This window comes from Mastigoproctus giganteus, chromosome 4, assembly GCF_048544385.1.
Source record: "Mastigoproctus giganteus isolate SK-2022 chromosome 4, ASM4854438v1, whole genome shotgun sequence".
Lineage (NCBI taxonomy): Eukaryota > Metazoa > Arthropoda > Arachnida > Uropygi > Thelyphonidae > Mastigoproctus > Mastigoproctus giganteus.
This window is the reverse complement of record NC_143578.1, coordinates 235,712,949-236,001,306: the sequence shown is the minus strand read 5'-3', so window position 1 is coordinate 236,001,306 and position 288,358 is coordinate 235,712,949. Positions and strand designations below refer to the sequence as shown.

At 37.6% G+C, this 288,358-nt stretch overlaps 2 protein-coding genes across 3 annotated transcripts in view; one reads left to right on the top strand and one right to left on the bottom strand.

Annotated features, from left to right (window-relative positions):
- The window catches only part of LOC150087516 (laminin subunit alpha lam-3-like), a 746,420-nt gene extending 718,711 nt beyond the window's left edge, over positions 1-27,709 (bottom strand). The window contains exon 1 of the mRNA XM_090371226.1: positions 27,529-27,709. Within this exon, the coding sequence (XP_090227352.1) occupies positions 27,529-27,619 (91 nt within the window). The 5' untranslated portion in view covers positions 27,620-27,709. The remainder of the gene's footprint in view (positions 1-27,528) is intronic.
- Positions 27,710-109,767: 82,058 nt separating this feature from the next.
- Positions 109,768-233,888, top strand: TfIIS (RNA polymerase II elongation factor). Of its 2 annotated transcripts, XM_090372109.1 has the most exons (10): positions 109,768-109,977; positions 138,290-138,322; positions 143,535-143,603; positions 162,299-162,407; positions 168,903-169,145; positions 191,345-191,398; positions 206,829-206,983; positions 209,089-209,235; positions 229,686-229,757; positions 233,563-233,888. In XM_090372109.1, the coding sequence occupies exons 1-10, from the start codon at positions 109,909-109,911 to the stop codon at positions 233,569-233,571; spliced, it is 960 nt and encodes a 319-aa protein (XP_090228235.1). In that variant the 5' UTR covers positions 109,768-109,908; the 3' UTR covers positions 233,572-233,888. The 2 variants fall into 2 exon arrangements, with proteins under 2 accessions (XP_090228235.1, XP_090228236.1); XM_090372110.1 differs by lacking the exon at positions 138,290-138,322.
- The last annotated feature ends 54,470 nt before the right edge of the window (positions 233,889-288,358 follow it).

The window sequence follows — 288,358 nt, the reverse complement described above, 5'->3', positions numbered from 1 at the left end:
ACTGACTGTGAAAGCCCTTCCCGTTTCCTTTTTCATTACCGCTTAGGAGTGAGGAAATCTATCATCAAAAAGAAAGAAAAAAAAACACGACAAAAAGGTATTTTACATCCCTGGGCGCTAGCATCAGCAGGAACATTTGTAGATTCACCGTCCATCCCCTCCTGGATTGTCCTCTTCCTATCCTCAGATACCCACACGCCGGTATCCGCCCACCCTTCCTACGTTCAAAGTTACTTTTACCGGCACCAGAAGATGCCAAAGAGTCTAGGACAGTTTCCAGACAGCTAGCAGCGAGACAACTGAACCAAGCTCCGTCCATTAACATTCACGCCATCGCAATCTTTCGAAGATTGCTTCGCATTAATAACAGAAGCCAGAGCCAATCAAGATAATGCGATGGGGATCACAGACTGTCCGATCAAAATAGAGTCCAACCAAAACCTATCTCCTTCTTCTGCGTTTGTTGCTGCCGCCATCAGATTGCTCCCTACAGATAAATGCGCCCCGTGCATTTATCTGTTTTCCTACACTAAAAACCCAAAGCTGAAAGCTGTAACACTTCGACCGTAACGTATAGTAAGATACTTATTTCTTTCTTACTTTATTCTTACGTTACTCCATTTCCGTCTTGCTCTATATATAACTGTATGCTATTATTCGGCCCGTCCTACGAAGGGCAGTAACTGCCGTTTAAAAAAATATCTTTTTTTTTTTAAACGGCAATTAAACTTCTCTCTCTCTCTCTCTCTCTCTCTCTCTCTCTCTCTCTCTCTCTCTCTCTCTCTCAGGGTAACTCAGATTTTTTTTTTTTTGGCTGGTGCAGCAAAAGCCTCTTGAATATAATAATATTCAAGAAAGGTGTAGAAGACACCTGAATGTGGTAGAACATTGTAAAAGAAAAATCCTGAATGTGGTAGAATGCTGCAGATGATTCTAGAATATTATAGAGTGTGTATTGTTTCAATATTATAGAAGATTGCAGATGATTCTAGAGTGTTTTGCAATAATACAAAAAAGGGTTGTAACATAAAATAGAACACCTGTCATTCAGAAAGAGTATTTGGTGTAAGTTTTGAGAAATAAGGAACTGCGTGTTGAAAAAAAGAAGTGCAATTAGAATTCTGTATAAAGAAAGTTATTCCATGAGAAGTATTAGTGAAAAACTTTGTGTTTCATTTTAAGGAGTACAAAATACCATTCGACGATTCAAGGAAAGCGGTAGTTTAAAGGACAAACACGATCAGGACAACCGCGCGTAACAAGGAAGCATAAGATAAGACCATAACACTGATTTCTAAACGCAATCGACGACTTACTGCACCTGAAATCCGACCTGAGTTCAATGAGAACTGAGAAACCTTCCTGTCTACATCCACTGTACAGCTTCATCTTAAGCAAGTAGAACTGCAGTCCGAAAACCCTTATTAAAACCGGAAAATCGAAAGAAACGGTCGGATTGAGTTAACAGCCATCAACAATGAACAACTGAAGAGTGGGAAAATGTACTGCGGATGTATATATCCAAATTTGAAATTTCTGGACCAAAGCGTAGAGTTTATATGAGACAATCAACTAAAGAAAAAATTGTGCCACATTGTTTAGTGCCTACTGTCAAGCACAATGGTGATTCCATCATGATCTGTGGTGATTCTGTTTTTCTGGAGTGGTGACATCGTCATAATTGAAGGAATTTTAAGAAAAGAAGGCTATTAAAAAACATTCTTGAACATAATGCAATATCCTCTGAACTTCGACTTTGTGGAAGAAATTTTATATTACAACAAGACAGTGACCCGAAGCACATCTCTAAGCTGTGCATGGATTTTGTGGCAACTAAACAACAGAAGGAGTGGGGATTATTGCAAATTACGGTGTGGTCACCCCAATCGCCTGAGTTAAACCCAACATAGCTTTTATGGGATCATTTAGACCTTATAGTACGTGAATTCTGCCCATCTTCACAAAAGTTATTGGGAAACCTTGCAGATCGCTTGGAATGTTAGTCAAGATTCAATTATAAAATTAATGACAGTGATAAAATCTCTTGGAGGATATTTTGATGAAAAATCAGTATACTTGTTAATATTAATCATTTCGGTAGTGGTCAGGAGCGAGAGTGCATAGCACGCGTTCCTTGAGTGGACCGGGGTTGAAGTCCGTTACTACTAAATACGATAAATATTTGTATTGGCGATTTATTGTAAATTCTACTGACTTGGTTGTCGTACCGGAGTATAAACTGAAAATTTTATTTTTTACTGTAAATTTTTCAATGCTTAATAAAAAAAATGTTAAAATACTTTGTAGGGTGTTGTTTGTTATATTAAACCTTTCATTGTCATAAGTGATTCCAAAAAAAATTAATGAAAACTGTTGTCATACGCTGTGATTCCAAACTTTTAGGCAGGAGTGTATTTTTGGAAAAACTTAAAGCTTTGCTCAAGAGCGATTTTCAGCACTGTCCTCATACAGTTGGTTGTGTAAATTCTAAATTTTCCGCTTTTCCATTTCTACTACCACAAAAAAAAAATAAAAGATTTAACTTGAGAAGGTAGGGTGGCGGGCTTTAAAACAGAAAGAAGATACGACTATTAGGAAAAAAGGCCGGGGTCAATTTCTGCGAACATCAACCCCTAAGAGAGATGCAGTTTTACCATAATGTTTATACAAGCGGGGAGTGAGTGCAGGAAGCAACACGACTCTATTTAAATAGCGAATCTTATCGTTTACAGAAAGCAACACGACTCTATTTAAATAGTGTATCTTATCGTTAGGTGGATGTCGAGGTCTCAGCGAGGCGATCTCTATTTGCACGTGAAAGAATGACAGAGTGATAACCTCTAGTTCAACTCGCCAAAGTTAACCCAAAAAAACCATCGCCGAGGATACTGTCCTCTGAGTGCAAGTGGTCCAGCCACAGACAATGGAAGTTGTAGCTCTTCGCTAGGCGAAGGTCAACGACACTCTTCTAATCCAGTCACGACAACATGTCCTCGTGCATTTCGACTGAGTTGTAACGCAAGAAGCCGGCTACGATGCAATGTCATACATTAATCGTATGTAGTGGGCACGTGGCAAGTTTGTTAAAAATATATACATTAAAACAAAATAAAAATGTTTAAATATATCAAAAAATGCTGCCAACTTGAATCGTGTTGGACGAATAGAGCTAAACAACCATATTAATCCCACTTCATCTCGTAAGCATTAATTTTTAAGTCAGTCCATACTTAGTGGAGCATATACTTACAGTTAATGTCGCTAGATGGCAGTAGTGATAAATACATTTAAATACTGGACAATAGCGGCCATAATAGTGTATTGTCATACATTAAACGTACGTAGTCGCACGTGGCAAGTATTTGTTTAACAAAATATAATTAAAATAAAATAAAGTTTTAAATATATTAAATAAAAAATACTGCCAACAGTAATCGTGTTGGGCGAGCAGAGCTAAATAATCATATTAATTAAACTTCATCTGGTACATATTAAATTTAAGTCATACCATACAGTACTTAGTGGAGCAAAACAAATACACAGTAGTAGAATACTTACAATTAATGTCGCTAGATGGCAGAAGTGATAAAACATTAAATACTGAACAATAGCAGCCATTACAGTATATGTAACCAAAATAGCCATAAAAGAAGCCTGAAAGATAGAAGGGCTTGTGGACTAAACAAAGAAAGAGTGTCAAATGGAAAAACAAATATAATTAAAGATATTCCAGATGTGCGAATGAGACCTGGAACAGACCCTTTTAATGCTTATTGGTAATAGACTAAAGGTCCTTTCACTCAATACAACCCCGAATTTTCTCCGGTAGGGTAGACAAACTCGTTTGATGAAAAAGACGTTCGTCAAGGTTAAGGCACACTAGTTGTATTATAACTTTGCCAACCATAGGCTATTATCTTCTGTTATTTATGTATATCCTGTCATCTAAGGCACCCTTTCAGTATAGAGGACAATAAATTATCGCGCAAACCACACCAAGAAAAACTGCCGCCGTTTACAGTAGATAATTACAATAAATAATAACCATTGCCTTTGCTCAGTGCGACCTGGGAACGCTTCCTCATTCATTAGTAGCGGACAGCCTTAAATGTGGGCTTCCTAATAGCTTGAAGGATAACATCAGATCGATGAAAAAAAAGTGAAAAAAAGCTAACTTACTGGCAATCCTGTTTTGGAAAGAATTTCAACAACTTATTCAGTTGTATAAAAAATTTAAAGATGTCTAAAATGTCAAGAGAAAGTACGATGTCGACAAACTCTGAAAGTAAAGGGGATGCCAGCCTAATGAATCATCCTTAAGGTACATATCAGACCTGAAACAAGTTAGTTAATGTATAGTACGCAGTGCGTTTAGTTTCAGCCACGTTAGTAAACAGTAATAATCCATGATTTATATAAAAAAAAAAAATTTAAAAAGCAAGAAGCAACCAGTTTTATGCGCGAACCGAGAATATTTCGTTTCTGCGTATCCACACAATCCCCTTCCTCAAACCAGCACACGGCAACAAACTTAACATCCAGTGCTTCAGCTATAATATACGGCATACGGATAGTCTATGCGATATGTATGAAAAAATAAATAGTAACTGCTGGATTTCTATTGGTTCGATTTTATTGAAATTTGGGATGGGTTGACAAATCTTTCTGAAAGGCCCAAATATAAAACTTCGTGAAAATTGAAAATTTTTAAAATTTTGAAAATCGACTTCCACTGGATGTCGAGTTATTACATGCGGACGGACAATTAAATAATAATTGTCAGATTTCAATGAAATTTGCGATGTCTCGACATATCTTTTTAAAAGCCCGAAATATAAAATTTTATGAAAATCTGTCCACTGGAAGGCGAGCTGTTACATATGGACGGACGGACATGCTGCAGATAATTAGGCACATACACTAACGAGATTAAAAAACTCATTAACAGTAAAAATAATTTTGTTCAGCCTCACAGAAGAGTGACGAACTAAAAATTTCCTGTGAGTTTCTATAAGTGGGTGAGGCATGTGGATCAAAATCAGAAGGACCAAGAAAGTAGCAAGCTTACGCTCCGTATATTGAACAGTCCTAAATCCCCACTCACCATATCATCTCGATAGCAACTATAGAGAATACAACTGAAATGTGAAACTTTAAGCACAAATTACAACAGACTTGTTAGAACATGTTAATTTGATTCATTCAGAGTCTAGGTCTAGAGGAAGTAATGCATGAATCACCCATTTATGAGCAGTCAGTCTGAAAAGTCGAAGGACTTTTCAGTGTTTCGCGAAGTTAAAAGAGGGCCGCCCGAAAGGCCCAAATATAAACTTCATGAAAATCGAAAATTTTGAAAATCATGAAGATCGACTTCCGCTAAGATGGTTCTCGCTCTGTTCTTCCTTAAAGTTCGAAAACCTACGATTCAATCACTCACGTTCCTCAGGTGGCCAGAGTATCCGACAGGTTTCAGCTAAGTTTGTGCATCCCTCGCTCATGAACACAGAGAAGCGCAAGTTCTCGTAGGTCAGGATCCTTGTCAAAATGCTACTGCTGATCCACAAGTCGTTTCTTCCATTGGTGACGAATTCTGATAAGAGATGCTCTGCAGATTGTAAGAAGAATAAACTGCTGAATAGAAATGAGCCTAGATTGTCAGCAACAATTTCTTTTTGCGTGCCAGAAGCAAAAACTGGCACGATAAGAGGTCCATGGGAAGGAAAACAACTTTGTACAAAAGTTTAAGTTCGACTACAAAAAATCCATGCCTGTTCAAAACCCGAATGAGCATAACTGTTTTTTTGGCTTTAACCATTATATCAAGAAGATGACCATTAAAGGAAAACTTTTCATCGAAAATGATGCCCAAGAATTTGTGCGAGGAAACCCGTGAGGAGAATGAACCAGAAATGGTTCTCCATATTAGCGAATTAATTCTGATTAGGCCAGAGCTGCATATTACACACATAAAAATGGAGTTTAATTTTAATTTTAGAATTAATTTTAGAATAATTAATTCCAAGCTTAATTTTAGAATAAAACGCAATGGGAATTTAAAAATTACTGTAAACTTTTTAATATATTGAGTCAAGACATGGATTTCTTTATGTGTCATATTGAAAGAACTAGAAAGCAGAGCTTCATTATTCTACATATAATTTCTTTATTTTTTGTTCCTTCTAAAACATCAACAATCACCAGTTTTCCCTTCGAACAAGAACTATCTTAGAAACTGATAAGGAGTCCATATCATGACAAGCCTTATCAGGACCGTGGGCTGTCTGTCTACTGATTCTCGATTTTCCGAGGTCTATACTGCAAATTTTCATCGTGTTTATTGGCAGTGTTTTCACGTATGCGATGCTAGTAGGTTATCAGAATGAACCTGTCATTCTTCTTAAGATTATTTTCATCCACGTGCTGACTTCATCAAACAATTATTAAAACTGATTCATGTTCCCCGTCTTCTCATGAATATTGGTGTGTGGCTGTTGGTTATTATTACGACTTCTATCCTGTTACTGAATGGGAACACACCTTTCTCTCTTGACACGAGGTTAGTACGCTGCCTGGCATAAATCCTCTGCGTGGCAAAGCTTACAGGAACGGACCAATTAACTTCGTTTAACCGAAGGCAAACCAGTTACCTTCGGTCTAAATATCAGCAGCCGAGCGTGAGGACGCTGGAGCATTAAAAGCTGCCACGGTCACCCCGCCAAACACAACACAATCTCCCATTTCGCCCACGCTTTTGTAACCTCGGTGTAAGTTGACCACATGGTTACCGAGGAACACCTGCACGTGTTAGTTTTCGTTAACCACCGCCTTGCCATTGAAGGCTGTTCCCTAATAATTTGTAACTGGCCAGCCATGATCGTCAATTTCAGCTCCGAGTTTTACACATCTTATCACTCCCCTACTCGTCTTTCACAAACTTCACGAACACTGGTAAAGCATGTTAAAATGGAGGGATCAATCCAGTTTATATTTTTGTAGTTCTGGATTAGACGTATCCTCCATATTTTTACTCAGCAGAATTTAGCGGTATTTGATGGAAACAGCACTGGAGCCAAGTAAGTCTGCCACTTTAATATAATGATGGACAAAAGATAAGGTATGAATTATCAAAGTGCAAAAAGGTTCAAAATAATCGATATAAGTAAGTTGGTTGTTGGATTTTTAGGAGCATCGGCGACTAAGGCCATGTTGCTCCGTGTATATTGTTTGTAAATTGCGCGTGTTCTAAAGTCCATTTTCTGTTTGCTGGACGAAAAACCATGCTACCCTCTCCTGAGACCGACTAGCTCAGCCACGTTGTGAAAAAGACCCATAAAATTCCTCCCATCATCGACGGGATTCGAACTCAGGTCTTTTCCACCCGGTGTGGGAAGGACGGCGATCCTACCAACTGTGCTAACTACGAGGGAAAACTTATAAGTAAACTAATAATTTTTGAAATCTCAAAATTAGCTCACATGTACCTCAAAATGGTCTGCGAGGGTAGCACAGTGGTATCGTCGCTATCCTCCTCACACCGCGTGCAAAACGCTCGGGTTCGAATCCCGTCGATGGCGAAGAACTTTAATGGGCTTTTTTCACTCCGTAGCTGAGTTAGTCGGTCTCAGGAGTAGATGGCAAAGTTTTTTTCGTTCAGCAAACAGACAAATCGACCATAAAACACAAGCAATTAACAAACAGACACAGCACGGCAGATGAATTTAATTATTTAGGTGACCTAAATATAACAGTTTTTTTTTTTTTTAGTTTTGTACCTCAAAATGATTATCCGTTGTAAATCTTAATAGAAGTATCCCTGACTACTAGGCAACACTTACAAAAGATTCTCATGTCCTTAATGCGAATCCGTTGAGAATCCTCTTCAAGAACAGCAGTTCATAGTTAATTGGTGTCTTTCCCCACAATGTGGAAAAAAGGCGGGATGTCAGTTCGTCTAGAACAGAAGGAATATTTATAGAACATTTATTTTTTCCACCGTGGTCTACACCTTGTGCTTGTCGGATCATGTCTATATGGGGACAAAAGTTCAAAGATGATTTAAGCCCAACAAAGTTTGTTGGCACCGCCATCATTTGGAAAGGTTGACTATGATCTGGGACATGAGTTACATCATTGCGATAATTTCTTCCCCAAAGGAAATACATAAATAACGAAAGATATTGAAAGTTAATAAAGAGCAATCTGAAGTCAGCCACTAGAAGTGATTTTCTCCAGGAGCGTCTACAAAACGATAATATGCTGCTCCACATCTTATGTCGATGATATCAAAGATCAAAGACCTGTCCATAAGTCCTCCATGACCGTACTGTATAGGGTTTTGTCACTTGTGGAGAGCCCTTAATGCCACACTGCTCCAAAGTGTAGAGCAGCCTTTTATGTTCAACAGTATCAAAAGCTTTCCTAAAATCCAAGTATATGATATCAAAAATTAATTTTCGCATCCAGTTCCTTTGTGACCACATCGTAATATGCAAATTACGATTACGACATCGACATATTTGAAAACTGAAGAAGGAAAAAAAAAAAAAGAAACATGGGAGGGGGGAGAATTCGATCCGATATAAAATGGGATTAGGTTATTACCCATTTCGTCCATTAAGTAACGTATTCTACTTGACTCAGAAATATTCCTTTAACTCAATTCAGAATAGTAGTAGTAGTAGTAGTAGTAGTAGTAGTAGTAGTAGTAGTAGTAGTAGTAGTGGCATGTGATGCAAGAAAGCAAGTTATGCAGCATCAGCCACAAAAAAAAAAAAAAAAATCACACCATTCCCTCCAAATGCCTGTCCAGTTCCTCCTTAAATTTATTTAACCTATCAACGACAGATGGAAGTTTGTTCCAGCAATTAACCACCCGCTAGCTAAAGGCAAATTTCCGCACATCTATTCTAGAACTGTCTTTCCTCAATTTGAATTTTTACCCCATTTAGGTTCGTGATCTGAACAAGTGGAAGAATCCCATCAGAATTCAGCGTGCTCAACCCATTCAACCCATTCAAGACCGTTGCAATTTGCAGACGTAAGCCTCTCTTGGTAAGAGGATCCCTTCATTCCCCTCACCAATATTGCTGCCCTTCTCTGTACACGTTCAAGCAAATTTACATCCTTCCTAAAATGCAGTACTCAAGGCGTGTACGCCGTACTCAAGGCGTGGTCTGACCATTTCCTTATACAGAGGGACAATCACCTCCTTTTCCCTGCTAGCAAAATTCCTATATATCATTGACAAAACCCCATGACCTACCCTGGCAGCCTGTCTGCTGCTCAGAAAACTTCAAATCTGACTGCACAATTACTCCCAGGTCTTTTTCATTTTCTACCACCTTAAGTGTTGTATCACACAGTTGGTACGTTTTTCTGGGGTTACTTCTATCCATATGCAGCATCTTGCATTCGTCAAGGTTAAACTTCAGTTGCCACTTCTTAGCCCATCCGCCCAAATTTTCTAGATCCTGTTGCAGTAGCACACTGCCATTACTGTCATTAACAACCCTGCCAACCTTTGTATCATCCGTAAACTTTGGCACTAAGCCTGATATACCTTCATCAATATCATTGATAAATATACAAAATAACAGTGGACCCAACACCAAGCCCTGTGGGACTCCACTAATAATATTAGTCCACGAAGAGCAGTGTCCATTGATTACCACCCTTTGTCTTCTCCCACTCAACCATCCTTTTATCCATTGTAGCAACTTACCCTTAATATCATTCTGCTCCAATTTGTACAAAAGTCTTCCATGCGCAACAGTGTCAAAAGCTTTCCTGAAATCCAGATATATGATATCAAAATTATTTTTGCATCCAGTTCCTTTGTAACCACATCATAATCCTATGAAATCATCCATATCCATATCCTATGAAATTTGCCAGACAAGACTTTCCCTTAACAAACCCATGCTGTGTCTGAATTATTGCTGCAGTCTTGTCTAAATGATCCTGCAATGCATCTTTAACCAGTGACTCCATTATTTTACCCGGAACAGAAGTTAAAATAAATGGTCTGTAATTAGTCGTGTCACCCTTCGATCCCCCTTTGTGAATTCGGGATATATTGGCACATCTCCATTCTGTGGGGACCTCCCCTGAGTCCAAATATGCTCTCATAATTATGGCTAAGGGTTTGCTTAGTTGCTTTAATATAACTGGATAAATCCCATCCACCTCAGGTGCCTTTCTTATGTTTAACTTCAACAATTTCTCCTCCAACTTGCTCTCAGTTATTACAAAATCATTAAGCACCCTGCTACAATTTGATAATCTTCTGCCAATTTCAAACCTTAATAATTCCTCATGTGTGAATGTAGATGCAAAATACTCATTCAGTTTGTTTGCTATCTGAGCAGGATCATCAACAGTCGAACCATCGATATCAAGTAGACCAATCAGATTCATCCCCTTCCTTTTACAGTTTATATAAGTAAAGAAATCCTTGCTGTTTTTCTTAACATCTTTTGCCAAAGATTTCTCGTAATCTGCCTTCGCCTGCCTAACCTCCTTCGTGACCTGATTAGACTAGCTTATATCTGCCATAGGCTTCTGAGTCGCTTGATAATTTATATGCATCCCATGCATTTTTCTTCTCTGTCACGAGTCTCATTAGGTCATTTGATAACCATTTAGGCCTAAACCTTGAACAATATTTCTTAATAGGTATGAAACTTTTAGTAGCTTCCACGATTAATTCCTTGAATGCTTCCCACTTAGAATTTACTGTTGATAACATCGTCAGTTGATCCCACTGTACAGAATTTAAAAACTGTCGGAGACCACTGTACTCACCTTTACGGAAGCAAAAACCCTTTCCTTTACCCCTGATGGTAATCATATCTTTAAGTAAATCCCACATCAGTACACTGTGATCACTGCCACCTGGTGGTTCCTTTATCTGCAAATTCATAATACACGAATGATCACTGCTGATAACCAGATCAAGAGTATTACCTTCTCTGGTTGCCTCTCGAACATGCTGCTGCAGAAAACAATCATCCAATAAATCCACAAAAGTCTTACTAGTGTGTGAGTGACCAAACCACAAGTTCCAGTCAATATCTGGGAAGTTAAAATCCCCCATTATAAGACATTCTGATTTACTAGCCCACCTTTAACTATTTCTCTGTACAATTGTTCATTGTACTCATTTGAGTCATTAGGCCTATAGCACACTCCTACTCTTATTTTTGTTTTCGCAGTGCTTACGTCACACCAAACTGATTCAACAGTGCACGGTTCATCTATAACAAATGCACTTCTTTTGATTTTATGTTTTTCTTAATTAACAGCATGATACTTCCTCCCTTCCTATCCTGTCTATCCTTTCTGTACACATTGTACTCCCTAAATTCCAATTCTGCATTCCTAATGTCACTGTGACACCACGTCTCTGATATCCCAACAATATCCGCCTTTGATGTCTCGACCAACACTTCAAATTCATCAAATTTATTTTCTGTACTTCTAGCATTGGTATACATGCAAGCATACATGCACCTATTCTTATTCCTAGTGACCCTGACACATCCCATATACCCACCTGTTTCACGATGATTGCCATCAGTCCCTGAAACCCCCAGCACCCCTCGCTCCAGGTCGCTACTTATTCTAATAGAAGTTGTGCAAGAATCACCTTCACCTCTGCCTGCGGATACTTTTAACCTTTTAGTCTGTGAATCTCCCCAAGCTAGCAGTTTTCCGACCCGCCTAACACTGCCTCGATAGCATCAGCAAATATTCTTGCACCCTTTCTATTTAAGTGTACCCCATCCCTGTAGAAGCAGTCTCTCCTGTTAACAAGCAGAGACCACGCTAAAAAAAATTCTACCCCTTGAGCCTTGCACATTCCCTCCAGGGCTGAATTGATTGACAAGGCTCTCATCATGTACTCCCTCCTATCATGTCTGGGCAGAATTGCAGACACTTTCAAATTTAACCCTAACTCACGACTTTTTTGCAACATTGACCTTATATCTGCCATAGGCTTCTGAGTCGCTTGATAATTTATATGCATCCCATGCAGATCTGCAGAATTACTTGTTAAGTAATTCTGCAGATCTCCTACTCTTAATGTCATTGGTGCCAACGTGTACAACAATATCACCTTTTGTGCCCTTAAAAGTTGATATATGCTTTACAACGTAATCAACTTTTGCCCCTGGCAGACCTACCCTGGGCCTGTTCCACCTATCCTTTTTACACAATATATTCCCCGTCTTCCTGACAATAGAGTCACCAACAATAACTAGTTCCTTATGACTAGCGCATTCTGCCTTGGAGATTGCCGCTGTGTTGCCTGATGCCCAGGAGTGAGCTCTGGCGTTGAGTTGGCCAGCTGAGAGCTTGACAAGCCCCCTCATATTAATTTCTTCGAGGGCATGTACCCTACACCTCATGCTGTCATAGACGCCCAGTAGAACGCTGAGTTGATGCCTAATTTCTAGACACTCTCTGCACCTGGCACACACAAAGACATCCTCCTTAGCTAGATCATGTTCTGTTCCAGAGGGTTCAGCAAACATTTCACAAGTTGCACATTTTTTTAGGCTGTGATGCATTGGAGAATCGTCCCCCCCCCCCTCAGTTCTTCCCCGAGTCACAGCACTCCTGCCACTTTGTGCCCGTTGCTTTGCTACTCTAGTCTGGGGCATTATATTTTAAATTAATAAGATCAATAAATTTAATTAATTAATTGTCAATACTACGCTATCTAATATAATCCTAAATGCAGTGATGAGTATTACGCTATATAATTATACGTTAGAGCTACCTAGTTACCACAATTAAAAATTTGAATTCCCTACTACTCTATACAAAAACAATGGCTGCAAGATTCAAACGAAATAACGGTTTTACGTACATTAAGTGGTAATCTACAAAAACTCTTTATCTAAATTAAAATAAAAATAACCAGCGTAACTATAACTATAAGACTACGTATAAAGTACAATATAAAATAACAATTAGGTAAATAAAAAGGCAAACACATCGCTTTTTCGGAGCCTGTAATTCACAGCTGTAATTTTCAAGAGTCGTTTTCAAGCATTCAGAGTAGACAAGCCAAGATGAGAATAAGAATAAGAGGCAAAACTTGGCCATCTTGGTAGGCTGAATCCTTGAGTTTCCATTCAAGCAATGAACTGAGCTTCAAAATTAGTACAAGTCTTCCAAATTGCTTATAATCAACTGAGACCATTGCAGAACTGGCTTGTAGAAAAAAGAATCAGCAAATAAGATTACAATCGTGATACAGCAGCCATAATTGCAACGTTTTAAGGCTACCAAGGTCACGAAAAACGAAGAAAATACTCGTATTCTTCTTCTTCTTCGTTTATTTCCTCTATTTCTGTTCTCTAGATCAACTTTCCTCTGCTTTCCCCGCAAATTGCAATAGCCATAAATTCAGATCTAATGTTAATAAGCCGCTATGTTCTCCACTCATCCACGGTAGTACAGTTTAGTATAATTTCATTAACCTTTGTTGAGTGGGTCCTCATAAAAAAATAGTTTGTTGTTATAAAATATTGGAGTATTTTCAAGTGAAATCTTATAAACAGACCGAGTAGATTTGCGATTCGTACGATGCTTTTCCGGATGTCATTAAGAGATTAGTCCTCTATTTAAGGAACGGTTTCTTACAGGCGTGTCGTTTTCAAGCATTCAGACCGCCTAGAAGTTCGGAGAAGTTAAAGAAGGATCAACAGAGTATTGCCGGTGGCTGCAATTACTGATTGTGGGTATATCCGGGACTCTTACCTTGAAGTGTTTCGGCAGGGAACAAAAAAAAAAAAAAAAATTGGTCGTCATTTAGGCGTAATTTTTTCATTATAATGTTAAATTTGGTTTACTTCCCTAGAGCTGATCGCTAAGAGGGATTCCATTTCCTCTTGACCCAATTTATTTATTTATTTACAACCGAAAAGTACAAGTCACACTGCACACAGAGGCGTTTATTCCAATTGAACATTCCAATTCTTATTCAAGGTAAAAACGAACTCATTTCACTATAAAATCATAAATACCGCAGTAAAGTAGATTACTCTTCACTTCGCTGTGGATGATTTTTTAACCTTTTGTCGTATTCATCACCTTCACTCTATTTTTCTTATCATTAAAACAGAACATAAACAGCTTCTTTAGTACAATTCTTCTGTTGTAATAAATGTTTATTTTAATTTCCCTTAGATTAAAGTTCACATTGCTAAAGTGAAGTGACACCTTTCATTACTTTAAAATAGCTGCCTCCTTCAGAACAATATTTAATACACAAATAGTCTTTCGCATTACGTTTAGAAATAAAGCGGGTTTTTTTTTTATTAATAAAAAATGTATGCAAATGTCCAAAGCAATCATTCATTCATTTTAAAATTATGTTGGTTGTCTGGAGATTTTTTCTTCTTTGTTGGTGCATCGACTACACTGTACCCACTGAAAAATCCAGGATAATTCAGGGAAAAAACCTATTCCCGCCGCCTCAGATCATCTAACCCCTGATTACCAGAATTTAAATTTCGATCTCTCCAAACAAATGAGATGTGGCAAACCAAGGAGGACAAAAAAATTAGATAATTTATATTTCTTGACTGCGAATTCCTGGAGGCAGTCTTTAGTCTGCCTCCAGGTTATTAGGAACAAATACACGAAACTTTGTCACATATTTCCCACGTTTCTGTTACATCGGACGGACTATTAAGTCGGATGAGAGAGAGAAAGAAAGAGCACGAGGATATTGCCGTATGTTGAAATAACACGTGGATTAGAATACGCAATGTAACCCAGTACTTTAATTTTGACCACTCGGCTGTAACCTTTAAGTAAAATACTTAATATATAATTCTTTATTTAAACACATCAAAACGATGTTGAAACTATGAGTATATATTTCAATTTTACAGGCCCTACACACCAATTGATACTCCCTATATCTACAGCAACAGTTGATCCGGCCCTCATGTATATAAGCTTTCGAAACTGATGAAATTATATACCTTCGCAATGAATTTCCTCAGTTTTTGTAATTCAGAAAAGCTATGTATTTTGTGACTTCTTACAACGGAAGACATACTTCCCATAAACATCATAGGCAGAACAAAACAGAAAATATTAGAATGGTATGGTCATGTTATGAGAATGGGGGAAGAGAGGCTACCTAAAAAAGTAATGGATATCTCCTAAGAGAGGAAGACCTAGAAGCACATGGATGGAGGGAGTGAGTGCGGCAATGGAAAAGGGAAAATTGAAGAATGGAGTCCGGGAGGAGAGAAAAGAGTGGATGAATAAATTAAAAAAAAAAAAAAAAAAAGTTAGGTGGAGGATAATCGTTGATACAAAGGAGAAATCCAAGAAGAATACAAGGAAACAAGCTAAAATATCCAAAATTAAAAATTAGAAATCTTCGAATAGTTAACCAAAAAACTTTCCTTAAAAATGTACACTTAAACGTCTTCGTTTTTTGTAATTAGTTTGATCTTCCTGAACCAAGAACTATAGTCGCCCATCACAGATTCATCCTGCCTCCTTTGTTACTTCTTCTGTATTAGCTGTTTGCTTTGGTGGAATCTCTGGCCATGCTCTTCGCTAACATCGTCCAATTTCGTTTCAAAAAAGTGCAAGTGATGATTGACATTCTACATCCATCCCATTTTATCGTAATTTTTAATTCAACTTGCCAAACCAATTCCTTATAATTTTCACTCTGAAGGTAACAGGCATTCACTCAGCAATCATTTTGCCTCCCAGTTCTTCTGAAGTCAACATCCCCTTAACTTGTGGACCAATAAATACGCCACCTTTCACTTTTACATCAGAAAATTTTGGACTATATATACTTAAAAGTGTTATCTTGAGGATGCAATGCTTTAACAAATTGTTTGACCAGTTATAACCTGATATGGAGTGGTGGAAGCAAGACTTTGTTTCTTGGAATCAAGGGATTTTTAACTACATTGTGTTCACCAAGCTGAAATTCATTCTATCAGATTCTCTTCTTTGTTAGTACTGATGTCCTGATGTCCCGGAGCAGGGCAGTAGATCAGTAATAGGAATCAAAGGGAACTTAGTGAAACAACCTTGCAAACGTCCAGAAAGAACCCCAACATTTTGAAGTCCATGCAGGCATCCCATATACTGGTCACATTTGATCTTCCCTAACACATGATTCAAATTTTTGTTGTCTCCTTTAATATGAAGAGAGTGCACAACAGGAATCGATGGGTGTATATTCCCATTGTGAACAACGTTGCATTTAAACTTTTACTTGTGTAAGAAAAAGTCATCTGGATTGTGACTAATACCAATTTCTTCATAAAGACCAATCAAATCAAAACAAGAGCACAGAATTCGCTTATGCATTTCTACAACAGCATAAAAACATGTAGTTTTTATGCTGTTGTTAAAAACATAAGTGACGTGTCGTTGTGTTTATGCGGAAATCTTGCGGCTAGGAGCCAACAGATTCCACTGTTTTAAACAAAACCCAAGAAGCTCTGCACTGGATTTTGTTAGTCCCAAGATCCCCACTAAATCATCAAATTCTTGTTAACTATGGAAATATGTCGCTTTACTTGAGCAGTCTTCTGAAATGTAATTCCCATTATCCTGTTCACCATATGCATCATCCAGTTCTGAAGACTGATCTCTGGAAGATCGATTGGAAATTGGTAGGTCTTCACTGTGCGACACCGGAGCAATAGCAGATGGTACGCTAGAATACAGTAAAGGTTTTCAATCGTAGAAATGCATAAGATTCCAAAAGCCATACGCTTTCAACTACACGAAATCGTCCCTCTAAGATTGACCAACAACTACCACAACAGAAATGAAGTGCCCAAAACTGTCTTGATCACCCATAGGCGTTCCAAACAGGCTTCACATGCCCTGCAAAATCTGGTTATTGTTATGTTGTTACAGTATTTGGTTTTTAGGAGCATTAGCAACTAAGGCCATATTGCTCCGGGAATATGCGGTGGTCATTCCCTGACCTTTCCGCATCCTCCGTATTTGGTGGTGACGGGCTCGAACCCCGGTCTAATCAAGAAGCGTGTGCTACGCACTGCTGCTCCTTCCCACCTGGCTACGGAGGCGCCTGCAAAATCTGGTACCACGAACGATGTTATGCTTCACTTGCTTCGGACCTATAATAATATCAGCAAATACAGTAGAATGAGTCTGGTGATAATTTACACCTTTGTTTCGTAGCCATAGCAAAAAAAAAAAAAAAAAAAAATTAGTATACGAATACACCAACCCATGTAATGCGAAAAAATATAAAACCAGCAATCGCCTTCAAAAGAGAGAAAAACTATCGATACTGTTGGATTCAGCACTTAAAATACATATAAGAAACAGTATTCGCATAATCTTTTTTTTATATAACAGCGTGATGCTATTTTCACACCGGAACTTTTCAAGCCCCTTTGATGTACATAAGTATTGAATTTACTTAAATAACTTAGTTTACGAAGTGTTACAAATATGAATGAAAAGCAGTATACGAGAATACGCGAAGGTCGATTTGAATGAAGAACAGCTATATTATTTATTATACAACTACTTTAAGAAAAAAATATTATATTTTCAAACCAAAGCTTTTATTTCCCACGCAGTCTCCTTGCTCGTTGTTATTGTAGGGTTTTAGGCGCATCAGTAACTTAGGTCATATTGCGCCGTATATTAGTATTAGTATTAGTATTAGTATTAGTAACGGCCGTATGGTGCAAGAAAGCCTATGGCTTATGCTGCACCAGCCAAAAAAAAAAAAAAAAAAAAAAAAATCCGAACAAAACAATGATTAAAACAAAAATTAAATAAATAAATAATAATAATTAATAAATAAATAAAAATAATAAAATGAAATTAAAAATTAAATAAAAAGGAAATTAATCCTATCATCCTATGCGCTTCCCTTACCCGAAAGTACTATCCAGATGACCTTTGAATTTCCCCAAACTGTCGGCCTCTACCACCCATGAAGGCAACTTATTCCAGTAATTTATAACTCGCTGGCTAAAATAAAACTTCCTGCAGTCCAATCTAAACATTTCCCCGCGTAACTTCAATTTATGTCCCCTAGTTCTAGCATCATTTATAATCTTGAAAATTTTGTCCTCGTTCATTTTACTGATGCCTCTCAGAGCCTTAAACACCTCAATCAAATCTCCTCTAAGGTGTCTAGTTTCCAAACTCTGCAACCCACATATTCGAAGTCTTTCTTCATAAGGACGCCCTTTTGCCGATCTCACCAGGCGAGTTACCCTTCTTTGCACCCTTTCAAGAAGCTCGATGTCTTTCTTTAGGTGCGGTCTCCATACTTGAACACAGTATTCCAAGTGTGGTCTAACATAGGCCTTATATAATGGGATTATCACGTCCCTATCTCTACTTGCAAAAGTTCGATAGATCATCGATAGGACACCATGGGCCTTCCTTGCAACCTGTTTACAATGCTCAGAGAATTTCATGTCTGACCGTATCGTAACACCCAAGTCCCTTTCCTCCAGTACTGGGTTTAGTTGAACTCCACCAAGTGAATAAGTTATTTTGGGATTACTGTTTCCCAGGTGTAATACCTTACACTTTGTTGGATTAAAGCACAACTGCCATTTTTCTGACCATTCTTGAAGTCTATCTAGGTCTCTCTGAAGAAGCTCAGCTTGACAGTGATCATTAACTACTCTATCAATTTTAACATCATCTGCAAATTTAGACATCACGCCCTCTATCCCTTCATCAATGTCGTTTATGAAAATTAAAAACAACAGTGGTCCTAATACTGATCCTTGGGGAACCCCACTTCTTACATCAACCCAATCTGAGGAATAGCCATTTATCACAACCCTCTGCCTCCTGCCCTGAAGCCATCCTTCTATCCATCTAAGGATTTTCCCAGTGATTCCAACCTGTTCCAGCTTATAAAGCAACCGCTCATGTGGGACTGAGTCAAAAGCTTTGCTGAAATCTAAATAAACAATGTCGAAATTATTCCCTAAATCCAGCTCGTGAGTGACCCTTTCGAAATAGCGAACCAGATTTGTTAAACATGATTTTCCCTTTACAAAACCATGCTGAGTATCCTTGAGAATTTCAATTCTATCCAAATAATCCTGAATTCCACCCTTGATCAATGCCTCCATGATTTTCCCTACTACTGAAGTCAGACTGACAGGTCGATAATTTCCCACTTCACTTTTAGAGCCACCCTTATGTATGGGAGATACATTTGCACTTTTCCAATCCAAGGGAATCTCCCCAGAGTCTAGTGATGCTCGCATAACCAGCCTCAGTGGTTCAATGCACTCGCTTGCCGCCTCTCTCAAGATTATAGGGTATATTCCATCAACTCCAGGAGCCTTACTAGTCTGTAGGCTTGAAAGTTTTTTCATTAAATAATCTTGCGAAATCCGTATATCTATAAATCCGTATGTCTATAAATTGCGCATGTTCTCTAGACGAAAAAACCCGAGTTTTCGGGACAAAAACCATTCTACCCAATTAGACGGACTAATATAAGAGGGACTAACTCAGCCATGTTGTGAAACCCCAAAAAATTCCTCGCGTCACTGACTTGATTCGAACTCTGGTCTTTTTCACCCGATGCGGGGAGGACGGTGATTATATAACCGTGCTACCCGCGAGCTCCTTATCCTTGTTTTAATCTGCACTATCCTCTAAAAATATTAGGATAATGTTAACAAAAATTTATTTTCATTAAATGAATTAACCTGTGGGCCCACCTTTTTGGCCTGAATGATTCATTTGACATAACTCCTTCCAGCTCGCCCCAAAACTCTTATGTGGAATTCAAATCAGGCCTCTGGGATGGCCAGACAATTTTAGAAACTCGTTTTGCTAACCATGTGTGTGCAAGTTTGCCTTAAAAAGGTCGAGCATTGCTGTGCTGGAACTTAAAAGACCCAATTTCGTTCAATTAACAGATTGAGAGGAAGCTGAATAAGGTGTCACAAACAGTGACACCTTATTCAGCTTCCTGAATAAGGAATTCACCTTATTCGTACAATCACCATCCCCTCATCGAGTGAGAAAGACCTAAGTTCGAATCCCATCAATAACTCGAGGAATTTTTGGGCCTTTTTCGCAACATGGCTGAGTTAGTTGGTCTCAGGCGAGGTGGCATAGTTTTTTCTCAAGGAAACTAGGGTTTTTCGTTCAGCAACTCGACCACAGAACACATGCAATTTACAGACATATTATATACGGCGCAATATGGCCTAAGTTACTGATGCGCCTAAAATCCTACAACACATAGACAGACCATACACAATATGCCATGCATGAACGCAAACTAGGACTTGTGAGTAGTTCTCTCGTAAAGGTCTCTGCGAGATTGACGTAATCACCCTATTAAAGGTGATTGACGTATAATATTCCAGAAAACCGAAAAGGTCATTAGTGTTTTCAACTAATCATTTTAACAATCATAAATCATATTTGGAAATCATATGATCATATGGGGGCTTGAATAAAGGTCAGCTCAAATGCGCGAGTTACTTCTCTACTTCCCTGGCAGTTCAGTAGGCGATACATCGCGGTCTTCCACTCGTTTTGAGGGTCTGGGTTTGAATCCCATCAGAGATTGGAGGAATTCTTAAGGGCCTGTTTCAATCGGGGCTGCAGTTAGCCTATTTCAGGCTGAGGGAGTAAGGTTTTCTCCAGTGAGTTATTCCGGGTTTTTCAGCCAAATAACGTTGGCTCGTGAATGCACACTTCTAAAGGCAAAATACGTTATACGAATACGAGCAACACGCTCGGATGCTTAAAATAATATTTATTTTTTTTTACATTGGCCACTTTTGACTGCAGCAGACTCAAAGGGTCTGCTGCAGTCCACGCCAACAAAGCACTGTCATGGAAAATAATCATACCACTAACTCCATACTTATTACTGATATACCTAATGTTTCTTGAAAACTTTCTTAACCGTTCTTAATCCGTATATGCTCAGTTTGCGTGGTTCATTACCCTTGAGAAAGATTTCTGAATACTTTTTAAAGGATAGTATATTTTAAAAGTGAACCAGAGATACAGTCCCCAAATGATGGTTTGCAAACGGACGCGATCGGCGAAGGAATTTTGACTGGTCCGAAGATATCACACATCATTTCTACCTGTACATTTAAACATACGGTAGCGTGTATAAAATGTCAGTCCTTCATGGTATTAACCGGTCCTCCAACTTTATTTTGATTTTTTCCGATCAGCTTGAGGCAAAAGGTTGAAGACCGCTGGACTAGATGGAAACAAATTACTTTTAAAGTGTAGCAATTTATTCAACTGAAATACCTTCCTTGGTGATTTACTTCGTTACAGTCCGTTCATATTAGTGAAGAAATCTCAGAAGATATAATTCGATAAATACATATTTATTCTAAAAATAACAAATCAGTTACTAAGTAAAAAAAGTACCCATAATTGCAGAAAATAATGAGTTATAACATAGTGTTTTAATTTCACAACTCATTAGACAACCAAGGTTATTAAAATTTTTATATTTATAATTGTTATTAAAAATTTCGCAATTATGATAAATAAGCAAATTCCTCCTAACTGTTATCAATCTATTATTTTAAATTTTTTGTACAAACTCTATCATGAAGTATTATTATATAATGCTTCATTATATAATTAAACACTTCATTAAATAATAAATAAATAATGCAATATTAAATAACTGTTTAATTATTTAATGATTGCCGAGAATACAACGAATGAATTTATACAACGAATTATAAATAATTTACCTAAGTATTAACTGTGAAGAAATATCTTACATAAATACTGGAATACGTGAGTATTCTATCTTCTCGTTTTGCATAATTTGCTCCAGCTTCTACTGCAGTTCATTCAAAGTTAACGACTTTATTCAAAAATAAGTTAAATTTGATGTTAAATTTTATTAGATTATTAAATTAGACATTACATTTGTTCAAAAATAACGTCTCACTATATATGTTAATACTTTTCAAAACTTAAAGCTGACTGTTACAATATTTACGAAACCAAATGAATGGGGGGGGGGGGGACTTACACCAGCTAATACAAAGCCAGCTAACACCAACTAATACTTTCAAATATAACTCAATAAAACTTATATTTCTTACCTTTATTTATTATTCTTGTTCATTTTTTGAAAGTATGAAATATCGTAAAGAATTTTCGATTCACTGAAATAAATAATTATCTGGGAACATTTTTTAAAATGTTTAGCCTAAGCTTAACTATCATTTGTATATCAAGCACGACTAGAAAACCAGACGACGCTGTAAATGCAAAGAAATGAAAGCAACGATCTCGAGCGGCCTCTATAATTAATTGCGAATTTTTTGCTAAATATATTCTTTATTCTCTATAATTATTCCTACACTTTGATTTTCATGTTTTAGAATGTCTAACTGAGAAAATAATGGTAATATTATTGTCAGCGTAGTTTGTCGGTAAAAAGTACCGATCGTTCACCATCATACGGGTATGAACAGTTCGGATAGCGAACTTATTAGTCATTGCCAGAAGCCACATGTTTCAATTGGAAGGTGTACTTACATACTAAAGTCACGTGGAAAAGAAAAAAAATTAACAATCTTCTCTTAGTTGTAGTTGATTGTTATGTTGCCAACTCTCTGGGATGAGTAGAGAAGGGACAAAAACATGGCCTCTGTAGCCCGTAGGCTACAGTTCTTACCGGAGGGTCACATGCACCAGTGGCCATAAAACTTGACCCCTTATTACAGGTCCGCGCGGCAAAGAACCATCAGAGCCTTGCGTGAGTTTGGGCTGCAGAAGGAAGCTGAATTCTTCCTTCAACCAGACGAACGCCTGCGGTGCCGCTTGAAGTTGCTGATGACCTTGAAGAAGCCGGCTGGCAGAGTAGAAATTTTCTACAGCTTAGCTGCAACTCTTACAGATGACTGTAAAGGATAACATTGATTTAAAGCAACGAATAATCGTTTTAAAGTTTGTGGCAGTTCAGGAATGTAGCGTTACCATACGGGTTGTTAAGCAAGCAAATTCGAAATTGAGAAAGACAGAGAGAAGGAAAGAGATAAAAGCTTTGTTCACCTCTAGGAAAGTGATGAAACAAGTAACTTTCTTTTTTTTTTTTTTTTTTTTTTTTTGAGGGGATGGGAGTGCACAGAAGGCTTTGCGATATTTTTTTATTATTACTATAATTAAGACCGAGTCATAAAATCGTTTATTCAAAATTACCGAGGTTATGTAATTAAGAACAAATGAAGGATATAATTAATGATACTTAAAGATATGTTTAGGTTTCTTTTTGCGTGATGAGTTCATTAAAGATACGCTCATGACGTGAAATATAGCGATAGTTATTGTAATTTTTAGCTTTCAGCCTTTTAGGATTTTTAGTTTCAATGAAATTTTTGAAATCAAAATCAAACGATGTTTCTAAATTGGCAGTTCACAAACAAGTTCTGCGAAGAAACATCTTTTCTCTCTGTGATTACAGAGAAAACCTATCTACCTACAAACAGAAAATAAGAAAAAAAATCTGACTGAAAATTAAATCACAGAAAATTCTCTTTTTTTATAATGATTCCAACGAAATGTTTTAGAACCTATAGTACTAAAATACCTTGTGTGCATTGAAGATTGAGAAGGCAAAAGCTAATTGTTGATACAAGATGAAGTTCTGCACATTGCAATTTTCAGAGGATACACGCAAAGGAAAGTGCTCTAAAGAACGAAAGAGAATGGGAAAAGGTTAGCTTTTTGAAAAAAAATTGTAGTTGAACAGTGAATGGACATTGACTAGTTAAGGTACATGTTCGAAGTGGTTTGGAAGGAAGAGAGAGAGAGGTTTGGAAAAGAGAGATCGAGAGAGGTGGAATTACAGATTCCGATTCAAGAAAACCGTGCTCACAGAAATTTCTATATAAAAGACATTGCAACAAAAACTGAATTTTTGTGAGACACAGAGTAGAGAGGGTTTATAATAGACCACCTGATTGTAGTTTTTTAATTATTCAATTTATGTTATTTTGTTATACACTAATAGATTTATAGCAAATGCATATATATACCAATCGATATATTTTTAACAACAATAATAAGGCACCTCACGGTAGCGCAAATGTGTACGATCATCGCCCTCCCCACGTAGGGTAGAAAAAGTCAGGGTTCGAATCCAATCAATGACGTGAGGGACTTTTATGGGCTTTTTTTTCACAATGTGTCTCAGGTAGTCGATCTCAAGCGAGGATAGCATGGTTTTTCCTCTCCCCAAATCGGATTTTCCTTCCAGCAAACAAGCAAATTGACCACAGAATACATGCAATTTACAGACGCCTCATGGCCTTGGTTTGGCACTTAACACACATTACACAATAATAATAATAATTGATACACAAAAAGAAACTAGTAATTACAAAATAAAAAATTATTCAGCCCACTACTTCCTAGAGAAATGATCTTTCAAGCGATTTTTTAAAATGAATTCTAGATAAGGAAATGTTTAAATCGGTATCGTTTACATAAAGAAGTATAGGTTGAAATAAAAATAATAAAAATTAGTTGGTCTTTGGAGAGGCTAGGAATGAAAGAAACGATCCCCAAGGAACTAGGCGATCAATTAAATTCTATTTAGATACGAGGATTCAGTGCTTTCAGAAATCAGTGTATTTAAGAAACTCAGATAATTTAAAATTATTCAAAGATAGTGGAATTAGTCACTATAAGAATTATATAGAGTGCTCTCCCGGCTAGTAAACTGCATGGAAAAGTACTCAGTTTGAATCCGTAGAGACAAGAGAAATTCATCAGTTTTTTCACATCGTGGTCAAGTTATTTGGTCTCGGACAGGGCTCTCCCGAGAGTTTTTTTATTTTTCTTCCTGAAGATTGAGTTTTTCATCCAGAAAAATAGGAATTCAAACCAAGGATGGAATAAACGAAATTTACAGATATTATACATCTACTCCAATTGTATACAACCTTAGCTGCCCAGGTGCTAATTATGCACAACCAAACTAGAAGAGTAAACTATATGTTAAATGCCTCCTGATCACAATACTCTATTTTTTAATTTTATGTTTTTACTATTATATTATTATTTATTTACAGATGGTTGCGAACGACCGATTCCAGAGATCGGAAATCCGAAAGTGGGAGAACGCCAAAATTATGAATGCCAATAACATGAAGAAAAATTATCGAATTGTTTAAAATAATTTTAAAGAACATAGATTTTCAGAGGCTTTACCAATCGTGGCATTATTGTAGAGATCAAACGACAAAGTAGAATTAAAAAGGATACAAAAATCCTTTATTTCTTCTGATCATGGTAGAATACACAGCGTTATTCATAATTTATTTATAATTAATTAAGTTATTGAAGGCGTCTGAAAGAAAGCACCGCATATTTTTTGACAAGCATAGACAAGAGTGTGATAAAAACTGTTCGAGAAGTTTTCTAATAGATTGTTGGACTGTTCCTTTACTGCAATTCAGTGTTATGTTATAGATGATTATATAAAAGTTCTTTCATATGCTCTTTCTTGATGCCCTCTATATATCGCCAAGTACTCAAATACCATTACTCTTGATTAGCTTCATAAAAAGCAAATCTTTCACAGATTCTTGGAGACAGTGTCTCTGAAGATGCCAGCGTCCAATGGACACTTAATAATATAAAGAACAATAATTTCATATTATTCTGTGTATTAATTATAATGGACGTTGTAATTATTCTGATAGTCATCAAGCAATTATTTCAACACTTATAATTTCATAGTATTCATACGGGTCACGTACCGGATTAATCTGGTAAAATTAAAGCCACTTTTTTAGGGGGGGGGATGAAGTGGAGCTCTTTCTACCTATCATCCAGTTAGATTCGTTTTGATTTATACTTTTCTCTTTTAGGAAAGTTACACACCACCTTACATATTCAATATGCAAAAAAAGTAAATAGGGGCGCGTTCTTATCTGCCTTAATAACACAGGCTTACTTGCATGTTATTAAGGATTACAATGGCCGTAAAATTGCCTCAGTCATCCTTTGGCTTGGGCTAAATACTCAGAAAACGAATAATAAATTTAATTATAGATTCATTAAATGTTAATGATTTGTTCACATGGTACTAGGTAACAAAATTATATGCAAGAAACAGCAGATTAAATTAATTTTCGTCCAGGCCACACCCTACTACTATAGAGATACATACCCTTTGGTAATTTGAAGAATATATTGCTGTTAAATTATGCTGATGACTCGACATATGCAAAATCCGGAATAAAATAGAAAATATAACATATGATATATAAATATTGCTGATGATGTGTAATTGGGCAGTAACAACGTATAGTGCTCCTGTCTAAACATGATATTCAAAGAATTCACTAATCTTCTATTTATTTATCATCATTAAGCGCTGATGAAAGCAAAACGCAAGATGCAGGATTTGAGGTCGTCCAGACCTCAAGTTTGAGTCCAACCGCTGGGATGATGACAGATCACACATAGTGCCTAAGTCGTCTGTCTTCTATCCATACGTCCTCTTCCCCCATCGCCGTTAGCGAAAGTACTCTGGGATAGAGAGGAGCGTCCATACCCCTCATCTATTCTAGGGTTTTTCAAAAGTGTTTTTGTTTGCTGAACCTTTTTTTGCAGAGCTAAATCTTCAGGGGCTCGCAAATCTTCCGTAGAACCATAATACCTTTAAAAACAATAATGCATTGTACAAATTAAGAAAAAAAAATCAATAATAAATAATTTAACGGAACATGCAGAACCGCAGGATTCCGCGAAACACCTTGAAAATGTTAAGATAGTTCTTGGATATTTCTTAATCCATATCAAAGTATAATTATATCATAAAAAAACCTTTATCCCTGACATTTTTCTTCTATTTTATCTGCCCCGTTTTCATTAAAAAAAAATAATAATAATACATATAACAAAGATTGTAAAATTATCTCTCTCTCATTAAAAAACTCACGAAACTGCAATAGGCTCTCGAAGCACCCAATTTGAATAAAATCTATGATTAAAACAACATTAACGTTATTTAGTATTCATTATCTTGCGATAACCATCTTTTATTGCCTCTAATAGTGGAGCATACACTACACTACACTACAACAGACAATAAAAGTCGAAGCAAAGTTTCGGAACTAGAGGATCCTGGATCTAGCGTTTTGCAAAGAAACGGTATTTTGATCCCGTAATATGAAAGAAAGCATTTGCTTTCATCATAAAGTAAAATGATCTAATTAAAAAGTGTGTATGTTCTTTTAAGACAGCAAGTTTATTTTCTTTATTAAAAATAAATGTTTAAATTAAGGAGTTGTATCGTATAGCGACTGAGTCTACATCCATTGGCACTCCTCCCCTTGCTCTTCACGGTCCGGTTAAGATGCATATGCAAGCGCATAGAAGAATTCGTCATATATGTCTACTCTACAAGGAAATTATGTAGTTACTCCCGCTTTAAAAGTATTCTCAAAATGCCTGAGAAAGGGAGGGAAAGAAATACAAACTTACCATTACCCTGGGTTTTGTTGCTGTTCTGGACACTCCCGTGTAGAAGGGAAACAGTCAGTAAGAGACGAAAACTGCGTACAAAAGAGTCCATTGCAAAGCACGTCACAGGCCGTTGCACGTGGCCTGCCGCACCCCTTGTCTGCACTGCCTTTTATCTGCTGTCGATGGAACGGATTCCCGAAAACTAACGTCTTCTCCACGCCAATGCCGATAGTCTTTTGAGCAATGCGTAGCGCAGTCGTGAGCTAGCGTCCTGCGCACGGGTGAATTGACCTCAGACGCAGCAAAAGTATGGCTATTGTTTACGTGGGTGATACTCCTAGCCAGAACTGGTGGCGGTGTGAGGTCGTGGACTAGAGCGAAGGGAAGTTCCAGGTCCGAAAGAATGTTTCACTTCTGTTTCCCGGAGTTGGGTGTGGATAAATGATAAACCCAGTCATCACCTCACTCAACAGTCGACTTGAGAAAGCAGATAAAACGAGTGCCTTATCTTGCACGCATGACTCTAAGTCGAGCTTCGGTGTATGGTCATCGCTGGGTGTAATCTATGAAGGGATTGTTGAATTTTCTATTTAAGGGGTTATTTTACTTTTCAAAAATTTATGATTTCGAAAGTGAAACATAATAATTAAAACCTTGATTTGATCCATATAGATATCTTCACCCATGATACCATTATTAATTACCTATCGTGTATCGTGTTGTGTCATGTAGCCTGACAGGCTCTGCAGAAGAGTATTTATTGCTCGCGTGTCACTGATTTAAAATTAGTGGTTGTGTTGTTATTTGCATCGCTTTTAGTTTTGTATGTGCTGCTTTTTTTTTTTTTTTTTGGTAAATTTTTGTTGTTATGGGTCACTTTGTGTAAACTGAGTGGGCCTGAGAGAGTATGTGATACCGTTTACGTTACTGCATTATGTCCGGCCCCAAGGACACATGTTCGTCGTATAGAGAAACACTGATTTTCATCACAACTGTAATTTGTAATTAGATTTCCAGACCTGCATATACATTACCGAAAAATCTTAGCACTCGAGAAATGGTGGTCTTATTATACTGTAAAATATTGTAAGGCGTCATTTTAATACGACACCTAATCTTCAAGGAATACTTTCAGCCAATTTATATATTAACTGAAAGATTTCTGCATTCCTAAAGTAGAATTTTTCAACAGGAAGAATGATGTTGGCTTTCATAGATAAACAAGACCACATGAGATCTTCCAGTTCGTCCTTTAGTGATTCGATTGGGCTCAGCCTGGAGCTATGAGTAGGCCAGTCCATCAGCATCGCCATCTGGGTAGCACAGTTGACAGACTCGCCGTCCTCCTCACACCGGGTGGAAAAGACCTAAGTTCAAGTTCCGTCGACGATGGGAGGAATTTTTATTGGTCTTTTTTCACAGCGTGGCTGAGTTAGTCGGTCTCAGGCGAGGGTAGCATTGTTTTTTCTCCCAGAAACTCGAGTTTTTCGTCCACAAAATAGAAAATTGACCGCACAACACATGCAATTTACAGAGAGTATATACGGAACAATATGGCTTTAGTCGCTGATGCTCCTAAAACCCTACTACTACTACCATCAGTGGGCCGACCGGGCTAGCCAGGTGGGTAAAGTGCCTGCCTGGCAACCCAAAGGTCGCGGGTTCGATTCCCGCCTCGGGCTTGTATCAAAGTACTGCAAAAACCTTGGGAGGTGCACTATGGCCACAGAAGCCGATGCGCCAACAACTACCAAAAAAAAAAAAAAAAAAAAAAAAAACCATCAGTGTCACAGTATTTTGTCACAAAGCACTGTGGTCGTCTTCACAGTTTGGATAGTGTAATCGTTTTCAAATGGTTCTTCTGGTTGACATTAAATCCACATTTTGAATTTACCGTGGACCTACATGGTAGCCGGACAGACCGACTGAAAGAATTTTTACATATGGATTTTTCGAAATAGGTAACGTATGCGATAAAATAGCGATTAAATTATTGTTTAAATTAATGCTATAACAAACTAAATTAAGTTAACTTGAATTAAAAAAAAAAAAAAAATGCTAAACAGGTTCCACTCTGAAGTTGACTGGAAAAATCATCTGAAACAGGTTGAAACAATTTTAGCCTGTAACTTGTTTTAACTTGTTGTACCCTACATGAACACAAAGACCTTTTTCAAGTAGGTCTACGTGTTACATAAAAAAAAATATAATAATAATAAAATAAATAAATAAATAAAAATGTCATATTACGGCCACCCGAGAGTTACCTCATCAATTCCTGTGTATTATGTTCATAAATTGTGCGAGTGTTCTCTGGTCGATTTGTCCATTTTGTCGAACGAAAATCCGAGTTTCTGGGAAGGCGAAAAAACCCTATCCTTGACTGAGGCGGATTATTTCAGCCACGGTGCGAAAAAAAGTCCATGAAAGCTCACTGCGTCATTGAAGGGATTTGAACCCTTTTCCACCAGGTGCAGCTGCTTAAAGCAGTTACTATGAAGATGCAAAAGACGTTGTGGTAGCCTCATATTATGACAGATCAGTGTCGTTGTTTTAAGACTAAAACTCTTACCGAACAAGCATTAACTTTTTTCGACTAGTTAATACTTGTTCCGCCTATTCAACTTTTCATACGAAGGTTGGACAGACAACTTGAGTAGGCGAGACCCGCTAATTTTCATACGAAGTGATTAAAAATGCAACCCATTTGTACAGTAAAAAACATCATGAAAAAAGCCTTCGCTTTCCGACAATGACTTCACTGAGATAACTACTACAGGGGTTGTGACATAATGATGTTTTTTTTTTTACTATAAATTTGAACTGCTGATTTTTAATATGAAATGTTTCAAACAACTCATCTTATTAGTAAAGCATCAATTTGGTCCCTTAGGCTTGTCGCAAACATTCTTCTAGGTATGACAGCTAGGATTGTTATCTGGAAGTCTAAAATGCTGATGGAACTAATGTTCAGATCTCATTTGTGAGTTAAGTGGATTGGATTGGTCTGAATTTCAACCAAGTCCTGTAGTTTTGAGACAAACATATCTTCTTCATGCACTTTCACGATGGTGGGATTAGCTTCCCTGAGCATGCCATCATGTGCAATGTCAGAAACACTGCACGTAGTATACTCGAGGTTGTTGTTGTTTGTTGTAGGGTTTTAGAAGCATCAACGAATTAGGTTTTATTGCGCCGTATATAGTATGTCTGTAAATTGCGTGTGATCTGTGGTCGATTTGCTGTTTGCTGAATGAAAAACCCGAGTTTTCCGGAGAAAAAACCATGCTACCCTCGTCTGAAAACGGAAAATTCAGTCATTTTGTGAAAAATGATTCATAAATCCTCACGTCGACGGGATTCGAACTCAGGTCTTTTCCACCCGGTGTGGAGAGGACGGTGATTCTACCAACTGTGCTAGCCACGAGAACATACTGGAGGTGACCGCACAGGTAACTTCCAGTATAATAAGTGCACTCTACTTAGTATACTTGGCACATACTAGTTGCAGTCTAGGTTCAGTATACTAGAATACCTACCAATGTACTCGGTTTCAACCATACCTCGATCCCTCCTTATGTTAGTAAGAAGAGATCGAAGTGTGGTTGAAACCTAATTCGTGATTGAATCCACATCACACAGAGAAATGCCTCACTGTGTGTCACCAGAAAATAATAGACGGTAAATGACTCTCATCATTATTAATGGAGGTTTTAAGTGGTGAACTTAAAACCAGCCACAAATATTTTGCAAAACAGCAAATCAGGTTATTTTCAAAATTTCACGATTTATTTAAAATATCCATCTGACCCTTTACGCCAAATTTCGTATCAGTAGGTTAATGGGTTAATCCATTTACCTTGTTCACCTGTCTCTCTATTAAAAAAACTCTCTCAATAAAAGAAACACTAGTACAGAAGTACCAATTCACAGCCGTTCAAACTACAGATCGTGTGTGTTTGTGAGGTAATGTCCACTTTCATTATACGATGAGATGTAAATATCCACGAGGCATATTGCATATAGATTTTCGAACTGCGAGAGAATTTATGCATGACAGCGAGTTACTGCAATTGTAAATTGTGTCTAACTACTGGGAATAAATATAAACCTACTAAACTTCTTCATCTATAGTATTTAGAACTATAATTCACAAAACGATTTTCCTTTTCTTTACAAGAAGCCACGGAATACGCCATACATGCAATGAATTATTTTAAAAAGACGAAAACTACCATCAGTGTCTGGGACAGCCCCTCTTGTCCAATCCAAAGTTAATATTTTGTAATCACAGTTGGCAAGTTAAAGTTTACAACTTAAGGATAATAAATTGAGAGAGTAATTCCCGCATTCATATCACTTAAACCACGCGTTTTCTCAGTTTTGAATCATATTTAAACAATCATTTATTAACACATGTGTGTAAACTGCATAGACATAAATTAATGTAGCTGACTTGTTGCACGAAAATTTCACAGAGGATTATAAATGGACTTTTCAAGATGAAAAATTGTCCTTGTTGGTGTTAAGCATCTTAAACATGGAAAAGATGACAATCGCAACTAAAATCTTGAAAGAATATAATTCATTGTGGTAGAAAGACAAATACGTCAATCAACCCGACAGGCAAAATTCTTCTCTCTGACTTTATAGCATTTCCAAGGTCAAATAGACCATCACTATTATCATTTCTACACTACAGCATTTCATTCACCAGTTGTGCATTCGGCTCCTACCGTGGGGCCAGCAGACGTGCCCTGAATTTGTGCAATACCCGTAACTCTCCTTGGTCATCGTGCGATTCACCCCGAGTGTCAGTAGAGGTTTCTGTGAAAATTTTTATATATGATCCCGTTGTATGCAGTGGGCGTTTAAACAAACTTATTAATTCGGTTTCGACACTCAAGCGGTCAACATCTTTTGCTCGTCTGCTTAAGCACACAGGCAGATAGACGCAGTTTCTTTTTTCTTGCTTTCATTCCATATCACGAGCAACGACAGATTACTCTTGTAATCCATGGAACCTGCTGTTTTTCCACTAAGGGTTGCACTTCCGTAAAACTCGAAACTGGTTTTACTGGAGATGGTTTACTTAGCAAGTTTATATCGTCTGCGATTCCCACATGTGTATCAACATGCAACTGACATTAGAATTACCCTCGTATAGGAGTGACTGCTTTACAAAGATATCAACGATATAGCTTCACAGCCGGTCACTGGAAAGAATCGCTAATCAATTATTTTTCTTGTTAAATTCTGTCGAACAGTTTGCAAATAAATGAATATATACATCTCATAATGGCTACTGGATAAGTCATAATTGTTAATTGCAAAATATCTAAGTCATTTTTTTTCTTTTTAAATTCGGAAAACAGGAAAAAAACACGAACAAAAAACAATTTAGGTTTAATAAACTCTTGTGTTATAATGTTAAAACCACAACTAAGAAAAAGCATAGTATTATGTTTGAAGAATATTTTGGAAGAGGAGAATACAAAGGATCAACGTTATTGGAATCTGGTCCTGTTTTTTTAAGTGTTCAACGAAAATAAAATTCCCATTATGATAACTCTAAATTGTTCGATACAGTGGCGGATTAAGGATAGTTGGGGCCCCTAGGCAAATTATATTTGGGCCCCCCCAAATAATAATAATAATAAAAAGAATAAAAAATAAATAAAAGTTAGGTGGCAAATAAATGAAATTTTGTACTTTTGAATTTTTTGCTTAAATTTTCGCTTAAATTAATCAAGATTTTTATGATGTTTACTGAAAACATTAATCCATTTTAGAACACTATAGGAAAATGTCTTGGCTTGGGGCCCCCCCCCAAAGCCTGGGGGCCCCTAAGCACGTGCCTCATTGCCTTAATGGGTAATCCGCCACTGGTTCGATAACAGAAGTATTATTTCAAATTTTCCATGTTTTTACTGAAACAGGTATAGTATGGTGTAGTTTTAAAAATTTCTCTATAATCGTCCTCTGTCCAAACAGATTTCTTATTTTACAGGTAAAACTTTCAGGATTGCATTCCCTCACCTCTCTCCATTAAAGGGATGAAGGAATGCAGGCTTGTTGATTTTTCCTTTTAATATTTTCTTCACATTTTTAAGTTATAAATTGTAGCTAGTCCTTCATGGCCTTTTAAAATACAGCATATATATATATATATATATATATATATATATAAAATTTAAATTAAGACTTCCCAGAGTCTCCTAAATGAAGCGGTCACAAACCAGTTGTGTTTACACTACCCTGTCATTAATGTGTTCGTTTTTACTACCATTTCCGGGGTCAAAATGGAGTTAAAGCAAACTGGTTTAAAGAAGAAAAATTTTACGAAGTGGATAACTAAGGTTTTAAAGACATCCACTAAATGTTCCTTAAAGAAATCGTAGAGTGTAAGCCAATTACTGACATGTAATTGGATCTATGATAAATATCCAGATGGTTATTGGAATCTGGTCCTGTTTTTTTAAAGCGTTCAAAGAAAACGGAGCCAACAAAAAATAATCTAGCGAGTTAATTAATTATTTTAATCAAGTTTGAAAGATTATATTTTTTCCCTATCCAAATAAGGTTTAATTTTCTCGCAGGCGTAGTACAGAAACGTACTATGCTTTTCCAGCTGTATGTGTCCCTCGCTTATCAATAATTATGTTTTATTTATCAATGATTTATCGACCAAATGCCCTTCGCTGAAATTTTTGTTTCTAAATACTTTTTTTTTAAAATTCGTAACACACAATAGAGGGATAAATTAAAATTCTTGTTGTACTTTGTGAACAAGGTTGAAATGTCACTATCAGTTCCGAACACGTCGTCTGCTTGAAAATGGAGAACGCATTCTAAAGAACTTTCGATGCGAGTAAAATTTAGCCGGAATGAAATATTAATGTATAAATACGTTCGAGTTAAGTTCAGCACATTTTATAAAATAACAAATAACTTCTGAAAGACTGTATTTAAATTAACTCTTGCGGTTATCTAAATAAACAAGTATTCAGTGTGGTTATTACCTAGTAGTTATGAAGACGTTGTTTCAGACCTGCTCAAAGCATACGTAAGTACTGCGATTTTTAGCATTAATTAAGTAATGATTGCTTACAGAGATTATAATTACTGCAATAAATAGTAACTGTAGCAATGCTATTTATAAATATAAAAAATATAACTGTATACTATTTATACTTATAAATGGTATCAATAGAGTAACTCGGATTTTTGGCGTCTATGGCGAAATATCAAAATTGAGCCTTTGCTTTTCATTATTATTAAATAATAATTTAATAACAATTTAATTGCGTTTCAACAATATTGTTCTGATATAATTAATTAATTAAATTATGAAATTAAAATATTAGTATATTTTTTCAGTATAAAATTATCCAAAACTGTAGTTTTTGCTTGGACATAACAGGCTTTTATTATTTTTTTTATAATTAATAATAATAAAAAAGTAATGAGTTGTGGTCATATTTTTAAATAATTATTATGAATTCGGTTATTCTGAGTATTTTCAACTCCATGGTCTGTGGTCTGTGGCCATATTCGCCATGCCCAAAAAAAAAAAAAAAAATCAGTATGTATACAATATTTTAAAATATTTTAAAGGTTACTAATGTTAAAATGTCAAAAGAATTTTGTGGATTTTAGTATTTGAGAAGAAATACAAATTATTTTGCGTACCAATTATTGTTCTGGAAATAAATTTAGGCAGTGAGGCCCTGATGAATTCAAAATGGTGTTTGCGAGCCACTGCTGATAATCCAGTGTATCTCTTTCCACTGTGGGCAATCTGAGCGGCTTCCAGACGATGTGAGGCAATGGAGTAAAAACTTCCCCATTGCTTGAAGCCCACATTCCAACGAAGTTTTTCTTCTCAAATGAGCGGAAAAAAATATCCAATTTTTTGAGAGCCCTTTGAGATTTTTGTTAAGCGGCACAATACCTTTTATTAATTAATTTTTATTTTTTAAATCGCGGGTTAATATATGGTTGCAGCAACATGATAGATCTATCGAAAGAAAATTTTGAATAAAAAATCGAGACTGCACTGGAAGTGTCATATGCAAGCTGGTGGTGAACGCGAACCGATCTGAGCACTGACACCCATGTCAACTGGATACACTGACTTAGAATTAATGCAGTATGCTTCTTAACTAAGAGCATAACACCCCCGTCCTGTCTCGACAGGAGGGGGGAGGTTATTTTCTTCGTTGCACTCAACGAGGTCCCCTGATATTACTTTAAAACATCCAGTATACTCTTGTTTTTTTTTTTTTAATTTTTAAAAAAATTAAAAATTTTAATATCATCATATCAAAAATCTTATATGAAGTTAAATTCTTTAGCCCTTAATCAGTGAGCCAGCCAAGTAGCAGTGACTGTTCACTCATTAACACTGGGCACAATACAGTGTCAGTCTTTGGGGAGGGGGTGGGGGAAGGCATAGCAAGTGCAAGAATTAATATTGGAGGCTCTCTGAACTCTAGGAACGGTTCTAGTGTAAATGGATTGTATATCGCTGACTACTCATGCCGACAAGCGTACGTTATGAAAAGTAATGATAGTGATATGGCTTTCTTACTCTCTCTCCATTATATGTTCACTGTTCAACAAAAGAAACAGTTAATTTTGGACTCCTTCACCTTCGTCTGCGTAACAGTAAGGCAAAACTGTGCATATGCTTGTCATACCAAATGGTAAATATTCAAAATTAAAATTCAGTTTTCCGTTGAAGCAGTTAATAAAGATCGTCAGTGGAATATTTATAATAGCAAATTTGAGCTGCTACAAATTATTCTACAAATTTCGATTTTAAAAATACTATAATTAGCTAATATTAGTAAATTAATAAGAGGAGTTTACCTCAATATAGTACGTGGAACACTTCCGTATGATACCCTCCAGAAATTAAAACGGAAAAAACGAAAAAATCGACAACTTACCGGTCCATTAAAGTAAAATATAAATTCGATTTTAAAAATACGGAAGGAAGATCGTTTTGAATATTTTCGTTATTCTTTTAATTGCGTTAATTTTAATTTTAATTGTTTTGAATTGATTTTGAATTGTGTTAAATTGATTATTTAATTATTTATATTTTACTTTAATTATTTATATTTTACTTTAATGGACCGGTAAGTTGTCGATTTTTTCGTTTTTTCCGTTTTAATTTCTGGAGGGTATCATACGGAAGTGTTCCACGTACTATATTGAGGTAAACTCCTCTTATTAATTTACTAATATTATTATCAACGTAGAACATATTGAGTATTACAGCTCTGATTCATACTATCTAATATAATTAGCTAAATACTGTAATTATGTTTCCTCGAGAACAAAACTGTCGTCTGTAAAATCATAACCGGAAAGGATCGTTTGGTTATGAGTACTGTAAACTGGTAAGAAGCAAAAACAAACGATATAGCTACATAATTTGGGAAAAAAAAAAAAAAAAAAAAAAAAAAAAAACGTAAATTATCTTTTGTGTAGCTTCCAGTTGAAATAATAGCAAATTCGTCCAAGCTTTCGTGAACACTTTAGCTAAGTAATGCCTCTCTCAAAATCGTAACGTAATTTTTTACTTTTTTTAGGCAATGTTATTACAAAATATTTTCAAATGCATGCTACGGAAGGAAAAGATTTAAAAAAATACGAATCAGAATATTGATAAAGCGTTTAATGTTGCAGAAATTTATTTTAAAAGCTTCGTATTAATCAATAAAATTTTATTGGGACTACAAACCCTAAGACAGTTGCCGGAGACAGATCACACCCACGCCTCAGTCCAGCGCTGGTTATATTGGAGACACAAATGGCAGACGACTTAAAGAAAGGAATGATTTTATAGTTTATATTCTCTTTCTATCACTCGCTCCTTATCCGTTTATCTATCACTATTTCCTTTGCAAATTCGAAGAGATAAAAGAACGTAAAGCAGTCATCTTAGAAAACGAAATATTCAAACGACAAAACCGGGTGGTATATTCTTATATATGAGGCCGAAACTTCCTGTTCGGGAATACACAACAGTCCTATATCACCACAAAGCCCCTTAAAGTTTAGGACTCTTAGCGGGTGGTAAATCGTTCTTCTTTTAAGAGGGTCACAGGTCCCTATGGGGTACAGGAAGAGAATGAAGAAAGGTCTGTAAAGAATTCTTGAGAATACACGAAACGGAATAAAAGCTGTGTGTTTTCAGGTGCAGATTCTAGAGAGCTGTGGGTAGCCTTTTCCCATCCACTGCAATAGTCAGGTAATGCTATGATCCTCCCCCTGGGTTCACTGGATGCTAGTTCATTCATTCTGTGTTTTTTCTAGTGCGTAATGTGGAGGCAGAAGTTATATAGGGAGGAAAATTAACCTCAGAAATCTTTTTTATAAAAAAATAATGGACTTTTTTTTAGGATCTCTCGCTTTTCTCTTCGGCGAACTCACCTTGAGAAAAAGGGAAAAAAAATGTGCCTTTTTGAACAAAAAACCTACATAATGAAAAAAAATATATATACAGTATTATAAAATACATTTTGTATCAAAATTTTAAAAAATACTTTAATAAACAAATTAAGACTTCGTTCTTTTCGTTAGCTTTTAAAAATCTTATTCAACGAAAACTGTTTAGTAACTATTAAAATTCAGATCACACTCTGGATTGCAGGCTGAATAGGAGACAATAGGTTGTCATGAATGGTTGGCATTCAAGACGAACCATTTATGACAACTTTCAAATAAGGTGTGGAGTGCAAATCTTGATAACTAGACATGTAAGGGGGGGAGATCTGATTGAGGTGTATAAGACGCTGAAGGGGATGAGTAAAATGAATGAGGATGGTCTGTTTTCACTCGTAGGTGAAACAAGGATCGGGGCGCAAAAATATAAAAATCCTATGGACAGCAGGTTGCTGAACATTGAAATAAATTGCTTCCCAACGTGGTGGATTCCGTGAGTCTGGATAAGTTTAAAGCAGAAATGGATGATTATTACTTTGTAGGAATGGGAATAATATGAAAATTCTGTTTTATTTTAATAATAATAATAATAATAATAAAAATACCAGTTGATCAAAGAAAGTGTACCGTATTACAAGTACGAACTCCAGGCAGTACTATAAACCCCAGCCCACAAGCTGTACTGGGACCGCGCTGTAATAACGGACATGACAATCCCACACAACAGGCCGGACATAATCCTTGTCGACAAAATAAATAAAATAAAATAAGAAGGAAAAGGAAAATAAATAAAATAAAATAAGAAGGAAAAGGAAAATAAATAAAATAAAATAAGAAGGGAAAGGAAAATAAATAAAATAAAATAAGAAGGAAAAGGCTACCTATCTGATTGACATAGCGGTGCCCAACACTGGAAACCTCCAGAAAACCCATGAAGAAAAAATCAGGAAGTACACAAACCTAAGCCAGCAGATTTAAAGAGACTTGACATATGCAGAGGCGAACTTGGTCAAAAATTCTTACCAGGAAATACTTGTAGCGGCCTCGTATTAGAGTAGAAAACTTCCTTCTTGTCCAAATGGTAGTCGGACTTTCTGGTCTCTTGCCAAAGCTATTGGCCGCAACTTTTGCCCATCTCTGTTCCGACTTCTGTCAAAACCACATGGTTCCGTTGCCACCTCAGCTAAAGATTTATGGCCAAAATACACCGGCTTCCATTGGTCTCCGGCCAACCGGGGTTCCCCGGTAACTATTATGTCCACCCCCTGGGCATATGCAACAAGCAACGACCATCCCGATCATCATATCAACCACCGGTATGGTGCCAAAGACTCTACATAGCAGCCTAGCAGCAATAGGTCTCCCAGAGAACACCTACAAGGAACTCCAGAAATTCGCAATCCTGAACACCTGTAGGACAGTTAGAGAGTTCCTCGGCTAATCGTAACACCAGACATAACAACCACTCTGTGTATTTGGTAGCAATACCCATCACGGGGTGGAATCCCCCAATCAGGGAGAAATAATATAAGAGCACCAACAATGGGGTCGACCCCGTGACTAGTACTCCTTCACCTTCGTCTGCGTAACAGTAAGGCAAAACTATGCATATGCTTATCATACCAAATAGTAAATATTCAAAATTAAAATTCAGTACCAAGTGCACAGAGTGGTTGTTATGTCTGGTGTTACTGTCGGTCGAGGAACTCTGACTGTCCTACAGGTGTTCAGGATTACGACTTTCTGGAGTTCCTTGTATATGTGTTCTTTGGGAGATTAATTCCTGCTATGCTGTTATGTAGGGCCTTTGGCACCATACCAGTGGTTGACACGATGATAGGGATGGTTGTAACTTGTTGCGTATGCCACCTCTTTGATCTCCTGTCTTAGGATCGAGTACTTCCTAGTCTTTTCCTCATGTGTTTTCTGGAGGTTGCCAAAAAACACACGATTATTATTGTATTATAATATAATAATAATATAATTATCTTTCTACACATTAAATAAAATAATTTTCCTCCTAGTGATATTTATTCAGCCAATGGGAGAAGAGGGATGCGAGTTACGTGGCAATGCGTAAGAAATACTAAAATAAGTAAGGGAAGCTTTTTACTGTGATAAAACAAGCTTCTGTTTAAGCGTGTCATGCTAGATAAACCTCGTACACGCGCTTTGTTTATCTAGCATTATCATGCGGTACCACTCTTGATTTCCATATGTAACGTACACTCGTGTGCAAAACTTAAGAACCAACACTATTTCTAAAGGTTATAACCACAAAATCAAACGAAACAGCCTGTGGCGATTTGCATAACTGTGGCCGTTCAGTAGATAGCTGGTGCACATGCAAAAATTTGAACCTTGATGAGAAGGCTCACATAAACAGATAAAAGCAGCAGTTCAGCAGTTATTGAAAATTGCCGAATGGTCAGCACAGTTGTTACAGACGTTCGATTAGTTACATACAGTGCTACAGACAACGAAATGGCCAGTAGCCAACATCTGGATGACTTTACCCGGGGTTGAATAATTGGGAAGCTCCAGGAAGGTCGAAGTGGGAGGAGTGTGGCTGCAGAGTTCGGTATCGCCCATAGCATCGTTTCACGTGCATGTTCGGCCTTTAGAACGACTGGTACAGCTGTTCGAAGGACCTCTGGTGGTCGTCCACGAAAAACAACGTCCAATGATGACCGCTATATACTCGTACAGGCTAAGAGGGACCGACACCAGACAGTGGGATCCATTACAAACCAGCTGCACAGGGCGCAGGATATCGCGGTTTACTGTGGCCAGGCGACTCCACAAAGGTGGACTGTTTGTCCGACGGCCAGTACGCTGTGTCCCTTTAATACCTGCCCATCGGAGTCACCGTTTACAGTGGTGCATCGAACACAAGGACTGGACAGCAGCGCAATGGGGTAAGGTACTCTTTACTGATGAGAGTAGATTCAGTCTCAGCAGCGATTCTGGACGTCAGCTAATCTGGCGAGAGGTTGGCACACGGAATCACCCCGCAAACATCACTGAAAAGGATCGACGTGGCGGCCGAGGTGTTCTCGTCTGGGGAGGCGTTATCTTGGATGGACGTACACAACTCCAGATACTGGAAAGCTGTACTGTAACCGGTGCACGCTACTGTACTGAGGTAATCCTTCCTCACGTGCATTTGTTCCGAGGTGCCATTGGCCCCGAGTTCGTATTTATGGATGATTGGCGCCTCCGTAGCCAGGTGGGCAGGAGCAGCAGTGTGTAGCACACGCTTCTTGATTAGACCGGGGTCCGAGCCCATGAGCCACCAAATAAGGAGGATGCGGAAAGGTCAGGGAATGACCACCGCATATCCCAGGAGCAATATGGCCTTAGTTGCTAATGCTCCTAAAAACCAAATAAGAACAACAACAACAATATGGATGATAAAGCCATACCCCATTGCACTGCAGCTGTTGATATGCTTTTGGAAAGTGAGGACCTTGTTCGTATGGATTGGCCTGCCCGTTCAATCGATTTAAATCCCATCGAACACATATGGGACGCTCTGGGGAGACGCCTACCGGCACGTCCACACCCACCAGAAAATGTTTATCAGCTGAAGATGGATGGCGCTGACAGAGGAATGGACGATGTTACCGCCGCAAGAACTTATCAACAACATTGTTCTAAGTATGGACAGGCGGTGCATCGACATTGGGGGTGGCCATATCTCCTACTGAGGACCACCTCTTCCCTTTGTTCCATCTTTGGCAGTGATGCATCTGTATCATGGCAGCCAGTGCTATGTTGCCATTTTTGAATAAAGTCCCTCTGTACCGTTTTGTTTCAGTTGTTGTGTCGGTGTTGTTTCCTTCATCATTTCTGTACCTCACGAGGTTCCTTTGGTATGCTTTTCCCAGGCCACTATGAGAAGCTACAGGTGAAATTCTGACTGGTCCTTAAGTTTTGCACACCAGTGTATTTATTTATTCATAGCTGAGGAAGAGACACAGACAGTGTCGAAAGCTTCTGTAACTATTTTATTTTATCAAAAGAAGCGAGCGCAGTGAACAAGGGGCGAATCCTCCCTAGTATTATTATTATCATTATTTTGATTGATGAAGAAAAAGAGAAATTATGCAGAAAATGAGACATAATATGTGTTCCAGATGTCAGTATGATCCAATTTCGAGTATTAAGGCCTTTAGAAGGAGATCAATGATATACGTACTGCAAAGTTTAACCGTAAATACTGGGAATCCATCGGGGTCAGTGGAGGACTTACTTTGGAAGACTTGATATCTTCATTAAGGGGTTTGTTTTGCTGGAGGCTTAACTTAAATGGTGGTGGAGGAGTGAAACGGGCAAGGATTTGTCTTCGAGCCACTTCGTACACTCCAGGAAAATGCTGGTCATCATAGGAAGGCATTGAACCTGCAGTGTAGATTGTTTTCCCATGTTTCATCCTATTGGGAAATTCAGTCATTCCGTGGGTTCTTCCGAATACGTAGGAAAAGTGCTCGATGTTTTTTGTAATGCTGGTAGACGGCTTGATCTCGTGTCTTCTGTCATTTCCGGTATAGTTTTTGTTTAGCAATGAAGACGCTTTTAGCTTCACTGTTAAACAAGTTGTGAGTCCTGGGAGCAGGCGCAAGGAAGCGTTTGGAAGCACCTTCGCTGGCCTTCATCTTCAATTTGTCTTAATAATACCATTTACAGAATTTATACCTTAAAATTACTTTCTAATAAAAAAAAAAAAAAATTCGATTTTTTTGCTTCTTCTCGTATTCTTCTCGCATTTGTCTTCTCGTAGAACATTATCTTCACTTTTAATGCCTCCTTTGATCCTCGTATATCAAATATACTCTACACGTAGACAACAAAAGTGGGTCTCATAAAGCGACTCTTATGGGATTTCTTGTTTATCCATTTCACACTTAAAATTCTTAGCAATATGCGAGGGCGGTTCAAGATTCATCTGGAATTTTTATTATTATTCTATTTAATTTATTTTTTCTTTGCTGTGAAAAAAAAAATCACAGATTGCTGTGATTTTTTTTGCCACATAAGGCAGAAACCAGAGCAATGTTATAGCGTGTGTATGTGTTCAGGGGCTGATTTGCACGTTGTGCTGTATGAAAATCCAGAAAAAACGGTGGAAACCCTGATCCCTCCTGCTATTCGCCGTAGCCTAGTGGTCAGGCGCGCGGGTGCATAAGTACATGTGCCTTGAGTGACCGGGGTTCAAGCCCGTGACTGCTGAATGCGGTACTGTTTCTTGTATTCTGTGTATCTTGTAAACTCCTCTGACCGTTTGGTCGTTCCGGAGTATAAACAGAAAATTTATTTATTTTATTCAATTCGGCTGACTCCAGTCCTGTTGAAAAGAACTTTAAGAATTCCTCCAGGTACGGTTGGAATCGAACTGAGGCCTATTGAAAGGGGAAGCAGACGGCAAGATATGGTATACACTAACCTGACACACAGGATTGTACAGTAGGCATACATGCAAACAAAAAAAAAAAAAAAAAAAAAAAAATCCCGTTAGGGATTCCTCTTGCCGAAGCGAATACGCTCAAAATGTATTGTGACTGTAAATTGCTGGGCAAAAAACCCGAGTTTTCAGAAGAGAGTAAAAATAATAAATGATGTGAGAAAAGTACATAAAAGTTCCTCTCGTCACTAAGAGGATTCGAACCGAGAATCCAATGGTTATAAGGTTATAACCACTGTGCACTATAGACACAATCCAACGTGGCGCGAAACAACGTGTACGGTAAAACATATTATCAAATTTTTGGAGAAAGACAATGTAAAATAGCTGAAATTTATGATGGCCATATTTATATTATGCTGATTCTTGCTGTTACATACCCACACTGGCCAAAAACATAAGAACTACTATTCAGTATCGAATCAGGCTGAATAACAGCAAGTGTGCAGAGTGACATGGGTTCTATAAAGTATTTTAGTGCATTTTGGTCTAATTGCGACCATTTTTCCAGAAAAATATCACTTAGCTGCGACAAAATGAAGAAAGCGGACTCCGTTGCCAGTTAGCTCTCTCTCCAGCACGTCCTACATATGGAACCAGGAAAGATGGAAGGTTAAAATAGGATAGTTCTGGACTTTGTTGAATTCAGATGTTATTTGCTGCATACTGAATGTCCTGTTTTACCTTAGAGTACGATGGCTTCGCTCTTGAAGTGTATTTTCTGACACATTTACACCTTCAAGATTGGAAGAACCACTTGCTTTCCAGTCATTACAAACTTTTGAGATGGATGCTTTCGAGAAACCAGTTATGTCTTTCGTTTCTTGGATCGTTTCTCCTGCTAATCGTGCACCCACGATAAGATCTTTTTCAAAGTATGATAGATCACGCTTTTCCCCATTCTGGCTTCAGATTACTGCAGTCGAATATCCTGTGCAGCCTTTATAGTCAACGAAGGCAACACGTCATCGCCCCATCTGACAGTTTTCTTTGCATTTATTCGCATTTCTTCCGAGACTGTCATAATACAAAAGTTCGTATTTTTTGGCCAGTGCATGTATTATATCTATACAAGTATGTTCACGGCCCGATTTACAGATTGGTGCAGCGTAAAAATCTGAAATAACTCACTGTAGAAACCTTATTTGCCTCCTAATATTGGCTACCTGCTAACTAATATTGCCTTGATTGAAGCTACCTTTTAGAATTCCTCCAATTTGAACACATCTCTCTCCAAACAAATGGCAACTGGTGGCGACCCACTATCAGCAAATAAATAAAACCTAGTTGAGCGTTGAATCACCTCGGCCGTAATTCATGTGCCAATTCTAACTGGCCTCAAGAATATATTGGGTTTGAGAAAAACTATAAAAAAAAAATTAACAAAATATATATATATACATAAACTAATTTTGTAAAAAAATGTATTTTTTAAAAGACACTGATCCTTTTCCACTCTTTCTTATCAATAGTTTCGTTAATGTTATAGTTTTAGAAGAGCAATGGCGACTGACTAAGAATTGCCATTGAGCCGTGACACTTCTGCAATAGCACTGAAAAAATAAAAGTAAATACAGTTGGAGAAGGAAGTTACGTGGTGATTTCCCATGGAATCTATATTTCTATAATGATCGCTCTTATAACACGCGAATATTAAGATAGTTTATATAGATATTAACTAAATCACTATACCTTAAGTTAACGTTTTGGGAATCTCATCTTCAGATCGTTCACTCATCTTCAGACCATTCGGCAAGCAGGAGGCTGTTGCCAGCCTCCTGCTTGCCGAATGTCTCAATTTCGACTCATGATATAATAAGAGCAGTCATTATAGAAATCTAGATTCCATGAAAAGTAAATATCTTTTTTTTTTTTTTTTTTTTTTTTTGTATCATTGCTGATTTTTATTTATATTGTTCATTACCGATTTGTGTGTATTTAAACAACTGATGCTATATTGATTAAATTATATTACATAACGCATTTGTATTCTTAATTCAAAGCTAAAAGCAACGTGCCACTCTAAAGCTGGCTCTCATAGTAAAATTATAGCAAATAACCGACGCATGCGCGTAGCGACGCTTTGGAACTCCTCTCTTATTTATTCGAAGGATGAATGAAAGTAGCAGAGTAAGACTGTTTTTTTTTTGTCTCGAGTGCTTTTGTTTGTGTTTATTCCCAATAACAAATAAATATAAATATGTATTTATTTATATAATATATATATATATATATAAATAAATAAATATATATATATATATATTTATTTTGGCACTTAATCAACAGCGGCTGCCACTGCTTAAGAATCGTAGTAAAAAAAAAAAAGAAAAAAAGTGCAGTCATTAAGGACTATTTTTTAGTAACTTTTTTTTTAGAAATTTTTGGTTTAAAAAAAAAAAAGAAAAGATTGTTATACATGAAATGTCCCTATAAAAGTCGAATGGCCAATGGCGAAAACATTCACGTTCACATATAACCTTATAAAGTGTTATTAACAACCTTGAAGAAAGTGAAATCGAGATATGGCAGAAAGGCAACACCCAGTCTGTTGTCAGATTAACTGATTCGGATCCATAATTCAATGCATACCACACCTTCCTGTCAAAGAATATAAGAGGCACGAGTGGTTAATATGAAAACTCATCACTGCGCCAGAATTCACTTCTACCACTAAGAAATGGACATCCCTATCAGAGTTATTTATCTGCCTGTTTAATGAAAAAGGGGCTATCTTTTGCCCTCCTCTTTCTCTACAGATACAAAGATGAATGTCAAATCCTCACGGAACATTAAAGAGCGAACAGCTACAAGAGTACCAGAGCCTGTCTTTAATCTTGTTTATTCATCTGATTAAATATTTCTTGCTTGCATTCACTCCGGAGTCGTCACAGAAATTATTTCTGTGAAAATGAGAGAGAGAGAGAGAGAGAGAGAGAGAGAGAGAGAGAGAGAGAGCGAGAGAACAAATGGGGGGGGGGGGGGGCTAGTTTGAAAGAGTTGGCACACACTGGAACCATGAAATTTAAGCTGAGAGATTGATCGTTGTGATAATGATTTACTTTTTGGTCAGTGACCTTAAAATGAAATAATGATAAAATTTAAGTTACTTCATGAGATTCATTTAATTTTTTATTTTCCTAATCAATTAATTTTTTTCAATTTTAAAATAATAGAACAGATGACAAATTTTGTAGAAAAACAGTGTTACTGTAGGCGCATCAGCTATTTTGGCCATATTGCAATTGACAGACATATTGATATAATATGTCTGTAAATTGCTTGTGTTCTTGGTCGATTTGTTGGACGAAAAATTGGAGTTTCCGGAAGAAAAACCATACGCCCCTCGCCTGAGACCAACTCAGCCACGCTTTGAAAAGGGCCCTTACAAATTCTTCGTGTCTCATTGATGGGATTCGAACTGAGGTCTTTTCTACGCTTTGTGAAGAAGACGGCAGGCAGTTCTACCAATTGCCCACGAGAGCAATGCGCATTCCAGACATAAAGAAGTTGCCAATGTTCAGGTAGTAGACATTAGTGAAACAAGATGTTTATAGAGATTAGCAGTGGCTGTTCCCTTGTAGTTATTATCGTCATAAATGTTTTAAAAGTTTAGATCTAAGGCACAAAAGCACCCTTCCTTCTTTACCAGTGATAAACATTGGACAGTGTTTCGAATTTTCTTTTTGGTGAAGGTCATTTGCACGCACTTCTCTCGGTGTATTTCAAGCCCAATGAGACAAAGGTAAGTTTCTAGAACAAGCGACTTCTAGGATAACTGTATACCATTGAGATCTGAGCACCACCAGACTCAAAAGCCTGCTAAAAGCAAAGCTTAACGGAGGGAACAGTCAAATCCATAAACACTTAACGCAGTTTCAGCACTAACATACTCCTTCGAAAGGACTAACGCCAAGTTGGGGGAGATCACGAGAAGGACCAATAAAATGATGACGAAGAGCCGCCAACGCCATCTGAAGGCGGCCGTCGAGAAACTGACCATAGCCCAGACTGAAGGAGGAAGGAGTTTTACAGACCTCATCGAGCAACAGAGAAAGCAATTAAAAACCTGAAGGATTATTTCCAGAAAACCACGCCGCCGATTTACCATTTGTCTATCTTCCTTCTATAAGGAAGATAGACAAACGGCACGCGCCGCTCAACCTAAGGTGATGTTGAACTTTGCTGTCCAAACCTTTTAAGCTATTCATTTTTTCATCGATTTGCGCTCAGCACTTGAACCCTCTCCAGAAATGCATCATTTTTAAGTGCAGTCTCGAGATCTGAATACTGCAAATGCGGTCTGACCATCGTCTTGTACATAGGGATAAAGACATCCTGCCCTACTAGCAAAGGTCTTATAAATCAAAAACAGGACACCATGTGCTTTCCTAGTTCCCTGTTTACCTACATGAAAAATTTCATGTGTGACTGAACAGTAACCCCACCCCTAAATCTTTTTCCATTTGATCCTCTTTTAGCCAGCCAACATAACGTATACGTAACTCCAAGATTTTTGTTGTCTAAATGCATAACCTTACATTTAGAAGCATCATACTTTATTTGCCACTTTTCGGAATCTATATGCAACTTATCTACTTTTTTCGAAGCAGTATGTCGTGGTTACAACTGATGATTTCTTATTAATTAACAGGGAAAAATGTATTAATCTGGAGAATCTTCAAATTCCTGGAGGAATTAGCGTTTATTATTCATATTAGTATTTTAATGGCTAAAATGCAAGGAAGCAAATTTGTTCGTTCTGCATATGAAGAAAAAAAAAATTCCTTTATTCAAGTGTGGCCTACATATCCGAACCCATTTAGCACACAATGTGCTAAAATGCGTTCGGGTTGCAACTGTAATGACCCTCCATGGTGAAATCGTCACCAGATTGCAATATGAATCGTTATTGACCTATCCTCAGAAATGTTGCTGTTGTAAAGTTTTAGGAGCATCAGCGACTAAGGCGATATTGCTCCGTGTGTTCTGTGCCCGATTTTCTGTTTGCTGGACGATAAATCCGAGTTTCCGAGGGGGAAAAACCTTGCTACCCTCGCCTGAGACCGACTAACTCAGCCACGTTGTGAAAAAGGCCCATAAAAATTCCTCACGTTATCGATGGAACTCGAACTCAGGTCTTTTCTACCCAGTGTGTGTATGTGGGGGTAGGGGGAAGCGATTCTACCATCTGTGCTACCCACAAGGGTCCTCAGAAACGTGCAGCGTATTCTCGACACAGCCAAACGTTGATATTATTATTATGTTGATTAAAATATTTTGCAAATTTTAAATATAAAAGTTTATTTTCTTTTTTTGTGTGGTCGTGAATGGTCTGCGTTTGATTTTCAGGGTCCCATTTTAAAAGGTTGAGAACCCCTGCTTTAAATGATCTATCTCTCCCCCCTTCTCTCGATTTGATCAAAGATAGGCGGAGAAGAAAGATGGTACATTCTTTACCTAACTGCCGGCAAATGAATATCAGGAACATGAGCGAGTTTTTAATAAAAGCTTATTTAATAACGGAGTTTTAAGTAGATAATATTTCCCCATCATCAGACGTCCTATTGATCACGTGGAAGTAAATTAGACCATATTTCAAGTACTCTGCTATCTTCAACCATCAGTGTTACATCATAAGAGTGGCTAAGTAACGAGTTAAGCCTAATAGAGAACCCCTTCACGTTTTCAGTGGCGATAAAGACTTTGACACCTGACTCGTGCTTTGTGGCTCGAGATTCTTGCACTCTTAACATGGCGAGCCACGCCCACGCCGCATATAATAAAATGCAGCGAGGCTGGTATTTGTGGGGTGGAAGCTATGCACATGCATTTCAAAAAAGGGTAGTCTAATAAAGCATGGCGTGAATGGTTACTGAAGCGTCTAATCTTGCGTATAACGTACACGTAGTCAATGTTGATTTATGGCCTAGTAATCGTTATTTGACCATTAAAAGGCTAAAATGATATTTTATGATAATTAGACTTAATGCTATTTTTATTATGTCCACTGGAATTTAAATAGGCGGAAACCAAAATGTGGGCTAATTGGTTAACGATTTTAACCCACCAGGAAAGCGTTGGATGGCCGTTGATTCTTCCCGGACTTGCTGCGAGGCGTATTAACATGAACAGACCCATGTGGCGTTGGAAAGCATTCATTTTTTTTTTTACTTGCGTTTGCCTTCGTTAATGATAACTACAACAGGGATTCACTGCTCTAAAAGCCAGCTTTGCTTGACTGTCTCACTTAATAATTTTCCGAATAAGTCAGAGTATTATGTTAGTAGAAATTACCAAACGATTTGTTTTCAAATAAACAATTATTTTCTCCATGTGCCATCAGATATGAACAGTGCAGCCATCTTGCGACCTTTATTTGAACTTAACTGATGGAGATGAATGGACTGTGATGTTCCATACTAATTGAGTTATAAAGAGCAGAAAACATTTGTTATTAATAACTACTGTGTTAAATAAATGGTCAAAAATCGTTGCTCAAGTATAAAAGAATATGATGAATATAATTAAGGATGCGTTGTCATCAGACGCAAGGGTGCATGAGTTCACGTGCCTTGAGTGACCGGGGTTCAAGCCCGTAACTGCTAAATACTTTGCTGTTTCTTGTTCTCTCTACCTTGTGAACTCCTCTGACCGTGGCACCCCCCACCCCCCCGAGAGATTTCCGAATGACCCTGATGTTAAATGACCATGAAAAATCAGCCATCGTGTCCCTCGGATTTTCCGTTTGCAAGGTGATAATTTAGATTTAGCTGAATTTTTTTTTTTTTTTTTTTTGTTTTAACCAAATAACCGATAATTTTTAAAAGAATGATACATACATATGTATTATCACTCTTAATTTACAATTTTATTTACTTATCGCTCAGGCATGTTTATTTGTTTTATACTGGATTAAATGTCAAGGCAACAAAGGGACTGCGTCTCTCGAGAACGTCTAACTCGACCACAGTATGAAAGGATGGGATTCGAACCGGTCTTTTCCACACGATACGTACAGAATGTTAATCATAGTTATTTTTGCCTGCCACGAGGGGAAAGATAATAAGACAGCTGAATGTTGATCTCAGCGTGGCAAACATACTTTGGAGGCAATTCAAATGAAGATCTGACAGAAACTATTGATAACGTCACTGTTATTCAATAATAAAAGCAGGGTACAATGCAGCTGAATCGTGAGGGCTTACAAATTTCCATAAAGGGCTCCTCCCCTTAATTCCAATCCAAAGTACAATAAGGAGTTCTTGGTGATCTTTCTATCAACATTAATTCTTGCACTTGGTCTCCTGAACTCTAGCACCGATCCTGAATAAAAGACTGCTGAATGATTTCCATTTATTTATTAGTTAAAATTTATTTTAATTAATTTATTTATTTATTATTGGCCAAACAAAAATATACGAATTAGTTAAGGATCTTCACAGAGTAACGGCTGCAAATGTTTGTACAAAAGATAGAGTCAGAATTACCATATTTTTGAAACAAGATAAATATTTGAAGTCCTTTGCAATACTAGGTGATATGCATAGTTACAAAAATGTACATATTTAAAGACAAATTTTAACTGTAAGGGATGACCTGGAGGTAGGATAATGGGAAATATTTCCTCTCCAAAGATTATTCGAAAAGTATGTTCTTGCCCGTTCTGCTTCTGCGTTATAAATTTTTTAAATAATGTTACCCCAAAAGAAGTTTGACCTGGATCCACCCTTGAAGATTCGATCAACTAATTTTGCATCATAGCCCCTTAAAAACTCCCTTTGGTACTCAATATTATTATTATTATTATTATTTGCATTTCCCTCTCAATACCAGCAAGAGGTAGCCTGTGATATGTGCCCAAAACCAGCTACATAGTGAGGAACCAGACCATAGAGGTCATCCTCTGACGGACCCTGAAGCAGGTATGGGTTAACTGCAAGACCCGGACTGCCATTATTTTTAGGTCGGAGGCAATTACGCCTAAGGTCTGTAAGTAACAGGCGGAGGCAGGGCTCCAAATATCTCTATGTGAGATGGTTACAGTTGATACTGTTGGGTTGAAACCAGTTAGATCATGGACTTGGTTTTTAAGACTATTGTTTGTATCATAGTATTTAGTTTTCAATCTATGTGATACATCGAGGTCATGGCCATGTCCTATAACCTGTGCGACTATGATGTGCGCACTTTGTGCATTGAAGCACACTAGATCGGGCTTTCTTAGCCCTTGCTCCGTTTGGTAATGCGGTTCCTTAAGCACGATCCAGTTGCGTTGAGATAGTCGATTTTCAAGAATGTTCAACTGCATGAATCTCAGCATTCGCCAGGATAAGGAGTTCTTCCTCATTCCATCTTGCCTTGACTCTCGATGTATTAATGTGTTGGTTTGCTTCAGTAGGGTGTGCACGGCTGATATGCACCCCTAATCCTGATTTGGTGGTAAAACACCTATTGCAACTACGGGGTTATAGGTGGTAAAACACCTATAACCCCGTAGGGATGTGAAGCGTATATCCTTTCGCCAGACAAGTCTGCCCAGCCCACACCACGAGGAGGTAGGATATTCCGCACATGTAGCCCTCCAGTCCTGAAGAGCTATTTCGTGGGCCGACATGTATCCACCCTTGAAGAATTTATCAACTAATTTTGCCTCATATCCCCCTTAAAAATCTCCCTTTGGTACTCAATACATCAAGCACAGCGATTCTACCAGTGTTGAAAGCATGCATTAAATTCTTTTTTTTTTTTTTTTTTTTTGCTCTGTAATGATGTATAACAATTTTGAGCAAAGATAAGGAGGTGATTGTCCCGTTGTATAAGGCCGCACATGGAGAATACAGGTCTGGAAGCCTCATTTTAGGAAGCACGTGGTTCCTAAAAGGTTCTTTTGAAAATCGGTTCAGCAAGAGCAACAAAATTAGTCAAGATTAGTACTCGTACAAAGTACTCTTATAAAGGTACTTTGTAATACATATAATAATATAATAATAATTATTATTATATTATTATATTTTTACGATCGCACGCGCTCTTTGAGTGGACCGGAATTCAAACCCGTGACTGCTAAATACGATTAATGTTTGTATTGATGATTTATTGTAAACTCCGCTGACCTGGTGGTCGTGCCGGAGTATAAACAAGAATATACAATACCTACTTTTGGTGTACTCTACAATCGTGATTTCTTTGGCACGAGCCTTCGGAAATTTGCTTTCAGCCAGAGACTGATTGGCTGTTGGAAGAAACTTCCATCTGGTGTGTAAAATGGGCAGTTTGAATAAATTTAAAGAAAATTTAAGGGGAAAAAAAATATATATAAGCAACTCACACTGGCCGACATGATTTTTATCTCCACTAAAATGTCAACCTCTTACAGTCAGTTCTTATACTTAGATTTTGAAAATAACTCTCAACATTTCATATCACATCACAGTTTCTACAAGTACACGTGCCTTGAGTGACCGGGGTTCAAGCCCGTGACTGCTGAATACGGTGCTGTCTTGTATTCTGTCTATTTTGTGAACTCCTCTGATCATTTGGTCGTCCCGGAGTATAAACAGAAAATTTATTTATTTATATACAAGTTTCTGTCTTTACTCATAACGTATATCTTACACCAGTATAGGAAAGCAGATATTGGGAAGGATTAACAAGTTCAACCTTGTTCGTTTGCCTCCCATCTCTCTCTTTCTTTCAGTAACGGAAAGATAGTTGTAGTGTGAGTACGTGTACAGTTTATCTGCGTATCTATTGCATATTGTTTATGTCCTCTGTGTTTTGCTTAGCATTGTATTGTTAAAATGTTTAAGCAGAAGCAAAGGAAGTGTCTTAACCACCCTGACAATTTCCGCTACGTGTGTGGACGGTTTACAACAAAAACTCAGGAAGAAAATCTATAGTGTTACTAAACGTACATATTCTTTGTATTCTGGTTGTAAGATTTGTCATTAGGGCAAACTTTGGGCTCCACATATGTGCAGAATGGTTTTTGGAAGAGGTATGATTATGTAGTAGTATCAGCTGAAATGGAAGTGCCGCTGTTCTAGAATAGAATTATGGATACTGAGAAGTTCAAGGATGAATGATCTTAGGCCGATGACTTTTTAATTTTTCGCTTGTAAAGTTAAAGCAATTTTTTCGTCCATTCTTCACTTATTTCATACATTGCGTTCTTTGTTTCGCGTATTTTTCCTATTTCTGTTGCAAATTTGCGTTTTTCGATATTTACACCTAACAGTAACGTATTTCTATAGCAAGGTGTCACCATAGACAGCTGTCTCATTCGGATTGTCAATAATTTAGTCTCAGGGCTCACTTCTGGTGAGTATGGGCTTGGCACACCCAGGGTCCTGAGCTGGATATCATCATTCTTCTCTTCCTTGGTGATTCCCTTCTCTTGTTTTCTCTCTCTCTCCCTCTCTCTCTCTCTCTCTCTGGGTAACTCAGAATTTTTTTTTTTGCTGGTGCAGCAAAAGCTCCACGCTTCCTTGCTGTTGTTATTTGGTTTTTAGGAGCATTAGCAACTAAGGCCATATTGCTCTGGGATACGCGGTGGTCATTCCCTGACCTTTCCGCATCCTCCGTATTTGGTGGTGACGGGCTGGAACCCCGGTCTAATCAAGAAGAGTGTGCTACCACTACTGCTCCTTCCCACCTGGCTACGGAGGCGCCTAGGCTTCCTTGCACCATATGCCTAATGATAATAATAATAATAAATAATAATAATAATTTCAAACGAACTGCGTATAAACTGAAATGGAATGTCTATAATTTGTACATTAAAGTAATTAATTTCGTTTTGCACGTTTGTATGTTGCTGATTTAACTGGACGATACTGCATGCACTGTTCTTTTAGATTTGTAATAATAAAAGGAAATGAAATAAAAGGAAAAGAAATATATTTTAAAGAATGCGATTGTGTTTGTCGCATTCTTTAGGATATATGTGAAACGGCTCCATCTACCGGTCAATATAATAATGACATCTGCGATTTCTGTGTATTGAACAATTTTTCTGCATGTGTCCTTGAAGATGTACAAAATATTCTCAAAAACATTTTTTCCACAGAAGGTTCGCGATTTGTTTTGAAGACGATGCCAAAATATAACGGAGATCTATGTTATTAACTACACTACCCACCCATTTGCGAGAAATTTACAGAAATGGACACTTTTAGTGCAGGTAGAAAATTATTCTAAGAATCAATTATCCTTTGGCCAAAAGCAAATTAGCATTAGCATTAGTACCAATGCTAAAAAAAATAAAAAAAAATGCATTAAAAACAAATTAGCATTAGTAGAGACATACGATGCAAGAAAGCAAGCTTATGCTGCATCAGCCAAAAAAAAAAAAAAAAAAACCCCTCCAATTCACCCCTCCATTCTTTACGAATGCCTGTCCAGCTCAGCCTTAAATTTATTTAGGCTATCAACTTCCACGACAAGGGATGGAAGTCTGTTCCACCAACCAACCACCCGCTGGCTAAAGGCAAATTTCCGCACATCTATCCTATGTCTGTCTTTACTCAATTTGAAACTGTGCACCCTCAGGTTCTTAATCTGAACAAGAGGAAGAATCCCACCAGCATTCAGCTTGCTCAACACATTCAAGGGCTTATACACCTCAATCAGATCACCTCGCAGGTGCCTACTCTCCAGGCGCTGCAATTTGAAGAACTTAAGCCTTTCTTGGTAAGAGCACCCCTCTGTTCCTCTCACCAATCTTGTTGCCCTTCTTTGTACTCGTTCTAGCAACTCTGAGGCCTCCAGACCTGTACACAGTACTCTAGGTGTGGCCTGGCCATTTCCTTATATAACGGGATAATCACCTCTCGGTTCCTGCTAGCAAAATTCCTATATATCATTGACAGGACTCCATGACCTGCCTTGGCAGCCCGTCTGCACTGCTCAGCGAACTTCATATTTGACTGCACAATTACCCTCAGGTCTGTTTTACTTTCCACTTCCTGAGTGTAGTACCACACAGTTGGTACGTTTCTCTTCATCGCAGTGTCCAATAAAATTGGTAAGACAAGACTTCCCTTTAAAAAACCCATGCTGTGTCTTAACTCTTACTGCAGTCTTGTCTAGATGATCATGCAATGCTTCTTTAACCAGGGATTCCATTATTTTCCCCGGAATACAAGTTAAACTAGCAGGTCTATATTACTTGTGTCACCTTTTGACCCGCCTTTGTGAATTGGTGATACATTACACACCTCCCGTCATGGACCTCCTCTGAGTCCTTGGACTCAGAGGAGGTCCATGGGGACCTCCTCTGAGTCCAAGGAAGCTCTCATAATTATGGCTAAGGGTTTGCTTATTACCTTTGCTGCCACCTTTAATATAACTGGATAGATCCCGTCCACCGAGGGTGCCTTCCTTATGTTTAACTTTAAAAATTTCTCCTACACTTTGCTCTCAGTTATTACAAAATCACTTATCTCCCTGTTAGAGTTTAATAAACTTCTGGCACTCCCCTCATTGAATAATTCCTCATGTGTGAATGTAGATGCAAAATACTCATTCAGTTTATCAGCTATCTGAGCATGATCATCAATAGTCAACCCATTTATGTTAAGTGGTCCATCTTCAAATAGACCTCTGGGGTTGGGAACATTCATATTCATAATAACTGCACAATCATACAGAAACCGTTATTAAAATTATAAAAAGTGTTATGTTATATTAAAATAATGATGTAGATAAATGAAATAAATAGAATGATAAAATTCCACCAGATAAAACTAATAAAAAGGTAACTGTCTGTACAATAAAATATGAAATTTTAAACTGCAAAGAATTATTTACAATAAAACAATGTAGATAAAACACAGGATGATAAAAGCGCTAAAACACTGTAGCTTTCAGAGGCATCCGCCTCCTTTTTCAACAGTGAGGTTTATCGTACGAAACATCCTTAAATATCAGCAGGCTCACGGTTCTCAGCACGTGGTTCTACAGGAGCATGGGCAGTATTCTCCTCATGTGCACTGGAACCGGAAATGGCTCGGGAGCGTGCCAGGCGGAACCGCTCATCCCGTCCAAGAACCACTGCCTCGAAGAGGGGATAAATGCGGATTCCCCTGTCTCTATTAATGGTATTGCTCTCAGAGGAACAAATCTGCAAGCTCTCGAGCCATTTGCGGTCCCAAAATCTATGTGCCCGGACGTCGATAACAGCTTCGTCTGGAGAGATTTGATGGTGCTCCTCCCAAAAATGTTTTGCCACGGCAGACTTCCCATAATCCGCGGTCTTTATCGCGTTCATATGCTCCCCCAGACGATCTTTGAACCTACGTTCCGTTTCACCAACATAACATTCCCCACAATCCGGCGACCTGATCTCATACACGACCTCACTTGTAAATTCCCTTGGTATGGGGTCTTTGACCTGTGACACAACTGTGTGCAACCTCCGCCCTGGTAGCTGCACACAGCGTGTCTGGCTGTGTGCAGTTTTACTTCATACCTTACGCTATCAGTTCGAGATATATACAGTATATAGTACATTATATTAATATATATCATCAATCGATGACTTACATAGCTTTCTTGTAAATTAAACCTATTGATAATATATAATTTATATAATTGCACGATGTGATAAAAGTATAAAAAGTTTTATTGTTTCTACCCTTGTCAGCTTTGGAACTATCTTTCTTTCTGCTTCTGTTCCAGCAACTGACAATAGAGACTATGGCACAATGGCAAGGAATGATCAAACGAATCTTATTGTTTATGAAACCTGGTTACTTAAACTCATTACCTAATTTTCCTAAAGCATTGATATAATCCAAAAAAAAAGTATAAAAATTGCTATGAAAATTATACCATGGTTAAGTAAGAAATATTTAAAATAAGACACTTTTCCACGTGAAGTATTTTAAATAGTTTGTTGATAAAGACAATTGGTACAATCAGACCCAAAAAAATCCCAAAAACTAAATAAATCGGCTACGTTTCGGATTTTCATATCGAAATCCGTCTTCACGCCTAGGTTTCTGGGTTTGTGAGGTACACGATAGTTTATTACGAGGGCAGTTAAAACATGTTCAGGATTTTTAATTTATTTTTATTTTTGGAAGATTAAAAAAAAAAAGGTAACTATTATAACAACAGGGCTACATAAAATAAGGAAAAGATCTTGCAACGATTTTATGAAATTCCAAATGGAGTCTAAAATCATCCCTCTTCAAAGCCCCTCTTTGGAACCTCCAGATCCGCCACCACGGGAAGACCAGCAGTGGTGGTCGAGTGAGTTGATAGCCATTATTCGGTATGGTTATTAAAGAGCTGAAGAGGGTGCTGTTTAAAGAGCTTGTAGAGGGAAGAGTTTGCAGGGTTATAAATTGTAGTTACACCTCTGAGCAAAGTACTTCAATTGTTTTATAGCCTGTTTGTTACTAAATTTTAATTTTTGTCTTTATTTTCTTTATCGTGGCTTTCGTTCCGGATCTCAATTCGGAAAAGCAAATTGGGAACTTGTAGTCCACTCGGTTGCAAATGAACGGGACAACCACTGCAGGTCAACATCCGAAATACTGCAGAAAGAGAGCAACGCAATGTCGAAATTAGTACCCTCTTATACTCCCTAAAAGAAATCAATGCTACAGGTGATGTACGTTGAACCCCAAAGCAACTAACGCTATGAGGCATCAATATATTGTGGCTATAATTGTATGTATCCTTCAGTCGGTTTGCTGGACGAAAACTCCGACTTTCCGGAAGAAAAACCACGAACCCCTCCCCTGAGACCAACTAACTCAGCCACATTGTGAAACAAAAGTCCATAGAAATGCCTTGCATCATTGACGGGATTCGAGTTCAGGCCTGTTCCACCAGATATTAGTAGTAGTAGTAGTAGTGGCATGTGATGCAAGAAAGCAAGTGTATGAGCTTATGCAGCAGCAACCAAAAAAAAAAAAAAAAAAAAAAATCACACCATGCCCTCCAAATGCCTGTCCATTTCCTCAAATTTATTTAACCAATCAACTTCCACAACGACAGATGGAAGTTTGTTCCAGCAATTAACCACCCGCTGGCTAAAGGCAAATTTCCGCACATCTATTCTACATCTGTCTTTTCTTAATTTGAATTTATGCCTCCTTAGGTGTAATCTGAACAAGTGGAAGGATCCCATCAGAATTCAGTGTGCTCAACCCATTCAAGGCCTTATACACCTCAATCAGATCTGCCGCGCAGGTGCCTAGTCTTCAGCCACTGCAATTTGCACAATTTAAGCCTCTCTTGGTAAGAGGATCCCTTCATTCCCCTTACCAATCTTGTTGCCCTTCTCTGTACACGCTCAAGCAAATCTACATCCTTCCTAAAATGAGGCCTCCAGACCTGTACGCAGTAGTCAAGGCTTGGCCTGACCATTGCCTTATACAGAGGAACAATCACCTCCTTTTCCCTGCTAGCAAAATTCCTATATATCATTGACAAAACCCCATGACTTGACCTGGCAGCCTGTCTGCATTGCTCAGAAAACTTCATATCTGACTGCATAATTACTCCAGGTCTTTTTCATTTTCTACCACCTTAAGTGTAGTACCACACAGTTGCTACGTTTCTCTGGAGTTACTTCTACCCATATGCAGTACTTTGGATTTGTCAATGTTAAACTTCAGTTGCCACTTCTTAGCCCATCTGCCCAAATTATCAAGATCCTGTTGCAGTAGCACACTGCCATTACTGTCATTAACAACCCTGCCAACCTTTGTATCATATGCAAACTTCGATACTAAGCCTAATATACCTTCATCAATATCATTGATAAATATACAAAACAACAGAGGACCCAACACCGAATCCTGTGGGACTCCACTAATAACATTAGTCCACGAAGAGCAGCACCCATTGATTACCACCCTCTGTCTTCACCCACTCAACCATCCTTGTATCCATTGTAGCAACTTACCCTTAATACCATTCTGCTCCAATTTGTACAATAGTCTTCCATGCGCAACAGTGTCACAAGCTTTCCTGAAATCCAAATATATGATATCAAAATTATTTTTTGCATCCAGTTCCTTTGTAACTACATCATAATATCCTGTCAAATTCGTCAGACAAGACGAATTTAAGATAAGACTTTCTTAACAAGTTAAGAAAGTCTGACAAGTTAAGACTTTCCCTTAACAAACCCATGCTGTGTCTGAATTATTGCTGCAGTCTTGTCTAGATGATCCTGCAATGCATCTTTAACCAGTGACTCCATTATTTTACCCGGAACAGAAGTTAAACTAACTGGTCTGTAATTACTCGTGTCACCCTTCGATCCCCTTTTGTGATTGGGGATACATTTGAACATCTCCAGTCCGTGGGGACATCCCCTGAGTCCAAGGATGCTCTCATAATTATGGCTAAGGGTTTGCTTAGTTGCAAACCCTTATGGAACGGCAGGGATGATTTTTGACTTAGTGGGTCGTTCAAAAATTGGACTGTTTCTAGAAGAAATTTATATCTTTCGGATCTACTGAATTTCGACTTTAAAAGCTACACGATGATAACATGCAAATATGTCTGTTCTTAAGATTGAAGTAATATAACGGAACTGATTTTAAATTACTTTGTAATCATTTATTTATTTATTGTAAAGGCATAATATTCATTTTTGATGACTGTGTGAGAAATAACAAAGGCATTTGTAGAATTTCACACGTTATCTGCTTTTAAATTATATTAACTGTATGCGTATATAATATTTTAGGGCATTCTTATGTCTTCTTAAAATACTGAAGTACGTATTCCCTTTATCTGTCGCCACTTGTTTGTCACTGTCAGAATTACGAGAACGGACACAGCTGATTCTTTGTCTGCCACAATCTCCTTCATTACAAGGCCGCAAACTGTACTTAGAACTCACACAAGTTGAGAATTAGCAAAATGAAGCATTGTGCGCTCTGATAACAGACCTCCCATAGAGGACGTTCATAAGGAAATTCTTTACGAAGTGGATTTAAAAAAAAATTCCCTTTGAAATATAGCTTAATTTCTCAGTACAGTTCCTGTTTCCGGTGTGCATTCATATGCTGTTCTTAACACATTGAATTTTTTTTTTTTTTTTTCATATAAAAATAGTGAAATGAAACCCGAATAAAAGAGGCCATAATCGATTTTTTCAATTCTCCAGTGACTGTAAAAAGACGTTTTCAATGGTCATTCCAGAAATATCAACCTAAAACAATCAATGAGGCAATAGTTAAAACAGTTACAAGAAACAGGCAGTGTGCTGCAGCGGGAAGGAGCAGGTAGGCCTAGTGTATCTGCAGATAAACTTTCGAAAATTCAGAAAGTGTTTGCTCGAAGTTCTACAAAATCCATCCACCGGGCAAGCATGCAGCTGAAATTACTTCCAGCACCACTGCACAGGGTACTTTATGCTTACAAAGTGTAAATCGTTTAGGAAATTAAGCCTCACGACAAACCACAATGAGAGGAATTCGCTGTTCACATTCTCAACTATAGATGAAGATGAGCACCTTCTGGAAAATGTAGTTTTCAGTGATTAAGAAATATTCCACCTCTCTGGTAAAGTTAACAGACACAATTGTCGCATATGGGGATCTGAAAATCCCCGCTCTGTTCGTGAACATGGAGCGTGATAGTTCCAGCGTAAACGTGAGGTGCGCACTGTCCTTCAGCCAGGTGACGGTTCCATTTTTCTTCCACGAAAACACTGAGAACTCCGCAAATTACCCAAATATACTCGAATTGTATGCTGCACCTCAACTGGAAGATATGCAGCCACAAGTATTCTCCCAGCAAGATGAGCCATCAGCACCGCATTGGAGCTTACATGTGCGCGATTTCCTCAATAAAAAATTTCCTAACCAATGGATCGGCCGTGATGGTTCCATTCCATGGTCTTCGTTCTCCAGATATAAATCTTATGGATCTCTTTGTATGGGGGTAGTGTATGCAAAAATAGTTAACAACATCATAGAGTTAAAAGACCGGACTCGCAGGGAAACAGCAAGAAACATTCCCATTACCTCCATTTCTCAACTGTCTCAATAAAAGAGATGCTTCGAAACACTTCGAATGAAATCGGCTACCATCTTGACATTCTACGTGCTATCAAAGGTGCCCACGTGGAGGTTTACTGAAGTGCGATTGTGTAATAAGAAATTGTATTAAGTAATTTTTTGAGTTGTTTTATTAAGTGCAGCAAACCGTTTTACAATATGTACTTATTACAATAAAATTTTAATAGAGCTTCATAATCAGGTGAATAATTTATAGACACCCTGTATTATTATTATTATTATTATTATTATTATTATTATTATTATTATTATTATTATTATCAGTTTATTCAACAACATTGTACAGAAATTATCTATGAGGGTTGCTCATACATACATCCAACTAAACTTATTAGAATGTAACATAGGATAAAATATCAGCAAAATATCAGCAAACATAAGAAAAATAAATATAGAGGAAAAATTACATACATTCATAGAAAAATTACAAAATTACAAAACATTATACATACATAGAAAAATGGCATCGTTACACTATCAATTGATCCTGATTGTCATTCTCTGAACAAAAAGGAATACCCTCAGTCCTATAAGAGTCTTTTGGAAACACTATAAATCGTTCATTTAAGATTTTTATAAGTTCGAGGGCACTTGAAGTCTTTCTTGAATTACGTTCTTCATAATATTTGTAGTTTCGTATACAGATCCGCTGCAATGAGCTTCCTGTAAGTTTTCTCGTGGCAGTACCTGTCCGGGTCTATTTTGAGGTCTCTAAACAGCTCCAGAGCATTGGCAGAAAACATCCGCCTTAATCCGTCTGTGTTATTGAGAGCGCTTCGGAGACTATGAGGGTTGTGGAAGCGGGCTCCAGGGCGGGGCCTTACTACAAGATTTTCAATTTGAGGGGCATCTAAACTCCCAGTCAGAAGTTGTGTTAGAGTGCAGATGTTATGTATTGTGATCATCTGAATCCACGGAGCTGTGTTCAAGTTTGCATACAGTATGGATTTCGAAATTGTGAAGGGCTTCCCGGCGATCCTATTTAACCACCGGAGCAACCAGTATTCCAGGCTGAGAAATTCCCTAATATAAGTGTTCGGAGCAGAGGACCAAATTGTCGAAGCATATAAGGATACAGGAACGATACATCTTTGGACATATTGGGTCACTAGCTGCTGGTTTTGAATCCCAGTTATTTCCTGTCTTACAGCCCATATGGCAGCAAGAGTTTTTGTTCTCGTGTTCTGAAAGTGCTTTTGGAAGGTAATTCCCTCGTCCCACGTCACTCCTAGGTCGGTGTATGAGTTGACTTTCTTAATCTGTGCTCCATTAAGAGATAATTTGATTTGATTTTTAATCTTCTTATTAGTTATTGTCAGTTGTGCTGACTTTTCTGAGTTTAGCCATAAATCGATTTTGCGTAGGTATGTCTCCAGTTCATACAACTTAGCGTTGGCATGGAAATTGACGTCGGACACCAGAGATCCTTCGTCAGAGACAACAAAATATTTTATATCATCGGCGTAGGAAATAAAATTCTGATTCCGCGCCAAAAAAGGCTCCAGGGAGGCAGCGAACAGCAAAGCTGATAAAACACCTCCCTGAGGGATGCCCCAAGTGAGGGTATATTCTGCACGGAATTCTTGGTGTTGTACAATGAGGTACCTTGGCTTCAAAATGGTCTTGATGATCTGCAATAGTTTGCCCTCAATGCGGAAATAAACTTTCAATATGTTTTCAAGTGCAGGTAACGACACATTATCGAAAGCTGCCTTTATATCAAGGAATGTGATGTTAATTTGGGCTTTTTCATTTAATGCGTGCTGCATTCTGAAGAGAGTCTTCAACAGATTAGTAGTAGTGGATCGTCTCGGTACTACGGTATGGAGGTGGGGGTGGCCTGTGCGCAAAACACTGTTGGGTTAAAGCAGGAAGGATGACTTTTTCAAAAAGTTTTAAAAGAGAACAACTGATGGATATGGGTCGAAAGTCTGAAGAGGCCTTAGGGTTCTTCTTTTTGGCACAGGCCGCAAAATAATTGATATAGACTAATTTTGATATAGATTGTTATATCAATCTATATCAAAATTAGTATATTAGAGACAATACAAAGGAAGTGAGTGGCTCATAGGCAAGGATGAAATAATAAGAGTTATATAATAAGCAAAGGAGAGAAAACTAATTCTAGTAAATCTAGTAAAAGTAATAGAACAAGAATAAATTGGTATACCGGACGACCCGTTTCAAAGTTACATATAGGAGTGTGAAAAATAAAACCAGAACGTAATGATTGGTGAATAGCATTGCGGTGAATAGACTTGTACTGCTGCCGAAGAAACAAAATGCCAAGGAATGTAATGAATTATATGTTTAAATATTATATCTGAAAAAAAAAAAACACGAACCTTTGTATAATTAAAACAGTCACAGACGGGATAAATACAAATAGATGCAAAGAAAACTGTGATGTGGAGTGATATCGTGTTGCCTCGTTGAGTACGAAGACTGCACGTGCTGTTCTACTACATAATCTGAATACTGTAATCTGAAACCAGAATGAGGAAGACGCGTGATCTTTGAAAAAAGTCTTATCGTGGGGTGCACGTTTAGCAGGAGCCATGATTCTCAAGAAGCGACGGATCTTGATTGCCTTGTTATGATAAACCAACATCTGGAGGTGGTATCATGGTATGGGAATGTTTTGTTGGCACGGCCTGAGTCCGTTGATACTGTTGGAAGGTCGAATGTCATCTAGGGAGTACCTGAATTTTGTATCAGATTACTGCATCCTGCAAAGTTACACTTTTATCCCGAAGGTGGTGGCCACTTTATGGATGACAATGTAACAGTGTATCGTACCAGAATCGTGCAAGAGTGGTTCGGAGAACATGACATACGAATTTCCACCATCTTCCCTGTCCCCCCCCATTCACCTGATCTCAATCCTATCGAGAATGTATGGGATATGTTGGAGAGAGCTATTCAGCAACGAAGTCTTCCTCCTTCAACTCTCGCAGCTGCGCGATATTTTGCTGGAAGAATGGTTGCAATTAGACCACAACGCATTAAAAGACTTTATAGAATCCCCGCCGCACACTTGCTATTATTTGAAACAAAGGCCGGCCCGATTCGATACTGAATAGAGGTTCGTATTTTTTTGGCCGGTGTATGTAGTAAATGTGAATGCAACATCAGCTGTACACAATTTGACTTCAGAAGGGGTGTGGTACAAAAGAAGCACTTTTCAGTATCAGAGTAATGATAGAGAGCTCGTTATGCTTGTGTTATAGACTATGAGAACGGTTTTAATTAAAAATCAGACGTTATTCAGATAATAATATAGGCACCTGGGACATTCAGATAACTGAGTTAATGCTGGAAGCAAAAAGCAACTATGAGAATAAAAACTAAATAACAGAAGACATTGATATAAAAGAAGAGCAAGACAGGAGTGAACACTATCATGTATGCTGTTCAGCTTACAGAAGAAGCAATCTTCAGGAAAGTCTTGGAAGACGAGCTGGCTGAATAGTTATTAAAGGAGTTGCAATTGCCATCAAGCAGATAACATGCAGGATTTACAAATAATGGTAAAACGCGTCAAATGATTAGCAATGAAAGTAGATTACAAATCTAATACACAAAATGTATGGTTGTCGCCAAATCAAAACCTTGATTTTTTTTTTTTTTTTTGTTAATTATTGGCGCATCGGCTTCTGTGGCCATAATGCACCTCCCACAGTTTTTGCACTACTATGATCCAAGCCCGAGGCGGGATTCCAACCCGCGACCTTTTGGGTTGCCCAGGCAGGTACTTTACCCACGGCTAGCCCAGCCCGGTCGGCACCCTGAAGTGCGGCCAATAACAGTGAACAGACGGAAAGTCTCATTACAGATACTCAGAGTGATACTCGGAGAGACATTACAGATACTTAGAAACAGTGTTGAATGAGGAAAGTAAAGCTCACGAGAAATCAAGACAAGGATAGAAATAACTACAAGTGTAAGTGTTAAGTTGCAATGACTACTCAGTAGCCGTGAGTTCAATCCGAGTCTGAAAATGCATATTGTACGCTGTTGTATATTCTCGATCCTGTTATACGGGACAGAAGCCTGGACTGACTAAAGGAACTAAGTGTTCGAGATGTGGCTATATTGACGGATACTCAAAATTTCGTGGATAGAAACCGTTACAACGTTGAATTATTGAGAATAATAAATACTGTTCGCTTTCCTAGGGCTTCTTATTAGATCCAGTTATGAGAAAGACAGGTGATCTTTTCGATTTTCAGAAAGGTGTTATTGTTGGAGCATGTGTAAAAGAAAGAAAAAATATTCAATGAGTGGAAGACAAAAAGAGAATGCAACTCTTAAAGGAAGAAATGTGGAAAAAAGTTGGTACTCCAATAACGACCGTGTCGTTCTTGGAGTACCAACAGGAACTTAAAGCAAATTGTGCGTCAGCATAGAGGGACCCAATGTACAGAAAATGAATGAAAAATTCAATTTAGGCAAAGAAAGAACCATTTCCAAAAGAAGTATGCGGCAGGAGTTAAATAATCTTGGATTTGGTAGTCTATACGAAAGCGACTTCTTTCTGTAAAAAAATTGAAAGATTCGACTGGTGTGCCACCGCCATTGCCAAGACTGGACTGCGAACAGTGGGAAAAGATGATGTGGCATGTTCAGTCGCGATTTATACTGTTTTGTACCAATCGTAGGGTGAAAGTGCGGCTTGAACATTATGAATCCATGCACCCTGACTGTCTCCTGTCCACACTCAAGCGGCTGGAGGTGCTAACATGTTAAGATGGGGTACGTTCTGTTGGTACGGACTGGGTACGCTCATACCGTTAGAAGGTCGTGTTACCTCCAGTGAATATATTTCTGTTGTATCGGACAAACTTCACCCTGCAATACTTCTTTTTTACCTGGATTTCGATGGATTCTTTCAATAAGACAATGAAACCACCCATTTTGCGAATATTTTATGTGAATGGTTTGAGGACAAGATTTCAAACTTCTACCCTGGTTGCCTAATTCTCCAGATCTGAATCAAGCTGAGACTGGGATATGTTGGAAACGGCAGTTGGGCTTCGCAGTTCTCTACAGACCACAACACAATAGCTGACAAATATCCTGATGAAAGAATGACTCCTTTAGATATTTAGTGGAATCCAGCCACGACGTGTATGTGGGTTGTAATTCGGGATGAAGGTAGCCGTACTAGATGTTGAATAAAGGTTTCTAATTTTTTGGCCAGTGAGTATTTGCTGCCACGAAGAGGAAACTGTAATACTCTGGTCAATGAGAGGGGATAAATAGGGAAAAGTGCAACTCGTCATCCAAGGAAAAGTCAATAGAAAACGCAGTGCAAGCGGAGCGAGAACATCTCGGTTGGAAACTTCTCGGAAATGGTTTGGAAGCAGCGGTGAACTATTCACAGTAGCGGCCTCAAAAATTAAAATAGCCATGATGACAACCGAACTCCAAAGACAGGAGACGGCAAGACAAGAAGGCGGACCAATGGATGTCTGAATTTTAAAAAATGACTATGGAGTTTTGAATATTACAAAACATAAATAAGATTAATAGACACGTATCTAGTCTTGAAGAATGAGAAAAAAAAGATATTTTTTCTCTCTCAAAAAAAGTACATTTTTCTTAAGGAGACTAACAGATTCGACTGTACACGGGCTGTATAAGAACCCTATTGTATAAGGAACACAAGCTGGTTTAATTGTGCAGTATTGTATACTCAGGTTGATCATTTTATTCGTGGAATGGCAGCGCCATCGTACAACCATTCATGTTTCGATGAACAGCTGTCAGGAGAGTGTATGCCCAAGAACACGCTGACAAAGTTGCAAGTCCTGACATGTTCCAATGTGGCCTTAAGCTTGTGATCTATGCAATGGTAGGTTTGAAGACTGAGCAACGTTTTTTATACTCTGCCGTGTTTGACGTGGTATAAGTGCTGTACAGACTGTGAAGGAAATGTCCGAGGTTCACGGAGACAAGCGCTTGAAGAAAACTGCAATTTTCAAGTGGCACAGGCACATTAAAGAAGGAAGAAAATATGTGGCCACAAAACGACTGCCTTCAAAGACATCAACAAATGGTTTTTTGACTGATTCTGAGTGTGAGTTCATCAATGGCGCAAACATTCCTCAGCAAGGTAATGTTTGCCTATGAAATGAAGACAGAAACTATTACAGTATATAATTTAATCTGAGTAAATAAATGAGAGTAATTATAAAGTTAAGTTTTTTTTATTTTAAATATGAATTCTCACATGCCCACACATTGTTCATTAGTCATTTTGTTAAGTGTAATTCAAAAACCCACCCGTTTTCTCTGAATTCCGAAACGTAAAGTGTGATAATAAAATTTACATTACAATTAAAGGGTGCAGCTGTGAAAGTTAGCGAACCATCTGTTCGATGCAGATGACTTTTCAAAAGGTTTAAACAATCAGGTGGCAGAATGCTAAAGGCTATGAAATATTCGTTTCCCTTGGAGCATTTTATTCACACTTTTCATCACACACACACACACACACACACACACACACACACACACACACACACACACACACACACACACACACACACACACACACGTGTTCACTCACCGGTTTTTGGCAGGCGAAACGTGTTTGGCGAGGTGTCAACAAACTTACTACGACAGAATCTGAGCAGTCGATCTATGTTTAGGGTAAACTTTTACTCCACCCTACTGTTTGACCCTCTCTTAAGTCATACAGTTGCTCTGGGCCATATGTCTCCTTGAAGAATATAGAGGACGCTGCGGTAGGTCGGAGGGAATGACTGCCAGCGGAAAATTATGGGTCTGTCATTTGAAATGTCAGGGACAAAGCATCCGAAGCCGGGACCATCACAACAGCAAAACTTTCACTTCATCACCTCAGTAATGGGATTACGGTATTTCGGGACTAGATGCAAGCTGTCAAGCAAATGTGATTCCAAAATTCTAACCAAAAACTTTAAAATTTGGGGAGGAGGGTTGCTTATAGATGGTAGACCTATTTACAGGAGATCAATGCTCACTTATATAATTTAAATAAAATATTGATGATATATTTATCGGAAGTTCAATAACTTTGATGTTTTCAAAGGATCTTAAACTATCTGGTCTGCTATTTCGGCAGTACAAATACAAATAAGGAACTGAAAAGTGAATGTCCATATGTTCCCATATGGACATTCACTTTTCTTCTTTATTGAATCTTTATTTGTTAATCCCGGTAATTTCAAATTCATATAAAGAACCCTCATAAAACTGCTTCAGATTGATTTTTTATTTTTAAATCAATCTGAAATAAACACTACTCCAAGAAACAGCAGTACATGTTGGCGTTAACAATATCTTATTTACATATCTTGGTTACTGTGACGCTGTAAAAAAGGACTTGGATGCAAAAATAATTTCGACATCATATACTTAGATTTCAGAAAAGCTTTTGACTCTGTTCCATATGAAAGACTACTGTGAAAGTGGAACAGTGTAGCATTAGGGGAAAATTTTGCTATGTATAAAGGGATGGCTGAGCGGCAGAAGACGGGGGGTTGTTATTAATGGACATTGCTCCTCCTGAACTAAATTATTCGTGGATAATCTTAGGGGGATCAGTGCTCGGATCTTTAGTCTTTTCAGTATTTATTAACGATATTGATGAGGGCATGAGGACGTATTAATATCAGTAGCGGAAAATGGTGCAAGGAAGCAAGCTTATACAACAACAGCCAAAAAAAAAACGGCTCCGACATCACCTGTATATCCACTCTAATAATCTGGCTCTTCCTTATAGTTATTCAAACCACCCACTACCTTAATAACAGATGGATTCTGTTGTTAAGATAGTGGGTGGTTTGAATTTCAACAGATCGAATGTAAAAACAAACTTCCAGATGGAAGTTTGTTTATACATTCAGCTACCCGCTGTTTGAAAGTAAATTTCCGCACTTCTGTTTTGCAGTTATCCTTCCTCAATTTAAAGTTATGCCTCGTCATGTGTGTTGTTCGAGCAAAAGTAAGGATTCTATTACCATTTTTGCCGTACTCGATTCATTCAAAGCTGTGAACACCTCAATCAGATCTTCTTGCAGATACCTAGTTTCCAGACGCTGCAATTTTCAGAACTGAAGTATATCTTGGTAAGAGTGCCCTTTTGTTCCCCACCCCTTCTCTAGCCCTGCTTTTCTCTGTACTTGTTACGACAGATCCACATCCTTCCTGAAATAAGACTCCCAGGAACACGAAGGTAATTATACGATTATATAAGGCAATGGTTAAGCTACATCTTGAGTACAGTCCTGGGAGCCTTATTTCAGGATGGATGTGGATCTGTTGGATCGGTGGAAAGAGTAATGAGGTTAATCAGGTTGCAGCGTCTGGAAACTAGGCCTGCGAGGAAACGTGATTGAAGTATTTAGGGCAAGTGGTCCCCAAACTTTTTGGAATCGCGACCCCTTAATGAAATCCTTTATATTTCATCGATCCCTAACCATTTAATAAAAATAAGAACAATATTTTAAGAACTGTTTCGGAGTTTAATCGCAGTGAAGAGGATGTATTTCTTAATTTATATCGAAAAATGTGGAAAACATTTAATGAAGCTCTAAATGTGGTCTGATTTCATGTATATATCATTTAAAATGAAAATATTTCAAATATTTTAATTTTAAAATTTATTTTTTGAAGTCTCCGTTTTTTAAAAATTTATTCCGTTTTTTTTTTCTGAATTCCTCTATAAAAATAAAACATATTAAAATAAATTAACATATTCTTTATTGAATTTTATATATCATATTAAATATTATATTTATTGAACATCATTAATGCGAAGGATGTGGTTGATGGGTTTTAATAAGCTCTTTAATATTTTGTTTGAGGTTTGTGAGTTTTAATCTTAACTCACCACGCTGTTCCAAGTTTAGTCGGTTTCTCTCTTTTATTAAAATGCCATTTATGTGACTAAAATCGGCTTCGACCATGTAAGTGCTCGGAAACGCAAGTAAAAATGGATCAACGGTTGCAAAAAAAAAAGTTTGAAATATTTTGTTGTAATGTTTATATTCTTCCAATAATCGCTGATACTTTTATTATTAAATAAAGAGTCTAGCTTTTACGCCGCCGTAGCCTAGTGGTCAGGCGCGCGGATGCATAAGTACACGTGCTTTGAGTGACCGGGATTCAAACCCGTGATTGCTGAATACGGTGCTGTCTCTTGTAATCTGTCTATCTTGTGAACTCCTCTGACCATTTGGTCGTCCCGGAGTATAAAGAGAAAATTTATTTATTTTATTTCTATGTCAACATACATATCAATTAATTCATTGTTAAGTAACGTGGTTCAACTCCATTTTCGATATTTATATCAAATGGTGTAATGATCCAATCAGGTACATTCATTTCCTCCCGGTCCTTGAAACGTATCTTAAATCCCTTAATTTTCAAAATGCTCTATGCATATCACCAAGAGCGGTGATGGGAGAAACCCCTGGTACCGTTTGACCCTCAGCACACTATATATATAACCAAATCTGCGTGGTAGCACAGTGGTATCGTCACCGTCCTCCCCACACCGGGTGGAAAAGGCCCGGGTTCTAATCCCGTCGATGACGCGAGGAACTTTAATGGGCTCTTTTCACTCTGTGGCTGAGTTAGTCGGTGTCAGGCATAGGTAGCAAGGTTTTTTTCCTCCCCAGAAAGTACGGCTATTTCGTCCAGCAAATCGACCAAAGAACACACCCAATTTACAGACATAAATACGGGTATGTGTAAGAAATTACCGGGTGATCCAATATAATAGTTTGGTTTGGTTTGTATATCTCCAAATGATCATCTGAAAGTTTTTTACCTCCTCCTTCCAATTGTTTTAAGTTTGAGAAATACTGAAAATCTTTGTGTGCCAATGAAGATCTATATAGATCTCTCTCTTGACTTGGAACCCTAATAGATTTGTGCGGACTTGAATGACGGTAATGTCTTACCTTGGAGTCGGTTCTGCACTTATTAAATTTTGAATACACGGTCTGCCAAATAGAACAGATGGCGCTTACACTTTTTCAGCTTGTCACATAGAGATGGATCTATGCTCGTAAGAAGCTCCACATTTGAGTCACAAGTAGATAAGTCTTTGCAAACTATGACCTCTTGACAGTCACCTTACTTTGGTATGCAAAAGTAATGGCGCCTCCGTAGCCAGGTGGGAAGGAGCAGCAGTGCATAGCACACGCTTCTTGATTAGACCGGGGTTCGAGCCCGTCACCACCAAATACGGAGGATGCGGAAAGGTCAGGGAATGACCACCGCATATTCCCGGAGCAATATGGCCTTAGTTGCTAATGCTCCTAAAAAAAGAAAAAAACCAAAAAGCAAAAGTAATTGGTTGAACGTTTCATAATTTTTTTCACATAATATGGCAAACAGACGTGAATTAAGTGGAAGTGCTTTGATTTTATTAATTGATCTGATACACACTTTTAGAGTATCATGTAGCTTACCAATGAGTTTCTTTGTTACAAGATGGTGTCTGTGTAACACACAATGAACAGTGCGTACTTCCGGAACCTTTTCTTTGGTTAGGGCGGCAAATCCTTTGTAACGGCCAACCATTGCTAGTGCACCGTCGGTAGCTACTGCAGTTATATTGCTGAGGGAAACATTGTTTTTCTTAAAGTATCCTTCCAAACATTGTAAATTTGTCTTACCTTTTCCATCAACTTTCATATACCTTGCAAATAAAAACCCGTCAACAATACATTTTTGGCTTTGGCTATAATGCCTCACATAGGGCATTAGAATATTTGAACTGCCGAAAGTTGACTCATCAAGATGGATGGTAAATTTGCAATTTTGAAGCTCAGACACTAGTTTTCTCCACATCACCGGCCATCTAATCAATGCATCATTGCACTGTATTCGCACTTAATGACAGGCATTTTAAAACAGGATAGGAATCCTTCTTCATAATCGTTTCAATCACCTCTTTAATTGCTGGTATTATAATCTCCTCACCGCTTTTCCTTCCTTTGCTATAATAACAGAGATATTGAATGATGCCTTCAGTCCTTCTTGAGTATTAGCATGAGCAGATTCATTAAAAAAATTATTTAAATTTGGCCGATTTCTGAATTTTCCTTCAGAGCCTTAAAAAATTTAAGATTTTCATTTTTCTTATCAGGATGAATCCGTTCAATGTGTTCTTTCATCTTTGAAGGTTTCATGGCATCATTACTAGTCTATTCACAAAAAGAGGCACATAGGCATTGTTTCTTTGTTAATCAAGGGCGAAGTTTTATGTGAATATTGTCGACATTTTTTCTTAGATAAAGTAGCAACGATTGTACTTATTGGGGATGTAGCTCAATTTATATTTTAGAGTAAGTGTAGATGTAAAACATCCTGAAAGTAATTGGGTTCGATTAAGATTATCTCTCGATTTAGTTATTCATAGTATAACAATATAATAGAAAGCAAGGTAATGGTAAAGTTCTGTGGGAGCTATATTAGTTCAGTAAATAAATTTAAAAATTAATTTAAATATTTTAAAAAATAATTTTGGGTCTTTCAAAAATGACTAAATTTTCTCAACATAAACTATAGATATTGTATATTTTTGATTTTCGTATTAAAATCTTGGCTGTTTCTTCTATTTCTCGACTTCGCCTGAAATTTATGAAAACGAGTAAAAACGTTTAATCGACTCCAATTCGACCTCTTGAAGTTTAACGACCCCGTAGATTCTATTATCGACCCATCGGGTCGATATTGACCACTTTCGCGATCCCTGGTTTAGGATCTTAAATGGATCGAGTAAATTAATTAATAAGTATGGGCTCCTAACTTTTGTTCGGACGATACACGTAGGGGAAATGAATTTAAATCGAAAAAGGATAAGTTGAAGAACAGATGGGCAAAAAATTTGCTTTCGGCCAGAGAGTGATTGATTTTTGGACTAAACTTCCATCTGGTGTTGGAATGTGGGTAGTTTGAATAAATTAATGGAAGGATTAGACAAATTATTACAGGGATTGTACGGGGAATACAATTTTTGTCTGATGCTCTGTAAGCTTCCATCCTTGCATCACATGCCACTACTAATAACGCAATACGTATACAATGCGATTGATTTCGTTTGGGCACAAATATGAACAGGAGATTATTCCCCAAACGTATTATTCTCTGTTAACCGTTCTTGTAGATTCCCCCTAACTCCGTGTGTAAACTCTGCGAAGGTTGCAAACTCTGTAAAGGCCAGATTGTGTGGATTAGTGAGTGCTTGTATAGTGTTAACGTTAGGTTATGTTGGTGTGTTGTTCTTCTGTCCTCTTAGCCTAGGGGCCTGTGGAACACCATCGAACCCCTAGTTACCGTCCAGCGCCACGGGGAGTCTCTGATTGAGCGAATAATGGCTTCGCTTAAACTTGCCAGGAAGGACCCAAGAAAAATAAAATATAAATAATTTTTTATCGGAAAGGAGTGCAGGGGATGTAGTGCGAGTAATATGGAGAAATGGGGAACAGCCTCTTAGCCTAGGGGCCTGTGGAACACCATCGAACCCCTAGTTACCGTCCAGCGCCACGGGGAGGCTCTGACTGAGCGAATAATGGCTTCGCTTAAACTTGCCAGGAAGGACCCAAGAAAAATAAAATATAAATAATTTTTTATCGGAAAGGAGTGCAGGGGATGTAGTGCGAGTAATATGGAGAAATGGGGAACAGGATAGGGGGTAAAACAGATGTATCCGCCTGGTAGGAAAAGGGGAAGAGAGGAGATCCCAGGGTGAGAGAGCCCATCCACACCATGAAGGATTGTAATATAAAGTTTAGCGTGGGGACCCACAGGTGAAAGTTTGAGAATGGGAGGCGAGGAGAGTTTCGGGGTGCACAGTAAAATAGTGCATAAGGGTAAACTCAAACTATTATATTAGGACCACCCATAATTTTTAATATATACCCATAGGCCTGACGTAGCCCAGGGGTCAGGAGCGAGAATGCATAGCACGCGTTCTTTGAGTAAACCGGGGTTCAAGCCCGTGACTACTAAATACGATAAATATTTGTATTGACGATTTATTGTAAACTCTACCGACTTGGTTGTCGTACCGGAGTATAAACAGGAAATTTATTATTCATTTACTATTATTTATTCATTTATGTATTATGTCTGTAAATTGCGTGTGTTCTATGGTCGATTTCCCTGTTTTGCTGGACGAAAAAACCCCCAGTTTCTGGGGGAAAAAACCACTATCTACGCCTGAGACCGACTAATCAGCCACGGAGTGAAAAAAGCCCATTAAAGTTCTTAGCGTCATCGACGGGATTTGAACCCGGACTTTTTCCACCGGCGTGGGGAAGACAGTGACGATATCAGCTATCAGCGCAAACCCTGTGTTATAATTGTATTTTAATCATTTAATGCTTTGGAACCCCACTTCTCTGTCACTCCTCAGTGTGTTAAATGCAAAAGTAGGGGAACTAATGCATGCTATACCTGGGTATAAAGTATATTCAGATGCACGAGGCGAAAATTTAATCATAAATGTACGATGTAATTTCCTGACGTCATCTTACCAGATCGATTTTCTACTATCTTTAGATTAATATCTTTATCCGTGTGACATGGTTAGAGTGAAGCCAGTGCTACAGAACATGCTTCGGATGCTCTTGGGAACCGTATTGCTTCCCCACCAACCATTTACACAATCTGGTCAGGAGCTTAGAATAGTGATCTTCTGGCTCAGTGGACCTCATTGTCACTGAGACTTCATGAGTGCTTCATAAACAGCGCCTCATCAACTACAGCATAGCGGTTAATCCTGCATTTCGGTTCATATTTCCAATGATCAAACCAGTATGCTGTCCTCCATGATTTGTACATATATATTCATTATCATTAATGTGTGTTGTCTTTTTTTTGAGACAAAATAAACAATTCTTAGAGGTACTTGTGCAGTGTTTGATTCTATAACTTGCGGATACTATGGTCTCTTTGTCTATTACACTGGATGAAAAGCCCGAATATCTTTGGTCGGCGCGTCAATTATTTTTAGTAATTTTAGTCGACAAAATTGTATTGTAATATTGAGATTCCTTATAATTCCTTAGAGCAGGGTTTCTTAACCAGGGGTTCGTGGAAGGATTTCAGGGGGTAAAATCAACTCATTAATTTCCTTCACTTATGAATGTATGTAATAAATTGCAATTGTATTAGCTGTATCTGTAGTCACCAATAGAAATAACAGATATTTTCATTTCATATTACAGTTATTGCATATCTCGAAAAATCGCTTACGCTCATCGTTACTTTGAAATTACGGCAGTTAATAGACCTGCCGCTAGATCGTACTTGATTGCAGTCCTGCTGTGGACTAACTATCGTGCGACGTAGTTGGCAAACTATCCGGAAAATCAGCGCCTAGTAGGCCACTTTTAACACAAATAGACACGCTGGCTACGAGTGTAAACCAGGTATGTTCAAACACGGCCTACGGTTTAGATAACAGTTGAAGTGTGTAATTTAACCTTTTTGCTGCTATGTGCGTGTATACCCGTCCAACGGTGGAGGTCCCTGCAGTGCTACATGCGTGTGTACACCCACCGTGTGTCTGTCGATGCATACAGTCTTCGTATATGCCTTTCTTAGTTGCCAATACAGTATTGCATTAATTATTTTTACATTAATTATTTAACATTTGTTACAGACCAAATTTAAGTTGAAATGTCGAAGAAAAGGAAGTATGATGAAAACTATGTATTATTTGGTTTCACTTGCATTAATGAACTCGACGGGACTCAAATACCACAGTGTTTTTTGTGCGGAAAAATTCTTGCGAACGGAAGTATGAAGCCAGCAAAACTGAAAGACCATCTCAAGTCTGTCCATGCTGAAAATGCATCTAAAGATGCTGGTTTTTTTCGTGCGAAAAAATCTCAATTCGAAAAAGCAGGGACACTTCCAAAACTTTGATTGGCCATTTCACGAAAACCTTTTCTTGAAGCATCCTATAAAGTTGCTTACCGGATTGCCAAGCAAAAGAAGCCCCACACTATTGGAGAGACTTGAGTAAAGCCATGTGCACTGGAAATTGTCGAACTGGTCTGTGGACTGGAACAGAGAAAAAAACTGGAAGCTGTTTCCTTGTCAAATGATGTAATACATTCTAGAATAGTTGATATGTCTTTTAATATTTCGAAGCAGGTCATCGAGGAAGTGTAAAGTGTAAAGTGTGTTTAGGGTTAAACGGCACCAGGGGTTTCCCCCATCTCCGCGTTGCTTTCATTGTGGGTGAACCAGTTCGCTGGGAAATGCCAGAGATTTAAAAGTGTATGGATATTGTATATGTGTAGTGTCATGTACCGTTGTTCATCTGGTCGTTTAGCCGCTGGACCCTACTGAGGCCCAACGTTGCCCCACTTTCGCCCCGTGGAGGCAGACCAGGAAACACCAGTAGACTAAGATTTACTCTGGCAGGTCCTGCCGCTTAATTTCCTGAGATTTCGGCGGCTAGGACCTTAAAGAAAAAAAAAAGAGAGAGAGAAAAAAATATATATATATATGTGTTTATATATATATAAACATATATATATAAATATATATATAAACACATATATATATATATTTAAATAAATAAATTTTCTGTTTATACTCCGGGACGACCAAACGGTCAGAGGAGTTCACTTGGTAAATTCGATGAGGAATAACGCGCTAAATTTTGAAAGGCCAAATGTATGGGCGAAAAACGTAATTTGGAGATGATTAAATCAGTTCCGAAGTGTAGGGCATTCGCTTGCGTATGTGTGGCTTGAGTGGTTGGGGAGACTGAAGCCTGGGGGGGGGGGGAGAAAAGACAGAAGTATGGAGTCGAGAGAGGAGGCAACCCCAAGTCACAGTGGGGCATGCCCATGCCCCATCAGAAGGGAAAGTGGGAATGGCAAGGAGGGGAGGAGACAGTAAGACCGTCTCCCCCCCTCACCGGGGATAGGGATATTAAAGATGAAGGAGGCTAGTGCGCCCTCTTCAAGTCGCCAAATGGCGTTTGGCAGCTGTGCTGCGTTATGTCTCTTTTCTTCAATGTTGAGTCGATTTCAGTCCAGTCGCTCATGGGGTAAGCCCCGTCCTTGTGTTTTTCACTTTATTGTCTCAGGGTTTTTCTCTGTAGTAACTCCACTGGATAGTATTTTATGGTCTTGTACAGTTTAACTTGTGGAGGTCTTTCGTCAGACACGATTTATGGTAATTAGCAGTTTTCTCCTCTCGAAGAGGTCCTGCGCATATTGAGAAAGTGCTCTGTATTCCTCTTCTGTGTCAATGAAGTGGGATTCCAGTCCTTTCGGAAGGTAGTGTATCTTTGTGATCAGGATGCCTCTGAGATCTTCATATTCTGGTCATCGAGGAAATGGCAGCCTCGCCATTCCCCTTCAGTATGCAATTGGATGAAACTACAGACATTTTCTCAATGTAGCCAGCTCCTTGTTTTTGTTCGCTATGTGCATGCTGACGCCATCAAAGAAGAATTCTTATTTTTTGTGAGTCTCTTTCGGAAACTACAAAGGCCGTCGACGTTTTCGAAATGGTAAAAAGTTATTTTTACAAACGAAACTTTGAATGGCAAGGAAAACTTCATTCTCTTTGCACTGATGGAGCTCCTGCGATGCTTGGTAATACATCTGTTTTTGCTACTTTAGTGAAAAAAGAAGCTCCTCAAGTCGTCGTCACGCATTGCTTTTTACACAGACATGCACTGGCAACAAAGACTCTTCCAACAACCCTGAAAGAAGTATTGTCAACAGCCATAAAAGTTATCAACTTTATCAAAAGAATTTCTCTGAATCATCGTATTTTTAAAAGATTTTGTCAACAAATGGGAGCAGAATATGAAGTGCTTCTCTACCACACAGAAGTGCGCTGGCTTTCACGAGGACAAGTCTTGAAGCGCTTGTTCGAACGATGGGCAGAAGTTTCACTTTTTCTGAAAGAAAGAGAAAACCCACTCTTGGAACATTTTTAAAGGAAGGATTTTATCCATGGGTTGGCTTACCTGGCAGATATTTTTCACCATATGAATGAGATAAATCTTTCCATTCAAGGTCATGAAGTCACCATTATGGATGCAACTGAAATCAAGCTTTCTTGGCTAAGTTACCAATATGGAAGAAGAGAGTAGAGACCGACATTCTTGCAAACTTTCCACCGTTGCAGGAAGTGCTTTACCAAGATGTAGTTGAAATGCAAATTTCTCTCTCAATTTTTTTGAAAAGAGATATCTGCGAACACTTGGAAACATTACAGAACTCTTTTAAAAGTTATTTCTATCTTGATGGCATGAAAATTGAACCATGGATCCGAAATCCTTTTCTTTCTGATATAAACTGTATCGAAGATGTTGACTTAACTAAAGATGAACTCATTGATCTTAGGTCAAAAAAACTTACTACGATTGGAGTTTATCTCAAAAAGCCTTGGAGAATTCTGGTGTTCCCTGAGAGAAGCCTATCCTCGTCTTGTAAAGCGAGCTATGGAAGCTTTGATACCATTTTGCAACAATATATCTGTGCGAATCGGGATTTTCAGAACTTGTAACAATGAAAACAAAAAATCGAAATCGATTAGATGTCCAACATGACATGCGTGTTGCCTTGTCAAATACCACACCACAGTTTAATGTTCTTATTCAAGATAAACAACAACAACAGTCTTCACACTGATATGTCCTTAAAAAATAAAATTTAATTTTAACTTTCCTTTATTTTAAATGTATTGTATTATTATTCAATGTGTTAAGAAAGAAACACATATATTACTGTATAATGTTTTTTTTTAATTTTGGTAACTATTTCATTAAACTGTTTTTTTTGTAATTTTATTTTATGCATTTAAAAACATTATTCTGAGAAGGGGGTCCGTGGCATTCACCTGACTGGCAAAGGGGTCCGTGGAACTAAGAAGGTTAAGAACCCCTGCCTTAGAGCGTTTATTTTTAAAAGGCGAGTGGTCTGGAGTGCACTAGTACACACTCTTTGAGTGAACCGTGGTTCAAGCTCGCGTGACCACTAAATTCCAATACCGATTCTATTCATGAATTATTTAAACTCCTCTGACCTAGTAGTCATGCCGAAGTATAAACAAGAACATATTATAAGAAACCTCCATCTTATAATATGACTTTTACGACCGAATTAAACATAATTATAATAACAGTGCAGCAAGGGAAAGAACATTCGTTTTCATATATTTAAAATCGTTAACTATTTTAGATTTAATGAATTTCAATATTATCCTTGAGTGTAGAAATCTTGAAAATAGACAACGACATTTTTACAGTCATAATTTTGCAGTCTAAGGCAACGACTTTTTTTAGTCATGAAAAAGTTTTAAAAGATTGCTGGGATCCAGGTCTGCTGTGCCAAGATGCTTCCCTGGATGATTGCAGGCTCTTGTTTGTAATGTTTATATAATTTTGATGTTTGAAACATGTTTACTAATTTGTTTTTAAGTGATTGGTGGCAGGTAGCGGTTAGCACTCTCAAGTATTTTCTTTCTTTTTTATTTATTTTTTTATTAATAGCAATTTCACACGTGGTAAAAGAATGATTAAATTTAGATACCCTTTTATCAGCTAATTTGGTCTTTGGTATTTTGGAAAGCAGGTTTGGAAAGAATATTCGAATGAAGGACTCCATGAAGATTTTTGCTAGTTTTAAAATAAACGACACGTCTTAAGCAAACCAGTTTTTTTAGTTTACATTTTTTTAAAAATATTATTGATTAATATATATTTTTTATTTTTGTGATTATCTTTTGTTTTATAATTAAATTTATGTTTAGACCTTATATGGATCGATCTGCAGAGATGAGCAGGAAGAAAGGCCCATATCCCAGGCAACCATGGGGAACACTCTGGAGCTTCCTAAAGTGCACACTGTGTGTACCCTGGGTGCAGACCATGTACACAGTTTACATATTGCTGGGCAAAAAAAAAAACAAAAGTTCCTGATAAAGAAAATCATGTCACCACACCCCGAGATCAACCACAGAGTGAAAGTCGTTTATAAACCCTCCGCTCCTCTCATCTTATCTGAGAATTTTCCTCAATCTCCTTCAGCGATACCGTCATGTGTAGTGCAGTTGGTAGGATCCCGTCCTCCTCACACCGCGTATACAAGACCTCCGTTCAAAACCCCTCGATGACACAAGGAATTTTTATGTTTTTTTTTTGTTTTTTTTTTCACAACGTGGCTGAGTTAGTCTGTCTCAGGCGAGGTAGTTGTGTTTTTTTTCTCCAGGAAGCTCAGGTTTTCATAAATCGTTATTTGTCCTACCAAATAGAAATATAGTGGCACATTGATTAGAGCCAAATTCCCTTCGCGGGAGTAAATGCCAGAGGATTAACATATAACAAAATGAAAGAATAGCTACAAAATACAATGAGTAAATTTGAACTACACTGAAAGGACAGAATTCACCGATACCTAGTTCCTGGGCAACCCACCGCTTGGCAGGTAGAGTAGACTGTCGAAATAACGGCACATTGAGATCGGAAGTATAACTACAGCGCAGATGTCGTGCAGTGTTGAAAAAAAGAAAACGGCAAGTCACTTGATTACTGTATTTGTTTACGTTCGCCATTTTAAAAGTGAATTCTGTACGGATATCACAGGTTACACCGCTGTTTTACATTTATTTTAAATTAAAAACCTCTCACTATGGCTCCTAATAAACGTCATACAGAGGAGAAAAGAAGCCTAGTGACAAACGATATAATCCAAAGTATTACATTAGGGTCACCCGGAAAGTTAATTCATATACCCATGTGTATTGTGTCTGTAAATTGCGTGTGTTCTCTGCTCTATTTTTCTTTTTTGATGGACGAAAAATCCCAGTTTCCAGGGAAAAGACCTTGCTATCTATGCCTCAGACCCACTAACTCAGCTACGGAGTGAAAAAAAAAAAGCCTATAAAAGTTCGTCATTGAGGTGATTCGAACCGGGGCCTTTCGAAGTGGTGACGATACCACTGTGCTACTGCGCAGACTGAACTTGATATAATAAAGAAAATAGAAAGAACGGGTAACAAGCAGAAGTGTATTAATGGCAGAATATAACATCGGATCGTCAACATGTTTATGTTTTTTTATGTGCAGTTAATGAAATTGCATTCTTAATCTTTCTATTTCTTATTCGGCCTCATTATTTCTGCATTAAATACATCACTGCATTCATGTAGACGGTAATTCGATGTCAGTATGGATAAACGTCATGAGTTAACCGACTTTGAAAGAGGGATGATAGTGGTGACGCATGGGTCACTCTATCGCGGAGGTGGTACAGAAATTGCACTATCCCCGTTCGACAGTATCAAGAGTGTATCGGGTATATGCCATTTCCAGAATAGCATATCATCCTGGACAGCGCTGTGTGTGTGTGTGTGTGTGTGTGTGTGTGTGTGTGTGTGTGTGTGTGTGTGTGTGTGTGTGTGTGTGTGTGTGTGTGAGAGAGAGAGAAAGAGAAAGAAACTGTAAAATGGGCCTGATGAAATAAAAAAGGAAATAGAGTTTTCAAAACAGGAAAATTTTGAATAAATAACTAAAAAACTAATAATAAGAATTTTGAATGGGAAAGAATAAATAATGTGTTGAAGAAGGGTTTGTGAGCATAGTATGTTGTTAGTGTCAGGTCGCTTTGCCATCAGGGAGCAGCCAACACCAGGGCAAACTAACTATTGTATTTAGGCCACCCGAATAATTAAATTCATCTGTCGTGCTGTGTCTTATGTCTGTTAATTGCGTGTGTTCTCTGGTCGATTTGTCTGTTTTGCTGGACAAAAAACCCGTTTCTGGGGGAAAAACTTGCTGTCTACGCCCGACTGAGACCGACTAACTCAGCCACGGAGTGAAAAAAGCCCATTAAAGTTCTTCGCGTCATGGACGGGATTCGAACCCGGACCTTTTCCACCCGGTGTGGGGAGGACGGTGACGATACCACTGTGCTACCGCGCAGACTCAACAACACCAGGGCAGCTGCTACCTGATGCCCGTCCCCGGCACGAGGAGCCGGACCTGCATCTACTATTACAAACTGTAGTGCTAAAGCACAAATCACCTCCGATTTCAACGAGAGAGGTGCCAGAAACGTCTCCACAAGACCATCAGGCGATCAAGCTGTAATAGGCTATGGGAGCTGCTGACCCACCAGAATTCCATTGCTAACAGCACAACACAGAACTCTAAGCCTCAACTGGGCGAAAGAACATCGACACTGGACCTTGAATGACCGGAGATAGGTCTCCCGGTCCGATGAGTCCCGGTTCCAATTATTTGGAGCCGACGGGGTGATGCATATCTGGCGGAAACCGCACGAAACTATACACCCGTCATGTCAACAAGTAACTGTTCAGGCAGGTAGACGGTCGGTAATGGTCTGGGACATGTTCAACTGGCACACGTTGGAACCACTGATAAATCTAGACGCATCTCTGAACGGTCCAGATTACGTGTCCATCCTTGCAGACCATCTGCTTCCCTTCATGGGAATGCAAATGGTCTTCATCGGGCACTCACAGGGTAATGGGCTCTTTCAGCAGGGCAATGTGCCTCCCCCATGGAGCCGTGGTTACTAGAACATGGTTCGAAGATCAATCTGCAAATTTTATCACCATGGAATGGCCTCCCCGTTCTCCGGACGTGAACCCTGTGGAGCACCTTTGGGATGCTGTGGAAAGGTCCGTTCGAGCTTTGGATCCTCCACCCAGGAATGCGACGGAATTATGGACAGCGGTGCAATAAGCATGGATGGAGATACCTGTGGAACGCTTTTGTGAACTAGTAGACTCAATGCCTCGCTGTGTGACTGCCCTTATCCGGGCAAAAGGTGAGCCTACCCGTTAATTGGTAGGTATCCCATGATCCCATGCTGTCCACTCAGTGTGCATTATTGTATAGAGTCCTGCCAGTAGTTGTACAAATCATTTAGGTTACGTGTAACCCGAATAACAACAGAGCCAATGAAATAGAGTAAATGCATGATATACCCTTGTACACAGCACGCACATAATGCTAGGCAGCAGTAGTCTGAGAACCACACTGCGGTTTGTTTCCTATAGTTCGCATCTTCTATAACCCGTTCAAGGTCAATTCTAATACGTGATATTGGTCCAACGCCCTGGCTGGTATGAACCTATAGGCCAAGTCTGCGCGTGTAGCACAGTGGTATCGTCACCGTCCTCTCCACACCGGGTGGAAAATGCCCGGGTTCGAATCTCGTCGATAATGTGAGGAACTTTAATGAGCTTTTTTTCACTCCATAGCTAAGTTAGTCAGTCTCACTATAGGTGTAGATAGCGAGGTTTTTCTCCCCAGAAACGGTTTTTTTTCGTCCAGCAGAACAGGCAAATCGACCATAGAACACACGCAATTTACAGACACAAATGCGGGTTAATGTAATTAATTACGGACAACCCTAAAATAATTTTTGAACCTATCGGCCATCTTTAACCTGTTGGTTTTCATCTTCGGGGATTTCATGCCTCTTAAGGCAGATGGTGGGTTGTGCTACTCACATAACAGCCATAAGCATGGTGACGATATCACGCAGTCATCATCTTTATTGCGGTTATCAACCGTGTCCAGGCAATAATGTATAGCACTTCCTCAGGTGGGTGCGGGATTAGTGCCAATTCGTACAATATGAGCTATAGCAGACCCCCGTTGGAAAACGTGTCTGGGACGGGCACTAGGAAGCAGCTGCTCAGGTGTTGGCTACTTCCTGGTAGTGAGGTGGCCTGAATATATTATTCGGGATTTTTTACAGAGTGCATGTTAGACAATAATATTAGGTGGATTTGGACAAGGGTCTTGGGGCCACCATAGAACAGAAACACAGATGAGATGATGAGTTGATGAGGCAATTATGTCTGGTAAACGCTGTAGTTTAACATTAGCATTAGCAAAGGCATATGATGCAAGAAAGCAAACTATACAGCATGAGCCAAAAAAAAAAAAAAAAAACCAGAAAAACTTTACATCTCACCCATCCATTCGCTCCAAAAACTTTGTGTAATTAAAATACATTCTAGGAAGTTATTCTCTGTTTTGCCTAGGCAGTATAGTTAGGATGTCTCCGAAATCGCAACTTGTGAAGAATATTTGGCTGACAGCTTTGAGATTTAATAGGTCGAACCACACATTAGTAAATACGGTAGTCAACTTCCACAAAGTGTGACAATGGTGAGATGATCATTTACTTTGTTTGCTTAAGGGACGTATATTTTGCGAATATGAATAAATTAAATCGAGTATTTTTGAAAGAAAGGAGTGATATTTCCGGAACAGCTGGCCGATTTAAGCTAGATGCCACCCGTTCTTTCGCCCATATGCATCTACAGCTCATCTGCTCATATGTTCTTAACCAGAAAGATTAACCCGGACCATTACTTTTTGGTCAACTTAACGAACGAAAATAAGAGATTTACTAATGGGCGACCTTTGGCCTCGTGGCAAGGACGGGGACATTACACCCCACACCACGCGTTACCGTCTCCACTACGAGGAAGTAGGTCATTGCTATATGTACTCCCAATTAGACTGCACTGGGAGCAAGCTATTTGGAAACCCCACTGACATCATGCCGCTCGTCTGAGACATGATGTGGGATCTGCTGACACGGGCTTCAGCTGGCCTGGCCAGTGTAGGATTAAAACAGGTACTGTACGTCTACAGTACGATATCCTCTCCGACATAGGGCGCCCTGATGCTTCAATGCCTCTTCCCTCTGATCCTTTTCGATCCAAACCTTTTGTTTGGTGGACCCTATCACCACAAAACTTTCCCTGCTCATAACATTCCAACCTGGGGATGATGTGAAGGGCACTCCTTCCACAGAAGAGCCAGAGACTTTATCTATGCTCTACACTCGACTTATCTCCACGTGGGCGGGCAACTGTTGGTGCCACCAGGGGCCCTTCTGCAAAATGGCTGGAGAAATAACAGACCAACACAACCCAACACTTCACTAAAACTCACTCTATCTCTGTCCTTTACAGAGTTTGTACTGCAACAGAGTGTATACTATGAGGATTTGGGGGAAGGGGGAACCCCAGGTGTGGCTTGACAGTAAATGCTATACGCTGCGTGATCACTGAATTATGACCACCCCTGTGAAAACTGAATGCGACCCGTTGACCACGTGAGGTATGAGAGTGCAGAATTAGTCGACCTACGTAGCATAGATAAGGTGTCAGTTGTTCAGTAGGCAGTAAAATTCCGAGCGTGATGGGTAAAAGGAAGGATTTATCAGACTTTGATAAAGGACAGATTGTGGATGCTCAACGATCTGGTGCCTCGGTTTCCCAAACGGCTGAACTGGTGGGGTGTCAAGAGCTGCCGTAGTTAAAGTGTACCAGGACTGGCGTCAAAATGGTCAAACAACGACCTGACGGCAAAAGTCAGCGAAAGGTTGATGTTAGAGGTGAGCGCCGGGTCCGACGACTCCTACCTGTGAATAGGCGCAGCCCTGTTAAAGAATTGACTACCCAATACAACATGACCTAACCCGGAACAATATCTGGCATGACCATGCGTCGCACGTATAGGCTATACCAGCAGACGACCCCTACGGCATCCTCTCCTAACCAAGGTTCATCGGCGTAAAAGACTCGCCTGGTGCAAAGAGCATGCAAGTTGGACGTTAAAAGACTAGAAGAAGGTGTGCTGGTCGGATGAGTCACATTATTTACTCCACACCACGGATGGTCGTGAACGGATGTGGCGTCAACAATATGAGGCTCTTGATCCATCATGCATGACATCAAAAGTGCAGCCCGGTGGAGGCTGTTGTATAGTGTGGGACATGTTTCACTGGCAGAAACTTGTAGCCCTGGTGCATGTGGAACAACGTATCAGTGGTCTCCGCTATCGTCAACTGCTTGCTGACTGTGTACACCCAGCTATGTTACACTTTTTTCCCGAATGGCGATGGTGTTTTCTGAGATGACAATGCGCCGAGCCACCGGGCACTTGTTGTAGGAATGGTTTGAGGAACACAGTTGTGACTTCCAGCATATCGATTGGCCTCCGAACTCCACCCATATCAATCCCATATAGCACTTCTGGGAGATTATGGAAAGGCATATCAGGCACCAATCACATCCATATATCTGCATTGCTGACCTATTACACACAGTTTGGTTGGCCATATCTCCCGAAAGCTTCCGACATCTTGTTGAATCAATGCCACGTCAGATAGCTGCTGTACTGAGGGCAAAAGGAGGAGCTACGAAGTATTAGGTAGGTTGTCATAATTTAGTGATCACTCAGTGTATATTATGCGCTATCTGTATATATAATCTTTATACAGATAGCGCATAATATACACTTCACAGCAGGAATGCCAGGGGCTTCACATTGACTGGTGGACAAAGGCCTTGAGGACGGGGCCCACGTCAAAATTGGGATTCACCCCCAGTGCGAACAATATAATAATTTCCCCTAAAAATTTTTACAATATATTCATAAAGATATTGTACAGTATTTTTGACATTATATACAATATTATACAGACATACTTTGTAAATTTATTATACTGCCCACATTACTGTGCAGTTTACCTGGTTGAGTTTAGGCCATCAAGGATCTGTCTCCGGTATTTGCGATCCTTAGCAAATTTGTAGAGACCGCCGTCGATTGCTTGGACTGTGATAAACATCTGCATGGAGAGGTCGCTAAGGGCTAGTCTATTAGGGTTGACTATAAATGTGAGAGCTGACCTCAGTGCGGGTTGAGGGATTCTCCAGCTGCACAGTTCCCATATGTTTGGCTCCGAGATTATTCCAGTGGTCATTTTGGCAGTTAGGGTGAGGCGTCTTTCTATTATACGATTTGGCAGTCGAGCAAAGTTTAGTGTGGTTGCCATCGCAGTTGTTCTTTGCTGGGGCGGACGATGATGTTTATGTGTGATCCAACGAAGGAGCCGGTATACGTAGGTATAGGTATGTTCAGGGTCTGATGGCTCAGGGGATTTCTCCCATCTTCGGTTATGTTCTATGTATCGAGTGACAGTACCCTGTCTATGCCAGAGGTTTAAAAATAATGTATGGGTCATGTGGTATGTAGTTTGTTGTGCCCATTGTCCATCCGGCCTGTTGGCCGCCGGGACCCCAGTGGGACCCGGCGTTACCATACCTAGCGACGGGGACGCCGGCCGGGTGTACCAAGAGACTATTTATACTCTGGCAGGTCCTGTCACTTACTTTCCTGGGATTTCGGTAACCAAGATCTAAAATAAAGGTTGGAGCTATTGCTGTTGATTTAAGTAAAATTGCATTTAGAAAGTGCTGCGTGGGGTTTTACGCTGAAAGAACTATTTCTAGAGAGCTTAAAAGATCGGGCAAAATTTGATGTGATTTAAATTTGGACATGTGGGGGCAGTCGCTGTACAAGAGAAAGTGATGGGAGGGAGGGTGAAGACGGGGGGATGAAATAGGAAGAAGAGGGGTCGGATAGGAAGGTTACCCCCCCATTTTTAGTGGGGCATGCCTATTCCCCACGGCAGTGAAAATATGGGGAGGAGAGGAGAAGAGAAAATATTCCCCTCCCCCCTCCCCGAAAAAAAAAAAGCCACACAAGGGAGTGCAGTTTTGGGTCGCCAGTAGGCCATCCATATCACCATAAAGTCTTGTCTTTCTGTGGTATGGTGAGTTTTTTTACTTGTTTGACCTCCTGCATTCTTTCTAGTCGGGTTGCTTTTGGTGTATCTCTATCATTGTTTTCCTTCTAGAAAATAGATCCTGGGCATATTGACTGAGTGCCTTGTAGTCCTCTTGAGTGTCTAACAGTCTGGGTTCTTGGTTGTCTGGTATACAGTATATTGGATTGCCGTTATTAGGCGTAGTCGTAGGTCGTCATACAAATCGTACTCAAACATTAAGTGTCTCCAGGACTCCGGGTGCCACAGTCGCGTTATTTATGCTGTCAAGTTGGTGAGGTTTATCTTTAAACGGACCGTGTCCTGTAAGGAGGAAGGTGGTATTTCGACCAGGGTGAAACCACGCTGGCGCCTTAGGGCACAGCTTGGTGACAGTGGGGAGGAATCTTCTGGTCACTGCACCTTTTTTGTGTTGCTCCATCTCCTCTGCAAAATCTGGACGAGGTGGTCTGTGATTCTTCTCTTCTCTTCTCATAGTTGCGCGGTCATTAGTGATGTCAGTGGTGAGGTCATACATTGTAGCCAATGTGTTTCTGGCAAGATGGTAGAGCAGACCACAGCGGGTAGCTTCGAAATCCAGGGGCAGAACTCCTACCAGGACTTGGAGGGCAGCCGTGCCAGTCGTACTAGTTGCTCTCGACATGGTAAGGAGGATGGTCCTCTGAATGGTTTTTTCGAGGATCCGCTTATTCACTTCTAGTCTCGCCCTAGCGTACCAGACAGGGGAGCCATATGTGATGGCAGGGATGAAGAGAGCTTTGTAGTACAGAGACAGGGTAGTACGTCTGAGACCCCAGTCCCTGCGAGTGACTCTAGCGACGAGGGCCGCATATCTTCTTATCTTTTGTTTCATATATTCTAGGTGTGGCTTGAAATTTAATTTTATGTCCAGGATTATTCCTAGGTATTTATCTTGTTCGCATAGCTTAACTTTTTTTTGTTCTCAATCTTAATTTGTGGTGGTCTCCTTAAGTCTAGCGTACCTTTTAGCAGCTCCGAATTTGTCTTGTCAGGGGCTAGTTTGAGCAAGTGTAGCTTCGTCCAGTCTTTCAGTTTTTGCAGGGCATCATTTGCTTGCATTTCTAGGGAGGATTTGCTGTCAGCCTCGATGGTCAAGACCAAGTCATCTGCATAGGCCTGGGCCTCCACACCACCCAGATCCATGGTCAGGAATTCGTCTAAGACAGAGTTCCACAGGAGCGGCCCCAGGGCAGACCCCTGGGGGCAGCCCCTGCGGACTGGGCGACTGAGGCATTTATATGGTGTGGTAACTTGCACTACTCTATCATCCAGGTAATCCTCCATGCAATTATAAAGATTCAATGAAAGGTCGGCAGCTCTGAGTCTCGCCAAGACGCTCGGCCACCAGAGGGTGTCGAACGCCCCGGCGAAATCCACTGCAATGACGAGGAAGTATTTCCTTTTACAATGGGTGACTCTAGAGAGGAGGATCTGTATTGCTTCGATAGTGGATTTGCCGGGAGTAAATCCGTATTGCTTTGTCATGTTAGGATTTACTTCATTATAATGCCTTGTGATTCTGGTATGTAGCAGCCTTTCGAATATTTTACTGAGGGTTGGTAGCAGGGCTATGGGTCTGTAGGAACTAGGTGTCTTTGGTGGCCTTGTTGGGTTTTTGAGGAGCAGTTTTAAATTTGCCTTTTTGCACTGTAGTGGAAATTTACCTGCTTCCAGGCAGCAATTGAATAGTTTTAGCAGTAATTCCGGTATATGTTCCGTTGCTTCTTTTGCCATCTCCGGTTCAATTAGGTCCAGTCCAGGGCATTTCTTATTTTTCGCGCGGCTTGCTGCATTCTGAATTTCTTCTAAGGTGAAGGGGGACTCTATTTGGTCATTATTATAGCAATTGTTTGCTTGGCAGATAGCCTGCTGCTCATCTGTTAGTGTTGTTGGCAGCTCCTGATGAATGTTGTCCAGGATGTTCCCAATCTACTTCTCCAAGGTTATGGTTAAATTTCCTTGTGCTGTTTTGGTGGCTGTCACGACTTCCTCCCTGGGGAGTTTGTGAGTTGTAATTTTGTATACTACCCCCCAGGGATTGCTGTTCCCTGACGTTTGTACCAACCGCTCCCATGATTCTCTTTTCTCTTTCTTTATCTGTTCAGTATAACAATTTCTAGCGATTCCATATTGGTTCCTGAGGTCGGTGACTTCTTGTTGTGGCCAATTCCTCTTAGCCCTCTGAAATTGTTTCCTTCTGTGCTGTACTAATTTCCTCATTCGTGTGAGCTATGGCGTCCACCAAGGCGTGGCTCCTGCATGGGGGATTCTTCTCTTCGTGGCTTTCTCTGCTGCTTCTGTTATTATTTTTGTTAAATCCTTCTGGAGTCGTTCCGGGTTTTCGCTCCCGCATTCCTGCTCCCTCAGTGTGTGTGGAGGTATTGCTGGCCTTCTGTGCGTAGAGTCTCTCGGAAGGTGTCCCAGTTTGTCTTGCTTAGGGCGAATCTATTTAGCATCTGCCTGTCGGCAGTTGTTCTTCTCAGGTTCCTTTCTAATGTTAAAGTTATTGTACCATGGTCCGAGGTCGTCCAGGCGTTTCTAACCGTCCAATTTGTGATGTGGGTGTCTATGATTCTTGTGGCTAATGTTATGTCAATCTCTGCTTCCAATAAGGTGTTGCAGAAGATCGGGAGGCAGAAGGGTTGGTTTTTAACAACAAATATGGAGTTGGCCAGGTGCTCCTCGAGCCTTTGCCCATTCGTTGAGCCTCTTCTTTCAGGTGTGGTACTGTGCCAGAGGGGGGACCTGCAGTTGACGTCTGCCCCCACTATTATCTTGTGTCCGCTTAGTACAGTTTGAAGATTCTCCAGGTATGTTATCGCATAGTCGATTTCTGCCCCTAGTCTGCAGTATAGAGCAACCACATAAAGACTTCCCACGGAGGTGACGATGTGGGCACGTGCTGCCCAGGGAGTGCAGAATTTTGGGATTTTTGTGACCGTGATATGGGGGTTCCTGATTATCCCAGTTGCCAATGGGGTTTCATCTGTGTACTGCACAATTTTGTATTTAACAGGATGTCCCGGTACTTGCTTTTGGTGCGTGTACGGTTCCAATATTATGAGGATGTCAGCGTTTTCATCGTCAGCTTTTAGTCGGACTTGCTCCGCCACCACCGTGGCACGCTGTGCATTGAGCTGGTGGAATGTGAGAACGCTGGATTTTAATTGTTTATGGTGTGTGGCCATAATCTGTTCTCTGATGGTAGGAACTCTTGATTTTTTGGTATGTCGGACACCAAGTATCGCGGATGGAGTGTGAGTGCTCCAGTTTCAGACACTTACAGTTTGCTCAGGTTGGTGCGTCGGTTTTGTTGGGGCAGGTATTGTACTCATGCTTTTTGACAGAGCAGTGGCCGCAGGTCGGCTCTCTTTGTGTGAAAGTATGGGTGGTGTGGCCATATCTGCAGCAGCGAAAGCACTTGGGAATGAGTATACTTTCCCGGTATCTCAGGCTGCTCCATTCTATATAAATTCTGTTTTGGGTTCTTAAGTTTTGCCAAGCAGATGGCGGCAGTTCCACCGTCCAATTTACTCCCATCCCGTTCTTTGCTTTTATTTTGAACTTTGGAAAATTCAGCTCAGAGGTTTCCAACTCTGGGAAGTGGCTCTGTAAGTTCTTTCTATAAATCTCGTTGGTTAATTGCTGCGGATCCATGTCATACACTACATCGAATATTAGTATAGTTGGGCCTTTCTTTTTCGGTAATTCTGCCTTTAGCCCTAATGTGGTTATTTTCTCATTTGCTTTTATTTCTTCTATCTCCTTCTCGCTCTCAGTCTCAATCACGATCCCTGGGTTCCTGGTTTTGCAGATAGACTTTATCCTGGTGTTTTGAAAGTCTTCCTTCATATTATCTATGACTTTTTGTTTGATTTGCTCACTTTATTGGTTGCTGTCCCGGGTAGGTCTCAGTATCACTATATTTGGAGTTTTTCTGAGTACTTTCTTCTTTTGCACTTGTAATTCGCTGGTTTTTTTTCCCTCTCACTTGGGGTGTGCCTCAGCGCTTGGGCATATGATGGGGCGCGCTTTAGCATTTGTTTGCCACCATCAGCATCTTTGTATGCTTCTAGGGCTGCAAGCGCCCTCTGGTGCATCACATTTGTTTGCAGGAGGATTGTTTCTAATTTGGTCCATTGAAGGACTATGTGTGCTCGTGAGGTTGAAGAAATTCTGATACTGTTATCTTTCATTATGTTTTCTAGAGTGGCTCGCAGGTTGAGCACTTGCTCGAGGATTGTTCCCTGTGGCAACGCGAGATCCAGGGGGGAGATTTTTTCCCCTTGTTTTTGCTCTTCTGTGTTTTTGCTTGGTTCCTGTCGATCTCTTGCTTCACTATTGCTCCTCATTTCCCGGTCTGGTTTTTCAACATTGTACCTCTTGTTTCTCCTCTTGCAGGTGGCGTCTTGTCTGGTTTCGTCCTGTTCTTCTGGTTTGTCCAAGGTGGGTTTCACCGCTCGCTTGCTGGTAGATGTCTGGGAATCCTCTGGCTGGCCTTGTTAACTGTCTGGCATCTTCTCCAGTTCTTGTGTTCCCATACCCAGAATTGGATAACGGTGCCAAGATAATTTTTTGCAGCAGGATGAAATCTGCGGGATGAGAATCTGCGGATTGAAAGGTTCTGAAGGGCAGCTGCTGAGTTGCTTTGCTGCTGGGGTGCAGTGTTTAGTTCAGAGTCATTTGCTTTTACTCTGACCACTCGTAAAACATTCGAATTTTACGAGTGGGGGGGTAAGTCTTAACCCCTAGATGGGGCTCACATCTGGTGAGTATGGGCTTACACACCCAGGGTCCTGAGAGCTGGATATCATTCTTCTCTTTCTTGGTGATTCCTTTCTACTTCTCTCTCTCTCTCTCTCTCTCTCTCTCTCTCTCTCTCTCTCTCTCTCTCTCTCTCTCTCTCTCTCTCTCTCTCAGGGTAATAGGGATTTTTTTTTTTTTTTTGGCCGGTGCAGCATAAGCCTCAGGCTTCCTTTTCATCACAGAATACATGCGGCACAGCATAAGCATTAGTAAAGGCACACGATGCGAGAAAGCAAGCTTATATAACATCAGCCGAAAAAAAAAAAAAAAAAACCCTTCTCATTTCATCCATGCACTCGCTCCAGATGTTTGTCTAGTTCTGCCTTGAATCTATTTAAGCTATCAACTTCTACAACAACAGATGGAAGTTTGTTCCACCAATTAACCACCCGCTAGCTAAAGGCAAACTTCCTCACATACATCCTACAATTGTTTTTCCTCAATTTGAATTTATGCCCTCTCAGGTGATTGATTATTCTGAGCAAGAGGAAGAATCCCATCAGCATTGAGCATGCTCAAGGCTTTATACACCTCAATCAGATCACCTCGCAGGTGCCTAGTCTCCAGACACTGTAATTTGCAAAACTTAAGCCTTTCTTCATAAGAGCAACCCTTTGTTACATTCAATAATCTTGTTGCCCTTTTTTGTATTTGTTCTAGCAGATCTACATTCTTCTTAAAATGAGGCCTCCAACCTGTATACAGTACTCAAGGTGTGGCCTGACCATTGCCTTATACAAGGGGATAATCACCTCCTTATCCCTGCTAGAAAAATTCGTGTATATCATTGACAAGACACCATGAGCTACTCTTGCAGACCATCTGCACTGCTCAGAAAACTTCATATCTGCCTGCACAACTACCCCCAGGTCCTTTTTCACTCTCTACCACTGTCAGTACCACACAGTTAGCATTAGCATTAGCATTAGCATTAGTAGAGGCATTTGATGCAAGAAAGCAAGCTTATGCAGCATCAGCCAAAAAAAAAAAAAAAAAAAAAAAAGTAACATAAATAAATAAAAATAACCACTTCCACTTCACCCCTCTGTTCGTTCGAAATACCTGTCCAGCTGAGCCTTAAACTTATTTAGGCTATCAACTTCCACGACAAGGGATGGAAGTCTGTTCCACCCACCAACCACCCGCTGGCTAAAGGCAAATTTCCGCACATCTATCCTACATCTGTCTTTCCTCCATTTGAATTTATGCCCTCTCAGGTGATTTTTCTGAACTAGAGGAAGAATCCCATCAGCATTGAGCATGCTCAAACCATTCAAGGCTTTGTACACCTCTATCAGATCACCCCGCTGGTGCCTAGTTTCCAGACACTGTAATTTGCAAAACTTAAGCCTTTCTTCATAAGAGAACCCCTTTGTCCCATTCACCAATCTAGTTGCCCTTCTCTGTACTCGTTCCAGCAGCTCTACATCCTTCCTGAAATGAGGCCTCCAGGCCTGTATACAGTACTCTAGGTGTGGCCTGACCATTGCCTTATACAAGGGAATAATCACCTCCTTATCCTTGCTAGAAAAATTCCTATATATCATTGACAATACACCATGAGCTACTCTTGCAGCTCGTCTGCACTGCTCAGAGAATTTCATATCTGCCTGCACCACCACCCCCAGGTCCCTTTCATTCTCTACCACTGTCAGTGTAGTACCACAGAGTTGATACGTTGCTCTGGGGTTGCTGTTTCCCATATGTAGTACTTTACATTTGTCAATGTTAAACTTCATTTGCCACCTCGAAGCCCATCTGCTCAACCTTTCCAAATCCTGTTGCAGCAGCATAGTGTCAGTAGTGTCCTTGACAACCCTGCCAACCTTCGTATCGTCTGCAAACTTGGACATTAAGCCTGATATACCATCATCAATATCATTTATAAATACAGAAAACAATAAAGGCCCCAATACTGAACCCTGAGGGACTCCACTAATAACATTAGTCCACGATGAGCAGTGTCCATTGATTACCACTCTCTGTCTTCTCCCCCTCAACCACCCCTTTATCCATAGCAGCAACTTGCCTCCAATGCCACACTGCTCCAATTTGTGCAGCAGTCTTCCATGTGCAACAGTATCAAAAGCCTTTCTAAGATCCAAGTATATAATATCAAAGTTATTCCCTGCATCCAGTTCTTTTGTGACTGCATCATAGTATCCAATCAAATTGGTCAGGCAAGACTTCCCCTTAACAAAACCATGCTGTGTTCTAGCTATAACTGAAGTCTTGTCTAGATGATCCTGCAGTGCTTCTTTCACCAGTGCCTCCATTAATTTTCCGGGAACAGAAGTTAAACTCACAGGTCTATAATTACTTGTGTCAGCCTTTGATCCCCCTTTGTGAATTGGGGTCACATTTGCACATCTCCAGTCAATGGGTACCTCCCCTGAGTCCAAGGAAGCTCTCATAATTATGGCTAAGGGTTTCCTTACCTCCTTTGCTGCCTCCTTTAATATAACTGGATAGATCCCATCCACCCCAGGTGCCTTTCTTGTGTTTATCTTCAACAATTTCTCCTCCACTTTGCTCTCAGTTATTACAAGATTCTCTAGCTTACTGCTAGAGTTGAATACACCTCTGGCATTCCCCTCGCTGAATAACTCCTCATGTGTGAATGTCGATGCAAAATATTCATTTAGTTTGTTAGCTACCCGAGCAGGGTCATCAACAGTTGACCCATCGATCTCAAGTGGACCAATCTGATTCATCCCCTTCCTTCTAGAGTTTACATAAGTAAAGAACTCTTTGCTGTTTTTCTTCGCATCCCTTGCCAAGGATCTCTCGTAATCTGCCTTCGCCTGCCTAACCTCCTTTGTAACTTGGTTACAGATCAACTTGTATCTATCATAGGCGTCCGTGTCACGTGTTAATTTGTATGTATCCCATGCATTTTTCTTCTTTGCCATATGCCTCATTAGTTCATCTGACAACCATTTAGGCCTAAACCTTGAACAATATTTCTTAGTTGGTATGTAAAGCCTAGTAGCTTCCACGATAAGTTCTTTGAATGCTTCCCATTTTGAATTTGCTGTTGGCAATATCATCAGTTGATCCCACTGTATAGAATTTAAATACTGTCTCAGTCCATTGTAGTCGCCTTTACGAAAGCAATACCCCTTCCCTTTACCCCTAATGGTAGTTACCTCTTTGAGTAACTCCCACTTCAGCACACTGTGATCACTGCCACCAAGTGGTTCATTTATCTGCAGATTCTTAATGCATGAAGAATCACTACTGATAATCAAATCAAGAGTATTACTCCCTCTAGTTGCCTCCCGAACATGCTGATGTAGAAAACAATCATCCAATAAATCCACAAAAGCCTTGCTACTGTGTGAGTGACCAGCCCCCAAATTCCAGTCAATATCTGGGAAATTAAAATCCCCCATTATAAGACTCTCTGATTTACTGGCCCACTCTATTTCTCCGAACAGTTTCTTATTATACTCATCAGAGTCATTAGGCCTATAGCACACTCCTACTCTCAATTTTGATCTCCCAATGCTTATGTCACACCAAACTGACTCGACACTGCACTGTCCAGCGATGTCGACTGGCTTCACTTCCTTGGATTTTATGTGTTTATTAACTAATAGCATAACCCCTCCTCCCTTCCTATCCTGTCTATCCTTTCTGTAGACATTGTACTCCCCAAATTCCAGTTCTGCATTTCTTATATCTGTGTGACACCACGTCTCTGAAATCCCCACAATATCTGCCTTTGATGTTTTGAGCAATACCTCAAATTCATAAAATTTATTTACTAAACTCCTAGCATTGGTGTACACACAAGTATACATGCACCTGTTCTTTTTCTTAGCTACCCTAACACAACCCATGTGTTTACTTGTACCCCAATGATTCCCAGCAGTCTCTGAAATATCCTGCATCTTATTTTCCAGGCTGCGGCTCATTCCAATAGAAGCAGTGCAAGAATCACTTTCACCTCTGCCAGTGGCTACTGTTAATCTATTAGTCCTTGTATCCCCCCAATCCTTGCACCATATGGCTAATAATAATAATAATAATAATAATAATAATAATAATAATAATAATGAGCTTAGTTTAGTGTTCGTCCTGGGGGACTTCCTTGGCTTCCTTGCACCATATGGCTAATAATAATAATAATAATAATAATGAGCTTAGTTTAGTGGTCGTCCTGGGGGACCATTGGGAGCATGGCACTGCGCATATTATTATATATATATATGTTCTCAATATCTTAAATGTAATGAAATTAATAACTTCTATTTATCATATTTTAAATCAAATAAATTTAGTACCAATAAATATTCTGGACATAGATGTCTTGAGGTACGTATCTACCAACTCACTCTAACGGTCCCTCAAACAGGGCTTGACCGCGTGGTGTACACTGAGAACAAAGGCCTTTGTTTATTAAGCAGTTTACTAAAGTCAAACAAGGAAACTAGCTAAATATCCAAAATTCATCATGAAAGTTATATGTGGCTGTAGAATTGTTCAATTACTGTTCCCGATAATTACTATTATCAGTATTTAGGCAATATTTGTGGTACTATTCACTTTAACAAAATTGACAATATACAATGCTTCTTCATGCATTAAGTGATTCTTCATGCCTTAAGAATCTGCAGATAAATGAACCACTAGGTGGCAGTGATCACAGTGTGCTGAAGTGGGATTTACTCAAAGAGGTAACTACCATTAGAGGTAAAGGGAAGGGTTAGATGTGCTTTCGTAAAGGCGACTACGATGGACTGAGACTGTATTTAAATTCTATACAGTGGGACCAACTGATGATGTTACCAACAGCAAATGCAAAATGGGAAGCATTCAAAGAACTTATCTTGGAAGCTACTAGGCTTTACATACCAACTAAGAAATATTTTTCAAGGTTTATGCCTAAATGGATGTCAGATGAACTAATGAGGCATATGGCAGAGAAGAAACATGCATGGGATACATACAAATTAACACATGACACAGAAGCCTATGATAGATACAAGTCGATCTGTAACCAAGTTACAAAGGAGGTTAGGCAGGCGAAGGCAGATTACGAGAAATCTTTGGCAAGGGATGCAAAGAAAAACAGCAAAGAGTTCTTTACTTATGTAAACTCTAGAAGGAAGGGGATGAATCAGATTGGTCCACTTGATATTGATGGGTCAACTGTTGATGATCCTGCTCAGGTAGCTAACAAACTAAATGAAATTTTGCATCGACATTCACACATGAGGAGTTATTCAGCAAGGGGAATGCCAGAGGTGTATTCAACTCTAGCAGTAAGCTAGAGAATCTTGTAATAACTGAGAGTAAAGTGGAGGAGAAATTGTTGAAGATAAACACAAGAAAGGCACCCGGGGTGGATGGGATCTATCCAGTTATATTAAAGGAGGCAGCAGAGGAAGTAAGCAAACCCTTAGCCATAATTATGAGAGCTTCCTTGGACTCACGGGAGGTACCCACAGACTGGAGATGTGCAAATGTGACCCCAATTCACAAAGGAGGATCAAAGGCTGACACAAGTAATTATAGACCTGTGAGTTTAACTTCTGTTCCAGGAAAATTAATGGAGGCACTAGTTAAAGAAGCACTGCAGGATCATTTAGACAAGACTTCAGTTATAGCTCGGACACAGCATGGGTTTGTTAAGGGAAAGTCTTGTCTGACAAATTTGATAGGATATTATGATGTGGTTACAAAGGAACTGGATGCAAAAAATAATTTTGATATCATATATTTGGATTTCAGGAAAGCTTTTGACACTGTTGCGCAAATGGCAGAATGGTATTAAGGGTAAGTTGCTACAATGGATAGAAGGTTGGTTAAGTGGGAGAAGACAGAGGGTGGTAATCAATGGGTGCCGCTCTTCGTGGACTAATGTTATTCGTGGAGTCCCACAGGGTTCGGTGTTGGATCCACTGTTGTTTTGTATATTTATCAATGATATTGATGAAGGTATAACAGGCTTAATGTCGAAGTTATAATTATAATTTATAATTATTATTAGCCATATAGTGCAAGGAAGCCTGAGGCTTATGCTGCACCAGCCAAAAAAATAAAATAAAATAAAAAAATAAAAAATTTCTGAATTACCCTGAGAAAAAGAGAGACAGAAAACAAGAGTCAGAAGTAAAAAGGGAATCACCAAGAAAGAGAAGAATGATGATATCCAGCTCAGGACCCTGGGTGGGCCAAGCCCATACTCACCAGATGTTGAGCCCCTGGGGTATAAATATACAAAACAATGGGCCCAACACCAAACCCTGAGGGACACCACTAATATTAGAATGTAGAGCAGTACCCATTGACCACCACTCTGTCTTCTCCCACTCAACCATCCATTTATCCATTGTAGCAACTTGCCCTTAATGCCATACTGCTTAAATTTGTACAGTAGTCTTCCATGTGCAACAGTATCAAAATCTTTCCTGAAATCCAAGTATATGATATCAAAATTATTTTTTGCATCCAGTTCCTTTGTAACCACATCATAGTATCCAATCAAATTGGTCAGACAAGACTTCCCCTTGAGAAACCCATGCTGTGTCTGAATTATTGCTGTAGTCTTGTCTAAATGATCCTGCAGTGACTCCATTATTTTCCCTGGAACAGAAGTCAAACTAACTAGTCGGTAATTACTTGTGTCACCGTTTGATACCCCTTTGTGAATTGGAGATACATTTGCACATCTTCAGTCCGTGGGGACTTCCCCTGAGTCCAAGGATGCTCTCATAATTATGGCTAAGGGTTTGCTTACTTCCTTTGCTGCCTTCTTTAATATAACTTGATGGATCCCATCCACCCCGGGTGTCTTTCTTGTGTTTAACTTCAACAATTTCTCCTCCACTTTGCTCTGTTATTACAACATCATTCAACTCCCCTTGAAAGTCTGATAAACATTTGGCCCTCTCCTCCTTGAATAACTCCTCATGTGTAAATGTAGATGCAAAATGCTCATTTAGTTCGGCAGTTATCTGAGAATGATCATCTACAGTCAAACCTGAGTTTGACTGTAGATGATCATTGATATCAAGTGAACCAATCTGATTTATCCCCTTCCTTTTACAGTTTGTATAAAAGTAAAGAAGTCTTTGCTGTTTTTCTTTGCATCCTTTGCAAAAGATTTTTCATAATCCATGCCATGGATAAAGAACCAGCATAGATCCTCATGGGGGGAAAACAACTTTGCTGCCATATTCATTTTTGTAACTTTCAAATAACAGCTAAAGCTCACTCACAGCCTAATCTTAATCTAACTGGACACTTCTGAGATGTTTTGAAACCACAGTGAGACACTCCACACTTCACAAAAATGTTGCATTCGTTAAATTTCATAATTTTCATACTAGATATTAAATTTGGCTCTTATCAAATGACAATTTCTGTTTCTTCCAGACATGCTGTTTTGTGTGAGTGAGCATGTGTGATAGTGGCATGTTGGTCAAGTGTAATTGAAGGGTTTCTGAATATGGTAATGTTGTCAGATATATATAATCTATGTATATACAAGGTGCTACCCAAAAGTTCCCAAAATCTATTTATAAAATAAATTAGACTCACCCTGGGTCTTATTCACCACCATCACTTTTGAAGTAGTCCCCCTTGAGAGTGTAAACACTGATCTCAGCACTTCTCCCATGATTTGAACATGTCCTGAATGTCCTTCGTCATAGTGTTCAGCACTGCCTGCAATTAGGTTTGGATATCCTCTACCCTGTCAAATCTTTGACCCTTCAGCTTGATTTTCATTCTTGGGAAGAGGAAGAAGTCACAGGGGACTAAGTCTGGCGAATAAGGGGGTGGGGATGATTTTCATGTTGTTGGATGCCAAAAACTGTGCCACAGCGAGAGATGTGTGGGCCAGTGCATTGTCATGATGAAGGACCCAGTTCTTTGTGAACCACTTCTGTGAACATCTCATCCTGACCGCTTCCCTTAACTGCCTCAGAACGTAGAAGTAGAACTTTGCGTTTACATTTGCGACATTTCCAGGGTGGTGCTCGATGGTGGATGCTCAGAACAATAGTTGTTGTAAACCGACAGTTTTTAAAATGGTTAAACCGGTAGTAGGTCTGCATCGGGCTTAAAGCATTGTCACCAAAAGCTTGTTTCAACTTCTTATGGGTTTCTGCTGCTGTATTGTTAAGAAGGAAACAAAACATGATGCAAGCACGCTGCTCTCTCACATCGGCCATAGCAACTATTGCAAATTACACAAAACACACAGTCAAAGAACTGCACATAAAAAAAAATTCAATGACTGTCCAGCCCAACGCCATGTGGTACACTGATTCACAAAGGATGCATGCAGTGTTACCTAGCGCCTCAAGTCCATACTAAAAGTAGTTCCCACACAACATTCAAATTCCGGGAACATTTGGGTAGTATACACACATAGTGTATATAACATGCAAATTAAAGCTAATAGTGCAGAATTGCTAAGCCAAATAAGATACAAATATCGAATATTACAAACATTACCTAAAACCCACTGCGACAAGGTGGCCAATGTTTGAAAAAAATAAAACCAAAAAAGTAATTAAAAGAAGTTTGCAGATGATACAAAGGTTGGCTGGGTTGTTAATGACAGCAATGGCAGTGTGCTACTGCAACAGGATCTAGATAATTTGGGCAGATGGGCTAAGAAGTGGCAACTGAAGTTTAACCTTGACAAATGCAAATTACTGTATATGAGTAGAAGTAACCCCACAGAAACGTACCAACTGTGTGGTACTACACTTAAGCTGGTAGAAAATGAAAAAGACCTGGGAGTAATTGTACAGTCAAATATGAAGTATTCTGAGCAATGCAGACAGGCTGCCAGGGCAGGTCATGGGTTTTGTCAATGATACAAAGGAATTTTGCTAGCAGGGAAAAGGAGGTGATTGTCCCTCTGTATAAGGCAATGGTCAGGCCACGCCTTGACTACTGCGTACAGGTCTGGAGGCCTCATTTTAGGAAGGATGTAGATTTTCTTGAGCGTGTACAGAGAAGGATAACAAGATTGGTGAGGGGAATGAAGGGATCCTCTTACCAAGAGAGGATTAAACTCTGCAAATTGCAGTGGCTGGAGATTAGGCACCTGCGTGGTGATCTGATTGAGGTGTATAAGGTCTTGAATGGGTTGAGCACGCTGAATTCTTATGGGATCTTTCCACTTGTTCAGATTACGAACCTAAGGGTGCATAAATTCAAATTAAGAAAAGACAGATGTAGAATAGATGTGCGGAAATTTGCCTTTAGCCAGCGGGTGGTTATTTGCTGGAACAAACTTCCATCTGTCGTTGTGGAAGTTGATAGGTTGAATACATTTAAGGAGGAACTGGACAGGCATTTGGAGGGAATGGTGTTATTTTTTTTTTTCTCTTTGGCTGATGCTGCAAAAGCTCATACACTTGCTTTCTTGCATCAAATGCCACTACTACTACTACTACTATGCGTGTAGCCAATACATGGTCAGCGCCCTCTGTCCTGGATCCGGTATTCAGAGGAGTACACGCGCTTGATATTCGTGGGAGCTGCAGATGCCCACAATTCTGAGGCGTTTAACTCGACGGAGTATACGTAACGCCGAGTCACATCCAGATCCTTAATGTGGAGTAGTTGTTTGGTAGTCCAGCGCATTTTGCAGAATTTTGTTATGAGCTTGGCAATGTGGGGGTTGAAGGTCAGTTTACAATCGGAGACGATAGAAGAGATAGAAGATATTCCCAATTATTTGGCATCTTTGTCTGAGTCAGACTACTTTCCTAGCAGCAGATGACGCGATGGAAGGTAACGAAAATTTTCCCCTCAAGTACATTAATACCCTAACGGTATTTGAAATCAACCAAGCAGAATTGTTGAGCACAATTCACAGAATGAAAAGGACCTCACACGCGGACGGTATCCCTACTGTTTTATGGAAAAAATGTGAAACCACACTTGTAAAGCTATTATTTCCCTTAATAAAATTATTCTTTGAGAGTGGAATCTGTCCCGCTCAACTGGAAAAGGCCTTTGTTACCCCTCTTTACGAAAAAGGAGAAACATCCTCACCCAACAACTACAGATCAGTTTGTCAATTAAATACACTCTCAAAGATAATTGAATCCATTGTAATGAAGCAGCTGTTTGACTTTATGAAACTTAATTTGTCAGATTACTCTCACGGATTTACCAAGGGTCGTACCACCTGCACAGATATGATTTCGTTTGTCTCGAATATATCCCAGGCGCTTCACGAAGGAAAACAAGTCGACTCCATCTTCCTTGATTTAAGTAAAGCCTTTGACAAGGTAGTCCATCAGAGACTATTCAATAAACTGCATCGCTATGGTCTCAGAGGACAGGCACTAAACTGGATTGCCAACTACTTGGAAGGTAGAGAAATGTTCGTGACATTTAAAGGTAAAATCTCATATTCTTTCAAGCCCGAAATTGGTGTCCCACAGGGTTCATCCTTATGTGCGCTATTATTTCTTATCTACATCAACGGCCTGCCAAGCACCCTTGGAGACTACCAAATCAAAATCAATATAATTGCAGACGACATAATACTTTATAAAGCAATTCGCAGTACCAATGACTGCATCATTCTAAACGAAGGTCTTCAACGAGTTATTCAGTGGCTGAAGGAGAAGAAAATGGTAGTCAATGAAAATAAGTGTGAGCTGATGAGCTTTGCTTATGCACACAAGAAAAACAAACTTAAGTTTTCTTATTGTATCAACAACAAGGCAATCAAAAAAGTTAGTACAGCCAAAAATTTAGGTATCTTTATTAAAGAATCACTTTCCTTTGATGTCCATGTCTCAAACATTGTAAAGGCAGCTAGCAAAAAACTAGGTTTCCTGAAAAGAAGTAACAGAGACTTCAATCAATTGGCACTTTTCATCTTTCTGTACAAAATCTATGTTAGGCCAGTCCTAGAATTTGCCTCACAGGTCTGGTCCCCACATGCAGTTTACCAAAAATTAGAAATTGAGATTATTCAAAAAAGAGCAATACAGTATGTTTGCTTAAAAAGTGGCCTTGGATACAATGAGAAATCCTACCAAGAGTGGTGTGCATTCTTTGGACTTGAAACTCTGGAAGAAAGAAGAAATAAAGCCGACTTACTCCTTTTTAACCGGCTATTAAATGTTACCCTGAATTGCCCTCATCTCGTCTCACAAATAAATTTCAACGCACCGACAAGAGCTTTAAGAAACCATCCTGTGCAAGAAAAAAATTATTGATACTACAGCTTCTATAACAGGACTGCAAAATCAATCAACAAAGCAAATCTGGAAATATCTGATACCCCTGGACAATTCAAGAGGCAACTGAAATTGCTAACCTCATTCGTTACCTGAACCATAAAATTGACTCTTCTTCAATGTTTTAAGACTGTGGAATATGTGTGAGGAAATGCCAGTGCTACCTTACTCCTACTTGTTCAATTGAATAGGACAGATCAGTCCTATTTTTATTTATTTAGTTTTATTTTTATCTGTAGATTTCAATTTACTATTCTTTTTATGTACATTTACTTTTCTCTTTACTTGGGAAATGTATACTCCAAGCTTTTGCTTAGAAGATGTGTAATAATGCTTTGTAGCTGCACCCTCAGGCACGTTTGATTGCTGTTTTGTAGCTGTTAATAATAATTAATTAATTGTAATAATAATACAATACAATACAAATTTATTTATCATTTGAATTTGTTTACAATACAAGAACTCGTTAAGAAAAGTAAATTTCTTGACAACAAGTTGCAATTCATCAGTTAAATCAGTTTTTGCATACAAAATTGTTAGCTAACAGAAAATACAATGAAGTCATTACACATAGTACATTCCACTCTGTAAACAGAGGTAGTGATTGTTCCGCATTGAAAATCTATTCTACTGTATCATTGAGTATCAAAAATTTTCTTACTAGGAATTTTAATTTGGGTATTGAATAACCTCTCCTGAGCCTGAAATCAACGCTTGCCAACAAGTTATTTAATATGGTCATTGTATGCCTATCTCCAAATCTATTTAGTACCTTAGGGTGAGGCAAAACAACTGCTTTTGGATTCCGTAAGTTGTGTGAAACATTCCTTTGAAGATTCAACTCTTCATAAATAGTGTTAAGATTTTTCAAGAATAAATTTAACTTCAGTTTTTGAATTGGATATAGTATTTTGTATTTTAACAAAAATTGCCTTCTCTTATTCAGATCATTCCAAGAGTTTGTTCCCATTAACAGTTTCAGAATACTGTTTGGTAAATTGTTTATAACCCTTATTTCAGTTATATTTGCTCTTGCCCATACATTTACTAAATAATTGAGTTGGGAGTCCACTAATGCATAATATAAGGTGACTTTTGTTCTTTGATTTAATTTATTTTTAATATAATAAAAGAAGTACACATAAAGTGTCATTTTTTTGTGCAAATTTGTTATTTGCATTGCCAACTATAATAATAATAATAATACAATACAATTTTATTTATCAAGAGAATTCGTTTACAATAAATGAACTTGTTAAGAAAAGTAAATTTCTTGACAACAAGTTGTAATTCTTCCTTTACAACAGTTTTGTACAAATTTGTTATCTTACAGAAAAGACTATGAAGTCAGTACACATAGTATATATCATACTGCAAACAGAGGTAGTAGTTTATCTGCATATCAATTCTAATCTACTGTGTCATTGAGTATCAAGAATTTTCTTATTAAAAATTTTAATTTGGAGATGGGGTAACTTCTCCTGAGCTTGAAATCAACACTAGCCAACAAGCTGTTTATTATATTCATTGTGTGCCTATCTCCAAATCTATTTAGTATCCTAGGGCGAGGCAAAGTAATTGCTTTTGGGTTCCTTAAATTTTGTGAGACATTTCTTTGCAGATTCGACTCTTCAAAAATAGTGTTAAGATTTTTTAAGAATAGATTTAACTTCAGTTTTTGAACTGGATACAGTATTTTATGTTTCAACAAAAATTGCCTTCTCTTGTTCAGGTCATTCCAAGAGTTTGTCCCCATTAAAAGTTTCAGAATCCGATTCATTAAGTTGTTTATTGCCCTTATTTCTGTTTTATTTGCTCGTGCCAATGTATTTACTAAATGTTTGAGTTGGGAGTCCACTAATGCATAATATAAGGTAACTTTGATTCTAAGATTTAAGTTATTCTTAATGTAGTAGAAAAAGTACACAAAAATCTCATTTTTTTGTACAAGTTTGTTATATGCATTGCCCAACTTAGACTGTAGTCAATCCATAACCCAAGGTAACAATGATTTGAAACTTCTTCCACAGTTAGACATTTGCAATTCTTGAAATTCTGATCATCTAGGCAATCATGTTTGTGCAATTTTATAGAGGGTTGAATGTCCAAAGTTTGATGAGAAGGTCTTATTACGAAAAATTTTGTTTTTTCAAAGCTGAGTGCTAATTTATTATCGTGCAACCAAGTTTGTAAATGTATTGCATCCTGTTGTAAATCATTCGCCATTTTTGTTAGGTTCTTTCCTATTGTATATAAGATTATATCATCTGCATAAATTTTTATAAAGGAGTTCTTAATTACTTCGAATATGTCATTTATATAGATGTTGAACATGATTGGCCCAGCATGAGTGCCCCAAGGTACTCCTCTCTTTACATTATAATCTTTTCCCTTTGTATTTTCTACTTCTACCGTTATTTTTCTTTTGGTTAAATAATTTGCTAGGAGTTGATTGAGTCTTCCCCAATAATAATAAAAAAAAAAAAATCAAATTATTTTAGGGTTGCCCGTAATTAAATACATTAACCCGTATTTGTGTCTGTAAATTGCGTATGTTCTATGGTCGATTTGCCTGTTTTGCTGGACGAAAAAAACCCAGTTGTTGGGGAGAGAAACCTTGCTATCTACGCCTGAGACTGACTAACTCAGCCACGGAGTGAAAAAAGCCCATTAAAGTTCCTCGCGTCGTCGACGGGATTCGAACCCAGGCCTTTTCCACCCCGTGTGGGGAGGATGGGGACAATACCACTGTGCTACCCGCGCAGACTCCCCAATAATAATAATAATAATAATAATAATAATAATAAATACAAATTTATACAAAAGAATACAATAATAATAATAATAATAATAATAATAATAATACAATACAATACAAATTTATTCAAAAGAATACAATAATAATAGAATAATAATAAATGCCGCAGTTATGGAGCAAGCCTTCAAGAAGCACCACAACCCATACACGGCTCGCATCGATTACCGCAAGGACTTCGACTCCGTACCTCATAGCTGGCTAATAGAGACCCTGAAGATCTACAAGGTCAATCCGATAGTGACAAACTTCCTGGGAGCAACAATGACGAAATGGAGTACCACCATTAAAGTCATATCAAGTTTAACGCCTTATTGTTTAACGTCTGATGATGATACAAAGGTTAGTAGGGTGATTAATGATAGAAATCAGAGTATGCTACCGAACGAGACCTAAAGAAATTAGGCAGATGGAGTAAGAAGTGGTGGTTGAGGTTTAACATGTATAGATGCTACTGCCTATGGGCAGCAGCATTTGTTAAACTGATCCCAAAATAGCATATTAATCGGATGGTATTGCGCCAAAAAGGTGGAGAACGGAAAATACCTATGGATATTCTACAATGCGATATGAACTTCTGTGAGCAGAGGAGACATGCTGCTGGGACAGCTCATGGGGTTTTTGTCAATTATATATAGAAATTTTGTTGGAAAGATCAAAGAGCTGATTAATCTGTTGTATAAGTCAATGGTTAGGCCACATCATGAATATCGAAGTTGTCTTGAAGTCTCATTTTAGGAAGGATGGGAATCTGTTGAAACCGGTTAGCAAAGAGTAACAAGATTGGTTAACAGCACAAAATAGTACTCTTATCAAGAAAAGCTTCAGCTCTGTAAATTGCAGCAACTGGAAATGTGACACCTGTCAGGAGGTCAGATTGAAGTGTTTAAGCTTTAAATGGATCGAGTAAACCAAATACCGATGATTTCTTTACTCTTTCTCGAACAGCACACATAAAACGACATAAATCGAGAAAGAATTGTTACAGGATAAATGTGTAAAAATTTACTTTCAGCCATACTAACTGATTTTTGGTGTAAAATTCCACTTGGTGTTGTGGAGGTGGATAGTCTGAATAAACTTATGGAAGGATTAAAAAAAGTGTCAATGTTGGGGCTACACAAGAACCTAACCGTTTACAGGTATGCACATATCGTATTGATAAATTGCGAGTTCTTTGGTCGATTTGCATGTTTTGGTGGACGAAAAACTCGAGTGTCCCGGATTTTGGGGGGGGGGGGAACCTTGCAATCTACTCCTGAGACTAAATAACTCAGCTACGGAGTGACCACAAATTAGAGAGGAAGGACAGATTATGTGGGTAGTTTGATGTATTTTTTTGGCTGATGCTCTCAGCTGTCTACCTTGCGCTATTTCCTATGGTAATAATAGTAATTAATTTTAATTATTTTGCTACTAATAATTATTTTATTTCGTAATTTAATCATAAGATACAACTTTGTTGGTATGGGGAATTTTAATATGCTCCATATTGTTGGAGCTATTGAGAAGATTGCGTGTGTGTGTGTGTGGTAGTTGAAATAATTTTCCGGGTGACCCTTATGTAATAATATCCTGATAGTATGGTGCACGGAGTGCTTCTCTGTGGTATTGTGGGGTGGAAAGTACAGTACAGTGCAAGTACCTTTTACTGGAACAGCTATATGTGAATTTGTAATAGTACCGTAGAAATGTTTGGCTGGGGATGGCTGTTTATAATGAATCAATAGAGAGGAAAGAATGCGAACAAAGGGTTTTTAATGTATGTGAATACAAAGAAGAAAAGAATGAATGCGATTGATTTAGGAAAGCCTTAGATAACTCAGCTGATGTTGCTAATGAAAGGAATAGCTATTTGGCACTGAACCTTATAGATGAAAGACGACGCTAAGTCCGGATTAACGTGTTTGTAGGCCCTGTGTACTCTCATAATTGTAGATCCTATAGTTAAAAGTAAACACATGGTTAAATATTTCTATTTTATAAACTATACCGGTCCCATAATGTAATCATAGATAAAAGTGAATTAGCGGGCTCCTTACTGGAACCTTTCCAAGGGTCCTACCGAAATATTTCCCGATACCCTTGCCAGATGATCTCCAGCTACTATCTCTTGTGCCAGTGCATAAGCCTGTCCCTTACTGGATTTATGCACATAGGAAAATTTCGGGAAGGATATTGAACAAGATTTATTCCTAAAACTCTTCTGTAGGAATCTCATTACTCTTCTTAATGAGGAAAATAAAACAAACTACAATTTAAATGTTATTTTCTAATTAAAAAAATATGGTAGTCAAAAAATATGCAGATCGATTTTAATTTATAAATTGTGACCAAACGTTTTAAAATTATGATGAGTGATCATAATATGATCTGATCACTTATCATAATTATATATATATATATATATATATATATATATATATATTTTTTTTTTTTTTTTTATTTATATTATATATTTAAACTTACTATTCTAGAATAATGCATTCACATGAGTTATCTTCAGCTTGTGAAATACTTTTGTATTCTGAAATTTCTGATAAAATTTTGTATGAGATTGCCTAGCTACAAAAAAGTTTCATACAGGTTTTTGCTTTACTCTGCATTCACTGTCACTACCCAAAAATAAAACATTTTGAAATTCAGAGTGCGCCATGGTGGATGGCGCCACTTTATATTATTCCCGGCACGCATTGTTGCAATTGCTTGTGTTTGTAGTATTTGTGCCAACAGCAAGGTTTTGTTCATTATTTTATTTGAATGAAACTTGTAGTGCTTTACAGTATACGATTAAAAATTACGTGTTATGTTTTAAACATTAGAAAAAACACATGATAGGCACACTACTTTCCAGTGGTACATTGTAATTTAAAAAAAAACAAAGATGGGTTGTGAGGACGAAGTTCTCCAAATCGCAAAAAAGTTGGATAAAATGGTTGCAAATGGCGGACAGGTATTCATTTGTTATTGGTGGTCAGCTTGCTTTACAGTTTTCATCGTACCCATATAATTCGTTTGGTTGGAGGGAAAAAATAAGCATTTTGAAAGCCATACGTTCTTTTGAATATATATGTATTGTCGGTATATGATATCGATTTTCCTCTCAGTCTTCATCCGTTAAATTGGATTCTTTATGTCCCAGGCTTTGTGACAAGTGCGAAAATCATTTCAGTTGATGTGGAATGTTCAACACCGTACATACGTTTTAATTATGATGGCCAGGTTTGGGATCGGCTAGATTAACTGATGCATCAAGGGTTGGTGTTCATTCTTGGCTGTCCAAATTCACGTTGATTGAATTAAATTTTTATTTTCAGATTCTTATCTGTTAAGATTGCTTTTCTACAAATCTTACCCAGAATAATTATACACACAGATGCTTGTATATAGACAGGGGAGAAACTTACTGCAGAATTTTTAACGTTTACTAGAAATAATTCCAACGTTATAATAACAATTTTTAATTCCTAAAGTGTAGGTTGGTGACATTTTAAAGTTATATTCACAGAGGCGTACATAAAGATCAACAAATGGAACCAATTCATTTGATATATTTAGGAAATCGTTTTATTTGCCCGAGTTGGTTTACAAATTTGTTTTCTGAGAACTGTTCTCATATATTTAGATGGCAGTGAAATGACAAATAAAAATATGATTAGTGGTTCAAATGAGGGGTTATGTTTATCCATACCACATTTTTATTATTCAAAAACTGAAAAATGACTCCACCTTCCCTAATGGTGTAACCTTTGTTATGAAAATCCATATTCTCTACTATGTTTGATAAACATGTTACTTCCTAATGTTACACTTTAATTAAAAAAGAAAAAAGAAAAAAAGATGGGCTGTATAAATAAGGGTATACATTCAGCTACATACTGTATTTGTATTGTTAACTTCAAAAATTAAAAAGTGAATTGAAAAATATATCCTTCCACAATTCCTTAGTTGTGAAAATCCATTTTGATTGCTGTGTATGATAAACATGGTATTTCTGAATGTTACATTTTAATTAAAAAAAAAAAAAAAGTGTGGGAATAAAATTTGTTAAAAAGATGGACAAAATGACTGCTATTTAACATTTCCAGTGTGCAGTATCCATTATGTGTTTTCAGTTTATACATATTCATTATGAATTCATTTTTGTTGAGATTCCCAAAGTTATAGTTGATGAAGTATTATTTCCTACAGGTACATTAGTTTTTGTCCAGGTTCCTTCCGTTTGCTTTGGGATTGATGCATTTGTTAATCTAGTTTTTAACTGTCGTCACAGCATGCAGAGAATAGATTTCTGTGTACTGGTTAATAGCTGATCAGTATATTGGATAACATGGGATAAGAAACCAGTTTCTTTCTATAAAGCATCATATTTTTTTATGCCGCTATTTTAATCAATTTATATAGGTTTGATAACTGCACAGAGTTTGGTAATTATTATTAAACCTATCACCTTTGTTATATTATAGAATTTTATATACAAACCTCATTTATAATCTTTACATAATTGAACCTTCTGGTTCTTTCAGTTATATTTTAAAATACCTTTAAGATATGGTTTTAAAGAGGAGATCTGTGAGGAAAGCCAGTAAGTCACAAAGGTTGGGGGTGGGGAGAAGTAGGAATCTCACCTGAACTTAGCATTTATGTTTCAACATAATCACCTAAAACATTTATACACTTGTCCCACTACTTTATCCAATTTTGGAAACATGCTGCATGAAAAGACCAATTTCTGTTGTAATCATTGATGACCATCGTTTTTCTACCTCTTCAGAAAAATATTAGCAATCAAGTTTTGTTTTAGGGAACCAAAACAATGGAATTACCACTGGTGAGGGACTGTAAGGAGGATGATCAAGGATTTCTTTATATTTGGGCATGATCACCAAGTTAGAGCAGTTTACAACAAATCATGATTACAAATGTTAATCATATTTAGTAGTCATGAGCTTGAATCACCCTCCACTCAAAGTGTGTGTGTGTGCGACTGTTGTTGTTGGGTTTGTTGGTGCATTAGCAACTGTGGCTATGATGCTCTATTGTGTTCAACTGCACTCCCACTTCTGACCACTTGGCTATGTCAGGCCTGCATGCTGTCCACTTTTGATCTCCATCATTAATTTTTTTTTAATTGGAAAGGTTTAGTCATAAAATAATTTTTCATAGCATCATGTACATCAAAAATGCATGTTCCTTTCACACAGTTTTGTTTCCCTCATTTTTTTGCCTGCTTGCTGCTCCCAGATTTGCTTCATAGTTTGTTGAAGTAAAAGCACCACACGTCTGCTGCTGTTAGGGTGTTTTTTACACACCCACTAGACAGTTAATGGTCCCTGGGTCCATAGATTTTTTCAGAAATGTGCAGTGCCATGCAGCATACACAGTATTTCCAGTCTTTTAAAAATGTACAAGGAGAAGAATACCATAACATTTCCAGAAAATAGCTGCCATTATTCTTGCATACAGCAAATTTCTAATAAAATAATGGGATCAATAAAAGATTAAAGAAGTGGACCAATTATTAGATGGAATGAGCAAAAAGAATGGTTCTTTAAATTAAAATAAATAAATTTTACAGTCTATTTGGAATATTCATTGTTTCTTCTTCCTCTCAGGAAAAAAGCCTTCGGAATCACTTAGATGCTGTGTGTCTGGTTAAAGGTTAAACTTTTTTTGTTTGGAATGAACAGTATGCTTCTGTTGCACTGATATATTGCCTTTATGCAGTTGTGGAATATTCTGCTGCCTGTTGCTAAAAATGCAATCATTCATTTACTATTAGTGAAATTTGCTTGTGACTTACTGACTCTCCATCGTACGAATCCCTATTGACTTCATTATGCATTTCACCAGTCTTGAGAATACACCTGTTTGAACAATGCAAGTGTTATATGATAATTTCACACTGCTCATCTGTGATATTTTAGATGTTTGATGTGAGATACTATAAAATTTCTGTTTATATATGCCATTATGAGATAGATTATTCATTAATAGGGCTAATGTGAGAAGATGGCATACTCTTCACACAGATATGATGTTGAAAGAAAACACTGCACTGCACAGAGACAAAGTGGGTTTACTTTAAAATAGCCAAAACTTGCATTAATTAGGATTATAATGTGTTTACACTGTTGTACATTTCATTTTCTCCTTGAAATCTTTATTGATAGCCTTGGTAATAACAAAAGGGAATAAACGACTTCAGTTATAATGAACTCATTTATTATAATTGAATGGTGTCATATGCAAAAGAATGAGCTTTTTTTTCCTACAGCAGTGCTGGGTGTGAAAGGTTGTCATTACATGGCAACAGTGTGGGTGTAAACAATTCTGCAAGGGTGTAAACAATTCTGCAAGGATATAAGAAATGTGGAAGATAGATATTATGTAAGTATTTTTAATTCTCTTTTTAGATGTGTCAGCTTATGTGTACTGTGCCTTTTGTCTCCACCGTGCTCATCCATCCTTCTGTATGTAAAACTTGGCTGTTGATGAGATTTTCATGCAATTTTGTATTTCAGCCTTTTTAAAAAATTTGTCAAGCCATCCCAAATGGACCAGTAGCTGGATTTCTACTGGTACAGATGGACCAGTGGAAATCCAGCAGTTATTTCACTGTCCATCTGTCCTCATATAATACCTTGACTCCCAATAGATGGATTTTCATAAAATTTTATATTTCATGCTTTTAGCATGATCTTTTGAACCTTCCAAGTTTTGTTAAAATAGAACCAATAGAAATCTGATAGTTATTTTTTCAGACAAATCACATAGGCTATTCATATACTGTATATTGTAGTTGAAGCACTGGATATTATATTGGTTGCCATGCACTGGTTGGAGGAATGAATAGGTGATATGGCAGATGTGGAGAAACAAAATGTTGTTTGTGCATAAAAGTTTTTTACACTGCGTACATGAACTAACTTGTTTGTTGTTCCCAAGGTCAGAGGAGTAACTAGGGTATGGTGAGCCTGGCCTCATCGATGGATAAGTGCCGATCATAGGCACTATATGGAGTTAGATTAACTGTATTTTTAATTTATCTTAAATGACTAAATCAGTTATTATAAAAGTCTTTTTTTTTTGTAAAGAGATTAAAATTTTCGTTTTTATAATTTAATATAAATTATTTAATATTAATTTTATAAATATAATTTAATAATAATTATTTTTTAAAATTTAATTGTTGTCTGATTTTTGTACATCAGTGACCCCAGACCATATTCTGCCATTGTGTATTATGTCTGTACAGGTGTATATCCATGTGCTGATTTATATTGTATGTATTTGTATGGGAAACTTTCCATTTCATGGGAAGGAAACTCTATTCCTTCCACCTGAGATTGGCCAGCTACTACCTCAGTTGAAGAAGACTTGAGAAATTTCTCCAGTCATAGATGAGAACCAAACCCAGACTTTTCCAAATGAATGACAATTGGAGAAACCACTCTACTGTCATGAAGGACTAATTTAATTAATATTATGATAACTATAATTTAATTATTTTTATGAGAAAAAAGCACATTTCTTACATTTGTCAATAGGCGTCAAAATTTTAATACCTATCGAAATATTCCTAGTTATTTATATTATAGCTTATTCTAATTAATGTAAGTGTTCAGCTGTTCTAAATTATATCTCTGTCTCTATGCAGAAGTGTTTCCTTTCAGCATTTTTTAATACATTTTGTATGTTTTGAAGATTGGACAGTTATAAAAAGATTGTTTATACAACAGGGTTATCCATTTAAAATGTAACCCCCACTTTGCAATACAGCAAAATTTTGATACAAACATATGTCATAGCAGTGCCAGATTTAGGTATGGGGGGGCTAGCAGGGACCTTGACAAGGGTGCCATTCTTAGTAGCATCGTAAAAAATATTTAAATATATTATAAACATTTTCTTTAATAATAAATAACTGATTTTCATGTGGGTTCAGCTAATATTCGTGCTGGTTTCAGTAGCTCGACTGCCCAACATTTTAGTGTCGCATCTTAGGCAGAGGTTATATTCCAATGAGGGGCTCATAAACCAAAATCGCATCATCAGAATTATTCTTAACTTGACAATGTGATGTGACACCACTGCATTGTGTCACGTAATTGAACGTTTTTTACTTGCCGAATAGTAATGCATGGTTCCCGTAGAATAGTCACCAGCTATTCTGCTGAACTTTTATAATTATTAGTCACAATTTTATACATGATTATTTGTATTATTTATTATTATTATTATTAATAGCCATATGGTGCAAGGAAGCCTGAGGCTTATGCTGCACCAGGAAAAAAAAAAAAAAAAAAAATTCCCCAAGTTGCCCTGAGAGAGAGAGAGAGAGAGAGAGAGAGAGAGAGAGAGAGTCAAAAGTAGAAGGGAATCACCAAGAAAGAGAAGGATGATGATATCCAGCTCAGGACCCTGGGTGTGCCAAGCCCATACTCACCAGATGTGAGCCCCCGGGGTTAAATATGTTCTCTTTGAAATATATAAAAAATATGATTAATTGCAAATTATTTAATATCATCATCATCAGCCATTTTAAATCCACTGCAGGATGAAGGCCTCTCCAGCAACTTTCCAGTTCCTTCTGTTTTTAGCACTGGCCATCCATTTACTACCCACAAACTCATGAATTTCATCTATCCATCTCCGCCTTTGTCTTCCGGGTTTTCTTCTAGCTCCTCTTGGGTACCATTCTGTTATTTTTTTAGTCCATCTGTCATCATGTCTTCAAGCTATGTGTCCTGCCCAAGACCATTTTAGCTCTTTAGTTTTTATACGAATGTCCTTTACTTGAGTTTGCTGCCTAATCCATGTGTTTCTTCTTATCTAACAGTCTGATTCCCAATATAATTCATTCCATTCTTCGCTGTGTAGTTCTCAGCTTCTCTTACATTCTTTTGGTGAGTGTCCAAATTTCACTTCCATAAGTCATGGTGGGGAGCCATTGGTTCATTATTTTACGTTTCAGACAAACTGGGATATTGCTCTTCAGTATGTGACTATATTTCCTGAATGCTATCAATCCAAAATTTATTCTTCTCTTGACTTCCAGCCATTTATCATTATTACAGCTAATAACTTGTCCCAGATAACTGTATGACTCCACCTTTTCAATTACTGCTCCTTCAATCATTATTTCCCTTTCTGTGGCATACTTGTTCATCATTACTTTTGTTTTAGCTATATTCATCTTTAGTCCAAAATCCTTACTAACTGTGCATAACTGATTAAAATTTTCTTCCAATTCTTTGGGATCCTGGCTTATGACCACAATGTCATCTGCAATTCTTAAATGGTTTAGGTATTCTCTGTTCACATTGACTCCTTTCTGCGACCAGTCTAATCTTCTGAAAGCTTCCTCAAGGGCAGCAGTAAACAGCTTTGGAGATATTGTGTCTCCTTGTCGAACTCCTTTCTCGATTTTAAGTTTTCTACTGTCTTTGTCTAGTCTAATAAAGGAGGTAGCATCCTCATATTTTCTTCAAAATCATAATATGTGGGGTATCTATGCCTTGTCTTTCCAGTGCCCGAAACATTGCCTTATGCTGTGTGGAGTCAAATGCCTTTTCATAATCCACAAATGCCAGGCATAATGGTGTTTTATTTTCATTTGCTTTCTCCATTAGCTATGATATTACGTGAAGGTGATCCATAGTTGAGAATCCTGTCCTAAAGCCAGCTTGCTCTTTCGGTTGATTCTCATCAAGTATTCTTTCTAATCTGTTAGTAATGACCCTTGTGAACAACTTGTAGATGTTGGATAACAAGCTAATTGGTCTATAATTTCCAATTTCTGATTTATCTCCTTTCTTATGCAGTAAAACTATGATTGCATTATTCCACTGCTTAGGGTCACACCTTTTCTAATGCACTATGTGAAGAGCTTTGCCAGTTTTTGTGTTATGTCTCTTCCTCCCAATTTTAACAACTCTACAGTAACTTCATCTTCCCCCCCCGGGCTTTGATTCTTCATTTTCTTCAATGCATGTTCTACCTCATCAGGAAGAATATTGGGTATGTCGTATGTGTTGCTAATTTGCAATCCATCTTCCACACTGCAATCCATCATTTGCAATTCATCATTCCCTTGCTCCTTGTATAATTCTCTATAGTAGTCTTCTGCTATTTGAATTATGCCTTCTCTGCTGTTTATAAGTACACCATTGCTATTCTTCAGTTTCAGTATTATTTGTCTTTCTGTATTACTGCTCATGGCTGCTGATTTAAATACTTTGTTTTCCCTTAATGCTTGTTCTACTTTTCTTGTGTTAAATCTTCTTATGTCCTCTCTGAGTCTCTTTCTAATAGCTTTGGAGCATACTCAATATACTCAATTTTCTCCTTCTCAGTGTTTATCTTGCTCTTCATTTTTCACCTTCGGTTCATCATAACAAGTGTTTCTTGTCTAATTTTTTCTTCTTTGGATTTCTTTTTCCCTATAGGTTTCTTGGGCTTTATCACTTTCAGAAAGTTGTAACATTCCTCGTCCTGAGCAGTCTGCAGAAGTTCAAACTTGATCTTAAGTTCCAGTACATACTGCTTTTTCTCCTCTTCTGTTATCTCAAAGACCTTTGTATTATTTACTCGAGTCAGTTTTTTCCTTTCCTACATCTATATGTGATCACTGTGATCGCACCATTCTGTGATCACTTCCAACATTTACCTTATTCAGGATGGTAACATCATTCACAATATATCTTCTGTTAGTGAGGATGAAGTCGATTTCATTAGTTGTTAATTAGCATTAGCATTAGTAGAGGCATTTGATGCAAGAAAGGAGGCTTTCTTGCATCAAAGAAAATGGCAGCATCAGCCAAAAAAAAAAAACAAATAAATAAATAAATAAAAAATAACCACTTCCACTTCACCCCTCTGTTCGTTCGAAATAACTGTCCAGCTGAGCCTTAAACTTATTTAGGCTATCAACTTCCACGACAAGGGATGGAAGTCTGTTCCACCAACCAACCAGCCGCTGGCTAAAGGCCAAATTTCCTCACGTCTATCCTACATCTGTCTTTCCTCAATTTGAATTTATGCCCTCTCAGATGATTATTCTGAGCAAGAGGAAGAATCCCATCAGCATTGAGCATGCTCAAACCATTCAAGGCTTTATACACCTCTATCAGATCACCTCGCTGGTGCCTAGTCTCCAGACACTAATTTGCAAAACTTAAGCCTTTCTTTGTAAGAGCACCCCTTTGTTCCATTCACCAATCTTGTTGCCCTTCTCTGTACTCGTTCCAGCATCTCTACATCCTTCTTGAAATGAGGCCTCCAGACCTGTATACAGTACTCTAGGTGTGGCCTGACCATTGCCTTATACAAGGGAATAATCACCTCCTTATCCCTGCTAGAAAAATTCCTATATATCATTGACAATATATCATGAGCTACTCTTGCAGCCTGTCTGGACTCTTCCATGTCCACTTTCTGTTCACCCTTTTCTTCTTGTTCATTACTGACAATCCTTGAGATTCTGTAAATTTCACAAGTCTTTCACCTCTTTCATTTCTTTCACCAATTCCAAAATTTCTTATAGTTCCCCTTTTTGCACTGGTTTGTCTTTTTCCAACCTTAGCATTGAAGTCCCCCATAATAATAGTGAAGTGGGTTTTCTGCTCATCTAGAAGACTCAATTTCGGAGAGAGACTCAATCAAAGACTACATTTCTTCAACCTCTTCATCATCATGGCTCGATGTTGCTGCATAAATCATTATAATCTTTAGCTTGTACCTCTTAGAAATCTTGAGTATTAGTCTTGACACCCTTGGTGATGTACTTTTGAATTCCAAAATGTTGTTTTTTAAATCTCTATGGACCAGAAACCCAACTCCACCTTCACTCCTTTCACTGTTTCCATTGGTGTACAGCAGATTTCCACTTGATAAACTTATAAGTGATTCATTTCTTCTTCTTGTTTCAGCCAAACCGATGATATTCCAATTCACTATTTAATATATACCTATATATAAAATATAAGTAGGTATATATTTAATATGTACCTACTTGATATTTTAAAAATTTACTCGGAAAGTAAACAAATTCCAAATTTTACAAATGAAAAAAAAAAAAAAATATATATATATATATATATATATATTTATTTAAAAAGAATAAAGGCGTGCTGGAAAATCTTTCTGCCTGAGGCACAGAAATACCTTGGTCCGACCCTGCATCATAGAGGTTATATTCCCTCTTTGGAATATAACCTCTGCCTAAGATGCGACACTAAAATTTTGGGCAGTCGAGCTACTAAAACTGTTACAGAATATTATGGAGATGACCAGCTTGATTATGTAGGCATGCACACACACACAATCAATCCTGTTTTAATGTTTGGTGCAAGGATATGTTCACAAGTGGTGTGAATTCAGTTTTCATTATTTTGTCAGCCTGAATACTTTTTTTTATTGAATGTCTCTTGACATTGCAAAAGGGATTTGAATGCAAGATAATTTTCTAAAAATAAACACGCCCTTCTTGATAAAAACCCATGTTACGCACTGCATTAGTAAATGTTTACCTTCCCTCAAATGCTACTACTGTTACAATGACACCATACTGTCTAGCCACAATTACCTTGGTACATTGTGTGATAAATGGATAGCCCTGTATGATAAAACCATACAGATGTATTGTAGGATGTGAAAATTATATGAAGTAGAATGATATGCATTGTATTTCATAAATATTAAATTTATTGTACTGTATGCTTTAAGTTTTGTTAAATATTGCTCGGAAAAATCTTCATTAAAGCACATTGGTGAACAGAGATAAAATCTGTCTTATATCAGTATGAATTAAGTAATATAATGTAATCTGTATGAAAAATGTCTTTAATTTATAAAAAAAAAAAAAAACCATGAAATTTTTATTTTTAACTGATTTAGGCATATTAATTGTCATTGTTTATCAGATATTTTGGAGATTATGAACTGATTATAGTTATAATCAATTCATCTTTTAAGAGGTGTGCTCAAGAAGTTCTGATATCAGTCTAGTCCAAACTTAATTACAGCACTCAAGTATGTGCATCCACTAGAGGAAATGCTCTTTGGTGGCTATGCCCTGCCCATAATTGCAACACCCGAACAAGTCCCATCTGCACCTCTCTGAACAGTAGTGGTATAATTACACTCACTGGCTAGTAGTAATCTTAATTTACATGATGCATCTGTCCAAACAGTAGCTTATACAAGACCAACAAACCATCCCTATCACAGTCATAAATCACTTTCTCTGCAGTACTGAAGTTGATGCTGGATTATCCCACATGGTCATTGGTATTTATGCCACTTTGGGATGTGATCAGTGATGGTTGCCCTAGGGTCTGGCGCACTATGGTCATAATTGCCGATGTGCCCAATAAATCCCGAAACAAACAAACAAACAAGTCCTAGGGCCAGCTGACCATTTGGCATCGGAGTCAGAGGTATTTTTAGTAACTTCCATCTGACAATTGATCAGATGGAATGGATCATGTTGTTGCCCCTTCCTCTAAGAAATCTTTCCCAGCTGGAATATTCACTTTCCAGTTTGTTTGTCTCCAAAATGGGAAAAAATTCATCATCAGTTTAATAGCAATTTATTAGTTTGCCAAATAATGGCACTATATATAAAAAAAGATTACATTGCATACTGACTCTCTCACTCGATCTCTCTCTCAGAATCCAGTTCGTATGTGTGGACTTGGTGCATCATGGCCTTGGTTGCCCTTGCAGCATAAAAAACCAAAATCAATCAAATCAATCAACCAGTTTGTATGTACAATTTTACTAGATACCAGGTTGTAGTAGGATTAGAGGCTATGAGTTAGCAGATGAGGCAGCCAAATCTTTAGAGACCCTTAGTGATTATGGTTATTTAGTCCCATATACAGACTATAAACTGATAATCTGTTATCACTATACTGCAGATTGATAAACTTTGTGGATAAGCAACAGACAGACTGCATCAGATAAAACCAGTCATCACATGGAATTTCAGTGTATGCAAGATAGATAGAGAGGAAGTTATTCTAGCCCAACTTTGCATTAGACATAGGAGGCCCACACTCTTTCTTGCTGAGAGCTGCTGTTCCCTTCCTCCATATGTTTCATTACCAATCGAATGCAGTATCTTCACTGCTGAGCTTTATGCTATAAACTTGGCTCTGGATCATATTACTGAACTTCTAATTTCGTTTGCCTTGATATACACTGACTCACTCAGTGCTGTCTCTGCTGTAAGTAGTAATACGAACACATCTCACCCTGTAATAAAAAAAAATCCATTCTAAATTACTTGCTTGTAATGAGTCAACCCAAACTGTGACATTCTGCTGGATTCCAGGACATTGTGGAATAACAGAAAATGAAAGAGCAGATCTTGCAACCAAACAACCAGATACTATTTTGCAGACTTTTCAAACTCCATATACCGATTATAAACATATTATCCATAAAGCATGTTAGGGCGCCTCCGTAGCCAGGTGGGAAGGAGCAGCAGTGCGTAGCACACGCTTCTTGATTAGACCGGTGTTCGAGCCCGTGACCACCAAATACGAAGGATGCGGAAAGGTCAGGGAATGACCACTGCATATCCCCGGAACAATATGGCCTTAGTTGGTAATGCTCCTAAAAACCAAATAACAACAACAAAGCATGTTACAATAGCTGGTCACTAATCTGGAGAGGTTATCCAGGAAGCAAACTATACCAAATACAACCAGAACCAAAGCTGTGGCTCTCCAGCTTCTGGGACAGCAGACGAGACGAAACAGTTTTAGGAAGGCTAAGGATTGGGCATACACACCTCACTCACCTGTATCTATTAACGAATGACAACGCTCCTCAGTGTACACCTTTTCAGGTACAACTGACTATTCATTGTTTGTTAGTAGACTGTCCCCACTTTCAAAATATCCTCTTAATCACCTTTAAATCAATTCCTAATACACAGTCATCAATAAATTTATTGTAGATTCTGGGAGATGATCCTAATAAAAAAGAACTGTTTACTTTCCTAAATCATATAGGAATATATCATAAAATATAGTTATTATAATGAAACATTTCATATTCACCATTAGAAAGACACAATATGGCCCTAGCAGCCTATGTGTCATTAAACTCAACAACAGCAATCCCTCCATATAAGCATTGTGGGAAATATTTATCTATCTGGTATGTACTTCTTAATATCCACATTTTATGATTATTTTTTCTCTGTGTGCAAAGTCACTTCGACCCCATGCTTGTGCATGTGAAAAATCAACAGAAAATAATTCAGAATCGTTCCCTTTTTTAATGTTCCCTTTATTTTCAATCTTTGCTCTACACAACTGTGAAAAAATCTATTTTATATCTATTTTATTATTTTTTAAATGAAAACTCCCTTTAGACTTGTCAGTGAGTAAAATGCAAATTGCAAAACCCATGCACTTCAACAAATGCATGCAGTTAGATCCCAGTCAGTTGCTAACAGAAGCATCACTGCATGAAATATGAAGCGTGCACATCCACAATTTGATTACAGACAATGCTTTGATGTCACAAAGCCAGAGAGAATTACTGATTGGGAAGAGCATGCACCAAAGCCAACTCACCAGGGGCATTCCTAGGGTACGTGGTGCCCAGGTGCCAATTGAAATTTGGTGCCCCCTTTTTAAAATTTTCTTCATATGTGTATATAAATTTCAGGTTGTCAGGTGCCCCTTGAATATTGGTGCCTGGGTGCAGTGCATCCCTTGCACCCACAGTACCACCCGCCCCTGAAACTTACTGTGAGCAACTGTATGTGACAAATGTCACCCACATGAGCATATACTTAATTATTTTGGTTTAACATAATTCCTGAATTTTTCCTAATTGTGCAATAATGAAAAGACATTTCTGGAATTTTCAGTGAAGAAATCAAAAAAAAAAAAAAAACATTTTCAAAACCAGCTGTTAGGAGTTTCAGCTGTCTGGATAGAGTAGATGAAGAGGACAAATTGCTGAAATTTGTTTTTTATATCTACTGCATTATCTGGGGTCTCTCAACCCTGCCCAATAGGCATGAGGGTTTAACCACCAGAGTCATCTATACTCATTCCGGTTTTAACTAACAATAACAATGTGTCTGAAGTACTGTATTTACCGCTTTAAAAATGGCAAACTTAAACCAGTCAGTGTAAACAACTATTTTTATCTCAAAAAAAAAAAACTTCTTTATTCTATCTGGTGATTAGTATTAGTAGTAACAGTAAGCCCTCTATATATACTCCTCCCCCTCACAGAGTTCTCTATATTTAGGCAGTAATGGCTTGGCACACCTAGGGTCCTGAGCTGGGTATCATCATTCTTCTCTTCTTTGATGATTCCTTTTTATTTCTCTCTCTCTCTCTCTCTCTCTCTCTCTCTCTCGGGGTAGTTCAGAAATTTTTTTTTGGCTGGTGCAGCATAAGCCTCAGGCTTCCTTGCACCATATGGCATAATAATAATAATGATGAAAATGTATCTATCTGAAGTATTAACTTTTTAAAAAATGGCAGATTTTACCTGGGAGTCTAAAACGCTGATGGAACTGATATTTGTGTGACACTCAAGTCAAGTGGACCCAATTTCGGCGAAGTCCGGACAGTCTGTGACAACTAAATCCTCTGCTTGCATCTTCACGATGGTGGGACTGTTAGTAATCCTGGGTATAACTTCCATGCACAAGTACATGGTGGGTGACCACCCAGGTGTGAACCAACGTAACCAGGGGTCGAGGTGTGGCACCCACACCACATGGAGGAACGCCGCCCCTCTATGTTACCAGGCAGTACTAGGTGGTAGATGACTCTCATCAACCGGTGAAATACCACCACTTTGCTTATTGGAGGCTTCAAGTGGTGGAACCCATGTTTAGTCTGTAGAGCTAAGTTCCGGTCAACCCTTCCCTATCTCTTCCATTATGCAGTATCATTGATGACTTTTGAGGTTATGATGAACGTCGTGGCGAGATCCAATATTCCTTACATTTCGAGGGTACAGCTCTAAAACGGTGTTCGCAGGCCGGTCGCTAGTTAGTACACCGGACCGAACCTATTGGTAACTCTCTAGGAGGCCTCCGGATCAGCTAGTGTATAATCTTGCTACCTCTACTCTGCCAGATAGTGACTGGAGGGAGTCCGAGTAGTGTGTATGCGGGGAGCATTGTCGAGGCCACGTTATGTCAAGGATCTGGGTATATTCTTACCACATATACGCCATATACAAAAATTTCATTACTTCATACAGCATATCCCACTCACCTTTTCTTACTATTGAATACACCATGAATTGTCAAAATAATAGAGCAAGCTTATCTGCGAAAAGATCTAAACCTCCCAAGCACTTCCTAATTCATTTCACAAATATACGTGGTCTCAATTCTAATCTCAACGATGTCCATTTCCACTTGCAGTCTGCCAAACCCCATGTACTTTTTTCTGACAGAATCTCAGTTATCAGTTGATTCAACTACTGCTCATCTCAGATGCTCAAATTATTCGCTGTATGATTCCTTTCGTCTCAAAGGTGGTACTTGTGCATATGTCCGTTCTGATATTCCCTGTCAGAGACTTGGCAATTTGGAATCTCCTCTCTTTGATCTTCTCTGGCTTAAAATCTCTCTACCTCATTGTGTAAAATTCATCTGTTGTCTCTACCGTTCTCCCAACTCCACTAATCACTTGGAGCTCTTTGACTTCCTCTCTTTGCAACTTGACTTTCTCCAGTCCAACTTTCCTAACAGTGAGGTAATTTTCCTTGGTGATTTTAATGTCCACAACTCCAGCTGGCTTCCGTTTTCTAGTCACACCGACCCAGCACGTCGAGATGCTGAGGCTTTTGCAATTACTAATGACCTAGCACAGATTGTTCATTTACCTACAAGAATACCAGACAATCCTAATCATACAGCCAATACGCTTGATCTTTTTCTCACAAACAACCCTTCTAAGTACACGGTTGAAGTGAGAGGTCCTTTAGGCACTTCAGATCACAACTTGGTGATTGTCTCTTCTATAACGGAACCTTTATCTCATGGCTACTCCCAACCTCGTGTTGTTTGGAATTACAAGAATGCAAAATGGGTTGGTCGGATTACTGTTTCAAAACTTCTGATGTCAACGTTTGCTCAGATCGTGTCAGTGAAATTATTCTTGCAGGAATGGAATCCTTTATCCCACACTCCACTTTAAAATCTCGCCCTTTATCTAAACCTTGGTTTTCCAATAAATGTGCTAAGGCTGTTCAAGAGAAGAATGTTGCATATCGTAATTGGCTTGTTTCTAATTCTTTAGTTTCATTTTCTGCCTACATCAAAATCTCGCAACAATTGTAAAGCAGTTATTAATCAGTCCAAACTAGAGTTTGAACAGGCTAAGAGTAGAAAACTTGCTTCTTGCCCTAATGGTAGCCGAGCATTCTGGTCTCTTGCCAAAGCTATTGGCTGCAACTTTTGCCCATCTCTGCTCCCACCTCTGTCCAAACCAGATGGTTCTGTTGTCACTTTAGCCAAGGATAAAGCTGACCTGTTAGCATGCCATTTTTCTTTCAGCTCATGTATTAATGATCTTGGTAAAACACCTTCCAACACGCTCCATTCAATGCCTCCTGTGGTCTTCCGTCAAAAGGATATCAGAAGGATTTTGATGAATCTTGATTCTAACAAAGCTCCAGGTCCTGATGGTATTTCTCCACTTGTTCTAAAAACATGTGCTACTGAACTTACTCCTATTCTTTGCCGCCTTTTTTTTTTACTTTCTTATTCCAAAGGTGTTTTTCCTTCTGCTTGGAAATTTGCTCATATTCAGCCAGTTCCTAAAAAGGGTGACAAATCCCTCCCATCAAATTATCGTCCCATTGCAATTACTTCTACTCTTTCTAAAGTAATGGAGAAATCAATTAACCGCAAACACTTAAACTACCTAAAAACCTTCCATCTGATCAACGATCGCCAGAATGGATTCCGTCAATGTCGATCCACTGGTGATATTCTGGCTTATGTTACCCATTTATGGACTAATTCAATGGAAAGGTTCGGTGAAACACAAGTAGTTGCTCTTGACATCTCAAAGGCTTTTGATCGTGTTTGGCATAAAAGTCTTCTAAACAAGCTTCCATCTTATGGTTTGCCAACTGTTTTTAGTAATTGGTTATCCAGTTTCCTCTCTGATCGCTCACTGAGTTTGATGGTTTTTTTTTTTTTTTTTTTTTTTTTTGGTAGTTGTTGGCGCATAGGCTTCTGTGGCCATAATGCACCTCCCAAAGTTTTTGCAGTACTTTGATCCAAGCCCGAGGCGGGAATCGAACCCGCGACCTTTGGGTTGCCAGGCAGGCACTTTACCCACCCGGCTAGCCCGGTCGGCGAGTTTGATGGTAGATGGCTGTCTGTCTTCTAACTTCTCCACTAATGCCGGCGTCCCCCAAGGTTCAGTTCTTTCCCCCCACTCTTTTCCTCTTGTCTATTAATGACCTTCCATTGACCGGAAATCCTATCCATAATTTTGCCGATGATTGCACATTGCATTCCACTTTCCATTTTGAGAAACCTTGTCCTGCTCAATCAGCTTCAACTTCTCGAAAATCTGCTTCCAATTCTTTAAATGCCTATCTTCAGGTAATTCTCCAGTGGGGTAAAGACAACTTATTTGATTTCAACCCTTCTAAAACTCAGTCTTGTCTTATATCTCGCAAAAAGGATTCTTCTGCTCCTATGCTTATCTTTAGTGACACTCCAATTTCTAGGCAAAATGATATATCTCTTTTGGGGATTACCCTGACTTCTAATCTCTCTTGGCACAAGCACATTACAAATATTGCTTCCTCTGCATCTAAAAAACTTGGTTTTCTCTTTCGCTCTCGGCATTACTTTTCTTCCAAACAGCTGCTCACTCTGTATAAATCGCAAATCCGCCCTGCCATGGAATATTGTTCCCACATCTGGGGTGGTGCCCCCAAAACCTCTCTCAGGCTTTTTGATTCCATTCAGAAGAGGGCAGTTAGGTTAATTAATGATTCATCTCTAACAGAGTCTCTCCACTCGCTTTCTCATAGACGTACTGTTTCTGCTGCATGCCTCTTCTAAAAATACTTCCATGGGCACTGTTCTTCTGAATTGGCTTCTATAATTCCAGTTCTCTCTTTCAAAACAGTCCGAACACGTGCCGCCACCAGCCAACGTCCATTTACTGTCCAACTTCAAACTCACAGAACCAACTTTTCATCTTCCTCGTTTATTCATTCAACTGCCGTTTTCTGGAACAACCTTCCTTCATACGTATTTCCTGAAAATTACAATCTACAGAAGTTCTAGTCCAATGTCAACAAATATCTTCTTTCATCTTTTCAACCTCCAACCCAAGCACAGTACTAAGTACTATAGGTTCTAATACCTCTCGTGTTTGGGGTTCACATAAAAAAAAAAAAAAATCTACTGGTTATTAGTATTATGCAAAAAGTTAGTGTTATTAGTATTATGCAGATTATGCAAGAAAGCAAACTTATAAAAGCATCAGTAGAAAAAAAAAAACCCCTACACACTTCACCCATCTGTGCCATCCATTTTTCTACTTCTTCCTTGAATTTATTCAGACCAGCTATTTCCGTAACAACAGATGGAAGTTTGTTCCAACAAATGACCACTTGCGGGCTGAAGACATCCTTCCACAATTTGAATTTATGCCCCCTCATGTATGCAGTCTCAGCAAGAGGTAGAATGGTATCAACATTTAGCTTACTCAATCCATTTAAAGCCTTAAACATCTCAATTAGATTTTCCTGTAGTGTGTAGCTTCCAGATTTTGCAGAACTGAAGCCTGTCTTGGTAAAACCACCCTAACATTTCCTTCACCAATCTTGTTGCCCTTCTCTGCATCTGTTCCAGCAGATCTACATCCTTCCTAATATGAGACCTCCAGACCTGTATGCAGTACTGAAGATGCAGCCTAGCCATTGCCTTATACGAGATAATCATTTCCTTGTCCCTGTTAGCAAAGTTCCTTTATGCCTAGACAAAGCTCAATGAGCTGACCTAGTAGCATGTCTGCATTGTTCAGAGGACTTTATATCTTACTGCACAATTATCCTCCCCTGTTTTTTTTTTTCCTTTTCCCACTGCCCATAGCGTAGTACCACACAGTTGGCACATTGATCTAGGATTACTGCCACCCATATGCAGTAAATTGAATTTATCAATGTTAAATTTCAACTGCTATTTCTCAGCCCATCAGCCTAATTTATTTAGATCTTGTTGCAGGAGCTTATCTAGATTACTGTCATTAACCACCCTGCCAACCTTTGTGTCACCGCAAACTTAGACATTAAGCCTGATGAATATGCAAAACAGCAGGTGCCTCCGTAGACAGGTGGGCAGGAGCAGCAGTGCGTAGCACACGCTTCTTGATTAGACTGGTGTTCGAGCCTGTGACCTCCAAATACGGAGGATGCGGAAAGGTCAGGGAATGACCACCGCATATCCCCGGAGCAATATGGCCTTAGTTGCTAATGCTCCCTTAAAAAAAAAAAAAAAAAAAGCAATGGGCCCAGCGTTGAACCCTGGGGTACTCTGTTAATAACATTAGTCCATGAAGAGCAGTGTCCATTAAAAAATACTCTCTGTGTTCTCCAACTCAACCATCCCTTTATCCAGAGCAGTAACTGCACGAGTGTTATTAGTTCATTTGACATTGATTTAGGCCTAAGCCTTGAACAGATTTCTTTGTTGTTATGAAAAGCCTAGTGTAACCTCTATGATTATATTCCTGAATGCATATAGTATTTGCTGTTGGTAATATCATGTTGGTCCCAGTGAATAGAATTTAAAACTGTCTGAGACCATTATAGTCACCCTTATGGAAGCAAAAGCCATTCCCTTTACCCTCAACAGTAGTTACATCTTTAATTGAGACTGCTTCTACAGGGATGGGATACACTTAAATAGAAATGGTGCAAGAATATTTACTGAATCTATCGAGGCAAAGTTAGATGGATCGTAAAACTGCTAGCTTGGGGGGATACACGAACTAATAGATTAACAGTAGCCGCTGGCAGAGGTAAAAGTGATTCTTGCACTACTTCTATTGAAATGCAATTGAGCAGTGGCTTGGAAAGCAAGGCAATGGGGATTTCCAGGACTGCTGGGAGTCATAGTGGAAAAAGAAAATACATGGGCTGTGTTAGGGTAACTAAGAGTAGAAACAGGTGCATGTATACTTGCATGTACACCAATGCTAGGAGTACAGTTAATAAATTCGATGAGCTTGAAGTACTAGTCAAGACATCAAAGGCAGATATTGTTGGAATATCAGAGACATGGTGTCACACAGATATAAAGAATGCAGAATTGGAATTTGGGGAGTTCAGTATGTACAGAAAGGATAGACAGGACAGAAAGGGAGGAGGAGTTATGCTGTTAGTTAAGAAGCACATAAAATCTAAGGAAGTGCATCCAATTGATGTTGGTGGACAATGCAATGTTAAGTCTGTTTGGTGTGACATAAGCACTGTGAAAGGAAAAATGAGAGTAGGTGTGTGTTATAGGCCAAATCAATCTGATGAGTGTAATGAGCAATTGTGCAGAGAAATAGTGGGCCAGTAAATCAGAGTGTCTTATAATGGGGAATTTTAATTTCCCAGAGATTGACTGGAATTTGTGGGTTGGTCACTCACACACACTAGCAAGGTTTTGTGGATTTATTGGATGATTGTTTTCTACAGCAGCATGTTTGGGAGGCAACTAGAGGGAGTAATACTCTTGATCTGATTATCAGTAGTGATTCTTCATGCATCAAGAATCTGCAGATAAAGAAACCACTAGGTGGCAGTGATCACAGTGTGCTGAAGTGGGATTTACTCGGAGGTAACTACCATCAAGGGTAAAGGGAAGGGTTTTTTGCTTTCGTAAAGATGACTACAGTGGTCTGAGACAGTATTTAAATTCTATACGGTGGGACCAACTGATGATGTTACCAACAGCAAATTCAAAATGGGAAGCATTCAAAGAATTAATCTTGGAAGCGACTAGGCTTTTCATATCAACAAAGAAATATTGTTCAAGGTTTAGGCCTAAATGGATGTCAGATGAACTAATTAGACATGTGACAGAGAAGAAAAATGCCTGGGATACATATAAATTAACATGTGACACAGAAGCCTATGATAGCTATAAGCTGGTGTGTAACCAAGTTACAAAGGAGGTTAGGCAGGCAAAGGGTAGATTACGAGAAATTTTTGGCAAAGGATGCAAAGAAAAACAGCAAAGAGTTCTTTTCTTATGTAAACTGTAGAAGGAAGGGGATGAATCAGGTTGGTCCACTTGATATCGATAGTTCAACTGTTGATGATCCTGCTCAGGTAGCTAACAAACTAAATGAATATTTTGCATCTACATTCACACGTGAGAAGTTATTCAGGGAGGGGAATGACAGAGGTGTATTCAACTCTGGCAGAAACTAGATAATCTTGTAATAACTGAGAGTAAAGTGGAGGAGAAGTTGTTGAAGATAAACATAAGAAAGGCACCTAGGGTGGATGGAATCTATCCAGCTATATTCAAGGAGGCAGCAAAGGAAGTAAGCAAACCCTTAGCCATAATTATGAGAGCTTCCCTGGACTCAGGGGAGGTACCCATGGACTGGAGATGTGCAAATGTGACCCCAATCCACAAAGGAGGATCAGAGGGAGACAGTTAATTATAGACCTGTTAGTTTAACTTCTGTTCCAGGGAAATTAATGGAGCCACTGGTTAAAGAAGCATTGCAGGATCATTTAGACAAGACTTCAGTTATAGCTCGGACACAGCATGGGTTTGTTAAGGGAAAGTCTTGCCTGACTAATTTGATTGGATACTATGATATAGTCACAAAGGAACTGGATGCAAAGAATAACTTTGATATCATATATTTGAATCTTAGAAAGGCCTTTGATACTGTTGCACATGGAAGACTGCTTCACAAATTGGAGCAGTGTGGCATTGGAGGCAAATTGCTGCTATGGATAAAGGGATGGTTGAGTGAGAGAAGACAGAGAGTGGTAATCAATGGACACTGCTCTTCGTGGACTAATGTTATTAGTGGAGTCCCTCATGGTTCAGTGTTGGATCCATTGTTCTTTTCTGTATTTATAAATGATATTGATGATGGTATATCAGGCTTAATGTCCAAGTTTGCAGATGATGCAAAGGTTGGCAGGGTTGTTAATGACAATAATGACAGTACATTGCTGCAACAGGATCTAGAAAATTTGAGCAGATGGGCTGAGAGGTGGCAAACGAAGTTTAACATTGACAAATGTAAAGTACTACATATGGGAAGCAGTAAACCCAGAGTAACATATCAACTCTGTGGTACTACACTGACAGTGGTAGAGAATGAAAAGGACCTAGGGGTAATTGTGCAGGCAGATATGAAGTTTTCTGAGCAGTGCATGCGGTCGCAAGAGTAGCTCATGGTGTCTTGTCAATGATATACAGGAATTTTTCTAGCAGGGATAAGGAGGTGATTATCACCTTGTATAAGGCAATGGTCAGGCCACACCTTGAGTACTGTATACAGGTCTGGAGGCCTCATTTTAAGAAGGATGTAGAGATGCTAAGCGCAACAGGATTAGTGAACAGAACAAACAGTTGCTCTTATGAAGAAAGGCTTAAGTTTTGCAAATTACAGTGTCTGGAGACTAGGCGATCTGATTGAGGTGTATAAAGCCTTGAATGGTTAGCATGCTCAATGCTGATGGGATTCTTTCTCTTGCTCAGAATAATCACCTGAGAGGACATAAATTCAAATTGAGGAAAGTCGGTTGTAGGATAGATGTGCGGAAGTTTGCCTTTAGCCAGCGGGTGGTTGATTGCTGGAACAAACTTCCATGTGTCATTGTAGAAGTTGATAGCTTAAATAGATTCAAGCAGAACTTGACAAACATTTGGAGCGAGGGGATGGGTGAAATAAGGGTTTTTTTTTTGGATGATGCTATATAAGCTTGCTTTCTTGCATCATGTACCCATGCTAATGCTAATTAAATTCCACATTAGTACATTGTGATTGCTGCATGCAACCAGTGGGTCTTTTACCTGAAATTTTTAATGCATGAAGCTTTGCTTCAGTTAATCAGATCAAGAGTGTTGCTTCCTCTTGTTGCTTCTCTAACATGCTGCTGGAGAAAACAGTCATCCAATAAATCTGAAAAATCTTTCTAGTTTGTGGGTGATCACCCCAAAAGTTCCAGTTAATATCTGGAAAGTTAAAATCCCCCATTATAAGACATTTTGATTTACTGGCCCATTGTGTTTCTTTGTATAATTGTTTGTTATACTCACCACTGTCATTAGGCCTATAGCACATCCACTACTCTAATTTTTTATTCCCACCGCTTTTGTCACACCAAACTGATTCAACATTGCACTGGCCACTCGTGTTGGCTGGATGCACTGTCTTAGATTTAATTAACTTCTTAACTAAGGGCATATTAAATGTAAATTAAATAAGAATAAACAGACCCATATGTGATATGAATAAATGTTTTCTTCCATATTTCTGCATATTCTTATTTTTGATAATTTTATTCAACACCCTCTCCCTTTTTTTTTTTGAATTTCAAACAGCCATATCTGCATAACCATTCAGAACCAGATGTAATAGGAGGGAGTACATGATTGAGAGCTTTGGCAATCAGTTGTAGCAGGGTCAAATATATTTGCTGACAGTTGTTAGGTGAGTTGGAATACTACTAGCCTGGAGCTATACACAGACTAATATATTAACAGCAGCAGTCATAACAGAGGTGAAAGTGATTCTTGCATTGCTTCTCTTAGAACGTACAGCAGCCTGAAAGCTTGCTTGGGATTGCCATTGTACAAACAAATACATAGTTGTGTTAAGGTTACTAATAGCAAAAACAGATGCATGTATATTTACATTGTATCCTAATGTTAGGAGTATAGTAAACAAGCCTTGATGAATTCGAAGTACTGGTTAAATTCGCACATAGTTGCAATATCAAAAATATGCTACATTAGTAGAGGCATATGATGTAAGAAGATATTGTTCCAATTTGTGCAGCAGTCTTCCGTGTGCAACAATCAAAAGCCTTTCTAAGATCCAAATATATGATATCAAAATTATTCTTTGCATCCAGTTCCTTTGTGATCACATCATAGTTGTTTATTATTTGGTTTTTAGGAGCATTAGCAACTAAGGCCATATTGCTCTGGGGATATGCGGTGGCCATTCCCTGACCTTTCTGCATCCTCTGTATTTGGTGGGCATGGGCTCGAACCCCGGTCTAATCAAGAAGCGTGTGCTATGCACTGCTGCTCCTGCCCACCTGGCTACGCAGCACCTACCACATCATAATATCCAATCAAATTGGTCAGACAAGACTTGCCCTTAACAAACCCATGCTGTGTCCAGGCTATAACTGAAGTCTTGACTAGATGATCCTGCAGTGCTTACTTAATCAATGCCTCGATCGCTGGGGATTGAGGGCCATTTGTTTTGTTGTGTTGTCATATTTAATAAAGTGCTGGAGGGTTTGATCTTTTCCTGGCGTCCTGAAGAGAACCACTCTACACATTCGTTGCTACCAAAGTGACATAACAGGACTTACCAACGAGAAGGTGTGCATGAGTGGATTTTAGGGATGTTGGTCAACTGGACTTCTCCTAAATCTTTTAAAATAGAAAGATATTGTATCCATCACTATTTTAGACTGAGATCTGATAACATACAGAATGCCTGTTCCCCTCTAAGCCCCAAGAAACATATGCTTCAGTAATTGAAAAGTGTACTTGATGATACTTTCAAAACAGTTAACTTTATAAAATTGAGACCTAATTCAAGACTGTTCTCCTCCTTATGCAAAGAAATATGCAGTGAGCATTTTACCCTTCTAACTAAAAGTAATTACCTATTACCCATTTTGTAAGCTAATCATCCAGTTATTTGAATTGATCTAAATTGCAAATCATGAATTATTCTTTTGATTTGGTGGATGTACAGAAGACTGAATATGACTACAATGATTAGCATATCTGGCAGATATCTTTTCAAAATTAAAGATCACTGCAAGGATTAAATACAACTGTTTTCAATATTCAAGCCCAAGTGAGAAATTTTTGACTGACTGTCTTGAAAAGCATATGATTGAGTGTTTCAACAATTTACATAATTTTTTTAAAGAAAATGATATGAATTTGGTCCATGTCATTACAGGGACTATCAAAGAGCATCTCAGTTTCCTTTAAATGACTTTTGAGAATTACTTTCTGCAAAGTTCCAAAACAAAAAAAATTGGATTTGTAACCCACGAAGAGGTTCTTTTGACAGAAGAGGACTTTGACAGAAAATCTGATATCTCCATATTTTTTGGCTGCAAACATTGCTCCATACTGAAAATCTAATAATTTTGGCTTGGGTTAAATAAAACATATCCATCACTTAACAGTGAAGTCATTAAAATCCTTCTGACATATTCCACCCATTATATCTGTTTCACTTTCACTTCATGAAAGTCAAATTACTGCAACAAGCCGATGATATAAGATTTGGTTTGACTGTCTGTTGAACCAAATATTCTAGCACCAAGTATTAAATAGCAAATGCTTAATGTACGGTGCTCAACTTGAATATAATCTGCAATGGTTTTATGAAGAGACTGATGGCTAAATTTAAGGTGGAATTAAATTCCGTTAAATTAACTTATTTTTTATCCCCCCTTAATTCATTAATTTAATTATTCCACCTTAAATTTAGCCATCGGTCTCTTCATAAAACTGTTGTGGATTGTATTCGGGTGAGTACCATACATTAAGCATTTGCTATTTAACACTTAGTCTATTATCATGGTATTATAAGAATTCTGTAACTTCTATATTTGTCATATTCTAGCACCTTGTTTGGGAAGAGGGCCCAGAATGAAAGTGTGATACATTTTGATTTACAATCTTTTTCTTAACTGTTTTGTTACATTCCTTTAATTATTTTAGAACAGAAATATCTATTGTTGTGCTTAGCTGTTATTTTATTGTTACAGACAGTAATTGTTAACCTTTCATGTGGTCATCCATAGTCATGATAATTTTTAACATAAACAGTAAGGCCCTATTATGGATTTGTAAAATTGGATTTGTAACCCACGAAGAGGTTCTTTTGACAGAAGAGGACTTTGACAGAAAATCTGATATCTCCATATTTTTTGGCTGCAAACATTGCTCCATACTGAAAATCTAATAATTTTGGCTTGGGTTAAATAAAACATATCCATCACTTAACAGTGAAGTCATTAAAATCCTTCTGACATATTCCACCCATTATATCTGTTTCACTTTCACTTCATGAAAGTCAAATTACTGCAACAAGCCGATGATATAAGATTTGGTTTGACTGTCTGTTGAACCAAATATTCTAGCACCAAGTATTAAATAGCAAATGCTTAATGTACGGTGCTCAACTTGAATATAATCTGCAATGGTTTTATGAAGAGACTGATGGCTAAATTTAAGGTGGAATTAAATTCCGTTAAATTAACTTATTTTTTATCCCCCCTTAATTCATTAATTTAATTATTCCACCTTAAATTTAGCCATCGGTCTCTTCATAAAACTGTTGTGGATTGTATTCGGGTGAGTACCATACATTAAGCATTTGCTATTTAACACTTAGTCTATTATCATGGTATTATAAGAATTCTGTAACTTCTATATTTGTCATATTCTAGCACCTTGTTTGGGAAGAGGGCCCAGAATGAAAGTGTGATACATTTTGATTTACAATCTTTTTCTTAACTGTTTTGTTACATTCCTTTAATTATTTTAGAACAGAAATATCTATTGTTGTGCTTAGCTGTTATTTTATTGTTACAGACAGTAATTGTTAACCTTTCATGTGGTCATCCATAGTCATGATAATTTTTAACATAAACAGTAAGGCCCTATTATCAACTGTGGGTAGTGAGAAGCATTTAATGAAGAAAATTGCTAAGTTAGAAACTTGTTTTCCCACTATGAAAATATTTTATTAAGTTTTGCGTGAGTTAAGAAAAGTTGGGAACTGCTGTTCTATGGGAATCTCTGCAATACTGTTATTTTCTGTAAATCCAGGGTTATTATGTTCTTGAGAGGGTATATATTCAGAAATTATCTTTCAGCCAAGAAATTTATTAAATAAAATTGCCATACTAGAATGAAAGAAGTAACTGTTCTAAACATTTCAATGCTTAAAATCTATAAAAAAATATAAAATATACTTATCTCTTGGGAACTAAGTTAAGGATTTGTTTCCCGAACATGAAAATTGAACATTATTGTGAAAATTTAACAATTATTTGATTATTATGAATAAATAAAATTCAAGCTTTGTGTTGCTGTGATCAGGGCCAGAGGCAGTTCAACTAAATATTAGTTTGCACCTGGTGAATTTTTCATTTAGTTTTCCATTTAAAATGATAAACTGAAGCAAATTGAGTGCTTCTGATAATATTTCAGCCGTAATTGTTGTTTTTATCAAAACTGTTGTATAAAAGTTGCAAATGCTCATTTTGGAATATTTTGAGAGCACCTGTCAAATATTACTTAGCTTTGCCTTAACTATTAATAAATATCTTTTGTTTATATTTCTATTTGTGATGCTAGTAATTAATGTAACATACCATCACAAAAAAGGGTTAGAAATTTGAAATTCCTAAGTGATGCACTTTATTTGAACACACCAGTGTATCAGGAAGTTCTTGCAGCACACAGTAATGATTAGACAGTTCTAGTTCACAGTTTTTTGATTGTATGTTACATTAATGAGTAGTTGCTTCATTAGTGTTGATCTTCTTCACTTTAGTTGACTTCATCAGTTTCTTTCAATTTTTCTTGCAATCAGTTGTGATTTTTGCTTTCAGTAATGGATGGTCTCTTCCAACATTAAAATGTTTCAAGACTGAGCAGTCAATGAATATTGTTTTGTTTGTCAGTACGAAGTCAATTTTGCCAGTATTTCAAAGAGGGCTCCTATATGTCCATTTTTATTGGGCCTTTTTTCTTCAAGAATAAGTTCATGATGAACAAATTTTGTTCCCCATAAATTCAATTAGTAGACTGCCTCTATCATCTCTTTTCCAGTTTCATAGGAACCAACAGATCATTCCCAATTTTGGATCTTACCAATTCTCGCATTGAAATCGTCCATTATACAGTTTTCTAGTGGTAGTCATCCTCATGCTTGTAAAGGTGCAATACATCTTCATAAAATTCTTCAACTTCATTGTCACTCTGGCTACTTGTAGGGGCTTAAGCTTGAATAATTTGAAGAGAATAATGGTTATTTCAACTAGCAGGTGATTGATTGCTGGAACAAACCTCTATCTGTCGTGGAAGTTGACAGCTTAAATAAATTCAAGTCAGAACTAGACAAACACTTGGGGCGAATGGATGGGTGAAATGGGAAGGTTTTTTTTTTGGCTGATGCTGTATAAGCTTGCTTTCTTGCATCATATGACTCTACTAATGCTGATGCTAATTTAGCATATTAGCACAGCAGGCAATTCTTTCGGTAATACTTTGTTCTTTTATGGGTGAATCTGTTATTCTTTTTTTGATCGGGAACCCAATTTTACCATTCCTATTATTTGTTTCTTTATACTACAGCCATTGTCCATTTCTAGTTTGAACAAATCTTCACCGTTTCTTTGAATCTCACATAAACCGATGACAGAGCCGGAACAAGGCAATCCTGCATCTGGGGCAAAAGTGTTATAAGTACGCCCCATTATATGCAGATAGTCAATCTTTCAGTAGCGTAGCTAGGGATGCTGATACCTGGGGGCAACATGTCTTTCTGGAGCCCCTATTGTGATAGATAATTCCTTCAGTTTGCACCCCTGAAGCTCAGCATCTGAGGGGAAATCCCCCCCTCTGCACCCTCATTGATACGCCTCTGCAAACTTTATGAATTCATAAAAATTACTATTGCAACAGTCTACGATTTACATATCTTTATTAATAAAATAATTTAAATAATACAATGAATATAACAAAATAAAAACATCAAAGAAAAAGAAACTTTCAAATATTTGTTTATATCTACAAAGAATTTAATTCTATATAAACTTCAAAGAAAGTATATATAACTACAAAGAAATTAGAAAACCAGATAGTTTGTTTATATATATAGTATAAAATCATAGAAACAAAATATTGTGAAATATAGTACTTTTAACATTATAACCTAAACTAAAAATATGCAATGAATGTGTATTACTTTAATTGAATTTTTCTCACTTTAAAGGACCTTTCACAAGAAGCTACTGTTACAGGCAGGGTAAGAAAAATTCATAGCGCTATTTCTGTATTTAGAAAGATTCTATTAGACCAGTGGTTCTCAAACTTTTTAATGTGAAGGCACTCTAAATCCATTATGAAAAATGCCCGGCACCCCCAGCACTGGGTGCAATGGGCACTGGTAGAATATTTTGTAAGGTGGTGCTATTTCAAATACAATGTAGGCAAAGGACGGCTCGGCTGTTCCATATATGTAGGTGTATGTACATAAACACTGCGATGCAGTCAGCAATTATTTCATGATGACTTCTAATTTACACAGTTGCATGAAATTCAACGACCTTTTGTAGTGAAGGCCACGATGTAAGCCGGTGCTAAATTTGACGTTGCGGTATCCCTATAAAGAGTAAGTGGCACCTTAGGGTGCCGTGACACCCACTTTGAGAACCACTATATTAGACAATACTCATGAATGAATTGGAGAAGTTGTAAAGGGGTTACAGATTTTATATCCTGATTTTTCAAATATCTGTCGAAATATCAACAGATATTTGAAAAATTTTGTTTGTCCTCCAGTGGTTAGCATCGGAGGACAAACCAAAAAGCTCAGAGGTGGGACATCACAAAATGGGCCATACTTTATAGAAGTTTGTAATTGAATTTCTCCGTTATTTTCAAAATTTGTAAAACACTGTTCCTCCCTGATATTTTTTGCGTAAGTGATTATAAATCCTGAATTTATAATTTTTTTCACTCTCACAAAATCACAAAAATTTCTGGAATCATAAGTAGCACGTACAAAGATAATGCAGTATTTCTTTTAATAAAATATTTACTGTTATTTTGAACAAAGAACATAAGTTGGCCAGAAGCTATTATCCCTGTCTGGAATATGCCTCAATCTTTTGACTGGCTATAGAAAGCAGTTGACTAGCATGACTTCTCAATATGTGGGATAGGTGGCTGCATACATCTTACATTCCACTTACATTGTGGAAGGGTAATCCCTTTAACCTTTAATTTGTGCTTTCTAATTGCTTAAATTGCCTAAAGGTCAGAGGCGGAAACAAAGTATACAAAGTTAAGTCTCTCGTAATCTGTTCGTTATATGGAAATTTTCTTCATTCTACAGAAACTTTTAAATGTAATTACCAAGAGAATTCAAAAAATTTGCTATAAAGCAGTTTATAGCACTGTTAAACACAGATCCGACTGTAATTCAATCAAAAATGAAGAAATTTTAAAATATAACTGGTCAGATGTGCCCTTAAAATGCTACACCTGGGTTTGGTGCCCCACTTGCCCCACCCTAATTCCAGCTCCGGCTGATGATATCCCAATTGATGTTTTTCAGCTCTTGTAATAGTTCTTTTAGGCATAAGTCTGTACTCATAGACCGAATGTTAAGCGTTTCAATCTCTAAAGTCCAAAGGCAACCAGATTGAGCCCAACGATTCTTAACCCTTTGCCACTGAGCTGATCTTCTGACTGCTGTTGGTAGCAGCTTGCAGGCCTCCAGGGACTGATGTCTATTTATTTTGTTGTGAAGCCATGTTGAGGGAATGGCCCATAGTCTGCCACATTGATCCAGTGAGGGTTGGCAGATTTTACTTTGCTTTGTTGGCAGATTATATATAAATAACATTAAATAACAAGTAGTAACATATATATAATAAAGGGTGATGTAGCCGTGTGGTCAGGAGCCAGAGTGCAGTAGCATGCACTCTTTGAGTGGACCGGGGTTCAAGCCTGTGACTTCTGAATATGATTAACGTTTGTGTTAATGATTTATTGTAAACTCCACTGACGGCTGTGCTGGAGTATAAACAAGAACGTTTTGAAGCAAATGGCACATAGTGGTGTAAAGCATTACATACCATGTTGCAGAGAAATAATATAAAATAAGAATATGCCAGTCATATGGCAGGCCAAGCAAGTGGCAAATAATTTCATTCTTGTGAGAAGGACAATGTGCAATATATGCATTTATTATATAATTGCATTTGCGTTTGTCCCACTGTGACAGGAAATCCATCCCAACTTGAAGAAATCTGTGTCAAATGACTTTAGCCAAGAAATGACTGTGTGCTGCACAATGCCATTAGTTGCAAATTGCTTGGCAGTGAGATGCTTCTTCAGAGTTACAAAACACTGTTGCCACGATCTTTGCTAATGGTGTATCTGAATTTCTTTGCAAGGTGATTGCATGTTTATTTACATGCACAGATGCTTTTTCATTTTTGGCATATGATGCATTCCTGCAGGTAGTGCTTCAAATGTATGAGGATAGAGGCCCATTTAAAGAGTTTTTTGTTCCTCTATAAGTTGCTTCAGCATCCAGTTCATACAAATTTTTATTTCTCTTAGTTCATTGTGCTCTCTTCTCCGATTAAGGTGTATGCATGACAAATATTCTCATCCATGGTGGATGTGCTCAGGTACTTGAATTGCTACTCATTTTGAATGTCTTTCCCTCTGTTAAATTTGTTTCCATGACATTATGTTTGGTCTGTACTCATCCACTAGCTAGTTGGCAATGATTTGGTATCTTAACATGCAAGAACTGGACTGTGCTGTTTATCTCTCTCTCTCTCTCTCTCTTGTCTGACCATATTTCTGGTAGTCTTGCCATCTTGCAGCTAATGTGGGACTATGATATGCACGTATTGCAGTTGCAAATTAGTATGTAAGAATGTGCATGCATGAAGTGTGTAATAACACCACTCTTTTTTCCCACAATTTTACACGCTAAAACTACTCTACTTACCCAATAGTAAATTGCAGCACTTTTGAAGGAAAAGTTTTGCTCAGTTTTTCTATTGGGAAACAGAAAAAAAAAAAAAAAAAAAATCAAGAAATCTCCTTTGAATAGACCAAAAATGCCTCCGGGCTTATCCGTTTTCAGTTTTGTTAGGATAGAACACCCTTGGATTATTGTGTGAATGCAGCATTTAGGAGTTTTTTTCATCTTGGGCAGTTGTTAGTGGTAGCGGATAAATGCCCTGGCTGCAGAGTTTATTGTTCTGGTTATCTTCTGATTGTTTTACACGTGTTACCTCATGAAGCCGACAAAGTATACTGGCATATTGCCAAGTGACTTCCGATTCAGTTTTGTCTTTCAGCCCTAATGGTTTTGTTACTGCATTGGGTCCTTGCTCTTGTTTACTAATTGTTGCCAATTTTTGTAATCTTTATGTCAAGGAGTGCTATGGTGTGTGTCTCTTCTGCCATGAAGTTTAGTTGAAGTATTTAAATGATCTGGTATTTCTTTATTGTGGGCTTTTATAATGCCTTTCTGGGTGATAAGGAACACATTGTTGATGTATTAGTAATGATATTTATAGGGTGTTATATGGGAAAACTGAAAAACTTGAATTACTTTAAACTGATACTAAAAAAACATTAATAACTGTGTAAAACTTGCAATTGTAGATGATATGTGAATCTCCAGAGCATAAAGATGAAGCATTTTAAAACAACTGGAGAGCAATTAAGTCACAATTTTTTTTGAAAAGTTGCATGCTTATTCTACATATTGTAATCAAATTTTCCATGGAGTTATGTTTTAGTAATTTTTCATTATAAAGTAATTAAGTTATATGATTTTAACTTGTTAGCACCCCTCACTTTTTTTATATTTTGCATTCTAAAATCACTCTGCTCAACCAGCTGGAACTCAAAATAGCACCCATCACCTTTTCAAAAGGTGTTTAGTATTAGTAATGGTAAATGATACAAGAAAGCAAACTTATACAGCATCAACCAAAACACACACACATGTATGCACAACCCACATCATCTGCCTGACCCCTCTAATAATTTGTATAGTTCCTCCTTAAAGTTATTTAAACTACTCACTTCCACAGCACCAGATGGAAGTTTGTTCCAGTAATCAATTACTGAATGGCTGAAAGCAAATTTCTGCGCATCTGCCCTGCAACCATCCTTCCTCAATTTAAATTTATATTCCTTTGAGTGAGTGTGTAGTCTGAGCAAGAGGAAGGATGCCATCTGCATTGGGCTTACTCAATCCATTCAAAGCCTTAAACACCATAATCAGATCTCTTTGCAGGTGTCTAGTTACCAGATGCTGCAATTTGCAGACCCGAAGCCTTTTTTGCTAAGAGTATCCTTTTGTTCCTTCCCCTGAATAATTTCATTGCCCTTCTCTGCACCTGTTGCAACAGATTAACATCCTTCCCAAAATGATACTGCCAGACCTGTATGCACTATTGCCTTATACATTGGGATAATCACCACCTTGTCCTTTACTGTAGGAATATGTTGGACAATGTGAGTTTTCACATCACTGCCATATTAGCAAAAATACCATATAATTTAAATTTCAGCTGCAGTAATATGGTAAAATTCTGTACAAATGTTTAAAGTTAACATGGCATTTGATAACTTTACATATTGAAGTTAATTGGCAGTTTAAGTTGAAATTCAATCAGAATTTCTGTGAAATAGACTTAATATTCTTGTAATCTCTATCTTAGGAAGTCCTCTGACCCTACAGGTTGTCTTGGTATAAACTGTCTGCATGGGTGGCATAGTGGTTATAACCACCATCCTCCCAACAGGTGGAAAAGGCTTGTGTTTAAATCCTGTTAATGATGTGAGGAACCTATATAGGCTTTTTCACTCTGTGGCTGAGTTAGTTGGCCTCAGGTGTGTTGAGCAAGGTTCATACTGTACGAATATCATATCCCCCTCCTCAGAGACTGGTTTTTCGCCCAGCAAAACAAGCAAATCACCCAGAGAACATACTCAATTTGTGGACATAATTACATGTGGACAGATGAGTTGGCTCTTGGGTGGCCCTGATATAACAGACAGTGTCCTGGTAAATATAAACTTCAAATTTATTTCACTTTTTTACTTTCAAGATGGTGGTGACAAAGTGATAATAATCTTCAGCCTTCCAAGAATTTTTCCTAAACTCTTCATGATGAATTACACTTGTATAAAGTACAGATGTGTTTACTAGTCTCTTCTAAATGTGTCCATACTTACTTTACAAATTCATTTCATTTAGAAATGACTTAATATGTGGTCTTCCAAAATTTCTAGTTGATATATAGGATTTAAAAGATTGTGGTAGGTAAAAACTGATGTCCTGTTTATTTACCAAACTGTTCTTTGTTTTGCATGATCTCATTGTTGCTGGTGTTGTCCAGACATTATAATTTAATCACCCTTTTTTATAAGCATTTGTGAAATAAGATTCATATTAGTTAATGTTTTTTTAGGGACAGGACCAGGCCCTTGACCTCTTAAAGGCTCTTCGTGATCTTCCTATTACCCTGGATGTATTGCAGGTATTTATTTTTCTAATTTTAATTGTTTAAAAAAGCAATTACCTTCAGTATTATTAATTTTAATAATCTTAAAAAATTTAGCTATTTGTCCATTTGCTTGATAATAAGAATCAAGTGAAAAAAAATTCACTTTTGCGATGACTAATCTATAGCAACTTAACTTTTAAGAAAGATTAATTTGTGTTAAAAAAAAGGAATGTATCCATCTTTAAGTCCTGGCACAAAATCAGTATTGTGATGTTGTTGCCTTGAGTTACCTTAGTTTTGCTATCAATGAACAGCACTTAATTTTTGAAAATGTAAAAGTAATTTATGTAAAAAATATTGGTTGATAACTTTACACTTTTAATCACACTGTAAGAATTAATGAAATGGGGAAATTATTCTTTATTTTGCAATCACTTGATTGTCAGTGGGGTAACAGTGTGGAATTTTTACACATACCACTATTTTGTCTGTGTAAGTTTTTGACTCTTGATTTTAATCTGTTAAACTGGGCACAGGCCCTGAACATGCAGTTCTCTCTCTCTCTCTCTGAACGTTGTGACTGCTTCAACACATGGTGTAATGTTGCTTGAGGTGAAAACTGTTGTGGTTGAGGAGAAAATATATTCTGTTTGTGGCAACATACCTTGTGATGATATTCATCCACTTAAGTCTGGATGCTTATGGCAATTTATAATTAACAATTTTCGAAGAGAATACAAACGATGATGGTTGCTGCCTGTAAGCAACAAACAGGAATTTGGGCTGGCAACATGTAGTTGGTTGTGGGCTTAATCTTTGTGCTGCTGAGTTTGGTAATTGGAAAGTTGTTATTGGATCATAGTCTTGATTTAAAGCAGATTTCTGTGGATTATTCCGTAGATTGTTTTGTTGTAAATTGTTACAAATCTGTCACTTATAAGTGAAGAAAAAAATAGTTCATTAAGATGTGTGTGTGTAAACAAGCCAAATCAGATTCATTTTGAAAAATGAAGATGTTATTTAAAAAGAATAAATCTTTAGTAATAAAAAGAAAAAAAAAAAAAAAAGATATTGCAGTTGGAGGTTTTTTGTTTCAGTATAATTCCATTATAAGTGACCCCCGCTCAACGCTTATAATTCATTCCAGAAAAACAGAGTGCTAAGTGAGCACCTCATTCCCATAAGGTAACATGTATTTGTGAGTTGCGGTCGGTGCCATAGGATATTTCCTAATCAATAATAAACGGTAGTGAAAAGATGCACAAATGTCGGTAAAAATATTTAATATTCAAATATTTGTACATTCTGCATTACATGCGTATATAATTATGTGGTAACTGCTTATGTATCAAAATTAAACTTAAAATTCCAATTAAAATCATGAATTTAATTGATCTAAATTGATTTAGTTTAAATGATGAATTTAATCAGAAAAAATGTGTCAATTTTGGGTTGTACTTTGGCCCTCTTCCTGGTAAACTAAAAGGGGTTTTAATTTTAAATCCCCTGCAGTGTTACCACCTAACAATAAAGTCAACAGATCCTTCGCCGCTTTGAAACCTGGCATGTTTTTTTTCCTTTCAATATAAAACTTCTTTTAGGTATTCGTTTCCAAAAAAGTCCTGCTTCATCTATGTTAAAAACTTGTTGAGAAGTATAACACATAATACCCCTCATCAATAATTTTAACAAGTTCTTTTTTGAAAGTTTCGGCTCCTTGATCTGCACTTGCGGCTTCTCCCTGGATTTTAAATGTATTCAACCAGCCCTTACTAGTTTTAAATGGTTCCATATTTTTTTTTAGGTGAGTTTTCTTCAGATCATCATATAGGCTAATCTCTCTCTCTCTTTTTTTTTTTTTTTTTATAAAATAACTGAATAACTGAACTTAACTGAATTCTGCATTAGATATTATCTTCTATTAAATTAGTTAAAGTCTCTCCATTTCAATCCTAATAGCCGTCCTAGGCCTAGTTGCTTGCAGTGGAACAGCTGTCTTTCCCGCTGCTAAAATTAATTCTTTATTTTTTATTTTTGTCCTAAATTATGGCACACATCTGCTTGTCGTTGACCGGAATCGATTTGCTTCAAAATGTCTAATTTAATTTGCAAATTCAGTCTTTTTCTTACATTTATAGTCTTCATACTGTGTCCAGACATTGTTGCTTTTTCATTCTTATCCGCCATTATTAACTCTGCGAAAATGTAACTATATTAGTTGCATTAATTATGATACAATGTTTGAGTAAACTGGCCGTTACGCACAATGTCTAATACTGTACTCAGTGATGACTAGACTTCGAATAAATGCATATAACACAAATATTACAAGCAATATACTTTATAATTTTTTAAAAGGTTGATCTCGGAACTACATAACAAGTCACTGTATCGCAATTAAATTAGTGTGCAAAAAATTTCACTGAGCATGGGAAAATTTCTGAAGTCGGGGTGGGAAACGTTTTAATGCTGTTTTGCTATTCATTTTCAAGCTATTGACTCCATCAAATGAAATGATTTCATTAAATAAGCCAAAAATTCAATCTGTAAAAGGGCGTTATAATGATTTGTGACAGCGTTATAGTCAGATACAGGTTATAATATAAGAAAAGCATTATAGCGAATCAGTGTAAATCGAACTGTGTTATAACGAGGGCCTGATTATTACCGGCTTTATAACAACCTCTTGTATTATAAGCACATTGAATATAGGAATTTATTTATTTTTTTTTGAGGTAGGGTATCAGGCTTTCCTCTCTAGAAAATCTACAAAGTATAGTGGATTCACAGCATATCTGTTCATTTCTTTGACTATGCTGCCAAGAAAATAGTCATCAAAAAAGGCTGAAAATATGAAACACTGTTTCAGCTACATTTATATGAATGATATAGACATGCACATATGTGAGAAGATGGTCTGTAATAGGTTACAAAATTGTCTGGGTGCACTAAAATTATCTTCTTTGTCATATTCTGACTAATAATATCCAACGAAGTCTTCTGGGAGTCCTCAAATACATGGGCTGTGTTAAGTGTTCTAAGAGCAAAAACAGGTGCATATCTAATTGCTTGTAAGGAGTATAGTAAACAAATTTGTTGAATTTGAAGTTCATTTTAGAGTATCAGAAATGGTGCCACTCAAATATATGGGATGTAAAACTTGAATATAATCAGTATAATGTGTATAGGAAGGATGCATACAGGATGGTTAGAATTATGCCCTTGGTTAACAAGCACATAGAATCTCAAGCAGTGTGCCCAACTGATGTGGGTGGCCAGTGCAATGGTGAGTCCAGTACTGAGTCCAGATCAGTATAATGAATAACTACACAGGCAGGTAGAGTGGGTCATTAAATGAAACTGTCTTATAATGGGGAATTTTAACTTTCCAGGTATTGATTGGAACTTGTGGGTTGGTTATTTGCATAGTAGCAGAAATGTTCTTTTTAGCATTAGCATTAGCATTTGTAGAGGCATTTGATGTAAGAAAGCAAGCTTATGCAGCATCAGCCAAAAAAAAAAAAAAAAAACCCGCTTCCATTTCACCCCTCTGTTCGTTCAAAATACCTGTCCAGCTGAGCCTTAAACTTATTTAGGCTATCAACCTCCACTACAAGGGATGGAAGTCTGTTCTACCAACCAACCACCCGCTGGCTAAAGGCAAATTTCCGCACGTCTATCCTACATCTGTCTTTCCTCAATTTGAATTTATGCCCTCTCAGGTGATTATTCTGAGCTAGAGGTAGAATCACATCAGCATTGAGCATGCTCAAACCATTCAAGGCTTTATACACATCTATCAGATCACCTCGCTGGTGCCTAGTCTCCAGACATTGTAATTTGCAAAACTTAAGCCTTTCTTCGTAAGAGCACCCCTTTGTTCCATTCACTAATCTTGTTGCCCTTCTCTGTACTCGTTCCAGGAGCTCTACATCTTTCTTGAAATGAGGCCTCCAGACCTGTATACAGTACTCTAGGTGTGGCCTGACCATTGCCTTATACAAGGGAATAATCACCTCCTTATCCCTGCTGGAAAAATTCCTGTATATCATTGACAATACTCCATGAACTACTCTTGCAGCCCGTCTGCACTGCTCAGAGAACTTCATATCTGCCTGCACAACCACCCCCAGGTCCCTTTCATTCTCTACCACTGTCAGTGTAGTACCACAGAGTTGATACGTTGCTCTGGGGTTGCTGTTTCCCATGTGTAGTACTTTACATTTGTCAATGTTAAACTTCATTTGCCACCTCTCAGCCCATCTGCTCAACCTTTCCAGATCCTGTTGCAGTAGCATAGTGTCAGTAGTGTCTTTGACAACCCTGCCAACCTTTGTATCGTCTGCAAACTTGGACATTAAGCTTGCTATACCATCATCAATATCATTTATAAATACAGAAAACAATAATGGACCCAACACTGAGCCCTGAGGGACTCCACTAATAACATTAGTCCACGATGAGCAGTGTCCATTGATTACCACTCTCTGTCTTCTCCCCCTCAACCACCCCTTTATCCATAGCAGCAATTTTCCTCCAATGTCACACTGCTCCAATTTATATAGCAGTCTTCCATGTGCAACAGTATCAAAAGCCTTTCTAAGATCCAAGTATATAATATCAAAGCTATTCCCTGCATCCAGTTCTTTTGTGACTGCATCATAATATCCAATCAAATTGGTCAGGCAAGATTTCCCCTTAACAAAACCATGCTGTGTCTGAGCTATAACTGAAGTCTTGTCTAAATGATCCTGCAGTGCTTCTTTAACCAGTGCCTCCATTAATTTTCCTGGAACAGAAGTTAAGCTCACAGGTCTGTAATTACTTGTGTCAGCCTTTGATCCTCCTTTGTGAATTGGGGTCACATTTGCACATTTCCAGTCTATGGGTACCTCCCCTGAGTCCAACGAAGCTCTCATAATTATGGCTAAGGGTTTGCTTACTTCCTTTGCTGCCTCCTTTAATATAACTGGATAGATCCCATCCACCCCAGGTGCCTTTCTTGTGTTTATCTTCAACAGTTTCCCCTCCACTTTACTCCCAGTTATTTCAAGATTCTGTAGCTTACTGCTAGAGTTGAATACACCTCTGGCATTCCCCTCGCTGAATAACTCCTCATGTGTGAATGTCGATGCAAAATATTCATTTAGTTTGTTAGCTACCTGAGCAGGGTCATCAACAGTTGACCCATCAATATCAAGTGGACCAATCTGATTCATCCCCTTCCTTCTAGAGTTTACATAAGTAAAGAACTCTTTGCTGTTTTTCTTTGCATCCCTTGCCAAGGATTTCTCGTAATCTGCCTTCGCCTGCCTAACCTCCTTTGTAACTTGGTTGCATATCAACTTGTATCTATCATAGGCTTCTGTGTCATGTGTTAATTTGTAAGTATCCCATGCATTTTTCTTCTCTGCCATATGCCTCATTAGTTCATCTGACATCCATTTTGGCCTAAACCTTGAACAATATTTCTTAGTTGGTATGTAAAGCCTAGTAGCTTCCAAGATTAATTCTTTGAATGCTTCCCATTTTGAATTTGCTGTTGGTAACATCATCAGTTGGTCCCACTGTATAGAATTTAAATACTGTCTCAGTCCATCGTAGTCGCCTTTACGGAAGCAATAACCCTTCCCTTTACCCCTAATGGTAGTTACCTCTTTGAGTAAATCCCACTTCAGCACACTGTGATCACTGCCACCTAGTGGTTCATTTATCTGCAGATTCTTAATGCATGAAGAATCACTGCTGATAATCAAATCAAGAGTATTACTCTCTCTAGTTGCCTCCCGAACATGCTGATGTAGAAAACAATCATCCAATAAATCCACAAAAGCCCGGTCTAGTGTGTGAGTGACCAGCCCCCAAATTCCAGTCAATATCTGGAAAATTAAAATCTCCCATTATAAGACTCTCTGATTTACTGGCCCACTCTATTTCCCTGTACAGTTTCTTATTATACTCATCAGAGTCATTAGGCCTAATAGCACACCCCACTCTCAATTTTGATCTCCCAATGCTTATGTCACACCAAACTGACTCAACACTGCACTGTCCAGCGATGTCGACTGGCTTCACTTCCTTTGTTTTTATGTGTTTCTTAACTAATAGCATAACCCCCTCCCCTCTTCCTATCCTGTCTATCCTTTCTGTAGACGTTGTATTCCCCAAATTCCAGTTCTGCATCCCTTATATCTGTGTGACACCACGTCTCTGATATCCCAACAATATCTGGCTTTGATGTTTTGAGCAATACCTCAAATTCATCAAATTTATTTACTAAACTCCTAGCATTGGTGTACACGCAAGTATACCTGCACCTGTTTCTATTCTTAGGGACCCTAACACAACCCATGTGTTTACTTGTACCGCAATGGCTCCCAGCAGTCTCTGAAATATCATGCATCTTGTTTTTCAGGCTTCTGCTCATTCTAATAGAATCTCTTTCACTTCTGCCAGTGGCTACTGTCAATCTGTTGGTCTTTGTCTCCCCCCCCAAGCTAGCAGTTTTCCGACCCACCTAACACTGCCTCGATAGCATCAGCAAATATTCTTGCACCCTTTCTATTTAAGTGTATCCCATCCCTGTAGAAGCAGTCTCTCCTGTTAACAAGTACAGTCCAGGCTGAAAAAAATTCTACCCCTTCTACCCAATTCTGAATTTATTGGATGCCTGTTTTCTACAACAACACATTAGAGGTGCAACAAGAGGGAAAAAAAGCTTGGTCTGATTGTCAGCAGTGACTCTTCATACATTAAGAATCTCTAGATGAAGGAACAACTAGTGGCAGTGAACATAATGTACTGATGTGGGATCTACTTAAATATATTACTACTGTCAGTGGTAAAGGGAAGGGATTTTTCTTTCATAAAGGCAAGGTTCTTAGTTTTTAAATTCCTTTCGCTGGGACCAACTGATAAAGTTACCAGCTTCAAATTTTAAATGGGAAGTGTTCAGGGAAGTAATCATAGAAACTACTAAGCTTTTTATACCAACAAAAAGTTATACCTAAATATATGTCTGATGAACTGATGAGATTAGTGGTAGAGAAGAAAAATTCATAGGAGGATTATAAATTATCAGGGACACAGGAACCTGCAATAAGAACAAACTAGTCTGCAGTCAATCACAAAGGGGGTTTGGCAAGATAAGACAGATTATGAGAAATCTTTGATTAAGAATGCAAAGAAAAGCCACAATGAATTCATTTCTTATTGACACTAGAAAGAAAGAGATGAACCAATTTGGCCCACTAGGTATTCGTATAAATAGTGGAAAATAATACAAGAAAGTAAATTTATACAGCATCAGCGAAAACGTGGATGGAAAATATCCATTTCGCCAATTCATCTTCTCCAGTAGTTTGTCTAGTTCTTCCTTGAATCGATCCACACGATCCACATCTGTTCTGCAGCCATCTTTCCTCAATTTGAATTTATGCCCCTTCATATGCATAGTCTGAGAAAGAAACCCATCAGCATTGATTTTGCCTAAGCCATTCAAAGCCTTAAACACTTTAGTCAAATTGCCAAACAGGTGCCTAGTCTCCAGACACTGCAATATGCAGAAATTAAGCCTTTCTTGGTAAGAGTACCACTCTGTTTCCCCTCACTAATTTCATTGTCCTTTTCTGTATCCATTACAGCAGCTCTACATTCTTCCTAAAATGAGGCCTCCAGACCTGTATGCAGTACTTAAGATGTGGCTTGACCATTGCCTTATACAGTGGGATAATCACCTCCTTATCCCTGCTAGAAAATTTCCTGTATGTCATTAACAAGACCTCATGAGCTGTTCTGGCAGCCTGTCTGCACTGCTCGGAGAACTTCATATTAGACTGCATGATTAATCCCCCTCCCCAAGGTCCTTTTCATTTTCCATGAGACTCTAGGTCAGTGGTTTTCAACTTTTTTTTTTAATAACAGCACCCCTAAGTAATTTATTTTATTTTGTGGCACCCCTACTCAATTTTATGCATGTTAAATCCAGATTCTCTCTCTATATATATAATATTAAAAAAATACAGGTAGTTCTCGACTTTACGAGTTAATTCCTAGTGTGCGCTCGTAAAGCAGGAATTAAATCCCATAGACATAATGTTAAAAATAGGGGTTACGTTCTCAACAATGAAATTAGTTAGCTAATTAATTTATGTTTAAACAATGATTGATTTATCCAAAGAAATTAAAATATAGTCTGTAAAATCAAGCAAATTATAATAATAAAGAAATTATTTATGACTTAAAAATTTTAAAGAATGTTTATTCTTCATCATTGACTAAATGCACACCTGTTGATCACTTATTATTGGCTCTGTTCTCGTTGGTTTGTTGCACAAGAATTCGTTTTCAGAAATGCTTCAAGAGGCGTTTGTTTCCAAGATAATCTTCTATTTTCTTTATAAATTTCAATAGATGCATAAGCATTTTTTTAATGGAACGCACAAATTGCAACTAACACAATTTGTGGGAGTAACGAGTTTACGAAGCTTTAAAAAAAAAGGAATGAAGAGAAGATTCTGAAAATTTATTTATATATTTTTTATACGATTGAAGATTTCAGTAAAGAGGAAACACATTTCACCATAATAACGCAAAAAACTACACAATTCCAGCTATCGGTATTTTTGCAAATGCAATAACATTGAGTTTACTACCCGTTTATAATTGCTTGCAGTAAAAGAAAAGCCCAATTAGCCGGAAAGTGCAAATTGTTTTTATTGTTTTATGATCATGAACTCCAGAAATGTGCTTTAGAAAAATGTCACAAAGGCATTCAAAATTGGTTCTTATAACGGAACATATGATAACGATGAAAGTGTAGTGCATTTTATTGATTTGAATTGGTAACTAATACAATTTGAACTATAAAAATGACCACTTAGAGAGTTATATAGTGAAAATTTCAACTTCCGAGATCATGGAACAAATTGCCAAAAAACAATGTGTTATTGGGTCACATTACGATATTTTCACGATACGACGGTGTCTCTGGAATGGATTAATATCGTAAAGCTGGGTACACTATATTGTATAGCTATGCGCATGGTTTGAAATGCAGTATTTATCGGCGCCTCCGTAGCCAGGTGGGAAGGAGCAGCAGTGCGTAGCACACGCTTCTTGATTAGACCTGGGTTCAAGCCCATCACCACCAAATACGGAGGATGCGGAAAGGTCAAGGAATGACCACTGCATATCCCGGAGCAATATGGCCTTCGTTGCTAATGCTCCTAAAAACCAAATAACTAACTAACCTAACTAACTAGCAGTATTTATCAATGTTTAACATTCATTTTTTGCAATTAATGTTCATATTTTTGATACTTGATACTTTGAAAAAAAAATTATAAACCCAGGAACTCGTAAAGCGAGAACTGCCTGTATGTTATATTATACTTATTACTATAATGTAACTGTAAACAAATGCTTATGGCTGATGCTGCATCTTTTTTTGGCTGATGCTGCATAAGCTTGCTTTCTTGCATCAAATGCCTCTACTAATGCTAACCCTAATTCACGGCTTGTTTTCAACAATGATCTGTACTTGTTAAGTAATTATGGTGTGGGATGCAATTGTGTGTAATGTAAGTTAAATACTGATGCTTAATAATTAAGCAAAATAAGAAATAATATAAAAGATTAAAACTGGGGTTAGTGTGAACTTAAACATTTATGGTTTGTGTTCTTTTTATCACACACTTACACTCTCATTCATTCTTCTGGCTTTCATTTCATTTGTTCAACTCTTGCTTTCTGCACTGCTCTCTCTGGGCACCTCAACTTACTATTATTCTTGTGGTGCCGGCCTAGCAGCAAGTTTTTTTCATGCCATGGTAGAATGCAGTCATAGTGTTGTTAGTAAATGTTTGTTAGTATATATAAAGTAGTGTAAGTTATTATTAACTTTGTATTCTTTCAGCCAATTACATTTGCTCTTCCACTCATTCCCATTCACCACAACACTCGTTCACTCTCTTTCCCTCATACTGGGTCCGTCTTTCTTTCACAAAAACAGTCATTTATTCCCTTTTACCATAATTTCTAATTCACTCATTGACTAGCCTATTCATTCTGTCTTTCATTCTACATTGTATCCCCTTGCTACCAGCTTACTGATATTTTTCAGCTAATCTGCTTCCCTGGCTGCCTGTACATCTCACTCTCCCACATGGTTACTTATTTGGTGTGGGGGCCCCCATGTTCCTACACATGGCAGGGTAGCCCTAGGGGATACCCAGGTCAATCTAGTTTTGTCATGTCAGTGCGCAGAATACTGCTGTCCTGACAGTTATTACGTCATCTTCTGGGCGTGGTGGGAGACATGGGCAATTTAAATATTGATTATTATTTAATTGCTGGCAACTGAATTGCCATTCTTTGGATAGTTCTGTGCATTTCGAATACTTTCTGTGTGAAGGTTGTAAAGGCTTTATAATTTTCCTCTTCTGTAATGAATAGATGTTCTTCTCCCCTTGGAAGGAGGCCAGTCTGTGCTATTAGCTGTGTTCTGGGGATATCATAAATTATACATTCATATAGAATGTATGCCCAGTCTTCACTCTTGCCACAGGTGCAATTTGGGTCATCAGTCAGCCCTAAGGAGGTTAGTTTTGCCTTTAGCTGTGATCTGTCGATATGAATGTTGTAAAATGTCCAGGGGCATGCCACTTATGCAGCTTTGGGCTGACCATCGCCACCCCGTGGCAGAAACCTTTTGGTAACTAGATCTCTGGTTTCCTGCTCCCATTTTGTTTGCCATAGCTCATGGAGCTTTATGGCTATTCAGAATGGTTAATGGTACAGTGTTTCCCATAAGAACTTATGGGTGTGAAAGCTGGACAATGAAATTAGCAGACAAGAAAAATTGACGTTTTTGAACTCTGGTGCAGGAAAAAGCTGTTTCACATACCATGGACAGCGAAAGTTATGAACAGAGAGGTTTTAGATCACATCAAGCCAGAAGCATCACTGGAAGCCAAGATCACCAAGCTAGGATTGATGTATTTCGGTCATGTAATGCGATCCAATTCATTGGAAAAATCAATAATGCTAGGAAAGGTCAGTGGAACAAGAAGAAAAGATCGGGAAAGAACATGCTGGCTCAACACCATCAAGAGCAACACTGGCATGAGCACGAAGGACTTGAAAGAAGCTATTGAAACACCTGACAGCATGGAGGCAGCTCTCCCATAAAGTCTCCAAAAGTTGGCTGCGACTGAGTGAAAACAAGCAACAACCATGTCCAAGCCAACAAACCATGTGTAGACTATACTGTAGCCAGAAGGAAATGCTACAGTATAGTCTACACAATACCCTCTGGTATTGTGTGTACTGTAAGCCTCATAGTGAGAATTACCATGTGGTGAGCACTGTGTGTTGAACACAATAAAGTGTGTGTGGAAATGCCTATAAATAGCCATTTAGTTATTATTAAATTAAATCAAAAAGAAACATGGTGAAAACGGGGTGGGGTAAATGGCTAACTTATCCCACCTGTACCCACTGGCTAGCAAATTATAGTGTATTACTTATTGCCTGTTTATGTATTTTTTATTTTATTTATTTATTATTATTTTAATTTTAATTTTTCATTATAACACTGCATATATACCTAACACCACTTAATTAAGTTCACGAAAAAGAGACATGCAATTTCAGCTCAGGGTTCTACTGTATGAATAGGCTTGTGATCCCAGGCTTCCCCAAGCTTCGCCTTATATCTTGCATCAGACTTTAAGCTATCCTATACTCTTCATTTTTATTTCTTTGAAATTATTAGGGCAATCCAAGGATGTAAGTGAAACTATTTCTAAACATACTACTATGGTTTTGCCTTTATGAAGTTCAGGTATTGTTACTCCTACTCTATTAGCTATTTATCCCACCTCACTATCAGCATGTTTCTTTTTGCATTAACTTAATAATAACTAACTGGCTATTTACAGGCGTTTCTACACACATTTGTCTAACACACTGGTCACCACATGGTAATGCTCACTAGAGGGCCACACATTACGTGTAATACCATTTCCTTTTTGACTACATTATAGGCTACACATTGTTCATCAGGTTGAACATGGTAAATATGCTTTATTCCTATGTAAATATACCTTATACCTACTTTAATTTCTAAACCCATATCCTTTGTTCTCGGTCAGGTCAATGGTGATCAGTGAGCACTATACAGAACAGTTGTGCTCCCGTATCCGCTAATTCAGTTACCCGCAGTTAACCCCGAAAAAATAAAACCGAAAAAACTTAATACTTACTACTCATGTGTTCAATGTGATGCTTCCCTTTATTTTTTACAATGTCGTGTATGGTTTGGTCACCAACATTATAATGGTTCTGGTAATACGTAACAGAAGCTTGTTTTACTGTGGTAAAACAAGCTTCTATTTAAGCGTGATCACGCAAATTTTGAATAATTTAAAGTTTTTGTTTAATTTGAAAGCAGAACTCTTGCATTTGCCTATCGTTTTCGTGATTTCTAAACAAAAAAATAAATAATAAATAATAATAAAAAATAGTTACTATAAAAAAAAAATTCTGATATCCCTGTCATAAATGATGAAACAAAATTTGTCTTTTTGTGGTGCGATGGAACACAACAATTGACGCAATGCACTAATTCAAACTAAACATTTGGTCTCTTTTTTTTTGTTTTGAGCAGTAGGCGTGAAGACAGTGGGAATTGCAAGATAATAGGTACACTAATCTCCCAATGACAACTTATAATATCGGTTCTTGTCACTTATTTATGACTTGCAAAATATCTGTTTATACCTATTCTAGTTATTACTTGAATTTTATGATTTCTGGTTGTTTTTTTTTTAAATTCGGACTCTTGAAGTGTCCAGGTTAATCCAATCCTGGTAAATTGAGAGTCTGCTGTACTTTATTATTACCATATCGAATGTTGGTAATGTCTTATTGTGTGTTTAATTTATCAGAGAGTACAGAGTATTTTTTGGTTCTAACGGCACCAGGGATTTACCCCATCTCCGCGTATGTTCTTTGTATCGAGGACAGTACGCTGTCAAGGCCAGAGGTTTAAAAGTGTGTGGATCATGTATTGTGTAATATGTTGTGCCCCTTGTTCCTCTGGCTTGTTAGCCGCCAGGCCCCAGATGGGACCTGTCGTTTACGTACTCTGCCACGTGGAGGCCAGCCAGGTGTTCCCTTATAGTTTGCTCTGGCAGGTCCTACCACCTATTTTCCTGAGATTTCAGTGGCTAGGACCTATAAAAAAAAAAATTAAAAAAAAAAATAAAATAAATAAATTAAAAAAATAAAAATAAAATAAAATAAATAAATTAAAAAAAAGAAAAAAATAAAATAAATTAAAAAAAAAAAAATAGAAAATAAAATAATAATAATAAAAAAAAAAAAAAAAACATTAAAATAATAATTCTTCTTTTCTTTTGGGCACAGATGGTACATTATACGCAACTTAGAGGGGCTATAAGGGATAAGCGCTGGAGGTAATAATATTTCCTAATGGATCGGGCATGAATTTTGGTGTTTTAAATTTGTACGTGTGGGGCAAGCGCTGTTGTAAAGAGAAAGATGGGAGGGGAGGTGGAAGACTGGGGGGGTTGGAAATTGGAAGTAAGGGGTCTATAGGGAAGATGACCCCTGTTGAAATAGTGGGGCATGCCAATGCCCCACCAGAGGAGAAAGAGGGGTGGCAGGAGGGGGAGGAGACAGCAGGCCGTCCCCTCCCCCCCTTGCTAGGGAAAGAGGAGTAAAAAGCAGGCTAGACAGAGCCAGGGCACTATGGCTGTATGGCATCATAAGATGTAATCTTCAAGGTCCGAGTCCAAGTTGCAATCTTCGTCTTTGCATTGGTTCAGTGGTGGTCCAAGTCCAGAAGTCAGGTCCAGTTCGTCACGCTCATGTGTTGTATCTGCCTCAGGTGGTCACTAGTTCAGAGTTTCGCAGTCTTTCATAGGTTAGTGATATGTGGCAGGGATCTTTGTCTTTCAAAGAGTTCGCGGGCAAAGACGGTGAAAGCCCGGTAATTATCTTCTTCTTGCAATATTATTTCTTCTTGGTTTTTTAGCAAGGAGTTGATGCGCGTATATAGCTGACATCTGAGGTCCTCGTAGTTGTCACAGTCATGGATAAGATGTTCCCATGTTTCCTCCTGACCGCAGTTACAGCTCGGGTTGTCAGAGATTCCCAGCTCGTGGAGTTTTCCTCTGAAGGAGCCATGTCCCGTAAGAAGGAAGGTGGTGTGCAAGCCAGGGGAAAACCAGGACGGGGAAATAGGATATACCCTGCTGACATCGGGTATAAATTTTTTGGTGACTTGCCCTTTTGTGGTAAGATTCCATCTATTTTGCCAGATAGATTGCAGGTGTTCCGTTAACCTCTTATTTTCTGAGGATTTGCTTTTTTGTGGATCTGTTGTGTAACCTAGATAAGTTGTGGTTCTTCCTTTCGAATGTTGGTGTAGCAGCCCACAGCGCACAATCTCCAGGTCCAAGGGAAGGAAGCCTGCCAGGACCTGGAGTGCATGGGTGCTCACCGTGCAGCAGGCTCTAGTTGTTGTCAAAAGTATGGATCGGTGGATCGACTCCAGCTTTTTCTTGTTGACTGCTGTGTTTGCTTTCTGATACCAGGCACCTGCACCATAGGAAAGGATAGGGATGAAGAGGGCTTTGTATAGAAGAGAGAGGGCCCTCTTCTTTAGTTCCCAGTCCCTCCTGGTGATTTTGGTTATCAGGGCCGAGAGCCTTCTTGCTTTCGTTCTGAGATAACAGAGATGTGAAGTTCAAGTTTCGGTCTAGTGTTATTCCTAAGTATTTTAGTTCCTGTTTGAGTTTGATGGTCGCTCCATTTATTTTGATTAGTGGAGGTCTACCAGGGTCAAGGGTACCCCTGAGGAGTATTGAGTTTGTTTTTTCGGTTGAGATTGTTAGAAGATTCCTCTTGGCCCAATCCTGTAGCATTTGTGTGGCATGATTGCCTATGGCCTCCAGTTGAGCCCTGCTGTCTGCTTGAAGCATCATAATCAGATCGTCAGCGTATGCCTGTGTAATGACATTTGGAACATCCAGGTTTAAAAACTCATCAAGCACCAGGTTCCAGAGGAGCGGCCCCAGGACGGATCCCTGGGGGCAGCCCCTGTAAACCGGTCTGGATACAGAGGTAAAGGGAGTGCTGACAGTGATTCTTCGGTTTTCCAGGTAAGATTTCATGCAGCGAAATAGATTTGATGGGATTTCAGCCCGTCGGAGCCTGGCCAGAACGCTGGGCCACCAGAGGGAGTCAAAGGCTCCAGCGAAGTCAATTGAGATGAGGAGGAAATATTTCCTATTACAGTTTCTGACTGCATCAATGATCAATTAAACTTTATTATGCGTATGTATGTACAAGAAAATCAGGTTATATATGGGGTCAGTAGGTGTTTGATTATATCTGCATTTTCAGCCAGCCACGGTAGGTCTTGGAATGTGTATCCCCTGTAGATATGGAGTTCTTACTATATTTTAAAATTCTTTCTTAATGTATTATAGTTTAGATCATTCAATTTATTTAACCTGTATGTTATATTACACCAAATTATATTATTGGTTATTCAACCTCAAAATTTATTTTGCTTTAGTACATATTGATCGTCACAGAAACAGAGAACCCCTTATTGCTGTTTTACTTTCAATTTGAGTGGTTGACCCCAGATGAAGTCACCTAAATTGTGAATAAGCAGCAATAAGTTTTGTATACAGGTAGTTCCCAACTTTATGAGTTAATTTCCTCCTAGCACATGCTCGTAAAGCGAAAACTCATAAAGCGGGAATTTATTATCCGTAGACATGATGTTAACAATAGGGGCTTACGTTCTCAACAATGAAATTAGTTAGCTAATTAGTTTGTTTAAACAAAGATTGATTTATCCAAAGAAATGAAAACGTAGCCTGTAAAATCAAGCAAATTATAATAATAAAGAAATAATTTATGACTTACAAATGTTAAAGAATGTTTATTCTTCTTCATCGTCGTTGATCACTCATTATTGGCTCGGCACTTGTTGGGTTATTGCACAAGGAGTCATCTTCTTCAGAAATGCTTCAAGAGGCGTTTGTTTCCAAGATAATCTTCTCTTTTCTTTATAAATTTCAATAGCATGTATAAGCATTTTTTAATGGAATGTACAAATTGCAACTAACACGATTTGCGCAGAGTAACAAGTTTATTTGTACATAAATGGGTAACATAAGCCAGAATACCAGTGGATCAACACTAACAGAATTTATACTGGTGATCGTTGATTAGACATAAGGTTTCTAGGTAGTTTAAGAGTTGGCAGTTAATTGATTTCTCCATGGATAGGATTTCCAGTTAATGGAAGATGGTCATTAATATACAAGAGGAAAAGAGTGGGGGAAAGAACTGAACCTTGGGGGACACAAGCATTATGAATCTTAAAAAAAGGAATGAAGAGAAAATTCTAAAAATTTATTTATGTTTTTTATACGATTGAAGATTTGATTTCGGTAAAGGGGAAACACATTTCACCATAATAACGTAAAAAAACCACACAATTCTAGCTATTGGTATTTTCATAAATTCAATAACATGGAGTTTACTACCCATTTATAATTGCTTGCAGTAACAGAAAACACCAATAAACCGGAAAGTGCAAATTGTTGTTATTGTTTTATGGTAGTGACCTCCAAAAATGTGTTTTAGAAAAATATCACAGAGGTGTTCAAAATTGATTTTTAGAACATATGATAATTTTTAATTTTTAATTTGAATTGGTAGCTAATATAATTTACACTATAAAAACGACCTTTTAGAGAGTTATACAGCGAAAATTTCAACTTCCGAGGTTATGGAACAAATTACCAAAAAATGTGTTATTGAGTTCACATTACGATATTTTCAATTAGTTTGTTTAAACAAAGATTGATTTATCCAAAGAAATAAAAACGTAGCCTGTAAAATCAAGCAAAGTGCGATGGTGCCTCTGGAACCATCGTAAAGCGGGGATACACTGTATTGTATGGTTATGAGCGTGGTTTGAAATGTGGTATTTATCTGTGTTTAACATTCATATTTTGCAATTAATGTTCATATTTTTGATTTTGTTGATACTTGATGGTTGAAAAAAAAAAACTTGTAAACCCAGGAACTCATAACGCGAAAACTCGTAAAGCGGGAACTGCCTGTATTATCTATCCTTTTATACATTTATATTATTTTATGCATTTTCTATAGAAAATGTCTATATCTATATTTTAATATGATTATCTTACTATAATTTTCCCAATAATATTATAAGAATAAGCTGTACAACATATTATGGATGTAGTTCATCCATTGCCACTGCAAGTGCATTAGCCCACAAATACAGTTTGTTAATGTCAGTATTAATGATTACCTTCCATACTACACACACACACACACACACACACACACACACACACACACACACACACACACACACACACACACAGGGTCCAGTCTCATTATTATGACCACCTACCTAGTATCCAGAATTTGCACCTTTCACAGCATGCACTGCAGCTAGCTACCATGGGAGGGACTCAATAAGTCTGCGGAAGGTTGCTACAGGTATCTGATCATGCAGACTGCAGTGCACCCCCGGAGTTCCTGTAGGTTCCTTGGTGGAAGATCCATCCGTCTGATGTGTTGATTGAGGTGGTCTCATAGATTTTCAATTGGGTTAAGATCCGAGGAATTCGGTGGCCAAGGGAGTAGCTTGAAGTTTTCGTCGTGCTCCTCAAACAGCTCGTGGACAATTCTGGCAACATGCCATGGTGCATTGTTTTGCTGATAGATATCAGCGTCCCTAGGGAACACAGTCAACATGTACGGGTGTACCTGATCAGTGACGATTGATTGATAACCTTTTACATTCAGGGTACCCTCCAGAGGTATCACTGGACCCAAGCCATGCCATGAAAACATTCCCCAGACCATAAAGCTGCCCCACCAGCCTGCCTTCTGCCAACAATCATGTCCTGGTGTCTGTTCTCGGAGGTTTCACGCCTAATGTCCATGCACTCGGTGAAGCAGAAACCATGACTCATCAGAGAAGGCTACCCGTTGCCACTCGGTTGGGGTCCAGTGTCAGTATTGCTGTGCAAACTGATGGCATTGTTTGTGATGAACGACCATCAGCATGGTTGCTTTCACCAAGCATCTGCTCCAAAGCCCAATGCGCAACAGGGTTTGCTGCACTATCGTGTTGGAGACCTTTCTGGTGGCCCCACAGTTCATTTGGATGGCCAGTTCAGCAAGAGTAGTGTGCCGATCAGTCCTGACCAACCGCTTAAACTATTGTTTACCTCTCTGATCAATGGTGCACGAGGCTCTACAATTGGCATGTTGGGTCGTCAAAACTGTCCCATTTGTCCAGTCTTTGATACACTTTCACCGCTGCAGCACATGAGCATTTCACAAAGTCCACTGTTTCAGAAATGCTGGAACCTCTGGCCTGATAGCCAATGATCATGCCTTTTTCCAGGTCTGATAGGTCACATGCTTTGCCCATGACAGAGGCTGTTACTGTGTTCACAGATGCCGAATATCAAACCTTATATGCTTGCTGTGTGTGAACTTGACATGTACACTGTATGATTCACTAGGTGTGTGTGATATCTGAATTGAGGGGTGGTCATAATATTGTGACTGGACTCTGTGTATATATATAAATTATATATATATATATAGTTTAAAATGTCTTTTCTTTCCAGAAAACCAGGATAGGAATGACAGTAAATTCTCTAAGAAAGTCCAGCAGTGATGAAGAAGTTATAACACTGGCCAAGAATCTCATCAAAAGTTGGAAAAAATTGCTGTCAGGTTGTTCCATATAAATAAATATAATAACGACAAATAAAACAGTGATTCTCCTCACACCAATTGAGCATTAGTAAATTTTATAAAAAATATTCACTATTATCATATAATACAGTAGAGTTGTGATAACTTGAGTCTCATTAAACCCTTTCAGGAGTGAACACCCGATATACATTTTAATGTGTATGCTCTGATGTATCTAGTTCTATGATTTGAAGGCAGTTTCAAGTACATTTCAAATAAAGCATCCATTTGTCTTGAAATTTTTTTTTAACATATGCTGCCATCTCTTATCTATGTTTCCAAATAACAATAGACAAGGTTTTAATAGATAGCATCATGAAAATAGCTTTTAAAATCAGAGGGGAGGACCTTGCACCTGTTGGCCATTCTTGTCCAGTTTTGGCTTATAAAAGCAGAATTTTCTGATATAGAGATACAAAAGAAAATTTATTCATTATTGCTTCAAAAAAAAAAAAAATTAAATTTCTTTTCTTTTTTTTTTTCTTTTTCAGTTTTAAAAAAAAATCCTTTTTGAACAATAATTTTACTTTAATTATGTGCAATCAACTTAAAATAAGGAGTAATTAATTTAAAAATATTTATATACAGAATTTTTACAAAACTTCAAAATTTCATAAAAAAATTCGTTCCACCCCTATCAAAAACTCATTGCAGGGAGCTTGCATACATTTGAGAAACTCACTTGTGAAAGGGTTAATCCAAGGTGAACTCGCTAGCAAAAATAGGTAGTTATACTTATGTAATAAATTGTTTTGTATCAAATCAGAGATTTATAAATTGGGTTTTTTCTTTTTTCCCTATTTAAGCATCTGTTGAAAAGGTTTTTAAACACTTTTTAATTATATACAAGTAACCCTCTTATAACACGGTACAAAATCTTGTGTAATGCGAAACCGTGTTATACAGGACGAAGAGCCAGTACCAAAAAAAAAGGGGGGGGGGTTATGTTCCAAAAGCTAACAGAAATACACCATTTTTTTTATAACTATTGGAAACTTAATTTTTATAGTAGTAATAACTAAATATTTTAACTTTAATTTTATACTAGTAGTAACTTAGGACTAACTGAACAAACATCTTATCTTACAAACTGTGATACTTATATGTGTAAGATAATGTACATTCATGTAATTTTTTTTCTCTTTATCATTGCTAAGCGCTATCTCTTCTGCAGCATCTAGATTTTGTGTGCCTTCTGCTGCCTTTAAAAGTCACGAACTGCACGCTTCGAAGTCACAATTTTTTATGGTCTCAAACAATCATAAGTTCAATAGCATAGAACCTAACCCAGGGATCTCCCAACAAAATACAATGGACCCCTGCTTTAAAGATATAAAGCACAAATTTAACTTTATTACTTTACCAATTAACAAAGTTAAATGATACTTGTAAATCGGAAGAATATTTTCCAGTTAGCAAAATAAAATTAAATTTATGCTTACATAGCTTAATTAATATTAAGCCAACTAAGAAACCAACTAAGAAATATTGTTCAAGGTTTAGGCCTAAATGGTTGTCAGATGAACTAATGAGACATGTGGCAGAGAAGAAAAATGCATGGGATACATACAAATTAATGGGTGACATGGAAGCCTATGATAGATATAAGTTGGTCTGTAACCAAGTCACAAAGGAGATTAGGCAGGCAAAGGCAGACTACGAAAAATCCTTGGCAAAGGATGCAAAGAAAAACAGAAAAGAGTTCTTTACCTATTTAAACTCAAGAAGGAAAGGGATGAATCAGATTGGTCCACTGGATATTGATGGTTCAACAGTTGAGGATCCTGCTCAAGTGGCTAACAATCTAAATGATTATTTTGCATCTCCATTCACGCATGAGGAGTTATTCAGGAAGGAGAATGACGTAGGTAAAGTAAACATTGGCAGTGAGCTAGATGAGTTTGTAATAACTGAGAGGAAAGTGGAGGAGATATTGTTGAGGATAAACATAAAAAAGGCACATGGGGTGGATGGGATCTATCCAGTTATATTAAAGGAGGCAGCAAAGGAAGTAAGCAAACCCCTAGCCATAATTAAGAGAGCTTCTTTGGACTCAGGGGAGGTACCCATAGACTGGAGATGTGCAAATGTAACCCCAATTCACAAAGGAGGATCAAAGACTGACACAAGTAATTATAGACCTGTTAGTTTAACTTCTGTTCCAGGAAAATTAATGGAGGCACTAGTTAAAGAAGCACTGCAGGATCATCTAGACAAGAATTCAGTTATAGCTCAGACGCAGCATGGTTTTGTTAAGGGCAGGTCTTGCCTGACCAAATTGATTGGATACTATAATGTAGTCACAAAAGAACTGGATGCAGGGAATAACTTTGATATTATATATTTGGATCTTAGAAAGGCTTTTGATACTGTTGCACATGGAAGACTGCTGCACAAATTGGAGCAGTGTGGCATTGGAGGCAAATTGCTGCTATGGATAAGGGGATGGTTGAGTGGCAGAAGGCAGAGAGTGGTAATCAATGGACACTTCTCAACGTGGACTAATGTTATTAGTGGAGTTCCTCAGGGTTCAGTGTTGGGTCCATTGTTGTTTTTGGTGTTTATGAATGATATTGATGATGGTATATCAAGTTTAATGTCCAAGTTTGCAGATGATACAAAGGTTGGCAGGGTTGTTAAGGACACTACTGACGCTATGCTGCTGCTGCAACAGGATCTGGAAAGGTTGAACAGATGGGCTGAGAGGTGGCAAATGAAGTTTAACATTGACAAATGTAAAGTACTACATGTGGGAAACAACGTATCAACTCTGCAGTACTACACTGACAGTGGTGGAGAATGAAAAGGACCTGGGGTTAATTGTGCAGGCAGATATGAAGTTCTCTGAGCAGTGCAGACGAGCTGCAAGAGTAGCTCATGGTGTCTTGTCAATGATATACAGGAATTTTTCTAACAGGGATAAGGAGGTAATTATTCCCTTGTATAAGGCAATGGTGAGGCCACATCTTGAGTACTGTATACAGGTCTGGAGGCCTCATTTCAAGAAGGATGTAGAGCTCCTGGAACGGGTACAGAGAAGGGCAACAAGATTAGTGAATGGAACAAAGGGTTGCTCTTACGAAGAAAGGCTTAAGTTTTGCAAATTACAGAGTCTGGAGACTAGGCACCGGCGAGGTGATCTGATAGAGGTGTATAAAGCTTTGAATGGTTTGAGCATGCTCAATGCCAATGGGATTCTTCATCTTGCTCAGAATAATCACCTCAGAGGGCATAAATTCAAATTGAGGAAGGACGGATGTCGGATAGATGTGCGGAAATTTGCATTTGGCCAGCGGGTGGTTGGTTTGTGGAACCGACTTCCATCACTTGTTGTTGAAGTTGATAGCCTAAACAAATTTAAGGCTCAACTGGACAGGTATTTCGAACGAACGGAGGGGTGAAATGGGAATGGTGTGTTTTTTTTTTTTTTTTTTTTTTTGGCTGATGCTGAATAAGCTTGCTTTCTTGCATCATATGCCTCTACTAATGCTAATATGTACTGTAATATGTACAACTAACTAATTGATATTTCTGTTCAGTGAATTTTTTTTTTTTTGGTCGTAAAATTTAAAACAGTAAAAATGATGAAGCAATTAATAACAAAGAACATGGCATGCACAAGTGAGATATGGAGTAATGGGTTTCTGAAAATTTATTTGTTTTTTATATGATTGAATATTTCATGGAAGGGGAAACACATTTCACCATAATAACATGAAAACCCACAGAATTCCAGCTATCGGTACTATAGCAAATGCAAGAAGATCAAGTTTACTACCTGTTTATAATTGATTACACCAACAGAAAAGATCAGTAAAGCGGAAACTGCAAATTATTTTATGGTAGTGACCTTGAGAAATGTGCTTTAGAAAAATACCACGAAGGCAGTAATGACTAGCGAGTCAACAGCAGGGATTCACAAAAAGGAATGGAAACGTTGAAATCACATCTAACATAATAGCAGGGTTCTCCAAGCACAAAAGCTCAAAAATACCGTGTTATGCGAGATTTCTCGCAATTCTCAAACCATGTTAGAGCAAAACCGTGTTATACGGGGTTTGCCTGTAATTTGTAATACAGTTCATATATGAGTAAAGTTATGCATATTTTGTTTGTTTCGCATGTTTCTTCATTGATTACATATTTTTTTTATTATTTCTCTCATTAGTTTAAAGAGTTTTTTTAGTAATTTTAATAAAAAACTGTAAAATATATTTTATTTTATCATTCTGTATAATAATTGGACAAGGTTTTGATTACATTGGGTGACTCTACTTACATGTATATAGCTCCTCTGTAACTCTCATGTAAAATCTGTTTTTTTTAGGAAGAACTTGCTTTTTGTAGAAAAACTCCTGGGTTTTTTTGCCCAATTTCCTCCCTTACAAATGCACGATCTTCAGCTTTTTTAAAGTCAAATTGGCAGCTATATATCTGTATAACTATGAAGAATAGCAAGATGCATTTCCCCTCCCATGTGCCTTGGAATGGTATGTGAGGGAAAACTTATAACATAGTAGGAGGACCTCCCAGTCCCTTATTAGTTTACTTTTTATTTTTTTTTTGTATAGACAGGTGATATAAACTTTTTGGGGCTCACATATAATCTTCTGGTCTATTGTTTTGATTTTTCAACATTGGAATACATATGTTGAAAAATGTTACAATGAACATGTAAAGGATTATTTGGATGCTTGTTTCAAGAATTGCACCTTGGAAGATTGTGCGTACATAATCTACAATTGTTGAAACACGTTTGTTGAAATCCAACTAATGGGTGCAACTGTTGAAGCAGTTGTAGGCGATAATCTCTTATTTTTTCTTCATTTTCTCTCAATTTTCTTGAGTTTATCACTGTTCAGTATTGATTGCCATATCCCATTAGTTGGATTCTTCCTCTCCACCATTATTTGACAGATAGCCAAACCCCATTTTAAAGATAGCCAGATATGCACATACTGCTAACTTTCCTAGTTGTTGGTTATTATTATTATTATTATTATATATATATTTTTTTTTTTGCAGGCCTAGCATTCATGGTTAATATGACCTTGTGCTTACTCATCCTTTTTGATATCTTGTAAGTTCTGTTGATTTTCATTGTCACCAAGACTTGCTGAAGTATCCTGTGAGGTATGAGGACCTGAATTTACAAATGCAGTGAATTATGCACATTAGGAAAAATTAAACAATATACACTACATTTAACAAGGTATTTAATATTAAATCGGAGTTTCGTTAGGGAAAATACATTAACATGGTCATGCAATGCAAAGGGTGGAAAACAAACTTTAAATATATACTTCAGAGAAAGGGAAGATGTAATGTCATAAAAATATGTAGTGTACAGAAAATTTTAAATCAAATGTTGATAGTGTGCAATAAGGGTTAGTAAGTATGAGTGGTGACCAAAAAAGGTTGACATTTAATTTTACAACATAAAATATACAAAATGATAAGGAAAATTATATACATTTAAACCTGTCAGATATATTTTTTGTCTCTGCAGATGTACAATTTCTGAAAACCAGCATTAAGGAAATAATGAACAAACTCAAAGCCATTATGAAATTCTGTGTTCTACTGACCAAAAAACTAACAGAAAGAAAACTTTGCAAAAAGCCTGTGGGGAATCTTGCATCCAGATCCACTCTATTTAGATAGCATAAGAACCAACAAAAAACACAACCCTATCCCAAGACACACATGATCATTGGTATAGCATCTTTTTTTGTCTGTGAAGATCAACATTTACAGTCAGAAAAATACTCACAGTCCTTGGTATTAGTATGACTGTAAATGTTGATCCGCATGTAAATGAGGATATGTACTATGCTTCAGAAACCCCCACCAGTGTCATAAAAAAATAAATTTTTTATTGGTTCCATCACTGTGATCCTGAATCAAAACCAAAGTTCACAGTGGAAGCATAGTACATATCCGCTTCCAAAGAAGATGTGGTCTGTAACATCTGCTGGCAAGCATATGATCATCACTTTTTTTTATATGAAAAGCATTATTTACACTCATCCTGTGGAAAAATATGCTATGTCTGGAACAACATTACAGTGAAGTTCTAAAGAAATTGAATCAGAAAGTTTGTCAGAAAAGACCCTTTCTGGAAATGTCTAGACTTCTGCATTGGAACAATGCAAGAGTGCAAACAACCTCAATTTGAGGATTTTTGAGGAAATGCTATATGACTCGAGGATCAAACTGTTCCTGCTCTCGCTCCTGATCTTGCTGTTTGAAATTTTTTATATTTCATAAGGTCAAGCCTCAACTAAAAAGCCTCCATTTTCCTTCAGACACTGAGCTAATAAATATTACCCAGGGTATCTTAAACCATCTGTCAAATAGGGGCTTCTTTGAAGTATTTAGAAAATGGGTGAAGAGTTGGCAAACATATATACATATGTATGTATGTTAGCACATATAGTTTTATGTAAATAGCTATTCCATTAATCTTTATAGGTTCTCCAGGTAATCCCAAAGGCGATGGAAATGGCAGTACTACAAAAGAAAAAGCTGAGGCATCTAATGGAAACAGTAGCTCAAGTTCTGCTAACCAGTCTCTGTCACAGAATAGTGATTTATCTGCTAGCCAGACAGCTATAAAGCAAGCTCCACCAAAACAGACTTCTTTTCCAGCGGACACTACAAATGCTGTGCGTTTAAAGTGTCGTGAAATGTTAGCAAATGCTTTAAAAGGAGAGGGTAAGTTTCTTAATAGTGGTGTGTCTCGATATTTTTAATGAAATTTCATTTAAAACTTTAAGAATTTCTCACACCTTGATTACAAATTGTATACAGATATCATATAAAAATTATTTGGAGGAAAGGTGTCAAGTTAAACATTGTAAAAAAAGAAATTAATATGTTATTTACCTCTGTATATTAATCATTAAAATATACAGTAAAAATATTTTAAAATGAACTTAAAAGTTTTTGGGTCCAACTCAAATTTCTTCATGACCCACCAGTGTTCTGTAGTATGTAGTTTGAAAAACATTGTATAATATTCTAGGGTAGTTTACTTAAAGTGGAGAGTAATATAAGACAGATATGAATTAATTAGGTTCAAAGGATGTAAAGGTCAAAGGATATAACAACCATTTAAACTTCCTCTTTAATAAATCTTGAAAATTTTGTATTGTGACTACATTGTTAGAACTAGAGTTGCACAGCAGAACAAAGCTGGGTGTTCTTTCCACAAATACCATTCCATTACAACAACTAAGTTACAACAAAAATCACTAATTTATTTGTATGCAGCATCCATTAACATTGGCAAAGGTAGCAGTATAATTCTCCTAGATTTGTGTGTTTAGAGATAGATGCACTGGTTCAAATCTTAACTATAACCCTAGTCACAGGGGGGGAAATAACTTTGTAATGGGAACAAAATATTCAATCACTTCTATGACAGTAGAGTGGTTTTTGCCACGATACTCATTTGGAGAAGTCTAGGTTCAAATCCTGTTGGTAACCAGAGGAATTCTTAACCTGGTGGTGGTGGTGGTGGTGGTGGTGGTGGTGGGGCACCTGACAGATGCCTTTCTGAAATAACAAATCCAGTTTCACAAAGTAATTTTATGTGAGAACTGTAAGGTTCCCTGTCACTGACTTTGCAGTTATTTGCATGAAAAGTAAGTTGATGGAAAATGCTATCATTGAGGTGATGTTTCAGGTCATATGTTTGTTTATAGTTCAAAAAAAAGTTTTGAAAAGAAAAGGTGAAAGTTAGTTCAAATTTATTGATTTTCCTCTCCTACTATTTCTATGAACGTTTGCAGTCCTACAGGAGCGATTTTGCAAGGTATGTCATTTTTTTTTACATATTAAAGACAAGAACATGAAACTCAATGTTTTTTCAAGATGGATGCTACTCAGTGGAAACCAACATATATGCAAGGTGCATATTGTAATGTTGCTTTGCACAGAGTAGGAAAGCAACATATACATATTAAATTTTGCATGCTGTGAAACACACCCAATTTGAAATAAATCTGAAAATGGAAGTAATAATAGTATGAAATATATATATATAATTATATTTGAATAATGTTTGAAATAATTAAAGACTGAATTTTCATAATAAAAATAAAAAGATAAAACAAACATCAGAGGCAGCAAAAAGCATATTCTTCTACATGATACTTGAAATATAAAAGTAAAGTAAATTAGAATGATAATTAAAAAATAAAAATAATGCCAGTAGCATGGCAAGACAGAAGAGCAAAAATAGTCAAAATTAAACATAACAATCAAACCAACAGGGAGGTAAGAGAAGGTACCACCGTTATTCAGGACCACTTTTATTCAAGGACCACCGTTATTCAAGTCTTCTGCATTGGCGGTTTGATCTGGGGATCGGATGGCAGACTGATCTTTCGATCAACTTGCCTTTGCGGCGATTTGTCTAACGATCGAAATGCAGCGATTCCCTGACCATTATTGGCCTTGTGGTCCTCTGTTGAGATGGGGCATAATGGTCATTCTATTTTTTTTGTTTTATTTTATTGTAGTTGGTTTACTTCTCTGATGGTGATATTTCACATAAATTTGGACTTGGTGCCCGTCAGAGGGGGTGCCGTTAAATTTCTATTTAATTGGCTTTCAAAATTTAATCGATTATTATTTTTGTATTTAGAATTTCTAAATTATCTTGGAGAGTTTCTGCTGCAATATTTTTATTTTTACTCTTGTTACCCTTCTCTTCCCTCCCTGTTGGTTTGATCATTATGTTTAATTTTGACTATTTTCGCTCTTCTGTCTTGCCATGCTACTGGCATTACTTTTATTTTTTAATTATCATTCTAATTTACTTTACTTTTATATATATATAATTATACATATATTTGAATAATGTTTGAAATAGTTGGAAAGTTGAATCTTTCATAATAAAAATAAAATAAAATAGGTAAAGTAAACATGAGGCAGCAAAAAAGCATATTCCTCTACATGATGCTTGAAATATAAAAATAAAAAATAAATTAGAATAAGAATTTAAAAAATAAAAATAATGCATGGCAAGACAGAAGAGCAAAAATAGTCAAAATTAAACATAACGATCAAACCAACTGGGAGGGAAGAGAGGGGTAACAAGAATAAAAATATTGCAGCAGAAACTCTCTCTCAAGATAATTTAGAACATCTAAATGTAAAGATAATAAAATAATAATCCATTAAATTTTGAATGCCAGTTAAATAGAAATTTAACGGCACCACCTCTAATGAGCACCAGGTCCAAAATTATTCAAAATATCACCAAAAGAGATGTAAACCACTACAATAAAATAAAACAAAAATAGACTGACCATTATGTTTAATTTTGACTATTTTCGCTCTTCTGTCTTGCCATGCTGCTGGCATTATTTTATTTTTTAATTCTTATTATAATTTATTTTTTATTTTTATATATATATATTTCATACATCTTGAATCAATGCCACATCGGATTGTTGCTGTACTGAGAGGAAGTGTTTATATATATATATATGTATATATATATATTTATTTAAATATTATATTTACTTATTTAAAAACAGATAACATTACTGGTCAGGACAGATTAATGCCATCAGAGATGATTTAACATTACATTTTCCTGAGAATATATAAAAATTTATTTAATTCAATAGATACAAAGGGTACTAGGAAAGTTTTGCAATACAGCTTTGTTTATTTAATTTTTTCAAAGTAATTTCCTCTACATTCAATACACCTCTCCATCCTCCGAAACCAATCTTTAAACCAGTTCTGCCAAGTTTCACTAGGGAGTAAAGCACACTCGTTGTCCCAAGCCCGTAGAAGGTCCTCATCACTGGAAAACCGCCTCTCTTTTAGCTTCATTTTCACATGCGGGAACAGTGCAAAGTCGCAGGGAGCAAGGTCTGGACTGTAGGGAGGGTGCTCGAGAAGTTTCAGTCCTGTCGTGGTCAAATATTCGGTGCAGGCTTTGGCGCGGTTAGCTGGAGCATTATCGTGATGGAGGTACCAGGTGTCCATTCTTGACTTTGGCCGCAGGTTCTTCATAGATCCAATGACTTTAGGTAGGCATTGTTCAGTATACCACTTAGCTGTGACTGTCTTCTGCATGTCCAAAACAACACGTTCCACAATTCCACTCGATTTGAAAAAAACGGCTATCATTTTCTTCTTTACAGATCGGGATTTTCTGACAATTACGGGTGTGTCGTCATCATCAAAGACCCAAACTTTGTTTTGAGCCTTGGTCGGCAGATCGTAATAGTACAGCCAAGTCTCGTCACCTGTCACGATGTTGTTCACATACCGAGATTGTCCCTTATCAAACTTTTTTAACATCTCCCGGCACCAAGTCACACGTCCTGTCATCTGCTCTTCAGTCAGTTGATGCGGCACCCAGAGAGAACAAAGTTTCTTCACGTGCAAATAATCTTGCAGAATCGAACGAATTGCTGGTGCATTTAGGCCCAAAGTATCCTCTATCTGTTGGTAGGTCACTCGCCTGTTTTCGTCAAGCATTTTCCTCACAGCAGTAATGTTTTCCTCCGTAACTGACTTTCGTGGCCTTCCCGGCCTCTCAGAATCCTCCAGAGTGAAATTTCCCCTTTGGAATTCTCTATACCACCCGAATATCGTTGTACGATGTGGACAATCATCATCTAGTGCAAGAGTCATTTCTTCTAAGCACTGGTCTATGGTTAAACCACGCACGAAATTATACCGCAAAACTGTCCTTATCTCATTTCGTGACCACGATGCCATCGCAAGCACTTTACACTCTCACTACTAATGAATAACTGAGACCATCGACTTGGCGCGGCGGCTACTATGCACGTATGAACATGTCTCAACATGCAGCAACAAGCAGCTTCCTGTGATTCATTGTTGCGTCATATTGCAAAACTTTCCTAGTACGCTTTGTATAGAGTAAAATGGAGGTGAACATCCGCAACCTGTGCAACAAGTTCAATGAATATCCGAACTTATCTTGGAAGCTACTAGGCTTTACATACCAACTAAGAAATATTGTTCAAGGTTTAGGCCTAAATGGATGTCAGATAAACTAATGAGACATATGGCAGAGAAGAAAAATGCATGGGATACATATAAATTAACACGTGACACAGAAGCCTACGATAGATATAAGTTGATCTGTAACCAAGTTACAAAGGAGGTTAGGCAGGCAAAGGCAGATTACGAGAAATCTTTGGCAAGGGATGCAAAGAAAAACAGCAAAGAGTTCTTTACTTATGTAAATTCTAGAAGGAAGGGGATGAATCAGATTGGTCCACTTGATATCGATGGTTCAACTGTTGATGATCCTGCTCAGGTAGCTAACAAACTAAATGAATATTTTGCATCGACATTCACACACGAGGAGTTATTCAGCTAGGGGAATGCCAGAGGTGTGTTCAACTCTGGCAGTAAGCTAGATAATCTTGTAATAAATGAGAGTAAAGTGGAGGAGAAATTGTTGAAGATAAACACAAGAAAGGCACCCGAGGTGGATGGGATCTATCCAGTTATATTAAAGGAGGCAGCAGAGGAAGTAAGCAAACCCTTAGCCATAATTATGAGAGCTTCCCTGGACTCAGGGGAGGTACCCATGGACTGGAGATGTGCAAATGTGACCCCAATTCACAGAGGGCGATCAAAGGGCAACACAAGTAATTATAGACCTGTTAGTTTAACTTCTGTTCCAGGGAAATTAATGGAGGCACTGGTTAAAGAAGCACTGCAGGATCATCTAGACAAGATTTCAGTTATAGCTCGGACACAGTATGGTTTTGTTAATGGGAAGTCTTGCCTGACCAATTTGATTGGATACTACAATGTGGTCACAAAGGAACTGGATGCAGGGAATAACTTTGATATTATATATTTGGATCTTAGAAAGGCTTTTGATATTGTTGCACATGTAAGACTGCTTCACAAATTGGATGAGTGTGGCATTGGAGGCAAATTGCTGCTATGGATAAAGGGATGGTTCAGTGGGAGAAGACAGAGTGGTAATCAATGGGCACTGCACTTCGTGGACTAATATTATTAGTGGAGTCCCTCAGGGTTCAATGTTGGGTCCATTATTGTTTTCTGTATTTATAAATAATATTTATGATGGTATATCAAGCTTAATGTCCAAGTTTGCAGACGATACAAAGGTTGATGTAGGATAGATGTGCAGAAATTTGCCTTTAGCCAGCGGGTAGTTGGTTGGTGGAACAGACTTCCATCCTTTGTTGTGGAAGTTGATAGCCTAAATAAATTTAAGGCTCAGTTGGACAGGTATTTCGAACAATCGGAGGGGTGAAGTGGAAGGTTTTTTTTTTTTTTTTTTGGCTGATGCTGCATAAGTTTGCTTTCTTGCATCATATGCCTCTACTAATTCTAATGCTAACCTACAAAGGACCCCATCAGCCTCTATATATAGAGCAAAGCCAGTCAAAATCATATACAGTAGACTCTCGATGTTCCTGAATAGATGCTAAAAAACAAATCCCGGATAATCGATTTCCAGGTTAATCCAAAAATACAAAAGTCCCCGACATTCGTAAGGATACGTTCCAGTACTTCTTACTTCATCGTGTTTTACGTAACTTGGGAATGACTAATAACATATTGCTACCATATTATTGACAAATCTGAATTCCATGCGACACTTGTTAATGTTTGGCCATTTTGATACATCTTTATTATAATGATTCCTTAGAGATTTAACAGATGCACCATTTTTAAACTTTTGAATAATTTTTAAACTTTTGAATAATTATTTTTTGTTTAACTGAAAACACAATTTTTTTGCGTTTACCCATCATTTTTGCGATTTCTAAACAAAAAAAAAAAAAATACTATAAAAAAATTCCGACATCACTGACATAAATAACGAAACAAAATTTGTCCTTTTGCACTGCAACGGAACACAACAATTGATGCAACGCACCAAAACAAACTAAACATTTGGTCTCTTTTTTTTTTTTTTTTTTTTGAGTGACGGATGTGAAGACAGCAGGGATTGCAAGATAATAGGTGCACTAATCTCTCAATGACGACTTATAATGCCGATTGTCGCTTATTAACGACAAAATATCTGTTTTTGCAAAATATCTGTTTATACCCATTCTAGTTATTACTTGAATTTTTTGATTTCTGATTGATTTTTTTAAATTTTTTTTAAATTTGGAGTCTTGAAGTGTCCCCGTTAATCAAGAGAGTGCTGTAATTCCATGTTTACAAAATACCAAAATACAGAAAAATATCAAATTTTACCAACAATATCAAATTTTAACAGTTATTATTGAAATAGGCTTACATCGAAAGGAATGTCATCATGGGGCTAGCACCTCTCAATATATGCCATCAATAACAACTTATGCTATCTGTTTCTGCTAGTTATATGCCAGCCTAACCATATTATTATATACTAAGTATAGTATAAATAATAATATTAAGTTTTTATTAGATTATGCAAAGCTGAATTTTGATTTGATAATAGTTCATATTATAATCAGTTCATACTGGAAAAAATAACTGCTAGCCCTACAGATGGCCAAAAAATTTAAACATTATTAAAATATATACACAAGTGTTTCTGTTTCTTAAGAAAAATGAACAGGTAAATAGCAAAGCAATGGTATAAACCAGTATCCAGCCGAAAGGAATAGGTGCAAGGATAGAAATATTACCTCAATCTACCTCGAATTGCTCTAATAGATTTTGAGGCATAAGATATTAGAGTTAGATAGTATATAGATAAGAGCAAAGGCAAAGAAAATGAATATAAACTACTTTGTAAAATTACCGGGGGTGTAAAGCCCCATCCCTTAGCAGGGTTCCTAGTAATTCATTGTGTGTAAAGAAGCATGTACATATTATAATTAAACGAATTATGTTTCAGAAGTAAGGTTAAAGGAGAGAAATAATATCTCAATCTCCCTCGAATTGCTCTAATGTTAATAGGAGAGACTGCTTCTAGGGGATGAGATACACTTAAATAGAAAGGGTGCAAGAATATTTGCTGATGCTATCGAGGCAGTGTTAGGTGGGTCGGAAAACTGCTAGCTTCGGGGGATACAAGGACTAATAGATTAACAGTAGCCACTGGCAGAGGTGAAAGTGATTCTTGCACTGATTCTATTGAAAGGAGCAGAAGCCTGGAAAACAAGATGCAGGATATTTCAGAGACTGCTGGGAGTCATTGAGGTACAAGTAAACACATGGGTTGTGTTAGGGTAGTTAAAAATAGGAACAGGTGCATGTATACGCAAGTATACATGCACCTGTTCCAGTTCAATGCTAGGAGTTTGGTAAATAAATTTGATGAATTTGAGGTGTTTGTCAAAACATCAAAGGCAGATATTGTTGGGATATCAGATACATTCTTTATATCTGGTGTCACAGAGATATAAAGAATGTAGAACTGTGATTTGGGGAGTACAATGTGTACAGGAAGGGAGGAGGTGTTATGCTGTTAGTTAAGGAACACAAAATCCAAGGAAGTGCAGCCAGTCGACATCGCTGAACAGTGCAGTGTCGAGTCAGTTTGGTGTGACATAAGCACTGGGAGATCAAAATTGAGAGTAGGAATGTGTTATAGGCCTAATGACTCTGATGAGTATAATAAGCAACTGTACAGGGAATAGAGTGGGCCAGTTAATGTAACCAACCACAAAGGAGATTATAAAGGATGACAAAACCTGAGCAGGACCATGCATCAGATTGGTCCACTGGATATTGATAGTTCAACTGTTGATGGTCCTGCTCAGGCGGCTAACAAACTAAATGAGTATTTTCCATCTACATTCACACATGAGGAGTTATTCAGGGAGGGGAATGTCAGAGGTGAATTAAACTCTGGCAGTGAGCTAGATAATCTTGTAATAACTGAAATAACGGAAAGTAAAGTGGAGGAGAAATTGTTGAAGATAAACACAAGAAAGGCACCTGAGGTGGATGGGATCTATCCAGTTATATTAAAGGAGGCAGCAAAGGAAGTAAGCAAACCCTTAGCCATAATTATGAGAGCTTCCCTGGACTGGACTCAGGGGAAGTACCCATGGACTGGAGATGTGCAAATGTGACCCCAATTCACAGAGGGCGATCAAAGGGCAACACAAGTAATTATAGATCTGTTAGTTTAACTTCGGTTCCAGGGAAATTAATGGAGGCACTGGTTAAAGAAACACTGCAGGATCATCTAGACAAGATTTCAGTTATAGCTTGGACACAGCATGGTTTTGTTAAGGGGAAGTCTTGCCTGACCAATTTGATTGGATACTACAATGTGGTCACAAAGGAACTGGATGCAGGCAATAACTTTGATATTATATATTTGGATCTTAGAAAGGCTTTTGATACTGTTGCACATGTAAGACTGCTTCAGAAATTGGAGGAGTGTGGCATTGGAGGCAGATAGCTGCTGTGGATAAAGGGATGGTTCAGTGGGAGAAGACAGAGAGTGGTAATCAATGGGCACTGCTCTTCGTGGACTAATGTTATTAGTGGAGTCGCTCAGGGTTCAGTGTAGGGTCCATTATTTTCTGTATTTATTAATGATATTGATGATGGTATATCAGGCTTAATGTCCAAGTTTTTTTTTTTTTTTTTTTTTTATGAAAACCCCAAACACGAAGAGTATCAAAACCTATCGTACTTAGTACCGTGCATGGTTTGAAGGAGAAGTATGGGGAGAGGGGGATGCCGGAAACTTTGCTCTAGAGACCAAACATGGGTTTCACCACTTCAAGCCTCCAATAAGCAAAGTGGTGGTATTTCACCGGTTGATGAAAGTCATGTACCACCTGATATGAAGGTTGGCAGGGTTGTTAAGGACACTAATGACACTACGCTGCTGCAACAGGATCTAGGAAATTTGAGCAGATCGGCTGAGAGGTGGCAAATGAAGTTTAACACTGACAAATGTAAAGTACTACATACGGGAAGCAGTAACCCCAGAGTAACATATCAACTCTGTGGTACTTCACTGACAGTGGTAGAGAATGAAAAGGACCTGGGGGTAATTGTGCTGGCAGATATGAAGTTTTCTGAGCAGTGCAGAGAGTCTGCAAGAGTAGCGTCATTGTGTCTTGTCAGTGATATACAGGATTTTTCTAGCAGGGATAAGAGGTGATCCCCTTGTATAAAGCAATGGTCAGACCACACCTTGAGTACTGTATACTGGTCTGGAGGCCTCATTTTACGAAGGATGTAGAACTGTTGGAACGAGTACAGAGAAGGGCAACAAGATTAGTGAATGGAACAAAGGGTTGCTCTTACGAAGAAAGGTTTAAGTTTTGCAGATTACAGTGTCTGGAGACTAGGCACCTGCGAGGTGATCTGATTGAGGTGTATAAAACCTTGAATGGTTTGAGCATGCTCGATGCTGATGAGATTCTTCCTCTTGCTCAGAATAATCACCTGAGAGGACATAAATTCAAATTGAGGAAAGACAGTTGTAGGATAGATGTGCAGAAGTTTGCCTTTAGCTTGCAGGTAGTTGATTACTGGAACAGACTTCCATCTTTTGTTGTGGAAGTTGATAGCCTAAATAAATTTAAGGCTGAGCTGGACAGGTATTTAGAACGAAAGAAGGGGTGAAATGGGAGTGGTTTTTTTTTTTTTTTTTTTTTGATTGATGCTGCATAAGCTTGCTTCCTTGCATCATATGCCTCTACTAATGCTAAATGCTAAAATTAAAAGACAGAATAATTAAAATTGCCTGTATTATGTACCGAGTGACCATCTTAAAGAACAAAGCAATCCTTGCCAATGCATCAGAACTTACAAAAAAACGTGGATACATTCAAGCTGCTACATGAAATGGAAGAAATTTTAAAGCTCCTTCCATGGTCAAACAAAATCACAGATCACTCTTCATTCAATTAAAAACAATGTGGACAGCAGCGACCTCTGAACAAAAATCAAATGCCGACAAAAAAAAATTTAAGCTACATAAACCAAATGTTAAATTGAAAAATAAGCAACAGAAACCAATTATCATATAAAATGATGAAAAAACACCAAATACTAATACTAAATATCAATACAAAATATAAATTGACTCATAAATAAGAATAAAATTACAAATTCATTCCTTCCCATAGAAAAACTATGTGTACAACTTTTTCAGAGTGTTAGACACAGATCAACAGTTCTGTGGAAGTGCCTAATCATCATCAGCCATTTTCAATCCACTGTAGGATGAAGGCCTCTCATTAGTATTTCTCTAACTTTTAACCACTGTATTAGGGTTAATATTTTCATGCTATAATTTCATAGCTATAAAAACAGCTCTAAATAGATGCTTAAATATAAATTTAAGAGGGAAACCATTTTTCCGAAGCTTATTAATAAATTCTTTTAGTGAAACTAAAATATTTTCGAAACTATTGCATATTCTAATTAATCTTCATGCTATCAATAAAATTATATTACTATGAATTCTATGGGAGATGTTTGAATGCCAGTGTGTGAGGTTAACTGTCTCAAATTTAAAATCTGTTTGTCATATACTTTAATTTCTACTTTCTCATTTGTAATTTCAATATCTATATCTAGAAATACTTTATAGATATATTGATGGCCTTATAGCTATTAATGAGCCTAATTTTTTTACAGGAAATGGCTATCTTTTATCCTACAGAATTGCAGCTTGAGTGTATAAATAAATGGAGTATGTTGGCAGCCACATTTAGCATTAGCATTAATGTGGCTGCCAACATACTCCATCTATAAAGTATTGTACTTTTTCTAAATTTACATTCATAGTTGATGCAAATACAGATTAGCTACAATACACAAACTACATGCTCCCTTAGCTATATCCATATGCTGTCTATATACTGTACTACCATTGATGATATAGCAATTAAATAATCATAAGTCTATTAAATTATCCAGTAATACTTATCATTAAATTATCCAGTAATACTTATCATTAAATTATCCAGTAATACTTATCATTAAATTATCCAGTAATACTTATCCCAGTAATACTTATCACAAGATATAACCCTATTATATGCATTATAATATTCACTGAATACTTTTTTTAAGTTGTCATGTGATATACTAGTGAAAATATTTTTAAAGTCACATGTTCCGATATGTCTAATACCTGCTGAATTGGTATTCAGATAATCCAATACCATATTATTTTTTAAAATAATTTGAGAATCACCCACATTTTCCAATATAATTTTTAACAAAGATTCTAGCTTTTTATGTGGTATTTTTACATAACTATCTCTGCAAGAAGTTATAAATCTGAACGGTACAGGAGACTTGTTAAATTTATGGATCCAATGCATGTATGGAAATTTTGTGTTATTTTCATATTACGTAATTTCGGATAACTGATTATAATGTGAACTATTATCAAATCAAAATTCAGCTTTGCATAATCTAATAAAAACTTAATACTATTATTTATATATTTAGTATATCATAATACGGTTAGGCTGGCATATAATTATCAGAAACATATACCATAAATTGTTATTGATGGCATATATTGAGAGTTGCTAGCCCCACGATGACATGCCTTTCAATATAAGCCTATTTCAATAATAACTGTTAAAATTTGGTATTTTTCTGTATTTTGGTATTTTGTAAATATGGATTGTTATGATTTTGATTGGCTTTGCTCTATATATAGAGGCTGATAGGGTCCTTTGTAGGTTGCAGATATTCACCTCCATTTTATGCTATATATATTGAATTAAATAAATTTGTGTGTGTGTGTGATCACTAAATTATCACCACCCCTATGAAAACTGAATGCGACCCGTTGACCATGTAAGGTACAAGAGTGCATCTTACATAGCATTGACCTACATAGCATAGATAAGATGTCAGTGGTTCAGTAGGTAATGAAATTGAGTGTGATGGATAAAAGGAAGAATTTATTGGACTTTGATAAAGGATAGATTGCGGGTGCTTGATGAGCTGGTGCCTTGATTTCCCAAATGGCTGAACTAGTGGGGTGTTCGAGAGTTGCCATAGTTAAAATGTATCAGAACTGGCATCAAAATGGTCAAACAACGACCCAACGGCAAAACTGCAAAGGTCAGCGAAAGGTTGATGTTAGAGGTGAGCGCTAGGTCTGATGACTCATACAGGCAAACAGGCTCAGCACTCTTGAAGAGTTGACTACCAATACAACATGGACCAACCCAATATTAAGAGTAGGAGACCGGCAGAATTACTTAACAAGTACAGGTCACTGTTGAACAAAAGCCGAGAATTAGGGTTGAATTTGAAAGTGTCTGCAATTCTTCCCAGACACGATAGGAGGGAGTATATGATGAGAGCCTTGTCGATCAATTCGGCCCCGGAAAGATTGTGCAAGGCTCAAGGGGTAGAATTTTTTTCAGCCTGGACTGTACTTGTTAACAGGAGAGATTGCTTCTACAGGGATGGGATACACTTAAATAGAAAGGTGCAAGAATATTTGCTGATGCTATCGAGGCAGTGTTAGGTGGGTCGGAAAACTGCTAGCTTGGGGGGAGACAAAGACCAATAGATTGACAGTAGCCACTGGCAGAGGTGAAAGAGATTCTTGCACTGCTTCTATTAGAATGAGCAGAAGCCTGAAAAACAAGATGCATGGTATTTCAGAGACTGCTGGGAGCCATTGTGGTACAAGTAAACACATGGGTTGTGTTAGGGTAGCTAAGAATAGAAACAGGTGCAGGTATACTTGCGTGTACACCAATGCTAGGAGTTTAGTAAATAAATTTGATGAATTTGAGGTATTGCTCAAAACATCGAAGGCAGATATTGTTGGGATATCAGAGACGTGGTGTCACACAGATATAAGGGATGCGGAACTGCAATTTGGGGAGTACAACGTCTACAGAAAGGATAGACAGGATAGGAAGGGGGGAGGTGTTATGCTATTAGTTAAGAAACACATAAAAACCAAGGAAGTGAAGCCAGTCGACATCGCTGGACAGTGCAGTGTGGAGTCAGTTTGGTGTGACATAAACATTGGGAGATCAAAATTGAGAGTAGGAGTGTGCTATAGGCCTAATGACTCTGATGAGTATAATAAGGAACTGTACAGGGAAATAGAGTGGGCCAGTAAATCAGAGTGTCTTATAATGGGAGATTTTAATTTCCCAGATATTGACTGGAATTTGGGGGCTGGATACTCACACACTAGCAGGGCTTTTGTGGATTTATTGGATGATTGTTTTCTACATCAGCATGTTCGGGAGGCAACTAGAGGGAGTAATACTCTTGATTTGATTATCAGCAGTGATTCTTCATGCATTAAGAATCTGCAGATAAATGAACCACTAGGTGGCAGTGATCACAGTGTGCTGAAGTGGGATTTACTCAAAGAGGTAACTACCATTAGGGGTAAAGGGAAGGGTTATTGCTTCCGTAAAGGCGACTACGATGGACTGAGACAGTATTTAAATTCTATACAGTGGGACCAACTGATGATGTTACCAACAGCAAATTCAAAATGGGAAGCATTCAAAGAACTTATCTTGGAAGCTACTAGGCTTTACATACCAACAAAGAAATATTGTTCAAGGTTTAGGCCAAAATGGATGTCAGATGAACTAATGAGGCATATGGCAGAGAAGAAAAATGCATGGGATACTTACAAATTAACACATGACACAGAAGCCTATGATAGATACAAGTTGATATGCAACCAAGTTACAAAGGAGGTTAGGCAGGCGAAGGCAGATTACGAGAAATCCTTGGCAAGGGATGCAAAGAGTTCTTTACTTATGTAAACTCTAGAAGGAAAGGGATGAATCAGATTGGTCCACTTGATATTGATGGGTCAAGTGTTGATGATCCTGCTCAGGTGGCTAACAAACTAAATGAATATTTTGCATCGACATTCACACATGAGGAGTTATTCATCGAGGGGAATGCCAGAGGTGTATTCAACTCTAGCAGTAAGTTACAGAATCTTGAAATAACTGGGAGTAAAGTGGAGGAGAAACTGTTGAAGATAAACACAAGAAAGGCACCCGGGGTGGATGGGATCTATCCAGTTATATTAAAGGAGGCAGCAAAGGAAGTAAGCAAACCCTTAGCCATAATTATGAGAGCTTCGTTGGACTCAGGGGAGGTACCCATAGACTGGAAATGTGCAAATGTGACCCCAATTCACAAAGGAGGATCAAAGGCTGACACAAGTAATTATAGACCTGTGAGCTTAACTTCTGTTCCAGGAAAATTAATGGAGGCACTGGTTAAAGAAGCACTGCAGGATCATTTAGACAAGACTTCAGTTATAGCCCAGACACAGCATGGTTTTGTTAAGGGGAAGTCTTGCCTGACCAACTTGATTGGATACTATGATGCAGTCACAAAAGAACTGGATGCAGGGAATAACTTTGATATTATATACTTGGATCTTAGAAAGGCTTTTGATACTGTTGCACATGGAAGACTGCTACACAAATTGGAGCAGTGTGACATTGGAGGCAAATTGCTGCTATGGATAAAGGGGTGGTTGAGGGGGAGAAGACAGAGAGTGGTAATCAATGGACACTGCTCATCGTGGACTGATGTTATTAGTGGAGTCCCTCAGGGCTCAGTGTTGGGTCCATTATTGTTTTCTGTATTTATAAATGATATTGATGATGGTATATCGGGATTAATGTCCAAGTTTGCAGACGATACAAAGGTTGGCAGGGTTGTCAAGGACACTACTGACACTAGGCTGCTGCAACAGGATCTGGAAAGGTTTAGCAGATGGGCTGAGAGGTGGCAAATGAAGTTTAACATTGACAAATGTAAAGTACTACACATGGGAAACAGCAACCCCAGAGCAACGTATCAACTCTGTGGTACAACACTGACAGTGGTAGAGAATGAAAGGGACTTGGGGGTGGTTGTGCAGGCAGATATGAAGTTCTCTGAGCAGTGCAGACGGGCTGCAAGAGTAGCTCATGGAGTATTGTCAATGATATACAGGAATTTTTCCAGCAGGGATAAGGAGGTGATTATTCCATTGTATAAGGCGATGGTCAGGCCACACCTAGAGTACTGTATACAGGTCTGGAGGCCTCATTTCAAGAAGGATGTAGAGCTGCTGGAACGAGTACAGAGAAGGGCAACAAGATTAGTGAATGGAACAAAGGGGTGCTCTTACGAAGAAAGGCTTAAATTTTGCAAATTACAGTGTCTGGAGACTAGGCACCAGCGAGGTGATCTGATAGAGGTGTATAAAGCCTTGAATGGTTTAAGCATGCTCAATGCTGATGGGATTCTTCCTCTAGCTCAGAATAATCACCTGAGAGGGCATAAATTCAAATTGAGGAAAGACAGATGTAGGATAGACGTGCGGAAATTTGTCTTTAGCCAGCGGGTGGTTGGTTGGTGGAACAGACTTCCATCCCTTGTGGTGGAGGTTGATAGCCTAAATAAGTTTAAGGCTCAGCTGGACAGGTATTTTGAACGAACAGAGGGGTGAAGTGGAAGTGGTTTTTTTTTTTTTTTTTTGGCTGATGCTGCATAAGCTTGCTTTCTTGCATCAAATGCCTCTACTAATGCTAATGCTAACCCAGAACAATATCTGGATGACTATGCATTGCATGTATGGGCTATACCAGCAGACAACCCCTGTGGCATTCTCTCCTAACTAGGGTTTATTGGCTTAAAAGACTTGCCTGGTGCAAAGAGCATGCAAATTGGATGTTAGAAGACTGGAAGAAGGTGTGCTGGTTGGATGAGTCACGTTATTTACTCCACACTGTGGATGGTCGTGTACAGATTTGGCATCAACAACATGTAGCTCTTGATCCATCCTTCATGGTATCAAAAGTGCAGGCCAGTGGAGGCTGTTGTGTGGGGCATGTTTCATTGGCAGGAACTTGGAGCCCTGCATGTGGAACAATGTATCAGTGGTCTCCGCTATTGTCAACTGCTTGCTCACTGTGTGCACCCTGCTATGTTATATATATTTTTTCCCGAATGGCGATGGTGTTTTCCAAGATGACAATGCACTGAGCCATCGGACACTTGTGCAGGAATGGTTTGAGGGACACAGTTCTGACTTCCAGCATATTGATTGGCCTCTGAACTCCCCGATATCAATCCCATAGAGCACTTATTTGACACTGTGGAAAAACATATCAGGCATCTGGATACACCAATTACCTCCATACTTGCATTGCTGGCCGCATTACACACAGCTTGGTTGGCCATACCTCCTGAACGCTTCCAACATCTTGTTGAATCAATGCCACATCAGATAGCTGCTGTACTGAGGGAAAAAGGAGGACCTACGAAGAATTAGGTAGGTGATCATAATTCAGTGATCATTCAGTTTATACATAATAAACAAAAACATATGTTTGGCTTGCTCATTATGTATATAATAAGAAAGTCACTGGGTTAAACCTCTAGTCAGAGTAGTTATCCAATTTTTTCAGGAGTATGATTTTAGCCCTGTGAGTTATTTTGGATTTTTCAACCTGTAAGCACACACTGTACAGAAAATGTATAGCTAGCTCATCTACTGCCATTTCAGATGATGTGCTAAGTCTCTAACCAACGAACCAATCAGCCAATCTACAGTTATAATGACTATTATAATAGCAATGGAAAATTCAAATCTCAACTAGATTAACAAGGAAAACAGATTGTACAACCAGTGTCCTGTCTAAAGTTAGCTACTATCATCTTGCATGTGGGATCTTAACAGACCCAAGATTGTCTTGATATGAATGTATGCAAATTCCACAGTCAGACTACTGCAGATGTAAACAAGTGACTAGGAAAGTGTATGGTATCCTGTCTGTGATATATAGGACCATCATAAATAGGGAAAAAAGAATGTCACTGTCCCTCTATATAAGATGATGGCGAGCCCACATTTAGAATAGTGTTTAGCACTGAGGCCACACTTGAAGAAATATGTTGAGTTTCTAGAATGAGTTTGAAGAAGCGCAGCCAGATTGGTGAGGAGTGATAATCAATAACCATATGAAGAATGGCTGAAAAGTGTGGAGTGCAAAGTTTGGTAACTAGTCATCTTATAGGAGGGTGGGAGGGACTTGATAGAGGTATATAAGGCCCCAAAGAGGAACAGTAGAAGAAATAAGGGAGGTATATTTTCACTGGTAGAAGAGAAGAATCAGGGAGATAGAAATACAAAATTTTGAGGAGTAACAGAAGGCTGAACTTAAAGTTTACTTTCAGGCAGCACTTTGTTGATCATTGGAATGAATTGGATACTATCCCATTTCAATTTTTGGTGATGGGGTTCGGTATGAGTGATAGCTTTTTTTTTTTTTTTTTTTTTTTTTTTTGGTAGATGCTTTGGTAGATCCTTCAACCCATGCACTGTAGTAAGTACTATAGGTTTTGATACCTCTCATGTTTGGGGTTTTCATTAAAAAAATAAAATAAAATACAGCAATGGACCAGCATCAACGGCTATCGACTCTCGCAGCAGAAAACAGTTGCTATCCATTTTTGTAGACAACGCAAGTTTCATCCGGAACCTGAACTTCAAATATCTAGTATCTCCATCCCAGTCACTAATGACATCAGATTTCTAGGATTAATTCTGGACAATAAATTAAATTTCTTAGAGCACATTAAAAAGGTATGTACCACTTGTCTAAAAAAGATAAATATGCTGAGTGCACTATCTGCTTTGATTATACAGGGCATTAATCAGATCTATCTTGATTATGGAGTTCCCATCTATGATTCTGCCAGAAAGAGTTAGCTTGAACCAATTCAACACAGTGCACTGAGGATTGCACTTGGTGCATTCTGAACTTACTCCTATTCTTTGCCGCCTTTTTTCACTTTCTTATTCCAAAAGTGTTTTTCCTTCTGCTTGGAAATTTGATCATATCCAGCCAGTTCCTAAATAGGGTGATAAATCTCTCCCATACAATTATCGTCCCATTGCAATTACTTCTACTCTTTCTAAAGTAATGGAGAAATCAATTAACTGCCAACTCTTAAACTACCTAGAAACCTTCCGTCTGATCAACGATCGCCAGTATGGATTCCATCAGTGTCGATCCACTGATGATATGCTGGCTTATTTTACCCATTTATGGACAAATTCAATGGAAAAGTTCGGTGAAACATAAGCAGTTGCTCTTGACATCTCAACGGCTTTTGATCGTGTATGGCATAAAGGTCTTCTAAACAAGCTTCCATCTTATGGTTTTCCAACAGTTTTTTTGTAATTGGTTATCCAGTTTTCTCTCTGTCTTCTAACTTCTGCACTAATGTTGGTGTCCCCCAAGGTTCAGTTCTTTCCCCCACTCTTTTGCTCTTGTAATTTAATGACCTTCCATTGACTGGAAATCCTATCCATAGTTTTGCTGATGATAGCACATTGCATTCCACTTTCCAGTTTGAGAAACCTTGAACTGCCCAATCATCCTCAACTTCTCAAATATCTGCTACCAATTCCTTAAATGCTGATCTCCAGGTAATTCTCCAGTGGCTCTCTTGGCACAAGCAAATTACAAATATTGCTCCCTCTGCATCTAAAAAACTTGGTTTTCTCTTTCACTTTCGGTATTACTTTTCTTCCAAACAGCTGTTCACTCTGTACAAATCGCAAATCCATCCTACCATGGAATATTCAATAAACCTCTCTCAGGCCTTTAGATTCCATTCATTAGGTTAATTAATGACTGATCTATAACCGTTTCTCCGCTCTGTCTCATAGACGTACTGTTTCTGCTGCGTGGAAGTATCTATATTTTCTACAGATACTTCCACGGGCACTGTTCTTCTGAATTGGCTTCTATAATTCCTGCTCTCTCTCTCTCTCTCTCTCTCTCTCTCTCTTTCGAAACAGTCCGAACACGTGCCGCTAATTCTCCAGTGGCTCTCTTGGCACAAGCAAATTACAAATATTGCTCCCTCTGCATCTAAAAAACTTGGTTTTCTCTTTCACTTTCGGTATTACTTTTCTTCCAAACAGCTGTTCACTCTGTACAAATCGCAAATCCATCCTACCATGGAATATTGTTCCTACATCTGGGGAGGTGCCCCCAAAACCTCTCTCAGGCCTTTAGATTCCATTCATTAGGTTAATTAATGACTCATCTATAACAGTTTCTCCACTCTCTGTCTCATAGACGTACTGTTGCTGCTGCATGCCTTTTCTACAGATACTTCCACGGGCACTGTTCTTCTGAATTGGCTTCTATAATTCCTGCTCTCTCTCTCTCTCTCTCTCTCTCTCTCTCTTTCGAAACAGTCCGAACACATGCCGCCACCAGCCAATCATCCATTTACTGTTCAAATTCACACTCAAAGAACCAACTTTTCATCTTCCTCATTTATTCATTCAACTGCCGTTTTCTGGAACAACCTTCATACGTATTTCCTGAAAATTACTGTCTAAAGAAGTTTGAGTATAATGTCAACAAATATCTTCTTCTCAGCCTCCAACCCATGCATGGTACTAAGTACTATAGGAACATTAAAAAAAAAAAATTCTTAGAGCACATTAAAAAGGTATGTACCGCTTGTCTAAAAAAGATAAACATACTGAGAGCACTATCTGCCCTAACATGGGGTGCAGATTGTACATCCCTACTTCAATTATAAATAGCATTAATCAGATCCTGTCTTGATTTTGGAGCTCCCATCTATGATTCTGCCAGAAAGAGCACATTACACTGGCTTGATACAGTTCAACACTGAAAATTGCACTTGATGCATTCAGAACATTGCCAGCACATAGCCTTTACATTAATGCCCCCACTATCTTTACATAGGAAATTGCTGAAGTTCACTGTCAAGATGCAAAGATTTGCCTCACACCCCATTCAGTCATACCTTTTCAATTCACCAATAGAAAATCTGTACAGAAATAAATCTAGCATAGTAAAACCAGTTGGTCTTCGCCTTCTTGAACTAATGCAGGTTTGAAATGTTTTCATCCATCCACCATGGGTTCCGCCTCCTATACTGACCTGTGACACTTATCTCTGTCAATGGGGAAAGAATATTTTGCAAGCATCAAATATCTGACAACTTCATGCAGTTCATACTCAAAGATATATTGATTTTTTTCCCAATATACACAGATGGCTCTAAATCCAATTCAAACGTTGGAGCAGCTGCAATGTTTTTGAATACAATTATATCAGCATCCCTTCCTTCTGAAGTCAGTATCTTTTCAGCTAAATTATTTGCAATTAAACTAGCTTTACAAAAACTCTGTTCTGACTGTTTCTTAAAATCTGTAATTTACACTGATTCCCTCAGCTCATCAAGGCTTTATGTAATTCCTCAGATAAAGTTCACCCTGTTATAAATGAAATTAGAAGATTATTACTGCAGACTGAAGAACGTTACCAACTGTTTACCTTCTGTTGGATTCCGGCACACACACTGGTAGCGAACTGGGCAATGAACTGGCCGATAAAGCTGCAAAAAATCCAACCATCTTAGATTTAATCAATATCCCTGTTCCAGCATCAGACTATGCACTAATAATTCATGCTACATGCCTATCAGAATGGACAGCACTTTGGCATTCTCAAACTAATAATAAACTCTTTCAGATTAGGCAGGATCCTAAAATCTGGCACTCCAGTGTCTGTACATCAAGGCAAGGAGTAATACTTTCAAGAGTAAGAATACTTCATACTCACCTGACCCACATTCATATACTCACAGGAGGTGATCCACCACAGTGCCACATTGTTATATAAATCTGACTGTTAAACACATTCTCATTGACTGCCCTAATTATAAACAAGACAATTTCAACCCTGCAGTCAATGGTTAACTTTCATCAACCAGTAACTCTAGAGAATCTGATTGGTGACAAGGCCAATATTTCTGACTTTTTCCACTTCCTCAAGCAAACTGGAATTTTTAATCTTTTCTGATTAAGGACTTTTTGAGACTTTACAAGACTTTCTGTTTTCCTTTTTATAATTAATGAATAGGTGCATTATAGCCAAAGTAGCTTATGCACCATGAAACCCCCACAACAACTGCTCCCCCCTCCAAAACAAGCTATATAGATGCTAAGCTTTGTAGCAGACCTTTTAGCTCTAAAATGTTTCAGACTCCCACGTTTATTTATTTATATATTTATTTTTTTAGTTTTTAAATACTGATAACAAATTTCAGACTTTATTTGCAGACACCCTGTATTTCTGTGGATCCTCAGAGGTCTACACACCACAGTTTGAGAATCTCTATTCTAGGCCATTCTTCATATGGACATAGAATAGTGCTGCTCACCCTTTTCTGAACTATCTCTGTAGAAATTCTGGTCTCTTTTTTAGCTGTAAATCTCAGATACCGAATAAAGTATTCAAAATACAGTCTCACCACCATCTGCTATAAAAGAAGATGGTGGTGAGACTGTATTACTCTCCTCCTTCTTGCAAAGGGCCTATAAATCATAGACAGAACATCACATGCTTTCCTAATTGCCTCATCAATTTTTCATCCTCATTTGTTTTCATCATAGGGTGTATGAAAAAGAGTGTTAGTAGCAATTATGCTTGGATGATTAAATATATGAAAATTTTTACCCTGTTCCATTCTAAAGTTAACAGCCGTGAACATCACTCAAAGTTGTTGAGAAATTCATGTAGCATTCCACCAAAGCCCAGCCAAGTCAAATTCATATGGCACATGTAAAATTTCAAATACCAAAATCAGTTATACATGATGTTCTCCACCAAAGGCTTCAGTTATTTGCCTGGAAACTACAGTTGGTTCAAGAAGTGACAGCCCAACGCATGAACAGTTTGCTACCACAATGTTCTGATTTTTGAATGATCATAGCTATCTGAAAGAATGCTTAATAATGACTTTTATAGAATATATGTTACATTATATACCATTACTGTTGACAATTTTATGAAAGGTCTTTGTAATATTTTTAATATTTTAATTTATTAAACTGGTGTTCTTCTTCAATGTAAAATTTTTTTCTTTTATAGATATGTCAGATGGTCCGTATGATGCTGATGACCTTGGTGCTAAAATTGAAGATTATATCCTTTTATTGAATACAAAAAAATTTTTTTTTTTTTTAACCAGTTTATTCATTTTTTATCTCAAAGATATAATAGCCAGTTTCTTCAAACAGGACCACAACAATCATGTTTTTGTTCATTGAGTTCTTAAATTTTATTTTTACAGTTTAAATTTTTTTTGTTTTTAATCTTTATAAGAGATGTCTGAAAATTTTCTGACCTGCCATAGAGAGAATGAAGCAATCTGGAATTTGATGAAGCATTTCCTCATCTTTTTTATACCCTTTACTTAGAGCCCCACTGCCTTGGTCTTAATCACTTTAAGACCACATTTGTCTGAAAGTTTTTTTTTTTTTTTTGTGCAGAAAATGGGTAGTAATCCAATGGGGCTATATCCAGTGAATAAGATGATTTTTGAAAACAATTCATAACCTAAATTTTTTAATTATATCCATAGTTACCTGAGCCTTGTCTCTGGAAAGAATTTTCCCAGAATATTTGAAATTTCTTGTGATATTTCAGTAGCAAAGAACAACATTTAGTGTCTGCAATCCTGCCCAGACACGATAGAAAGGAGTATATGATGAGAGTCTTGTCAATCAGTTCGGCCCTGGTAAGGTTGTGCAGGGCTCATGGGGTAGAATTTTCCTCAGCGTTCTGTGCTTGTTAACAGGAGAGATGCTTCTACAGGGATGGGATACACTTAAATAGAAAGGGTGCAAGAATATTTGCTGATGCTATAGAGGCAATATTATGTAGGTCAGAAAACTGCCATCTTAAGGGGGGGTCACAGACTAATAGATTAACAGTAGCCGCAGGCAGAGATAGAAATGATTCTTGCACTACTTCTATTGGAATGAGCAGCAGCCAGAAAGCCAGTTGCTGGGGATTTCAGGAACTGCTGGGGGTTGTGAAACAAATAAATACATGGGCTGTGTTAGAGTAACTAAGAGTAAGAACAGGTGCATGTATACTTGCATGTACACCAGTGCTAGGAGTATAATAAATAAATCTGATGAATTTGAAGTGCTGGTTAAGACAACTAAGGCAGATATTGTTGGGATATCAGAGATGTGGTGTCACTTAGATATAAGAATTGGAATGCAGAATTGGAATTTGGGAAGTACAATGTGTACAGAAAGGATAAGGATGGAGGGTTATGCTGTTAGTTAAGAACCACATAAAATCTAAAGAAGTGCATCCAGTTGACATAGATTGACAGTGCAATTTTGAGTCAGTTTGGTGACATAAGCACTGGGAAAGCAAAAATGAGGGTACGAGTTTGTTATAGGTCTGATGAATACAATCAAAATTATATAGAGAAATACAGTAGGCCAGTAAATCAGTGTCTTATAATGGGGGATTTTAACTTCCCAGATATAAACTAGAACTTGTGGATTGGTCACTCGTACACTAGCAAGTCTTTTGTGGATTTATCGGATGATTTTCTATAGCAGCATTTTAGAGAGACAACAAGAGGGGTTAACACTCTTGATCTGATTATCAGCAGTGTTATTCATGCATTAAGAATTTACAGATAAAGGAACCACTAGGAAACAGTGATCACAGTGTACTGATGTGGGATTTACTTAAAGATGTAACTACCATCTGGGGTAAAGGGAAGGGATTTGCTTTCATAAAGGCGATTACAGTGGTCTCAAAAATTTTTAAGGTTCTGTACAATGACCAACTGGATGATGTTACCACCAGCAAATTGTAAATGCGAAACATTCGAGGAAGTAATTTTGGAAGCCACTAGGCTTTTTGTTCTAAGAAATACTGCTCTAGGTTTAGGCCCAAATGGACGTCAGATGAACTATTGAGACTCGTCGCAGAGAAATGCATGGGATGCACATAAATTGTCAGGCGACACAGAAGCCTATGGTATATACAAACTAGTCTGTAATCAAGTCACAAAAGAGGTTAGGCAAGCAAAGACAGATCACGAAAAATCTTTGGCAAATGATGCAAAGAAAACAGAAAAGATTTCTTTATTTATATGAACCTAAAACGAAGGGGATGAGTCAGATTGGTCTACTTAATATTAATGGTTTGACTGTAGACTATAGCTGCCAAACTAAATGAGTATTACATCTATATTTGCACATGAGGAGTTGTTCAAGCAGGAGATGACTAGATGTTTATCAAATTCTAACAGGGAGTTAAATGATTTTGTAATAACAAATTAAAGTGGAGGAGAAATTGTTGAAGTTATATATAAGAAAGGCACCTGGGGTAGATGGGATCTATCCAGTTATATTAAAGGAGGTGGCAAAGGAAGTAAGCAAACCTCTTAGCCATAATTATGTGAGCATCCTTGGACTCGGGGGAAGTCCCACGGACTGGAGATGTGCAAATGTATCTCCAATTCACAAAGGGAGGAATCAAAGGGTGGCAAGTAATTACAGTCCTTTTAGTTTGACTTCTGTTCAGGGAAAATAATGGAGTCACTGTTTAAAGAAGCATTGCTGGATCATCTAGATGAGACAGCAGTAATAATTCAGACACAGCAGGTTTGTCAAGGGGGAAGTCTTGTCTGACCAATTTGATTGGATATTATTGATGTGGTCACAAAGGAACTGAATGTCAAAATAATTTTGATATCATATATTTGGATTTCAGGAAAGCTTTTGACACTGTTGTGCATGGAAGACTACTGTACAAATTGGAGCAGTATGGCATTAAGGGCAAGTTGCTACAATGGGAAAAGGGCTGGTTGAGTGGGAGAAGATAGAGAGTGGTAATCAGTGGATACTGCTCTACGTGGACTAATGTTATTAGTGGTGTCCCTCAGGGTTTGGTGTTGGGCCCATTTTGTATATTTATCAATGATATTAATGAAGGTATATCAGGCTTAATGTCCAAGTTTGCAGGTGATACAAAGGTTGGCAGGTTTGTTAATAACAGTAATGACAGTATGCTGCTGCAACAGGATCTGGAAAAGTTGGGTTTGTTTGTTTGTTATTTGGTTTTTAGGAGCATTAGCAACTAAGGCCATATTGCTCCGGGATATGCGGTGGTCATTCCCTGACCTTTCCGCATCCTCCGTATTTGGTGGTGACGGGCTCGAACCCCGGTCTAATCAAGAAGCGTGTGCTACGCACTGCTGCTCCTTCCCACCTGGCTACGGAGGTGCCTGAAAAGTTGGGTAGATGTGCTGAGAAGTGGCAACTGAAGTTTAACATTGACAAATGCAAAGTACTTCATATGGGTAGCAGTAACCCCAGAGAAATGTATGTGCCAACTGGGTGGTGTTACACTTAGTGTAGTGAAGAATGAAAGAGAACTGGTGGTAATTTTGCAGTCAGATATGAATTTTTCTGAGCAGTGTAGACAGGCTGCCAGAGTGGGTCTTATCAATGATATACAAGAATTTTGCAAGCAGCGATAAGGAGTTGATTATCCCCTTGTATAAGGCAGTGATCAGGCCACTCCTTGATTACTGCATACAGGTCCGGAAGCTTCATTTTAGCAAGGATGTAGAGTTGCTAGAATGAGTACGGAGACTGGGGCACCAAGGGTGGTGAAGGGAACAAAGGGGTGCTCTTATGAAGAAAGGTTTAAATTCTGTAAATTGCAGCTTCTGAAGACTAGGCATCTGCGAGGTTATCTGATTGAGGCACTGAACAGGCTCAGTGCCGATGGGATTCTTCCTCTTGCTCAGGTTACAAACCTTAGGGGGCATAGATTCAAACTGAGGAAAGACAGTTGTAGAATAGAGTGCAGAAGTTTGCCTTTGCCAGCGGGTAGTTGATTGCTGGAACAAACTTCCATCTCTCTCTCTGTGGAAGTTGATAGCTTAATTAAATTGAAGGCAGAACTAGACAAACATTTTGTAACAAATGGATCAGTCAAATGGGATTTTTTTTTTTTTTTTTGTTGATGCTGTATAAGCTTGCTTTCTTGCATCATGGGCCTGTACTAATGCTAACATTCACCTATAATGGATTTATCCTTTTGAAGTTAAGTGTCGTCAGTTCTTTGCTGAAGGCGTCTCTGTAGCCAGGTGGGAAGGAGCAGCAGTGCGTAGCACACGCTTCTTGATTAGACCAGGGTTCCAGCCCATCACCACCAAATACGGAGGATGCGGAAAGGTCAGAGAATGACCACCGCATATACCGGAGCAATATGGCCTTATTTGCTAATGCTCCTAAAAACCAAATAACTAACAAACAGTTCTTTGCTGTAATATATTATGGGGAGCTGGTCCTTTCTTGTCGTAATAAAATATTCTATGGTATTCTACAAATTATAATTAGTGCATGTATGTAAATTGATCAGATACACAAATTGTGATACAGTGGATTCCGGTTATTTGGGCCACTGGTTAATCGGGGCAGCTGTTTATTTGGGACAAATCTTAAAAAACAGAACCCAATTGAGAAAATAGCCAGGATTTACTTTGCTTAATTGGGACAACATGCCATTTAATCGTGGCAGGAGACCGCAGCACTGGAGATTACCCTACAATTTTCTCTGACCAATCCACGTGGTTCGCTCGGATTTCTGGAGGTCACAACCATAAAACAAAAACAATTAAGTCACCTGTTTATTGGGCTTTTCTGTTATTGCAATTTATCATAAATGAATAGTAAACTCGATCTTATTGAATTTGTGATAATACCAACAGCTGGAATTCTGTGGGTTATTATGGTGAAATGTGCTTACACTTCCATGGAATCTTCAATCATATAAAAAAATTAATTTTCAGAATCTTCTCTTCATTCCTATTTTTAAAGCTTCGTAAAATTGTTACTCCGTTCTCACTTGCATGTATCGTGTTACTTACAATTTGTGTGTGCCGTGTTCTTTATCATTGATTCCTTATCATTTTACCGTTTTAAATTTTAACCCCCACCCACAAATGTCAGTGAACAGAAATGTCAACTAGTTAGTATGTACATATTACAGTACGTATTAATTATTTCGATTATCACGTATATTCTTCCGATTTTCACTTATCATTTAATTTTTTAATTGGTAAGGTAACAAAGGGTAAATTTGTGCTTAATATTTCTTTATTTTTATAGCTGTGGATAATATTCCTCCTATTTTCGCTAATTAGAATCACTGTTTAATAAAATTAAAATTCAATTCACAAACGTGATCACAATGACCGACACTTACTACACATCGTACAGTGAACGGTACTTTATCGTAATGTGATTTGATTGTACAGTGAACCAATTGTAAAGCAGGGGTCCATTGTATTTTTAACTTTTTTTTACGTGGAACTTCAGATAATTGGGGCAGCCGCTTAATTGGGCCAAAATGCACTAGTTCCGATGTGTCCCAGTTAACCGAAATTGACTGTATTAAATTGTTATATTATACTGGGGCAGCTAAGATGACAAGAAAAGTTCAAAAATTCATTTTTAACTGTTTATGTGGTAGCATATAAATTCATTATGTTCATATCATAGATGACATTATGAAAAGGAATGGTTAGGTTGCATGCTAAGTAACCTTATTATTTTGAGAAGGATTCGGAACTGGTGGAGTGGGTGTAGAGAAGAGTAACAAGATTAGTCAAGGCACAAAAAGGTTTTCTTACCACAAAAGTCTTAATTTCTGCATTGCAGCACTTGGAAACTAGGCATCTCTGAGGATATGTCATTGAAATTTTTAAGGCTTTGAATGGATTGAATAAACAAAATGCTGATGGCATCCATGCTGTTTCTCAGGCAATACGCATAATGGGATATATATTTTTAAGTCAAAAAAGGATAGTTACTGGATAGATGTGTGAAAATTTGCCCTCAGCCATGGAGTAATTGATTTCTGGAGTAAACTTCCATCTGGTATTGTGAAAGTGAGTAGTTTGAATCAATTTAATAAGGAAGTAAACAAATTGTTAGAGGGATGGACAGATGAGTTTGTTATTTTTTAAAATTTTTTTTAAGTTGATGTTGTTTAAGCTTGCTTCCTTGCATCACTTTGCATAGTATATTGCTGCCAGTTTGTCAAGAACTAGACATATAATACTAATACTAATTTTTTTGGATATAGTAACTGGACAGTATACCTGAGGATTTTTTTTAATTATAAATATATTACTCTTTATATTGTCTCTTCTTGAACTCTTTATTTTTAAACTCTTCTTGTCATTGTTATCTATCCATGATAGTGATGCAGACATGACAGTAATGCAGAATGTCAATAGTCTATCTTTAAAAAAAGGAATAAAATAGAATTGAGATCATCTAATCAAATAAAACATTAATCAACTACATTTTTAAAAGTACAGAAAATTTGGATTTTTGTTATAAGAAGACTTTAGTGCAGGGAAAAGTAGTAGTAGTAGTAGCAGCAGTGGCATTTGATGCAAGAAAGCAAGTGTATGAGCTTATGCAGCATCAGCCAAAAAAAAAAAAATCACACCATTCCCTCCAAATGCCTGTCCAGTTCCTCCTCAAATTTATTCAACCTATCAACTTCCACAATGACAGATGGAAGTTTGTTCCAGCAAATAACCACCCACTGGCTAAAGGCAAATTTCCGCACATTAATCTACATCTGTCTTTTCTTAATTTGAATTTATTCCCCCTTAGGTTTGTAATCTGAACAAGTGGAAGGATCCCATCAGAATTCATCGTGCTCAACCCATTCAAGGCCTTATACACCTCAACCAGATCACCACGCAGGTGCCTAGTCTCCAGCCACTGCAATTTGCAGAACTTAAGCCTCTCTTGGTAAGAGGATTCCTTCATTCCCCTCACCAATCTTGTTGCCCTTCTCTGTACACGCTCAAATAAATCTACATCCTTCCTAAAATGAGGCCTCCAGACCTGTACGCAGTACTCAAGGCGTGGCCTGACCATTGCCTTATACAGAGGGATAATCACCTCCTTTTCCCTGCTAGAAAATTCCTATATATCATTGACAAAACCCCATGACCTGCCCTGGCAGCCTGTCTGCATTGCTCAGAAAACTTCATATCTGACTGCACAATTACTCCCAGGTCTTTTTCATTTTCTACCACCTTAAGTGTAGTACCACACAGTTGGTACGTTTCTCTGGGGTTACTTCTACCCATATGCAGTACTTTGCATTTGTCAAGGTTAAACTTCAGTTGCCACTTCTTAGCCCATCTGCCCAAATTATCTAGATCCTGTTGCAGTAGCACACTGCCATTACTGTCATTAACAACCCTGCCAACCTTTGTATCATCTGCAAACTTTGACATGAAGACTGATATACCTTCATCAATATCATTGATAAATATACAAAACAACAGTGGACCTAACACCGAACCCTGTGGGACTCCACTAATAACATTAGTCCAAGGAGAGCAGCACTCATTGATTACCACCCTCTGTCTTCTCCCACATAACCATCCTTTTATCCATTGTAGCAACTTACCCTTAATACCATTCTGCTCCAATTTGTACAATAGTCTTCCATGCGCAACAGTGTTAAAAGCTTTCCTGAAATCCAAATATATGATATCAAAATTATTTTTTGCATCCAGTTCCTTTGTAACCACATCATAGTATCCTATGAAATTTGTCAGACAAGACTTTCCCTTAACAAACCCATGCTGTGTCTGAATGATTGCTGCAGTCTTGTCTAGATGATCCTGCAATGCATCTTTAACCAGTGACTCCATTATTTTCCCCGGAACAGAAGTTAAACTAACTGGTCTGTAATTACTCGTGTCACCCTTTGATCCCCTTTTGTGAATTGGGGATACATTTGCACATCTCCAGTCCGTGGGAACCTCCCGTGAGTCCAAGGACGCTCTCATAATTATGGCTAAAGGTTTGCTTAGTTGCTTTGCTGCCTCCTTTAATATAACTGGATAGATCCCATCCACCCCAGGTACTTTTCTTATGTTTAACTTCAACAATTTCTCCTCCACTTTGCTTTCAGTTATTACAAAATCATTAAGTATCCTGCTACAACTTGATAACCTTCTGCCATTTTCAAACCTTAATAATTCCTCATGTGTGAATGTAGATGCAAAATACTCATTCAGTTTGTTTGCTATCTGAGCAGGATCATCAACAGTCGAACCATCAATGTCAAGTGGACCAATCATATTCATCCCCTTCCTTTTAGAGTTTATATAAGTAAAGAAATCCTTGCTGTTTTTTTTAGCATCTTTTGCCAAGGATTTCTCGTAATCTGCCTTCGCCTGCCTAACCTCCTTTGTGACCTGATTACAGACTAGCTTATATCTGCCATAGGCTTCTGAGTCGCTTGATAATTTATATGCATCCCATGCATTTTACTTCTCTATTAAGAGTCTCATTAGTTCATTAGATAACCATTTAGGCCTAAACCTTGAACAATATTTCTTAATAGGTATGAAACTTTTAGTAGCTTCCACGATAACAAACTAAATGAATATTTTGCATCGACATTCACACATGAGGAGTTATTCAGCAAGGGGAATGCCAGAGGTGTATTCAACTCTAGCAGTAAGCTACAGAATCTTGAAATAACTGGGAGTAAAGTGGAGGAGAAACTGTTGAAGATAAACACAAGAAGGCACCCGGGGTGGATGGGATCTATCCAGTTATATTAAAGGAGGCAGCAAAGGAAGTAAGCAAACCCTTAGCCATAATTATGAGAGCTTCCCTGAGTCCAAGGAAGCTCTCATAATTATGAGAGCTTCCTTGGACTCAGGGGGGGTACCCATAGACTGGAAATGTGCAAATGTGACCCCAATTCACAAAGGAGGATCAAAGGCTGACACAAGTAATTATAGACCTGTGAGCTTAACTTCTGTTCCAGGAAAATTAATGGAGGCACTGGTTAAAGAAGCACTGCAGGATCATTTAGACAAGACTTCAGTTATAGCTCAGACACAGCATGGTTTTGTTAAGGGGAAGTCTTGCCTGACCAACTTGATTGGATACTATGATGCAGTCACAAAAGAACTGGATGCAGGGAATAACTTTGATATTATATACTTGGATCTTAGAAAGGCTTTTGATACTGTTGCACATGGAAGACTGCTACACAAATTGGAGCAGTGTGACATTGGAGGCAAATTGCTGCTATGGATAAAGGGGTGGTTGAGGGGGAGAAGACAGAGAGTGGTAATCAATGGACACTGCTCATCGTGGACTAATGTTATTAGTGGAGTCCCTCAGGGCTCAGTGTTGGGTCCATTATTGTTTTCTGTATTTATAAATGATATTGATGATGGTATATCAAGCTTAATGTCCAAGTTTGCAGATGATACAAAGGTTGGCAGGGTTGTCAAGGACACTACTGACACTATGCTGCTGCAACAGATCTGGAAAGGTTGAGCAGATGGGCTGAGAGGTGGCAAATGAAGTTTAACATTGACAAATGTAAAGTACTACACATGGGAAACAGCAACCCCAGAGCAACGTATCAACTCTGTGGTACTACACTGACAGTGGTAGAGAATGAAAGGGACTTGGGGGTGATTGTGCAGGCAGATATGAAGTTCTCTGATCAGTGCAGACGGGCTGCAAGAGTAGCTCATGGAGTATTGTCAATGATATACAGGAATTTTTCCAGCAGGGATAAGGAGGTGATTATTCCATTGTATAAGGCAATGGTCAGGCCATACGTAGAGTACTGTATACAGGTCTGGAGGCCTCATTTCAAGAAGGATGTAGAGCTGCTGGAACGAGTACAGAGAAGGGCAACAAGATTAGTGAATGGAACAAAGGGGTGCTCTTACGAAGAAAGGCTTAAGTTTTGCAAATTACAGTGTCTGGAGACTAGGCACCAGCGAGGTGATCTGATAGAGGTGTATAAAGCCTTGAATGGTTTAAGCATGCTCAATGCTGATGGGATTCTTCCTCTAGCTCAGAAAAATCACCTGAGAGGGCATAAATTCAAATTGAGGAAAGACAGATGTAGGATAGACGTGCGGAAATTTGCCTTTAGCCAGCGGGTGGTTGGTTGGTGGAACAGACTGCCATCCCTTGTGGTGGAGGTTGATAGCCTAAATAAGTTTAAGGCTCAGCTGGACAGGTATTTTGAACGAACAGAGGGGTGAAGTGGAAGTGGGTTTTTTTTTTTTTTTTTTTGGCTGATGCTGCATAAGCTTGCTTTCTTGCATCAAATGCCTCTACTAATGCTAAAAATGCTGATTAATTCCTTGAATGCTTCCCACTTAGAATTTACTGTTAGTAACGTTGTCAGTTTATCCCACTGTACAGAATTTACAAACTGTGAGAGACCACTGTACTCACCTTTACGGAAGCAAAAACCCTTTCCTTTAACCTTGATGGTAATTAAATCTTGAAGTAAATCCCACATCAGTACACTGTGATCACTGCCACCTAGTGGTTCATTTATCTTCAAATTCTTAATACACGAATGATCACTGCTGATAACCAGATCAAGAGTATTACTTTCTCTGGTTGCCTCTCGAACATGCTGCTGCAGAAAACAATCATCCAATAAATCCACAAAAGTCTGACTAGTGTGTGAGTGCCCAACCCACAAGTTCCAGTCAATATCTGGGAAGTTAAAATCCCCCATTATAAGACATTCCGATTTATTAGCCCACTCTATTTCTCTGTACAATTGTTCATTGTTCTCATTCGAATCATTAGGCCTATAACACACTCCTACTCTTATTTTTGCTTTCGCAGTGCTTATGTCTGTCTCAACAGTGCACTGTTCATCTATATCAACTGGATGCACTTCTTTTGATTTTAATTCCAGTTCAGCATTCCTTATATCTGTGTGACACCACGTCTCTGCTATCCCAACAATATCCGCCTTTGATGTCTTGACCAACACTTCAAATTCATCGAATTTATTTACTATACTTCTAGCATTCGTATACATGCAAGCGTACATGCTCCTACTCCTATTCTTAGTTACCCTAACACATCCCATATGCCCACCTATTTCAGGATGACTGCCATCCGTCCCTGAAACCCCCAATACACCCCACGCTCCAGGTCGCTACTTATTCTAATAGAAGTTGTGCAAGAATCACCTCTGCCTACGGCTACTGTTAAACTGTTAGTCCTTGTATCCCCCACCAAACTAGCAGTTTTCTGACCCACCTAACACTGCCTCGATAGCATCAGCAAATATTCTTGCACCCTTTCTATTTATTTGACACCTCTGTAGCCAGGTGGGAAGGAGCAGCAGTGCATAGCACACGCTTCTTGATTAGACTGCGATTCGAGCCCATCACCACCAAATACGGAGGATGCGGAAAGGTCAGGGAATGACCACCATATATTCCCCGAGCAATATGGCCTTAGTTGCTAATGCTCCTAAAGACCAAATAACAAACAACCCTTTCTATTTAAGTGTATCCCATTCCTATAGAAGCAGTCTCTCCTGTTAACAAGTTCTGTCCGGGCTGGAAAAAAATTCTACCCTTTGAGCCTTGCACATTCTTTCCAGGGCCGAATTGATCAACAATGCTGTCATCATATACTCCCTTCTATCGTGTCTATTCAGAATTGCAGACACTTTCAAATTCAACCCTAATTCTCGGCTTTCGTTCAACAGTCACCTGTACTTGTTAAGTAATTCTGCCGGTCTCCTACTCCTAATATCATTAGTGTCAACGTGTACAACTATATCACCTTTTGTGCCCTTAAAAGATGATATATGCTCTACAACGTCATCAACCTTTGCCCCTGGCAGACATATCCTGGTCCTGTTCCACCTATCCTTTTTACAAAGCATGTTTCCCGTTTCCCTGAAAATAGTCTCCAACAACTACTAGGTCTTGAGGGACCAGCGCATTCTGCCTTGGGGGTTGCCGCTGTATTGTGTGATGACCAGGTGCCATCTCTGGCGTTGATGTGGGCAGCTGAGAGCCTGATGGGCCCTTCAGTTTAGATCTTTCGAGGGCATCCACCCTGTCCTTCAAACTCTCATATAGGCCCATAGCAACGCTGAGTTGAGAAGTAAAGTGTACCTCTTTAATATGAGGGTGTGCCAGCAAGCTACTTTATTGTATTAACAAAACGTAGGTAAGATGGCAGAACATATTAGTTACTTTTCCATATAATCATCCAGTTTATTTAGGTCAGGGTTGCCAACAAGTCGATCGCAGCTTTAATTTTAATTTTAAATATATATAAAAAAATTAATTGGGCAAAATCTAAATATTATTATTATGCGCTCCACTGCATATGCTAATTACAAATCCATTGAACTATGTAACAACAGTAAACCCCCGCTATTCGCGGTATCTGTATTCGCGGTTTCGCGTATTCGCGGTCGCTGATTTAAACCTAAAAAAATGTGAATTTTAAAGCGCCGTGAACATTTTCCGCCATGAAAAAAACATGGGTGTGGCTAAAATCATTTTGCCCAGTCCACAGAGTAGTACAGTCAGTCGTCGTATAACACGTGTTTACACTACACTGATTCGATCTTACACGATTTATAAATAGGGGAACGATATCTTATATAACACGAACTGAATTCGCATATGCACGATTCGCCTTTGTGTTTACAAGAAATGGCAGTTGAAAGCGGAATCACCCCAACTGAACGCAACACGATAGGAATGAAGAGAAGATTCTGAAAATGTATTTATTTTTTTATAGCAGTGAAGGGGAAACACATTTCACCATAATAACATAAAAACCAACACAATTCCAGCCATCGGTATTATCGCAAATACAATTAGATCGAGTTTACTACCAGTTCATAACAGATTCCACTAGCAGGAACGCAACTGGAAATTGTTTTTATTGTTTTATGGTAGTAACCCCCAGAAATGTAAAATGTGAGCTAGTGAGGTGTTAATAGAGTTGTGGTGTTGTTTTATGGTGTTGTTTATTCAGTTGCTACACGCTCACAGCTTTATGTGTATCAAGTGTGCCTCCTCATTTTGTAATTGTGCTTTATTCTCTAAAAATGAGTAAAAATAACTTAAAAGGTGTAAAAAAGAAGTGTCCTGCACTCAATGGGTGGGGGGTGACAAAATCGCGAGCGCAGATGTTTCAAGCTAATCCTTGTTCAGTATGTGTAATGCGCTTGTCATAGAAGGTTTCATCTCTTGCTTTTAATTGATACATTTACAAAAGTGAAAAATCTACCATTTTGCAGTGTGTTGATGTAAACAGACTTTTTCGAGCGTGTTAAAGTTAAAAGAAAGTGACTTTATTGTGGACAGGTTCTTTTCTGATCCTACAAAAATATGGCCGCAAATAAAAAGGGAATTGTGAAAAGATCAAAGAAGGTGATGACATTAGCGAGTAAAACTGAATTGTTAGACAAAATTTCTAATGGTGAAAGTGTCTCCTCAGTGGCAAAACATTATAAAATCAATGAGTCAACGGTACGATCAATCAAGAAATCGGAAGAAAAAATCCGCCGTAGTGTCCGTGAAAACGCGCTAATTGCATCAAAAATTTGCTCTATAACTCGTGATGTAAAATTAGAAAAAATGGAAAAGGCTTTAAATCTGTGGATAGAAGACCGAACTCAAAATAAAATTCCGTTAAGTTCACTTATCATTCGTGAAAAGGCAAAACACCTTTATCAACACTTTAGTGAAACTGGTGATAGCACTGGCGGGATAAGTTTTTTAGCCAGCAAAGGCTGGTTTGAAAGATTTAAAAATCGATATGGTTATTTTTCGCCCAGCAACCCATGTTCTTGATATGTTTTTGAAAGGTTTCTTTAAAATGTCTAATAAATATGTACAGTATTACATTTAATAAATTGTTTCTTATTTTCATTTCGATGCCTTATGCTTTTTTTTTTTTTTTTATGTACTTACTCTCTACGTTTGTCTATGTACATAGTCATATTATGTAGGTAAATACACATAATACGTACAGACAAAATTTTAGACTAATTTTTGTTATACAGTATATTTCATACTTTGGAACGGAACCCTTTTATTACCATGGGCGCCATAACTCAGTATTCGCGTTTTCAGTATTCGCGGAATTTCTCAGGAACGTAACCCCCGCGAATAGCGGGGGTTTACTGTACTCTTTTTGACGTGCAGCTGCTAGGCTTGTCTAATGAAAATTCACGCAGTATGTGTCGAATTCTTATTTAGCTTACTTAATGTTAATAACTGGACAGTACTTATACTTTAATTTAATAACATTTGATTTAAAATGAATACTACGAAAAAGAGCAAAATGTATCATTTTCATCAAGAGTGGGAACTAGAATACTTTTTTTGTAATGATAAAAGAAAAATGCTGTTGTTTGATTTGCAGTGCTTCCGTGGCTATACCCAAAAAAAAAGGAAATTTAGAAAGGCACTTCAGTGCACTGCAGTGCCTTTCTTTCGCTCTACTCTTACAGACTTGCATACAGACAATTTTTACGGTTGGCCGCTGTATATCCCCGATTTTGAAAGCTTGGCGGATGACATGAAGACACAAACTTTGCATACATTAAAAATTTAAATATGTCTGAATTTAAAATAAGAATTCTGAATTGTATTTAATTTTAAAATTTATAAACATTTTTCAATATACGTTGATTAACTTTTTTAACCATGTGCAATGAAATTCTTGAGATGGTAGATTACGGCACATTTTGAAGACATTTTGAAGAAAAAAAGTAGATCGCATCACAAATTAAGTTTGCCACCTGGTGCCTCCGTAGTCAGGTGGGAAGGAGCAGCAGTGCATAGCAAACACTTCTTGATTAGACCGGGGTTCGAGCCCGTCACCACCAAATACGGGGGATGTGGAAAGGTCAGGGAATGACCATCGCATATTCCTGGAGCAGTATGGCCTTACTTGTTAATGCTCCTAAAAACCAAATAACAACAAGTTTACCACCCCTGATTTGGGTTATCAGTCTCCGTAGCCGAGTGGTCAGGAGTGGGAGTGCAGTAGCACGCTCTTTGAGTTGACCGGGGTTCAAGACCCTGACTGCTGAATACGGTCGATCTGCCAACCCGTATTGGACCAGCGTGGCAGATTATGGTCCATTTCCCTCAACATGAATTGCTGAGGAGGCTTCCATCCTGCAGTGGGTTGATAATGGCTGCACTTTTTTTTTTTTTTTTTTATCCAGTAAACTGGATAATCATCTACTGTAGCGTACAATCAAATTTTATGTACACTGCAGTAGAAAGTTACATTCTGCTGCCTGAGCACATCTTCACTATCCGTTGAATACTCTTATTGGATCCCCCAGAACACTTATTTTTTCCCCCTCTAATGGGTGGGAAAATTTTGGAACATAAAAATGATCAATAGTAAATACTGTGTTAATCTAACAAAATAAAATTAATCAAGTATTTTTAGAACCTAGAAACAAAGAAGACTTTAAAATGTTTTTTATTGCATTTCTTAATACAGTTAATTTTCCTTTTCCGTCAAATAACATACATTAATGATTATTATTATTGGAAGAAACATTTTGGAATGCCATTCTAAACTGTTTAATACATCTATATTAGAAGTTTTTTTGGATTCCAATTTATAAAAACGTTGATAGGTGTGTTATTTAACTAAATGTGAGTTTCTTTTATACATATGATACTTAACTTTTTCAAGTATTTTTAATGAATTTAAGGATACCAACATGAAGTACAAGAATAGAATACGTAGCAGAGTGTCAAATCTCAAAGATTCAAAGAATCCAAATTTAAGGATAAATGTCGTTAGAGGTATAATATCTCCTGAAAAAATTGCTGTCATGACTGCGGAGGTAAGTGACAACCTTACTGTGTGAAAAAGAGAGTATTTTTTTTAATCTAACTTAAGTAAACATTCTCTATAGTGTGAGTATACTTTTTTTCTTTGTAAGCTGATCCAGAGCTGGCAAATATGACCTTTAGAAAGATTAAACTGTCTGTTGATACTTGGGCAGTTAAGATTAGAGATTAAATTGTAAAACACTGATCTGAGTCTTAGAATTTATCATTTTGAATTATATGTTGAACACAAGTGATTACTAGTATTATCTAGCACTATCACACACATACATTTCAAGGGGCTGCTATCTAGCACTCTGTGTATCTTTGCCATCTTGGGCAGCACAGTTAGTAGGATCGCTGTCCTCCCCACTCTAGGTGAAAAAGACCCGAATTTGAGTCCCATCAATGGCGGGGGAATTTTTATATGCTTTTTCATTGGTTGAGTTAGTTGGTTTCAGGTGAGGTAGAATGTTTTTTTTTTCTCCTAGAAACTTTGGTTTTCATCCAGCAAACAGAAAATTAACTACAGAACACACAGTTTACAGACAGTATACATGGAGCAATATGGTCTTAGTTGCCAATGCTCATAGAAACCAAATACAACAATCTGTGTATCTTAAAATTCTTTTGGAGGCAGAAGTACTAACTAGTATTATCTTATGAATTAAACAATTTTGAAAACACATACAGTGCTAGACACTGTATGTATTTTCAAAATTGAGAAAAACATTTTTCTCTTAAAATATCTAACAGGACTTAGGTAAGTTCTGTTAGTTACCACTCATCTAAAATATGTGTTTAATTTAGAATATATTAGTATCATTATTGGCAAAATAACAGAGAATTAAAATTTAACAACCAAAAAGGGGAAAACATTATAACTTGTGTATCCCTCATTTCTTTCAATCTTAAGTATTTATTCAATTGCTCTTAAACTTTCCAGATTGGGACGGGAAACGGTTTCTTGTAAACAGCTATGCTGGCTAAAGACATGTTTTCTTGTTTATAATATGCGGTTATCCTTTATTAGTTGTAAAATGCATAATGAGGAAGATCTTCTAGAGAATACGGGTTATTCTAGTTAGATCAGTGCATTTGTATATTAACTGTGGATAAATGCCGATTAGTTGATGCATGTATTTGGACAGGTTGTAAAGAAAAAGGTGGAATTACAGATATAAATTCAGAACAACCATGTTCATGGAAATATCTGTAGAAAGGGTATGCAGCACAAACCAAATGCCTGTATGAGAGGAGCAAATTTGTGAAAAAAGGGATTGTTAATTATGCCGAACACCAGTTTTTGGAAGTAATATTTATAATGTTTATAATACTTAATAATATTTATAAACTTATAAATATTTATAAGTTTATAATCCATTTTACTTGGTTTAATCCAAGTAAAAGATGTACTGTTGTTTAGAAATCTGGTGTTGAGGGGAGCAGTAGATTCTTTTTTTTTTTTTTTTAACAAGGCTGGATTGTGTTTTGGAATGATTGAAGTTAAATAAGTTCTTATATTAAAATATAAAACAAGAATCAAAGAATACTTAATGAATTAATTTATTTAAATGTTTTCTCTGCACTTTTTTTAATTTTGAAAAGATTTTGAAAGGATTAACTAAGTTTTATACTTTTTCTCTGTGAAGAATAAAGGAAGACCAGAATTTAAGGATTCTTGCCCCATATAAAGTTGTGGGAATTTGTCACAATCTAACAAGAGACGTGCTAGATAAAAATACTTTCTTGCAAAAAAGCTGGAAATTTTTAAATTTGAATTTATTAATAATGTTTGAAATTACTGTGAGTTTTATCATAAGGAGGAAATGAAGCAATAGATTTTAATGCAAGCCAGTTGTGGTAATCTTTATTCTTCTCCGCAACAGCCCTAGGCAGTTAAGGTGCTAATATTTTTAGATAACAAGATCGTTATTTTTAATATTTTAGATTTTATTATGTCAGAATTAAGAATAAATTTTTAAACTATTCCTTGTTATTTGGTGAAGTTTGTACACCAATGTACCATGCTCACTGACATTTTTTTTTTTTTTTTTTTTATATGACTGCTTAAGTAATTTTATTGAAGTATTTTTATTGTTAAATTTCTTATATTTAGGAAATGGCCAGTGATGAAATGAAAAAGCTGAGACAGAAGTTTACCACAGAGGCTATTAATGATCACCAGATGGCAGTAACAGGTGGAACCAAAACAGATCTTCTCAAATGTCAAAAATGCAAAAAAAGCAATTGCACATACAACCAGGTACATTATCTGAATTTATTCATCATAACTTATTGAAAATCTTAACAAGTAATTCCTTAGTTTATATAATTTTATATTCTAGATTAGTGGTTTATATACTTTTTTTTTTCTTGAATGCTGTTACACAAATGTAATAAAGTCATTTGTACCAGTTTGGCTCCAGAATAATTTATAGTAGATAGTTTTCAGCTGAAAGCACTTAGCCTCTGTCTGGCATATAATGATGTACAGAAGTGTTTGGAACATAATAAGATTAAAATCAAGCTTTAATTTTTACTTCTGTTGATGCAGCATGGCGTATCTATTATTTTTTGTTCCTCGGAGTTATGGAAACAAATTAAGGCAATTAGAGTCCAGTGCCAGAACTCTAGTGTTACTTGACTTCCCTTTATGATAACTTTGCAGCCAACATTACTTGTAATTTTTATGTATTTTCTTCATAGTGAAGTGAATCATGATAGTTGGTAAAATTCTGTCAGAGTTAATTTCCTTAGGAAAAATGTGTAAGGCAGTGAATTTTAGAATAAAGCTTATTGGGATGAAAAAAATAAAATTGAAATATGTGGACTTGTGTTGTATGATATTCATATTTGTAAAATAATAAGAGGAGTTTACCTCAATATAATACGTAGAACACTTCCTTATGATACTCTCCAGAAATTAAAAAAAAAAATCGAAAACTTAAATTACAGTAAAAAATAAATAATTAAAAACCGATTTAACATTTAGATAGTTATAGTAAGTCTTGAAGTACTTTATAATTAGACTAAATTCAAAAATAGCAAAAGCTTAATTTTTTCAGTACTCACCTTGATCGATCTGCAATTGTTATCGGTGGTGAATAATAAGAGATTGGCTAATTTTAGGGTGATTAGTTTTTAAGTTAAGGGGATAAGTTACGGGTAATTGATAATTACAATGGAAATGGGATTAAAATATGTGCAAGGAAGTAGAAGTGCACTTACTCCGCCCTTGGTTGTCATGAAGTTGATTTAAATTAATATTCTAAATTGTGAATAAGCCAATAGTCTTAATGGTGGACTTTCATTAAAATGTCTTCGGTTGGCTAGTTAAGTGAAAGGGAACGCGTAATGTATTTAAGAAGAATTTTGTAATCCCATGATGCACTTTTCCACATGCAAGAATCTCAGATTGGTGAGATTCCAAACCGGAGAAAGATTGAAGGCGAGTTCGTATTTAAAATGTTTAAGTTGGAGTGGTGACGGAACCACTCTATAATAAGGGCTTCGTATTGTAGGATTTTGTAACTATTTTTTTATTTTAATATGGTAATAGCTGAATCAACTAGGGGGGTATGGTTGTTTGAGTGAACATGTAATGTGAGTTCAGTGCTGGATTGTCCTGTTCTGAAACTATCGTAATGATAATAAGCTCTTGTATTAGAGGAATGGGTTGAACCGAATTTGGTTGTGGTACTGCCAATATAACATGCATTACAATTTTGTTGACATTTAATTAAATAAATGACATTGTTTATTTAATTAAATAAACATTAAACAATCATTTCGTTTGTTGGGTATTTATGTGTTTCTTTATATTTGTTGAAAGGTGATCCAAGTTTATTATACGTAGAAAAAATAAGTGTGATGTCTGTACCAGGAAAAATTCGCCAAAATTGTCCTGCAAGACCACTGGTAGGGAAGAACGAGGCGTGTATTGCTATTTGTAATTTGTTTTATAGGATTATTAATATTGTTTTTTGCGATGGAAATAGTATGTTGAATTAAGTATTGTGGGTAGTTTCTGGCTATAAATATTTTTGTGAGATATTGTAACTCGTTGGTTAGGTCATCTTATGAGGTACTGTATTTCATGGCATTATGAATTTGATTATAGAGAACGGATTTTTTTGTGCGAAGAGGATGATGTGATGTAAAGTGTAGGAATTTCCCTGTGTGCATATGTTTTCTAAAAATCTTAGTTCCTAGTTTAATACCTGTTTTATATATGGTGAGATTAAGGAAGTTGATTTGGTTATTAGTTTCTATTTCAAGTGATTATTTTAATCTGTCGTGTATTTAGTTAAATTTTGTGAAAAAGTTATCAATTATAATTTTATTTCCTATTATGAGTATATCAATCGGCGTATCGTATACAGGGTGATTCACTACCAGTGCGACAAACTTGCAGGAGGTGTAGGGGACACAAAGACGAATCGGAATCACATAGCATTGCAGGGTCCGAAATGCCTTTGTCATGCGGTAGAGGACGTTGAACGGGAGGTCGCGTGAACAGCGATCCCGCTGGAAGTCAGCATTTGCAAACCGTTTCTGTTGAAGAAACCAAGTAGCAAAAGTCCTCCAGAGTGGATAATCCGCAGGCTCCAATGATTGGACGTGTTGCAGATGGTATGAACTCATTTGGTTTGTTGACAGTATTGTTCATACAGTGTATTGGGAAATACCCAATCGTTGGCCTATCGCTCGAGTACTCGTACTCGGATTGCCTTCTGCAAGACATAGGACATTCTCCTCATTGTCTGGCGTCCTCGTCGTTCGCTCTCGATTCATGGTACCTCTCGTGAAACAACCAGTCTCACGTAACCTTCTGTGCACACGTGCGAAAATCGTATTATGAGGAGTACGCCTGTGCGGGAAACGTTCCTGGTACAAGCGCAGAGCGGCGCACCGTTACAGTCCGCAGCTCCATACGCGAGGTGCATGTCGGCCAGTTCAACGTTTGAATACTTGTCCCTCCTGCTGCCTCGGGAACCGGTTCGCAAATGCTGACTTCCAGCAGGATCGCTGTTCATGCAACTTCCCATTCAACGTCCTCTACTGCATGACGAAGGCATTTAAGACCCTGCAATGCTATGTGATTCCGATTCGTCTTTGTGCCCCCTAAGTAAGTTTGTCGCGCTGGTAGTGAATCACCCGTTTATAGCTTTATCCTGGAGGGGTAAGGTTGTAGGATTTGATTTTCTACTGTAGCTAGGTAAATTTCGGATAGGGGGGAACGGAAATTCCCAAAATCATTCCCAAATTCCCAAGCCGAATATTTGTTGGAAGATCTGATTATGAAACCTGAAATGTCTGGCGTCTAATAGTAAAGAGGTAAATTCTAAGATATTATTTATAGAAAGGGAGGTGCAGTTGATAAGGGGTGCTGTCAGCAGTTAAGTATTCCCGTAGGGCTTGTAAGGTGAAAGGTATATGTACATTGGTGTATAATGATACAACATCAAAGAATGCTAAGATGTCATTGTTGGAGATTATGGTAGTATTTATTTTTTCAAAGGCTTGGTTGGTAGTATTAATTTTAAATCTAGAGAACCTGGTAAGGGGAGATATGATTTTGACTAGAAAGGAGGATAAGTTTGTGAAGGCGGATTTACTAAAAGAGATTATCGGTCTTAGGGGGTGCCCTGGTTTATGTAGTTTGGTGATACCAAACGTATGGGGGAGAATATTATTTCGTATACCAATCTGTTGTAGATTATGTAGGGTAATTTCTTTGTTAGACCTAAGTTTCCTAAGGATAATGTCAAGCTTATTTTTAAGTTTAGATATATTGTAAGAATTATTGATTATGTAAGTGTCTTGATCAACGAGGATTTGTTCCATTTTTTTTCTATGTAAGTAGCTTAATCTAAAATTATTATTGTATCTCCTTTATCTGCTTTTTGAATAATAATGTCAAGGATATTACTTAATTTATGTATGTCGTTGAGCTGTTGTTTTGTTATATTGGATTGAGGGGAGAGTTTTCAATTAATTACAGAGTTAGTTTGATGTATAATGCGCCACTTGTCAGGCTGGTGTTCAAGCTTAATTTGAAGTTCTATGATGCACTTTTATGGGATATTGGTGGCATTTTATAGCAAAGTTGAAACTATGTTCTAAACCTGTGAGTTCAGTAGGAGTAAAAGTTTAGGAGGAGATATTAATGGTGGAGATTTGTGGAGGGGTTTTTGTTTTTTGGGTTTTCTGGGTAAGTGTAATCCATTTCTTAGAATGTCTTTGTTCAATTTCCTGGAGGACTGCGTTAATACGTATACTGTTAAGGTTTGTGAATTCGATCCAATTATTAGGATACATATCTCTCTTAAGCTTAAATTTTAAATAATGTATTTGATGTAAAAGCTGATATTTCTTATTAAATCTTTTTGTAGTTCCTCTCGTATGATGGCGATGGAAGTTTGATATGTGATGCGCGGATATTTTTTATAAATTTTTTTGGGAATACATGGGCAAATTTCGGAATCACATTGTGATTTAAACATTTCTGTAGAAACGAGATATGTAATTTATTGGTAAAATGTTTTATAAGTATTTTTGAAAATTGAGTCTTACTATCTGGCAAATTCAAAGGCATCGGGATAAAATTAGATAGGCGGTGCAGATTAGGTGTATTTATAATCGTTGAAAAGATCTAATAACTTGACATTTAGATAGTTATAGTAAGTCTTAAAGTACTATATAACTAGACTAAATTCAAAAAATAACAAAGGCTTAATTTTTTCAGTATTCACCTTGATCGATCTGCAGTTGTTATTGGGTGTTGAATAATAAGAGATTGGCTAATTTTAGGGTGATTAGTTTTTAAGTTAAGGGGATAAATTACGAGTAGGATACAAAATCCTACAATACGAAGCCCTTATTATAGAGTGGTTCCGTCACCACTCAGACTTAAAACATTTTAAATGCGAAACTCCCTTCAATCTTTCTCCGGTTTGGAATCTCACCAATCTGAGATTTCCGCATGTGGCAAAGTGCATCATGGGATTACAAAATTCTTCTTAAATACAGTTCGCGTTCCCTTTCACTTAACTAGCCAACTGAAGACGTTTTAACGAAAGTCCACCATTAAGACTATTGGCTTATTCATAATTTAGAATATTAAGTTAAATCAACTTCATGACAACCAAGGGCAGAGTAAGTACACTTCTACTTCCTTGCGCATATTTTAATCCCGTTTCCATTGTAATTATCAATTACCCGTAACTTATCATCTTAACTTAAAAACTAATCACCCTAAAATTAGCCAATCTCTTATTATTCACCACCAATAACAATTGCAGATCGATCAAGGTGAATACTGAAAAAATTAAGCCTTTGCTATTTTTGAATTTAAACCAATTTAACACAATTAAAAATTAAAAAGAATCTAACAAAAATATTCAAAACAATTTTCCTTCCTGAAGCTGACAACACTTTTCGACCGTATGTCGTAATCACAGGAATGAAAATTACCGAATAGGGTTGAACCCGAAACTTAAATAGTGGTTATTTGTCTTCGCGCATGCGCGTAAAGGTCCACGCATCGGAGATCAAATATGGCCACCGAACATTAACAGAATTCTCATGTAATTTGATTTCTACGGTTTCTACAATTAATAGTTGCATATAATTATGTTGAACATTAAGTATTTTGGCCTTGTTAAATGAAAAAGTATGTTTTTCGTTAATGGCATGAAAGGCTAATTCTGACGCTGCTTAACAAGAAGCACGAACTGAGGCTTCATGTTGATTTACATGAATATTCAGAGAAAATCGCATCGAACCTTGGTAAGATGAGTCGCGATCATCGCAAGAAATGTATACCAGATCATTAATTTGTGTTGCAAATGCAGAAACAACCGAGCGATTGTTCAGTATAGTGTGTAATTTCCGTATTGGCCTGGCCACAATTTTAAATTCAGTATCTTTAAAGAATCTATTAAGCTGTTTGTGCCACTGTTCAACATATGGGACAGAAATAAAGTATTTTTTGATATTACTATTGTTGGTTGGTGTAGTATAATGTCCTTATTTCCCTGAAGTTCTCGTAAAGCTGAACTGTTATGTGTATTCAATTTAGGAAGTCGTGTTTCTTTTATGTTATTCATTACTTGGTTAACTTGTTGAATAAATAAATCTTTTTGTGGAACATTATGAAGTCCAAATTCAATATCAATTACGCATTGTTTTTTAGGTAGTTTTCGAGGTGGTAAATTATAATTTAGTCCTTTGGATAAAAGTGAAATCTGGTCCTGTAACAGCGTACACGAGGAAAGATTTGTAACGTGTTGATATGTCGGTTCGTTGAATACTGGGTGTTCGTGAACTAGCTGACGTATTCTGTGGTAGTACATTGTGTGTCTGTGGGGGGTTGTTCCCCAAATCGTATGTACTTGGTCGCAAGCCCACACCAATGTGTTACAATGTGTTAGAATGATGTTGTTTTGAAATATTGTCTTCAAAACAACATCGTTCCGAAGTTTTCCAGGGTTAATTTAGATCAAAAAATTTCAGGCATAAAACAACTAACACCGACCACATAGCGTAATATTGTTAAGCTTGCCTTAAAATCTCGATATTCGAATAAACAAAAATACCTTTCCCAGGTTAGGAAACTTCGCGGTAAATTAAAAAATGATCTATATCCTAATGATTGGTCTGTATTGAAGACCTCCATAGATTTGTGACGGGAAGCACAGGCCTCAAAAATAAAAAACAGACACGTTAATAAATTGCAAACATTATTGGATAGGTCAAGACATGTTCGTGCGAATTCTAACACATTGTCGCGGGCTTGCGACCAAGTACATACGAGTTGGGGGACAACCCCTCCACAGACACACACACGTACTACCACAGAATACGTCAGCTAGTTTACAAACAACCCCCTCACCCAGTATTTAACGAATCGACATATCAACAGGTTACAAATCTTTCCTCGTCTACGCTATCGCAGGACCAGATTTCACTTTTATCCAAAGGTCTAAATTATAATTCACCACCTCAAAAAAATACCTAAAAAACAATGCATAATTGATATTGAATTTGGACTTCATAATGTTCCACAAAAAGATTTATTTATTCAACAAGTTAACCAAGTAGTGAATAACAAAAGAAACGCGACTTCCTAAATTGAATACACGTGACAGTTCAGCTTTACGAGAACTTCGGGGAAATAAGGATATTATTATACAAAGGGCAGATAAAGGAAATACAGTGGTGATATTAGATAAACCTGATTATATTAATAAGTTAGATTCAGTTGTTTCAGATACCTCCACTTATCTTGAGGTAGACCCGGCACTGTTTTCCAATTTGGTCAATCAGTACAATAAAACGTTAACCACGTATCGAAAAAACAACTACATTACTGTGGCCCAGTTAAAGGAGTCGAAGGCCAGAACATACAATATTCCTGCACTTTTCGGTCAGGTAAAATTACACAAGACTGGATTTCCTATTCGACCTATTGTTTCCTACAGGAACTCGCCATTTTCATCCTTAGCCACACATGTATATAACATTATAAAACCCTTTAGACAGGTAATACAATTTGAGATTAAGAGCTACGATACATTATTTAATAATCTTAAAGACTGTAGACTTGGCGACAATGACAATTTATTCTCACTAGATGTTACCTCGTTATATACGAATGTAAATGTTGAATACACATTAGATATTATTTGGGATATGTTAAATAAAAACTCGATACCGATTAATTATATGAAGCTACCTATTAAAGAAATTTTTCACTTAATTAAACTGTTAGTTGAGACCAACTATATCACCTTTCGAGACAAGGTGTACAAACAAATTTTTGGATTACCAATGGGTTTGAGCCCGAGCAGCTTAATAGCAGACATCTATCTCTCAGCGATTGAGCATATACATTTGACACCTTTTCGACACCGTATCACATACTATGGGAGGTATTTAGACGAAGTTCTAGTTATTACTGACAGTAGTACTATCCAAGACATTTTACATTCGTTTAATAATATTCATTCTAGACTCAAATTTACATTGTAAAGAGAGGATACGGATACAAAGTCATTAAACTTTCTAAATTTCACGCTTACTCGGGACTCGAATAAAATCCAATTTAGCATCTATCGAAAACCTACAAACACGGGTATGCTTCTACATTATAATAGCTATCACCCGTTCACCTACAAGAGATCGATTATCTTTAATCAATTTCTAAATTCCTATAAATATTCAACGATGGAATCTGCTTTGGGCTCAGAAATACAAATATTAACTAGCAGGTTCTTAAACAGGAGTTATCCCCTTGCCACAATAAACTGAATTAGTGAACAGGCTAAGGATAGGATACAAAATACTGCAACCAACCAACAATAGTAATATCAAAAAATACTTAATTTCTCTCCCATATGTTGAACAGTGGCACAAGCAGCTTAATAGATTCTTTAAAGATACCGAATTTAGGCAGGCGAAGGCAGATTACGAGAAAACTTTGGCAAGGGATGCAAAGAAAAACAGCAAAGAGTTCTTTACTTATGTAAACTCCACAAGGAAGGGGATGAATCAGATTGGTCCATTTGATATCGATGGGTCAACTGTTGATGATCCTGCTCAGGTAGCTAACAAACTGAATGAATATTTTGCATCGACATTCACACATGAGGAGTTATTCAGCGAGGGGAATGCCAGAGGTGTATTCAACTCTGGCAGTAAGCTAGAGAATCTTGTAATAACTGAGAGTAAAGTGGAGGAGAAATTGTTGAAGATAAATACAAGAAAGGCACCTGGGGTGGATGGGATCTATGCAGTGATATTAAAGGAAGCAGCAAAGGAGGCGCCTCCGTAGCCAGGTGGGAAGGAGCAGCAGTGCGTAGCACACGCTTCTTGATTAGACCGGGGTTCAAGCCCGTCACCACCAAATACGGAGGATGCGGAAGGTCAGGGAATGACCACCGCATATTTGGAGCAATATGGCCTTAGGTGCTAATGCTCCTAAAAACCAAATAAACAAACAAAACAAACAGCAGCAAAGGAAGTAAGCAAACCCTTAGCCATAATTATGAGAACTTCCTTGGACTCAGGGGAGGTACCCATAGACTGGAGATGTGCAAATGTGACCCCAATTCACAAAGGAGGATCAAAGGGCGACACAAGTAATTATAGACCTGTTAGTTTAACTTCTGTTCCTGGAAAATTAATGGAGGCACTGGTTAAAGAAGCACTGCGGGATCATCTAGACAAGACTTCAGTTATAGCTCAGACACAGCATGGTTTTGTTAAGGGGAAGTCTTGCCTGACCAATTTGATTGGATACTATGATGCAGTCACAAAAGAACTGGATGCAGGGAATAACTTTGATATTATATACTTGGATCTTAGAAAGGCTTTTGATACTGTTGCACATGGAAGACTGCTGCACAAATTGGAGGAGTGTGGCATTGGAGGCAAATTGCTGTTATGGATAAAGGGGTGGTTGAGGGGGAGAACACAGAGAGTGGTAATCAATGGACACTGCTCATCGTGGACTAATGTTATTAGTGGAGTCCCTCAGGGCTCAGTGTTGGGTCCATTATTGTTTTCTGTATTTATAAATGATATTGATGATGGCATAGCAAGCTTAATGTCCAAGTTTGCAGACGATACGAAGGTTGGCAGGGTTGTCAAGGACACTACTGACACTATGCTACTGCAACAGGATCTGGAAAGGTTGAGCAGATGGGCTGAGAGGTGGCAAATTAAGTTTAACATTGACAAATGTAAAGTACTACATATGGGAAATAGCAACCCCAGAGCAACGTATCAACTCTGTGATACTACACTGACAGTGGTAGAGAATGAAAGGGACCTGGGGGTGGTTGTGCAGGCAGATACTAAGTTTTCTGAGCAGTGTAGATGGGCTGCAAGAGTAGCTCATGGTGTATTGTCAATGATATAGGAATTTTTCTAGCAGGGATAAGGAGGTGATTATTCCCTTGTGTAAGGCAATGGTCAGACCGAACCTAGAGTACTGTATACAGGTCTGGAGGCCTCATTTCATGAAGGACGTAGAGATGCTGGAATGAGTAGAGAGAAGGGCAACAATATTAGTGAATGGAACGAAGGGGTGCTCTTACGAAGAAAGGCTTACGTTTTGCAAATTACAGTGTTTGGAGACTAGGCACCGGCGAGGTGATCTGATAGAGGTGTATAAAGCCTTGAATGGTTTGAGCATGCTCAATGCTGATGGGATTCTTCCTCTTGCTCAGAATCACCTAAGAGGGCATAAATTCAAATTGAGGAAAGACAGATGTAGGATAGACGTGAGGAAATTTGCCTTTAGCCAGCGGGTGGTTGGTTGCTGGAATAGACTTCCATCCCTTGTCATGGAAGTTGATGGCCTAAATAAGTTTAAGGCTCAGCTGGACAGGTATTTCTAACGAACAGAGGGGTGAAGTGGAAGTGGTTATTTTTTATTTATTTATTTATTTGTTTTTTTTTTTTGGCTGATGCTTCATAAGCTTGCTTTCTTGCATCAAATGCCTCTACTAATGCTAATGCTAATTTAAAATTGTGGCCAGGCCAATACCGAAATTACACACTACACTGAACAATCGCTTGGTTCTTTCTGCGTTTGTAACACAAATTAATGATATGGTATACAACATTTATTGCGGCGATTGCAACTCGTCATACCAAGGATCGACGCAATTTTCTCTGAATATTCGTGTAAATCAACATGAAGCCTCAGTTTGTGCTTTTCGTTCAGCAGCGTCAGAATTAGCCTTTCATGCCATTAATGAAAAACATACCTTTTTATTTAACGGGGCCAAAATACTTAATGTTCAACGTAATTATACGCGACTATTAATTGCAGAAACCGTAGAAATTAAATTACACGAGAATTCTGTTAATGTTCGGTGGCGTGGACTCTGGTGCGTGGGCTTTTACACGCATGTGCGAAGACAAATAACCACTATTTAAGTTTCAGGTTCAACCCTATTCGGTAATTTTCATTCCTGTGATCACGACATATGGTCGAATAGCGTTGTCAGCTTCAGGAAGGAAAATCGTTTTGAATATTTTTGTTAGATTCTTTTGAACTTTTAATTGTGTTAAATTGATTTGAATTGTATTAAATTGGTTTTTAATTATTTATTTTTTACTCTGTCAGTTTTTGATTTTTTTGTTTTAATTTCTGGAGAGTATCATACAGAAGTGTTCTACGTACTATATTGAGGTAAACTCCTCTTATTATTTTACAAATATTAATATCAATATAGAACGTATTGAGTATTACAGCTCCGATTCATACTATATAATATTTATATGCAAGATACCACATCAACTATGCCAGGATAATTTATCCTGTCATAGTTGATGAGAATGTGATCACCATGGACTGAACTAATATGCCAATTCCAGTGCTTCTGCTATTCCTTCTACTCAATAAATTCATGAGTAGAAAGTGCTGAATGTGCAGTGGTCATGAAGTGAGCACCAATTTCCCAAATTTTCCAGAGCCTACTTTTCTGGCTGTTTTCTTCAAACAGTATCTCACAATCAGTAAGACTATTTTGTAGTCCTAGTTCACTGTTTGACTATGCAGAACAAATTCATAGTAAATACTGCCCTGTGACTCAGATAAGCACGATCTTCACATTTTGTCAGGATTATCTTTTATTTTTGGGCCTGGGAGAATGAATTTTCCATTGAGAGGACCGGGCTTTTGTTTCTGGGCCATAATTATATTCATTATCTGTAATGATTGAAGAAACAGTGTCAGCAGCAGCGCATCAATGAAGATCCTGCCATGACAGAACTAACTGTTCTATAACATCAGTGAGGATGAAAGGAATGTTTTTCATTTCTAAATCTTCATTTGTAAATGAGGCCAATTTCATTAGCAACTTTTCTGGTAGTTATTCCTAATCAAATCATGAACACGAGTGATTGTATCATTGGTTTTTGAAGTTGAAGGGTGACCAGAGTGAGCATCATCTTTGACAGACAGGTGACCTTCTTTTGTCAACAACCTGACTATATGTCAATGACTATTTCTAACAAAGTATAGCTTTAATAACTATGTGTATTTGTCATATCTAATGTCACACGTATAACAAGAAAAACTGGTCAAGTAATATTCTTAACAAGAGGCAATGCATTAATTCTTAAAAAAAATAAAGTAAACCTTTGTTTCTCGAATTTTCTCCTTTTATCAAATTATGTCGGTTCAGGTCAATTTCCTTTAACCTACAAATTGTTCGTGTAGTACTTCAGGGGCTTTACATATGAGTTAATACTGAGTGTTAGTATTCCATGCTAACACTCAGTATTAACTCACATGAAAAGAATTAATTCAAGTGCTTAAATTTTCTTTTTACATGCATTAATGTTCTAAGTGCATCCCTTTTATGAAAATCATCAAGTTGAAGCAGTCATTGATTATGCTCGTCTAATGAGCATTTTTAAATAACACAAATTTTCTGTGTTCTCTCAACAAGCAACATATTCCATTGCAACAGCTTAATTCAACCATGGGAGAATAAATCAATGCAGGTGCTTCTGTCATAAATTAACAATACATATGGCTTATCCTTAACAATCTATAAAAGACTACAACTGGTACCTACAGTCAAATAAGAAACTTTTAATTTCTCTTTATTTTATCATTGATCATTAAACTACACTATAGAAAACACATTCACCTCTTTTCGTTTTTTGTTTCTGAAGACTTATCTTTTTCTCTCTCGACATGCGATAAGGTATGTGCATCTGCTTTGCAAGAGAAAACTCACATCAAAAAAGCAAAAGACTAAGGGGGCATAAATTCAAATTAAGAAAGGACAAAAAAAAAAAAAAAATCACACCATTCCCTCCAAATGCCTGTCCAGTTCCTCCTATCAACTTCCACAACAACAGATGGAAGTTTGTTCCAGCACATCTATTCTACATCTGTAGATGTGCAGAATAGATGTGCAGAAATTTGCCTTTAGCCAGCGGGTGGTTAATTGCTGGAACAAACTTCCATCTGTCGTGGAAGTTGATAGGAGGAACTGGACAGGCATTTGGAGGGAATGGTGTGATTTTTTTTTTTTTTTTTTTTTTGGCTGATGCTGCATAAGCTCATACAGTTGCTTTCTTGCATCACATGCCACTACTACTACTACTACTACATTAACTGAATTTGTTACAGTAATAAGCAAACATAGAAATGAAGGGTAAATATTTTTCTTCAGCTTATTAATTTTTCATACAACAATAGAAACCAAGATATACAATCAATACATACAAACTCTTACAGTTTAAACTTAACAAACCATTGAAAAGTGTTCAAACAATCATAGCATCTTCTCTAAAAGCTCTTTTTAGCATCTTTAAACTTTTCCCAAATTTGAGACAAAGTTTTTTAGAATGGGATGAAATACATAAAACACTTTCTATTCATTATGCACTGATTCATATTGGCTACTAGTGCATCACAACTTGCTGTGATGCACCTGTTTCAAGATACAGTTAGTACCCAAACTTTTTGATTACACCTCATATTTGTTTCATATCATATTGTTGGATTACAATAAAGAAATACAGATTTACACACAGTGCATGTTCAAATCCACATGATACCACAAAATACAGTAATAAACAAGGCCTGAAAATGTGGTATGTGGCCTAACTATTGCCTTATACAACGGGATAATCACCTCCTCATCCCTACTGGAAAAAATTACTATGATTAACTACTGTGCCAATTTTGTGTCCTCTGCAAACTTAAATGTTAAGCCTAATATACCTTCATCAATATCATTAAAATATAGAAATCAACAATGGGCCCAGCACTGAACCGTGGGGGGACTCTGCCAATAACTTTAGTTCGAGAAGAGCAGCGTCCATTGATAGCTACTCTCTCTCTTTTTTCTCCCGCTTAGCCATCCCTTTATCCCTAACAGCAACTTGCCACATAAACAACTGCTCTAATTTGTATAGCAGTCATTTTTGTGCAAAACAGTGTCAAAAGCTTTCCCAAAATCTAAATATATGACAAAAATTATTTTTTGCATCCAGTTTCTCTGTTTCTGTTCACAGTGTCTAATCAGATTGGTCAGACAAGATCGCCCCTTAAATCTGTGCTGTATCTGTATAACTGCATTCCTGCCTAGATGATCCTGCATTACTTATTTAACCATTGACTCCATTATTTTCCCTGGAACAGAATTTAGTTAATTCTTGCTAATCCAGATCGATTTTATCCTGTTTAGTGACTGGTTATAATACTTGGCTACCATTTTATGATCCTGTATCCAAATTAGAAAGCATGCATGGAAGCACAGTGGAAATGCAGTGGTTCTCCAACCCTGAAAAAGTTTTGAACTCAACCATCTTTCAGAAGAGTGTTGGTCAAACTAACAGGTCTTTATTTATTGATGTCTCCCTTTTATTCCCCTTTGTGAATTGGGGATACATTTGCATGTCTCAGGTTCATAGGGACATCCCCTGAATCCAGGGATGTTCTCATAATTGTGACAATGCTGAAACAATTACCATCACTGAAGAAATAAATTTATAAAACAGAATTAGTGACTGAACTTGAAAAAGTACTACTTAACATTTCCCATGGAAGTATTTTAACAATAATACACGAACAGTTCCTAATGATGGCTTATCAATAACTTTTCCATTTGTGACAAACATGAGAGTGTGGATCCATCAGAAGAGAATTTAGTTTTTAATTCTTGCTAATCCAGATTGATTTTATCCTGTTTAGTGACTGGTTATAATGCTTGGCTACCATTTTATGATTCTGTATCCAAATTAGAAAGCATGCAGTGGAAGCACAGTGGATCTCCAACTGTGAAAAAGTTTTGAACTCAACCATCTTCAGAAGAGTGTTGGTCTCAGTTTTCTGGGATGTGAAAGGATTGTTGGTAATTTGAATACCTTGCACCTAAAACCACAGTAACGGGAATATTATGCCATCCCTATGCCAAAGTTAAAAGCCCCAGTTAAGGAAAAAAGACAGAGTTGGGCCATCAGGTTTTGCTTCTCCATGACAATGCACCCATGTACAAAGCCTGGGTTGCACAGGCTGAAATTTTTGAATATTGAATTGAACAATTATCCTGTCCCAAATACTCAGATCTGGCTGCAGGTGACTATCAATTGTAGAAACTTCAAATATAGTCTTTGTGCTCTTAGCTCTTCATCAGCTGCTAAGAGCAGCTATGAAAGCCTGGTTTGATATCCAGCCTCCCGAAGATTTTTTTTTTTTTTTTTAAGATTAAACTCTTTTCAGATTAAATACAATTAAGTGTATTAAACTTCAGGTGAGTTTTTAATTTTTTACACATTTTTATATTCTTTTCTCAGAACATTTTGACTATCCCTCAATAGATATGTAATGCTAAAAAGGATGTGGAATTTTAAGTGCTTTATTTGAAAACAATAAATTGTTTTTAACTTTCAATTGAAAAGAGAAATTTTCAATGTTTTGTGCTACTGCTTTTATTTTTTGTTAGTCTCATTCAAACAAGAGAATAAGGTAGAACAAAGCTTCACAGTTTATCTATAAGAAAAGAAGAGCTCTAATCAGAGATTTCCATTATCATGGAAAAACTAGTTCCAAATACCATTATATAGTGTTCAGGCATTTTTTGGGATGGCTTATTGTTTCAGATTTTATTCTGATCCTCGCTAGATCTTGGAATTTTCCAGATTTTGGTGGCCAAATAAGTTGCAAAAAATACCCTATATATATATATAGGGTGTCCAGGCTAGAGGTATCCAAAAATACACACACACACACATACACTATGCTGCCACTTTATTAGGTACACCTACCTAGTAGTGTGTTGAGCCTCCTTTAGCCTTCAAAACAGCCTGAATTCGTCTAGGCATGGATTGAACAAGATGCTGAAAATGTTGTGCAGGAATGGAGTACCATGCAGACATGAGTGTGTCACGCAGTTCCTTGAGATTCCGAGGTGTAGGCCTGCAGCAAACAGCCCTTTCCAGCTCATCCCAAAGATGTTCAATAGGATTGAGATCCGCGGACTGAGCGGGCCACTGCAGCAAATAAAAGTCATTGTCATGTTCCTGGAACCATTCCATAGTAATTCGGGCTTTGTGCACCAGTGCATTATCCTGCTGGAAGTAACCATCTGACTGAGGATAAACTGTCAACATGAACGAATGCACTTGGTCAGCAATGATGTTTAGGTACGATGTGGTATTCAGGCGTGAATCTATGGGTATCAATGGACCCAACGTGTGCCAAGAAAATATTCCCCACACCATAACACTGCCCCTACCACCTTGCACAGTAGTCGTCAGACATGACGGGTCCATGGATTCATGTTGTTTTTGCCAAATTCTGAGCCTGCCATCAACATGATGCACCAGAAACTTCGACTCGTCAGACCAAGCAACTGTTTTCCAGTCCTTGATAGTCCAGTGCTGGTGTTGCTGTGACCACAGAAGGCATGCTCTCTTGTTCTTCATTGGTTTCAAAGGTACGCGATGTGGCTGTCGTAACCCATTTCCGACAAAGTGCAACAAGTTGTCTGTTGCGATATTTTGTTCTGCTCACCAAGGTTGTATTCTGACGTGATGTGCGACATTGTGGCCCATCTGTTTGCTTGCACAATTCTAGCCATCCTCCTCTGACCTCTCTCGTCAACAAGCGATTTTTCTTCCACAGGAGTGCCATTGAGAGGATGTTTTCTGTTTGTTGCACCATCCTCAATACACCCTTGAAACTGTGGTGCGTGAAAAGTTCAGAACTGCCATTTCAGAGATGCTTTGTTCAGCATGTCTTGCACCTACTACCATGCCATGTTCAAAGTCCGTTAGATAAACTCCTTTTCCCCATTCTTGTTATGGTTTGTACGCTTTATGAAGGTTAGTAAAGTTCAATGCAGGCACCTTTTGTAGCTCAACAGATGTCAAAATGATACTCGAGGTCTTGCCAAGTGTTTTCCAGCATCTGAGGTGTTATTAGAGCAACTGCTTCAACAATACGCTGTTTCAAACTGTCAAAATCCCGAACTTTTCTCTGGTACACAGTCTTTAATAAAGCCCCCATGCAAAAAAGCCCAATGGAGTCATATCCGGAGATCTAGGCAGCCAGGCAGTTGGGCCTCCTCTTCCGATCCAACATCCAGGAAAAGTGTTGTTCAAAAACGTGGTAACATCTCGATGGAAGTGTGGTGGAGCACCATCTTGCTGAAACCTGGGGGAATCTGTGAAACAGCAAAGATCTGAATCATGTTAAGGTAAGTGTGTCCCGTCGCTGTGGGTTCTATGAAAAAAAATGGACCAATGATGCCATTTTGATAACAACAATGATAACAACAGATCAAGGTAATTGGGATTGTCATCAATATGGCTGATCATCTCAGCAGCGAAATCAGCTCTTAAGCAGTGATCATCTGCCTTAAGGTGATGAAGTCGAAGTTTGTACGCATGCAAATGGAGACATTTGTGAACAATGTCGTGAACTGTTGAATGAGAAATCTGTAGTTCATTACTAGCCAGTCTAATTGACTTATGTGGGCTCCTAAAAAATGATTCATGCACCCGATCCACAGTCTCATCGGTCACATGCCTTTTCGGGTGTTTCCCAGTTTGTGAAACCAAACTTCCCATCCTTTTTAGAGTCTTATCCCATTGTAGAATGGATTTGGATGTGGGAGGATTCACATTCCATTCCCTTCGTGCATGCCACCGAACACACACACAACTGATTGAAATTCAGCTAACCAAAGCATGCACTGCACTTTCCGCTGTGGCGTCCACATCTCGACTGAGGCAATAACCGTTTGTGCGACTACTGGTGACGCACCTGCACTAGTGACCTTTACAGTGTGACAAAACAAATCTTGGAGAGATTTCCTGTTGACTGCGCTTTCATTTGAGAAAATATAATGGGTGGTTCTTGCATTATAAGCCATTATTTTTGGATGCCTCTAGCCCGGACACCCTGTGTGTGTGTGTGTGTGTGTGTGTGTGTGTGTGTGTGTGTGTGTGTGTGTGTGTGTGTGTGTGTGTGTGTGTGTACAGTGCAGTACGCTGAAAATAAAATCATTTCCGTCTTCCAAAATATACCACACTGTGTATGGTATATGTTGGAAGATGGAAATAATTTTTATCACACAGTTGCTTCATTGAAGTTCCACTGTTGAGCATTTCTGAATCTTTTACATAAGATTATCTGTATTTGCTGCCTTTTGAAAGGATACAAACCTTTGGGTTACTTACTTTTCTTTTAGGTAACATGTGGGCAAATACTAATGAAAGTTACTGTGTTGATGGTGTTTGCAAACAACTATCTAAAACTTATAAAAACATTCTGTAAATAATAAGCATGCTTTGTGAATCATTACCTCGGCCCAATGGTTCAAGTACAAATACCGAAACTTGGAAATTGAGTAATCCTCGCTTATTATCAGTGAGCTGCTAATCTTGTTCACGAATGTCAGTGCATAATTCCATAATCTGACAGATTCCTCAATTTCTTTGGATCATGGTAAAAATTTTAGCTTATGCTGTGAAATCTCTGTCCTGCTCAATCAATTCTAACATGCTGCTTTGGCAAATGACCAATCCAAGAACCATATTTCTGATTCTTGGATTTTTCCAGAGTCAACCATTTTTCTAAACAGCAAATTTTAGAGGTTCATTGGGGGTGGGGGGGGGGCATGCTGGTGATAATACAGATCACATCAAGATAAAGTGCACAAATAAACTTTTCACTAAGTAATATGATGGTTCAGTTTTAAAACTGTGTTTAGTTTTTTGCTTTACAGAAACCTCAGCTTTGTTGACCGTGATTAAAAAAAAGGGACAACTTTACTTCAGTTACCTTATACCAGTTAACTATAGCTTTTGAGTCCTCTTGATCATAATCCATACTACAGGATAGAATTCTCTTGCAAAAATACTAACAATCTCATAACTATATACACGGTGTCTCAAAAATATTGGTATAAACATTTAGGGAAGGCAGGTAACATCTAAAGGAATGTGAATTGCATAGGAACCCATAACCGGAAACATCACGGGAAAGTAGTAGCAGAGGCACAACAAGCAGAAATGACACAAGACAGTAATTAGTGGCAAACATTTATTTGACATAATATTAACAATGGAGTACGAGATGGATCCATTTCATGATGTTACAACAGATGCTCGAAGGTTCCGCTATGAGACACGATGCATGCGTGACACCAATGCAGCATGGATTGGCAGACACGGTCAAACACACCTGGAGTTTCTTTGACATAGCAGCAGCGCAGACGAGTCTTGCCGTGAGATCCATTTCCGTCTCCACAGGCGATTCATACGCGATAGATTTGAGGGGCATCCCCCCCCCCCTCCACAGAAAGAAATCAGGGCTCGATAAATCAGGTGAGTGTGGGGCCAGGCAACGGGTCCACCACGGCCAATCCATCAACGCCCAAAACGCCTGTTCAAATGGTCACGAACACGCCTTCCATAATGGGCAGGCGCCCCGTCAGATTGAAACCAAATGTTGCATCTCACATTTGCTGGAACATCGTGAAGTAACCCTGGTAGAACTTGTTCAAGAAAGATCTCATATTTAGCGGAATTCATGTGGGATGGTAACAGGTATGGGCTGACTAAGCAGTCACCGCTCATACCTGCCCACACATTTATTGCGAAGCGATCTTGTGCCGCATGGGGGCGCACACCGTGTGGGTTGTCGTGAGCCCACACACGAGCATTGTGCCGATTGAATAAGCCTTCCCGAGTGAAATAAGCCTCATCCGTGAACAAAACATAGGCTGGAAAATTCAAGTCTTGAACACTTTCTTGGAGAAACCACTGCTCAAAAAGCCACACGTGCAGGATGATCTTGGGGGAGCAGTAACTGAATCCTTTGGAAATGAAAGGGGTGTAAGGAATTGTCAGGCCAGACACGCTGTACACTGCAACGAGACACTCCTTAGGCAGAGGCAACGGCACGTGTGCTATTTGTAGGATTATTCTGGACTCAAACGTGGTCTGCCCGCACTACTCCTGTTACCTCTAAATGACCCATAATCGCATAAATTTTGATGCATACATGCAAACAAACGGTGGTCCAGTACATGTCTGTCTGGGAAGCATTCTCCATAAATTCGTTGAGCGGCTCATCCATTGCCCTCTGCTAATCCATACCCCAGTTGCATGTCTGCCAGCTCACGGTTCATATATTGATGCATGCTCTTCATGCGGCGACTACTGCTTGAATGAGTAAACCAGAAATTTTTCCTCTCACGAACTGATGAACAGCGCCGTGTACCGACTTACGGTGACATTTCCGGTTATTGGTTCCTATGCGATTAACATTCCTTTAGATGTTACCTACCTCCCCTAAACATTTGTACCAATAGTTTTGAGAAACCCTGTATATACCAGTGTCCTAATTCCCTGCATCATTGCAATAGTTGAATGTTAGCAGATCATGACCTGGTTGGTCATGATCTGCTAACATTCAACCAAATACAGTACAATACAATATAGATATAAAAACCCATAAATATAATAGATCTAAAAAATTAGAATGATCACATATCTTTGCTGGAGATAACCCTAATATGTATATCACAAATATTGCTGCTTTTGCAGAAGAAAACTGGGTTTCCTCTTTTGCTCTATTTGTCAATGTTATTATTAATAACAACAGTTATTTAATTTCTTTTCTCCAGTTTTATATAGTGCAAATATAATCTTTTTCACCGTTAGGTCCAGACAAGGAGTGCTGATGAACCTATGACCACATTTGTCTTTTGTAATGAGTGTGGAAACAGGTGGAAGGTAAGCAGTAGACTTTTTGTGTGTGAAGTTCCTTAAAGACTATTTTTAAAAAATTTTCATTGCTATTATTTAAATTTATATTCTTTATCCAAAATTAATATTTATTGTAAATAAGTTTCTATACTTGTAGATTTTATATGCAACATGAATATCCAATCTGTAGAAAAAACAGTTTGAAGAAAATAAAAATTAAGGAAATCTTTCTCACTATAAAAATTGAGTTAATTGAAATATAGGAGTAAAATTCACAGTTTAGTTTTATAGTTCCAGTTTTACATTTTCACTTTAGTACTCCTGGCAGTAGTTTTTGTATATACAGCAGACTCTTGATTTACCGGGATCGGATTAACCGGGATGCTTCAAGACTCCAAATTGAAGAAAAAAAAAAAAAAAAAACAGAAATCATAAAATTCAAGTAATAACAAGAATAGGCATGAACAGATGTTTTGCAATAAGAAGCGCCATTAATATAAATATAAAAACCCTTAATTTCCTTGGGAGATTAATGTACCTATTATCTTGCAACCACTGCTCTGCTGTCTTCACACCCGCCACTAAAAAAAATTGTTTTAGTGTGTCGCGTCGATTGTCGTGTTCCGTCGCACTGCAAAAAGACAAATTTTGTTTTGTTATTTATGTCGAAATAACGAAAAGAAACGCAACTTCCCAAATTGAATACACATGACAGGTCAGCCTTACATGAACTTCGGGAAAATAAAGACATTATTATACAGAGGGCAGATAAAGGAGATAAAGTGGTAATACTCGATAAACCTGATTATATTAATAAGTTAGAATCAGATCTCCACTTATCTCGAAGTAGACCCAGCACTATTTACTAATTTAGTTCTCAATTTTTTTTTAGGATTGCAAAATTCAAAACAAACAAAAATAATAAATAAATAAAATAAGCAATCAATAACGACGATCACGGCACGCACAAATTGCACAAGTGAGATACGGAGTAACAAGCAAAAAAATAGGAAAGAAGAGAAGATTCTTACAATTTATTTTTTGGTTTTTTTTTTTGGTTTTTTTTATGACTGAAAATTTCAGTGAAGGGGACACATTTCACCATAATAACGTAAAAACCCACACAATTCTAGCTATCGGTATTATTGCAAATGCAATAAGATCGAGTTTACTACCTGTTTATAATTAGATGCAGGAACAGTAAAGCCCAGTAATCTGGAAGGTGTAAATTGTTTAATGGCAGTGACCTCCAGAAATGTACTTTAGTAAAATGTGAGTTTGCGTGAGGTGATAATAGTGTGTTTCCCCCTTAACCCTGTGAAGTTCTTTTCAGAAAATTTAATTTTTACCATTATCACAGTGCCGACTAAGAGAATAAGTGACAGCGCTACTAGTAATTCTACCAACAAAAGGAAAGCCATCGATTTGGATCAGAAAATTTAACTAATAAGGATGTATGAAAATGGCCAAACATTAACAAATATCACGCAGAATTCAGATTTGTCAATAATAATATAGTAGCGGCATGTTATTAGGCATCCCGAGTTACATAAAACTCGACAAAGTAAGAAGTCCTGGAACTTATCCCTTACATATGTCAGGGACTTTGTATTTTTGGAGTAACCGGAAAATCGATTATCCAGGATTTGTTTTTTACCATCTATCTTGGAAAATCGAGAGTCTACTGTAATGTGTATAAATTAATACTTAAAAATATATAATTTTTAAACATTATCATTAAAAAAAAACTTCCGATAATGTTCCCAGTTAGGTTTGCACTCCAAAAGGAAAAAATTACGATGTACGGTGCTATCATTAAGCCATCCAATCTTATTGATAGATGGCACTAAATTCAATACTTAAGTGTCGGCTGTATACAAAGATAAACAAATTTATTTTTTACACTGGGTGTTAGCAAATGGTTGATCCAATTGACTGGTCAATTGTAAAGCATACTTTTTGATCACAGTGTATAGAAATAAAAATACAGTACCTTTTCTGGATAAAACCAGTGGCAGAAATCTTATTAATTACTTGTCCGATATAGTTTTGCATGTTTACAACTAGCTTATTGTTGTAATGGTAAATCCCAAGATTTTGTATTTTGTAAAGTAGCTCTTGTGATGAAAAGAGTTGCTTGCCCTGCTTTATATTGATAATGTAGAATGTAATATAGAATTAATTAATTACAGTGTTGATTACAGTAACTTGACATAACTATAATTGGACTTGGACAAGACACTGTCATCATCTTTGAAATCTTGTTCATATTCAGTGGTGTACTCAATTGTGATAATACAAATCAGTTCTTTCAGACTGTCAGCCTTCCACATTGTTTATTTTAATGTGTACATCTTGGGTGTTTGTTCTTCCATGCCACCTTATTTCCTGTTAGATTTTATAGTAAAAAAAGGGGGAAAAAACCCAACTTTTAAACAAAAAGAGATTTCTATTTTTAGTGGTTGTTGACAAATCTGAGTACCTTTGGTTTTTATCTGTTTTAATTTTTTTATATATATAATTTTTTTTTTTTTTTTGGCACTAATTATCATTTTTAATTTGCTTGATACAAGATTATGGTCACTTTTAATCTCATATGCTCTATATTCTTGCATTTCAATTAGATCATTTTCTGTAATAATAATATAGTCAATTATGCTTTTTTTGTTTCTTTTATATTCTCTTCATGTAAACTTGTGGCTATCTTTATGCTGAAATATTGGTTGTAATTAAGATTGCATGCACAAAATTCTAGTAAATTTTTACTATTATTGTTAAATTTGCCTATCTGTCACTCTCCAAATTTTCTTGAAATATCTCTTAAATGTATCATTTCCTGCTCTGCTGCTGAACTCTCCAGCCATTACTATTCTTTCTTTCTTTCTTTCTTTGAAACTTCATTTGGGCTGTATGTGCAAACCAATTTCATCACCCCTACCTTCTGTCATAAATTTTGTCCACATTACTCTACTGGATAATGCTTCCAGTCCAATTAAACCATCATTGAAACTGCAGTAAAGTATCAGCTATTCCAGCATCCATTTATCCATCCATCCGAAAAGCTCATGCAACCAGCACATTTTAAAATATCTAAATCTGTTATTTAATTTGTATATTTAGTTATTAAAATGAATGTGAAAAAAAAGTAAGTGTTGCTCATAGAATTTTTGCTTACAATTTTAATTTAAATTCCAACTTGCAGCTTTTCCTGCTAAAGATGTGTCAGAACATAGTAACTTATCAAATGTAGATTACAGGTTGATTCTCAAATATATTATTAAGGTAATACGCAGGTTGATCATTTAATTCACAGAGTGGACCTATGTTAATTTTAATCTTCCTCACAGAGGTCTGCCAGTGCTCGCTCTCTCCCCCTCCTTTTCAAAATAATCTCCTTCATATTATACATTCATGCTATTGATGAACCCACTCTTAAAGTACTCTTGGAAGCCATTTCTTGATAAGTCTTTTAGAGAGTTTTTGTGGCCACAGATTTCTCGGCCTTTAATGTCCCTATGCCTCTTTAAAATTGCAATTTTCTTTTTTTCCTTCTCCCTTAACCTCAATCTCAGTAGCATGCATGCCATGTAGAACGCAATAGTAAATAACAAAAAACAGTTGCATACAAACATGTGTCTTAAGCCATTTTGCAGCTACATGTCAGGTCAGAACTTGCAACTATATCACCACCAAACTTGAGTGCTTGCGTGGTGGTGCTTCCATTTAGTGAGTTAAATGCTCAGCCTGTGTAATAGCAGTGTTTCTGTAATTTTCTATGATAATAATAGCATTTTTTTTCCCTTTTTTTTTTTTTTTCTTTTTCTTTTTTCAGTTTTGTTAAAATATCTTGGAATGAAAAGAGCTAAGTTGCTGCAGTAGTGGAATGTTTGGCAGGCTGCAGAACTTCTTCATCCACTCCCTCCCCCACTTCCCCACAGCCATACGTAGACTGCTGTACATAAATTGCTTATTTCAGTAAAACTTCATCTTTTTTTTTTTTTGCATCACATAAAGTCAGCCATTTAAATTTTTATTTACTGGAGTAGTAATAGTAAATGATTGTGCAAGCCAGTTTCAGTGTAATATAATAATTTTCATTAGTTATAAAATTAATTTACTTAAAGCATATGTTAAGTGTGCTGATAAACAAAAAGTACAACTGGCCATATTTAATAATTTTAGAAACTTTTATAACTTAAAACACATGAACTTATGTTTATGATGAGTCATCTTATTTTAGAAATTTTTTTGAAAAAAAATTTAATATTTACTCATTGTTAAAAAAATAAAAAAAGGTCATGTTTATTGGTCTTTTCTTAATTGAACAGTGAATTTAAATTTCATCCATACTGCCAGAAAAGAGTAATTTAATATAAATAAATGTGATGCATCTTGACATCAATAAACAGTGTGTACATCATGGGTGTTTGTTTTAGTATGTATAAAAGACCAGAAATATAAGTGTATGTTTAATCATTGAGTCATCAATTTTCATCAAACAGAATTACATTAATGAGTTTCCGTATAAACATCAGAAATTAAGTCTAGCTTCTTTTGTCTAACATTAGTAATAGTGAATAATGACACATGAAAAAGAAAGGGATAGAAAAATGTAATAGCTGCCTTAACATAGAGCCTAATAAAGGGGGACATCATTTTAAAATTATTACAAGATGGTCTCTTAACAAATCCTGCCCAGTTTTAGCCAATAACTGAAAGCTGTTCCATTGGAATTGGTGAGTCATAGTTTGCAAAATATATATTTCATAGCAGTTTCATAAGTTATTTTTATTTATTTATTTTTTGCCATAACCTATCATCTTCAGATTATTAAGAAACAGATGCAACATCAGAATTCAGATACATCTTAGTGATTGGATATGAATAACCTGATCAGGATTAGATATTGCTATATACTGAAATGGATTTATTGATTTTAATTATTGTGAAAGAAGATTAAAAATAATAAATTTAACAAACAGCAATTTGAACATCTTTCCAGAAGGTGCAAGAATTCCCTCACTGTGCGTAAAATTAGTCACAAAGCTACATAATAACACAAGAAAACAAGGTCAGTTGCATTTGTAGAAGCAAGTATTATGTTGATTGTAATGCTATGGAAATGAAGAATAATATAATTTCCAGTCATTGAGATATATCTTTTCAAAGATATTTTTCAGTTTCCAGTTTCAGTTTAGTTTGGAGAAAAATAATCCTAAGTGTTTCATATGATTGTAACTTAGATATGCAATAAATAAAACACTAAATATATTAAAGATATCAATTTAATAACATACAATACTTGGTTTATATACACAATATGGCAATTCATTACTTGTGCCCTGGGGGGGGGGGAACTGTTACAAACTGTAATTGAAAATGGAGTCAAAGAAACTTCTGAACTTCAGCATCTGTTACTCAATGCTGATGGGATTCTTCCTCTTGCTCAGAATAATCGCCTGAGAGGGCATAAATTCAAATTGAGGAAAGACAGTTATAGGATAGATGTGCGGAAGTTTGCCTTTAACCAGTGGGTAGTTGATTGGTGGAACAGACTTCGTCTTTTGTTGTGGAAGTTGATAGCCTAAATAAATTTAAGGCTGAGCTGGACAGGTATTTGGAATGAACGGAGGGGTGAAATGGGAGCAGGTGTTTTTTTTTTTTTTTTTTTGTGGCTGATTCTGCATAAGCTTGCTCTCTTGCATCATATGCCTCTACTAATGCTAATGCTATATTATTGAAATGCACAAATGACTACACACCCATGAATTTGCATAGGAATCTCCAGCGTGAGCAATTCTTGTTCATGGGTATATATTCTAATTTAGCAATGGCAAGTTTGGGTTGAGATTGGATTACGTTTTTGTAAGATTCAGTACTGTTGCTCTGTAACTAAAAAATAGCAAGAAAACAGATTCTCCATGTGTGGTCTGCGATGAATTTTAAAGAAACAGGATGCATGATAATTCAAGCTTGTGGTGATGACTCCATCTTAAAGGACTAGTCGTTCTAGTGTTTCAAGAGGTTGAGTCCTGTGCTTTTAATCAGGAAACCATTGCTCACATTTGTAAGTCTGATATGACTAGGCAAATGATCAGTGAAGTTTCCGAGATTATTGACATTCTGCAGTTGCCCTGCTGCTCTGATGAGCTTTAAGTGTATCATGTATAACTTGATCCCACAACATCCCACAGACAGTCAGTAGATGGCGCATGCCCTTGTAAGGTTAAGATGATTGAGGGTTGAATTTTGGTTTCTGTGTCCACGGATTACAGGTTCATGCAGACTAATCAAAGGACAAGATTGGAGATATTCCTGGCTGGGAATATCACTACCAAAAGCTTTGCCACTGGGAATATCACTACTGAAAGTAGGCTTGTAAGAATTTGCAGGCCTGCTTTTCAGGCCATTCCTAGTGACAAAGCTGTGTGATAATGCATGGGGTATATTTTAAAGGTGTGATATAATATCATTTAAGGTAATAACTGCAAAATGAAATTTGGAAGCTTTTTGATTGCATCTTGTAATTAGTCAAGTTCCATTTTTAATAATGATTCCATATTCTAAAAGCTGGATATAAAAATTGGCTGCTTGCCATGGCACATGTTGAAATTCTCACTGTATATTTGAAGACCCCAAAATTCTCACTGTATATTTGAAGACACTGTATACTTAAGTTCTTGAAAACTTCAGTTCATTTTAACATATCACAAAAATGATTTATTTCTCTAGTCATACAGAAAAACAAAGGAGTATAACCTGTCAATAAACTAGTGTTTTTCATATAAATTCATTATATGAAATGTGTCACAAGACACATTCATATAATTCAATTTTAGGCATCGTCTTAAATTAGCATACCATAATTTTTAGAATTCTACTCTGCCTCTACAAATGCTGGTTCATGCAGACTAATCAGGACAAGATGCAGTTGGAGGTATTCCTGGACACTCAATGCTGTATGAGTTTGCAATGATCTTGCAAACAAATTCCTCTTAATAATTCCTCTTACCAAGTTAAAACAAGTAGTAACAGTTCCATTTCTATTTTTAATTCCACGATAATTAACACATCCCTTGGACAAAAACGAAGATTTTGTTCAAAGGAGCAGAATATACTCATACATCACCAAAATACTTTTGTTATGAATGTGGCAGGTTTCTTTTGCAGTGCCAGTATGGCACTCATGTGGTTTTGACTAAGGAGAGTCTCAGTTTATGAACCTCGAAATAGCATTACATTTGTACTACTAGACAGTAGGGTAAGTGATAGAAACATGGAATTCTGGGGGGGGGGGGGTGTTGCTGGGACCTGATATGTTTTTTTTTAATGGAAGGGGATATACAGTTTTATTGCTTGATAACCGTGGACTATCTTTGTACCATGCCACTGGGCCAGAAATGTGGAGAAAAGGTTCAGGGGTACAGGGGCTGCAAGAACCAATTAAAAACCCAACAGTGCGATGGCATTTTAAAAAATTTCAAGTTTTTTTTCCCCCTTGGTTAGTAATACTATCTAGTTTTTGAAACTCAAATACCACAGTATTTATTTTTTTAAAAAGTTTCATCTATTCCATTCATTTTAATTTAACCCTAATTTTTAAGAGCCACAGCTTCCAATAAAAACTTTCCTCGGAATTTTGTTATTAGGTTAAATGAATATCAAAAATAGATTTTGTAACAATACAAATTGTAACTTGCGTGCACTTGTTTTTCTTTTGTGTTTGCACAAGGCTTATAAATTTTCTATTTGACACATTACTTTTTGTCAGTCTGTTATACACTGAAGAGGCAAAACATTATGACCAGCAAGTCGGTATGCAAATCGAAGCAGCTGCAGGTGAACTATGGTGCGTACGTGGGTCGGGACACTGTATAAAAAACACATGATACTGAGCTCCGTTAATCAGTGTTACTCTTGTTTTTCAGATGGGAAAGTCAGCAGACTTAACTGAGTTTGACAAAGGCCAAATTGTAATGGCCAGACTACTAGGTCAGGGCATATCCGAAACGGCATGGCTGGTGGGGTACTCACGGTCAGCCGTGGTTAGTATCTACCCAAAGTGGTCTGAGGAGAGAAAACTCACGAACCGCCGGCAAGATATTGGATGACCACGGCTCATCGATGCTCGAGGTGTGCGAAGGCTCTCCCAGATGGTATGGCAACAGAAGGGTGGCTGGCGCAACTCGCCAGTAATTGGAATGCTGGTGACGGGAGTAATGTGTCACAACACACAGTACATAGAACCCTACTGAAAATGGGGCTGCGTAGCCACAGGCCGTTCTGAGTGGGCACGCGAGCATCGAAACTGGACCTTGAGTGATTGGAAGAAGGTCGTCTGGTCCGATGAATCACATTTCCTGTTGCACCTTGTGGACAGCCCAGGTAAACGATGTACATGTACATCGTTTACCTGGGGAAGTAATGGCACCTGGATGCCCTGTGGGACAAAAACAAGTTGATGGTAGCGGTGTCATGCTTTGGGCAATGTTCTGCTGGGATACACTGGGTTCAGTGTATCCCAGCAGAATGATGCTGAAGTGTGAATAGGATGGCTAATGGGAGGAATTCCGGGCTCTGCTCAGGCAACCCAACCTAAAAATCATTGCTGACCAGGTACACCCTTTCATAGCAACAGTCTTCCCCTTTGGCAGTGCTATCTTTCAGTAGGATAATGCACCATGCCACACCGCCCGGATTGTTCGAGACTGGTTCATGAAACATGAGGAAGACTTCCAGGCCCTGGCCTCCAAATTCCCCAGACATCAATCCCATAGAGCACTGTGGTTTGTGTTGGAACAGCAACTCTGATCTGGGCATCTCAACCATGGACCTTACAAGAGTTAAAGGATCTGCTGGTTATGTGTTGGTACCAGATACCACAAGACACATTTAGAAATCTTGTAGTGTCCATGCCTTGACGGGTGGTACGAGCTGTTTTGGCTGCAATCATTGGCTGCACGTGGAGGACCAACATTATATTAGGCAGGTGGTCATAATGTTTTGGCTCATTGGTGTATACAGTAGACTGACGAAATAACAGCACCCCAAATAATGACAAATTGAGATTGGATACAGCATAGATGTCTTGCAGTGCCGGAAAAAAAAAAAAAAAAAAAAAAAAGAAAGAAAGCGGAAAGTCACATGATTACTCTTTTGTTTAAATTTGCCATTTTGAAAGTGAATTCTATACTCGTACAAAGGAGAGCTTAAGTATATCAGTGCTCAAAACATAAACTGGGAATAGCATTTCAGTCAGATAAAAATTTCATTTCACTGAGTATACCACAAGGGCAATTCATATGGGAACCTATATCATATAATTCAAAACTAATTTTAGAGATATGTATATAAAAAATTATTCAAAAATAACCAATTTATGGGATTATAATTAGATACCTTGATGATTAAATTTATTACAGTATCCTGTTTTTAATTTAGCAGTTAAAAACAGGATGGCACAAATAATGGATTAAATAATTAATGCTGTTTTTCCAACAGTGCAATTTTGTGGTTTAAGGGTGGTTCCCTGTCCAAGTTCATTGTGTGAGAGCTTGATTTGGGAAGAATAAAGTGATATTGATAGACTGTCCTGTTCAGAACCTCATTGAGCACAGTAAATCTACTGTGGGATGAAAAGGACTTATGAGTGTCCATGGAAGCCAAACATCACATGCCTAATTAAAAGTGCCCTGCTAGAGGAATGGAGAAATATTTCCACTGATATGGTTCATAAATTGGTAGAAAGTGTTTTACAAAGAGTGCTACGTGACACAGACCAAAGAAAATTAAAATCTGATCTGCAAACTGTCTTTGTTAGTGTCTGTATTTTTAGTATACCATAGTAGATATAAAACCAAGCCTTACAGTATACTATCACATGCAACCCTTCACTCAACTTTTATAGGCATAGCTGAAATTTGCATATTTTGAGTTGTAAAATTCTTCTTTTCCCAATAAGCGTATTGCTTGTCTGGTTTAGGATATATCACTTTTCTGTCTTCTTAGTCTTCTGTTCATTTGCCTATGAGTCTCCAGTTCTTTAATATGTTTACCTATTTGCCATTCTCTATCCTATCTGTATGTTTTTCCCATTTTTGTTACCCTATTACATATCCACTCATTTGATAGGTTGTATTTTGCATTGTTTCCTGATTTCCTCACTTTTATTATCTCTTAATGTTTTATTATTTTCCTTAATGTTTTCATTTCTGTAATTTTTTGCTGTTTGTATACCTCTTGTCTCAGAGGCATACATCATTATAGGTCTTACGATAGTTTTATATATTTTAACTTTAGCATCTTGATTAATATTTGGATTGTTCCAAATTATATTATTTACTCCCTTGCTTGTTCTTCTATTTCTTCTTGAGTTTGTTTTATTTGGAAAAAGACAGAACAATACTTGTTTTGTCTTTTTCCATTCTAATTTACATTGGAGTGGTTCTTTTGTTGTTACACTTTGTTTTCTCTATGGAATATTTCCATATTGTACTCTGCTTTTTTATTAGAATGATGTATCATATTTTGTAAATCGTTTTCACTTCCTTCCCTTAAGCACTGCATCATCTGCATAGCATATTAATTCCTTTATTTACTTCATTAATTCATCCATTATCAGGTTGAAGAAATTCGATTCAGATTTGGTGAGTCTCCATGTCTTATTTCTTTAGTTATTTTTATTTCTTCTGCATTTCCTTGATCTGTTTTGATTATGCACATATTGTCTGTATTTATCTCTGATTACTTCTGTTAATTGTTAATTGTTGAGGAACTTTGCATATCTTTAAGATTTCTATTACACTTTTTATTTTAACTCTATCAAAAGCTTTCGTTAAATATACAAAATGCACATAAATTGATCTGTTATACTCTGGTAATTTTCTGTTAATTGTTTTATCATAAATATTGCATCTATTCACGATCTATTTTTCCTAAATCCTTGCTACTCGTCACTTAATTCTATAATTTTATTTTTCTTATAATGCCTTTATACACAGTTTCAGTGATGGTAATTATTAATACCCCTGTAATTTTCCAGCAATCATTGTTTTTATATATTGGTATTATGTTTTTCACCAATCATTTGGTGTATTCTTTTCTTTAAAAATTTGTTTCAATATTTCTGTTGCTTCTGTGGTTAAGCTTTTTTCCTCCATATTTTAGTCACTCATTGTTTATTTTATATATACCTGCACTTCTTTTTTTTTTTTTTAGTTTTTGTTTATTTCTTTTCATTTAATTCTATGACCTCTTCATTAATCTTATTTTCTTTGTTTTTTAATATTTGCTGCTCTTCACTTATATATAATTTTTTAAAATGATTTACCAACATAACAGAATCTGTTTATTTTAACATATTCATTTAATTCTTTTCTTTGATTCATATTATTCACCAAATTTTCCTCTATGCTCCAAACATAACCTTTGAATACTAGGTCAGTTTTTCAAAAGGAAAAACTTTCCCAAATACTCTTCTTATATTTTTCTTATCTACATGTTGGTTCTGTTTAAAATCTCCTTATATTCTTGTTATATTTGTGCACCTGTTTTATTTGGTAAATGTTTCTGGATTGCTTTTGCTGTGATTCTGTAAGCTAAGCAAGTCTTCTGAATACCATGGAGTCCATCATTTTTATTCGTTTTTATATTCGTCACCTAATGTTTCATACATCACTTTATTTGTACAAGTTTTAAACCTTTTCCTTATCAATATTGTTCCAGAGATTAAAAAAAAAAAAAAAAAAATGATTTAGTAAGTTTAGAAATAAATCTACTAAGTTGTAATTATGTATTTTTATTCATAGCTAACAAAAAAAAAAAAAAAAAAAAGGAACTTTCAGCTGCAATGACATGTATAGGCGTTTAACAAAAATAATTACTTTTTTGCTGCACCATTTTCATTTCTCTATTGTCAGATCTCTCTCTTTTCAGCAAGAGTAGTTGAGTTGGACAGCATTCAGTTTGTTGATCTTTTGTCGATTTTCAACGTATCATTTAATTTTGTTAATTGGTAAGGTATTAAAAGTGTAAATTTGTTTTATATCTTCATTTTTATAGCCTCTGGATAATATTCCTCTGATTTTCGCTTATTACAATTGCTGTTTAATAGAACCAACATTCAATTTGCAAACGTGATCACAATAACCGCTGCTTACTGTAATTATTTTATGGCACCTGCATAAAAAATAAATAAATGCTGGCTTATTTAGATTATTGACATTTAGATTTTCAACGTTCTACTGTATTTCTGTATAGATTTCTAATACTTCATCTTGTAATAAATAAGTAATTTTGTACAAAATTAAACATGATTTACAGGGTTTACAAATTTTCTAAGCCAGAATTAATTTAATCTAGTTAAAATCCAAATGTTTTACCTCACCTTCACCATGCACATTCACTGAAGAATTAACAGTACACGGATGAGTAATTATATTCTTAGACAAAAAATTTTCACTGAAATGTAGAACCCAAAAGCTGTTAATGAATTAAATATGCTTCATTCAGCTGTAATCAATAAACAGATAAAACTAAAGACTAAAACTAAATGTATTGCTAATTAAAGGAAGTGACAGAATGAAATAAAACCTCCCTGTGACTGTCTGAAGGTGCATGCTGATTATGGAACAAGTAACTACTATGGAGACAGTAGGTATAAACAAGCCAAATCCTACCTAGTAATTAATTTTAAATAATAGCTTTACTTCCGGAGTAAACCACAGAAATAAAGCCACATGATAAATAAGACAAGAGAAGGAAAAGATATACTACAGAATTATTTTATGATGGAACTTAGGCTACCCTAAGTCACAGATCAAATTGTTAGAGGAATCAAGTTACAAATATATTGCATCCTAAATGGCAAATGATCAGAAATGCCATGTGTAATCTTACACAGAAAAAATTAGCTATATTTCCAGCATTACTATTTTTGTGCAGGAGTATTCCTCTATACATTGAATTGCAAGATACAGAGTGATTCAAAATTCATATAAACCAAATTGTAAGCGTTAATTATCCTGACAACTTGTTAAAATTTGATTCTAACAGCTATAGTAGCAGTACAGATCGTTCCCAAATGTCTAACAGTTATTTTCTTTCTCCTCCTTATGGTTTTTTTTTTTTTCTTCCTCATCTCTGCAATGGATAGTGGTACCAGGTGCATGGGGGTGGTTGTTATGTCCAGCTATTATTATTCATCGAGGAACTGTCTGACTGTCTTACAGGTATTCAGGATTGCGACTCTCTGGAATTCCTCATAGATGTTCTCTGAGAGGCCTACTGCTTCTATGTTCTTTTGTAGCCTCTTTGCACCATACTGGTTGACACAGTGATCTGGATGTTCATTACTTGTTCCCTATACCACACCACTTTGACTTCCTGACCTTTTTCTCATTAGGTTTTCTGTAGGTTGCTGGTGTTGAGTAGTGCTGTGTTGATTAGGTAGGTAGCCTTTTCCTTCTTGTGAGGGTTATGTGTAGTCTGTTGTGTGGGATCCCAGTATAACTTGTGGATATGGATCTCTGGTAGGTCTGAGGTTTGTACTTGAAATAAAGCGTATTTTCTTTGATCAACTGGTATTTCTTCACTAACTTCTGATGTATTATCCTGGTGTCTGTGAGTGTATTCTGTGAGGTAGGATGACCACCTTGCATCCAGCAGTGATGTTGTTGGATTGTTTCTGGGGCAAGATGACATCACTGATATTCTCATTATTATTATATGTTAGCTTCCTGTCACTAACCAGTGTTTTATTTAAAACAACAGAGCAGATCATTTTCCTGGGAACATAAATGAACAGTCATGGTCCCCCAGATTTTTAACTTTTGGACTGTTTAAAAGGAGTGATATTGTATGCACTAACAATCTTCATGTATTGGAAGAATTAAGTCAGTGAATCAGAAATTTCAGTGATAACCATTCAAATGCTATGTTGTCTCATCAGATATGTTGAAAAGAGTTTGTACTTGCATTTGGGTAGGACACTTTCAACACTTATTGTAATGTCTATTATAATTATGTTTATAATAATAACTATGATATTATTTCATAGTATCATGAAATAAAACATGATACTATGGGTTGCATGTCTTTTGAATCATCCTGTATAACCACATTTTAAATTACACTTTCTTAAATAGAGTAATTTCACAGATTAACTTTATTTTTCAATAAGACTAAAATCTGAACCTTCTGATTAATCAGATTTTTTTAACTAATCAATCTGTTTTAACTATTGAAATAAGTAACTGAAAATTGTAGAAACATGCCTTGTAAATGATGAATTAGGATAGTATACTTGAATGCTTTTACAAATACTGTTTTAATTGGAGGGGGGGGGGAATAAAGATAACTTCTGATACTTACCTAATAGAAAAATCAAGTTTAACTCCATTTATCAATAAATAAAATTTGATCAGTCTATTCATTTTTGTGCATGCAACAACAATGGATGCGCATTATGATTTTTGTGGGCATATGTTTGAATTTGCAAGATATTTTTATCACTTCTTATGAAGGATCATCTACTTGCTGAAGCTGGTGACTTCCTGAGAATAATGTAATCGGGTGTGTTGGGGGGTTGAAGTAACTGTAATCATCATCCTTTCTGGCAGTTTATTCTTTGATTACCTAGAGTTTATAGATGAAATTAGGGGGTCTGATTATGAGAAAAATTTAAGATAATTTGAGGAATACCTCCCACTTGTCTTAGTTGTAGTGCTTGTGCTTTAAAGAGAGAGAGAGAGAGAGAGAGAGAGAGAGAGAGAGACTGGAGAAAACCATTGCTAGATAATTTTATTTTCTTTTTATACTGCGAACAGTCTGCTCATCAGTACTAAATGCAAATATAGTAGATTTTTCCCTTAATAACGTTGAATTTTTGTTGTATGTCAACAAGATTCATTTATGCTTTAACATTATGTTATCAGCATTCTGTAAAACATAATGTGTAAAAAAATTCAAGTGAAAATATCAGCTAGATTCAGCAGATAATTGCACAATGAATCCACAAGTTTGCAATCTTTATATTGTATTTTTCTCTAGCTATTCACATTAACAGGTACATAAGTTTTTATGTAATATATTCCATGTAGCAACATTTTTAGGAGCATTTTTTTTCCATAAAATTATATATGGATGAAACTTTCTTTTGTCTGCCAAAACTGTTCACGTAGTATTTTCGTATCAAATTAAGATGAGCCGGGTTTTTTGCTAAGAAATTACGGAATACACATTGTTTCAATTTCAGGTAAATAAAATGTATTTATATTTTTTAAGGTTTCAAGTTTCTGATCATGGAGTGGTTTGCCTCAGTATGCTGGACAAGGTAGCCAAGATAACCAAAGTCACCACTGCAATACCAGAATACTGGCTGATCTACATTCTGAAATTTGGAAAACTCATTAACTGAAAATAGAACACTTAACACATGAATTCATAAACACATGCCACATATACTCTGTATAACTTTTTTAATGTGTATTGTGCAAAAGGCTGTTTCTCAAGTTTTATGTTATCCACTATGTACATATGTGTAAATTTTTTTGTGTATTTGTATTCTCTTTGCTCCTTTTCCCCCTCTTTTACTCTAGATAATCAAGAGTCTGTGTATTTTAGGATGAATGAACTTCAGCCAACTATAATTTACTCTATTCTTATCAGCCTATGGCCTTGTGCAAGTATCATATGATTTGAGCATGTGCTTCAGGATGCTGTTGCAAATTATCACCACTTTTAAAACTAACCACATAAGCAAAATGGAAGGCGATTTTACATATTGAACTTAAGATGTGATCTTAGAGCACACGTTGGAGTATTAGTAGAAAGTAAAAGAAAACTATTTCTTTTATTTTCTACTCCCCCCTCCGCATAATTACGTGTTCCTCATTTCTGAGAATGCAATATTGTATAAGTGAAGGTATTGCAATAAGATCAACTTTTATGTTTATGTCAAGATGTTTTTATGACACCATTGTGTCTTTTCCATGAGATGATGCTGTCTACTGGCTGCATACTTAGACAGGATTAACAGGGCTTCTATCTGCTCTGAAAGTAGCACACAAAAAAGTTTGTGGGCCAGGTTGGTGGGGAAGACAGGTGAAGGAGAAGGAGGGATGTGATCAGGAAGCAGAAAGAAAACAAGCAAGCATGGGCATTTAACCCATTAGTTGGTGCTTTTGGTATATTTTTTTTACACCAAAATTTATCAATTTAAATATCTATTAGAATTATCTGAATATTGTATTCAGTTATGGTGAATAAAAGAACTTCTGGACAGTGTTCAAAGAAGAATGACCAGATTAGTGAAAAGTGATGCACATATGAAGAATTACTTAGAAGGTGTGATCTGCAACGTTGGACAATTAGCAGAATTTAAGGGGAGATCTGATTTAGGTATATAAGGTGCAGATGAGGTTGAGAAAATGAATAAGGAAAGTATGTAGGTGAGACAAGAACCAGGGGACACAAATATAAAATGTCAGAGAGTAAAAGATGATTGGTTCTAATGAGGTTCACCTGTGAGCACTGGGTTGTAGAACACTGGAATAAGTTGCCTCCCAACATGGTAAAAGTAAAATGTATAGTGCAGTGAGTCTGGCTAAGTTTGCGGCAGGATTAGATGATTACCTTTTGAGAATGGTATGAATATTCTGTTTATTTTTTGACTGATACAGAAAAAGTTTGCTTCTTGCATCACATGCCTTACTAATGCATCTGCATGAGTTTTGGTATTCCTTTGATATGATATTCACTTTTGTACTTCATCATTATTTTTATACTTGGAAAAGTTTAGCTGTAATATTTTTTTTACAGCCTCATGTATGTCAAAAAACATTCACTGATGTGCTACAGTCTTGGTCTCTGCTTGTTTTTTTTCATCCACTTTGCTACCCCAAAATTTGGCTGTACAGGTAGCTCAAGAAATATACATACACACATTTTTTTTTTTTTTTTTGAGCAGGGCTGCTGTTTCTTTCTCTTTTTTTTTTTTTTATCTTATTATATCATTTTTTTGAAGACTAAATGCACAAGACATAATATGTTATGGGTTGCGATTAACTATATAATATTGGCGTAAATACACCATAGTTTACCCATAAATTTAACTACATAAGTAGTGTAACAGCATCATTTGATTATATCTCATTTTGTGGCTACCTTCACAACGAGATACCAGGTATTGCACTATTTCGAATAAATAATTTTTCTCTAGTAGAGAGAAGACTACTGTTATTTATTCTCAGTGGGCACCACCACCCAGACAGTTTCAGAGCTTGTTGGCTCACTCATCAGTGGGCGAGTCCACTGAGAATAAATAACAGTAGTCTCCTCTACTAGAGAAGCGTTATTTATTCAAAGTAGTGTAATGATGCTATTACACTACTTTGAAATTAACTTTCTGGGTAAACTATGGTGTATTTACGCCAATATTATACACTTATTATATAATACAGTAAACCCCCGCTATTCGTGGTTTCGCATATTCCCGATCGCTGATTTAATATAAAATGAAACCTAAAAAAATGTGAATTTTAAAGCGCCGTGAATATTATCCGCCATAAAAAAACATGGGCGTGGCTAAAATTTTCTTTCCCGGTCAAAATAGCGCTCAGTGGGTGGGGGGAGAGGGGTGACAAAATCGCAAGCATGGATGTTTTTCGCTAATCCTTGTTCAGCATGTGTTATGCGCTTGTAATGGAAGTTTTCGTCGTTTGCTTTTAATTTATATGCTTATAAATTGAATAAATTTATCAATTTATAAATTGATATGCTTACAAAAGTGATAAATCTACCGTTTTGCAGTGTAAAACAGACTTTTTCAAGTGTGTTAATGGACGAAAGTGACTTTAATGTGGACAAGTTCTTTCTAACCCATACAAAAATATGGCTACGAATAACAAGAGAAATGTGAAAATATCAAAGGTGATGACATTAGCGAATAAAATTGAGTTATTAGACAAAATTTTTAATGGTGAAAATGTCTCCTCAGTGGCAAAGCATTATAAAATCAGTGAGTCAACGATACGATCAATAAAAAAATCCGCTGTAGTGTCCGTGAAAACGCGCTAATTGCTTTAAAAATTTGCTCTGTAACTCGTGATGTTAAATTAGAAAAAAATGGAAAACGCTTTAAATCTGTGGAAGAAGACTGAACTCAAAATAAAATTCTGTTAAGTTCACTCATCATTCGTGAAAAGGCAAAACTCCTTTATCAACACTTTAGCAAAACTGGTGATAGCACTGGCGGGATAAGTTTTTTTTGCTATCAAAGGCGCTAATTTGAAAGATTTGTTTGAAATTTCTAATAAATATTACATTTAATATTAAATTGTTTCTTATTTTCATTTCGATGCTTTATGCTTGCATTTCACTATGTACTGTCTATGTACATAGTCATATTATGAAGGTACATATAAATACATACATAGACAAAATTTTAGACTAGTTTTTCTTATATATTTCATACTTTGGAACGGAACCCCTTTATTACTATGGGAGCCATAAATCAGTATTCGCGTTTTCGGTATTCACGACATTTCTCAGGAACGTAACCCCCCGCGAATAGCGGGGGTTTACTGTATACTGTCAGAATTAAGAATAAATTTTTATAAAGTTTATCATTCTAAGCTACTTCTTACCTCCCCCCCCCTTCAAAAAAAGAACTGATTGGTAAAGTAAAAGCACCAGGTGTGCTGTTGTTATGGTTATTTTCTGCGTGCACTAGAGAGTTAAAACTAAAGTAATGAAACATCAGTTAAGGATGGAAACTGGAAGAGGATAGGGCTCTTGAAACAGATGACAGCCTAAAACGATTATTCAGGAAGATCAATGGATTTGTGAGAAAGCATATATCAGTCAGGTCAACTATATACCTTACTATGTTGAAAGTAGAGTATAGAGTTTGGAATGTATTAATGGTAAATATTTTCTTTACTGTGCATGCTGCTAAACCTGGACTTTGTTCCTTGACTGAGAGCTAAAACAAGAGCATTTAAAATAGTTATTTAATTACCATGAACCCTCCTCATAGAATATAGTGTGTGTGTATTCCTGATAAAGCCAAGGTTCTCTACATCTTACTGATCTTTCCTTTCTATCTATTAATGGAAAGGAAAATACACCTCCAGTGAATATTCATAGGTGGAATAAAAAAAACTTTACAAACAACTTGGAATCTGTGGTAAAGGGAAAATATAAGCAGTGCATATTTTAAGTTTAAATTCTTAATCTTATTTTTCATAAAAGATTGTGAGGATAAATTATAGAAGGCAGGACTGAAATTAGCTTCCTACTAAGTTGCTGTGATGCCTCAGTCTACTGATTGTGAGGCATCACAGTATTATTAATAAGGCATATTGTAATGAAACTGGTGTTTGAAAACTAATAGGTTGGACTTAGTAACTAAAGCATGTTGTAAACTTTGAATGCTAATGGAAGGAATGTATTGTTTAATATGGAATGATAAAGTTCAAAGTAGGGCAATTAGGCAAAGTTGTGAAATTTGGAACTGTACTCGTATAATTTACAGGAAGTCATAGAGCTAATGCCAAGCTGTCTAACATGCAGTATAGTATATGATTAATATATTATTAGAATAAAACCTTTTCACAGGTTTTATGTCTATAACTTTACTCACCTGTATATTTAGAATTGTTATTTTATGCAACACTATATATTTTTTGATTTGATCTTACTTTTGTCACAGACTAGTGTACATTAGAATTTATTAGTTCACATCTATTAACTATAATTATACTTAAAAGCACACACTTCGATATATTGTGTACAGAGAGAATCATAATTTTTACTTCGACCTCAGTATTTTCTGAGAGCATCACAGGATTAAGAAGGCTTCACAAAACAAACCCTGTTCCACCCATTTTGGAAACTTCCTTGCATTTATTAAATTTTTTTTTTTTTTAATTATGGTTATTAAGTTATTTTTATTTCTTGTAAGCTGGGATTTATTTATTTTTACTGATACATATTCTTGTATTTTTTTTAGTGTCTTGTTTTTTGACTGTACAAGAGTCTAGGGCAGATATTTTAAAAACCTTTGTTCAAACTCAAAATACAGGCAAGCCATCTTGTAATAAGTTTTATACTAATATTCATTCCGCTTGTATTTTTATTCCACATAAGGATCAACTTTCACATTTACTTACATATGTGTATTTACTAACATGAGAACAATTCAGCTCATTTTCATGAAAGGCTTAAATTTCTGTATATGTCGTCAGTTGTCTACTGTAATTTTTCAAATGTTTGAATAAATTGTTTACATATGTATAATTGTGTAAATTATATCTTTTAGTGAAAGACATTCATATAGTTTAAGTTAAGATAAAACTTGACAGTTAAAAAAAATATTAACCTCTACAAGATTTGGTGTGTGCATATACATAACTCCAATAAGAAACTTGAGCAGTGGTATCTACCATAATATAAAGAGTACCAAAATGTTAAGCTCAAATTGCACAATGGAGAAAAATTACCAAAAGACTGATGAACTGGCCTAATTAATGATAATTGGCCTTCTGTTGCTAATATGATATCTGACAGGTGTGACTTTTTAAAATTTTTTAGTAAATTAAGTTTAACTTAATTTTAATCCTGACTGGTTATACAGTATATTCTTTTTTTCATTTCAATACACAGGATTGGGCAAAAACAACTACCTATTTAAAAGTGTCGCCATTTCATAGCAGTTGCAGGGGAACATGCAGTTTTGTGTCCTGGAGTAGAGTACACTAAAGGATTCAGTAAAAATTGAGTGGTCTCAAATAAACATTGTCAGAAGAAATAGTAGTATCAAAGTCAAAAGGCCATAACATGTTGGATTTAGAATAACACTACTGTGCATGCTGCTAAACCTGGAACTTTTTTCTTAGACTGAGAGCTGAAACAAGAGCATTTAAAATAGTTGTCTAATTATCATGAACCCTCCTCATAGTAACAAATAACAGATGTGAAACCTCCAAGTTGGATGCATGTGGCGTACTCCAGAAAATGCTGAGAGAATCAGAGGAATGTTACATAGCAGTCCTTGCACATATTAGTCATCAATCAGGAGAATTGAACACATCAGAATGAAGGTATGCAGTATATTGCATGTTGAATTTCTGCAATGTATTCCTACAGATGATTTAATCATGATTAATGAGGCCCACTTTCATTTGAATGGGTATATAAATAAACAAAATTTTAGATATTGGACAGCCAAAACTCCACATTACCTTCATGGCCAAAACTTTACCATATGGTACAGGGTGTCTGCTTTATGCATCATCAGTCCAAACTTTTATGAAAATGCTAATGGTTCAGCTGCCATGGTAACTTCAACTCTATATTGTAAACACACTTCAAGAATTTTTAAGAAAGGATCTTCACTAAAAAGGAATCAACTTACAAAGTATCTCTTTTCAATAGGACAGTGCTATGGCACATAGCACAAGACTTTCCATAGAAACTTGAAAGGAACTGTTTCCAAATCACATTGTTTTGGTTTGGTAACATAAATTGGTCACTGCAATCACCAGACTTATCTGTTTGTGATTTCTTTTTATGGGGCTTCTGAAAATCCAAAGTCTAAGTAAACCATCAAATGTTCGTGATGAAATGAAAGGAATGCCACCAGAAACTTTACAGAGAGCAACAGATAATGTGAGAATATGAGTAGAAGATTGTTTGCAATGGTGGTAGCCATTTAAGGGACATCATTTTCAAACACTGAGTGTAACATAAATGCTTTACTGTATATTATTAAACTGTAATAAAAATGTTTTCTCGAATTTTCACTGTAGGCATTTCATTTTTAAAATGGTAGTTTTTGTCCGACCCTGTATTATGGGACATTAAGTTTTTTGTGTGCCATTTAACAGATGCCAGACAAGCAAAAGCATATCTTTTTTATAGGCAATTCCCATTCCTGTGTGTCGTCTGTGAGATACCAGTGACAGATGTCTAAAGTTGCTGTAGAGCTTTGGTTTTACTGGCTAAATGCAAAAAGCTGGCAAAAATAAAGATGTTCACATATACCACACGAGCATCATTTTTCAATCTGGGTGATCAGTGACCCTGAAATTTCTAATTATTCTATTATTGGTTTCAAGAGAAACCAATAATAGAATAATTATTATTGGTTACTCTTGTTTATTTTTATTTGATGTTTTTAATTGAGTTTAGCATTTGTAGAAGAATAAGAGAAATTTACCTCAATATGATATGTAGAACACTTCCAGTATGTTTTACTGGGAAAAAAAAAATCTTAAAATGAAGAGTATCTACTAGAAATATATACTGGAAGTGTTCTACGTATCATATTAAGGTAAATTTCTCTTATTCTTCTACAAATATTGAAATCAACGTAGAATTTATTGAGCATCATAGCTCTGTTATATACTATCAAATCATAATTTGAGAGATCACCATTTTTAATTTAGTATAAACTAAAAATTTATTTTTTTTAATTAACAAAAATTGATGTCTCACAGATGTGACAACTACCTTTGTTAAGTTGAGGGCACAAGTGACGGAAGGTTAAATGCAGAATTACCTTACATATCTCGTTTCAGTTCACCTTAGTCCCAAAACTGAAATTGTTTTCAGTTTCAGCTGGAAGGCAAATCTTTGAAATGAACACAAAATAGGACTTAAATGGAATAAAATATCCACCCTCCCTTCCTCTACTTAACAGTAGTCACTAGTAATGAGGCTTTTGGGCCTGGTGCTAAAGCAAGTTGCAAGTTTTAAGGGCTTGTTGAATTGTAGATAAACCCAACATATTTTTCTCAACTTTTCTTTTGTATGCTATGAATATGTTTGTGTCTATGTAAAGTGCTGCCAAGACAGTAAAGAAAGATGTAGCAGACCAGGACACACATTGCCCAGAGTTCCGTGTGTGTGTAAAATAAAGCATGCAAACATCTGACAAGTGATATTTTAGTTAAAGTACCTAGCTTCCCAAAGTTAAAGTTGTCAGCCACAAATTTTTGTCCTTCGTTAAAACATTTGTTATATTTAAAATCACAGTTCTTTTCAAACACTGATCTCTTAAGCTTCTGTTTCTTTTATGGTATCTCTGCCTCCCAGTATTCATTGAACATAATAACTTATAACATACTTTTTTGTGCATCTCTAAATCTTCCATTATGAAACAAAGAATAAAATAACCACAAGTCACAACACAATTTAGTTATGTTTCCACATAACTGACAATTCAGAATGTGTAAATTGCTAGAGGGGTTTAGCCAAAATTTACTTAGAATAGTAGTGGTCCTGTCTGGGTAGAAGGTCAACATTGGTGCCATTATAATATTATTAAATGACACATTCTGCACTCTAAACTAACTTAATTCAGAAAAGCCATGGTGGTTGCAATCCTGGGAGTCTTCATCAGTGATAATACACAAAAGTGGAACAGAACAGAAAGAGATTCCACAATGTGGTACTTAGCTGACAGGTTTTCTCTGATGGTGTAATGCAAAATATTTTTTCATGTTCTGTTTTGTTTGTTACCACTGAAAAAGACCAAGAGAGAGGGAGATTGCAACATAGTTTTCTTTCTGAATAAATTAATTACGATGGGCATCAAAAAATGATCTACCTACTTATGAAGGAAATGAGATATAAGCAAAAATCTTTTATTTTTCAGTGTAACTCCACTGAACTTCAATACAGTCAGTCCTCGTATAACAAGTGTTTACATTACACGAATTCGATCATACACGAATTATAAATAGGGGAACATTATCTTATATAACGCGAACCGAATTCGCTTATGCACAATTCGCCTTTGTGTTTACAAGAAATGGCAGTCGAATGCGGAATCACCCCAACTGAACGCAACACGATAGGGAGAAGAGAAGATTCCAAAAATGTATTTATGTGTTTTATATCAGTGAAGGGTAAACACATTTCACCATAATAACGTAAAAACCAACACAATTCCAGCTATCGGTATAATCGCAAATGGAATTAGATCGAGTTTACTACCAGTTTATAACAGATTCCACTAGCAGAAACACAACTGGAAATTGTTTTTATTGTTTTATGGTAGTAACCCCTAGCTTTAGTAAAATGTGAGGTGTTAATAGTGTATCTCTGCCTTTACAGTGTTGTTTATTCGGTTGCTACACGCGTGCAGCTTTGTTTATGTGTATCAAGCGTGCTTCCTCGTTTTGTAATTTTGCTTTATTCCCTAAAAATGAGTAAAATACTTAAAAAGGTGTGAAAAGGAAGCGTCCTGGTGAAGACACTGCAGATTCGGAGAGAAAAAGAAAAGCAATATCGATAAACAGAGGCGGACTGGATCAAAAATTCTTACCCGGGAAAATTTATAGTGGCCTCATACTATGGTTTATGGCCAAAATCACACCGGCCTCCGGCCCACCGGGGTTTCCCTGGTAAGGCTTATGGCCAGTCCGCCACTGTCGATAGCGAAAAAACTGTGAAACGCTTTGAGCGAAATGAAAGACCATGCGATATTGCACGTGCTACAGACCTAAATGAGGCAACGCCGAGAATTACAAAGAATGCAGAGAAAATAAAAACAACTTTCATAGCAGGAACAACTCAAAGTGTAATTAAAATCCATTAGATTAAGACAAGAATTGGAAGAGATGAAACGGCTGTCATCTCTTTGGATAGAAAATCAAACAAAAAACAAGTTTGCTTACGATAGAAACAAAAGCGGTAGCAATATTTTATTACGTAATAGTCGTAATAAAATACGTATTTTGTTACGATTATTTATTGTGTTTGGTAATGTTTTGGTTACAAATGTGTGTTCAATCTTGGGTGGTTGCCACCTAACCCTATTTTTCCCATAGGGCCTGTTGTTTATATTGCACGATTTTGCATTGCACGAGGGTTTCTAGGAACACAACTATCGTGCTATACGAGGACTGACTGTACACTTGTTCCATTTGGTCCGCAATGAGGAAATACCAAACAAATAAAATTCTTTGTCCTGCCCAAACAGCAGACTTCAGATTGTTATCATCAGCAAAACAACATCCATGTACGTTTTGCTTGAGGTGTCGAAACAGGAAATAGTCACTGTGGGTCAGACCGGTCTGTAAAGTGGATGGGTAAGTTCTGTAAAGTCATAGTTTCTCAAAACAACAGTATTTAGCCTGTGCACTGTCCTAAAGAAGCAGCTTTCTAAAAAGTTTTCCAAGGCATTTTTCCTTTATGATATCCCTTAGGTTATACACTGAAAGAACAGAAATCATGGGGTTCCTGGGCAACACAATGCTGTGTTTGATGTATTCCTACATACCTGCCAAGTGGATGAACCTACCACTTGGCAGGTATGTAGGAATACTGCATTCACGTAAATGGTAATTCGATGTCAGTATGGATAAACATGATTTAATCAACTTTGAAAGAGGGATGATAGTGGGTGCACTATCACATGGGTCACTCTATTGTGGAGGTGGTACAGAAATTGCACTGTACAGAGAAAGGTGGTGGATGAACATGGCTGTTGCTGTCTGTCTCGCATTGTTTCAGCTAACCAGAGAGCGACAGTGAAACAAATCACTGCTGACTTCAACGAGGGAGGTGCCAGAAATGTCTCCACCAAGACCATCAGGTGATCATTAGACACAATAGGTTATGGGAGCCAGTGACCCACCAGAGTCCCACTGCTAACCACAACACAGAACTTCAACTGGGCACAACATCAGCACTGGACCTTGGATGATTGGAGATAGGTTTCCTGGTCCAACGAGTCCTGTTTCCAGAGCAGACGGGAGTGCATGTATCTGGCAGAAACTGCAGGAGGCTACACACCTGTCATGTCAACAAGGAACTGTTCAGGCAGGTGGACAGTCGGTAATGGTTTGGGGCATGTTCACGTTGGGAACTCTGGTACGTCTAGATGCATCTCTGGTCCAAGTAAGATGTAAGGTATATTGTCATGTGTCACCAGGGAATCCCCCATTTCTGCATTGCTTTCTTTGTGGGTGTACCAGTTTGCTGGGAATGCCAGAGGTTTAAAAGTGCGTGGGTATTGTACCTGTGTAATGTCAAATGTCATGTACCGTTGGTCATTTAGCCACTGGAGCCCAGCGTTGCCCCACCTTCGCCCCATGGAGGCAGACCAGGAACCAGTAGATTCAAATTACTGTGGCTGGTCCTGCCGTATAATTTCTTGAGATTTTGGCAGCTAGGACCTAAAAAAAAAAAAAACAACTTAGGTACACATACATATATATGCATCCATGCAGTCGTAATTACTTTGGATGTTTGCATACAGCACGTGTGCATGCATTCGCAAGGCAATGTGTGGGATAATTAGGCCGAGACTGGGCGAAGATTATTTTTGGGCTAGATTAAATTTAGTGTGTAGGGTGTTTTGCATCTTGTATAGGTAGAGTGGGGAGGAGAGGCAGAAGTATGGGGACGACAGAGGAGATGCCCTCAGGTAGTCAGTGAGGCATGCCCATGCCTCACCAGAAGGAAAGGTGGGGTAGCAGAGGGGCGAGGTGACTGGTCGTCTTGTTCCCCTGCCAGGAAGGGGTGTTAAAGGAGAGCCAGGCTAGTGCTTGGCTCAGAACAGCTGCTATTTGTCCTTAATTCAGATTTTTTGTCTAATTTTCATGGTTGTTCGTTAGGTCATCTTTGGTGTTGTGCACATTTTAGCTTCTAGCCATTATGTGGCTAGTGTGCGTTCAGGTCCATCTTCTTCTGTACAAGTCTTCAGCAAACTTGGAGAAGGCAATATATTCCTGCTTCCCATCCAGAAGGTATTCTTTATCTCTGGGCAAAAAAAGTGATCCGGGTGATGAGCTGGCAGTGGAGGTCATAAAGCTGGCATTCATGCATGAGATGGTGCCAACTTTCCACCACAGCAGCAAGTAGGGTCATCTGTAATGCCCAGGGCTGTAAGCTTAGCCTTAAAAGCACCATGTCCTATTAGCAGGAAGGTCATGTGAACTAGGCTGGAACCATTGGGTAGAGTTTTCCAACGTTGGGGAAGAATCATTTGGGGAATTCTCCCATCTGGTTTGCCAGGTCTGCATGAGGTGATTTGTAAGTCTCTTTTTCTCAGTCAAACGGTTTGTGGTAGGATCTGCGACGAAGGTACAGGCTTTTCCCTTGGAAAGTTCATATAATACTCCACATTTAGTCACTTCGAGGTCTAAAGGTAGGGTTCCTGCCAGCACGTAACTATGCTGCAGGCCTGGGTTATAGTGAGCAGCATGACTCTATGGATAGAGTCAAGGATTCTGCGATTTACAGCCATTGTAACTGGGGTACCATGTTCCAGAAGCATAGGTAGCTAAGCAAGAAGGCGGCTTTGTAAAAAAGCTTGAGGGTCTTCTTTTTCAATCTCCAGTCCCTTTTTGCGACTCTGGTAACAAGGGCTGTATAGCCCCGTACTTCCAAGTGTGCCTGGAAGGAGAGAGTGGGGATCCAGTATTACTCCCAGGTATCTAAGTTCCTTGGAAAGTTGTAGTGTGACACCATCAATCTTAATCTGTGGGGGGTCTCCTGTAATCTAGGGCAGCCTTGAGTAGAATGGAGTCTGTTTTGGTTGCAGAGATCCTAAGGAAGTGGATATTGGTCCACTCTTGTAGGATTTTAAGAGCATGATTTGCCTTTCTTTCCGGCTAGATTCTATTGTTTTGCCTCTCATCAGGATGTCATCTGCAAAGGCTTGTGAAGACACCTCTCCAATATCGGTATTTAGGAATTCATCCAAGACGATGTTCCATAACGTGGGTCCTAAAACGGAGCCTTGTGGACAGCCTCTTGATTTTTCTGGTGAGTATTTTATATGGAGCATTCACCATGATGAGTCTACTGGGGAGGCAGCTTTGGATTACTCCACAGAGATTGCTTGGCATCCCAGTCCCCCGGAGCCAGGCCAGGACACTTGGCCACCAAAGAGTGTCGAACACCCCAGCGAAGTCGATAGAGATAGCCAGGAAGTATTCGTTTTCTGTGGCAGCTGCATGTGCAAGAAGGTTCTTCAGGCATCCACAGTTGACATTCCCGGTCTGAAGCTGTACCAGTTTGGGAGCATTAAGTTTGCCTGTCTGCACGGGTAGCACAGTGGTATCGTTACCGTCCTCCCCGTACGGGGTGGAAAAGGCCCAGGTTCGAATCCTGTCGATGACACGAGAAACTTTAATGGGCTTTTTTCACTCTGTGGCTGAGTTAGTTGGTCTCGGGCATAGATAGCAAGGTTTTTCTCCCCAGAAACCGTTTTTTTTCATCCAGAAAAACAAGCAAACTGACCATGAGCCTGTATTCTGGTTAATAGGAGTCGTTCCAAGAGTTTACTGCAGACTGTTAGTACGGCTATTGGTCTGTAGGAAGTCAGTTGGTATAGTGGTTTTGTCGGGTTTTTAATTATGAGTTTAATATTTGCTTTTTTTCCAGTCCTTCGGATAGGTCCCAGTTTGGAAACAGATTGAAGAGGTTCAGTAGCATATTGGGGCTATCTCCACCACCTTCCTGATAATTTCCGGCTCCAAGAGATCCAGACCTGGACATTTCTTACTTTTAATAAGGTGCACAGCTGCTTATAATTCCTCTATTGTCAAATCCGGTTCTCTGTCTTCTATTCAGTAGGTGGCATTCTCTGTGCACATCTTGATTTGTTGGAGTGTCTGCAGGTCTAAACGAGGGTGAAAGGTTGTGTCCAAAATATTGGCAACATCTCCCTCCCAAGAATTGCTAACATCTCCCTGTAGTGTTTTGGTGGTTGAAATTACCTCTCCCCTGGGGAGTTTATTAGTGGTTACTTTGTAGACCACCCCACAGGGGTCAGTGTTGCCAGTGGTTGCGACCAGATTTTCCCACGAGTTGTTTACTCCTGCGTATGAGAGGTGTACTGATTTCTGGCCTTGTAAATTTCCTGCAGTGCATCCACTTCAGGGGCAGGCCAGGAGCATCTGGCACTCTGGAATGCTTTTCGTTTGTCCTGGACTTCTCTTTGGAGCTCTGGACTTCACCGTGGTACAACACCTGAGGCAGGTTTTCTTTTTTTTTTATGGCAGCATTCGCTGCCATAAAACAAAGTGACTTTTTTTGGAGTTGGTCAGGGTCTTGGTTTGAATTGCAGCTTGCTGTGTATCTTTTTCTGTATTAGAGTGTCTCTGAACTGGTTCCAGTTTGCATCGCATATCTGTGTAGCATTTTTCTCTCAGGATATTGTCTCTGTTGAGTTGGAAGGTCAGGACCCTATGGTCGGATGTTGTCCAGGCATCCTGAACCATCTAGCCTGTTATATTGCCAGCAATATTCCTAGTGGTTAGGGAGACATCGATGGTTGCTTCCCATCATAGGTTGCAGTAAATCAGTTGATTAGGTTAGTTTAGCACTGTTATTGTTGATTTTGCCTTGTCCCCTGCCTGTCCGGGGTATGGCTGTACCAAGCCGGTAACTTGCAGTTCACGTCCGCCCCTATTATTAGTTTCTGGTCAGGGAGGATATTTGTTACACTTTCTAGGTACCTTGTAGCCATTGTTATGTCCTCTCCAGGGCGACAATAAAGGGCTACAATGTAGAAGGCTCCCAGTGCTGAGATAAGATGTGCACAGACTGCCCAGGCTGTGCAGAGGTGAGTGATCCTAGTAACTGTTATATCTGGGTTTCTGACCACAATAGCGGCACAGGGAATTTCATTTTCAGGCTGTATGATCTTGTATTGTAGGGGGTATCCCCTTACTTAATTGGTGGCTGCATATGTTTCTTGGAGTATGATGATATCTCTATTTTCATTGTCAGCTTTCTTCCTGACCTGGTCGGCCACTGCCCTGGCTTAGCTGGAAGAATTTGATTACTTTAGTGTTGAATTGTTTATGGTTTGGTGCCATAATCTGTTCTGGATTGGGTCAAGCTCTTGTATTTTTGGTAGATGGGACACATGCTGTCTCTGAGAGAATGGGAGGCATCCACTTTCTGACCTTTGCAGTTAGCATAAACGGGGTCTGTGCTCTTATTTGGACAGTCAGTGAAGTTGTGGCCCTTGCCAGCGCAGTGGCTGCAGGTTCGCACAGCCTGGGAGCATGTGTGCGATGTGCATCCGAACTTACAGCAGTTGTAGCATTTGATGATAGTCACATATTTGTGGAATCAGGGGCTACCCCAATGTATATAAACTCTAGTCTGATTTATAAGTATTTTTCAGGCTACCGGGCTCAGTTCTATAGAGCAGTTGACTGTGCTCGAGGACTTGGTCTTGATGGTGTGCTTGGGTGTCACATGATCATTTAGATTTTGATCTGGCAAATGTTTGGACAGATTTCTGTCAAACAATTCTCTTGTGACCTCCTTGGGTTTGATATCCTTATATAGGTCATATATAAGGATGGAGGGCCCCTTCCATCCTTCCTTGGGAGTTCAGCTCTGAGCCGCAGGGTTGTGATTGGCTATTTTTTTGGTTTATTTCCTCTGTGGTCTCTGTTTTGATGACCACTCCTGGATTCCTTGTCTTTCATGCCGATTTTATTTTCATGGTCCTTAGGTCATCAGAGAGATTATCAGTTATTACCTGCTTAATGCCTTCACTAGAATGTTTATCCTCTTTATTGAGGGGGTCTCACCACTACAAGGTTAGGTGGATTTCTTCTTGGCTTGTGTTGGTTGGGTGGCTGTGTGGTTACACTGAGCCGATGTCCTCAGTGCATCTGCGTAGGACGGAGCACACTGGCATATTTTTTGCTCCTCCTTCCATATAAGCCACCAGTTTAGCTGTGGCTATTTCAGATTCTAAGTATGTTTGGAATAAAACAGACTCCATTTTATTCCATAAAGTAACAATTTGGCCTCTGAGGCCTGCAAATATTCTGTTGCTCTTGTCCCTAAATAGGTCCTCTAGAGCTGTCTTGAGAGTGTGTGCTTGATCCAGGGGGAAGGTCCTATGGGAGTGCAGGGGGGGGGAATCCTTCGGCTTGGTTTCAACTTGTTTTTCTGGTTGTAGGGTGCCAGGATCATCATGAGTGTCCTTTGGTTGGCTCTGGCTTCTAGTTGTTCTGTCCGATTTAAGGACTATATGATTTTGATTTTATCTTTTAGCCAAAGGTGTTGGTTTAACTCCTTGGGTGTGGATCTGGTGTTCAGGGTTAACTTGTTCGCAGTCAGAATCATGTTGTAGCACTTCAGGCTGGTCACTGTCTTTTTCGTGTGGTTCTCCGCCATGTTTGTATCCATTTTGGATTTTCAAGGTTATCCGGATTAGTGGGTTCTAGGCATGTTAATTTGTTAGAGGGCTCTGAGAGCCGTTGGAGGATATAAACCATTAGTCCGTGGGTATATTTGTTGCCTTGCAATCTGCAGGTGAAGATTTGGACTCTCCCCAACTGGCAGTATGGGGAGTAGGGAAACAACTTAGTAAAAGTGCCTCTAGTAAAACGGGGTTACTTTCTCTGGGGGTTTTTGTTGGCGCTGATAACAGTGGTGACACCAGTTTTTGTACTACATGTATATTTGCTACGATCCATTCTATCCACAGTAGGTCTATGGCAGGGGGGGGGAAAGATACAAAATACATGTTTCACCTAGTACAGTAACAGTAATTCAGCATGGAGCGCTCTTGCAGCTCAGGTTTGGCACAAGTTGGAGCACCTCCCCAGCCACATGGTAATCACTGCGGTCTCACAAACAAAGGATATAGATGATAATGCAAATAGCCTGCTAAATTCCCAGTTGAAATTTAAAAATTTCTTACCAGGGAGTCCACTAGTTGACTTCTTTAGGTGAGAACACGTTTTGGGGCTATAAGTATAATTAAAACACATATTTAAGCACATTTTTAATGAGCGTTGATCAACATGTCATACTAGTAAGGCAGCCATATTGGCTCATGGTCCAGGTAGTGCGTCCATCCTTGCAGACCATCTGCATCCCTTCATGGTCATAGTGCACCCACAGGGCAATAGACTTTTCCAGCAGAACAATGCACCTCCCCAGAGCAGATTTTACCATCATGGAATAGCCTCCCCATTCACCAGACATGAACCCTTTTGGGATGCTGTGGAAAGGTTTGTTCCAGCTTTGGATCCTCTATCCGGGAATGCAATGAAATTATGGACAGCAAACATGGACGGAAATACCTGTGGAATGCTTCTGTAAAATAGTAGATTCAATGCCTTGCCGTGTGACTGCCCTTATCCGGGCGAAAGGTGGGCCCACCAGTTACTAGGTAGGTATGCCATGGTTTCTGTCCACTCAATGTACAGTAGGGATGCATATGACTCCCCCAGTGACTGTCTGCTTGTGTTCCAAGTAGTGAATATACAAATTTCCATCAGCATCCCAAAAAATGGTGGCCATAATCTTGCCAGCTGAAGGTTGTATCCAAAATTTTTTGGGTGGGGAAGAACTCTTGTGTTTCCATTGCATTGAATCTGGCTTGGTCTCAGGATCCCAGTGATGAACCCATGTTTCATCATCCATAACAATTCTTGAGATAAAAGTAAAGTTTCAGGATCCTTCCATAAAGCTCTAAATTCTCCTTACTACACCATACTCTGAATTGCTTCTGCACAGAGATCAGAAATCTGGGGACCCACCTTGCACTGACCTTAGTCATCCCCAAATGTTCATGGAGGATGGTTGTAACTGTTCCCTCAGATATGTCATTCCTTAGAGATTTAGGTCACCTTTAAACGTCCGCCATTCAGCACAAGGGTTTCCTCAGCTTGGCACATTTCTGGAGTGGATCATCTTTGATAGACTCTAACCCATTTGAATTGTTTTGGCTAGAATTTCACCTTACCAGGTGAAATTCTGGTCAAAACAATTCAAATGGGTTAGAGAGTACTCTGAAGGTGCACTGTTGCCATACACAGCCATCATCCTTTCATGAATGGCCTTTAGCCCATTTCTTTCTTTCTTTCTTTGGTGAGAAACTTGATGACTGAACGATGCTCCAATTTCAGCAAATCCATAATTTGATAGAGGTATCTTCCTTCTTTCTGTTATAGCAGCACAACCTAAAAACATAGTCGGATCAAAATTAGTATGATTCAAGTTGAGAAATGTAGGAACATGATAAATCATGAATCATTGAAATATAACTATGGAAAGTACCCTAGATATATAATTTATTGAATGCTCCTCATATTTCAGCAGCACAGTGTCATTTTAATATGCCCTATTATTAGGCATGTTAGTATATATGTGTAAAGCAACTATTGTCTTCATCATATATCCACATATAATAACTGACTATTAGTGAGTGGCTTTTCATAAAACTTTACAACTGGCTCTTTTAGAAAGAGCCAGTTATAAACATTGAGCCATCTCAAAGTTAATTAAAGTTGGGCCAACAGAAATATGGTAATTATTTTTTGCCTGTTCATCCCATGTAATAAATCAATTCCCAGTAGATGGACTTTTGTTTAATTTTATATTTGGCTCTTTTAGAATGACTTGTTGAGTCTTCCAAAGTTCATTAAAATTGGACCAATAGAAATCTAACAATTATTTGAAAACTTTTTTTAATACATATCACATAGGTTATCTATATACCATATATATCTGGTCAGTTTATATACATCATATAGGCTATTTGTATACCATATACAGTAAACCCTCGCTAATCCAGATTAATTGGGGGTGGGGAGATCATCTGAATTAGTGAAGCAAAATATAGTCCTTAAAAGAAAAAAAAAAATTCAAACACAAATAAAATGGAAAATTTAATGATAATTTTTTGAAGATGAGAGAAATAACTAAATAAAAAAAAAATAAAAATAAATATATATCACTGTAGAGCCTTTATTTAAAAACCATAAAAAGAAAATACATTTAACCATCGATAGATGGATAAATATACTGTCTCTTTATATATTTATCAGGTGTCATTGGCGTCACATGCCAACACCACAAGATTGTTGCTGTGAACACCATTTAAATACAGCTTCTTCCAGCAACACTTCTGGCTTTTTAATGTCTGTTATTTGGATACACTGCTTTTATCACTTCCCACTTCGAATTTTAAAGGAAATGCCTTTATAGATTATTATTATTATTTATTTTTTTTTTTTTCATATCTGACACAGTATTAGCATTGGTTGAGGTATATGATGCAAGAAAGCAAGCTTATACAGCATCAGCTAAAAAAAAAAACCTTCCATTTCACCCATCCAGTCACTCCAAATGTTTGTCTAGTTCAGATTTAAATTTATTTAAGCTATCAACTTCCACAACAACAGATAGAAGTCTGTTCCAGCAATCATTAGCATTAGTAGAGGTATATGATGCAAGAAAGCAAGCTTATGCAGCATCAGCAAAAAAAAAAACCAAAAAAAAAAAAACCACTCCCATTTCATTCCCCTCCGTTCATTCGAAAAACCTGTCCAGCTGAGCCTTAAGTTTATTTAGGCTATCAACATCCACAACAACGGATGCAATTCTGTTCCACCAACCAACTACCCGCTGGCTAAAGGCAAATTTCCACACATCATCCTACATCTGTCTTAACTCAATTTGAATTTATGCCCTCTCAGGTGATTATTCTGAGCAAGAGGAAGAATCCCATCAGCACTGAGCGTGCTCAAGCCATTCAAGGCTTTATACACCTCTATCAGATCACCTCGCCGGTGCCTAGTCTCCAGACACTGTAATTTGCAAAACTAAAGCCTTTCTTCATAAGAGCAACCCTTTGTTCCATTCACTAATCTTGTTGCCCTTCTCTGTACTTGTTCCAGCAGCTCTACTTCCTTCTTAAAATGAGGCCTCCAGACCTGTATACAGTACTCAAGGTGTGGCCTGACCATTGCCTTATACAAGGGAATAATCATCTCCTTATCCCTGCTAGAAAAATTCCTGTATATCATTGACGAAACACCAAGAGCTACTCTTGCAGCCTGTCTGCACTGCTCATAGAACTTCATATCCGCCTGCACAATTACCCCAGGTCCTTTTCATTCTCTACCACTGTCAGTGTAGTACCACAGAGTTGATACATTGCTCTGGGGTTGCTGTTTCCCATAGGTAGTACTTTACATATGTCAATGTTAAACTCCATTTGCCACCTCTCAGCCCATCTGCTCAACCTTTCCAGATTCTGTTACAGCAGCATAGCGTCAGTAGTGTGTTTAACAACCATGCCTACCTTTGTATCGTCTGCAAACTTGGACATTACGCTTGATATACCATCATCAATATCATTTATAAATACAGAAAACAATAATGGACCCAACACTGAACCCTGAGAGACTCCACTAATAACATTAGTCCACGATGAGCAGTGTCCATTGATTACCACTGTCTTCTCCCCCTCAACCATCCCTTTATCTATAGCAGCAATTTGACTCCAATGCCACACTGCTCCAATTTGTGCAGCAGTCAAAAGCCTTTCTAAGATCCAAATATATAATATCAGAGTTATTCCCTGCATCCAGTTCTTTTGTGACTGCATTATGGTATCCAATCAAATTGGTCAGGCAAGGCTCCCCTTAACAAAACCATGAAGTGTCCGAGCTATAACTGAAGTCTGGTCTAGATAATCTTGCAGTGCTTCTTTAACCAGTGCCTCCATTAATTTTCCTGTAACAGAAGTTAAACTCACAGGTCTATAATTACTTGTGTCAGACTTTGATCCTCCTTTGTGAATTAGGGTCATATTTGCACATCCTGTCTATGGGTACCTCCCCTGAGTCCAAGGAAGCCCTCATAATTATGGCTAAGGGTTTGCTTGCTTCCTTTGCTGCCTCCTTTAATATAACTGGATAGATCCCATTCACCCGAGATGCCTTTCTTGTCTTTATCTTCAACAATTTCTCCTCCACTTTACTCTCAGTTATTACAAGATCATCTAGCTTACTGCCAGAGTTGAATACACCTCTGGCATTCCCCTCGCTGAATAACTCCTCATGTGTGAATGTCGATGCAAAATATTCGTTTAGTTTGTTAGCTACCTGAGCAGGATCATCAACAGTTGAACCATCGATATCAAGTGGACCAATCTGATTCATACCCTTCCTTCTAGAGTTTACATAAGTAAAGAACTCTTGGCTGTTGTTCTTTGCATCCTATACCAAAGATTTCTCATAATCTGCCTTCGCCTGCCTAACCTCCTTTGTAACTTGATTACAGATCAGCTTTTGTCTATCATAGGCTTCTGTGTCACATGTTAATTTATATGTATCCCATGCATTTTTCTTCTCTGCCATATGTCTCATTAGTTCATCTGACATCCGTTTAGGCCTAAACTTTGAACGATATTTCTTAGTTGGTATGTAAAGCCTGGTAGCTTCCAAGATAAGTTCTTTGAATGCTTCCCAATTTGAATTTGCTGTTGATAACATCATCAGTTGGTCCCACTGTATAGAATTTAAATACTGGCTCAGACCATTGTAGTCGCCTTTATGAAAGAAATAACCCTTCCCTTTACCCCTAATGGTAGTTACCTCTTTGGGTAAATCCCACTTCAGCACACCGTGATCACTGCCACTTAGTGGTTCCTTTATCTGCAGATTCTTAATGCATGAAGAATCACTACTGATAATCAAATCAAGAGTATTACTCCCTCTAGTTGCCTCCCGAACATGCTGATGTAGAAAACAATCATCCAATAAATCCACAAAAGCCTTGCTAGTGTGTGGGTGACCAACCCACAAAGTCCAGTCAATATCTAGAAATTAAAATCCCCCATTATAAGACTCTCTGATTTACTGGCCCACTCTATTTCCCTGTACAGTTTCTTATTATACTCATCAGAGTCATTAGGCCTATAGCACACTCCTACTCACAATTTTGATCTCCCAGTGCTTATGTCACACCAAACTGACTCGACACTGCACTGTTCAGCGATGTCGACTGGCTGCACTTCCTTGGATTTTATGCATTTCTTAACTAATAGTATAACCCCTCCTCCCTTTCTATCCTTTCTGTACACATTGTACTCCCCAAATTCCAGTTCTACATTCCTTATATCTGTGTGACACCACGTCTCTGATATCCCAACAATATCTGCCTTTGATGTTTTGAGCAATACCTCAAATTCATCAAATTTATTTACAAAACTCCTAGCATTGGTGTACACGCAAGTAAACATGCACTTTTTCCTATTCTTAGCTACCCTAACACAACCCATGTGTTTACTTGTACCGCAATGACTTCCAGCAGTCTCTGAAATATCCTGCATCTTGCTTTCCAGGCTGCTGCTCATTCCAATAAAAGCAGTGCAAGAATCACTTTCCATCTGCCAGTGGCTACTGTTAATCTGTTAGTCCTTGTATCCCCCAAACCAGCAGTTTTCCGACCCACCTAACACTGCCTCGATAGCATCAGCAAATATTCTTGCACCCTTTCAATTTAAGTGTATCCCATCCCTGTAGAAGCAGTCTCTCCTGTTAACAAGTACAGACCAGGCGGAAAAAAATTCTACCCGTTCAGTCTTGCACAATCTTTCCAGGGCCAAAATGATCAACAATGCTCTCATCACATGCTTCCTCCTATCGTTTTCTGGGCAGAATTGCAGAAACTTTTTAATTCAACTCTAATTCACAGCTTATTTTTCAACAGTGACCTGTACTTTAGCATTAGCAGAGGCATTTGATGCAAGAAAGCAAGCTTATGCAGCATCACCCCAAAAAAAAAAATAAATAAATAAACAAATAAAAAATAACCACTTCCACTTCACCCCTCTGTTTGTTCGAAATACCTGTCCAGCTGAGCCTTAAACTTATTTAGGCTATCAACTTCCACGACAAGGGATGGAAGTCTATTCCACCAACCAACCACCCGCTGGCTAAAGGCAAATTTCCTCACGTCTATCCTACATCTGTCCTTTCTCAATTTGAATTTATGCCCTCTCAGGTCATTATTCTGAGCAAGAGGAAGAATCCCATCAGCATTGAGCATGCTCAAACCATTCAAGGCTTTATACACCTCTATCAGATCACCTTGCCGGTGCCTAGTCTCCAGACACTGTAATTTGCAAAACTTAAGCCTTTCTTCGTAAGAGCACCCCTTTGTTACATTCACTAATCTTGTTGCCCTTCTCTGTACTCGTTCCAGCATCGTTGAAATGAGGCCTCCAGACCTGTATACAGTACTCTAGGTGTGGTCTGACCATTGCCTTATACAAGGGAATAATCACCTACTTATCCCTGCTAGAAAATTCCGATATATCATCGACAATACACCATGAGCTACTCTTCCTGCCCGTCTGCACCGCTCAGAAAACTTCATATCTGCCTCCACAATTACTTCATATCTGCCCGGTCCTTTTCATTCTCTAACACTGTCAGCGTAGTAACACAGAGTTGATACGTTGCTCTGGGGTTGCTGTTTCCCGTATGTAGTACTTTACATTTGTCAATGTTAAACTTCATTTGCCACCTCTCAGCCCATCTGCTCAACCTTTCCAGATCCTGTTGCAGCTGCATGGCGTCAGTAGGGTCCTTAACAGCCCTGCCAACCTTTGTATTGTATGCAAACTTGAACATTAAGCTTGATATACCATCATCAATATCATTTATAAATACAGAAAACAATAATGGACCCAATACCGAACCCTGAGGGACTCCACTAATAACATTAGTCCACGATGAGCAGTGTCCACTGATTACCACTCTCTGTCTTCTCCACCTCAACCACCCCTTTATCCATAGCAGAATTTGCCTCCAATGCCACACTGCTCCAATTTGTGCAGCAGTCTTCCATGTGCAACAGTATCAAAAGCCTTTCTAAGATCCAAGTATATAATATCAAAGTTATTCCCTGCATCCAGTTCTTTTGTGACTGCATCATAGTATCCAATCAAATTGGTCAGGCAAGACTTCCCCTTAACAAAACCATGCTGTGTCTGAGCTATAACTGAACTCTTGTCTAAATGATCCTGCAGTGCTTCTTTAACCAGTGCCTCCATTAATTTTCCTGGAACAGAAGTTAAGCTCACAGGTCTATAATTACTTGTGTCAGCCTTTGATCCTCCTTTGTGAATTGGGGTCACATTTGCACATTTCCAGTCTATGGGTACCTACCCTGAGTCCAACGAAGCTCTCATAATTTTGGCTAAGGGTTTGCTTACTTCCTTTGCTGCCTCCTGTAATATAACTGGATTGATCCCATCCACCCCGGGTGCCTTTCTGGTGTTTATCTTCAACAGTTTCTCCTCCACTTTACTCCCAGTTATTTCAAGATTCTGTAGCTTACTGCTAGAGTTGAATACACCTCTGGAATTCCCCTCGCTGAATAACTCCTCATGTGTGAATGTCGATGCAAAATATTCATTTAGTTTGTTAGCTACCTGAGCAGGGTCATCAACAGTTGACCCATCAATTCAAGTGGACCAATCTGATTCATCCCCTTCCTTCTAGAGTTTACATAAGTAAAGAACTCTTTGCTGTTTTTCTTTGCATCCCTTGCCAAGGATTTCTCGTAATCTGCCTTCGCCTGCCTAACCTCCTTTGTAACTTGGTTGCATATCAACTTGTATCTATCATAGGCTTCTGTGTCATGTGTTAATTTGTAAGTATCCCATGCATTTTTCTTCTCTGCCATATGCCTCATTAGTTCATCTGACATCCATTTTGGCCTAAACCTTGAACAATATTTCTTAGTTGGTATGTAAAGCCTAGTAGCTTCCAAGATTAATTCTTTGAATGCTTCCCATTTTGAATTTGCTGTTGGTAACATCATCAGTTGGTCCCACTGTATAGAATTTAAATACTGTCTCAGTCCATCGTAGTCGCCTTTACGGAAGCAATAACCCTTCCCTTTACCCCTAATGGTAGTTACCTCTTTGAGTAAATCCCACTTCAGCACACTGTGATCACCACCTAGTGGTTCATTTATCTGCAGATTCTTAATGCATGAAGAATCACTGCTGATAATCAAATCAAGAGTATTACTCCCTCTAGTTGCCTCCCAAACATGCTGATGTAGAAAACAATCATCCAATAAATCCACAAAAGCCCTGCTAGTGTGTGAGTGACCAGCCCCCAAATTCCAGTCAATATCTGGGAAATTAAAATCTCCCATTATAAGACTCTCTGATTTACTGGCCCACTCTATTTCCCTGTACAGTTTCTTATTATACTCATCAGTCATTAGGCCTATAGCACACTCCTACTCTCAATTTTGATCTCCCAATGCTTATGTCACACCAAACTGACTCAACACTGCACTGTCCATCGATGTAGACTGGCTTCACTTCCTTGGTTTTTATGTGTTTCTTAACTAATAGCATAACCCCTCCCCCCTTCCTATTCTGTCTATTCTTTCTGTAGACGTTGTACTCCCCAGTTCTGCATCCCTTATATCTGTGTGACACCACGTCTCTGATATCCCAACAATATCTGGCTTTGATGTTTTGAGCAATACCTCACATTCATCAAATTTATTTACTAAACTCCTAGCATTGGTGTACACGCAAGTATACCTGCACCTGTTTCTATTCTTAGCTACCCTAACACAACCCATGTGTTTACTTGTAACGCAATGGCTCCCAGCAGTCTCTGAAATATCATGCATCTTGTTTTTCAGGCTTCTGCTCATTCTAATAGAAGCAGTGCAAGAATCTCATTCACCTCTGCCAGTGGCTACTGTCAATCTATTGGTCTTTGTCTCCCCCCAAGCTAGCAGTTTTCCGACCCACCTAACACTGCCTCGATAGCATCAGCAAATATTCTTGCACCCTTTCTATTTAAATGTATCCCATCCCTGTAGAAGCAATCTCTCCTGTTAACAAGTACAGTCCAGGCTGAAAAAAATTCCACCCCTTGAGCCTTGCACAATCTTTCCAGGGCCGAATTGATCGATAAGGCTCTCATCATATACTCCCTCCTATTGTGTCTGGGCAGAATTGCAGACACTTTCAAATTCAACCCTAATTCTCGGCTTTTATTCAACAGTGACCTGTACTTGTTAAGTAATTCTGTGGTCTCCTACTCTTAATATCATTAGTGCCAACGTGTACAACTATATCACCTTTTGTGCCTTTAAAAGATGATATTCGCTCTACAACGTCATCAACCTTTGCCCCTGGCAGACATACCCTGGTCCTGTTCCACCTATCCTTTTTACAAAGCATGTTCCCCGTTTCCCTGACAATAGAGTCACCAACAACTACTAGTTCCTTCGGGACCAGCGCATTCTGCCTTGGGGGTTGCCTCTGTGTCACGTGATGCCCAAGTGCAAGTCTCTGGCGTTGATGTGGGCAGCTGAGAGCTTGATGGGCCCCTCAATTTAGTTTCTTCGAGGGCATTCACCCTGTCCTTCAATCCTTCAAGCTCTCATATAGGCCCACAAGAACGCTGAGTTGTTGCCTGATATCGATACACTCCTTGCATCGCGCATACACAAAGACATCCCCCATGGCAGTATCATGTCCCGTACCCGATTGCTCCGCAAACATCAAGCAAACAGTGCTTTTCTGCTCTTGCTTTTCTGCTCTTGTCTGAGTCATGATTCTATTAATTAATTAATTAATTATAATTAATTATGTTATGTTATTAATTATGTGAAATATAATTAATTATATTACGTTTGTAATCTAAGTCGTTATATGTATTTATTTAAAAGTACAATTTAATTGCTAACGAAGTTCAACTAACCCTATCTAGTACGGTATATAACTATCGTATCACAAAGGCGGGAAAGTTACGAACGGTAATCTACGGACACTTAAGTATTAATTAACTTTCAAATCTCGCTGTCTCAATTCAGAATAAACTAACGATCCTTACTACGTCTATAAGCTACTTACAGAAATAATTCGATGTAAAAAAATATTCAATCATGCGGCTAAATATGGCTAAAGAACTTCTCGGTCAGCGGAGTTGCAAACACGTGGATACCCTTACTGATACTTTTATGCAATTACAAGGCCGAGTGAAGAATAAATACACCAAATTAATCAGAAAATCACAAAATAATGTTATACTACTATATTTAAATCAAAAGTTTTAGAAAAACAATAATTTCAAATCAATAAATAAGAAAAATCCACTTAGCGGCTTTGAACACGACCGTCTCCTAGTAGCCTCATCAGCAGATAATCATTCAACATCCATTTAGGCCTGAACCTTGAACAGTATTTCTTAGTTGGTATGAAAAGCCTAGTAGCCTCCAAGATTAAGTCCCTGAAAGCTTCCCATATAGAATTCACCATTGGTAATGTCATCAGTTGTTCCATCCCACTCTATAGCATTTAAAACTGTCTGAGACTTCTGTAGTCATGTTTGCGAAATCAAAAACCCTTCCCTTTACTCTTAATCGTGATTACATCTTTAAGTAAATCCCACATCAGTACACTGTGATCACTGTCACCCAGTGGTTCCTTTATTTGCAAATTCCTAATGCAAGCCTCATCACTGCTGATAATCAGATCAAGGGTATTATTCCATCTGGTTGCCCTTCGAACATGTTGCTGTAAAAAGCAATCCTCCAATAAATCCAAAAGTCTTGGTAGCGTGCGAGTGACCAACTCACAAGTTCTAGTCATTATCTGGAAAGTTAAAATTCCCGATTACGAGACATTCTGATTTACTAGCCCATTCTATTTCTCTAGACAATTCATTGTACTCATCACAGTCATTCTTCTACTCTCATTTCCCCTTTCCTGTTGTTTATGTCACACCAAACAGACTCAACATTGAGCTGTCCACTTGTGTTGACTGGATGCACTTCTTTAGATTTTGTTTCTTAACTAACAGCATAACCCCTCCTCCCTTCCTACCCTGTCTGTCCTTTCTGTACACATTGTACTCCCCAAATTCCAATTTTGCACTGCTTATATCTGTGTGACATCATGTCTCTGATATCCCAACAAATTCATCAATTTTATTTACTATACTTCTAGCATTAGTGTACATGCAAGTATACATGCACTTGTTCTTACTCTTAATTATCCTACCACAGCCCATTTATTTATTTGTTCCGTAATGACTCCCAGCAGCTCTTGAAATCCCCAGCAACTTGCTCTCTAGGCTGCTGCACATTACAATAGAAGCAGTGCTAGAATCACTTTTGCTTCTGCCTGGGGCTATCGTTAATCTTTTAGTCTGTGAATCCCCCCCCCCCCAAAACTAGCAGTTTTCTGACTCACCTAATACTTCCTCAAAGCATCAGCAAATACTTTTGCACCCTCTTTATTTAAGAAAATCCCATCCCTGTAGAAGTAGTCTCTACTGTTAGCAAGCACAGACCATGCTGAAAAAAATTCTACCACGTGAGCCATGGACAATCTCTCCAGTGCTGAACTGATCGACAAGGTTCTCATACTATACTCCCTCCTATCGTGTCTAGCAGAATTGCAGATACTTTCACATTCAACCCTAACTAGCGACTTTTTTTCAACATTTACCTGTACTTGTTGAGTAAACCTGGAGCTCTCTTACTCTTAATGTCATTAGTTCCAACGTGTACAACAACATCACCTTTTGTGCCCTTAAAAGATGATATCTGCTTACAACATCATTAACCTTTGCCCCTGGCAAAGGTTAATGATGTTGTAAGCAGATATCATCTTTTAAGGGCACATACCCTGATCCTGTTCCACCTATCCTTCTTGCATAGTATATTTCCTGTCTCCCTGACAATAGAGTCCCCAACAATAACTAGTTCCTTTGGGACTTGAACATTCTGTCTTGGAGATTGCCTCTGTTTTGCCTGATGCACAGGAGTGATCACTGTCATTGAGCTGGCAGCTGAGAGCTTGAAGGGTCCCTCATATTAATTTCTTCGAGGGCATTTATCCTACATCTCAAGCTCTCATAGATGCCCATCAGAACGCTGAGTTGGCGCCTAATTTCTTGACACTCTAGAAACGTAGCACACACAAAGACATGGGTGTGCTAGGTGCTAGATTCTTGGCTAGATCATGTCCTGTTCTACACAGATCTGCAAACATTTCACATTTTATGTATTGTTTTTGATTGTGATGTGTGGGAGAAACGCCCCTTTGGTTCCCCGTGAGCCAAAGCCCTCTGACTATTCTGTGAATGCTGATTTGCTGCTCTAGTCTGGGTCATGATTCTGTTTAAGTATAATTTAATTAACTATGAAATTTAATAAGATTAGTATAGTATTATCAATAAAATTTATTAATCTAATAGATTTCTAATACACTTCTATGTATTTCGCTATCTAGTTTTATGTTAGCCAATACCAAATTCTTCAGCAATTTGTTTTCCAGGAACACCATTTTCAAGTTGTTCTATCACTTTGAGCTTGTTATTGATAGTTAACGTTAACTATCATTGCAGTGATCACAATGTACTGATATGGGAATTACTTAAAGATGTAATTATCATCAAGGCTAAAGGGAAGGGCTTTTGCATTCGTAAAGGTGACTACAGGGGTCTCAGACAGTTTTTAAATTCTGTACAGTGGGATCAACTGATGATGTTGCCAATGTTGAATTCTAAATCGGAAGCCTTCAGAGACTTAATCTTGGAGGCTACTAGGCTTTTCATTCCAACTAAGAAATACTGTTCAAGGTTGAAGCCTAAATGGATGTCAGATGAATTAATGAGGCTTGTGGCAGAGAACAAAAAATGTATGGGATGCATATAAATTATCAGGTAGTAGTAGTAGTAGGTGACAAAGAAGCCTATGGCAGGTATAAGCTTTGTCTGTAATCAAGTCACAAAGGAGGTTAGGGAGGTGAAGGTAGATTACAAGAAATCTTTGGCAAAGGATGCAAAGAAAAACAGCAAAGAGTTCTTTACTTATGTAAACTCTAGAGGGAAAGGGATGAATCAGATTGGACTACTAACATAGATGGGTTAACTTGATGATCATGCTCAGGTAGCTGATAAAATGAATGAGTATTTTGCATCTACATTCACACATGAGGAGTTATTCATTGAATGGAATGCCAGAAGATTACCAAACTCTAACAGGGAGCTTAGTGATTTTGTAATAACTGAGAGCAAAGTGGAGGGGAAATGGTTGAAGTTAAACATAAGGCACTTGGGGTGGATGGGATCTATCCAGTTATATTAAAGGAGGCAGCAGAGGAAGTAAGCAAATTCTTAGTCATAATTATGAGAGCTTCCTTGGACTCGGGAAGTCCCCATGGACTGGAAGTGTGCAAATGTATCACCAATTCACAAAGGAGGTTCAAAAGGTGACCCAAGTAACTACAGAACTGTTAGTTTCACTTGTTTTCCAGGAAAAATAATGGAATCACTGGTTAAAGAAGCATTGCAGGATCACCTAGACGAGACGACTGCAGTAATAGTTAAGACACAGCATGGGTTTGTTAAAGTTCTTGTCTGACAAATTTGATTCGATACTACACTGGTGTGCAAAACTTAAGGACCAACACTATTTCTAAAGGTTACAACCACAAAATCTTTACTAAAGGTACTCTTTACTGATAAGAGTAGATTCAGTCTCAGCAGCAATTCTGGATGTCAGCTAATCTGGCACGAGGTTGGCACATGGTATCATCCTACAAACATCACTGAAAGGGATCGATATGGTGGTCGAGGTGTTTTTGTCTTGAGAGGCGTTATCTTGGATGGATGTACACAACTCCAGATACTGGAAGGCCGTACTGTAACCAGTGCATGCTACTGTACTGAGGTAATCCTTTCCCATGTGCATCTGTTCCGCGGTGCCATTGGCTCCGAGTTCGTGATTATGGACGATAATGCCATCGCACTGCAGCTGTTGATATGCTTTTGGAAAGTGAGGACATTGTTCGTATGGATTGGCCTGCCCGCCCGTTCTGCCAATCTAAATCCCATCGAACACATATGGGATGCTCTGGGGAGATGCCTAGCGGCACATCCGTACCCACCAGAAAATGCTCACCAGCTGAAGATGGCACTGACAGAGGAATGGACGATGTCATCGCAAGAACTTATCAACAACATTGTTCTAAGTATGGACAGGTGGTGCAAAGCCTGCATCGACATTACGGGTGGCCATATCTCCATGATGCATCTGTATCATGGCAGCCAGTGCTATGTTGCCATTTTTGAATAAAGTCCCTCTGTACCGTTTTTTTTCCGTTGTTGTGTCGGTGTTGTTTCCTTCATCATTTCTGTACCTCATGAGTTTCATTTGGTATGACTTCCATCTTTTGTTGTGGAAGTTGATAGCCTAAATAAATTTAAGGCTAAGCTGGATAGGCATTTGGAACAAATGGATGGGTGAAATGGGAGGTTTTTTTTTTTGGCTGATGCTGCATAAGCTTGCTTTCTTGCATCGTATGCTTCTACTAATGCTATTACTATTCGCTAATGTGCCTGAATTGTAATACACTGGCATTAGTCTTAAAGTGCAATGCTGGAACTATACAGGAACTCCCTGACTTACGTAATACTTGACTTACGGAAATTCGATTTTATGTAAGTTTTTGCCGGCGGCTGCAAACTTAAAAAAAATTGTGGAAACCTATTTTGCATCCCATACAGCGAACCCCAACCCAAGTTCATGGCAAGCAATGGGCGATTTAATAGGTTCAAGCATTGCGATCGTTTCCACAGAATTAAAGTATGCAGTGTAGTTGCCAGTGCTGATTCTGCAGCTGCAGAGAAATTTTGTGATATGTTGGAAAAAATTATTGATGAAGGCGTAGCAAGTTTTTAATGTTGACGAGACGTCTCTGTATTGGAAAAAAAATGCCGGATTGAATATACATTGCCGAAGAGAAAAAGACAATGCCAGGTTTCAAGGCGCCAAAAGATAGGGCCATGCTCTTGCTTGGGGCAAATGCACTGGGAGATTACAGATTAATACCACTGCTTGTGTACCATTCTGGAAACCTCGTGCATTTAAGGGCATGAATAAAGCCACCCTACCCATGCATTTCCGATCGAACCAGAGAGCATGGTAACAATATCTCTCTTTGAGGATTGGTTTAAATGCTGCTTCATTCCCGAGTTTCAAAAATATTGTAAAGACAACGATGTTCCTTTCAAGATTTTGCTTCTATTAGATAATGCTCCTGGACATCCTACGCATCTAGATGATTTCAATTCGAACGTGAGAGTGATATTTCTACCGCCAAACACTACTTTATTCAACCTTCCTATAGATCAGGGTGTCATTTCGAATTTAAAAGCATGCTATTTACGCACAACATTTGCTCAGGCATTGTCTGCAGTAGACGATGAGAAAAATTTTACATTAAGAGACTTTTGGAAATCTTACAGTATTTACCACGGCATCTTATACATTAATAAGGCCTGGGAGGAAATTACTAAAAGTTGTTTAAATGGTGCATGGAGGAAAATATGCCCACAACACGTAAAAGGCTTCGAAGGATTTTAAAAAGACAAATCGCATGAAGAGGTTACAGATAAGATTGTAAAGGTTGCAGATCTACTTCAATTGGAGGTTGTTGCCAAAGACGTGGAGGAGTTAATAGAGGAAGAAGAGAAGGAATTATCTAACGAAGAACTTATTGACTTGCAGGCAGTGATAGTGAAAGAAGAAATGCTGACGAAGCTCAAGATGAATCAAATGAGGAGCCAAGACGCTTCATCATCAGAGAGAGATGGCAATGGCATTTCATGAAATTGCATCGGCAATGGCGAGGTTTCAGATAAATCCTGACAGCAAACGATTCTTAAAAGTTAACAGAGGGGTGAATGACATGCTTGCTACAAAGAAATCTACAATGAAAAGAAAAAAGCCACCATCCAGTCATCCACTGATATGTTCTTTTGTAAGGTTGAGCAGCCGACCCTTTCTAAATCTCCACAGTTCTCAACCTCCACAGTGACGAACTTATGAGCTGAAGATGTCGATTCTTGCAGCGATGCTCGAGAGGTAAAACTTACTGATGTTAAGCCTGTCTCCTCTCTTTTTTTTGTAATTTTATAATTTTGAAATTTTTTTTAAATTGCACGCTTTTGTAATTTTTTCTGTGCACAAGATAAAAAATTCAATAAATACAATAAATAATTCTATTTACATGTTCGTCGAACATTTCTTTTTTGATTCAATCAATTCAGCGAGAACAGTTGCGAGTGCCGTAAAAGCATGGGGGAAATTCCAACTTATGTAGCGTTCTGTGGAACATAACCCTTACATAAGTCGGGGAGTTCCTGTATTTGATATTATTTGTCAGTCATCAATCCTTCAGATAACTTAATATGAATAAATTGTAAAAAGTCAGAATAAAAGTTCAAGTTTCAGATTACATATTTTGAACTATTTAAATATAATTATTGTAGAACTAAAGACATTACTAGCAAAGTAAAAAAGAATAATATGATAGGAACTTTCTTTTTCCTTTAACGTTAGTATTATTAGTAGTTAATTGCAAATGATGCAAGAAAGCAACTTGTAAAAAAAAATTCTTAAAATGTTCTGATGTTTTATTATGTACCCATTTCTATCTGTGCCAGTCTTCAAAATAATTTTGGGCTCTTACTGTGGTATGTAAAGTATACCAAAAATGATCAGTTAGCAGTGGTTCGACAAGAAAAGTTCCTGGGTAAAAACAAATGGAGGAACAATCATTATTATTCTTTTTCACTTTGCTAGCATTTTAAATAAAGATTTAAGAAAAGCTGTCATATGAACAAATGATACTATGCCATATGAATAAAAAGTAGATGTTTCTCCAAAAGTTACATGTTCATTAATTCAGAGCTTATTCTTTGATGACTGGAATTATGTTCTGGAAATTTAATTTTGCTTAAAAGTTCTCTAACAACTTGAGGTAGAAAGAGAAAAAATAAAATTAAATACAAATAGCTAACATTATGTTGCTAGCAACAAGCACAAGATCTTCCAAAGAATTTGTGATTTTTTATTTCACTTCCTTTCATTCTGCGTTTTGGATTCTGTATACAAGAAAGAAATTAAAAGTATTTTAATTGAAATTAAGCTTTGCAATACAGTATCATACAAATTTATACACAGATATGTGAACAACTTCATTTTTTAATAATTTCAATGAAGAGTCTGTTTTTTTTTTTTTTTTTCTTTGATAATTTTTAATTGGATATGTGCACCATTAAGAGAAACTACAGATAAACTGTAAATAAGGATTATAATAAGGATCTGTAAACTACAGATCCTTATTATAAAAGTCTTTAGTAAGTTGTACTCAAACCAAATAACTTGCCTATAACTAGTATGAAAAGCCCATGCATAAAATAGATTAGTTTCGGTGTATTTATTCTATGATGGCAGGAGATATTTTATCCCATTGTTTTTTCCATTAACAAAGCAAAACATATGTGAATATGATTTACTGTGATAGCAGCATTGTAAAGGTACCAAAAGCTTTAAACTTATCAGTATATTGCAATACCATAATTACCACATTATGATGCAATTTTTATGTTTCCATGGGCACTGTTCTGAAGTCTCATCTGTAAATCCATTTTCTTATAAACTGGCTAGTGAATAACTAGCCAACATTATTCACAGTTTAATAGCACTTGAATTCGATTTTCTTTTTTTTCACTTATTTCCTCCGTTTCTGTTCTGTGGAAAAACTTTCCAATGTATGTTATTTCCTGAAAATTACAACTACAGAATTCAAGTCTAGTATCAGAAATTTTGTCTTGATTGAAAGTGTTGTTTATATTTCTAGGTCTGGTAACACTATACAGTGTTAGGAGACCTAGTGCACAGTGTTGTTACATTTCCAGATATGTACATAAAGGAAAATTATGAGAAATATATTATTTCTATATTTTATTCCCCATAGCTGGTAAGCAATGTCTTGAATAGGTGGTTCCAAATTTTTTTCTCATAATTTGAAAACTGAGGATCAATGTTCTCTCAGAAGTTCAAACCTCATGTATCAAAAGGAAGAGATTACTACATATACACAGAGTTTGTTTTCAGTGATTATTTTTATCAAAGTATTTGACCATTAATCTAATTTTTAAACTTTTGTAACTAACCTGTTACAAAAACAGCATTTTCTAACTTATTTTTTAATGATAGTTTTATGAAGCTTTTTGTTGTCACTAATTGGCCATCACTGAATGATGTATTTTGACATGATAAAATTTTAAGCACTGAGAATGCTTGGATTCAGGAGATAATCAATTAAATAGGTGGTGGTCACTTAGAGCTGTATTACTACTTGTTATACAGGGAGGATGGACAAAATAATGAAAACACCTGTGATAGAGTTACAGGTATGCACTAATATGGTGTTGGGCCGCCCTTTGCTTTTAAAACAGCTTGGGTTCTACGTGGAATAGATTCAAATCTTGGAGAGGAATACTGGGCCATTCTTCACGGAGGAACATTTTAAGTTCCTTGAGTGAAGGTTGAGGAAATCCGCTTCTCACTCTCCTCTCCAAATATGTCCAGAGAGGCTAAAAAAAGTTTTAAATCTGGTGGTGATGATGAAGGCCATGGGGCTGCTTAACCTCAGTTTCATACTCTCAAATCAAGGTTGGACACATCTGGTTGTGAATATTGTAGCATTATCATCTTGAAACATGGCACTGTTCATGGAAAATGTTTGCAGCACAAACCATGAAGAACTTGGTCACTCAAAATATCAAGGTAATTTTGGCAGTAATTTGCCCATTCAGGGTGATGACAGGACCTAAAGAATACCAAGAATATTGCTGTCCAAACCATATGATCCTCCTCCACGTTTGATGTTTGGCAGTCAGGATGATATGCTTCCTTTGGCATCTGCCAGATGTAAACTCTTCATGATGTTGGAGAAAGTGAAAAAAAAGTGAAACTCATCTGAAAATATGAAATTTCCAATCTTCATGAGTCCAGTTTTTGTGCTCCTTAACACCACTGCATCTCTTTCTTGCATTACCACCTGTAGTCAAGTGACTTGGCAATATCAGCTCTATCATAAATTTCAACTTTATGAAGTTTTCACCAAACTGTTTTGCTAAAAACTAGATTGCTGAAACTCATATTAAGTTCTGCAGTTATTTTTGAGGCAGTAGTTTTATATTTGTCAGGCTACAATCCTTTTTAGTGTCTGATAGTCTCTTTCAGTCAGCTTCAATTTTCTGCCAGTTCATCATATCTGATTTTGGTTTTCCATACTTATTTGTTTGGTTTTCCAAATGCAGATATCACTTTTGATACAGTTGCTCTAGATATATTAAACAAATCAGCAGTTTTGGCCACCAATGACTTTGCTAAATGTGCACCAACAATTTGACCTCTTTGGAATTCAGATAGGTCAGTCATTTTCTTCATATATTTTTATATCACTTCTAAATAGATGTCAGCTTTAATCTTAAAAAAATCATCCCTACATGTTCATAAATATGCCATAGCCATTACAAAAACTACTATTTTCATGTCAGATATTTCCATTATTTTGTTCTCCTCCAGTAGTTTTGTGGATTTATTTATTAGTTTTTTCAGTGATATGTACATTTATTATTTTAAGAAATTTGAGGAGATAGCATGATTTTCAAGAAATCATATTTTGAAGTGTCCTTGAAATTATTCAAAGTTAGGGAGGGGTAATCTTTTTGCACTTTTGAATGTGCTTATTGCAATTTCACAGTGAGAAATATGAGAGATGATATAGTAGTAGTAATAGTAGTAGTAATTGTAAATGATGCAAGAAAGCAAGGTTATATAGCATCAGCCAAGAAAAAAAAACAAAAAAAAAACAGTTCACCCAGCCATATCCTCCAAGAATTTGTCTAGTTCTCCTTTGAATTTATTCAACCCATCCACTTCCACAACAGATGGAGACCTGTCCCAACAATCAACTACAAGCTGGCTGAAGGCAAACTTCTGCACATCTGTCCTCATCTTGAATTTATGCTCACTCTTGTGTAGTCTCAGCAAGTGGAAGAATATCATTAACATTTAGCTTACTCAATCCATTCAAGTCTTTAAACACCCCAATCAGATCTTCTAGTCTTGAGATGTGACAATTTGCAGAACTGAAGCCTTTCTAGAAGAGCACCATTTTGTTACATTCACCAGGTCTGGTTGCCCTTCTCTGCACCTATTCTAGCAGATAGAATAGAATCTTTAATTGCTGTATAAGCTACATATAATTAGTCCCATTGCGGCATGGTGATGCCAGGGGTTGATCTACATCTCCTTCCTAAAGTGAGGCCTCGAAACCAATATACAGTACTCAAGATGCAGCCTAACTATGGCACCATACAAAGGGGTAATCACCTCCTTATCCCTGCTGAGCTGTCCTGGCTGCATGTCTGTATTACTCAGAGAATTTCATGTCTGACTGCACAATTACCCCAAGGTCTTTTTCATTCTTCACTACCCTTAGTGTAATACTACACAATTGATAAGTTACCTGTGGTTACTGCTACCCATGTGCAGTACCTTGCAATTGTCAATGTTAAACTTCAAGTGCTATTTCAGCCCATCAACCCAATTGCTAGCTAGATCTTGTTACAGTTCTCACCCTGATGACTGTTGTTAATTTATCTTCCAACCTTTGTGTCATCCTTTGTAACATTAAGCCTGATAATACCTTCATCAGTATCCCTTTATCCATAGCAGTAACTTTTCATTAATTTCACATTGTTCCAGTTTATACAGCAGTCTTTATGTACATTAAAAGCCTTCCTGAAATCCAAATATATATGATGTCAAAATTATTTTCTGCACCAGTTCCTTGGCCACTGCATTACAGTAACCTATCAGATTGATTAGACAGGGCTGTCCCTTGACAAATCCATGCTGTGATTGCAGTATAATTGCATGTCTGTCCAAATGATCCTGCATCACTTATTTAACCAGTGATTCCATTATTTTCCCTGGAACATACATTAAGCTAACAGGTCTGTAATTACTCATGTCACCCTTTGATCCCCCTTTATGAATTAGGGATATATTTGCACATCTCCAGTCTATAGGGACCTCCTCTGAATCCAGCTTGCTTACCTCCTTTGCTGTCTCCCTTAATATAATTGGATAGATTCCATCTCCCCAGGTGCCTTTTTTATGTCCATCCTCAACAGTTTCTCCTCTGCTTTCCTTTCAGTTATAACAGTGATTTAGCTCCTTATTAGAGTTTGATAAATTTCTGGTATCCCCTTCCCTAAAGAATTCCTCATGTGTGAATACCTATTCAATTTGTACACAACCTGAGCAGGGTCATCAACAGTTAACCCATACACATCGAATGGCCCAATATGATTCAACTTCCTTCTACTGTTAATATAATCATAGGAGTCTTTGCTGTTTTTCTATACGGTCAAGCAGTTACAAATGAAAAAAAATCCAAGAAGAATGTGAATCAGAAACTAGATATTGGTGTGAAAAAACTAGATAAAGCTGAAGTAGATTCACAAGAACAAGATCTGCAGCCACAGTTATTGAACCTGGACAAAGAGGCAGTGAAAGCATTAAAAACAGGTTATTTGTTATCTCAAGGCATTGAACATTGAACAAGCTTTGAACATTTTCTGAAATATTGGAAATACTGTTAACCCAGAAGTTTAAGCAATAAGGTTTTGAGCAAATTTTGATTCCATTTCTGAAGAAAGAAGAATCTGAATACAGTGAAGCAGTAAATGTTTCTAATTATCAATGAGGATGGTTATAAACACTATTGCTTGTTTTGATGCTGACTGAGTGGTTGATATCAGACACAAACATAAAATATCATCTACAACAGAGAACAGCTGTGCCTGATAAATAAACATAAGGTTGTTGCAAAATTAGAAGTGCCTGACAAATGTTTTGCTGAAAATAGAATAATTATTAATATGGATTTCTGATCAGCAGGCTAAGGGATTTAATGTGAATTCCATTTTGATAATATAGAAGGCTAAGAGGATATTTGACAATCTCAAAGGCAAATGAAGAAAATTGCAAGTAGAATTTTCTGCAACTCAGAGCTGGTTTGATAAATTTAAATTAAGGAATAGTGAACCTGCATTTGGAATACTATCTGGAGGCCACATCTAAGGAACGGACATTAAGCCTCTTTAAAGGTCCAAAGACATGACTTGGTGTGAACAGCAAAGGAACTTATATACGAGGAGAGCAACTACAAAGATGTAGGCTACAGAGCAAGAAAACTAGGCATGATTCAGGTGGTGAGAGATATCGGACTAATGTGTACAAGGCACTTGGGGGGGGTCACAATGAATGCTTGTGAAATTCATTTTGACTAGGGACAAATAAATACAGGCTACTAGAGAAAAGTAAAAACCTCAAAGTTAGTATCTGGACAGTATGTTGTTGGCTGCTGTAATAAACTGCCTCTCTGATTGGTAAATGTTGATAGTTTGGTGAAATTTAAGGAGCAGCTGTCCCAGATCAGTACTTTCTGGATGTTGGATTTTGGTTTTTTTTTTTTTTTTTTTTTAGGAGCATTAGCAACTAAGGCCATATTGCTCCGGGATATGCGGTGGTCATTCCTTGACCTTTCCACATCCTCTGTATTTGGTGGTGACGGGCTCGAACCCCGGTCTAATCAAGAAGCATGTGCTACGCACTGCTGCTCCTTCCCACCTGGCTACGGAGGCGCCTGGATGTGGGAAGAGTATAATAAGAGTAGATACAGTTGTTTTTTTGTTAATACATCAGAAGCTTAGCCTCCCCTCCTCCTTAAATAATAACACATTTGTTTGACATTTCAGAAAGCATAAACATCCAATTGACAAAGGGGAGGGTTATGTCAGTAAATTTGTGCAAATTAGGATATTTTCAACATCAATAAAATGGACTGGAGTGATGCCCAACAGAATTTTCATCACAAAGAATGTGAAGAGCATGATAATTCATCTAAGAATCAACTCACTTCTGGAATGCAAGGGTGCTTGGAATCTCAAGTTGAAATCCATGCTAATTTACCACAAGAAAAAGGCTAAGGATATCAGGAGTCAGTATATTGTGTCTATAATAGCTTGTACTCCATGGTCTGTTTGCTAGATTGAAAACCAAAGTTTCCATGAGATAAAACTTTCAAGTCTAATGTCAACAAGTTTCTTCTTTCATCTTCTCAACTTTCAGCCCATGCATGGTACTAAGTACTATAGGTTCTAAGACCTCCTGTGTTTGGGGTCTTCATAAAAAAAAAAAAAAAAAAAGCTAACTGGGCTAGCTGGGTGGGTAAAGTGCCTACCTGGCAACCTAAAGGTCACAGGTTCGAATCCCACCTCGGGTTTGGATCAGAGTAGAAAATGCAAAATCTTTGGGAGGTGCATTATGGCCACAGAAGCCAATGCACCAACAACTAACAAAAAAAAAAAAAATAAATAAATAAATAAAACCACTCAGCCTTCCCCAAGGCCAACTCACAGAATTAGAAATGAGGCTATTTTCATCAGTATGGAAGGAAGACTTGCATAACCACAGCTAATCAGGAGGGCTACAAGAATATAAGATCTCTGAAAAACTGTTTTCTAGTTGTTTGAAATTCAAACATGAAAGCTTGCATTACCACCATGACCTTGTTCTTCTATAAGTGGTTCTCTGCCATTATTTATGCTCCAGTAAAGATTTAGGCTAACAAGAATGACTTAGCAGAGAAGGCATTTCAGACTGCTGACAATGCTTCAGGTCTTCCAGACAACCCTGATGAGCTGAATGGTGGAGATGGAATGATGAAGTCCATCTTCTTTCCCCTTAAGAAATTAGTCTTACAGTCCATGGACATGATATATCACGTTTCAAGTGATACTACCATGGTTATATGGTTACATCCACTAAATATTGAGGCTAGTGATAGAGGAAAAGAAAAATTCTAGAAAATAACTTATACAAATAAGTAGGATGACAAATAACTTTGTTTTCTCACTGTGTTCCCTTTGTGATAAATGTTTCAAGCTGCTATCAGTTTAAATTTACTTGAAGACAGTGAACATAACTGTAGAAAGAGGCTCTGAAACCCTCATGGGCAGTGAAATGAATACCTTTGCTACTCTATCCTGTGTGAAAAAGGCCTGGGTTTGATTCTTATCACCAGCTGAAGCTGAGAAATACTTCTTTTGAGGATGGAAAAACTTCTGTGGTCTACGCACACCATGATCAAGTTGGTTGTATTAGGGATGCATGGTTTACCTCTCCTAGAAACTGATTTTTCATCCTGTAAAGCAGCTAATCTGACAATAGAATTCAAGCACACAGGTGTGATGCCCTGATCCTCATGTCTTTAGTTCCCTTAGCATAAATTCTAAATAGCCACATAATGGGCCACAAAAAAAGTATTGCATTTGGAATTATGAAAATGCCAAATAAATAAATTAATTAATTAATTCCCATTTATACATGGTATGGCCACCATTAACCAAAAGATTCAACAATTTGTGGCACTATATGAACCAATTATGCAATGCACATGTTCATGTCCATATATATATTACCATAGTTGTTGTTATTGTTGTTTTTGGTTTTTAGGAGCATCAGCAACTAAGGCCATATTGCTCCGGGGCTATGCGGTGGTCATTCCCTGACCTTTCCCCATCCTCCGTATTTGGTGGTCACGGGCTTGAACCCCGGTCTAATCAAGAAGCATGTGCTACACACTGCTGCTCCTGCCCACCTGGCTACGGAGGCAGTATATTACCATAGAAACTTGGTGAGCACGGAGGCAAATAAGGCATCAGTGCTGTATATCTTGTACATAAACTGCATTTACTCTAGACAAGAGGTTCCCAACTGGTGGTTTGCGAACCCCTGGGATTCGCACTAAAAATTCTGTAATGGCATCTGCTTAGATTTACATAGGTATATTTTTGTAAACTACAAAATAGTTTAATATTAATTTATGCAGTTCAGTTCGAAATTTATATTTAGTTGTGATTTAGGCCATGCACCCTTACATAACGAGCATGCATGACAAAATTAAATTTATTTTCAAAAACGTAGTACTGGAAATATAATTTCCAGTGCTATGTTTTTCGTGATAAAAACATTATGTTGAAAGGGTTTCGTGAGTCAAAAAAAGTTGGGAACTGCCGCTCTTGGCCAATGTGCAAGGGAAAGAAAAAGAAACTCACCTTTGCATGAAAGTGACTAACTACAGCTTCAAGTGAAAAATCCTTTATAGTTCTCCAATGTTTGAAGGGAATCAAACAATGACAGAGCAATGACAGACACTGCATCACCACCACAGACAAAGCATTTTATGTGAGTGAATAAAAGGAAACTTACTGCAAAGTAATATGAAACATAAAAGTTGAAATGAAAATATTTCAGCAATATAATGGGTGGCATATATGCAAATACATACAAGTATCTCTCCCATTTTGTCCTTTGAATAGTGCTCTTTTACCCTTTTTTAATTATGACTTTTTATTAGAGTGCTGTTTTAGTTGATTTTATGTACATTATAATTGCCACATATATCCCTTCAGTGGAAAAAAAAAAAGTCCACTGAAGAAATATGTTAGTGTCTTTTATTAGTACCTTAACTAGTTATACATAAATTTTATTAAATTAGAATTATCAATTAGTGTTTTATTAATTACTTAATCTGTGTATTAATTTCTTTTCTTTAATAAACCTGTAAATTTAATTAAATCCCCCCCCCCCACCTTCATTCAGAGCACCCTAGTACAATTTTTTTTGGACAAAAACAAATTACTAATTTATTAAATTTTCTTCAGAGTGCTTAATTTTTATCACTTACCACTTGAAGTAGCTCTTCTATAAACTCTTTTTCTGACTTGTTTAGTGTATCTGGAAAGTAGATCACCCCTGTTTCAACCACTGTAGGAAACAAAATATAGTCAGGATTTTGAAAATCAATGTGTGTGTTTTATGGAAGAAGAAAGATCTTTGTAAGAAATAAATTGATAGAATGCATGCCAAAGTTTAGATGTCTTTTTGATATGCATCTTTTTGTTAATGAAAGTAATTTAACTCATTGACACCTGCTTGGGGATAAAAATAACAGCAGTGTTTTTTTTTTTATTTTGTTTCTTTTTTAACTTTTACAATTCACATCTTCATTTACCACTATCTAATCAGGGAACTGTCACTAGAGACTATCTGATGAAGGACTACTAAATCTATGAGGGGACTGCTATGGCAAAAGAGATTGCCATAGCAGTGCCTTCTTGTCTTTTTTTTTTTTAATAAATATTTCTGCCATTCATTTAAAAATAGTGCAATTCCAAAATAATTTCTGGTAAAATGAAGTTGTTTCACTTTACAAAAAAAATCTGGATAAAAATATTCTACACTGTTGATGAATGTGTAAATTACTGAAACTAAATGTTATCTAAGTCAGGGTTTTTTTCATTTCACATCTAAAATCAAATTCTGTACATGGTAGTATGACCATTCATACCAAAGAGAAAAAGATTCACAACTGGAAAATTATAAAAACGGTCCAAGGAAATGCCTCACATACACGATGAAGGGGCTTTTAGATTTATGTATTTTAAGTTTTATTCATATATGCAGGAATACTGTGTCTATTTGAGAGGCAACCAGAGAAAGTAATACTCTTGGTCTGGTTATCAGCAGTGATTATTTGTGCATTAAGAATTTGCAGATAAAGGAACCACTGGGTGAAAGTAATCACAGTGTACTGATGTGGGATTTACTTAAAGATATTACTACATCAGGGGTAAAGGGAAGGGTTTATGCAATAGTCACATCATATTGGTCTCAGTGGGAACAACTGATGATGTTACCAACAGCAAATTCTAAATGGGAAGCATTCAAGGAATTAATCGTGGTTTAGGCCTAAATGAATGTCAGATGAACTAATGAGACTTGTGGCAGAGAAAATGCATAGCATGCATACAGATTATCAGGAGACACAGATGCCTATGGTAAATATA

Coding starts and splice junctions, on each gene's coding strand:
- TfIIS (XM_090372109.1), top strand. CDS start 109,909: ATGGGTTGTGAGGACGAAGTTCTCCAAATCGCAAAAAAGTTGGATAAA. Junction 109,978..138,289: donor TGGTTGCAAATGGCGGACAG/GTATTCATTTGT, acceptor CTCACTTTAAAG/GACCTTTCACAAGAAGCTAC. Junction 138,323..143,534: donor AAGCTACTGTTACAGGCAGG/GTAAGAAAAATT, acceptor ATGTTTTTTTAG/GGACAGGACCAGGCCCTTGA.